General features: G+C 43.3%; 11 protein-coding genes and 1 long non-coding RNA gene across 19 annotated transcripts; 5 read left to right on the top strand and 7 right to left on the bottom strand.

Moving 5' to 3' along the window:
* Positions 1 to 9327: 9327 nt before the first annotated feature.
* tgm2l (transglutaminase 2, like) lies at positions 9328 to 20282 on the top strand. Its single transcript, XM_048256842.1, has 13 exons — positions 9328 to 9885; positions 11941 to 12114; positions 12527 to 12757; positions 13116 to 13234; positions 14802 to 14930; positions 15802 to 15979; positions 16263 to 16404; positions 16692 to 16795; positions 17172 to 17414; positions 17834 to 18100; positions 18403 to 18563; positions 18745 to 18881; positions 19818 to 20282. The coding sequence occupies exons 1-13, from the start codon at positions 9873 to 9875 to the stop codon at positions 19981 to 19983; spliced, it is 2064 nt and encodes a 687-aa protein (XP_048112799.1). The 5' UTR covers positions 9328 to 9872; the 3' UTR covers positions 19984 to 20282.
* Positions 20103 to 21279, bottom strand: exosc6 (exosome component 6). Its single transcript, XM_048256843.1, has one exon. It carries the CDS (start codon positions 21187 to 21189, stop codon positions 20362 to 20364), a length of 828 nt encoding a protein of 275 aa, XP_048112800.1. The 5' UTR covers positions 21190 to 21279; the 3' UTR covers positions 20103 to 20361.
* A 657-nt stretch (positions 21280 to 21936) lies between these two features.
* On the top strand, positions 21937 to 41914 carry LOC125303227 (alanine--tRNA ligase, cytoplasmic-like). Of its 3 annotated transcripts, none has more exons than XM_048256840.1 (22): positions 21947 to 22022; positions 22630 to 22701; positions 24597 to 24818; positions 25790 to 25978; positions 26353 to 26498; positions 29581 to 29772; positions 30140 to 30284; positions 30868 to 31013; positions 31584 to 31692; positions 31944 to 32094; positions 32560 to 32684; positions 33385 to 33529; positions 35363 to 35541; positions 35753 to 35866; positions 36043 to 36249; positions 37655 to 37839; positions 38335 to 38443; positions 38751 to 38864; positions 39217 to 39336; positions 39517 to 39603; positions 39978 to 40091; positions 40826 to 41914. In XM_048256840.1, the coding sequence occupies exons 2-22, from the start codon at positions 22651 to 22653 to the stop codon at positions 41003 to 41005; spliced, it is 3030 nt and encodes a 1009-aa protein (XP_048112797.1). In that variant the 5' UTR covers positions 21947 to 22022; positions 22630 to 22650; the 3' UTR covers positions 41006 to 41914. The 3 variants fall into 3 exon arrangements, with proteins under 3 accessions (XP_048112798.1, XP_048112797.1, XP_048112796.1); XM_048256839.1 differs by having other exon boundaries at positions 22630 to 22716; XM_048256841.1 differs by lacking the exon at positions 22630 to 22701 and having other exon boundaries at positions 21937 to 22022.
* Positions 41915 to 43251: 1337 nt separating this feature from the next.
* On the bottom strand, positions 43252 to 55357 carry st3gal2 (ST3 beta-galactoside alpha-2,3-sialyltransferase 2). Its single transcript, XM_048257262.1, is given in 8 exon segments — positions 43252 to 47030; positions 47139 to 47258; positions 47644 to 47689; positions 49183 to 49362; positions 52157 to 52350; positions 54846 to 55037; positions 55039 to 55203; positions 55205 to 55357. Coding segments are annotated over 8 exon segments (1224 nt in total). The 3' UTR covers positions 43252 to 46856.
* Positions 55358 to 76269: 20912 nt separating this feature from the next.
* LOC125303490 (inner centromere protein) lies at positions 76270 to 90953 on the top strand. The gene is made up of 22 exons (XM_048257261.1): positions 76270 to 76443; positions 77376 to 77525; positions 77614 to 77721; positions 77938 to 78512; positions 79175 to 79241; positions 79628 to 79712; positions 80672 to 80819; positions 81142 to 81175; positions 81288 to 81378; positions 82031 to 82168; positions 82321 to 82338; positions 82866 to 82975; positions 83563 to 83680; positions 83996 to 84085; positions 84319 to 84467; positions 84787 to 84916; positions 86413 to 86496; positions 87624 to 87707; positions 88270 to 88359; positions 88880 to 88966; positions 90111 to 90258; positions 90375 to 90953. Exons 2-22 carry the CDS (start codon positions 77386 to 77388, stop codon positions 90557 to 90559), a joined length of 2679 nt encoding a protein of 892 aa, XP_048113218.1. The 5' UTR covers positions 76270 to 76443; positions 77376 to 77385; the 3' UTR covers positions 90560 to 90953.
* Positions 90954 to 91278: 325 nt separating this feature from the next.
* On the top strand, positions 91279 to 94636 carry fth1b (ferritin, heavy polypeptide 1b). The gene is made up of 5 exons (XM_048257695.1): positions 91279 to 91364; positions 92250 to 92355; positions 92452 to 92598; positions 93598 to 93723; positions 93954 to 94636. Exons 2-5 carry the CDS (start codon positions 92254 to 92256, stop codon positions 94110 to 94112), a joined length of 534 nt encoding a protein of 177 aa, XP_048113652.1. The 5' UTR covers positions 91279 to 91364; positions 92250 to 92253; the 3' UTR covers positions 94113 to 94636.
* Positions 94637 to 95213: 577 nt separating this feature from the next.
* best1 (bestrophin 1) lies at positions 95214 to 102736 on the bottom strand. The gene is made up of 9 exons (XM_048257515.1): positions 102438 to 102736; positions 102166 to 102260; positions 99785 to 100018; positions 98579 to 98733; positions 98258 to 98335; positions 97876 to 98028; positions 97647 to 97727; positions 97379 to 97530; positions 95214 to 96911 (listed from the first exon to the last, which is right to left on the bottom strand). Exons 1-9 carry the CDS (start codon positions 102587 to 102589, stop codon positions 95828 to 95830), a joined length of 2184 nt encoding a protein of 727 aa, XP_048113472.1. The 5' UTR covers positions 102590 to 102736; the 3' UTR covers positions 95214 to 95827.
* Positions 102737 to 103582: 846 nt separating this feature from the next.
* Positions 103583 to 115049, top strand: rab3il1 (RAB3A interacting protein (rabin3)-like 1). 4 transcript variants are annotated; one of them, XM_048257720.1, is made up of 12 exons: positions 103586 to 103796; positions 104056 to 104443; positions 108717 to 108903; positions 109019 to 109114; positions 109432 to 109509; positions 109739 to 109966; positions 111572 to 111700; positions 112390 to 112502; positions 113436 to 113459; positions 114334 to 114433; positions 114767 to 114833; positions 114934 to 115049. In XM_048257720.1, the coding sequence occupies exons 2-12, from the start codon at positions 104235 to 104237 to the stop codon at positions 115017 to 115019; spliced, it is 1317 nt and encodes a 438-aa protein (XP_048113677.1). In that variant the 5' UTR covers positions 103586 to 103796; positions 104056 to 104234; the 3' UTR covers positions 115020 to 115049. The 4 variants fall into 4 exon arrangements, 3 of the variants coding, with proteins under 3 accessions (XP_048113678.1, XP_048113677.1, XP_048113679.1); XM_048257721.1 differs by lacking the exon at positions 113436 to 113459 and having other exon boundaries at positions 103584 to 103796; XM_048257722.1 differs by lacking the exons at positions 103586 to 103796; positions 104056 to 104443 and adding an exon at positions 108003 to 108121.
* Positions 115050 to 117509: 2460 nt separating this feature from the next.
* epx (eosinophil peroxidase) lies at positions 117510 to 127770 on the bottom strand. The gene is given in 18 exon segments (XM_048257344.1): positions 117510 to 117806; positions 118094 to 118196; positions 118463 to 118546; positions 118850 to 119014; positions 119557 to 119768; positions 120232 to 120469; positions 120756 to 120926; positions 121299 to 121472; positions 121475 to 121556; positions 123509 to 123669; positions 123924 to 124293; positions 124475 to 124681; positions 125013 to 125142; positions 125547 to 125679; positions 125797 to 125978; positions 126452 to 126542; positions 127421 to 127505; positions 127642 to 127770. Coding segments are annotated over 18 exon segments (2664 nt in total). The 5' UTR covers positions 127660 to 127770; the 3' UTR covers positions 117510 to 117748.
* A 2449-nt stretch (positions 127771 to 130219) lies between these two features.
* Positions 130220 to 150226, bottom strand: hps5 (HPS5 biogenesis of lysosomal organelles complex 2 subunit 2). 3 transcript variants are annotated; one of them, XM_048257799.1, is made up of 23 exons: positions 150080 to 150226; positions 148715 to 148825; positions 146952 to 147062; positions 146283 to 146347; positions 145650 to 145842; positions 145104 to 145204; positions 144586 to 144804; positions 143988 to 144059; positions 143696 to 143784; positions 141885 to 142063; positions 141447 to 141605; positions 140493 to 140652; positions 139492 to 139609; positions 137388 to 137534; positions 136070 to 136138; positions 134342 to 134964; positions 134052 to 134172; positions 133610 to 133759; positions 132927 to 133046; positions 132627 to 132740; positions 132296 to 132402; positions 130713 to 131244; positions 130220 to 130428 (listed from the first exon to the last, which is right to left on the bottom strand). In XM_048257799.1, exons 2-23 carry the CDS (start codon positions 148814 to 148816, stop codon positions 130368 to 130370), a joined length of 3612 nt encoding a protein of 1203 aa, XP_048113756.1. In that variant the 5' UTR covers positions 148817 to 148825; positions 150080 to 150226; the 3' UTR covers positions 130220 to 130367. The 3 variants fall into 3 exon arrangements, with proteins under 3 accessions (XP_048113756.1, XP_048113755.1, XP_048113757.1); XM_048257798.1 differs by having other exon boundaries at positions 145104 to 145234; positions 150080 to 150225; XM_048257800.1 differs by lacking the exons at positions 145650 to 145842; positions 146952 to 147062; positions 148715 to 148825; positions 150080 to 150226.
* A 1347-nt stretch (positions 150227 to 151573) lies between these two features.
* gtf2h1 (general transcription factor IIH, polypeptide 1) lies at positions 151574 to 160867 on the bottom strand. Its single transcript, XM_048258098.1, is given in 16 exon segments — positions 151574 to 151849; positions 152180 to 152272; positions 152419 to 152534; positions 152983 to 153073; positions 153741 to 153858; positions 154927 to 155015; positions 155338 to 155425; positions 155883 to 156013; positions 156109 to 156188; positions 157240 to 157282; positions 157284 to 157390; positions 157737 to 157830; positions 158637 to 158799; positions 158919 to 159111; positions 159495 to 159650; positions 160454 to 160867. Coding segments are annotated over 15 exon segments (1647 nt in total). The 5' UTR covers positions 159649 to 159650; positions 160454 to 160867; the 3' UTR covers positions 151574 to 151762.
* A 21343-nt stretch (positions 160868 to 182210) lies between these two features.
* On the bottom strand, positions 182211 to 182949 carry LOC125303876. Its single transcript, XR_007195130.1, has 3 exons — positions 182857 to 182949; positions 182470 to 182569; positions 182211 to 182240 (listed from the first exon to the last, which is right to left on the bottom strand). It is a non-coding gene; the product is annotated as an uncharacterized LOC125303876 (long non-coding RNA).
* Positions 182950 to 204128: the final 21179 nt, after the last annotated feature.

Raw genomic sequence — 204128 nt, 5'->3', positions numbered from 1 at the left:
ACACTTCATGATAAATTTGGTGATATTGGCAAAAAATAATTGTTATTCTTTATTTTATTGGGCTGTGGTCTCATCAGCTGTGGTCTCAGCTACTCAGACAAGCTCTGTGGGTGAAAATATCATAATAGCCTACAAATACTTTGGGTGTTCTAGATAGATAGATAGATAGATAGATAGATAGATAGATACTTTATTGATCCCCAGGGGAAATTCAAGGTCTCAGCAGCATACATACAAGACAAACACATTCTTTAACAGCAGAAGAGTAATTAAAGTATATAATATAAAAACACAACTAAGCAGTAAGGACAGTAGAAGATAAAGAATATGCTAAATATACTAAAATAAATTATAGTTCTGTTCTCTTAGGCTACATAAAGAGCAGTTGTCATGATAATTGTGTGATAAAAATATATATTTATTGAGAATAAAATGTTTTATTTCACATGACAGTTATCCCAGTTATAGCCTACCTTAAAACGTGATGGTGGGCATATCATTGACCTTTATTAAACAAATGGATGCGAAGGAATATAGCCTACCACAAGGCCGAGATCTATAGAGCCATATATCTATGCTATGGCATAGTAGCCCTCGAACTAGCCTATCCTTGGCGGTAATGCAATCAGGCGCGTAGCAAGCGTGGGGGATGTGGGTGTTATAACGTACACACTTTTGCTGGAACACGATTCTATCCCCCACACTTTTTTGTCAGATTAAAATGAAAGTAAAACATGGAAATAGACGCTCCCGTACAGAGTTGGAACCGTATCTACCATAACGCACACACAGAGAGACACAAATAGGTCTGTTGATTTGATTGAACGGTCATTCAGTAAATCACATCAAGTTAGCCAGTGAAGAACCAGAGCCGCTCTGATCAAATTCAAAGTGTGCGTCTCACAAGGATGCGGCTGCTTGGGTCTGCATGATAACGTCTGCAGTGAGCATATTTCAGGTAGAATTTAAATTATAATTGTTACCGCATTATGCTAATTTAGTAAACCAAAATTCACTGTCTGACTGACAGTTTTTGTCACAATGTAGAAATGCAGGGAGTCAAAGTGAAAACGGGGGTGGGGTGCGCGCACCGAGGCACTTGTTTCTGCAGAAAGACCTTTGGCTACTGTTCTCGGAGCATTATGCTTTCTCTGTCTATGATCTGCAGCTTTTCTCAAACTATGGGCCTCCTCAACAATTAACCTATGGTACACGTAGCCGCGAAATTAAGTTATGCCCGGTGCTTCACACGTCTGATTTGCAGCAAGATTGAATTGGAACCGCGGACTGAAAACAAAAATAAACTAGGCTAAACGTTTCCCCAATCAAAACTTAATTACATCGCGTTCCATTTAGAACGTCTTATTTGGCCTGATCTTACAAACGTCGGCGGCATTTCACTGTCATATGTGTCGTAGTGCTATATCTACTGGATATCTTATTGTCTTAAATACGATTGCGTTCCATGTAGAACATCTTAGTTTGATCTTACAAACGGCGGCGTCAAGACAAATTTGAGTTCTACATCTGAGAACTCAAGATTCAAGATTTCCAGCATGTAGAACTCAAATAGAACGCTTATGAGCGCTCATGAATCTGTGCGTCCCTGCAGCAAGTGAAACTGGAGGTAACGTGGGCTAGAAGCAACAATAGTTTAAACAACAACGTGGCTTCCTGTAACTATCAATGGAAAAACCATAGAAACTGCTAATCATAATCTTTAAATTGACATGAATTAAACTGGCTATATGCAACACAATGTATTTATATTCCCTTTGCATAATGGGTGGACTTCAAACGTTTTTGAATTTGAGCTTACAGTTCTGTCACTATTCTGTGTCCTTTACATTTATTTAATAGGTATTAGTGATACCTCGAAATTAGGCTGTTATCTGCGAGGCAATTTGTTGTAGCCTGCTAACCCACATGCACAAAACATAATTTCTGAAATGATTTCTTGATTTATAACATGAGATATGTCTCCATGTAGGGTAGTGTCAAATAGTGAAGTGATAGCAGGTGGATCATGTAGGCCTACATGTCACATGAGCCACACATAGGCACTGCTTCTTCTGTCCCTCCCAAACTGCGTTACAATGGTGTGTTTAGCCATCAGAATCTCACATTCTCGCGGGAGAAACTCCCGGACACCAATATAGTCCGCACCCCTCTCAGAAACGTCCCTGTAGGGAGGGAGTTATTTATAATTTGGCCAGATTGTTTCATTTTCCTATCTCACAACCCCCACACTTTTAAAAAGCTTTATACGCCTCTGGCACCATTAAAGTTAATTGACAACCACCATAAAACAGAAAGAAGACGAAGAAGAAAAAGAAGCCCTAGCTCTTTCCCTGTCTATGGCTTTTCCTCGCAGGAAAAAGCTGTCAGAAAGCGAGTTGGCGTCACCTTCCGGAACACACGCGCCGGTGTTGACGAAGGTGTCTGCATTCTGCAAACGCCGGGGGAAAGCACATGTTGACCAACCCGTCTCTAATTTGTTGTTTGCTATAGGGTCAGACGTCACCGTGACAGGAGAAGCTGTCCGCTCCAGTTTGCACCTGGATGTGATAGGTAGGATGTGACAGGGTGGCCAATACGACGATTTAGGTCGGACAGTAGACTAATTTTAAACGCCCTGTCCGGCGTCCGGCGCAGCCTCAAACCTGACTCTTTGTCCTCCTTTTTGGAGTTGCGCTGTGCTTCCAGAATCTTTGCTCGGACGCAGCATAGCGCTTCTCAAACTATGGATGCGGAGACTGCACTACTGGTCAAATTATGCCCGGTGCTTCTGTCACTCGTCTGATAATGTTATGCGCAATTTACGAAGGAACCACAGGCAGACAGAAAAAGAAAACAAACGTTTATACAATCAGGAGGAAATACACGTTAAGTTCATCTGTTTGCATCTATCCAGCGTGTGTTGCTGACCTAGCAGGGAGGGAATACCATGAGCGCGGTGAAGTTGGCTGGACACGCCATTGAGCTGAATTGCGTTGTCGATCTCGAATGAAGAGCCAACTTCAGCCACCGCGCTAAAACCCTGATGTATGCGGCTTGCTTGCCACCCTTTGCCAGTATTCACAAAAGTTGTGAAATATTGAAATATAGGGCCTAACCGTAGGCTATATTCCGATTCTGTTTTTTTAATGTCGGCGACTGGCGATGAAACCAGCAGTTTTTCAGCAGAAACATGCGAGGATTTGATTAATGGGGATTTCACACTTCCCATGCATTTATTTTTAAAACAAGTCATGGTTTTACAATATTTCAGTCAAGCTTTGGTTGGTTTAGGCAACTGAACATATGCGAAATGTCTAATGGATTAACTTTGATTTGCTATGCTGCATATGGGACAAATAGATGCACTAAATTAAAGTAGGCCTATCAAAATATTTAAATAGGCCTAGCTTAGTCTACGTTTGAAAACATATTGAAGGGAACATATTGAGTCAGCCTCAGCACAACCAGATATGTAGACTTACAGCCAGCTTCAAAAGCAAGCAGCCCAGACCCTAAAATTGGGCATTTAGGCCTGTTTAGGTGATTCACACAATTATTTTTCTAACCACAAAAATATATATTTGGTAACATAGACATCCAAAATGGGGTGGGATGATTGGAAGCACTGGGGTGTCAGGTGAGACTGTAAAAGGGTTCAATTTTGGACATTGGAGTTCAGGAGGGTCCCTATCGGAGGTCTGAACAGAAATCTCACTTTAACCTGGAAGAGCTGACCCTAGAGGTGTTGTCCTCTGAGCTGCTGCAGAGGGTGGGTGGAGTTTGCTGAGGCTAAATTAAAGAACATGATACTGAGGACACAGGAACTTAAATCGATTAAAAATACAGGTGGACTGCTGCACATGAAGACACTGCAGACAAGTCCCAAATAGACTGAATCATATAAATCACTATATTTGAGCAGTTAAATGTTGCATGGTGTTTTTTTCACACACTCTTTTTTTGTTTACATAAAACAAGTTATTTATGCTTGTTAAGAACTAAAAATAAATACATGAACTCGAGCATTGAGAACATTGTTCGTGTACACATAGTTTACTAAAAAGAAAGGTTTTGGACAACTCACTCCAAGATGGCGGCAAGCAGAAAAACCAAGTGAGTTGTTCAAAACCTTTCTTATAAAGTCTGTGTAACAATGTTCTCAATGCTCGAGTTAATGTGTAGAGACACTGATGATACTTTGATCAAAGTTTCATGTTGTGTCGAGCCTTTTTAGTGTTTTAAAAATAGCGATTTTGACGCGATCATGTAGTGCCCCTAGGATTCCCATTCAAAAGGCCAAAGATTGGTCGAGATAAAGGAGCCACTTTATGCAGAGGGGGCAAAAGCAGGCAGCGACTGCTCCATTGAAGTCTATGGGCATAGCTCAGAATTTCACCACATATGCTAAGGTCTTGGTTCTATAGAGTTAGGAATGTGAATTTCGGGCATATTTTCATGATCCTCAAACCCTTCTGAACATTTCAGGTACATTTTTAGCATTTTTGAGCAATCCAGTCTGGAGAAAATCAACCTTATATCAGGTGTGCGCCGGTTATTTATGCCGCTGCTGTTGGCCGGTTGCAACTTACGCTCGTCAATACGTCATCGACACGCCTCTTTATGCAGACAGGATTCGATCCCCATTTCGCGCCCATAGACATGAACTACGAAGTATCTTGCTCCGCCTTAACAATCTTTGAAAAGGCCATTTCACCTGAAAACGACAACGAGGACAAGCTTAAAAGTGGCGCTTCGAAGCAATTCTGCTTTTAAGCGAAAGTTTGACTCGGGTACATTCACAAAAACACCCTAGGATGCATTTTGGCGAGAGTTACGCTTTAACTGTGGTGTTAAATGCTAAAGAGATGCCATCAAGTGTTAGCCTATAAATAATGCATTCAGAAATGTAGGCCTTGCAGCCATACTCCCAATTTCACCTGTGCTCAGAAATTGAGAATTGTTTAAATCTTTCTACCACCTGGGGTTGGTTTTTATTTTAGTGTCACTTGACAGATAAATATTAGAGTCATTACATTTACATTTATTCATTATTCATTATACATTAAGGAGACGCTTCTATTCAAAGCGGCTTACATGTCAATTATATTACAAGAGCTATTGTCTCCGGAGTAACTTGAGGTTCAGTGCCTTGCTCATGGGCACAAGGGCAGAAGAATTGAGCCCACAACTTTTCAGGCTATTAGGTTTTCGGTTTTTGGTCGAATCAGTGACGATGCACGTCAGGTCAAAACCAGGCCATTTTCGTGGGTCTATCACTAGGTGGCAGTCTCGCCAGGTCTCGCTGATCACTTCCAGGAAAGTTTACACAAGTAAGTAACAGGCAACACTTCATATTTCATGAAAGACGTTATATCTCTATTTCTAGAAAAAAACAGCGATTTTGATGAAAACTAAGACACTGTTTAGCTTGGAATTTCTCAGGAACAGAGGCGTGTAGAAATACACGGTCTGCACCCACCGAGATCTTAAAGTCTCACCTTTTAATCGAGCCATTGTATGTGTTCATAGCTATAACACAGAATATGCTGTGGCTGTACAAAAATCATCAACAATGGTCTAGATTGCTGGCACTCTAGGACAAAGCTCCCGAAAACAGCTTAGCATTCAATGAGTTAACCAATATACCACTGTTCATTAGACGTCATATTTAGGATGATTTGTGTAAGATTTGGATGTGCCAACATGGTGTTAATATTGAACAATGGGATAACATTTCATCATCACCTTTATTGATGTCTGACATGTTGACATTCATGAAATACGGAGAGATGTAGCCTTCCGACAGGCAACTACAGACAACGACGTTCAATGTGTTCAACTCTTGCCTACCAGGTGGCCTAAACAAAGTGTCAGAACACGTCACATGAAAAACCTTACCAGCATACACCATGTCATAGGTCACACAAGGGACTTCATACTTCCTCTATGACACAGCAAGTGAGTCACACAAAGGGTCACAAACCATCTATCATCATGGGCATGGCCCTGTGAGGACACAAACCAAACCAAAAATGAACTTATCACCCTCAGCACCCAGTAAGTGGTGGATATCATATTGTAATTGTGTCTGTCTATGTGTATATCTCATATAACTTCAAAAGTACAGTTGGTAACCATATCTCAGTCCTCCTATATAATCATCTGAATTTGGTTCGTGATGCTGGAATTTGGTTTCATTTTGGTCAATTTTGTGTGATGGGGCGAGGGTCTACGGTCGCCTGACTGTTCATGTGTATGACTATAGTTTTTATAACTTTCCCTACATCACCAGGTATAGGTACCCTACATCACCAGGTTAATATCTAACAAGGTTATCTTCATTTTTGATCATAGCATAAGTCAGGTTTCACTCAGAGCCATAAGTTATGTTTCAAATACAGGTTCAGACTTACTCGAATGGCCTGTACTTTTGTTACTCAAGAAATGTCTGTTATTGGTTAGACATCTATTTGAAAAGACGTCTGTTCCTTTTAAAGGAAAATACCTCTCAAGAATAATAAGAGTGCTTTTTAGGAGTCACAAACAGTAATACACATTGGCTCTGTGATAGTTTGAATTGTAAATGGGAAAGATGTGGCATTTTCATATTGGGACAAGCATGTGGTGTCTCAATGCATAATTTGTGAAATATTTTCAAGAATACCTTTTCGGGATTTAAACAGTAGAAGACCAGTCTCAACTGTGTAGATATTTCTTCAGGCTCAGTTCTCTAAAGCTAGTTATCCCAACAGGTATTATTCCTTTTATGGGCTTACAGTTTTTCTCAGTCGCTCTGGTGCTTTTCTCAGATCAGAATGAAAATTCTCATAACTATTAGTTCAACCTCCACAACATTTAGTCATTTGTGCACATTATAGCAATTTCTCCTTCCTCTGAACAAATTGCAAATGCTTTTGGACACCGTCATTACCAATTTGCAAATGATGGTGAATAACTACTCATTATGAGATGTACAGTATTTCGTAATATCTTTATTCTAATTATGTTTCCCATTGTAATCGTGCAATTTGTAATGCTTTGCATGGACGTGCGCTGGTGTGTGTTCATGAATGCGTTCATTTTAGACAACGCGCCAGGCCCCTCCCTATAGGTTGTTAATTGCCACACCCCTGGGCGCAAAGCGTAAAAAATAAACGTGCATAATACCAAATTAAACTTTCCGCGGGTAAAAACAAGTTTTACGCCATGCGCTCATGCCCAAAATACAGCCCAGAGTTGAAAAGGGTGTTGTGATGCCTCATCCTTTTGGTATTTTGACCAAAGTATGACACAAATGTTTGAATAAGACCTCATTTAAAAAAAAATATATATATATTAAAAATTCGAAAAAGCGGTCAAATATGTCCACTTTAATATACACAAAGCAGCTCCAGTCTGCACACAAACAGTGTTACACTCAGCAATGATGAGTGACGAGGTAAGGACATGAGTAATGAGGGCCCGTTTTTATGAGGTGTGGACGCTTTGACCATGCTGTCACCAGAGTGCCAAGAGGAAGACTTGGTTTAGTCAGTGAAGCTGTCAGAATTTCTCGAAACCTGAATGGCCAAGCATTCCTCAGATCAGTGTCATACACACACGTGCACTTGAACACACAACACACACACACACACACACATACAAACACACTGGCACATATACATCCTCAAACACACACACATACATGCACACTGGTCTACTGAGCTTTCTTTTCATTTGGTTAAGGTTTAGTGATTACTGTTTTTTTTTTTTTATTATTGTTCCCTCCTGAGTTTGAGGAACAGAGGTCTGTCTGTGTGTCAGCTCTGGCCAAAACCAGTTTAGTAATCTAGCAGAGGGGTGTGAATCCGCTATCATGTCGGATGTCTGAGAGATTGTTTGTCTCCTCTCCACGCCACGCCACAGACAATTCAACACACTTCACTTCTTATTTATAGAAGCTGGAACTTAAGAAACTATTTAACACAATGTGGTCAACTGACTGACCACAGGCTTCCAAATCGGTGAGACAGTCCAAAAAAAAAAAAAAAAGCTTGCGGGATTTAAAAATCTCTCTCAGCAATGCCGCAGTTTGATTCCTGAGAAATGATGTTAGGTTTGAGGGAGCTCTGCTGAGTTCTCCTTGCTCCTCCTCAGGTGAACAAACAAAAAGGCAAACTCAGAGTTTACTGGCAGTGTCCTAATGCACACACTCACAAAGCCTGGCCTCACTCACCGCCAGGATGGGTTGATGCAGGTCTGAATTGTCACATTGTCAAGTCTGTGTTATACAGTCTGTGAAGTGAATTCATTCATGATTTCCTAAAAGCAGACATGTGTAAATGTTAGCCTTAATCTTATGGTGGTTTCAGTCAGAGATCATTGATATATTTAAGATGTCATAATATTTGTAAAAAAAAATGTTAGGACTTTATTTTAAATTAAGATGGAATTAGGTCGAGTAGGATTGGCAATAGACATATACTTTATAGCACATAGTTATAAAACACAAAGTCAGTAGTCCCTACAGCTGTAGTCCCTACAGTAATATTGTGGTTGGTTAAATGACCAAATAACAAAAGCAGAATATTTTAAAAGAAAACATTCAGTAAGTGTAAAGCATTTGAAGCTTACAAGAAGTAGTAACATTGTCTGGTGGATATAGATGTCAGAGAAAGATTTTACAGTTATGTTGTTGTGAAAATTCTATACATTTTACTAAGCTGTCGTCTAAGTATTGATGTCGTCTAATCAATCTAAGACACTTAATATAAGACACACTGCCCTTCCTGAAAGCACATAGAAAAGTATGGGTCACAGTAATCATACTAATTTCTTTGCTTTTATTGTTGATTTAAGATAGAAATTAAATTTTGTAAAAACATATGATTTCATGATTTAAGTTGGATCCACATGCTGTCACATACTTGGAGGAGCTGTTGAAAGTAGTTTAAATGAAAGGCTTGTTATTTGCCATGGCTAGGACTGAGACAGGAAAAACAAGACACGAGTCCAGTCCGTGTTCCTTGCTCAAATTCAGCTGAATTGTAAACTTAAAGCGTTGTAAAGTATTTCCCCCTTACTCCTATAATGCACTGTTATGATGAGCAGGGCTCTGTGCGGCATGTGCTTCTCTGGAAAACGAAGATGAAAAAAGATATCCACTCTTCCGAAATGGCCTGGACAGAAAAAGTTAGAAAAACTGGTGATGCAGGGCATTTACTGGAAACCTGCATGGATACTGTAGAGGAGCTAGTCCCTGACAGCGCCCTCCCTGTCTGTCAGAGTGCAGTGTGTCAGAACTATGATGAAAGAGAGAGAGTGGGGGAGAGAGAGAGAGAGAAAGAGGAAGAGCGAGACATGGCGAGAGAAGGAACAGAGAAGTGAGAGTGTGTGTGTGTGTGTGTGAGAGAGAGCAGTAGACAGTGGCTTCTCCTGAACTCCTGTTGACTCAGTCTATAGTAAATACTTTTTTCTTGCTGAAGTAAAATATTGACGGTGATGAAGCAGTTTTACACACACACACATGCACACACACACATACACTGGGCTGCTCCACCAAGCTGGACCTTACTCAGAAGTGTGATGTCAGAGGTCACCAACTCCAATGAATGGAAGTATTAGGGGGCGTGAGTATGTGTGTGTGTGTGTGTGTGTGTTTATGTCTGTGTGAGAGAAAGAGAGAGAGGGAGAAGAGATGGGAGGGGGCCATTCCTTGGTTCTATAAATACAAGGTCCCGATGCAGACAAGAGGTAGAAACGTGAAGAAGCTTCACCGATACAAGAGGAATCTGAAGACGGATCCATACTCTTTTAAGGACGTTTTCACACAGGATCAGAATCCACAGAGGATCTACTGACTGCTTGAGGGAGTCACCTACAGGGCAGTAAGAATGACAGACAATGGTGAGTAACCACTCTTCTAATGGACATTGCATTAAACGGGTGCACTGTCTGTCATACCAGTGTAAAATGTACTCTAAGAAGTGGCGGAGAGCTGAGGAACTCAATATATATCTAATAATATGTCTCCAAATACAACAGGGCTAACTGTCATACTCAAGTAACGTAACTGAAAAGTTTAAAGAATTAACTTATGTCAGGCATTAACAGCAGTGTCTTTGGACATTGGAGGTATAGTACACGAAACATAAAATTATATACTATTTGTATTATTCCCAAATGTGTTTGCCTTTTTTCTTATATGGACCACTGTATATGAGTACAAAGACATGCCCCAACCTCTTGCCAACAGTGCACTGTGCCAATTTGTCCTGGCATTCCAGAGGACCGCAGTTACCATTGCCTGGAGATTACATAAAGACCAATGGCAAAGCCAGCCTGGCTTGCACTGTGTAATTACTAGGCGAAAATGAGAGGTGTTTTTAACCCCTACGAGACAGTTCATTTTTAGCTTTATAGCTTTCATTACTTTGGAGTGTGTAGGGTAGGAATTTAAAACTGTCACCTAGAATGGCAAAAATCTGAAAAAAGAAAAACATAATTATAGACTTTGACATTAATGTGCGACTAAAGTTAAGTTTGTGCTGAGTGCCTTGTCTGTTGGTAGGATTGTAAATAGTCTACATCATCTCTAAAAATATGGATGAGGGCTCTTGACTGAGTGATAATGGGTTGCTCATGGCACTCCAGCAGTCTGACTTGTCTGACCTTTCTGAAGCATAAGATGAGTGACAGAGGATCAAAGAGTTTTTCTTTTGCATGCTTGCATTGTCTCAACTCCCCACCTTAGAGGTGAGACTCACCTTTTTGATATCAAAATAGGTCACCGACAAGATTTGTGCAGATCCAAGGAGAAATCATTTGAGGGGTGTAGAAGAAGACTAGAAGCAGAATACTGCTTTGTTTCTCCCACTCGCAGTCTGCCAACCCTACTCTACAGTACCTCTAATTAAGATAAGATAAGATAAACCTTTAATTGTCTCCCAAAGGAGAAAACTGCAGTGTTACAGCACAACATAAAGCAGCATACAGCATACAGTACAATACAACAGCATTTTTACATTTACATTTTACATACAACATATACCGGAATATACTGCATATTCATATACATGAATGTGAATATACATACACTGTCCAGCCACAGCAGCTCAGTAATTGAACTTTGCACATTGCACTCCACCTATAGGGCCCTGGTAGGATTCAACAGGGGGAAGATAAATAAATAAATAAATAAATAACTGCACATCCTACATTACTGGCTAATAAACACAGGTAAATGATGAATGTTTTAAGAGAATAAATAAATAGGCTACCTATAAAGTTAAAGGCATTCACAGAATTCAGGAATTTACAGAAAGAAAAAAAATAATTCTAAAAAAAGTGCATTGTGATCTATTGGGGCATGATCATGTTGTGCAGTCTAACAGTTGGGAAGAAAAAACGTACGATGTCTGTCCTTCACACTAATTGAGCCTCAATTGAGAATGGGTCTGATTGGGCTGGTCTCCAGGCTATCGGAGCCCTCCATTCATTACCTCCATCACTCCTGACTAACAAAGGCAACAAGTCCCACCCTATTGTGGACAGTTTTATCTTTCCACACAATGTTCTCACCTTTTTATATTTTTGGGCTTTTTGAACAGGACTGAGCTTGTTCATGGTATGGAACTCCAATGCTACTGGTACACCATGGCGTCTCCACTCTCACCTATTTTTACCCCTTACCTGATTGCACCCCTATACAATAGTTACCTTTATCCATTTGATAAAAAGTTTCATCCCCTAAAAGACCTACAAGTACGGTCTAATACAAGCAAACAGCCAATTGAGGAAAAACCCTTAATCTTAAGGTAAAAGTTAACATAATTGGTGGTAAAATGAATACCTTATGATAGAAACGGGTCTTTAGTTTAGCTGGACTCAAGTGGTTGTTTGAGCAACCCACTCACATGTGGTTATTTGGAGCTGATGTCCATGTGCTGTGTTGCCCACAAGGTGTATTCACAGGAGTGGACCTGTGCAGCCAGGTGAACAACCACGCTCATCGCACAGAGGAGATCGATGTGGAGCGCCTGCTGGTGCGTAGGGGGCAACCCTTCTCCATTGCCCTGCAGTGCTCTGGTGCTGCCCCCCAGGCACCCAACCAGCTCAGCCTCGTCCTCCGACTGGGTGAGTCGACCACACACAACCTTCACATAAGTGGGATCTAAGATTTAACTGGGTTTCAAATATGTAGCTAAGGCAGAGGGGGTTTTGGTTGCTGCATTTGAAACCAAGTTAAATATTATATTAAATGTATATAAACAAGCATTTTAAATGTCATGAAAATTACCTTGAAAGTGAAAGACATTTTTCTTTCTTTCTTTCTTTCTATCCATTTTGCCCTGTGTTCTTCATCATTTTTCTACTGGTCTTTCTGCATATGCATGTATGTGCGTGTGCGTGTGTGTGCGTGTGTGTGTGTGAGTGTGTGTGTGTGTGTGTGTGTGTGTGTGTGTGTGTGTGTGTGTGTGTGTGTGTGTGTGTGTGTGTGTGTGTGTGTGAGTTCATGTGTGTTCATGCGTGTTCTTGCGCTGTGCAGGTAAGCAGGGTGAGGTGACGGTGAAGGTGTCGGAGCATCAGCGGGGCGGGGGCCAGTGGTGGTTCAGCCAGCAGGCTGCCCAGAGCGAGCTGCTGGTGACGGTGCACAGCCCGGCGGACGCGCCCATGGGGCTCTACAGCCTGGCCCTGCTCCTACTCTCCCCAGATGGACACATCCTGGAGGAGACTGCAGCCGAGAGCTTCTACCTGCTCTTCAACCCCTGGTGCAAAGGTGGGTCTGGGGCCGGAGTGTGATGCTGGTAGCTGAAGAATGGGTTGGCACACACACACACACACCCACCCACACACACACACACACACACACACACACGCACATACATTTAGACCCTATAATACCCCTCCCAACACTCATGCACAACACACACACACATGCACAAACACACACACACACACGCCCACACAGACGTACCATTAACATAACCATACAGAGAGAGAGAGAGAGAAGCTCAAATTCATAAACCTGCTAAAATGCATTCATGTATCTGCTTTAACAGGTATTTGTGAATACCCCTGAATATTTCTGCAATAAAATTAGGGATTACATCACCAATATGTTTTCTGTCTTGCAGCCGATGCGGTGCACTTGCCAGATGAGGAGCTCTTGCAGGAGTACATTCTGAACGAGAACGGCATCCTGTACCAAGGGGCCTGGGATGACATCACCTCGCTGTCATGGAACTTCGGACAGGTATTTTGATGTTGTAACAGATGTTGTTGCGCAGATAGCAACTTTATTTATCCATTGAACTAGTGGTCAGACTTAGGTAAAGTGCCGTTAACATAGACAATTGATGCTGAGAAGTGGGTTGCAGGTTATTGTGATTCAAAAGGTTTGGGGCAGCCGTGGCCTACTGGTTAGTGCTTTGGACTTGTAACCGAAGGGTTGCCGGTTCCCGACCAGAACCCTTGAGCAAGGCACTAACCACCGCTGTTGTTGCAGGCAGTAGGTGCTTCACCTCACTGTGTGTTCACTGTGTGCTGAGTGTGTTTCATTAATTCACGGATTGGGATAAATGCAAGGCAAACCTCATGGGAACCCCTGTTTCACTGGTTTTACTCCTCTCCTTCCCTCTTTAGAAGCTTGGTCTCCCCTCCTGCTGGCCCCCAGCCACCACTGGTCGTTCCCCCCCCCAGCTCCGTTCAGTGAAAAGTAAAAAATAAAATAAAAAATAACGATTGCTGCCATTTTTGATTTTAGTAAGATAGGCCTACATTTCAAGATTGTGGCAGCAGCTTGCCCGCTGCCAACACTTTGCAAAGCAGGGACTGAACCAATTACTGGGCCAGTAATGACGTGGTTACTGTACATCCTTTTGATAAAGCCTCATGAATACTGACAAAGGAGCAAACAAAACAGTGAGAGACCACGGCTATGCGGCTATGCGGCTATACGGCTATACGGCTATACGGCTATACCGCTATACGCCTATACGGCTATACCGCTAAACGGCTATACCGCTATAACGGCTATACGTTGAACTGAAGCCTTTTGGGTCTGGAACACAGCCCAGGCCTTTGTGTTGGCCTGGGGCTGTGTTGGCCAGAGGGATTAACCTAAGGTGACAGGCACTGTGGGCTGATTTGGCACAAGGGTGGAAGCTGGGATGTGGGCAGGCAGTCAGCGCTTTTCTGTCGCCGATGCCAAGTCGGCGGTGGGCGGTGCGAATTGTGACATCTTGGTGACAGGGCAGCCGCCCGCGAGCCGGCCAGTCCCTGACTTCCTCTTTGATGGATGCAAGGCATTTCTGCTTGGGGTGTGTAGGAATATCAGCACGCACAAACACGAGGCTATTCTGCCCCAGCTGATGCCTGCCAGATGGGCACAAGGAGAGAGAGAGAGAGAGAGAGAAACAGAGGGGGAGGTGTAGTTGAAAGAGGGATTAGTGCTTGTTAGAGACTAAATGAACTTGAGGGAGAGGGAGAAGACGGAGAACAAGTGGTGGCTTTAAGTAAGAGGGTCTTGAGTACTGATGGGTTGTTTGGCAGTGGGGGAATGCCCTCATCTAGAGAAAACAAGATATCAAATTAAACAACTACTGGAAGTGAATAACAAGAATGATCCGATGTTGTCCGATGCTTAATGCCATTTTTATTATTGCGAGAAGTTGCAGAGATATGAATATTTATGGCAGAGTGTTGAAATGCTGACAGCATGTTGATTAACGGTTAAATCAGTGTAATGCGAAGTGACACTCTGACATTTGACACACACGTAAAAAGCCACAGACACAAACAGCCTCTCTATCACCCCGCAGTTTGAAAAGGACATAGTGGACATCTGCTTTGAAATACTGGACAACTCACCCACTGCACTCAAGAACCCAGACATGGACACTCTAAACAGAGCCAATCCTGTTTATGTCAGCAGAACCCTCACTGCCATGGTAAGTCTCTTGTACAAAAACAGCACTAATAACCTCTGCATACCGTTGTCTCTCTGCCACCATGGTTGAAGGTGCTGCTGGCGCTTTAAGAATATTGGATAATGCACAATGCACATATGCGTTTTTGTGCTGTTGAGTCTTTTCTCTTAGACCACTCAAATGTCCCTGGTCTCTTGCTAACAGTGCACAGGATTTAAGTGTGTTGGTAGTCTGAGGTCACATGATTTAGGAGCAGATCACAAATTGTTACTGAAAACCAGGCGACGTCACTTAGCCGTGACTGATGAATACAGTGACACACCTTCTCCTAAACAGCTGGCCCGCTCTGGCTGTTGGATACTTGGACTGTGTTGGACCATGTCTCCTCTTGCCATGCTGTTTGGCAGCTCTGTGTGTTCCCGTAGACTGTGGGACTGCCAGCCAGCTTTTGGAGCACTTTGTTGGGTTCCCGTCACTATTTGTTTTGGATGCCACCATCATCCATGAAACTATACCGCTAACGAAACTAAACACCGCAAAACACTGCTGAAAAGATTAAGATGTGCCAGCTCTTAGAAAGAAACTGAGCAGACAGAGCGAAGCAGATGACTGACCTCTCTGCAAATCACCAAGCTGACACACACACACACACACAAACAAAGATGCACATACCACGTACTTGCATGTTAAACATGATTTTGGACTTTTAGTTAATGAATGGAAGGCTTTAGCTGTGACAGTAGCATCATTTGCAATGATAAACAATAGTGTAAAAGATTGCATACATCTGTGAATTCGTTTAGGAGCATATTACAGTATGAACATGATGTAATGAAGTTTTAACAAACAAAACAGAAGAACAAAAGGACAACATGTTATTGTCTCCCGGCAGGTGAACTCCAATGACGACCGTGGGGTGCTGACCGGTAACTGGACGGGGGATTACTCTGACGGCGTGGCTCCCACGCGCTGGACGGGCAGCGTGCCCATCCTGAGGAAATGGAGCGAGGGCGGGGCTCAGAGGGTGCGCTACGGGCAGTGCTGGGTGTTCGCAGGGGTCGCCTGCACAGGTGGGGCATTGTGACAATCACAATTGATATGGTATCACTGCACAGTGTTCAGTCCTCCTGCTTAATGTAAAAATATGGTTGGGAATATATCAGCGTTTAGTTTAATAGAGGTTGCAAGCATTTGCTTGTGTAATGTCATGTCATGCATAGATTCAACATGTGCAGATGAATAGGCCAGATTTTTTTCCCACTATGTGTAATTGCTCTGCGACCAATTTACTCTACTCTACCAGGTCATGTCAGGCCGTTGTGTTTGACTGGTTTTCTGATCCTTACTCTGCAGTTCTGCGATGTCTGGGCATCCCCACCCGCTGCATCACAAACTATTCCTCCGCCCACGACACCGACGGGAACCTGATGATAGACTACCTGTTCGATGAGAACATGGAGAGCATCTCCACTGGCGGCAGAAAGGACATGATCTGGTGAGACCCACGAGTTCCTGACCACTGACCCTCTGACACCTACGTAATTTACACCTGACTTGCTACGTATGATACTTGCTACTATAATTTAAGCCAAACCCATATGCTTGTTGTCCCCAGGCAGACATACTTTAGTCTTTAGTCATCTCCCTTTTCGAAACTAATGGAGCTGTTTTCGCTATCAGCCTATCTCCCTTTCATCCTCTGTGAGTGGCACTATACGCCCAAGACAAATTTCCAATAAGTTTATCTTATCTTATCCTATCTTATCTTATCTCTGTGCACAGGAACTACCATTGCTGGGTGGAGTCCTGGATGGCTCGGGAAGACCTTCCAGACGGTAATGATGGGTGGCAGGCTCTGGACCCTACGCCCCAAGAGAGAAGTGATGGTAGGATTCATCTCATTTTATCTCTTTTTATGTACATAATTATCAGAATATTCCATCCACATGCTATAAACATTATGATATTACCAACATTATGATATTGTGAATATATGTAGATTGTGGATATAATAAGGTAAAATACAATATCTATGAATAGTTGACCTTGAGCGAATAAAGTTGAGTTGACCTTGAGAGAGAGAGAGAGAGAGAGAGAGAGAGAGAGAGAGATAACCAGAAGAGAGAGAGAGAGAGAGGGAGAGAGAGATAACCAGAAGGGAGAGAGAGAGAGAGAGATAACCAGAAGGGAGAGAGAGAGAGAGATAACCAGAAGGGAGAGAGAGAATATGAGAGATAACCATTGCCCATTGTCTCCTTTCAGGTGTGTACTGCTGTGGGCCTTGTCCTGTGCGGGCGATACGAGAGGGGGAGGTGGGTGTGAAATATGACGCGCCGTTCATCTTCGCTGAGGTGAATGCCGACCTGGCGTTTTGGGTCGTCCACCCGGATGGCGAGCGCACACAAGCCTCGGTCAACAAGAGGACAGTGGGCCGAAACATCAGCACAAAGAGCGTCTATGGCGATTACCGAGAGGACATCACCGCACACTACAAATACCCAGAAGGTGATCCAGTCAAAAGAGAGTTTTGAAAGTTAATTTGCACATAAAAATGTAACCGTACAAATGTTAAATCTCTTGGGCTTTATGAAAAATAATTTGTAATTTGAGGTGAAAACCTGTTAATTTAGCCCTCTGTTGTAGAAATTAAATAATACACACTTTTGAAGATGACTAAAATAGTGTTAGTTTCCCAAACATGGTCAAGCCTAGACTCATGGAGATCTTCACTGAACGTTCTCTTTTAGTCTAGAACAAGGCTTATTCCATGTTTGGGAAACCAGACCAATAGTCACATGACAGTTACATTGTCTGTGCAACCTCATCTCAAACCACTATGAAGAAGCTCACAGTTATAAATAGTTTCAGACAGATGCACTGGGTCTGAATCCAACAAATTCCAAATCCTATTGCTGTTATTTCAGGTTCGGAGAAAGAGCGTCAGGTTTTCGAGAAGGCCGGCCGGAGGGTTTCCCAACAGAACGGCGGTCAGGGCCAGCTGGAGCTGTCCATCAAGCATGCCCAGGCCGTCCACGGGACGGACTTCGACGTGATCGTGGAGGTGCACAACGTGGGCGACGAGGACGCACGCGCCCACCTCACAGTCATGTCCACCACAGTGACCTACAACAGCCTGCACAGGGGAGAGTGCCAGAAGAAGACGGCTCGCCTCACGGTTCCTGCACAGAAGGGTGAGTCACACAGCCCTGCCTGGTGCCTGGCCAGCACAGATGGCTAGAACTCGTCCACTTTTAACACTGAAATAACCACTTTTACATGAAGCACTTCAGGACTTCCCTAAATGATGTACTGGATTCAATTAAGCACTTTAGTACTACAGGATGATGTAATCGAAATCGAAATCGAAAATACTAATCGAAAATATGTAATCGAAATCGAAATACTGCACAGTGTTCACAATTTCTTGTCTTTAGTAGTGTGATTGTCAATTTGTTGGATTATAATTATTGATCCTTTCACTTGGGTGTTCCAGCTCACAAAGAAGTTCTGCGCCTTCGCTACAACCACTACGGAGCTTGTGTGTCTGAGCATAACCTGATCAGGGTGACTGCTTTCGTCAAGACGAATGATCAGGATGACGTGATCCTGGAGGAGGTCAACATCCCTCTGCGGATGCCAAAGTTGCTTATCAAGGTAACCAGGAACTCGGCTCATACACGGAGGCGAATACATACAGCATTTAGATTGAGCTACAACAGTAGAAGATGTTATGGGTAATATTGTCTAAACCTTGTGTGTATTTGCTGAGGAAACCAGTACAGTCAGAAATGTTTGGTTATCCTTTCATTATTCTAATGTTTATGCTTTCCTTCAGGTTGTAGGGGAAGCGGTCGTCTCTAGGAAGGTGACGGCCCACATCACCTTCACAAACCCGCTGCCGGTCACTCTGAAAGACGGCGTGTTCACAGTGGAGGGTGCAGGCCTCACAGCAGCTACAGAGGTTCCTGCTCCGTAAGTGCAAGCCTTGTGTGTCATAACATGCATTTGTCAACACACATTTTAACATCTGTCAGGAGTCTGAAAGTTGGGAGTAAGCAGTAATAAATTCTTCTACAAAATTGCATAGGATTGGTATCTGTGTATCTTTTAGGATTTGTCTTAATGTGCTTTTCAAGCTGGTAATAGCATTAATGGACAAATCAGCTGTGAAGTGAATGGTTTGAGTAAAACCACAGTAGTACTTTTACTCTCCAGATCTGAACTTTTCCATTTGTGGTAGCTTTAAGGATAGTCAGAAACAGTCCAAGGCCAAGATACCTTGGCAGGACATGTCAACCACGGTCGGACTGCAGTGCCACACGAGAGAACATAATTTATACCCCCACACCAAAACACACGAATACAAACAGATGTAAGCTGCTCATCTCAGTCCAAAGGCGATCTGTTAGCTAAATGTTACCACATGTGAGCCTGCTCTCCAGACGCCAGGGTAAATATCATCGTGGTCTCAACCTAAATTCGGGATAAATGCTTCGCTCGGCCAGACGGCCTTGGGTGGCTCTAAGGTTGCCTTTGTCGGATTAGCCAGTGTGAAGCAAACATTTGTGCAAGGCTTTGTGTAAATTCTCCCAAATATGTGAAATGGAATTTGCAAATAAAATAAATAACACTCTAGAACTATGAGGAGCTGAACTAGAAGGTCTATGTTTTTACGTCATTGGAAGTGTACTTCCACAGAGACAGAAATGAAAATAAGTCTCTGAGCCAAACACATCGAGCAGGCCTAAACTATTTCCTGGCGAGCACAGTATGTCCACGTTGAAATGTGGCTGGGAATTCTGTGGTGGTCATACCCTGCTGTGATGCACAAACAGGCTGACGATATTTCATGCCTTGTGGGACTCTACCACTCTTGCTGTTGGGTAACAGTCTACTTCTTTCACACAGGGGAAATATCGGACCAGGTGAAGAAGTGACGGTCAAGTTCTCATTCAAACCCATGCGCCCTGGCCTGAGGAAACTGGTAGTGGACTTCGACTCAGACCGGCTGAGGGATGTGAAGGGGGAGGCCACTGTGATTGTCCGGCGAAAGAAATGGAACCGACATGATTGACACAAAACTACGATTATCACTTTAGATAAATGGTGTTTTTTAACAGAAAAAATAAACAACTATTCCATGTGTATGAGTTGGATACTGAAGCAACAGCATAACTGAAAATGTGATACTGATACTTTTTAGATTTTATTTTATAAAATGGTTTAGGTCATTATAATATTTGCACTAAAATGATGTACTCCTTAAACATAAGTTATATTTGTGAAGCTAGTTTCGCATTGCATGCACTATCAGCATAGTTATTAGTGCTGTCTTGCACACTGCTTACAATAATAAAATTATATTTCTACACATTCTAAAACGTGTGTTTATTGCCAATTACAAAATTATAAGGGGATGACTTTAGATACAAAAACTTGAACCATCACAACTTTAGCTCTCTGAGGGAGGTGCCTTTTTTCGCACCGTCTTCAGCAGGGTTTGTTGAATGACAGGGTACAGTTTGTAGCAGCCTTCAATACACGCCTGGACAGCTGCCTTTAGGGACTCTTGCTCCATAACACCGTCCGACTGCAAGCCTGACACTTGATTCATGTTAGGCATCAGAGAAACAGTCACACTTCCCTGGTTCTCCACGAAACCACCATTCTTGTCGTCCTGGACCTCTGCCAAAGTGGGGTCGAGTAGCTGCGTTGTCCCAGTGTGTCGGACGGTGCATCCCAACACCAGGTCGTACATCTCGATCCCTGCATCCGCGAGAGCGAGGGATGCACAGGTGACCGCATGGGACAGAGCTGGCCCGTCGCTCTCCAAAACCATGACGCAAACGTCAATCTGAGAGCGAGGGTACTTGTGCAAGCAGACTCCCGGCCGAAGACTCTCTAGTAAGCCCTGCGACATATCCTTCTCCTCGTTACCCTGCACCCATGCCCCTCTCTTATGGCAGGCGAACGGGGCAAACCGCATGTCAGCGACGAGACGTCCTGATTTCATGTCGGTTTCGTCTCTGCGGTCAGCTTCTCGGGGCCCATACACAGAGCAGATTATTTTGGTATTGCCTGCCTCAATGTAAGCAGAGCCCTTGGCCTGACTGATCAGTCCACACCGCGCAAATATCGGACGCAGGTCCGAGGGGCCGCGCTGGCTTTCATCTAAACGGCGATCCCCAGATGCGAGGGATTTCAGAGACTCATTGGAGATGAAATGATAAGGAGAATGAGATTCATCTGGACCCCGAATTCGCCTACGATCTACAGGCATTTTCGTTCTTCGTGGTCCGCGTGGAGGTCCGTAGCTCCTCACTAAAAGTTCCACTGCGGAAGTTGTTCTCAGGCACAACACACAAGACCGACTGGCATCATCACTCAAACTGTTTCGCCATCTGCTGGTTGGAGGACAGCACTATCCTCTTACGCTATTCCTGTGAAAACTAAACTAAGACGAATGACTAAACCCCCCACCTCATTTTGTATGTTGGCCTAGAATAAATTCCCGTTACGTAAATATTAGACACTGTGCTGTTTTGATTTCAAAACTCAAACATATGCCAAACCCGGTTTACAAAATCTAATTAACATGTTTGCAGAAAATGCCCTAAGCGGGTTAATTGATTCGTTGACTGCATTCAATCAATTCATTTGTACAGCTCTGCTATCAAAGCTGAAAGAAAGTCTATCAGTGTCGCGCGCTTCTGTATGTTTACTTTATGATTCATTGGCAGCATCTGTTGTGGAAATCGGATTTATACAAATTGTATAAATTGAAATAATAATTGTATTAATACAAATTACGTATTATGTTTTTCTCTACATCATATATCTTCATCTTCATCATGAGGCAACCACTGAGTTGTTACTTTTTTGTTGCATCATCCAGCTCCACGTTATGTGCGCGCAAAGCAACATACCCTGGTGGCGGGTCTGTGTCAGATGGACAGCTCTCCTAACCAATCATTTTTTAGAAATTCAGACGTTGTCGCTGACAGACCAATGGCATTTCTTTGTGGGTAAACGCTGTACGCCTCTCTTCTTCGAGTGCACCGGCGTGGGGAAGCAGTGTGACAGGAGAGAAAAGTGTCTGGAAGATTAATAACCGTGAGTATAACAGGGGTTTTTGGTCCTCTCTATCATAGTATTTCATAGTAACCGATGCCGCAGTATTTATACCATCAATAAACGTGGGGATTAAGAGCTGAGCCATCCCATTAAACCAGTGATTAGCTCGCTGTGCAGCTAACTCTAATGAATGGTCAGCGTTGAGCCTTACTAGCATAGTTAGCCTTCTCGTGGTACCAGGTGCTGTTCGTGATGGGTAGCGAGCTTTCACTCCAGCCCTTCCACGAATATCAATTCGCGCAAGAATTGATTAGTTGAGCTGTTTGCTCAATTTGCCAGCTTTCCTGATACGAAACGAGTGAGCTATCTGTCCCATAATTAGCAGCCGGTCGGCTGTCAAGAGTTGTAGCTAGTTGAATGAAGCTAGACCAGATTTAGTCAATCTTACGTTAGCCATCAGTATGTCAGCTCATGCAAGTCGTTATCGTAAGGTAGCTCTTAGTGGTTGTTCATTAACACCAGTTCATTATTTTTCACTTCTCACGTCAGTGTATTTATGAAAAAATAAAAAAAAAAAAAAAACTTAATGTAATCCTTATTTGGTGCTCTCATTTTTATGTCATGCATAAACTCTTCTCTTACAAAGGGTGCAGCCTGGTTGTCACTGATGGGTCTGCATCTCACTGTTTTGTGTGCCAAAGTTTTCGGGTGCTGTCAGGTGAACTACTCAAAGGTCCTGCGCTATTGCATTTTGACCAACTAGTCGGTGGTGATTTAAAGACTGCATTTTTTTGAGTGACTATAACTATACTGACAGAAGAACACATACCACCTCAAACTTATTTCATGAGATCTTGTCTAGCTGTGCTTTATTGCAACACTGGCTGTTTGAAAGTCTGCACTGAATATGCGCTGAGAGATAATTGCAACGTACAGAGATGACTGGGAAAACGTGTTGAAGTGCATGCAGTGTTCTGCAATGATTGGCGGTTTAAGCCTGCGCTTGCTGTCCGAGTTGATCAGAGGATTGGTGCTGCTTGCATGCAGGTTGGTCGTTACTGCAGAGGGTAGTAGGTAGGAAGGGGACCTGGCCTGTTTACTCTGCATAGCTGTCCCTTAGGTTAGGATGCTCACCTTTGGTGAAAGTAGTAGACCATTCCATTTGTTCTGCTCCAGGGGGATACCTGTGCATCAGATCAGAGGATAAGGTGATGGAAAATAACCAAACAAGAAAGTCTGTGCGCACATTGGTGCACAGATTAAAGAGCACATCCTGCAGTTAGGGATGTAACGATATGAAAATTTAACCTCACGGTTATAGTGACCAAAATTATCACGGTTTTCGGTATTATCGCAATATTTTTGTGTGTTCAATTATGTTCAGAAAGGACTAATAGGCTAAAATAGTTTCAAAAAGTGTGACCGCATTTACTATTACAAAATATAGGCAAAACCTTATCAAAAGTGCAACATTTAACCAGGGACACTGGAACTCATTTTCATCTTGGGGTGCTCATAGAGGTGGTGCTGTGGGTGGGTAAAAAGTTGTTACTGAGCAGATGTGATTCTTTTATTCTGGTGCATTTTAAGGTGGCCTATAGCTACTGGAGAAGGGCATATTTTCATTCACATTCATAGGCCTACATCCTGACTGCACAAACAAACCTGGCTGAGCTGAGCATTCTTAATTCATAGCATAACGTTACAGTGACATTGTGTGTTGTCCCATTCACTTTTTCCTTGGTCATTTATAATTGGCTTTGTGCCACAATTAAATCCATCAAGTAGATAACAGAACCAGTAGGGTACCAGTTTTGTTTCATTGTACCAGGCCTACTGTATGTCAAAAGCAGGCTTGGATGAAGCTGGGAAGGATTAAACACACGGTTTCCACATGATATTTGAAATGAAAACGATAATTGTTATAGTCAACATTTTTATCGCGGTTTACCATTATACCGGTAATCGTTACATCCCTACCTGCAGTCAGTACTAATGCAGAAGCGTTCATTCTCCAAAACATTAGTGTCTGTGTTTATGAAAAGCACATATGAAAAGCAACATTTATTCACTATTACTAAACTTGAACAGCAGTATAGGCCTTCAAACGTTCAACCTCAGGCAAATTACTGTCCACTAAGCTGTAGCCTAAACATAATGCCTTTAAAAATGAGGTTTGACCTGTCTTTCCAACCAAGTAAATGCCTGTGGCTTCAATTTTGTCTGTGATAAATCAGCAAGCTTGTGTGCTTATGTAATCAGCAAGCTTGTTTGCCTTTGTTTGCTGTGTGCCAAAAGTGTTTGATTACCACAAAATAAAGAGCCACTCAACACCATAATTGATTATTATTGGGCTTCAAAGGATCATGGATCTATATGGATTTTTACCGTGGATCTCACCAAATCAGTCTGCATTCCTTCCTAACTTGTTGACGGTTGGCAGTTGGCAGAGCCAACTAGAGGCTGGGTTGATGTTATTAATTGCACAGACTGCACCTGTGTTCCACTGTCAGTTGACAGTTCAGTGTAGCACGATTTGTTCAACCGTGTGTGTGTGTGTGTGTGTGTGTGTGTGTGTGTGTGTGTGTGTGTGTTTGTCCATTTTCCCTACAGTCACTGTCGGAGTCACCGTCTGAGTCACAGTCGCTGTCAGAGTCGGAGTCACAGTCTCGTGCTAGCAGCCCTCGCATCATGGACTCTTCATTGACTGCAGCCCAGATCCGAGAGAAGTTCATTGACTTCTTTCGACGCCATGAACACCAGTATGTCCACTCGTCCGCCACCATCCCGCTGGACGACCCCACGCTGCTGTTTGCCAACGCCGGCATGAACCAGGTGAGCTCTGCAATAATGCCACAGCCAGGTGTAGCCACCAGATAGACCGGTAACTAGCCCTCTAGAAAAAACTTGCTAGATGCAGACAAATTATCGATGGGTTGGTTTAGAGGGGTCCTTAAACCATGGTTTCTAAAACTAGTTCCGGTCCTTGATTATGATTGGCTGAATATTTAAGTATAGGATAGTATAGTGTATATATATACTCTTTTGATCCTGTGAGGGAAATTTGGTCTCTGCATTTATCCCAATCCGTGAATTAGTGAAACACACACACAGCACACAGTGATCACACAGTGAGGTGAAGCACACACTAATCCCGGCGTAGTGAGCTGCAACAACACCGGCGCTCGGGGAGCAGTGAGGGGTTAGGTGCCTTGCTCTAGGGCACTTCAGCCGTGCCTACTAGTCGGGGTTTGAACCGGCAACCCTCCGGTTACGAGTCCGAAGCACTAACCAGTAGGCCACGACTGCCCCATATATATTAACCGAATAACGTTCGGTGCTGGCGAAAACCCAGTGCAACCCTTCACATTGACTGCATTACTGTGCCACCACGAATTTATACTAAAGTTAGAGTTTGCCTCTCAACGTTGCTTAGCAGCCATTCTGATAGAGGAAATATATTTCTTGTCTGAGGAATGATGTATGAATAAATCGCTAAATTTCTCATTGCTGTGCCTTTATGTTTGATTAACCATAGTGCGAGCTAGAAGATGGAAACTTACATTTAAAGTATTTTGCATTATCAAGTTCACCGTTTAACTGTATGAAAACTTGAATGATTGTCTCTGGTTGAATGTTTGTGTATGTAACTATGGGGAACTGAATCTAGAGCAGCTTACAAGAAAAATGTGGTCTTTACAGAACTTTCCAAGATGGCACTAGACACAGTAAATATACTGAGTCTAGTAATATACCATAGACTAAGCCTGTTTTTTTTTGTTGTTTTTTTTTTGTTCCACCTGTAGTTCAAGCCCATCTTTCTGAACACTATTGACCCATCGCACCCAATGGCCAGACTGAAGCGTGCTGCCAACACCCAGAAGTGCATCCGTGCTGGAGGCAAGCACAATGACCTGGACGATGTGGGGAAGGATGTGTACCACCATACCTTCTTTGAGATGTTGGGCTCTTGGTCCTTTGGAGACTACTTTAAGGTAAGCCTTTCAGAGAACGGAGGAAAAAGGTTGACACCTGTCTAGCAGAGCTCAGACTATTATAAACCCATTGCATTTAAGCTACATATTTGTCGGGAGATACTTTTTCTTGAACAGTTATGCAGTGAGTTTGACATTTCCAGACCAGTCTAGACCAGTCATGTCTATTGCATACTCTTTTTTTTTTAATTTTTCTTTTTTTTTTTTTTGCATTTATTTAGTCTTGTGTTCGGGGCTATCTGAACCTGACCGTGTTTGTCTGTCTGTCAGTCTGTCATTCTAAAATTAACCAAATTAACCGTGTCCTTCCTTCTCTCTTCTCCCTTCCTCGTTTCCTCCTGTGCTGATGGCTGGGTGTCTGCTCTGCTCTGCAGCAACTGGCCTGTAAGATGGCCCTGGAGCTGCTGACTCAGGAGCTCGGCATCCCCATCGAGCGCCTCTATGTCACCTACTTTGGGGGCCACGCTGAGGCCGGCCTGGAGGCGGACCTGGAGTGCAAGCAGATCTGGCTGGACCTGGGGTGAGTCAGCACTGCAGTGTAAGGCTGCAGTCAGACAGAATGCTGGTTTCTGTATTTGCTGTTTTGTGTTGGCAGTGTCTCATTCTAATAGTGGCAAGAAATGTCCTATAATCAAGAGCTCAACCATTGTCATGCTCAAATCAAGCCCTCTCTACAACAATAAGGACAGGAGTAGTTAACTAGAGTGGTCCAGGTATCATCATGATTTAACACCTGAGACTGTCACACCTAAGTGATTGTCTCTCTGGGGTGTTCCTGTTTCATTACTCCCTGTCCTCCAATCCCCCTGAAGCCTTATTCTCTCCTGGTGAACTCTGCCTCAGGGGCTGTGTGTGTGTGTGTGTGTGTGTGTGTGTGTGTGTGTGTGTGTGTAGCCAGTCCTATGCCCCCCTCTCTTTTCTTCCCTTTCTCTTTCTGTGTCGATGTCTAGAAGTTTTTCTCTCCTTCTCTTCTCTCCCCCATCTTTAACTCCCTCATTTGCTGTTTCTCCCTGCATCCTGCATGGCTTTGTCCCTCAAAGCAGGTGATGTTGTTTAGGGATCGACCAATATGGATTTTTTAGTACCGATACCGATTTTTTTCCATCAGCCTTAGCCGATGACTGAAACAGGCTGCCAATTTTCTTGAGCCGATATTTGGAGCCGATACTGCTTTTATTTTGCTCCCTCAATTTACATCATACAAATGACACATAATTACAAATGATGATAACAAATGTTATAAATCTCAATTTAAAAAAGGAACATTTATTGAACTTATGGATGGGTGCACTGGATATGGTTAACTGTGCAAAATGCTTTCATCAACATCTTACACAACACAGCCTTGATGATGCATTGCTTGCTGACATATTATAAGACATAATTCAAGTCATCACAAAATGTCCTTTGTCAACACATTTAAATAATTTAAGAAAACAATAAGCCTGAAAAGTAGCTATTGAAATAAAGTGCTTGATTTGTCATTTTAGACTGCATGGTTTCAATTTTTGTCTATATTTTTCTTAGAATTTTATGTCTATATTTTTCTAAAAAAAGCTGCCAGATTTGTCAACCACAGAACATAAATCAGCAGAGGAAAATAACGCGGAAATAACGTGGTGTCAGATGTTTCTGTTCTAAACGGCATCAACGTCAAAAGGTATAAAAACGTATCTCTCAAAGTTTTAAAATCTCCTTCAGGTAGCGCAGCACTCTCATATCGCTGTGATGCGCGTGTCCCACTGAGTGAGACAGACCAGACGCACACACAAACTGTTTGGTAGCTGACGAACCACCATTGAACTGGATTGATAATGATAACGTTAGCAAACGGCTCTAAACAAGTAAGGCATACACGGTATCTCTGGTACATGATAAACGTTAACACAAATTAATATTTAATTAATAAAAACTACACGTCTCATTATTAAAGCTCTGATATCACTGCGATGGCAACTCCGCCCCGCACGAAGGGAGAGGGGGAGGGAGACGCACACACCACACGCGTCCAAAACTCAGCCAGGTGGTCGCTGAATAAAACTCCCACAAATATCTCGGAACAACGTCGGCATTACTTAATCATATGATTGACCAATGTTCGTAACAGCTACCGCTAACGCATGCATACGGATAGCCTACAACTTAGCTATTTGCAGCTCCCTAAATACAATGGCATGTTTTATAGAACAGGCATTCAGGGAGGGAGACACACACACACACACCACACGTGTCCAACACTCAGCCAGGTGGTCGCTGAATAAAACTCCCACAAATACCACGGAACAAGTTGGCATTAGGCTACTTAATCATATGACCAGTGTTTGTAACAGCTACCGCATGAATATGGATATCCTACAACTTAGCTATTTGCAGCTCCCTAAATACAATGGCAAGCAGTTTTATAAACGATCATTAAGCATTAAAAAAGTAGCCTACCTATCTATCATTCGTGTTTTCCATTTGGACCCACAAACTTGCTTCCACCTTCAAAGTGTATGGCAATATTTCAGCTAAGTCAAACAGTTAAAAGATGCTTTGAAAGTTTAAAGTTTACTGTTGTCTTGAAGAGCAGGTTTTCAGCACTCTGCTCGTGGGGGAGGGGCAGTCTGCATGTGAATTGCAGCATCTCCAGCAACACAGAGCTGCCTGTGGACGCCTGTATGTAAATAATGTGGGGGAAAAAATATCGGCGAATGCAGCAGCTTATCAGCCGATGCCGATACACGTAAAAAATGCAAATACCGGCCCGATATATATCGGCCGGCCGATATATCGGTCGATCCCTAATGTTGTTTCCTCACCGACACTCTTCTGGGGGTACGGCAGCATGTGTTGGATGTCCTCTTCGTTCAGGTCCACAGAGACGGCTCATCAACCTCCTACTTGTCTTGTTAACCTCTCATCTGTGTCTTAATGGTCTCTCTCTAAAATAACATTCCTATCTGTTTGCTGGGTCTTGGGTCTTGTACGTTCTTCAGCTTGGTCATATTGCAAGTGGTTCAGGGTAGCTCTGGCTATGTAGGATTTTATTTAGGGTGGACAAAATAGTTGTAGGCCAACATTCTGATGTTTGTACTTGGATTGGTCTGAGCATGTTAAACTGCACTTCTGAAGATATTGTGTGGCGGTACACTTTGAACAGGGCACATGGTATGAACGCAATGAGTGCTGATAAACATGGGCAGGATAAAGAAGTGCAGAGTGGAAGTGTGTGTGTGTGTGTGTGTGTGTGTTCTATCTTTCTTTGTTTCTTTCTTTCTCTCTTGAAGAGGAGGGGTGAATTATTAATCTAGTGGACACACTTTTAACGCTTTAGTGAAATCGAGGGTAAGGGTTGAATATACTTTCTTTTGTTTTGGATAACATCAGCCTTTTGTAATGGAAATGGTATATAAAGAAAGGTCTGATCTCTATGGCTATTGATGGCATCCTGACGTTTAATCAGTGTTAGGTGGGGATCATATTGGCCAGCGGCAAGCAGCAGCGTCAAGCGTAACGCAACGCTTAGACCTAGAATTCAATTCAATTTTTCAATAAAGGGGTTTTAAAAATCAAAGTCTTGTGTCTCTCTCTCTCTCTCTCTCTCTCTCTCTCTCTCTCAGGATGGAGGAGTGCCGTATCCTGCCCGGCAGCATGAAGGACAACTTCTGGGAGATGGGCGACACTGGCCCCTGCGGCCCCTGCAGTGAGATCCACTACGACCGCATTGGGGGCAGAGACGCCGCCCACCTGGTCAACATGGATGACCCAAACGTGCTGGAGATCTGGAACCTGGTGTTCATCCAGTTCAATAGGTGGGAGACACGATGAGCTGCAAGCATACATACACATACCTCTTCTCATACACTCATACTCACACACACATTCACATTCTCACTTACACACACACACACACACAATGGGTCTCCATAATATATATATATATATATCCACATTTCTCTCCATATATACACACACACACACACACACACACACACACAAAGAGCTCCATGGGTCACACACATTCACATTCTCACTTATACACACACACACACACACACACACACAAAAGAGCTCCATGGGTCACACACACACACACACACATTCACATTCTCACTTATATACACACACACAGAGCTCCAAAATGCCTTCACGCTCATGTGTCTCACGGTTCTTGTTCAGGGAGTCTGAGACGGAGCTGAAGCCTCTGCCTAAGAAGAGCATTGACACAGGCATGGGCCTGGAGCGCCTGGTGTCCGTGCTGCAGAATAAGATGTCGAACTACGACACGGACCTCTTTGTGCCCTACTTCGAGGCCATCCAGAAGGTCAGAGGGCTACCTTCACCTTCACTCGCACGACCACTAAAATACTAGGCACTCAAAATGCGCCTTGGATCAGGAAGTTAATCCATCACAGTTAGACCAACCAACCCAGCATTCTGTAGACACATCTTGTGAGAATAATAGTTAATAATAGTTTAATGTAGCCATTTTTATTTTATTTATTTATTCTTTCTTTAACCAGTGCAGTCACATTAAGACAGAGGTGAGGTTCCAAGGGAGGCCTGGCCAAGAGAGGCAGCACCTCAGGGAGAAACATACAACAGAAAACACAACACATACACCGCACATATAGTATGTTAACAGAGTAAGGAAAAATGCTATATCAACAGGCAGTCTAAAAGCATTCACAGTGATAATATACAACATTTTCAATACAGAATTAAAGTCAGAGTGGAATGAATAAGTTTAAGCATTAGTTTGCTATTAGAAGACCGCTAGTTGAGAGTTGGGTTCACCTGACATTAGTGTCCGATGGCAACTTTGAATACATATATTAATAGTGGTGTGTTTTTTTCCCTCTCGGTTTCTCCTGTCCTAAATCGTAGTGTTTGTTTTCTGTCCCTAGGGCACTGGTGCCAGGCCATACACGGGCAAGGTTGGTGCTGAGGACACAGATGGCATTGACATGGCCTACCGTGTGCTGGCTGACCACGCCCGCACCATCACCATCGCCCTGTCCGACGGAGGAAGACCCGACAACACTGGCAGAGGGTGAGGAGTGGTTGGCTCCCTTTCCTTTTCTGTTTGGAGGGACAAGTGCAAATACTCCACCCACTTCCTCAGAGTGGCTATTTTGCACCTCAGTGTGTGTGTCTCCGTTTGCGTGCATGTCTTTATGTGTGTCTGTGTGTGTGTCTGTGTGTGTGTCCATGTGTGTGCATGTCTCTATGTGTGTCCGTGTGTGTGTGCATGTCTCTATGTGTGTGTCTGTGTGTGTGTGTGTGTCTGTGTGTGTGTGCATGTCTCTATGTGTGTCCGTGTGTGTGTGTCTGTTTTAGTTTATACAGTAGTGACCGTGATGATCATAAGGTCAAAACAGAGCTAATATCGCCATTACCAAATGGATTCGTACAGCACTGTGTAGGACTTCTCCACTTTGTGCCCTTTAACGCACCTGCATTTACCCACTGACCTGTGTGCATGAGATCCACCACTCGTCTGTGTGTGTCTGTGTTTATTAACCCCTGCTGTGTGTGTGTGTGTGTGCATTAACCCCTGCTGTGTGTGTGTGTGTGTGTGTGTGTGCATGCATTAACCCCTGCTGTGTGTGTCTGTTTGCAGCTACGTGCTGAGGAGGATCCTGAGGCGTGCGGTGAGATACTCTCACGAGAAGCTTGGAGCCCAGAAGGGCTTCTTTGCCTCCCTAGTGGACGTGGTGGTCGAGTCACTGGTGAGAGAAGCCTCTTTTTTTTTAAAGTTTGAAAACACTTTAATCTAATGTAGTCGAATTTTGGAAGCAGAGTGCGCTGCACTCATGTCGGTGCCAATGTGAGGAGAGCTTTAGTGTTAAAGGGACTTATCTAATCTAAAATGGTCTCTTTTTGCACATCTTTCTGGGCCCTACTTCATCCCCAACTTCATCATGCGTGAGCCGTGGTGTTGCTAATACTATATTGGTTTGTGTGGTTATTATTTATTTAGGGAGATGCCTTCCCAGAGCTGAAAAAGGATCCAGACATGGTGAAGGACATCATTAACGAGGAGGAGACGCAGTTCCTCAAGACGCTCAGCAGAGGGCGCCGCATCCTGGACCGTAAGATCCAGAGCCTGGGAGAAAGCACCACCATCCCAGGTGAGATGTGACAGCACTCAGACTAGCTCAGCTTTGGAGCTCAGCCTGTGGAACACTGATGCTCGCCATGAATGCTAATGTGTTTATCCGAAACCCAATAGCCAAGTCACAAAAACAAATGCTGATCAATTGCTTGCCACCTGTGAGATGAAAGTGATGAAATCGACGTGGTTAGAACCTGTGCCAGAGACCATTCAGGCTGTGAGATTGTGAAAGTGAGTGATGAGCTGTAATACCGATAATTCTTAATGAATTTTTTTTTTTCTGCAGAAATGTAATTTGACAACATAAATAATAAAGTATGTCATGAATTACCGGGAGCCCCATTTTCCATGAGTGGATGTTGAGCAGTCTGTAAATTGTTTGTTGTGAGTGCCACCTGCTCCCTGGCTGGTGGAGTTCGAACCTGTCTCACCTGTGCCTCTCTCTCTCTCTCTCTGTCTGTCTGTCTGTCTGTCTGTCCAGGAGACACAGCCTGGCTGCTGTACGACACCTACGGTTTCCCCCTGGACCTCACAGCCCTGATCGCCGAGGAGAGAGGGATGGGCGTGGACATTGACGGCTTTGAAGAGGAGAAGAAGGCTGCTCAGGTAACGAGGAGAGTGTACGGACAGACAGAACTGGGGACGGAGCAGGGAGAAAGGCACGAGGGAATGGATGGAGCCCAAAATGCTCAGATTAAATGAACAAACTATAAGAGCACTGGGAGAGCACAGACCTCCAGTCTGAGAGTCTTAAAGTCTAAAAAAGTCAGCAGCATAGACTATGTAGACTGTACAGATGTATCACAACGTTGGGGGGGGGGGGGTGTTGGATGATGACTGGAACCGATATGAACTTTGCAGCCCATAATTATTTACTTTGCTATTTATTCTGGGTCTACGATTTTTGCTGGTAAGAGCATGAAGCTGTTCTTAAATTTCATTCTATATGGTCTTAAAAAGGTCTTACATTTTACTTGTTGAAACTTGGACATGCCGTGTTTAAGTATAGTAAGTATAGTATATATACTCTTTTGATCCTGTGAGGGAAATTTGGTCACTGCATTTAACCCAATCTGTGAATTAGTGAAACACACTCAGCACACAGTGAAAACACAGTGGGGCGAAGCACACACTAATCCCGACGCAGTGAGCTGCCTGCTACAGCGGCGCTCGGGGATCAGTGAGGGGTTAGGTGCCTTGCTCAAGGGCACTTCAGCCATTCCTACTGGTCGGGGTTTGAACTGGCAACCCTCCAGTTACAAGTCCGAAGCGCTAACCAGTAGGCCACACAATGTTCTCTGTCCAGCTGAAGTCCCAGGGCAAAGGGGCTGGAGATGCGGATCACCTCATGCTGGACATCTATGCCATCGAGGAGCTCCGCAACAAGGACACCCCCGCCACAGACGACAGCCCCAAGTACAAGTACACCTCCGACGATGGCGGCAGCTACGGTGAGTGGAGAGGGGTGTAGCAGGGTTCAACAAAAGCACTGGCCCGGGGCAAGTAAAAGAGCAAGTTAGTTGGCCAGTTACTGGCTTTTTGGGCCAATGTCAGTTTTTCTACCATCACTCATTGCCACGAGGTAATTCACCTTTGAAGCTAACTTGAAGCTAAGGCTACTAACTGCAATGGGGGACTTATTACAATTAAAATAGGCTTTATGTAAAAGTGACTTTTCAGGGCCAATAGAATTGTATGGGAGCAGTACAAATCAGATGTACATGCCAGTGGGAGGAAAATCTTATGTTGGACCCTGGGATGTAGTATATATCCAATAATTGGGTCTTGGAACATGAATGAATTGAGCCTTATTCACACAATTGGTATTCCGCTGGTCGCCTCAAAAGTTTAAGTATGTTGAACTTTGCTGCATGATGTTTTGCTTTGGGTTATTTCCCCTGTAATTGCAAGTCGCAGAATTTCATTCTATGGACTCCATCGCTATGTCCCTCCATGCTAGCTTCTTTTTTCTGAATGCAGTTTCTTTGAAAGTTTGTCATCCTTTTTTGGACTCTGGAGGGTTAGGACAGCTCTAACTGGGTTTTATAACTGGGAGTGTGGATGAATAGGAAAGGCTCATTATTTACACTTTTAGTCATTTGTTTATGACAGATCCAACCCAGACGCTGCGGTTCTAAAATAACCCCGGCCCCAGTGCTCGCTGTAGTTGTTTGTGTAATGAGTTCAGAGAAGGACAGTAAACATCCGTTTCATAATGACTAGCTCCTAGGAAGGACTAGAGTGTGTCCTCCAAATTTGGAAGCACAAAGATGGAAGGAGACTTCAATTAATCTTTTCTTGTAATGTTTAGTAAGTTAACAATTAAAAAAACAAGAAAAGGCCTCACGTTGTATGCACTTCTTCTTTTCACAGATAGCCTCCAAATTTGGCCACACTTTGATTAAACCTTGAGATTGTGCGTGTGTGTGAGGGAGAGAGATCGAGTGTGTAATTTACTTCCATGGCAACAAGTTCTGAAGATATAATGTTTGCTATGCACACGTCACAGCAAAGTTATCTTGGTTAGGCTACTATCACTGATTGGCAATAGGGCTGGGTGATCTGGCCTAAAAAAAGAAATCTTTGATTTTTTTTCCACATTTTAATTGATTTCCCCCATACAAACTACAAATGGCAAAATTTTTTTAAAAACAAATGGGGGGTTGGTATAGTACCTACTATGGCATTAACAGTATTATTAGTTTAGACATTGTGCAGTAGGCTTCTTATGGATGACCTCACTAATGAGCTCCATTACTTTTGACATCATATCCTGCTTATGTTTGCTGCCCATCAGCAGCTGGATAAAGTTCAGTGATGGAATTTAAAGACAAAATCCATTTTCATAAAAACAAATCCATTTTCATAAAAACCTGTTTTTCGATTTAAATCTATTTGAGTGGCAGCATTCCAATTTAATATCCAGCAAAAATCTAAATGGAAAAGAGCTTCTATGCTATAGACTGTACTGTAGAGCACAAATACATAGGCTTCTTACAGGAATTCAGAGCTCTTTCTACAGACTGCTATCTGTCCATTCTCTTTATATCGTATCCAAGTTATGTTTATAGTTTGTTACAAAGGTGCACATTTATTATATTAATGACTTGAATGAATTTTTTTATTGCGCTTCTCAACTCTAGGGGGACACCAAGAGCAAATCCTCTTTAGTGCTGCTTTAACGTTCATGTAATATAGCTTCTGATGGTTCTTCAGTTATTCCACAATCCGTGCACACCTCTAGTGTGAGTAATCTTTTGTGGTGTTCTTTTTCTCGGGGTCAGACTTTGAGCAGACTGTGGCCACAGTACTGGCCCTGCGGCGTGAGCGGACGTTCGTGGACGAGGTGACCACGGGTCAGGAGTGTGGTGTGGTGCTCGACCAGACGTCCTTCTACGCCGAGCAGGGTGGTCAGACCTTCGACGAGGGATACATGTTGCGCGAAAATGACTCTGCAGAGGATGTAAGGAGTAGTGTGTGTGTGTGTGTGTGTGTGTGTGTGAGAGTGTGTACATTTTTGTTAGTGTGTGTGAGAGCATATGTGTTTGCCCATGTGTCATATTCATGAGGATAGATTTTTGTGGATTTCCCTGTTGTTCCTATATAATGTTTGTGTTTATGTGAGTGGGGAAAAGCAGCCTTAATTCTCTGTGCGTGTGTTTATGTGTGTGTAGAGGATGGAGTTCACAGTGAAGAACACACAGGTGCGGGGAGGCTACGTGCTGCACGTGGGCACAGTATATGGCACACTGAAGGTCGGAGACCGGCTCACGCTACACGTAGATGAGGTGGGTCATGCTTTTGGTTTTCAGTTGGTGTGTGTATATGTGCCTTCCTGATTAATTACTTTGCACTGAATAGACATCGGTAGGATGATTGATCATCCAATTTCACTATTCTCTTTTCTTTTCCCTCACTTACTTTCTTTCTTTCTCTCTCTCTGTCCCCCCATTCCCTCCCTCAGGCTCGTCGTAGGCCCATCATGAGTAACCACACCGCCACACACATCCTGAACTTCGCCCTGCGGGGGGTCCTGGGTGAGGCGGACCAGCGCGGGTCCCTGGTGGCCGCCGATCGCCTGCGCTTTGACTTCACCGCCAAAGGAGCCCTCACCACCGCCGAGGTGCGCCGCACCGAGGAGATCGCCTGCACCATGATCCGAGACAACAAGGTGAGCAGTCACCACATACATGCTGTGTGTGTGTGCCCATGTGTTGGGAGTGGATCTGACTGGTTATGTGGGTTTTGTAGATATGTATGTGTAAATATGTTCAGCAGGGGCGTCGCTAGCTATTTAAAACATTCGGGGCTAGAGCCCAGAACTTAGAGTTTTTGTCCGGGGTTTCTCCCCCGAGAGATTTTAAAAATCGGGCTGATGAACATGCAATTTTAACCTACTTTGAGAATGAAAAGGAAGGCCAATTGTAATGACTCACGTCACAGCATTCTGAATATTTTGATGTTTAAAGACAGTGTAAGGAGAACGTCTCTTCTGCCAAAGTGCACCACATACAACACCCAAAAATATGACATTAAAATAGCCTGTAGAATAAACATCGCCATGCACCTCTGTCAAGTGCACAGGTGTGAGCGTTAGATCTCGGGATAAACATTTGGACGCCATCCCCTTCAATTAATGGGCTATGGGTGCCTTGAAAGCAATGCATTTGGGTTGTGTAGGCTATCACGAACTTTTGCCCAAAGAAAAAGTTCCATTCTGTCAAAATCAAGCCCAACATGCATTGCTTGAAGCCCCTCAAACGAGGTCAGGTTTACCATATTTACTGCGCATGTGATTCAATAGTAAATCACGATATATTGAAACTGAGCTGATCGAAATGTCCTCCTAAGGCGGGAGATGATGACACACTGTGAGTTTCCACTTCTTGTCCCTGCTCTGCCCTTTTTTTCTCTAAAGAAACTTCTAATATCCATTTGTCCTTCTGTACACTTATTTAGCTAAGGCTAGTTAGTAGAAGCCGCGAAACAGCAATGCGTAATAGCGTAGAAGAGAATTGAAATTGCAACATTTTGCAACAAATTATTCTAAACCTGCCCAGATCATGTCAGATTTTCTTGCGCTGCTGTTAATGCACACAATGGACACAAACACAAAAGTCTCTTCCTCGGGGCTATTTATTTCATTCACGATTAGAGTTTTTGTTGTTGTTGTTGGCCCATAGATTCGGGGCTATAGCCCCGAATGCCCAGGTCTAAAGACGCCACTGATGTTCAGTATGTTTTATCATGTATTATATTTGCAAACTACAGGGTTTAAAGTTCTCAGACAGTGCCAGAATTCAGGTGTGGGTTGTACCATGGCGTGCAATTTCAGCATTTAAGATTTGCAAATAGATAATTGTATACAGCGGCTTTGAACATCTCTGATAACTTCAGACACAGAACTTTAAGCTCTGTAACTAATCTTGCTTTGCTTTTATGTTATGGACGTTTGGATATGTTTGCCCAACTTATTTCCAGTTGCAACATTTTAAAGACATGTTTTCCCTTTTTTGATCTCTTTTCTTTCATCTGTCTCTCTGTCTGTCTCTCTCTCTCTCTCTCTCTCTCTCTAGCCTGTGTATGCTATGGAGGCTCCCCTGGCTGCAGCTAAGGCCATCCAAGGCCTGCGTGCCGTGTTTGATGAGACCTATCCCGACCCAGTGCGAGTCGTGTCCATTGGCATCCCCGTCACTGACCTGCTCTCTGACCCCAACAGCCCTGCCGGTTCTCTCACTTCCATTGAGTTCTGCGGTGGAACGTGAGTAGAACACTGCACGACTATTCTCACTAGTGCACATAGACCTTTACATGATATTTAATTCATTCCAATGGTTCTAGGAAATAATGAAAGGTTATTAGCCTTAGGGTTATTGATATGTATCAGGCAGCTGTTCTTGTCCACTCAAAAATAAAAATGCTGTACAGACTTTGATATAAATCTCTGAAAAGTTAGTGTTTCCTAGTGATCTTTGCTTCTCCTGTCTTTTGTCCCTGTTTCTGCCCAGCAGTGCCTAGTTTTAATGAGCTGCTTTGATGGTTTGTGTGTTAAAGTTAACTGTAGTTTCTGATTGACTTGTCTATCTATAAACATGCTTTTATTTTCATCCAAACAAGGAGTTTTATAGTCCTATAGTTTAGTGTCCGCATGTGACTGCATGTGACGGTGTGACAAGTGGTGTGGCAACCTTTACCAGAGTCCATCTGCACCTGGTTTTCATGACCTCAGGATCTGACCTTTCCCATCTGATCCCAGGCACCTGCAGAACTCTGGCCACGCAGGCCCCTTCATCATCGTGTCCGAAGAGGCCATCGCCAAGGGAATCCGCCGCATCGTTGCCGTGACGGGAGCTGAGGCCCAGAAGGTTAGAGAGAGGAAAACATATATTTTATTTAACGTTGTCTACAAGGAGACACACTGGTCATTCTCACTAGCTGACTGTCCAGGCTGCTCACTATGTAGTCTTATACTTTGGTGATGGACATATCCTGCCAAATAACATCAGTTAGAATGCAAACTAGCAGAGTGCCAAAAATGGAAATTCAGCCGGCTTTTAGAAAGTTTGCTTGGATAAAAGCTTGTTGCTATATCAGTTTAAGGTCAGGTCTGTATCATCTCTTCATTGTGTCTCTGTCTTTCTTCCACTGTGTGTGTGTGTGTGTGGGTGACAGGCCCAGAGGAAAGCAGACGCGCTCAGACAGAGCCTGTCTGCCCTGTCAGACAAAGTCAAGGCCCAGACTGCTCCTAATAAGGACGTGCAGAAGGAGATCGCTGACCTGACTGAGGTGAGTGTGACTCAGAACAGGCCTCAGACGTCACACGTCCACAAGTATCTCGTCAGGCAATATCCCACGAGTACTGAAGTGTCTGAGGTGCCCATTTCAGGTACCCTTAGGGATACTTCAGGTTTGAAAGAAGATGAACATAGTATGCTCATCAAGGCTCATGTTCTGGCCAGGTTCTGTGAATGGCCTTATTGTTGTATAAACAACATTGATTTGAATTAATAGTTTGAATTAAATCACACGTAACATTCCCTGTAGTTTTTGTATAGAGTGGTTGCACATCAAGTTGTTCTTTTTTGCTCATTCTCTCTGTCTCCCCCCTCCATTTGTCTGTCTGTCGTGCATGCTGTAGTCTCTGGGCACTGCGGTCATCTCGCAGTGGCAGAAGGATGAGATGAGGGAGACTCTGAAGGGCCTGAAGAAGACCATGGATGACCTGGACCGCGCCAGCAAAGCCGACGTGCAGAAGAGAGTGAGTGCAGCAGTACTGGCTACCACGTGATCTACCATGTGTTTGTGTTTACGTTTACAACACATTTTGGAACGGTTTCAGACCCGTTCACATCTTCCACATTTTGTGAGGTTTCTGATCTCATGGTAAAATAGATTTTATTGGTCTACACACAAAACCCGTGTTGTGTTTTTCCTGTAGGTGCTGGAGAAAACGAAGGAGTTGATTGAGAGCAGCCCCAATCAGCCCCTGCTCGTCATGGAGATGGAGAGTGGAGCCTCCGCCAAGGTGAGGGCCTCATGGCATAATGCGCACCATCCTCTTTTTCAGGAGTTTTGAAAAGCTGTGTGCTGCTTGAGGAGTCTGAATTAATGCGGTTTTGGTGGAAAAATTCCTCTCCAGACCTTTAACAATTTGCTAAAATTTCCCTGATGTTTGAAAAAAATTGTATTTTGTTTATGTGTGTGATGGAATTCTGTTTCTTTCATTTTAATTAGCTGGTTTAATTAAATGGTTAGTTATGACTCAATGGCTAATGACCTTGTATTGTGAAAATGACAAATAATGGGCCAAATATCATTACCAATCTCCCAGACGTGCCACTCTTTTAAAAATGAACATTCATTTCTTTACTCACCTTGCCAGTCATATCTCCTCCCCAGGCTCTGAACGAGTCTCTAAAACTACTGAAGAGTAACTCCCCTCAGACTGCTGCAATGCTCTTCACTGTGGACGCCGATGCCGGCAAGATCATCTGCCTCTGCCAAGTACCCAAGGTATGCCACCCTCCTAGGCCAAATACTCCATATATGCCACCCTCCGAGGCTAAATACTTCATATGTGCCATATGTGCTGGATAGACTTCAAGGGATCTTTAAGAGTTTTTATAGGCCTTCTGCTCCATTTCCACTATGTAGTGTACTGCAGGTGTTTAATATACTGTAATAGAGATCTCTTGGTGCCCATCTCTGCTTTGATCAGACCGTGGTGTCAGTTGCGGTGCTGTCTCAGAATCCTGCTATCAAGCGAGGAGACTACAAAGAACTCTTTATCTTGACAAAGCTAGTTCTAGAACAGATCCCTTACAGCTCTGGAACACAGGAACATGGTGACAGCAGCTGTCTTTGGCTTTCCATCTGTATTCCTGTCTTGCACACCTCCTGTTCTCTTTACGGTCCTCCATTTCTATCTTTTTCTCTCTTTATCCCTCTATCTTTTCTGTCATTCTCTACCCATCATTTTGCGCTCAGTCTCACTTATCTATTCTGCCCTATTTTTCTCCCCTACTTTCTTTCTTTCTTTCTTTCTTTCTCTCTCTCTCTCTCTTTTCCCCATCTTTATAAAATATTTAAAGTTGACTGATATTTAGCAGATGCTTTTATCCAAAGTGACATGACCTGTCAGTGGTGGAAATGTAACCGGGGCCAACTGATTGTCAGTCGGTGATGTCAGTGCTGCTCCACCACGCCCATTTCTTATTTGAATGCAATATTTTCATGTGTCCCTGCAGGAAGTGGCCGGTCGAGGCCTGAAAGCAATGGAGTGGGTGCAGGAAGTCTGCCCCCTCATGGACGGTAAGGGAGGCGGGAAGGACATGTCTGCCCAGGCCACCGGTCGCAACATCCACTGCATGCAGGAGGCCTTGCAGCTGGCTAACGAATTCGCCCGACTCAAACTGGGCGAAAATTAAAGCAAATGCCGTGAACAAGCAGCACAGGGGTTGGGTTTTAGTGGACAAGGTAAAGAGAAAGAGAGAATAAGAGGGGGAGATGGTGGAATGAATTCCAACTTAACCCAACCCCACAACCCACCTTATTGAACTGGAGTGCTCCGCCTTTGTGCTGGGTGCTTCAGGCAGGACACTGTACAGAACCACTTCCTGACGAGCGCAGGTAGACAGGCCAGCAGTCCATCACCCCAATCTCCCTGCCTTCTCTCTTTCCCGAGGCTGCTGCTGCCACAGTCCCTGCCGTTAGTTGAACAGATGTTTGTGCATGTTTGGATGACTTCATCCATCCCTATCATCATCATGATCACTGTGTTTAAGCAGCTCTCACACTGGCCCCTGATTGGCACATTTCTAAAACTTTGATTGACAGGTGCAGGGTCACCCTGCTAAGTAACCGATCTCTTATCTCGCTCCGCCCACCTTTTGTCTTAATTGACGGAGGCCAAAACGTAAGCACCATGCTAACGATGGGACACGTTAACTGCTTTTTAGCGGTAGAAGGCTGCTCTCTCCAATCCTTTAGACTTCTATACATTTTCTCTCTTTCTGTGTCTTTCTGTGGACTTTTGAGGACGTAGACGTCGGTGGACATTGTAATCCTGAGTCACTCATCAAGCAGAACACAAAAGCAAAGCATTAGCTTGCCACTAGTGGTAACATAGTCCTCCCACCAACATGAGCCATACTCTCTTTTTCATGTCGATTCATGTAAGGAAAACTGAAATTAATAAATAAGGGATTATTCTAGCTTAATGAATTAATAATGTTCGTTGTTGTCCTGTGGACAACACCATTTACTGACGACTCTGAATGCAGGTCAGTAAAAGTGTTGGCAGGAATTTGACATTCTGGAATAAAGCTACAGGTCAAGCCATGTGTGTGTGTGTGTGTGTGTGTGTGTGTGTGTTATTGCATGTGTGATGCAGTTGAGTGTTGTTGGCCATGTGCTGACGCAGACCAGTGTAGGCCTGAGGGAAAAGCGTTTCTGTGTGGTCGCCTCACTGAACCTGGCTTCCTCAACTGTGGAAGAGGTTGGTGATGGCATCTGAACATTTAATCAGAAAAAAAACCCTAATACCATTTTCTCAGAAGTCACCATTAATTATATATTAAATCTAGGTTTCCATATTTAGGGCTTACATTATTTTATACAGACAAGAGCAGATCCATTCCAAGTACATACAATCTTTGAATAGTTTACAACCCCATTTCCAAAAAAATGTAAATAAAAACAGAAAGATCACCTGCAAATCTCGTAAACCCAAATTTAGTTGCACATGGGCAACATTGTCAAATGTTGAAACAGACAAATGTGACTTTTGAAAAATATATATTCATTTTGAATTTGATGCCATCAAACACGTCAAAAAAATTGGGACGCTAAAGAAAACAGAATAGGAAACATTTCACAACTAATCAAGTGAACTGGCACCAGGATTGGGTATAAAAGCAGAGTCCGAGTCCCTCAGAAGTAAAGATGTGAGGCATTCATCACTCAGACGTGTAGACAAATAAAATAATCATATAACAATGAGAACCCAGAGAAATCTTTGTACACAAGGGACAGGGTTGAAAAACAGAATTGGATGTCTGTGATGTTCGGGTCCTCAGTTGGGAATGCATTAAAAACAGCTGTTCCTGTAAAAATCATTGTATAAACTTATGGTGATCATGGAGGAAAGGGACTATTCAACTTAATAATGTACAATTCAAAAGCAAGTATCTATGACTATATGGGGGTGCATTAGTGCCTGGCATGGGCAGTTTACCTAACTGGAAAGGCACAAGTAATGATGTATGATATATACAGCTTTATATACAGTATTATGTATAAAGTAGTCTTTTTCAGGGAAGACCTTGAATATTTCAGAAGAACAAGGCCAACTACATTCACATGTTGCCACAGGCTAGGCACTAAAGGCCTTCCTGTAGACCTGTCACAGTGGGTGCACCAGAGCGAAAAACACAATTACGTAAGAAGACCCCAGACTGTTGAGCAGCTGAAATCATATATTGGGCAACAATGGCGTAACATTTAATTTTCAAAACTTGAGTTGAAGCATCACAGTGGTAAACATGCCCTACTGTACATGCTGGCGTCCAATTCAAAATGAACATATATTTTCCCAAAAAGCAATAACATTTCTCAATTTCAACAATTGCTATGCATGTCTGCATTATTCTCAAATAAATATGAGTTTACAAGATTTGCAAATCATTCCATTCTGGCTTTATTCACATTTAAACAGTGTCCCAACTTTTTTTCAAATGGGGTTGTAGATAAATTATTTGGTAGATGCTTTTGTCCATTGATTAAAAAGACTATTAATAAAACTGAGAAACTAATGATAAAGCAACAAAATATATACAACATAATTAATCAAAGCAGTTAAATTTAAACGTATGCATTTAAATGCATCATTGTGTTTACATCTCTATTAACCTGCAACCAACATAAAAAAAGAATCATGAATGTTTCCATTTTGCTTTTATTTTTGTACAATAGCTTATAAGATAAAAACAGTCCTTAATCACACCGCGATGGAGATCTGAGGTTTTGAAGAGAGGGATGGTGAGAGCACTGACATGATAAGTCACTAGAGCACTAATGAGGACTATGGTTAAGAGCAGTAATAACATCATCATTAACGATGAGTGGGAGGATATGTACAGTCTGTGTTGTCGGTGGATGCCATCATGTGGAATAGTCCTCTTGTTTAGAGGATGTCCATTTGGAACCCAATGGCGTGGACAGATGGAGATGAAAGGATAATCAAAAGACCCTGTTAGAGGCTTCTCATCATTTCACTACGTGTTTGTTCCTATTCTGACTGAAGGGCTCCTTCGTCTGAAGAAGACAGGCACAAGTAAGTGATTCCCAAACGTAACTGGCCAATTAAAGATATGTGTGTGTGTGACCATAAAACTATTAGATAAAGGATCAGAGCATAAGAATATGAATAACAAGAAAAAGGTTAAGAATCTTATTTTTGTGGATGTGCTGATTTACTTTTTAGTGAATGATAGAATATTCCCCAAATCAAAATATGTGCTGGTACCAAAATAGGATCAGTCCATGAAAACGGTTTGTTCTGTTATAGGATTAACCGCAAAAGCCATTAGTAAAATTACTGCCTTTTCATTTCTGATGTGCATGTCCAGTCATGATCTAATTTTGGGGAAGCAGGATCAGGCATTTCACATAGTCTTCAACAAGACTATTAACCTGTCTGGTTTGTAAATGTATAGAAGGGGAAATGATCTTCAGTCAAAGAGTACCTCGGTCACCAACACCAACAGCATTTCTGCTCGCAAGCAACAGATAAGCCTCACCATTGCAACACAATGTTTTACACTTGAGACGAGTCCACAGATAGTTACTAACTATGGTGTCAATATAACTGTTTTTTATATTACCGGTATATGAAGCCAAAGTGTTGACATTCCTTTGCTTGTGGGTCACTTTTTCTTCAGTCTCTCCCAGTATGTGAGGGAACATGTCTGGAGTGTGTGTGTGTGTGTGTGTGTGTGTAATAGATACACAGATATCAGAGCTGGTTCTAGCGCTAATCTGTAACAGACTAGACAAGTGTCACCCAGGCCGACAAGTGGAGACAAGGCACTCGGCTAGGCCAAGATGAGAGGGGATGCTATATCCAAAAGGTGGGGATGGACTAAAGAGCGAGGGAAAGGCTGTGGTTTTGTCCTTCATAGTGGTCTGTGAAGCCCTCTAAAGGTCAGTGCGTATGAGAGTGGATGACTATCGCCGTTTGAGGCCAGACTGCACCTCAAATGGCCTCATATGGATGTTTTTCCCCTTGCTGATAATGGACCCTTATATGAACCAATAAACAGTGGAGTAGAGATTCTACTAATGGGACCGCACAGAGAGAGCATGATTGTGTTTTTGTATGGCTCAGTTGAACTCCAACTTGAATGGGGGGTGAGTTCAAGACTCGTTGAGGAAGGGGCTGCTGTTAACAAAGGGCTAGAACAAGGCACGCAAGCGTATGGATATGTGTGCACACAGGTGCTCACATAGCTATAGTTAACTGATATGTGTTCATTTCAATATGACAAAAGGGATTAATGCTGAACCTGAATAGTTTGAAGAGTTTGATAGGGCCTAGAAAAATAAAAGATGATCAGTTATCTCTCCCTCTTTCACATTCTTTGTTCTTAGATTCAACCCAAAAATAAATCATTGTACACATAATGATAACACCATAAACAACTAAAATACCACTTATGCTTTGGCCGTGAGCAGATCTTTTACCATTAAAACCTCGAGGCCATACATGCACTTGACATTTTCAATAGGTTAGTATCTTAACACATGGCTGGTACACTGTTTTTAACTCCTATAAGTACTCAAATATTGTGTGTTTGGATTCCGTCTGATCCGAGAATAACATTGCCGGACCATTCTTGTCATCTATCCTAGTAGGACTAATGTGCAAAAAACATTTCAGTAATCTTAATAATAACAGCAAACAACAAAAAATACAGACAAATAATAATCACAGGTTGAGAATCATGGCACCTGGAGCTGCTATGATCAAACCACATGGCTTCCCCATTACCTAAGCTGATATATGGTTTTGTGGCTTTTGTAACGGCATTTATTTAGGATTTATGGACGTCATCTCACTTTAACAGTATCCAACATCAGATTTGTCAGCTACAGACAACACGGCTCAGACAAAGCCAGAGGTGTCGTTTCGTACTATAGGCAGCAGGTGGCAGCACACAGGCTGGTACTTATTTTGTTATTTTGAGTGTCTGTACGCTGCGGCTTGTTCTGTGCACTCAAGCATAGGCGCTCACCAACGCAGTTTTGTTTCTATGATAGTAGACACTGCAGCTGATACTCATAAGAGCACCCTTATGTGCTGTGCGACGACATTTAGTGAGCGTATGCGAGCGAGTGGTTTGTGTGTTAGAATTGTTTTCGCAGGTGCGTGAAGGTGAAGTCTCATAAGAGCTCTGCCATCTTCTCCCCTTCACTGATTTCAGCTGGATAATTAGTCAGTCCCGTCAGTAGAAGAAAAATGCCGAACCACTAAAAAACACTGGTCAAGCTAATAATATCCCTGTAAGCAGAGTAGTGTCATTTATGATCGTCTATGACAGAACACAAAAAAGACAAAAAAAGAAAATAAAAATAAACTAGTTTGTGGGGAAAAACTGTCTCAGTATAAGGGCATGTAAACTTGATTTCACTGGCTCCTCTTGGCTGACCATCAGTAATCAGAGGAGCAAGAGTCCTAACTGCAGCTGCTGGAGCCAGAGGTAGCAGTGGCAGCATAGTGCTAATCGCTAACTGCCATCCTAGCAACTCAGTGGTGGTTTGAGATTCTAAGGCGCACGATCGGTCATGCTCCCCTCATCGCCCCGCCAACTGATCAGGGCTCAACGGGAGAGGCGTGGAGTTGGTGGTAGCGGTGGCGTTCCTCCTTCTTTGTCCCTATTGTGATTAACGTCCACAGAACCGGAAGTGGTCAAAAAAGGAGTGGGATCTCCACAGTCTGGTCCATGTCTTCTTGAGAGTCAAAGTAAGCCGAAAAAACCACCAGTAATCAAGAGAGAGTAGTCTACTGTCTGTATGCAGAGGGCAGGACAGATGAGTCACTTATTCCTGATTCAACGGTTACGAGGAGCTCTCTGTCCCAAAGCACATAACATCAACTCATCAAGACACAGTCTGGTGGATGAAGCAACAGTCTGGTGAGTGGTAGCAGATAAGTGTGCGAGTAGGTGGGTAGACTTCCCTCAGTTCATCCCCTCTCTTCGTCTCCGACCCCTTTGGTCCTCATTTCCCAGGAAAGACGGTGATTTTGCCGGCCTTGGCCAGAGAATCAATGATCTGGGCCTCGTAGTCGGCGTCGTGGACCCCCGTCTTGCGGAACTCTCCGGAATAGCGGTTCTGCTCCCAGTAGTGGTGCCAGTTTCCTCGGCTGTCGGCGCCGAAGCCAAATACATTCACCTGCACAGGTCAGACAACGGTAAACATTGCTGTTAGCCATTCCCACTCGCTTCCCTCGGGCTTTCCCCGACTGTACTGAACTGTCCTGTCAGATGGCCCCTCACCCACCTCATCACACACGTGCAGAGCGAAGAACAGGACCAGCATGCCCGTGGAAGGGTAGCGACCGTGGTGGCGCGTCCAGCGGTCATGGATGTACTTGAAGAACGCCGGGTTGAAGATTTGAACCTGGAGTTGGTGGCCGGTGGGCGGGGGGGGTGAAGGAGAGGGATGAGAGAGGGAGGGATGAGAGAGGGACGAGTACTCCAGCATGTGCAGTAATATAAATAATGCATATCAACATCAAACATGCAACCTGCCAACTCCTTAGATGGACTAAAGAAAAAAGAAGGAAAGGCCTTATGCCTAGAGAGAAAGAGAGACAAAGAGAAAGAGAGAGAAAGAAATAGTTGATCCCTATAGACACATATAACAGCTGCTATTTGTTGACCTGTTCTTCAGTTATCAGTAAAAGCCTGGATGCTGCCACTGATAATGTGATAAACAGAAAATTATGAGCACAGAACAACCTGGAGGCAGCAGCATGACGGAGATCAAAAAGAGAGTAATATACCTTGTCTTTGTCCACTCGCAGAAACTGTTTCACAGGAGCATAGGTACTGCAAGGGAGACACAGAGAGAAATAGAGAGAGAGAGAGAGAGAGAGTTATTTTCCTTTTCTTGATTTTATTTTATTGTGTTATATAGACATCATATTGCTTTGGCAATATGATGTCTATACTAACTTTAGTCATGCCAATAAAGCGTACTGAATTTTTCGAGAGAGAGAGGGAGTTTAAGCTTTATTCGATAACCAGTGAAAAAGGAAATCACTAAGTAATAGTGACAGAAATATCAACTGCTGCAACTTTCCAGCAGTTGACCATAGTAACCTTTCCTCATCCATCATTATCCACAGTGCTTATCCACATGAAAGCAGTTTAATGCTTGGTCACACTGGCATGGACACTACCCCATAAACTGAAGCTGATGATGGAAAAAACATTTAAGAGGGTTTTATATGTTTTTATAGACAGATTTCACGTGCATATCATCCTAGTCATATGTCAGAAAAACACCACATCAGCGTGTCTGTCTATAAAGAATGCTGATTGTGTTCTTCATGCCATCGCCTTTCACCTTCTTCTTGCCAAATCCAGCAAGATGTGCATGCAGTTGGCCAATATATGGGCAATAGATGGGCACAGTCAATACATGAGTTTGTTAAACAAAAACAAACTCTTAAATACTGTCAACACATTGATATATGGTGTTAATAGTTTGGTGAAAGTGTTTGTATAAGAACATCAGAAAACAAAAACAAAACACAAACAAAACAAAAACAAGTGTAATTCAGCATCAATCAATTCAGTGTGTGTGTGTGGGAGAACATTTTACCACGCACACATCACGTGTGTGTGTGTGTGTATGTGTGTGAAAGAAAGAGACAGAGAGAGAGGGAAAGCAGAAAAGAGAAAGGTTCATGTAAATCCATAAAAGGGGAGCTGGAGATGATACTGGCTCTATTCCACTCTGTCTCAATCCTGCTTTCCAACAGAATAAACATTTTGATCAAGTGTTCAGACCTGGATCATAGAGAGAGAGAGAAAGAAAGAAAGAAAGAAAGAAAAGAGAGAGGCAGACAGATATAAAGAGAGTGTGTGAGAGAAGAGATGAGAACAGCAGGTCACTTTGAACCTGTGAATTGAGCGTGTGGGTGCCACGCATTTTAAAATGGCAGCTTTCTGACATGTCTGCATTTGAGCTCTGTGAAGCACCTCTCTCAGAGCTGCCTACTCAGACTGCGAGACAGGAAGAGAGAGAGAGAAAGAGAGAGAGAGGGATGGCAAGAGAGAGAGAAAGAGAGAGAGGGAGACTGTAAGAGGCAGGGAGGAAGGAGATTAGCTAGACATGACAAGAAAGGCTGTGTTTTGTGTATTGATGTTTCTTCCGATGTCACGCTGCGAGCAAGATCTGTTGCTCCGTTCAACCGCCGGCAAGCAGCACTGAGTGGCAGCGTGAAAAGTGGCCCTTGGCAGCTGTGTGTATGTGGGTGTACGTGCGTGTGTGTGTGTGTCTCTGATACTGGATGGTACGATCGATAGGGACTCACAAGCGGATCTGCCCAGTGGAGAGAGCGCTGGTGATCCAAAGCAGGTCCAGCGTCTTGAAGGGCACTAGGACGAAGCTCACGTTGGCCGCCAGGTTCTTGGCACTCTCCGGGTACATGAAATGGTGGGTGGTGCGGCTGCCCACGTCCTCCTCAAAGCCCACGGTGGGAGCCAGGTTTATCCTGGACAAGAGTTTATTAAAAACAGATACATACAGTCAGGCAAAACAAAACACACACACACACACACACACACACACACACACACACACACACATGCACACACCGACACACACACCGACACCGACACGCACCCACACACACACACACCCACACACACATTACTGAAGGTCAGGCTCTAAAGACATTGAACAAAACCCCTATAGAGAGCCACAGGCCACCTGACAGGTCTGCCCGAGCGACTGAGGACAAACACAATAGACGAGCAATAACAAGGATATGGACACACAGGTCTGAGAAGAAAGGGAGGATAGGAAAAGAAAGAGGAGAGGGAAGAGAAGAGAGGACAATAGGAAAAGAAAGAGGAGAGGGGAGGAGAAGAGAGGACAATAGGAAAAGAAAGAGGAGAGGGGAGAAGAGAATAGAGAAGAAAAGAGGAGTATATGAAAAGAAAGAGAGGGCAGAAGAGAATAGAGGATAGGAAAAGAAAGGAGAGGGGAGGAGAGGAAAAGAAAAGAGAGGAGGACATGAAAAGAAAGAGAGGGGAGGAGAGGTGAGATGAGAAAGCGAGGACAGAAAAGAGTGGGTGTGATGAGTTTCATTGCAGCTATTTACTCGCCCCCTCACTGTCTTTCTTATTAAACCCAAAACACACTCTCCCTCCTCCCCTTCTATCTCCTCCCTCTCCTCTGTTCAATTCTTCCTTTCTCTCCTCCATCTCATCCTGTCTTTTTCTCTGTACCTCTTCTCAATTCTCCATACCCTTCTTCCCTTCCCTCCCTCACTCCTACCCTCCCTCCCTCCTTCTCTCCTCCAAAACAGCATCTCAGTTTGTGCATGCCTCTGTGTTCGTTAGGCAAGTAGGCATGCAGAAAGCATTGGTTAGCATCGCTTATGCATGGTTGCTGTTCCCATGGTGGTTCCGTGGCATTTATCATGAATAAATGAATATTGGGGATGGGAGATAAGTGTGAGTATGTGTTTGTGTGCGTTGTTGGACATGTTTGTGTTTTTGTTTCGAGGGGGTTTATGGTGCTACTAAGTAGAATTTGGGCTGCCGGATTTCACTGATCTCAGGTTTTAGTGCATTACGCTCCTAATCTATATGTTTTGATCTTCTTAAGATGCAAAGCCTCTTAATGAGGAGGAGCCAAGGGGACATTTAATCACTCAGTGTCTCCCGATCAGACATATAGAAATGTTAACCTTTACTACGGAGATTGAGGCAACTCAGTCACAGATTAAACATCCTTGTGTTCACTCCGTCTGCTTTATGAAACGCCCTGGGGTTTCACTCAGTATGGCTCAGTGTCAACACAGCAGAACGGTTATGTAACTATTCATTATAAAATATCAATAGAACAACAAAGAGCTACTATTCATCAAAAAACATAATTGAAATACATTTGTAACAATACACCCTTAAAGGATGAGAGAGAGAGAGAGAGATTAATTACCAATAAGACTTGGTAATAATAAGTTGGCTCAGAAGAATTGGCTCAAGGAACTAATGGCTATGACGGAGGTTGAAAAAAAGACAAACAGATCGGGCAGCTAAGCTACAATTTGCATACAAATTGAGTCTGATTGCCCTCCTAGGTAGCCAGAGCCATTTACCTTCATCACCCTCATCTGTGCAGCTAACCCATGTGTGGCTCCCACCTGGGTAAATGAGACCAGCGGCCATCAACGGGCCAGCAGACACCGTAGCGCTGCTGAGGGGGCACAGGGAGAGAGAGAGCTGGCCTACTGGTTGGTTGTACAGGGGGCCATCTCATTAGAGCCTTTATTAGAAGCCCCAGGAAAACTCACCCTCATTTACAATAGTGCCAAGAGGGCACTTGGCATGGCTAAACTAGAAAATAGTTTGAATTTTAAAAAAGTAATATTATCATATTTTTTAAAAGACAAGAATGAAATGAGGTGGAGAGAGAAAGAGAGTGAGAGATGGAAAGTAGTGACTTTTTGACTTTTAAGTTTCAAAAGGTAACTGTCAAAGAGAGAAAGATAGATGGAGATAGAGAGGGAGATGGAAAGAAAGAGAGAGAGAGGAAGATGGGGAGAGAAGGGGAGAGGGGGAGATGGAGAGAGAAAGAGAGGGGGTGGTGAGAGAGAGAGAGGGAGACAGATCAATGGCAGCACTGCTGCAGACACACCTCCACTCCGCCCTTTCTCTCCCTCGTTCTTTTGTCATCTTTCATGCCCTGTGCCCTGCTTTCGATTTCTCCACCAGAGCAGGAAGTCTTTAACACCCCAGCATGTCTCTTGGGGAGGACATTAGAGCTGCTTCTCTCTCTCTCTCTCTCTCTCTCTCTCTCTCTCTCTCTCTCTCTCTCTCTCTCTCTCTCTCTCTCTCTCTCTCTCTCTCTCTCTCGTCTGACTCAACAGAGCCTGACTGAGCCTTCTCAGCTCTCTCATCACATTCACACCTCTCTCTCTCTCTCTCTCTCTCTCTCTCTCTCTTCTCTGCTTTTCACTCGCGTCTTTGCACATCAAAAGCGTGGGTGGGAACAAGTTCCACAGAGAGCAATCAATCAGATTGAAGGAAAAAACCCAAACATATCCGTCCACATCACAGGACCGTGACGGAGCCATTTGCTTTTCTCCGGTTCAGTACACGTCTCCCTTTCTTTCTATCTCTCCTTTCCCCTCTGTTCTTCTCTAAAGGTGCGGTGCACAATTTAAACCCAGTACACTGGCTAAATACGCAGACTGCCCCTTTAATCAGAGCTTGTTTACTTTCCCCTTCCCTCTACGTTCCCTTACTGCCCCTGCCCTGCTTCGTCTCGTCTGGTACCTCATGATGTAGTTGTGTTTGTCGATGAGCGTCCCATAGCCGGCTCCGCGCAGGTTCCCAGAATTCCCCACCACGGCGCAGCGCAGGCAGCGGCCTGGGTCCCAGGAACCGTAGGGGGAGCGGCCAGGGATCACCTGGAAGAGTCGCAGCAACACCTGCTGAATGCTGTGGGGCTTAAACTGAGGCTGCAGCATCTGAGGGGAGAGAGAGAGAGAGATAATAAGAGAGGGAGGAAGAAAGAGAGAGATAGAGAGATAGAGGGAGAGAAAGAAAGGATAAGAAATCATAGAAAGAGAGAGAGAGAGAGGAAGAAAAAGAGGTTTAACACCCATTTATTGAATCAATCTTCAGGATATTATCGTCCCATTGTAACAAATTAGAAATGATGACATCCTGGGCATTATATTAGACCTCATATAAACATCCTGAACGAAAACAAAGACTACTTCATATAAACTACTTGTCCATCCTCCCCACCCTCGCTCAATAGAGGAAGAGAGATAGAGGAACAGAGAGAAAGTGGGGAAAGAGACTATGGCAGAAAAAAGAGGGAGAGAAAAAATGTGGAGGAAGAGATAAAGACATTGAGAGATGGCAGAAAGGGAAGGAGGGAGGAGAACGAAAGATTAAGAGAGGAGGTGGCAGAGTGCAGGAGAGAGAGTGGGCGAGAAAAAGAGAGAGAGTACTAAGAGATGGTGGCAGAGTACCTCTGTCATATTTCACAGTAACAAAACACCTGCCCTCAACACATAAACAAACAAACAAACAAACTCACACATGACACGAGTGTCATAACCCCCCCACACACACACACACACACTCTCACACACACACACGCACCCATGCACACACACCACACACACACACACACACACACGCACCCACGCACACACACACACACACACACGACACACACACACACACACACACACACACACAATAAAACAAGCCAGAGTCTGCATTACAATTCCACTCCAGCTCCCACTGGCAATCCCTTCCTTTCATCTCCCTTCCCACCCCCCCTCCCTGCCCCCACCTCTCCCTTCCTCTCTTTCCTTTTCTGTGTCACCCCCTCTCTCTTCTTCTCTTTCTCCTTCTCTGTGACGCCCCTCTATTTCTCTCTCTATTACTTTATCTTTCTCCCCTTCTCTATCTCTCTCTCCCTTCCTCTCTTTTTCCCCTCTGTCTCCCCCTCTCCATCTCTCATTTCTCTTCCTTCACTATCTCTCTTTTCCTCTGTCCCTCCTCCCTCTCCCACTCTCCTGCTCCATCTCTCTATCCCACTCCCACTCCTTTTTCACTCTCCCCCCTGCTCTCATTCCCCTCTCTCCTACCTCTTCCCTTCCTCTCTCCCTCCCTCCCTCCCGCTCCCTCTCTCTCCCTCTCTCTCCCTCGCTCTTTCTCAGATGCCAGCTTCTGGCTCTGCCCACTAGCTCTCTGCAGGGGCCACTAATTCTTGGCAGATGTTGCGTCTGGCACCGGGGCCCCACTCTTGCTCTGCTCCTGCTGCCTTGTGTGCTCCTCCCTGACAATGACGCCAGAACCAGACACACACACACACACACACACACACACACACACACACGCACACACACACACACTTACACACACACACACACACACACACACACACACACACACACACACACACACACTTACACACACACACGTCTCTAAGCAGCGGGGGGAGCACATGGGGAAAGCTGATGCAAGAGGTCCCCGCGGTGCGCGCCGGGGCCCGCCGGCCAGTGAGGAGGACACTGCCGAGATCGCAACACGCTTTCAAGAGTTTGTCAGGACTAAGCCTGACCTCTGATTTGACATCTCTAGGGCTCTCCTTTTCCTTCTCTCTCCCCCACGCGCCTTGCATTGCATCTTTCATCCTCCCCCCTCACACATTTACTATGCATTATTTACTTGCTTGGCAACGTTCTGCCCGTGAGGACCGTCTGAGTTTGCAGTTTTGTGCATCAGCCGATCGTCTCTCTTTCAGTGAGGAGGGTTAACCCAAGGACGGACGGAACAGCCACGAGTGTTACGTAAAAAAGAACACAACACAGCCTAACAAAGTTCACTTCTGGCGACGAAGCGGAAGTCCGCACTCAAACTTGACTACCTCTAATGATGTAATCTGTGTTGCTCATGTTTTCCAGAGTGACTGCTGACCAGAGGCAGCTGTGTTTTCTTGCCTATAACGAGGAGCTATGTGAGCTGTGGGCTGATGCTTTTTCATGTTCAGACATTACTCATGTCCTCTTCAGAAATGACCCAGCCTCTGGTCTTCCCCCTCCCCCCTCCCCAACCTCACTGGGAACCAGCGGACTCAGCACTTCCTGAAAAACCCACTAACCCTGCGAGAGAACGGAGCGGGAGGGGAGGGGAGGTAAGATAGACGACATTAAACCTTTACAATGCATCTGAATAGAAAGCCTGGGCTACTACCCCCCAACACAGCAGTTTGAAGACAGGACACTGATCACATTATCTGTACAAAGCACGGATGCGTAAAGCTGTAAACTACTCCACGCATAACATACTACTCCATAAAATCCTATACAATTTAAAGACTACTCCTTTAAAACCTTTAAAATGCAATGAGACATACCATAGAGCTCTGTACTACTCTATGCCTACTACTCTAAAACAAAGCACTTAGAAGACAAAACAGCCCCGTGGCTGGGTGACTTACCACCCACCAGTAGTAGACGTCTGAGGGCAGCTGGATGTTGTCCCGCGTCCACACGGGCGAGATGTCGGGGTCGTAGTTCTCATCGAACCAGTCGGAGACGCCCGGGTCGGCCACGCAGCGCGGGCAGGCGCAGGTCTTCTGCTGGGCGCTGTCCAACGGGCCGGGTCGGTGCGCACCCGCGTAGTTTGGCACGAAGCTTGACCCGGCGGGCCTCCTCCCAGCCCTGAGCGTCCAGGTAGGGCAGTGCAGCGGCACCCCCGCGCAGCGACAGTGAGAATAGCAGCGAGGTGAGGAAGAGGAGGCCCAGGGTGGCCAGCAGCACCCAGACGCGCAGCGAGCAGCGGAGGCCACTGCCCGCCACGGCCGCTCCTCTCCCCAGCGCCGCCGCCACCGCTAGCGGCCACGCTCCCGAGGAGCGGGCGCAGGTCCCCGGGTCTCTGTGCCACCCGCACCCATGCTCCCCAGCCCCAGCCGGACCCCCAGCCAGAGCCCCTGCCCTCCCCTGGCGACATGCGCCCCCCCCACTGCCATGCGCCGGCCCCTGCCACTGTCCCCACCCTGTCCCCGGGCACACTCAGCCACACACACACACTCACACACACACACACACACACACACAAACACACCGGTCCACAGAGACAGGAGAATGGAGTGTCCGAGGCCAGAAACAACACACACACCCGTCCACGGAGAAATGAGGAGTGTCCCTAGCCAGAGACAAGAGGAAGAAGACTGCCGCAGGTCCACCACCAGTCTCCCTCTACGTCCTCTGTCTCCTCAGCGAGTCACACCAGGCCACCGTTGCAAAACGGCTCGGAAATGTGAAATGTGAAAATCTGGTTTCTCCTCCTCCTGCTGCCAAGCCACAGAGAGCTCCGTCGCCTGCCAAGTCCAGAGCTGGTGAGTCTCACACCAACACAGCAGAGCGCAGCGCTCGCCGAGCCAGGAGCCTCAGCACTGGACGTCCAGCTCTCGGTCTCTCCGTCCCTCTCTGTGCCCAGCCAGCGGCTCTGTGTTGTCCTGCGCTGTCTCAACAACAGTCCCTCTCACTTCCTCTCTCGCCACGGCGCATTGTTTCTCTCCAACCCCCCTCCTCCACCCGGACACCAACCACCACCACCTCTTTTGTTCCTCGCCTGGTTCTCTTTTCTTGTGGCTGAGAGGCACTCAGCAGGTCCTGATTGTCCACGTCTGCCTGGCTGAGGTTCACGTCCAGCGCGGCCCAGTCCAGCAGCGCTGGAACACTTCACACGCTCGTAATTAGACCGGGCCGAGGGAGGAGTTTCCACGTGGGCTTGGACCAGAGACACATCGCAGAGAGGCAGCTCCCTGCAACTCGAAAGAAATGCTTTTCAACAATCCCCCACACACACACACACTCTCTCTTTCTTTTTTCCTTCACTCTCTTTCTTTACTTCTGTAGATACTCTCTCTCTCTCACACACACTCACTCTCCGCAGATTGTTGGGCCCTTGTTTTCAGTTCTGTTGTGGACATTGGCTACGGAGGCTTGCTGGCATTGTCTTTGCTGTCGCCACTGGTTGTCTCCTCTCCTCTGCTCTCTGCTCAATCAGATGCACCTGACCGGATGCCAAGCGCTCGTCCGCTCAGTGGGCAACGACCTGGCGCGCTATGCTGCGCTCTGTGCTGCTGCTGCAGGGGGCATTAAAGTGCCCTCCAGATGCCCTGCCCCCCGGGTCAGCTTGTGTCTTAGGGGGCGTGGCTCTGCAGACATCCCGGGCCAGATGGGCAGCAGGGATCAGCCAATGGGGAGACAGACGCGTGCCCTCTGCTCGCGCCCTTTTGAAGCCATGCGAAATTAAAAATAAACAAATATACAGACAAAATAACCTTATGAAACAAAGATGATGAAAGATGGCAGATAAGCAGTCCAAAAAAAATCCACAAATCCAAACAATCAAAAACTTAAAGACTAGTGAGGGGGAGGGATTAAAGCGGAGGGTCTTGGAAAAGAAGATTTGACAAGTTTAAGGAGGGATGGCACTGAGAAAAATAGGCAACAACTGGGTAACAAATGAGCTGGATGCCCGGGTCTGTGTGTGTGTGTCTGTGTCTGTGTGTGTGTGTGCATATGTGTGTGTGCACAGATTGTGACAGGAGTGTGTGTGTTTGTGTCTGTGTGCATGCGTGTGTGCACAGATTCTGACAGGTGTGTGTGTGTGTGTGTGTAGATCTTGATGGGTGTTTGTATGTGTGTGTATGTGTGTGTGTGTGTGTGTGTGTGTGTGTGTGGGGGTGTAGGGGTGTTCAGATGTGACCCGTTGACATCTCTAATCTCCTAATCCCTAATCTATGTGCCCACCAGTGTGCCTACTCGTGGTCTTTCTCTGCCAGGCCGCTGCCCGCTGTCGGCCCGCTGCCCAGTGGCCAACACAGGCTCTCACTCCACTGGATTGGTCCCCCCGGGACGGCCAGCTGGTACCCTGCCCGATCAAAATCCTCTCATGGTACCTGCCATCCAGACGACACGCCCATCAATCTGTCCTGACTTGCATGGGTGACCACTAGCAGTGTCTGTGTGTGTGTGTGTGTGTGTGTGTGTGTGTGTGTGTGTGTGTGTGTGTGTGTGTGTGTGTGTTTGGGTTAGACGGAGGGGGAAGATATCCCGGTGAAATGCGTGGCTCTAGATATCTCTCCCGCTGCGTGTTGCAGAAGCATCATTCTCCAGTGGCGTCCAGAAAGGCACCGGTCCTCCTCACGCACCTGTGAAGACACAATAGCAAAGCTCAGATGAAAGGCTAGGCCAATGCACGGAAACGAAGGGATAAGACAACAAAGGGAGAGGGAGAGAGGGGGGGAGGAGGGAGGAGATAAGGATGAGACGGGTTTAGATTCAGGGCTTGAAATTCCAAATCAAACGGTCGTGCCAGGCAGCTCTTTGATGGTGGTTTCCCTTTTGGCCGCTAGACAATGGCTGAATTTACATTAGCCCCCAGGATCATTACCTCTGCTTGATGTAACATGCAGACCAGGTGATGGAGGGAACCTCCACATGAATAAATCACCTGCTCTCTCTCTCCATCTCTCTTTTCTTTCACCCCCTCCCTTTCCTCTCTCTCCCTTTCTTCCTAACGCTCCCTCACTCTTATATCACCCTCTCTCTTCCCTACTCTCTCTCCCTCCCCCCCCTCTCTCTCTCTCTCTCTCTCTCTCTTTCACAACCTCCTCTGCCTCCTTCTCTGTGTCTTTTCAGTTGCATAAAGCTCCCCATCTCTCTGGCTGTCGGGCCGATGCCCATTTAACACCTGCAGAGGTGTTGCCACGTGCCCAGCAGGCCGTGGTCCATATGGCCCTCCTGGCTCCCTGCCAACCAAGGGGCCCCCTGCAGCCGCTAGGCTGGGCCAGGCTAAGGGAGGCTAGGCTAAGCTACACCAGCGCAGGGCAGTAACAGGCAAATGATGACAGGAGCCGCAATCTGGCCCTGACGGGGCGGCCAGCAGGGTGACCTCATTACACACCTCAAGCTTTCAGACAGGATGCTCTTTATCCCCCTGGGTAATGGTTTGCTGCACCACACACACACACACACACACACACACACACACACACACACACACACACACACACATAGACACACACACACACACAGCAACACACACACAAACACAACGCAAGAACACACACACACACACACACACACACACACACACAGAGTGTTGTGCTGAACTGGGCTAAGCTGGGCATTGTCATCTCACCAAATACTGTAAAACAAACACTTTGGTATTCAGTCTATACCAAATAAAATGTAAAATACTACAAAAAAATCTGCATGGTGGTCAATCAACTTGTCAGTGTGAATCTGAATACCAAGTCTGGACAAACACTCACAGATCTTACATTTCCACATTTAGTCACGGAAGGCACATCATTTCTCCTTTCTTTTTGATCCTCTTCCCACGTTTCTTTCCTAGTGTCTCTTTCTCGGATGCATCCAGAGTACCTCTGTGTAGGATGCGCTTCTATCCTTAGGCCCTCTCCTGTGACAGATACTTTCTCTAAGAAACACAAAGACACCACCTTTACATACCTGCTCTTCTCAATACTGTCTGTCACTATAAAATGAGTGACGGCCATTGACATTCAAGATAAGTGGGACAGACCAGTCAAAAAGTGCTACGCCTCATTTCCAAATGTGACTACAGGGTAGTTGTGAGAGCTGATAAAATGCTACCAGCAGAAACAACTGCTGACAGACATACACACAAGTACAGAATGTGTACACACATAAACAAACATTTTATCAGCAAATTCCTGCCCAGGATTGTTGAAATAACTAGCCATACTGGCACCCTCTTTCATAACACGCAGTACATTACATAATGAAATCTTTCATCTCAGTAGAGAAATGATCGTAAGTTACCATGGCTACGTGAAAGATGTCTCTGCACCATACAGTACATTCCACCAGACCAGTGGTCAAATAAAAAAACACTCAAGGACACACCACAGGCATGGATAGGGAGCACTTCTGTGAGAAGCAGCCCTAACATTGGCAAGTCGTGTTATTGTCGAAGGAAAACAACCCATGGCATTAAAAAAAAACACACAGAACCGTTCACAGTAGCCAGGACTAAACTCTGGCAGTCCAGAGGAACTCCATGGCACTGAGACAAAGCAGCGAATGCCGCTGGTGGGTTCCTCGGAGCCAAACAGGTGGCCTGTGCAGGCTGTGGTGTGGCACTCCAGCGCACCATTAGATGATGGGCAGGCGGGAGGGAGGCTTGGCTCTAGGTGGCAGCGGCGTGCAGCGTAGCGCTGTGCTTTGCAGCCTCGTCGCTCTGATTGGTGGGAGGCGCTCGGGCTCTGATCGCATGCGTGGGCGACCAGCTAAAGCTCCCATAATGCCCTCCTTTGTTCCCAATTAGAAAAATGAATTCTAGATTACATTTTCTCCAGCAAGCACTGCATTAGTTCCTTAAAGCTCCTGCCTCGCTATGTCCTTGAGCAGTGAGCTTAGAGAGAGGGAGAGAGAAAGAGAGAGATGGAGATAGAGAAGGAGGGAAAGAGAGTGAGAGAGAGAGAGAAGGGGGATCAGAGAGGGGGAAAGAGAAGAAGGGGAGAATTAGATGATAAGGAAGAAAGAGTGCAGATGAGAATACGAATGAAACAGAGATAGATGTGTTGGGGGACATAAGGATGGGGGTTGGATGCATGGGGAGCACGCCAGACGTGATGGATGTTTTTTTCTCTGTTATCAGCAGTCACAGTGTTGGACCTCACACTGAAAAACACTGTGCTGGAATCTCACCGTAGGCAGGGTCATAGAGCGTCTGCCAAGCCTGGGTGTGATTTTTCCACTCAGCATCACTCAGACAGGTGACAAACACACCGACCACCAACGTTTTAACACACACACACACACACATGCACACTCCCCCATCACACACTGACACAAACACACACACACACACACACACACCCACCCACCCACCATGTACACTCCCCCATCAAACACACACAACACTAACACACCTACACCACACACGCCATGCATCATGCATACCCAGCCAACCACACTCACTCACACACACACACACACACCATGCACACTCCCCCATCAAACACACACAACACTAACACACCTACACCACACACGCCATGCATTATGCATACCCAGCCAACCACACTCACTCACACACACACATACACACACACACCATGCACACTCCCCCATCAAAAACACACACAACACTAACACACCTACACCACACACGCCACACACGCCATGCATCATGCACAACATTCACATACACACACACACACGGACACACTCACACTGACGGTTCGGCTCATCTCTCTTCTGACTGCTCAAACACACACACACATACACACACACACACACACACACACACACACAGTGCCTTTCCCCCAGCCAAAGCACCAGCGCACTGTGATTCATGGCCACTGTGCCGTCTCTCTCTTTATTTGCCCACTGGGAGGTGATTTTTCTGGGGCCCTCATCCACTGAATCATTTATTTCATGCCCCTGCTCCATTCAGGCATGGACAGACACCCAGGCTGGTATCAAACGGCTTACAAAGACATTAACACACACACACACTCACACTCACACATGCGCACACACGCACAAACACACACACTCACACACGCAGACGCACACACACACACACACACACACACACACACACACACACACACACACACGTACCAACAGGCAGGCAGTCTCCAGCTAACAAAATTGATTTGGCTTGAGACATAATGCAGGAGCACTTCAAATAAAAAAGACGGGGGGTGGGGGGTGGGGATTTGTGTGGGTGCAAACACTGGTAGATGAGATTGATTTGGCCTCCATCAACAAACTTAACAACGGGCGCACAAACAGAAGCACACAAACAGCTGTGGTTCCACAGAAACAAGAGTGCGTGAGGCTGGCTTCTGTGGCAGTGCCAGTGGTGGCAGTGCCCCTGCAGCTGTTGAGACATCTGTCTGACTTTGACCTCCCACCACCACTTTTCATCGTCCTCAGACAACCTCCAGACACACATACGCTCTCTCTATACCTCTCACTTTCATACACACACACACAATCTCTGTTTCTCTTGAACACTCTTTAGTTATATGTTTATACTTATACTTATGTTTACCATTTCTGCTGTAAGTGCATGTTGTGTGTGATGTCTGTATAACACATTCCCCTTGGGGATCAATAAAGTATCTATCTATCTATTTATCTATCTATCTACACACACACACTCGGTCTCTCTCTGACACACACACACACATCTCTCTCTGTCTCTTCTTTCAATCTCTCTTTATCTCACACAGACACAAAGTCACACACTGTGTCACCCTACACACACACACACACACACACATATAGTGACACCTGCAGTCACCTTGAAGAGAGGGCATCCTGTGCCAATGCTGAACAACACTGCACTGGACACACTAACGGCACTGCATTTACAGCCGTCAAACAGAATGTCCTGACAGGCTAGTGGCCGGCCGCCAACACTCCTATCCAGACACCACACAGTTCGTCTGCCACTGCACAACCGGAAGCCTGGTGGTGCTGTCCACGTCGCTCTAATCAAATTGACACAGTCCTTTCTAGTGGTGGATGGTTACAGTAGTGTCGGCCCCACCGGTGGATTCAAGCGTTAACGCCGCAGAGTTAGTCCACCGTCACACAAACGGAACAGTGGCAGTGCTGTCCATGTCGCTCTGATGACAAAGTGACGTTAGTGAGTTAACGCTGCAGATACTGGGAAACAGTGTTTTCTAGCCTCTGGGGATTAATCTCATCATAAAATAGTCATTTTCAATGGCTTAGACCAAAGGCCTAATCTAATTTCATGTTTAATGGATTAAAACCCTCTAAATCTGCACGCATTGATGCCTTTTAAAGGATATGCGTGGGCAACAGATCACAAGTAATTCCCTTGAGAACGCTTCGCAGAGGCGCAATCTTCCAGGATTGTACACTACAAAAAAATGTATAACACGTACTTCAATCACTAGTAACTAGTAGTAAATATGGATGTTCAGACCGCCTGACGAGCATAAGAAATCTGCCATCCTTAGTTTCAACCCTCGGCAATCACAAGAGAGAGATTAAATGAGAAGTCATGTTTTAGTGGGTGTGTGTGTGCGTGTTGAACTGTGTGAACTCTCTGTCTCCGCTCAGGATGGGGAGAGCAACAATTACACATCTCAGGTTCCTCTTATTGCTGCAGGGGTCCACAGCCCACATCCTCATCCAGATTGCTTCATCTCAGCCAGAAGCTGTCCTCGTTTTAAACGGTGTCCGCTCATTTTGCTCCACACTCTGGCTAATGGGCAAATTACGCTGTTAAAAAGCAACTCTTTTACTTACAAGCCATGTGCTCCTCTGCATTTCACACTAATTATGTCTCAGACAGACTTCACATTGTTGAGGAGAGCGTATGAGGACTGATGTGCGGGGGTTGGTGCACTCAGAGAGCGGAGCGGCCCTGGCATGTTTTTTTCTGCTGTGTCGTGCTGAATCATGTCCTCTCCGGGCACCACTCAGTTGCCCTCTGCTGTGGCGGCTCCACAGAGGGCTGCAGGGGGGAAGGGGGAGGCTAGGTTGGCCGCCAGCCCTCCACCTGCAGTGCCAATGGACATGGCTGTTGGTCTGAGCTGTGAGACACGGACAGACAGCGTGGCTGTGTGTGTGTGTGTGTGTGTGTGTGTGTGTGTGTGTGTGTGTGTGTGTGTGTGTGTGTGTGTGTGTGTGTGTGTGTGTGTGTGTGTGTGTGTGTGTGTGTGTGTGTGTGTAGCGGTGCTGCCAGCTGTGTGTGCAAGCTGCTGCATGCAGTACTCCTCTGCCAGTAACAGAGGAATATCTATGTTTAGCTGGTGTGTTAGCTGCGCAGCACAAGAGACCATGTGTGTGTGGGTGTGTGTGGAAATTGAACTTTATTAGTGAACTCTGTCTCCCGCTCAATCTCAGGTTCTCTCTTATTGCTGCAGGGGTCCACAGCCCACATCCTCATCCAGATTGCTTCATCTCAGCCAGAAGCTGTCCTCGTTTTAAACGGTGTCCGCTCATTTTGCTCCACACTCTGGCTAATGGGCAAATTACGCTGTTAAAAAGCAACTCTTTTACTTACAAGCCATGTGCTCCTCTGCATTTCACATAATTATGTCTCAGACAGACTTCACATTGTTGAGGAGAGCGTATGAGGACTGATGTGCGGGGTTGGTGCACTCAGAGGCGGAGCTGCCCCTGGCATGTTTTTTTCTGCTGTGTCGTGCTGAATCATGTCCTCTCCGGGCACCACTCAGTTGCCCTCTGCTGTGGCGCTCCACAGAGGGCTGCAGGGGAAGGGGGGAGGCCAGGTTGGCCGCCAGCCCCGCAGTGCCAATGCGGACATGGCTGTTGGTCTGAGCTGTGAGACACGGACAGACAGCGTGGCTCTGTGTGTGTGTGTGTGTGTGTGTGTGTGTGTGTGTGTGTGTGTGTGTGTGTGTGTGTGTGTGTGTGTGTGTGTGTGTGTGTGTGTGTGTGTGTGTGTGTGTGTGTGTGCTGGCAAGGCCGTGGCAGGTGTGTGCCGCATGCATGCGGCGTGGTGCATTCCTCTGCCAGTAGACAGAGGAATATCTATGTTTAGCTGGTGTGTTAGCTGTGCAGCACAGAGACCAAGTGCCGAGAACAACAGAGAGGTTTTCATCTCTCTCAGTAATGACAGGGAAAACAATACCAGGCTATCTCTTTCTCTCTCTCTCACCCCCTCTGTCTCTCCAGTGAGGGGGTCTCACTGGTGTTCTGTGTTCTGAGTAAACGCTTCGAAGCTGGGAGCCCAGGGTGGTGAGGACAGTGAATCAGCGAGAGCCACTGAGAGCTGCGGGCCTGGAATACTAGGAGGAACCCCGTCGGAGCGTGGCTCTGTGTGTGTGTGTGTGTGTGTGTGTGTGTGTGTGTGTGTGTGTGTGTGTGTGTGTGTGTATGCGTGTGTGAGTGTTGTGAGATGTGCTGGTATGTGTGTGTGTGAACTTGGCGTGTGTGTGTCATGTATGGCCTGCGCGTGTGCACCCATCTCTCTGTACTGGTCTTCATCACATCCTCTCTCTCACCCCCTCTCTCTCAGTGAGGGGGTCTCACTGGTGTTCCTCTGGGAAAGGGTGGTGAGGACCGAGAGCCACTGAGCTGCGGGCCTGGAATACTAGGAGGAACCCCTCGGATATGACCCATCTCTCTCTACTGGTCTTCTCTCTCTACTGCAGTGTCAGGTGACACACTTTGGGGTTCCCCTTACAGACAAACCTGCTGATACTGCAGTGTCAAGGTGACACAGGGGTTATCTTAGCTTTATCGGGGTTTCAGATGGCACAAGGCTCAGAGTAAGAGGATGGTAATTAGATTTCACTACATGTATGTAAGGTATACTAAACATTCAATGACAGACATATAAAAATGATCCCACATCTGATAATACTACAGCAGACTGGCAACTAGACTCACCATAAACAATTAGAGCCCAACACATATTACCCCAAAGTCTCTCTGATCTTCCATGCAGGATATTTAAAGCTACAAAGCCACAATGCCCTAATGGACCCTAAAGCTGTTTTTACGGAGTTCTGAAGAGCACTTTCCATGGTTTTGCTTTTCAGTCGGACTAATAGGCTGGTCGATTTTCTATCATTTTCAATTTGAGCATTTCGGACCATCCCGACCCACTAAATTCAATCTTTTTGAAATGCCATGTCTGCTTAATTTATCATTTAGACAAAATAGCACCTCTTTCCCAGTCTCCCCTGGGGCTGTTCTCTCTCTCCGATTCCATTTTTTTGTTCTGGTCACACTCTCTCTCTCTCAATTTATCCTGCTATCTTTCTTGCTATCTTTCTCCCCACCCTTCTCTCCAGAAACTTTTTTCTTTCTCAAGTTGTTTTCTCCGTTCTACCGTTCCCTCTCTAAAATATTTTGCCCTTACTTTCTGTTTCTCTCTCATCCTCACTCTCCCTCCCTTTCTCTCTCTCCCACTATCTCTCTGTCCTCCCTTCTCTCTCTCTCCCTCTGCTGCTCCCTGCGCTCTGGGCTCACACACAGGCTTCCTTGACTGAGAGCCAAGGCCTGCTGCAGGGCCCATCGATCCAGAGGAAACCAGGGGCAACAGGCCACTGGACCGCCGTCACAGCAAGCTCAGTGGGGTGGCCCTGTTAACCCTTGCCCTCCACGTAACACGCTGTGCTCAACAACACTGATGGATCATTTTGTTATAGTATATAAGTTTTATATACTGTAGTTATGCCACACAAACTAGTGTGGTATTGTATTTGTATTGCAACTAGATGTACCGCAGAGCGGTACAAAATGTGACCACCCAGTCCTGCACATGCTTGTGGGTGTTTGTGTGTCTGTGTGCATGCCTGTGTGTGTGTATGTGTGTGTGCCTGTGTGTGGCATGTGTGTGTGTCTTTATGTGTGTGTGTGTGTGTGTGTGCATGTGGGTGTGTTGGTGTGTCTGCGTGTGTGTGTTTGTGTACATTTCAACTTCATCCGACAACCCTTCGCTTAACACAATCATCCACAGGCCGATTTGCGCAGTCACTTAATGTACACATAGATTCATTTATTGTATGGCCCCCCATGAACGGAATTCCACGAAACTCCACGCATGCATTCAATTTAATGCAGTTCTGAACATGTCAGCCAAAGATACCTGCGATTACAGAGCCTCAGTTTTGCTTTTTCATTTTTAACCATGTGGCGCTATACCGTAAATGAGTGGTTATGGGATGGGTTGAAATGGCTCCTTGAGCCCAACGTACAAAAAAATGTGGTCCTCCTCCTAGGCCCTTTAGTTCTCGAGATATTCACAAAAAACTGTGTCCACCCTGCCCTCCTTTTGGGGGGTCCAGTCTGGCAGGGGGGCGACGGATCAAAACTTTTTTCCTGCAGTCTTTCAGTGTTCCGGGAATCGTTGACACAAAATTACTGAAGAAGAAAAAAAATCCGGAAGAAAAAGACTGACTAAACCTATAATGATAATAACATTCTTATTCATTGTTTATCAAATGTAGCTTAAACCATCTTGACACTTTGTGGAATGTTTATAAAGTGACTAATAAAGTGGAAAAATCAAACAATAGAGTCTAACAATAGACAGCATGAGATCACCACCTGTCCCATGTAATATCCAAGTCCCTCGACTGGGATGTTCCTATGAGATCAAAAAGCTGATTGTAGAAAGCCATCAAATTTTCTGTTAGCTGATGCAATGACTGTGTCTGGCAGGAGAGACTCTCCCATCTGTCAAAGATTAGGAGCCAGGTTATGGATGGAACAGGTTGCAAAATGTGTCAAACACTTGCTGACATGAACTAATGACAGACCTAAATCCATAGATTAATCTCAATTTCACTGAAGCCTTGATTATCCAAGTGGCCGAAAATAGCAAATGTGGTGGTAACTACATGAAACAATCTGAATATGTCAGTCATGTAAAGCCAGCATTGACATATGTATGCCCTCCACAAACAGCTGTGGGCTTAGCAATTTCATTTGTTTAATCGAAGAGCATAATTTAACAGCTTTCCATCGGTGTTTAAGCACCAACCTCTTTAAGGCCAGGAAAGCAAGTTAACCTAGTTATAACAAAATCTACACTTTCCCTGGCACTTGGCATTCCCTTGATAGCAAGTTAACCTAGTCAGAAAAGAGACACGTTAGCCTAGTTAGAAATCGACACGCATGGTTCGATGAGGCAAAACTGGCTACGTCTCTCAATCTCCCTAAGGAGCAAACAACTCCAAAATAGACTATTTGGCCTACATGAACTACCAGATAATCAGATGCTATGAATTCAAATAACTTTTCGAGTCTCGTTTCTGAACACCAAATGGCTGTGCTCAGTGTACCCTGTGGATGCAGAAACATACTTGATGACTAAACTGTAAATTTACTGAGAACTGGAAACAGTTTCTTTGTGACCAGCTGTCATGGTTGAAATTACATACGACTCAATTTCTCATGTTCAAAATATGCTCTTCTCTCTGATGAGATGTGATCATTCTTTTTTGAAAACTGTCCAACAAACAAAAAATGAGCCTTGGTCAACTATTTGCAAGTGTCACAATAGCTGATTCACATTAGTGTGGTTTATATTAAAATGATTACCCTGAGATGTTTGTTTTTTACAACTGTCTTGTGCAGTTTGGAACATTGATCTGTAAATAGAAATGAAGAGGCTCTAGGCTTCAGTAACATCACATGGATTTGTAGGAAAGAAATACCATTTCTTAATTTAACATCTACAGACCTTGTTGAGACCCAGTCCTGTGTGAATAAGATTCTATGCTTCTACTGCCACATTCTGTGCTGTAAAAAAAAAGATGAGTGCACCCAACATAATCTAGTCAAGTCCGCTAGTGGCTTTGACTGACTTGCATTGTGTTACGTGTGTAACGTGCAGTGTCATACACAAACTGACACTACACATTCACATAAATTAACTAAGATAGGGCAGACATCCCCAAACATACTCCCCAAAGTGCCATGAGTAGAGGCACCAGGGTAAGCAACGCTATCTGCCCTTTCAGCTTTACTTACATGCATTTATCTGTTAAATGCCCTGAAACCTGAGGCCGTTGTGTTACCATTACTCAGGCACACACAAATACAATTATGCAGGTCAGACCAGCAATAAATGGTCATGCATTTAGGCATTTAAGTATATTACCATGTTATATGGTTTTTATTTGGCTTGCAGTGCATTGTATTACCCTTGCTTTTTATCTCTGCTTTCTATTCAGATCAAACACAGATCAAATCTTCTAATCAAGTGTGTACCTTGACTTATTAACAAAGTTGAGACCTAAGCTTTTCCACAGACACAAGGACAGGATGTTGTTCAGTCATTACTCATCACTGTGTCGGTTGTTAAAATGAGTTTGCAACTAGTGATTTCTTAGCTTACTAAAAATGGCTGAATGTATTTGACTTACAATAGTAACGTGTTATAACTTGTTAGTGTCTTATCCATAGGCTACTTTCATATGCAGAACAATGACAATAAAATTTTAAGCTACTAATTTTTGGTCTTTCAAGAGGGGTCTGACATATCTGTTCAGCATACATTTAATGAATTAAGTGGTTCTTATGAGTTATAGTTTGTATATTATGGTATTTGTTGATTTTCATAATGCTATGATCATTGATATTGCATTGACATTATTGTTTATTATTGTTATTTTCCTTAATGTAGTTCTACCAACATTTTACAACTGTTCACTATTCATTTTTAACTATATTGTTTTTATTTGTAAGTTGTTTTGGACAAAAGTGTCTGCTAATGATATAACCATAACCATTAACCATAACCATAGGCTACTAAGGTCATATGACTATGTCATAAAGTCAAAGGCCATTTGGCAAGTCTGATGGTCACACAATTGTTTTTTTAAAGTCTGGATGTCAAATAACAATAGCCTACATAAGCAGCTTCTTGGAATTATTTATTCACCAGTCTGCAATCAACAAAACTAATGAAATCAAATAACTGGATTCCTTTACACTAGCCTACAACCTGCACTTACAGGTTTGACTTGTAGGCTAGTCTACTTCTCCTTTTGCATGGCTTTCGATATAAATATTATTTTCCAGGATGGGCCTACATTAGCCATAAAATAGATTGCTGTAATTTGTTTCAGTGTTTCAAATGGGCAGGCAGGACCAGTGAGATAGACCATGTATTTAGCTTTGATGTGCTTCAGATCGTTACCACGTTCTCAGAGTCAGTAGTGACTGGGAAAAAACAGACTAGGCCTATGGTTTACTCGGCTTGGTTGATATTCTAAACCTAGCCTAGGCTACAACACAGTGAGCAACATTGTTTAAACCATTCTCCCGAAACACAGTAGCCTACTTCAAGGATGTGTGTATAGGTGTTCAGACGTCTCTATCTGAAATGAATGCCGTTATGTTTGTGTCGTGAGCATAGACATTATGTCTATGTTCGTGAGCACTTCAGTGAGCCTCTTCTGACCGGAAGACCCTCACATCCACCATCCACTGGTCCTCCTGTATCTTAGCAACGCTGCCTGATGGGTAGGGATCGGGGTCCACAGAGGAGACCCTGCTGCCTAAAATGCGATGCACGAGATAAAGGCGACGGCTTTCACAGAAGGGACCATGATTACAGCGGAAAGGGGGGTCAGCAACCACCTAACCACTAGAGACGACGATGTGAATGGGCAACGAATTCTGACCACCGCGATTTACAATATATCCTATGCTACAATTGACATGGCTATTGCAAAAACTTACCGTAGCCTGGGCTAGGCTATGATCTAAGCACACTCTGTTCAAACAATCCATGCGTTTGACAAAATACAACACACAGCTAAGTAGCCTATGCTGGTTCGATAACATTTGCCATTGCCTACCTCGCAAATCTTGATCCACCTCTCCAAAGTGTAGGGAACGTTATCGTCAGCGCCTCTTTTTGTAAATTTACCATTGACCATCGAAGTCAATAATATGTCGCCGGACACTTTTTAACCTCGGTTTCAGATAAATACGGTATCCTATCCCCTGCCTGGTCGAGAAGAGTGGTAGATTTTCAGAAATTCTACAGCAGTTGCTAAAATTCTAAGGGCTGTTCTGGTCCTTGCAGTCGAACAGTGGATCAGTCCAGATGTGCCATGAATTCTCGTGGGCTCTGCATCGTCCCTGCCTTGCTGCTCCGTGAAATCCAGAGCTCCACAGCCTTTCGCACCACCGGTCGCACTCCGAGTCACTCCGAGAAACCGAGTCTGGGCTCTACCAGTTCATACAAGACTGCTTGGAGACCCCCGACCCCGCATTCCACTGACTCATACGAAGGATGCTGGGAAGTGTAGTCGTCATGTAAGAACCGATCTCCAGACTGCTCAAGCCCTGTAGACGTGACGGGGGGCATGCACTAGACCTGATCAAAGAATAAACATATTCGCAGTTGCAGTCATCTATCTTGTTTCTGAAACTAATGGACCACATTTTCGCCTATTATAGCCTAATGTGAAGAGAAGATGCGCCTGTCAACATTCCAAAAATGGCCAAGAAGAGATTAAATCTGAATTATGTCAATATTTTATGTCAATTACAGTTTTTCTCAGTCACTTTGGTGCTTTTCTCAGATCAGAATGAGAATTACTATTAGTTCAACCTCCATAACATTTAGTCATTTGTGTACATCATAGTAGCAATTTCTCCTTCCTCTGAACAAATTGCAAATGCTTTTGGACATGTATCAGTTGCTTTCGTACAATTCTCTGCTGTTTTATAACATTATCATTTGCTTATGTCATGTCAGTCAAAATTAACTATACTTATGGATGCTGAATAGTCATTCCCAATGAAACTAGTCTTCATTTCATTGCTTGAGTCATTACATACACAATTGTTGAACTTATCAAATTCTGTCACAATGCTGTAGAAACTGCAAAGAGCATATACAGTAAAACTGAGAAACGTACATATTCAGTGTCTTGTACTCACTTACTCCCCTACAGCAATATGTAACTTTACTGTGGTTTTCAAATGGCTGTACAAGCTGTCTTGAGCATGTTCAGGTCTTAATTCAACGAACCACCGATAAATGAAAGGTGCAGGAACACCAGCTTGATAACCCCAGTGAAATGCTGTTGTTGATAAGTTTGATTGTTTGGTCTCTAGAAAATCCCCTGCCTTATACTGTAGCCTACAAGGAATTTACAGTTTTTCTCGATCGTTTTAATACCTGTGTCAACTCTGAAATCACGTTCTCAAAACAGATAAAACCCGTGTCTGAACAAAAGCACTCTGGACAAAAGCACTCTCTGACACATTTTGCTTGCAAAAGGCTGTTACTCTCTCAAAACACTTAAAACATGCAGCAAAAGCAAATCTTGCCTTCAAACACTACAACTTGTTGCCAATTCAAAAACACTCTTTAATCAATCATTACACACTAGACAACAAAATGCAAAATCTAGTTCTCAAAATGAACAAAAACTGTGAAAAGACAAAATGTACTGAATAAAAAAATCATTTATTAATTCCTCCCAAGATGTAACTGCCATTGACATGTAAGACATACAGTTACCTAGCAAGATACAGTAAATTTCATTGAACTACAACTTACAGTAAACCTACAGTAAACACCTTTTGTACTGTTTTCTCCACCAAATAGGCAATACAGTACTTTGTCTAAATGTGCATTACTGTAGATCCATAGGCCTTGCAAATAGCAACACAGAACAGACATCTCTTATACAACCCCAAAACAGAAAAAGTTGGGACGTTGTGTAAAATGTGAATAAAAACAGAATGTAATAATCTGCAACTTTCTTAAACTCATATTTCGTTGCAAAAAGGACACAGACAACATATCAAATGTTGAAAATGACAAATTTGACCATTTCATGGAAAATTTATGTTAATTTCGAATTTGATACCAGCAACATGTTTCAAAAAAAGTTGGGACGGGGCTAACAAAATGGTAGAAAAGTTGTGTAATGATAAAGAAAACAAAAGGAGGAATATTTCACAACTAAAGGTACTGGCAACACGATTGGATATGAAAAAGAGCATCCCAGAGAGGCAGGGTCCCTTAGAAGTAAAGTTGTAGGGGTATTCCCTGTAGGCACTAATGTCTCAACGTTGGCTGTTTTGACTGTTACAATCTTGGCTGCAGTTTTTGAATTGAGTATCAAATTGTGCACATAGAATACCCCTACAACTTTACTTCTAAGGGACCCTGCCTCTCTGGGATGCTCTTTTTCATATCCAATCGTGTTGCCAGTACCTTTAGTTGTGAAATATTCCTCCTTTTGTTTTCTTTATCATTACACAACTTTTCTGTGTAAACCTGTGTGCACAAATGATGAAACAATGTATTTTTAATGTTTCTTAAGATGCAATTGTGAAGTATTTGGGGAGTTCATCATCTACAGGACATAATATTATTAAAACATTCAGAGAATCCAGAGAAATCTTAGCAAGCAAGGGAAAGAGCTGAAAAACAAATTGGATGGTCATGGTCTTTTGGACCTCAGATGGCACTGCATCAACACCAGACCTGTTTCCAGACCTGTCATTGGTGGTGCTCAGGAAAACCTCTGATAACTATTGTCTATATGTGCACAATTTGATACTCAATTCAAAAACTGCAGCCAAGATTGTAACAGTCAAAACAGCCAACGTTGAGACATGATACAGAAAATACCACCATCTTATCTGGGCCTAAAATGGACTGAGGTAACATGGAAAAAGGCCCTGTGTTTATACCAAATTTGCCATTTTTTTTGAAAATCATGGACTCATCTGGGCTAAAGAGGAGAGTGCCTATTCAAGTATCCAACCTATCGAACTTGTTTTAGTGTTCAGTTCAAAACCCAACATCTATAATGGTGTGGAGGAGCATAGTGCCTACAGCAGCAACATTTGGCAAAGCACACTCAATTCTGAATGATGTATACAGGTTTTGAGCAACATATACTCCCATCCAGGCAATGTATTTTCCAGGGAAGACCTTGAATATTTCAGGAAAACAATGCCAAAATTAATTCTGCACATATTTAAATAGTATTTCTCCACAGAGGAAGAGTCCAGGTGCTAAAATGGCCCGTCTGCAGTCCAGATTTGTCTAATTAGGTGCATAATTGAATGACTAAGAATACCCCATGCTGTTGAGCAACTGAAATCCTATCGGAACGACGGGGAGTAATGGGACAACATTTCACTCTCAAAACTCTAGTAACTGGTCTCCTCCCCTGAATTTCCCCTTGGGGATCAATAAAGTATCTATCTATCTATCAGTTCCTAAACATTTACAATATTTTGTTACTGTAATTGAAGAGTTGAAGCAGCACAGTGATAAACATGCTCCTGTCCCAACTTTTTTTGAAACATGTTGCTGGCATCAAATTCAAAATTAACATATATTTTCTATGAAATAGTGCAATTTTTCATTTTCAACATTTGATATATTGTCTATGTCCTTTTTGCTGATAAATATTGGTTTACGAGACTTGTATTATCACATTCTGTTTTTATTTGCATTTTACACAATGTCCCAACTTTTTCTGTTTTGGGGTTGTATATAATGAATGATTGCTGATTGCAAAGGAGTTTCACACAGGTGTATCAGAGATTCAGACTTATGCAAGAAATCTATACCACCTGTGAAAATATGTTTTCCTTTTGTTTAGCATGGGAAAACCAATAGAGTTTGGGGCTTTTGAATGACACCTGTGTTAACTGTTTTGCAAAAGGGTGTGAGAAATGTGTGAACCCAATGTAAATGTGTGAACACATTCGCAAGAGATGACTTCTGCTGTGCAAAGAAAGTAGTCATGAAGACCAAGTGGATTCCAGTTTACTTAAGCAGGTAAAAGCAATCGAGAAAAACTGTAATACCCCTGAGGGGAAAACGTGTCTTCATAATTTGACAACGTAGCCTGTAGGCTACTTGTGGTGCATGACCTGGGTTCTATCTACATAAAACAGGGGAATGCCACCATACAATCAGCTCGAAAAACAGTTTTACTATATCCATAGCATCACTCCAGAGATGGAGAAAGAAACTGGGCACCTCGGACTGACATTGCTATGGTAGAGTTATGAGATTGTTAAAATACGGGATATTTTACTGGAAAATATTAAAACGGGAAGACAGCGGGAAAAAAGTTAAAATACGTGAGAAGCCCGGAAAAAACGGGAGGGTTGACAGCTATGTCTATAGAACATCTACTTCCGTGGATAACATGGGCTGATTCTACATAGGCCAGTCATTAAATTTATAATCATGGGGCAACGCTTTGGGCGAACTCGATGCAGGTTAATTCACAAACAAAACAGCGCTGAGACTCTTACACAGCACAGCCGAACTCACTGCTCACTCAGAAGAGTAAAAAGGGACGTACATGCCATCACATCAGAGTCTCAAAAGTCTCCAAGAACGCCAGAAAAAGTAGCTAGATTTGTCGCTAGTCGCATTTTACAAAAAAAAGTCGCTTCGGGGGTCTGAAATCTCGCTAATATGGCGACAAAGTCGCTAAAGTTGGCAACACTGCCCAGACAGAGTTAATTTCTTGGTACCATGTACAACATTGCCACCGTGTGGCCATAACCTGAAATGTTTGGATGTGCGATCAGACGTAGGCCTAGAGCAGGGGTCTCAAACACCCAAGTACACCCGGCCCGCGACGTATGTCAAAATAATAATGTAATCCGGCCCTTGAGACTATTTTTAATTGCGACAAACAACGATACTGATTAAAATAGACGATAGTTCCAAGTACGGTGACACATCTCATTTGTAGCCTACTCTGCTCCACTATGTGCTAGACATCCAGAGCTTCATTGAAACCAAAAATCGCTGCGCAAAGTTTTCAGGAAATACTTGTATTACACGCGAGAAACACAAAGACGTGCATTTGTAATGACGCGGAATCGATGCGGGTGCTGTCTGTGTGTATACGACGGTGTCCACTAAGCATACCATGCTCATTTCGACCCTCTGCCCAACATAGCTTGGAGGTTGCAGTGGTAATCGTGATGATAGTGTCCGTAATGGACGTGGTACAGACAGCAGGGCTAGTAGAAATATAGGGCTCTAAACTACAAAGTCACCCGCAATATGATGCGAACTTCAGATTACCCGCGATGGGAACTGATTTGACCAGAATACTTTATTGTAGGCCTTGTGGTTTAGAAACCATATACATCTTAGGCGTTTTCCTGTTAATTTGTTATGTGGGTAATATGAAAAAAGGAAAGTAAACCTGCTCAAATATGTTCATCCAGTATTTAGAAAGGTGCATAATTTGAGGTGCTTGCCATCCAGTGGCAAATTAGATGGGTAAATTTACCCCCTTCATAAACTTTTGTTTTACTCAAAGATTTTTACATTTACAGTAGGACTTTATCTCTGACCACTTTCAAGCCATGGCCTTTTGAAATTTTGACATAAAAATCCAATGGTGTTGCTTTCTTAACCCTGACGCCTATAGTTTGCCAGGTTTAAAAAAGTTATGAGAGGAAAATATTTTTATTTGGTGTGAAACACACACATACCTGTTTTTATGCTTTGCATTTGTTTTATAATTTGTATTAATATTTATTTTATCATTATTTTAAGGTTGCTAGCACAGGTGTCTAAAACTAGATAAAAACACTTGCACTTTCTGTTTGCAGTTGTGTGTGGTATTTGAAAAAAAGAACATTACATTTTCAGAAATAGCCGGCCCTCCAATCAGATGACGTTGGCAGAATTGGCCCCCAGCTCATTTGAGTTTGAGACCCCTGGCCTAGAGTCTATGGATCAGACAGACTGTCAAGGGTACAGCCAGAGAATGTCTAGACGGGCTCTGGTAGGCCTACAGCCTTCAAATGAGACAGACGGACAGAAGTAGACGGGCTCTGGTACAGCCTTCAAATGAGACAGACGGACAGAAAGGTACAGGTGACCATAGAAAGCATGGTCTGTTGGATAAATAAATAAACAAACAAACTAGCTTCCGATGCTAACTTCCCGGACCCAACTGCCCTTAACGTTGCTGCTTTTTAGCGAAAGATGTGATCTCTTTTTCAGATTAACTTTGTTATGAGCTCAAATCCATGCATTGTAGTTTTGGAAACATTTTCCTTTCCTGTATAGCCAACACTAGACTTGCGATTGGATGATTTGAATTACAGACCTAAAACTGACCAAAGACAACAACAGCTCTGAATCTAGTCCCGTCTTCCAGTTGTGTTTCCCAATGAGAATTGAGAATCCTGTGATAACACCGCCTTAAATCTTAGACCCCGCCCCCAGAGAGGTTTAATTGGACAGTTATATGACGATAGACAAATGTACCGCCGAATGGTATGCATGGTTTTTCAAACAGACCTGAGGAACATCCTACCATTGGTTCTTTGGATTTTAAAACTATTTAAACCGTTTGAGCGGGTGGCAGGCTGCAGTGGAGTTATGCTTACAGAAAGAGAGGAAATATGACTTTTGATTCGGAATGAATTTAGCTAGCTAGTATTTTTTGACAATATCAGATTGCATAATTTGGATTACAGTAGTTTTTCTTAGAAGATCCCACCGTCTGATTTGTGTTTGAAGGGAATAAGGTAGGACGTGTTCCTTATAACCGCTAACGTTACATTTTTAGATATTTATTCAGCTGGTTGGCTACCGTTAGCTAGATGCTAGTAGCATGTCCTTTTGGAAATCAACAACTCACTCAACTTAGATAGCCAAATTAACGCTGGCCTTTTGTTGGAAACATTAACAGTAAGTCGGGATTGCATTTTGACATTAAGTTTATTGGGGTAAACATTTAAAGTTCCAACTTAACACACCACTTGCAGCTGTGATGTTTTCAAATGTAACGTTAACGTCATTGCAATGCAACGTTATTAGCCAAGTTGCTATGCTTCCACGCATAACTGTTATCAACGAAACATTGTTGTGTCGTTTCCTAAGGACATTTGTACAACCGTATATATTCGTGATATCTAGAAAATATTGTATTTCATTTGTATACAGGTCAGAAATGTGCATGTAACATAATTAGAAAAGGGCGAACTTTGCTAACTGCCCAGTTCCAGAATTGGCTAACTTTAACTTCTGGTGATGAGTTATGGCACTCAACTAAGGTTATAAGGTTATGTTCTATTAAATTGCATTCGTATGGATGTTTGTGAGTTTGTGTCTGTCAGGTTCAAACGAAGTTGTAGTTCAAATATTACTTGTCCTGGCACTGCCATGTTGCTGCATATTTCAAGTCACCTGTAACGTTAACGTTAAGGAAGTCTTTGTTCTGTTACCGTAGATGAAGTCACCAAAGTAACAGTCAATGCTAATATCTTGAGTAACAGTGCTTGTTTATTTGTTTTGTTGATTGCAACTTTGCATAGCTATTTTACAGCACAGACAGACACGATAGTCCAAAATTTTAAAATAATAGCCCAAGTGTTTCTCCGCATCGACGGTTTTAAGATGGCAAGCGCACTAGCATGTCATCGCTTCGGTCCTTAAATTTAGTGGCTTCTGTTCACAGGGCCGTCGCCATGAGTTCCCTACTGGAGTCGACGCATAACCTCATGCAGGTTTTCAGCGGAAAACTGGAGGATTTCCTGAAAGAGATCGATGATGTCCACATGGTGTGGCTGGAGGAGATTGAGCAGGAGGCACAGAGAATGTTCTCCAGGTTGGGCAAAAGCTTATTTTTGTGAAATTTGACCAGAAGTCACTAGCCAAGTTTGTTTTGTTTACCCCTGTGTAATATTTTGTTGCAGTGACTTCAACACAGAACCAGAGTTAATGCCCAAGACTCCATCCCAAAAGAAGACCAATCGCAGGAGACGGGTGTCCGTCGGACAGAATGAGAATAAAGCCAAAAGACGGTAAGACTTTGTTTATCTGTGATGTGTCATGCTTTTAGTGAATTTTATTTGTCTTAAGATTGTGAATGAATAGGATGGTATAAGGTTGATATGATATGGTATGTCTGAAATGTCTAGACTTATATTTACTATAAATCAAGAGTCCTTTTATTATTATTTTTCTCCTGTAAAGATGTCTTAAAATGATTTTAAGACTCCCGCTGCTTTGACTTTCAGCCTCTCCAAGGGCAAGCGCAGCAACCTGCGGCGTTCCTCAGTGCAGCTTTCCCTGAACGCTATCCCTGAGAGCCCATCCGCAAGCGCAGAGCCAGATGTCGAGGAGCCCCAGCGTAGAACCCGTCGTAACAATGCCAAATCAGCTGCAGAGCAAGGGCCAGTGAAACGCAGCACGCGCAACAAGCCCACCACTGCCTCCGCATCTCTACAGGAAGTGGATGATGACACCTTTGAGGAGGAGGAACCCATCCAGGAAGAGGAGGAGGCTCCGGTTAAAGCCATGGAAACAGAGTCCGCCAACTCTGCCCAGCCTCCCCAGGTCTCTTCCCCAACCCCGGCGGCTGTGGAGTCTGAGGAAGTGGAGGATGCTCAGGTATCGAAAGCCACAGTGGTGCCGGACACTCCTCAGGGTCCGCCGTCCCGCACTTCTGTGCGACGGTCGATGACCGCACGGCACTCCCTGGCTGGCCTGAGGAGAAGCCTAACACAGGAGGCAGTGAGGAGGGCCTCCAGACGCTCCTTCCTGAAGAAGAAGGCCAGGATGAGCAGATCGGCCTGCAGCAGCTCTGTTGGTGGTGAGTCCTAACAACCCAGTAGGCTATATGGCAAAAGACTCAAATGGCGATATAATGATGCCATGAAAAATCATTTGCATGATTTGGATAAAGGCCCCCGTTAAGCAAGCATAACCATCGTATCCATTAAAATGTCATCATGTATACGGTCAATAGAATAGATCTTCTATATAACAGAACTTATTCTGACTAGGCTACGTGTAAGTGGAATATATTGTGTGTTTTGTATGCTGTGTAAATTTGGTTGGTCATGTTGTGATGGGTCGTGAGAACGTAGAATGGAAAATGTGAAGTAATTTCACTGTAATTTTTGGTACTGATGATGCCCATTAAGGAGATGATATTCGCTAGAGGCATTTATGAAAGTGATGTGGTGAAGCCAAGCAAGGCAAAAGAAATAATTTTGTTACGAGTTGGGAATTCGGTCTATTGTGATCTGTATTTTAGGATTTATGTTCAGCCATATTGAGCAAAAATGTAACGGGGTTCATCCCCACCTAGTGTACCATCTCCCCACCATTTTTTTTTTGTTGACATCCATTCAGTAATATCTTTGCAGGTAAAATAACCATGCAGGTCCATAATAGGGTGAGTAACATTAAAAAGTGCCAACTTATTCACTGATGCTGTTTTTTTCTCTCCTCTGATTCCTGTATGTTTAGAGGACATCTGCCTTGACACAGATGGAGAGGAAGTTGAGGAGATGGAGAGGGAGGAGAAGGTTGGAGAGTGAGTATCTGATTTCTGAATCTTTAGGTGAACATCAAGTGCTGTAATGTCTAGACTTTCATTGTAGTTTTATGTTGTCTGTGAAAGGTTGCCATGGGTTTGGTTTTAGACAGACCAGAGAAGAATACTGTAAACAGCTCTAACTTCCATCCTCATCAACTTTCACTGAACTGGCACAACAACATTTCTGCGTACACAAATGGTTATACAGTGATAATAATAATTCCTTTACAATAAGCATTATATTTCAGATGACTGCACACTGCAGAAATATTTTTCAGAAAGATTTGATGTTATGTATTTTGTTCACAATGAGCATTTCTCTGCAAAAAAGTCAGATGAGAGAAAATGTCTCTTGTTTTAACACTTTCAATGTGCTGCTCTAGCGTTGAAGAACCAGGTGTCATTGTGATTGAGTCCAGTCCTGTGCCAGAGATCAACGTGGTGGAACCGGATGTAGAGGACTCTGAGGTACACATTTCATAACCCCCCATCCTCAGGGGAAATCTCTCCCTGTTCAAAACCAGGGATGCACCAATTGTGAAATTTTGGGCCAATACCATTGTTTGAAATAACAGTTTGGCTTACCAATAGACCTCTCCAGAATAAGTCCCGCCCCATAACTTCCGTATCCATCCAACCTTCGGTCGTCAAATGTCTATGGGAAATAACATGGCGTTTTGAAAGATCGTACCTGTCAAACTCTGTAGGTGACAAAGTAGAAAAAGCTGCTGGGCAGATTGGTCTACACACTTCTGCCATCTAGTTTTCACTGGATTTTTTGATTTTCGGTGCCGTTTAAGAAGTATAGTCTATGGTATACTACTTAATGGCACCGAAAAAAAAAATCCAGTAGGCCAGATGGCAGAAGTGTAGGGCCAATCTGCCACCAGCCTTTCTGCCGCTACCTACAGATGTTTTACGGTATGATATTTCAAAGCGCCATGTTATTCCCATAGACAATCGGCTTTCAGGAAGTTGGATGGATCTGAAATTACCGAGGACTTATTCTGGAGAGGTCTATATGTTTTACTACTTTGTTCTTCTTTGTTTACGTAATTGTTAATTATACCCTTTAGTGGCAGAGTAACAAGAATATGGAAGGGAAAAAAACAACCCTCAAGCCTCCTTTCATCAGCATTATCTCTCAGTGTGCAAGTCTGCACATGACCCAACATATAGCGATCATGGAACTGATATGAAGATAAACATTCTCCACTGCCATTGGCAAATGGCATGTAATTTGTCCATACTATTCAGCAAGGCCTATATTGACAATACAGATTTAATGTCAAAATAATGAAAGCTTTGCTCTTCGGTAATGACCCTCACTCAGACATACAGTGCAGATATGTGTTGCATGTGTAATCAGTCTGTAGCTTGCTTCCTGTTGGGTTTTGTCATCACAACCTTCTCTCTGTTTCTCTTAGCAGGAAGGAAGGAGGCGGACGGAGGCAGTAAAGCCCGGTGAGCCGGTCACCCGCTACACACGCTCCATGGCTAAAAACACCCCCACCCCCACGGCCGCCGTCTCAGTCTCCCGCATCGAGAAGCCCCAGACCCCTCCATCAGTGTCCGGTAACTGACTGCCACTTTAAGGGCTGACATTCACTAACAGCTGGTTACCTGGACTGTAATCAGGAGATGTGTAAATGGCATGACTTCTTCCTGGAGTTTCTCAGTTCTCAAAGCTGTGTTACTGGAATTTTGAAAGATCACTGTAATTGGACTCCAGTCACATGCAAATTTGAGAGCAGAAAAAGACCATTTCTGTTCTTCCCTTTAAACAACATTTTGCAACTGTCAGCACCCAGGAAGATCATAAAAGATGTGGGATTTGACATTGCAGTGTGTTTGTGTGTGATTAAGTGTTTATTTAAAGAGAATCTTGTCTCTGCAGGTGAGGGTGGTAAGACACCGGCAGGAACTCAGTCGTGAGTAATCATTTCTTTACATATTTGTTTATTTATTTGGTTGTTTATTTGGTTATTTTTGTGTGAGAGAGCGTATACATGATGACAAACCTTTTTGACTCTTCTCTCTCAGGATGTCTCGCTTTGGCTTTAAGCGCAGGGTGGACAGTACATCAGAGGACGTGCCCAAGAAGAAGATATCTCCTAAAAATGTCTCTCAGTCGGTAAGGCCTTTTTTATTTACAAAGGTTTGATTGATGTTTCAGACACTAGTTATCTGTACAGGGTTTCTACGCAGTATGGAAAACCTGGAAAAGTATGGAATTTGATTTTAGTAATTTCCAGGTCTGGATAAGTATGGAAAAAAGAAACAAAGGTATGAAGAACTATGTGTTTCCAGACTATTGCATTTGCAGTACTAATCACTTCACGCAGGTCATAATGAACCATCCCTACTGTTGTGTAGCTTAACTGTCAGTCCCCATCGTCAAGATGCAACTAAAAATGACCCACCTAAATGGATGAATATTAAGTGTCATTTTTTTTAAATTCACTTCAGTTGTCCATACCTTTTGTTTTCACCGAGTTATCCCAAACCAGAAGTGGCCGCAATGTCGAATATGGTCAGAAAAATCTACCGAGAAGTTTGGAAATTTGAGTATGGAATTTTGAAATGGAAAATGTGTAGGAACCCTGTCTGTAGGTACTATAAGAATTCATCGCTCACATTTCTAACAGTAAAATGGAGCTAAGTAAAAGGTGACCGGTACAAAAGAAGACCCAAGCTTTCAAAAATGTAACCAGCTGGCTACATAGTTTTAAGTCTATGCTGGCCTGCAGTTTCTTCATGTCCTTCCACCCTCTCGCACACAACAGGCAGTGAAACCCAACATGAAGTCCTTCATCCACACTGTACAGAAGAACCAGCTGTTGATGATGACCCCTGGGTCCCTAGGCCGCAGCTCAGTCATGTCCTTCATCAAGCATGGCACTCCTGGCAGGGTTGACCCCAAGGTATGCGCAAGCACCGGTTTACTGTCTGAATGCGCATATGCTGTGCGTATGTAGAGTTTCTACATGTTTGTATGGTGTACATTCTAAATGTGTGCAAAGATGAAGGCATACTATGGAGTGAGCTGCTAACTGGGGTGCCTTTGTCTCCGCAGCTTTCTATTGGTTTAGTGGTAAGTGTGAGCTCATGGGGGGTTTGTGTGTGCTCTTGCTTTTAGCACTGATTAAACCCAACACTGTTGGCTCACCTGTGTCTTTGGGATGTTGTCTGTCTTCATTCTTCATTCAGCCTTCATGTCTTGGGTGAAGGATATCCATGGTCTGTGTTTATGGGTGTATGCTTTTAACAAAATGAGCCAGTTAAGGGATGTTGGGTCACCCCCTCCTTGTTCACAAAGCTGTCCCCTCATAGCTAATATGTTTTGAAATAGTTACTCGATAAATTCTGCAATGGGAATGCATTTTTCTTTAGATGAATCTCATGCAGGATTTAGAATGCTACGACAAGAGATAAGTGTTCCAATCCATGTCTCCTGTAACTAACTGCAATAACAGTCACATGCTGCATTAAGACTTCACCTTTGGGTTGAGTAATAATTCACTGATGCCTCCCAAGTTTCACTGTAGCTAATGCAGAAATGCACATTTCCGTATCATTGTAGGCCTGACTTAATAATGTAATTTCTAAAACTCTTCACAGGAGAGGGAACGGCAAAAGCTTGAGGCTTACAACAAAAAAACTGAACAAGAAAATGAAAGAAAGAAAAAGATGGAAGAGGACAGGAGGAAGAAAAACGAAGAGCTCAAAAGGTAAGTTGCACTGAGTGTACCAACAGTGCAGTCAGATCACTTGCAGCTGTACTGCCAACATATATGTACTGTGTACAGAATACATGCACATGTGCTTAGTATGTTTGTAAAGGGAACATATTACATATATGTGCAGAATACATGCACATGTGCTTAGTATGTTTGTAAAGGGAACATATTACATATATGTGCAGAATACATGCACATGTGCTTAGTATGTTTGTAAAGGGAACACATTTACATGTATGTACTGTGTACAGAATACATGCACATGTGCTTAGTATGTTTGTAAAGGGAACATATTTTGCCCATGTGATTACCTAGGAATTATACCCTATCCAATTCATTAGCATAACATCCATTATGAGTGTTAATGTATCCTTTACATCATACTAAAATGAGATTTCATAGAACATGCCTCCATTTAAATGAATGCATATATGTTTTTACTCTACTCCATGTTTTCTTCCATAATTATGTTATTCAATGCAGTGTTAGTTTTATTGGTTAGGACTTTGTAGTTGGTCTTATTGGTTTAGAAGGTACTTTGGCTTATTGTGTGTGTGTGTGTGTGTGTGTGTGTGTAGGCAGAGGGAGGAGCGGTTGAGGCGTGTGTTGGAGGCCCGTGAGCGAGGCGAGAAGGCGGAGCTGGAGAAGAGGAAGAAAGTGGAGCAGAAGATGGCCCAGATTAACGAAAAGGAGAAGGTGCGCCACGCAGCTCAAATGTTACTTATGCACATTGTGCTGGTCATGATATTACCTGCTATGGAATGCTGTATTGTGACAATTTTCAAAACAAAGACTTTAAAATTGAATCTGTTTGCCCCGAGGTCTGTCTGTCGGTTAGCTAAATGAGTCGCTAAAGGTTAAATACATTGTCCATGCATGAGTCATGTAAACGATGTTCTAAGGTTTAGAGTTTATTTATGCACTTGACTGGAAAAGGGGAATAATTTATGCTCATTTTTATGTTTATTTAACATAAAACGGTCCATTGTTCCATTAATGTGTGGCGGTTAGGCCAAGAAGACAGTGGCCTCCAAGCGGCAGCAGGAGCTGGAGCTGCGCAGGAAGCAGGAGGAGGATGCCAGGAAGAGGAAGCTGCAGCAGGTACAGTAGGGCATGACCGTACACTGGTGGCCAAAAGGATTAAGATTAAACATATGTCTCAAACCTTAATTTTAATTCAAATTTCCCAAGGACTGTTTCGAAAGAATGGAATTCTATTTTGTAGGCTAGTTGATGTTTTACGGAATATAAGGTCATGGAAATGGAAAGGAAAGGTAATTTAGTCCACTCACTTTTAAATAAACACCGGGAACCTTTTTTCTGTGTGTCTTCAGGAGGAGGAGGAGAAGCGTCAGCAGGAGCTCCGGGCCAAGAGGAAGGCCGAGGAAGAGGAGCGGGCACGCAAGCTGGCTGATGCCCGCCGGCAGCTCGAGCTGAAGAGGGAGCAGGAGCGAGAGCAGGAGAGACGCGCAGCTGCTGAGAGGTTTGTTCTATGTGGTGCTCACTCACTTTGGCGCACTATGTTCTCTACCTGGCGCACTATGTTCTCTACCTGGCGCACTATGTTCTATCTCTACCTTGGCGCCATGCGGATAGGGTGCATGCTCACAATTCCCTGTGCACGTCTACTACCAAGCTAATTTTTGCCCACTTTGTGCCAGTAGATGCTTACCTAGTAGATATCAGTCCCTGCAATCCCTTATCCATGTCCAACACCAAAGCGCGCTCACCTACCCCTTGCTGATTCCATCTTGATCTGATCGCCGTAGTAAACGTTCTCTGCTGTGTGTCCTGTTTTCCAGACAGGAGAAGGAGAGGCAGGAGAGGGAGAAGGCCCTGGCGCTTCAGTTGGAGCTGGAGCGGGCCGCCCGGGAGAAGGAGCGGAGGGAGCTGGAGGAGAAGAGGAGGCTGCTGGAGGAGAAGAGACAGAGGGTGAGTAGCGCTGAGAATGACCAAGCACCGTTTAAAAGGTCACATTCAAGCCATTTTTATATTGTTCAGCGAGAAGGGGATGTATTTGGGAAATATTTCAACGTGTTGTGTTTTTATATCATGTTGTATGGCTAATAAAGAGACCTTAAGACCAGAGCTGAACTGATATCTGCAATATGATGTGAGAAATTGCACTCAGTGACCTTGACAGTCAGGGTGACCGCAGGTCCTTAAAGGGGAACTTGGCAACTATTTCAATGTAATAAACCCGTTTAGAAATCATTTGGATGGTTAAATGACCTGTTCCGATGAAAATGGTGACTTTCCCCTCTGCGCCTAGCGTCCCCAGGCGGAAAACCAACCTTGCAACATTAAGACTACCGTCCTGGAAAGAGAAGTGAGAAACAAGAAACTCGTTTTAAATCGTGTTTCTTACCTTGTAACATCCACATAGTTCTGCCAAACTTGCTAACCATTAGCTAGCTTGTAAACAAATCCATGTGGTTTATCGTTTACCTTTCCCCACAGTTTAAAATGGCATAATGCACTATTTCTCCAGCAGAGGGGGAAATCCTGCCAAGTTTCCCTTTAAAAAGTCTTAACGTCTTTAAAATCACTTTTCCTAAAATATGGCCTTAAAAAGTATTACATTGTCTTAAATTCAGATTAGATGGGTCTTAAATGTTTTTTTAGTCATGTGACCAAAAACGCAGGTAATCTGTTCTGCCAGGTCGAATATTCTCATTATGCTCTGCGTTGTCTATGATTAGGTCAGAGCCCGTTTGTCTACTGTGCAGCTTTTGATGACGTGAAGTAACGGCAATATACCTCCAATGGTTGATGGCCAATTAGGCCTACTTCAGCGTTTCTCAAACTACAAGGAGACTGCTTGTCCGTGGAGCCACGGAGTCTAATTATGGCCGGTGCTTCTGTCACTCGTCTGGTAATTTGCTGAGTAATTGATCAAAGTCAAGTCAGAAAAAAGAAAACAAAAGTTTCGGCAATCAGGAAGAAATACTTGCTAATTTGGTGTCATCAAACAGTCATACAGTTATGTGGTGGGCTTGTGGTAGGAGCGGAGGTTGGGTTTGTCTTAGTGAAAGAAGTTTAAACCGATTATTGTCATTTTACCGCACTGTTCAGTGAGTTTACTTGGAAAGAGTACTGTATATTTCCATTTTGAGTACTATATTTTGGTCTTACATTTAATTTAGAAGTGGAATTAAAAGGTCTTAAAGTCTTACATTTAACTTGTAGACACCCTGCAGTCTGATTTAAACTTCTGTGCTTATTCAGGCCAAGAGCTGAGAATGATTGGTCATTTTGCAACACTTACGTGGGCTTGATCGGCTCTTTCTCCTTTTCATATTTCTCGGAGCGTTGGTCTCACCCCCCCATAGTTACTGTTGTGTCCCACAAGCTTTGAAGCTTGTGTCCAAAATGACAGCTAAAATGTACGTTTGTTGATTGGCACGTGCATGACTGTCTGTTTCCAGGAGGACGAACAGAGGAGGGCTGAGGAAGAACGGAGACGTGTCGCGGCCGCTACGGCGGCTGCAGCTGCTGCACAAGAAGCTCAGGTCAGTAGTGAATCGTGATCTGAATGATTGCTTACAGAAACACTAGCAGTGCCTCGTCTACCCCTGCTGCCTAACGGCTCCCGCACACAGCTGCGTTCCATCAACGCATGCCAGTGGGTGTTCCCGACGGTAGCTATGCAAATGATTTAAGGTATAACCGTAATTTGATTGGCTGGTGCCGTCTGTTGTTCGCTTGTTCGTAATTTGATTGGCTGGTGCCGTCCGTCGGTGCAGCAACAGCTGAACTTCTCAACGCGAGTGATGGGAGCAACGCGACGCAACGGACCCACAATTCAGTTCGGCAACGGGATGACGTAAGCCCATGTAAAGTGGACGGGATGCGTCTCCAGCACTGCAACGCACGCAACTGTGTGCGGGAGCCGTTAGTCAGGGTTCCCATGGGTCATGGAATTTCTGGAATATCATGGAATTTTGGAAAAGACGTGGAAAGTCAGGGAATTTTATCACTTTGGGGGCAAAGTCATGGAATATTAGGGAATTTTGTTGTAGCAGTTTAAAATTAACTTAATGCAAAATTACATTAATGCAAATCTATTTCCACTCAGAATTGTTGTGTATCTGGTTATTTAGCTTTACTACTTGCTTGAGTTGTGGTTAATCCAATTGTGTTTATTCAATGCTCATTTATTCATCTGCCACTCTAAAGTTAAATATTCTTGAACGCATAGACTGTTCTCAAATAGTTGGTTGGTATATTGTACCCTTTATTATATAGTAGGTCATGGAAATTCAGTTTTTTGTCAGGGAAAAGTTGTGGAATTTGACATTTCACCTAGAGTGGGAACCCTGCTTAGTGCTCACTGAAGCCCCATATAAAGTGAGTTCAAACATTCAAGGTTAGAGTATTTTTTAGCTGATTGTGAATTTTGTTCTTTTCATTTTAAGTGGTTGTCCTTCGTTCCTTGACTTGTGGATTTCTACCACCACTAATGACTCAAGTGAGACCAGAGAAATATTTTCAGTGGAAACTGGAGTGGAGTTCATGCTCTGCTGTGTCAATTGAATACCTTACACATTTGTTAGCTAGGAAGCTTCACCGTTTTCAACCGTTTTACTGCTATGCAAAGTAAATCTTATTTCTCCAATCCTTCCTTTGAAACCCACAGCTGAAGGTCACAGCGAGCAAGACAACTCTGCTCAATACAACCATCAACAAAGGGCCTGCACTCAACGTTACAGTTGATCTCGAGGTACACATTCTGCATTCTAGAAATGCATAGATTTGTTCATTGTGTAGACCAGCGGTTTTCAAAGTGGGGCCGTGAGGGAGTGCCAGGGGGGCCTCAGCAAGTTGGAAGGAAAAATAAAAGCAACAAATAAATACATTTGAAAAATGTAAAATATACATATTACTATGAGGGTTGTTATTCAATGCCATTATAATAATTTTTTCGCATATCTGAACATTATATTTTCCATGATAAAGACTGTGAATAATAGTAGAGTGATAGCTCTCATAGCAGAAAGCCTCATGCAATTTTTACACTGTATGCTCCATCGCGAAGTGCTTGTGGCTAAAATAATTATTAGGATTAGCGTAATGTATTTTTACATTTGCCGTAGAATTGTCGATGGGTTTAATAACACCTCAAGGGGTCCTTGGCCAGAACCTAGTGGTATTTGGGGGGCCTTGTTGTGGAAAAGTTTGGGAACCCCTGGTGTAGACAAAGCACCCAATCTAACCCCCTTAAAACTTCTGTAGTCCTACTGTTTTGCCATAACTGTTTAATGCGTCCCTTTTCTCTGCTTTAGGGTACTCTTCTGAAGACTCCAGTGAGCAAAGGAGCGGCTCTTCTCAGCATGTCTCACAAAGGGGCGTTGAATGTTACTGTTGATGTTGAGGTATGGTGCCATCATAGGTTTCATTCCTCATTTAATCACCATAATTGTGTTTGTTGCAGCCAACCTATTGTATATGGTGTTAACTGTTATGGGGCATTACTTGTGCTAATTACGAACAATTGGCAGAGCACATCTAGTTTATGATCCAGTTTAAGTGTGGGATTTATCATCCAGCAAATTTGGATGGTTTAGAGTGCTTGTTGCACCCTGACTTAAGTTCTCTTATTTTTTCTCTTAAAAGAAAATGTGAAGGAAATGTAAGTGAATATTGCTGTTTGAGGCCCATTGACTGACCTTTTTTTTTTCATGCTTCAAAATGCCTACCTTACTTTATGTAAATGATTATGTAGTGGACAAAACCACATTTTAGGCCTTGAAGTCATTTTGAATAAGGGTTAATCTCTCTAGGGGATTGAGGCTTGCCTCACTAGTCAGTGCCTAGCTAGTGGGTGTCCTTGCCTCACTAGTCAGTGCCTAGCTAGTGGGTGTCCTTCAGTGACATGGCCGCTCTGTCCCCCAGAACTCTGTGATGAAGACTCCGGTGGGGACGACATCAGGGCTTAATTCCACTGTAGTGCTAGATTCTAACGTCACACTGGACGTTGAGGTACATTGGTGATGGGTTTTATGGAACAATTGTTGATGTATAGGCTTGGTCCTCACAACTTCACAGTGGTTTGTTGGTGTTGGTGCATGAACACAAGTTGACGTGCACTATGGGTCCAGCAGTGGTCCTCATTTTACTCTCACTAATGTTTGGGTGACCTGTCGTGTGCCAAGGGTTGTTTACTAACCTGCTGCTAAACCTGGGGTGCGTTTCCAAAAAAACATGGTTCCTAAATTAGTTAGCAACTATGGTTTTGGGAAACACGCCCCTGCTTAGTAAAAACAACCTGCAACAGTGATCTGGAAATGTTCATTGAGAATCAAGAGAGCCATTCAGTGGTTTAGTTGTTGATGAAACCAAATCATATATGAAAATCAGTGATGACATAATTGGAGTCATGGAATTTCTGGAATATCATGGAATTTTGGAAACTCTATTCCAGACATGGAAAGTCAGGGAATTTTATAATTCTTGGGGCAAAGTCATGGCATATCGGGGAATGTTGTTGTAGCAGTTTAAAATTTACTTGCCAAAATACATTAATACAAATATTTCCACGCATAATTGGTGTATATCTAGATATTAGCTTTACTGCTTGCCCAGCTTTGTTTATTCAATGCCCATTTATTCATCTCCCGCTATAAAAAAGTAAAAGATTCTTGAACGCTGCGTGGCTGCTCTGAAATCATTGGCCGGTATATTGTGCCATTCATTATATAGTAAGTCATGGAAATTCATATTTTTTGTCAGGGAAAAGTCATGGAATTTTACATTTAGTAAAAATGAATGACTTAGTGGGAACCCTGTGGTGTGCTTGGAGAGGTTTGGAGTTTGATTTGGAGGAGCGATGTTTTTTTGTTTTTGTGTGTGTTTTCTTCACTGTGTGGTATTCTTTTGATCATCTTTTATTAACCCACTACATTTAAATCATTTTATTGAATGTCTTTTGGTGTAACCTATCTTCTGAATATGAATAAATCGCTAGACAGTTCCAGACCATCTTAAACATATATTTGATACATAACATAATAGTGCTATGGAAATGCCTCACAATTCCGCACAATAAATCTGACCATAAACCCATTCCACGCATTCAGAGCATCCAACAAAGGTCTTCATCCTCTCTCCTTTTATCTTTTTGCAGAATTCACCACAATCTTATGAAATCACTCCGAAAGGCAAGAAAATCACTACACTGCTTAACCCTGAAGATTATGGGATGGACCAGAACAGTGACGACTCCACTGATGACGAATCGGCGCCAAAGAAACCCATTCCGTCCTGGGCAGAGGGTAGGCTTTTTTCCTTTAAAAAAAAAAAAAAAATCTTGATTGGTCACTAAAACAAAACTCTGAAGACTGCAGAAAATCTTAATCTGATACATTTCTCTGTTTGGTTTCATTTCCAGGTCTTCAGCTTCAGCAGGCCATCATGAAGCAGTACTATGACCCCGTTGATCTTCACGCGTACTTTGGGGTCGTGGAGATGCCCAAGCTGGAACGGATATTCCACAAAAGCAAACCACGCTTTTTCAAAAGAACCAGCTCTGCTGTATGGCACTCACCTCCTCGAATGGGCAGTCTGTCCCATTGAAGAGACTGTTTTGGGATAAAAGTTTTATTTTTATTTTATATTTTAAAAATTTTTTTTTTTTGCCTAGTCATTTTTTTGACTTTTCAAATAAAGTTTGTCCTAGTAGAAGGAAATTATGTGAATGGGAGAGTGCGTGGAATAGTGTAGTCTGGACATGATTGGTGAACTGTATTGTATACTTTTTCTTTCCTGATGTCAAACAGTTTTTCTGTCTGGTTTTGTTGTGCATTTCAAAAAAGATGCCTTTATGTGTTTTCCTACACAGTTTCTGTGTATTTGTATTCTTCACCTTGCTGTAAATGTGTTCTGTCATGGCTGGTTGTATGTCTGATCCAAAAGTAGCATACACATTTTGATTTAGTTGCTAAGATGAATAAATCCCGACGTGACCGATTGATATGGTTTTGTAAACTTTTTGAGTGCAATAATTACATTGTCTCTTTGAACTGCATACATTTTCAGTTTTGGATTCTCGACTGAGTCTGAGTAATCATTTCTTCAAGGATGTGATAATGTAGTAAAGAAGGACATAGACATAATAGTCTGACCTCTGTCTATGCAGAAGGATGCCCTCTACATTGTAGCAGTGGTCGAACCGTTATATAGCTTTATGGATTGTTTTTATTTTTAGGTGTGTCTTCTGTCATGCTATCCAATCACCGTTTTGACGAGACGGGCTTGTTCTTACGCGCACACGCAATAGTACTGCATTGGACCAATCGGAAAACGGGACAAGGCAGGTAGGTACACCAGCAAGTTGGTTTGAAAAACAGAATTTCTTCAGAGGACGAACGTTTTATTTACAGTGAGTATGTGGCTAGAACAATGTCTAATTCTATTAAAAATTAGAAGCACACGACTAAATTACGCGGAATTTCCTAATTTGAAAATTCGAATATCTTAGCTAACGTTAACCCCCAAGTTCAGTATTTGGCTAATCTTACCGAATTCTCCCTAGCTAGCTAACGTTAGCCAGGAGCCTCCAAGTGCGCGCCGTTGTTGGGTTGAGGCAGATGTGGTTTGTATTGGGTTAAAATCTTAAATTTGGCAAATGCTTGCATCGGGGAGTCGCCTGGTTTCTCACTCTTCTATGGACTAGTTAGTGATTACCAGATAAGTAAATCATTGGATCACTGACGAGTTGCACGAGTGCTGTTGGCCTATTGTACTTGTTCATTGCACAATCAGCTTTGTTTGGGATGCGTGTGTGTGTGTTGACATATTGTCTATTGCACAAGGTTGTATATGGGTGCGTCTGTATTGACATTGCCCAATGCTCATATTGTTTTGAATCAACGGGACCCCTATCCTCATTCCATCGACATCAACATGCGTCTTCGACATTGTTAAATCCATCCATTAAAGGAGACATAGCATATATAGATATAATCATCATTTTATGTAACATCATTTTACACTCTTAGTCGTCAGATTTTTAGGTTTTGCATAGTCCAAAATGTAGCCTAGCCATCTTCCCTAAATACATTCAACATAGGGAGTGCTTTGAATTCTCCTATTAGCACACGGAATCACTTGAGTTGTTGGTTATAAATCCTAAACATAGGTCGCCATACTGGGTCAGCCAGGATGTCGTCGACTCCAATTGAGTTATTTCATATCATAGTATGTGGATCGTTTCCCATTGATGTGTTTTATACTAACACGTTTTTGTCCTGTTTCGTTTCTCCAGAATCATGACATCCCAAGCAAGGCAGAATTATCACCAGGACTGTGAGGCTGCCATAAACAGACAGATTAACCTAGAGCTTTATGCCTCCTATGTTTATCTCTCAATGGTGAGATGGCTAAACTGAGAATACAAATTGTATTAATGCTATTGCTATTAGGGTGTTAGTGATCAAAAAGGTGTGTGTGTGTTTACACAACTACAGGCTTATTACTTTGACCGGGACGACAAATCCTTGCCAAACTTTGCCAAATTCTTTAGGGCGCAGTCCCTGGAAGAGAAGGAGCACGCCGAGAAACTGATGAGTCTACAGAACAAGAGGGGAGGCAGGATTTTCTTACAAGATATCCGGGTAACCACGATCAGTGAAATACCGTTTGAAATGCTGAATTTATTCAGGCAGTTTTATTTACCATTGCTCAGACCAGCCCTTTTGCGGTCTCCAACAACATTTCCTATGTGTGTCATACCTGTCAACATTTAGCTTTACAAAAACGGGAGTTTTTTTTTTGGGGGGGCGTCAGTGTTTATACCGGATCTGTGTTTGCATATTTAATACGTTTCATACACGTGTTTCAACCTATGAAACTGCATTTCGGTCGTTGCTTTTACCTTACCATTACCTTACGCATGCCAGTTATGTATCCACCAGCTGCCTGCCTGGCCTGCAGCCTACTTCCAAAACTCCAAAGCTGCTTGCTGTCAGATTTGGTTCCGAGGGAACAAGTTCAGTGTATCAACTCAATAACAGTTTATTTGATGTGTTAATCAATTAAATTCCCAACAATTTCACAACAGCTAGTTCTGGAGTAGGCCATTCAACTAACCCGCTTGCTTACGACGAGACTCAGGCTGCGCAGTCGGCACCCGCTTCCTTATTTGGGTTTTGGGTTGCCAGGTTTTAGTCTATGACAAAACGGTTGAAATTGAAACTAAGTGATCGTGTATGTGTAGGGTGTATTTCATACACAATCTGGTAACTTGAGAGATGTCAGACTAATAGAAAAAAATGAATGGATCACTGATTTGATGGCCATGCAAATTACGGGAGTTTTCCGGGAGAAATAACAAAAGGAGGGTGCTGGGAGATGACCTTGAAATACGGGAGAACCCGGGAAAAACGGGAGTGTTGACAGGTATGATGTGTGTCCAAGCTTTTGGTCAGACATGATGTAATTAATAATTTACGATTATGGTGCCAATTATACTTTTAAGGACATTTGGTGTAGCATGAATATGTCTGAAAAGCACAATGCGTCTCTTAACTTCCACAGTTTTACAAACTTCTCTTCTCTGTGGTTCTCTACTCACTCCCTCTCTGATTGTGTGTGTGTGTGTGTGTGTAATGTAGAAACCTGACCGGGATGAGTGGGGCAGTGGTTTAGAGGCTCTTGAATGTGCTCTGCAGTTGGAGAAGAGTGTGAACCAGTCACTATTGGACCTGCACAAGGTCGCGTCTGACCACACCGACCCACACGTGAGTCAGTTACATGCACCAAAAAGCCTGTCATAGTGAAGTCTCAGAGCTAGATATTTTGTTTTTGTTTCAGTGGAAGTGGTTGCTGTTGAGAAGCATGGCAAAAAATAATTACATTCATTGGTGTCTCTCTTCTCTCGCTTTCTTTTTCCCTCTGCCATTCTGTATTCCTCTTTCTATCCACATCCTCGTTTCTATCTCTGTGTCCTCCCTCTTTTTCCATCTTCCAGTTGTGTGACTTCATAGAAACACACTACCTGGTTGAACAGGTGAAGTCCATCAAGGAGCTGGCCGACTGGGTGTCCAACCTGCGCCGGATGGGTGCTCCTCAGAACGGCATGGCTGAGTACCTATTTGACAAGCACACTCTGGGCAAGGAGAGCGACTAAGAACCGCCACTGCCGTCCTCTCATCTGGGCCAGATCAGGGCCAGTACTAGCTGCTATCAGGACTCCCGTCGTCATGACTTTTGCATGTGGGTCTGTCCAACCCAGGCATATGATAATCCAGCACAGCTTGTGCATAGTTTTACCGACAACATGTACATCCTCCCTATACTGTAGGCTGCTTTGAATAAAACAAAGTGATTACGTATATTTATATTTTAAGGAGGATATACTGTCCCAGGACTAATGCGGTCCTCATGATAGCCATAAGCACTTTAGGCGTGATGTTCCCTTTGGAAGGCTCAGCCTATTTTCCGTCCCACATTCCCACCACTGTGAGACATCCCTACTACTGTAAAGCAGGTACTCCTGCTTTTATTTGTCCTTTGCTTGCTAATGTGCAATTTATATTATGATGTGTGTATATCACATAAATGTGGTATGTTGTGAATAAAATATAGGATCACTCTCCTATATACTCTGTCTGCATACAATAAAAGACTGTTGGAACAACAGCCAAAATTGAATTGTCTCAGTGTTTTGTATTATATTTGTCAACAAATGTCAAAACTCAGCTTGGGTAAAAAAGGTGGAAAAAGTGTATATTTTTAATGTCAATTTTAATGTATGTGCAGGATGTGATGAAGGTCAATATGTTTTTAAATAGTAAATAAGAAGAGATTGTTGGTTTATTAAGTGGATTTAATACTGCTAGAATATGAAGGTCTGACACGGACCTAGATTCATGCTCTGACTTCTGGGTCACATGATGTTTTAGTTTTTGGCTGTTCCACCCTTCAGTTGAATTACAGTGGCATGTTTTTTCCGGTGTTGTGTTCGAGAGAAAAATAGCACACCTGAAGTCCCTGGTACAAAATATTTTAATTCCTCAGAAAATCCCATTTTGCATCTTATTACAGTGGTATTGGCATGGACCAGAGCCTCTACAGGATGTTTTGGGGATCTAAAGTACAGGATCAGCCCAGCTTGAATAACACCCTTTGTGGTTCACAGAGTGGCAACTAGAGCAAAACACTGTATTAGATGAACTGTTACCTCAGTAGCCCTGCATAACATACTGTATACACACACACACACACACACACACACACAAATAGGCCAGAGGAAACATCCATATGTTGTAGATCTTGTCAGAGGTCTTGTTAGTCTGTGGTCAAGTCCATTGACTGGAGCCCAGCTACTCTGTCTGCAGAATATACTCTGCTGTTTCCATGAGACTGGAGTGGATTGATCGGTCAACTTTTATTTAATGCCGCCTTAGGTACTATCGTCACAGTATAACTATGCTTACTGTAGAGTACTTAAGAGTAAACTACATTCTGTTACTGTTTCTAGAATGTTATGTTCCTGCATAATGACACACGACAGACATATTTACAGTTAAAGTTTGTAAAAAGTAAAAAGTATGTACATATGTAATATATACATTGTATATTTTTAGAACCTTACACATTACTGATGTCATTTTTACCAAAGGCTACCTAAACTAAAGTCGGACTTGTAGATTTGAATACTCTGATGCATTTATGGTGATTGTGAAACATTGATCAGTGGTGTTGTTCAGTGTATCTTGGCTCAAACGCAGTCTCCCATGTTAATCTGGCCAGATGAGCATGAGAGAGTGGGACAATGGTCAGTTTTCAGGAAGTCAGAGGTCCCTTAGTCTCTGCCACACTTCCTGTTTCACTCTTGTTCCCTCACCCCATTGGCTCTCCCTGTCCCTGCCCCGCCTTGGAGACCAGACCCCTCAGAAGATCCTCAGTCAATGAGATCCCGGAATCATTAGGGAAGTTCTGCTGATTGGACGCAGGCTGGCTGCTGGTGGGAGTGGCACTGATGGGGTTGAGGTTGCTGCTGCTGCTGAGCGCTCCGTTGCTGCTACTGACCAATCGTTGGGCGCTGCCGCCACCGCTGGGGAAGTTCGGGTGAGGCACAGCGCCGTTGCACAGGTTTGCAGGGGAACCGGTAGCGCCGGAGATGCTGCCACCACCGCCACCGTTGATGCTGTTTGAGCTGTTGGTGGTCTGAATGAGAGGCCTGGAGGGAGGAGTGAAGGAGAAAATTCGCTCTCCTCCTCCACCTCCCATAACTCTAGCACTTAGGGGTCCTGGCTGACTGTCTGCAGAAGAGGGGGTGTCCAGGGAGAGGCGAGGGGGCAGAGGGTGTCTGGAGGGAAGGCCCTGCCCGAGCCTGGGCTTCGGGAGGGGGCAGAGCTCGGGGGCAGGATCTGGGAAAGAGAAAGCCGGACCAGAGGGGGTGTCGGACCCGTCGTCCCCCAGCCATGGGAACGCGGAGGACGGGGGTGGCGGCAGGTGACCTGGTGTGTCAGGCGGCAAGAGCTGGGAGCCCACCGCGGGGTGGGCGAGGGAGGAGGACGAGCTGTGGGTCCAGTCGCCCTGCGCCCGGCGCGTGGGCCTCGGCCGCGGCACGGGCGGGGGCATGGAGTGGATGGGCGTCTGCGGGCAGCTGTAGAACCCCGGCCGCTCGCACATGGGGATGGAGGAGAAGGCGTAGTCCATGTCACGCTCGTGAGCGCGGCCGTGCCCCCCCGCGAGAGCAGGCGCCTCGCCGTGCAGGTGGAGGGGGAAGCGGCTGAGGGGGGCGCGAGGGCGCCGCCGTAGCAGGGACACCCGAGAGGTGGGCGTGGGTCGGGGGAAGCTGGGGGACTGGACCCCCAACAGGCGGGACAGGTTCCCCAGCAGAGGGGTGGAGTGGTTGGCCTCCTCGTGCTCCTTTATCTGTTCCAGGTTAGACTGGAACTCCATCTCCTCCTTTGGCACACTGGGGAGGGCAGCAGAGATAAAGAGGCTCCAATGACATCAACTGTGTAAAGTTAAGTCTAAGGACATTTAGAATGTCTCAGAAGCTATTTCAACAGAAGATTCATTGTGAGAAAATTATGTTAAAATGATCAATATAAGAAGAGTATCAGTTTTAACACTGACTACTAAGGTGCACTAGTGTAACAATAAGGAAAGCTGTATACAGTCTTCAAAGTATCTGAGTGAGAACTAAAGATTATTTTGTCATACGAATAATGACAAAATAATTAATAAAATGATAAATGCTACATAGTATTTGCTGTTGGTGTGTTTTGTTGCTGAATAGAGGAACACAAGGTGAATTTCCATTGTCTCCGGGCTATTTTCTCAAATCTGTCATGTTCACACACCCTGGATTCTTCAATTATCATTTAGGATTCAGTCAATCTCTCAAGGACCAAGGCAACAGCACAGCGGGACACCCACCTGATGTCCAGCGCTGAGCCCATGAATGAGGGCTTCTTGTGTTCAGCGCTGGCCGCTGTGTAGGGAGGCTGTGGCTCCGACTCGTTCCAGTACTTATCCCTCTCCATCAGAGGCACGCCGTCGTACATCTCGTCCACCGACAGCAGGGACACCTGAGGAGAGCATATTACACAGGTAAACAAACAAACACACGCACGCACGCACGCACGCACGTATTCTTGAGAAGTCAGTAGGCAATATGTATGTGAAACCTTTACAAATATATTACCTGTAAATTACGGTCTATCAGCCAGTTGGTCTCAAAATCATCATCATCCTCTCCAAAGGGATTTATCAGCTGTTCTGCCACCTGAAAATGTATATAAAAAAAATAAATATTGAACTGAAATAACTCACAGTAGATTTGAAAGGGCAGTGAAATGGTTTCCCTGTCTGATAAGTCTATATTTAAACACAACAGTGCACACACACACACACACACACACATCTTTCCTCACCTTTAGCCATCCAACATAGAAAAAGAACTGTAGCAAGGTGAACACAGGCAGGTAGAAGTCCAGGTCATGGCCTGGGTAGTCCTGACTAGGGTCTAAAAATTGCCGGCCAATCAGACAAGCCAGGAAGAAGCTATACACAGCCACGGTGACCACCTTCAATAAAAGGTGATAAAATGAGTTTAGACATTAAGCAAAATAACCTGAAAAAAACAGTAGCTATTCTAATTCACTACTGGGTCCCTACTATTTGCGTTTGTGTATTGATATCACTGAGTTGTGTGTGCTAATCGTTCTATTGTTAGACTAATGCTTGTGCGAGTAAAAGTATAAGAGATCTGATTGTGGAATGGTACTGTAGATAAGCTGTACTGATAAGCCCAACCTGCGTGTAAACTAGAGGCAGGCTGATCCAGTCGTAGCTGTACAGCTTCATGCACTGGGAACGCAGTGTGTTCAGTTCCTGGAGAGAGAACAGAGAGTGTTTGATTACTTCACATGCAAGTGTTTGATTAGTGTAAACACAGGGGTCATTGTTGAAGGGGCCTCACAAACATTTCAAATGAAGGATGTTTTGTTTCATATCTCATATTTTACTACAACAGTTATGAGAGGGAACAACAATGAGTTCTTTTCAGTGTACAAGGTGCCGATAAAGGAAGGTTTGGAGACTTAAATGCTCTAAATGTCGATACCCATCACTCACATTGAGGAGGGCAGTGAGGGCCACATCGTTGTTGATGCGCCCCTCTGCCCTGGCCCTCATGGTCAGGTTGACAAACCACATACAGGGAACCCAGAATTTGTTGTGTGGAGACGGCAGGTCCTCCAACTGCCTCAGCTCCTCTGCAGTCATCAGACCTGAAGGGGAGGATGAGGGGACACATAGGTGTCAAACAACACCTCATAGGCTGAATCTCCAAGTCCCCCCTAAGACTTAACTGACATCCGTTGATAAGTGATTGAATTTGAGAGTTCAAAATACTAATGATAGGAATGGGACAGCACCTGTGACCTATCGTTAAACTGACACCAGAACACCAGAAACGTGTTGCAAGCACGTTTCCGTTTCCATTTTATGGCAGTTGTTTACTGATGTTTTTTGCAAGCTATTCGAGCCTCCCTTTGGGTAACCCTGAGTTCCACGTCATGACAACACCATGAATTATTGGGAATGCCCTTGAGTAAAGTCTGCATGCCGACTTAAGGGACCTGGAAAGGGTACAGAAAGGGTGCGAGCGAGCCCTCGTGCACTTCACAGTTTCACAGACAGCCCTAAGCCCTCACAAAGTTAGAGCAAGTCTGTGAGTCTGTGAGGGTGGACATCGAGATTCACCCACAGACTCGGAGGAGAATACAAATGGTTTGGGAATGAGACGGAAATTAAGTTGAAACACATTGTCATAATCAGTCATGTTTGTTTACATTGGTGTAACAACACTATTTTTTGCAGTAGAAACCTTGCCAGTAACTAAAGCTGATTTAGACCCTGCCTAAGGGTTTGTTTCCCAAAAGCGTTGTTGAGCAACGACTAAGGTAAACACATAAAGAAAGTGTTCAAAACAATAATCTCTCATTTAACTAGGTAATTATTCATTATTCACGTTGCATTTAGACAATTTCTCTAAATGCAACATAGATCTGTTCAGAGTCAGCTGGTGATAAAAAAATGTTTTGGGAAAATGTATTTTGGTTCTTGATCTTTGAAATGCTGTGACAAAAGAATTATGTGAATTAATCCATTCTGCATTCAGCAGTTAATGTTTAGTATATATTATAGAACTTTGTTTCTAAAAGCATCATTCTAAAACATAACTAAGTGAAGCTGCAAGTCAGTGTGTGTGTGTGTGTATGTGTGTGTGTGTGTGTGTGTGCATGTTACAAGCATCCCACTCAGCTGGTGAAGACATACCTGCCTGGACCAGGTGGTCCATAGTGGGGAATCTTTTGTAGACGGCGGTGCTGACTGATCGGTAGATGAGCACTCCTGATAGGTTGGCGTAGCGCATCAGGGTGCGGCGTACGAGGCGAGCTGATTCGTCAGCGCCCCTCACATGACCACCCACCAACGCTCCCAGACGGTCCGGCCAGGGAACACTCTCAAACTGCCCCCACCAGCGAGACACCACCAGTGTCACATAGAAACCTGATATACACACACACACACACACACACACACACACATATGACCATAGACACACACACAGATGCACATATTGCTATATGTTTTTTACATGGTTTGTATATGGTTTGATGCCATATACAAACGTATGCCCACACATAAGACTGTCAAACACAGAGAAAATACATACAAAGGTTTAAACATCATTAACTTTGTTCTAGTACCAATGACACATTAAGACCTGGGCGCCTGTACAGGAGCAATGACTGTGCTGTGTACTGTGCCTCACTGCTGACTGTATGTGGTGTTTCAGTGCAAATGGCTGTGGTGAATTATCTGATTAATTTGATAAAAGCTGTATGATAATGGAAAATCTTTATGTAAGGAGAGTGAAATGCTATATGCATGTTAAGTAATCATGATTATTATGACCGCCACGCAGCGAAGCGGCGGTCATATAGGTTTAGTCAGATTTTTTTTTTCTTTTTTTTTTTTCTTTTTCGCATGTCCAAATTTCCGTCAAGGATTCCCGGGACACTGAAAGACCGGGGTACACGAAACTTGGTGGGCATGTAACCCCACATGGATAGCATGGAACCATCGTTTTTCGTTTTGATCTGTAGCCCCCGCTGTACTGGACCCCGAAAGGAGGTAGGGGCAGACACAGTTTTCTGTGAATATCTTGAGAACCGAGGGTTTAGAAGGACCATTTTTTTGTATGTTGATCTCAAGGGGCCATGTCAACCCATTCCATAACCACTCATTTTATGTATAGCGCCACCTAGTTAAAAACAAAAAAAGTAAAAAATGAGGTGTTGTAATTGCAGGTATCTGTGACCTAACATAGTCAAAACTGCACGAAATTGGAAGTGTAGGATCATTATGACACCCTCTGAATGCACGCCAAGTTTCGTGGAATTCCGTTCATGGGGGGCCACACAATAAATTAATTTATGTTACTTTACACCAACTGGCCTGTAGGTGGCCGGAGACAGTTTTCTGTGAATATCTCGAGAACCGTAGGGCCTAGGAGGTCCACCTTTTTTTGTATGTGGGTCTTAAGGGGGCATGTCAACCCATCCCATTACCACTTATTTCATGTATAGCGCCACCTAGTTAAAAATTAAAAAGCAAAAAATTAGGTGTTTTTATCACAATATCTCTGGCTGACATGGTCAAAACTGCACAAAATTGAAAGTGTAGGATCATTATGACACCTTCCGAATGCATGCCAAGTTTTGTGAACTTTCGTTCATGGGGGGCCTTACAATAAAATAATTTATGTGTAAATTTAGTGACCGTACACCAACAAGGATTCCTGGGACACTGAAAGACCAGGGTACATGAAACTTAGTGGGCATGTAACCCCACATGGATAGCATGGAACCATCGTTTTTCATCATGATTTGTAGCCCCCCCGCTGGACTGGACCCCCCGAAAGGAGGGTAGGGCAGACACAGTTTTCTGTGAATATCTTGAGAACCGTAGGGCCTAGGATGACCAATTTTTTTCTCGTATGTTTGCCTCAGGTGTCATGTTAACCCATTCCATGTGCACACATGTGCATAAACAGATACACACGCGCACACACATACATTCACAGTAATCATACATTATGACACATACTCACACAGTAGACATATGCGCATGCATGCATGCACATGCACAAAACACACACACATACACACAAACACACACACACACACACACACACACACACACACACACACACACCCACACACATAAACATAAACGTGTGCACGCACACATGCACACAGTTCAAGAATTTCTCAGAATTATGAACAGGCAAGATGGGGGTGGGGTTGTATAAAATCAATTTTACATGTGAACTCTATGAACTAATCATGTTTTGGTACTTGTTGTCTAGCAGATACCAGTGAGAATTGAGTGTGGATAATGCAATTTAGTGAGACAGAATCATATAGGCCTTTCAGCGTGATTTATTTTTGTGGAAAAAATGTGCTGAACTGGGTGGCGGTCATATTTTGTACCGCTCTGCGGTACATCTAGTTACTTACCATACATATAACTTCTCACTATCAAACCTTCTTACATAACTTAATGCATGTTAAGGACCATAAGCCATTGTCATTATCTCTAGTGCATGAAAGCTTCATATCATAATGGGGCATGAATCCACTTGTACATACCTAGTACGAAGGACAAAGGGATCAGATTGGCATACTTGTCACAGTAGATGGCCAGTTTCTCAAAGAGCCTTCTCTGCCCTTCATCCAAGAGGAACCTGGGGAGAAGTAAAGGTCACAATTGGGGTCAGTCAGTGTATGCAGTGACATCCTCCAGGGCGGCCTTCTCCATTCATTTGTGTGCGTGTGCGTGTGCGTGTGTGTGTGTGTGTGTGTGTGTGTGTGTGTATGTATGTGTGTGTGAGTGTGATGTGCTCTTGGTTTTTTTTACACACCTGTACAGGACGCTGAAGCCAAAGTAGAGGATGGTGAAGATGATGAGCTCTCTGTAGAGCAGCTTGTAAATGCTGCCCCTCCAGCGCAGGAGCAGGTGGGAGAAGGTCCCCAGACCAGCATCCGCCACCCTGCGTGAGTAGGTCACTGTCATTGCTGCCCCCTAGTGGCAAGGATGACCAACCTCACAGGGCGCCACGAGAGCTGGCGTTAGTGTTGGAGGAAGGTTGGGTGGGTGGGTGTGTGGGAGACTAGCCTGAGGGTCTCTCACTTGTACTGGCCAAACAACACAATGCTAACAGGCTAGCAGAGCATCTACAATGACACCCTCACTTACAGCTGCTGAGTTCACATGTTGGGGAGGGGGGGAAAACTGGGAGAGATACAGACATAGAAATGTATGCCCACACAACACACCTTCAGGCTGTGACCATATGGCTCAGCTGACCAAAATATCAAAGTTATTGGCAGAATAGAAAGTGCTGTTAGTATTTATGTTGGTGGGGGGAGATAAAGTCAGAGAAAGTGTGAGGAAAAGAGAGAGAGAGGGGGAGAGAAAGAGAACGTAAGCTATAGTTAGTACAGTTGTGACTTCACCACATTATCCACCAGTTATTTTACATGTATCTGTCAGACATGGCAAAACCATACTGTGCTGAATAAATGCAGAGCAGATGAGGAGTAAGAAAGTTTGGTTGTACTCACTGTGTTGGATGGGAAATGTGTTGACAACCCTGACGCTGAGCGTAATGGCAAGGGATGGAGGAGAGGCGAGGAGAATGAGAGAAATAGACGCCCACATCTCCAGTCACTTGACGTGTTAATCTGTTTCAGCAACAAAGGTGCATTGTGAAACCTAGGTAGCCTACTAGTTAATCTGAGCAAATCACCCTGTGTTCAAACACCAACTCAGGAGAATAATATCTTAATAACGGAAGCAAACAATGGCATGTATATCATAAGTTATATAATGTTACTGCTCCTTCTGTTTGTACCACTGATGAAGGAAGTGTGTCAAATCTCATCACCTTTAATCCAAAGGGAATGAAAGGGAATTCTTTGAGAGGGGCCGACCAAATTAAGAAGCAGCAGGGAAACTAGGACACTCTTGCGCCCTCTGGTGGACAGAATGCGAAACATCGGTCGACCGAACTGAAGTTTGTGATTAACTGTGTATGTGACAGACTTATGTTCGAGAAACGTTAACTGAACAGCAGATGCCCATTTAAAGCAAGCTGTAGCCTACTAGAGAAAGTAATGTTAGCCTGCAGATAATTTTGTGCACGCGTGAGACTTGCACTCGCAGATCTGATGGGCACAATCAAACACGTCCTTTGAGATTCTGGAAAGTTTGTGGAAAGGTAAGAAGAGTGAGGTGTAGTTAGGCTACTTCTTAGATGTTAGCGCAACGAAACATCTTAAATTGACATCGAGTTTGGTTCAAATGACGCACCTGTTTCGGTGGGCCACGTTTGGGCAGTTAGTTGCTTTTAACCTTTTTGATCAAACACGGCTGTTTGGCCTAATTCAGATCATACTCCAGTCTCTGATAACGGTAAGCTACAATTGTGTCCTTGATTGTCATGAAATAAACTGCTGTGTCATATTGTTTCATGTCAGTGGGCTGAACCTGCATTCCTGGATAGGACCAAAGGCGGAGTCCATCAGAAGAAGAAAAAAGTATCTGGACTGCTCCGAGAAAAGACACATTCTGTCACAAAATAAAGCAAGCTCAACAAGTCATGGCACACAGGAGGCCACATCCATGACCTTGACTACCTGGGTTCAGTGTCTGGAAAATGGATGTATTTGAAGGGATCCACAGGGTGCAGCTCTCCCCCTCTCCATCTGCGATTGCCCCGTCTGGCCCTGGGTATGAAGTGGTGGTGGCTGACCGTTCAGGGATTGCTGTCTACTCTTCCCCTGTGTTTTTTGGCAAAGTGGACGAGCGAGCATCAAAGTACAAATCCACCACAAAGACAGCAGAAGAAAGATGTCCTGTTGGAAGGTAAAAAAGAAGCCTGGATTATCTTGAGTTGAACAATAGTCAACAGATTAACTCACTGTACAGTGTGTGTGTGTGTGTGTGTGTGTGTGTGTGTGTGTATCTGTGTCTGTGTGTGTGTGTGCGCATGTGTGTGTACTGTATGTTTTGTTTAACAGTACCCAGCAGATGTAGAGGTTTATCTCTACACAGCTCATTATTCACTGCGTACAACTAGGCCAGTGGTCCCCAAACTTTTTCTTCCGAGGGCCAGCTCACTATGCCTGGCTCTAAGAGAGGGCCAGAGACTCACCTTAGTTGAATATTCCATTACATTTAATCATAGGCTACTGCAATTTAATACTATTGTTAGCTGTGTTTATATTGCAATCATTCCATATCAGTATAAAATGTAGCTCAAATGAAATAATACTAGTAAAAAAATAGCATTCCCAAAAGTATTAGCAGGGAGTCCCAAAAGTGTATTTTATTCAAAATGTTTGAACTCTGAACTCTGTGTCTTTGCATACACAGCTCAAGTTGTGAACAAGCAATATCCTACAAATAATTCTCAGAATAAGTTCTCAAACTATGAGAGTTTTATGAAGTGCTGACATCTGAAATTACCACTTTCACTCACCTGATGAGAACTTTGTGAATTGTGAATTTGTATGAACATTTGAACGAGTGAATAAAAAAATAATTATCCCAGAAAGTCCCAGAAATATGACTTGAATAGAAGTTAGTTAGTTAGTTATTACCAAATTAATTGATAAACTTTTAGAATACTTTGAGCACTGATGCAGTCAGTAGTACCTCTTACCTTGTTTGCAGGTAGGCCTACATTTCATTCCGTTTTCGATGGCAAACGCGAAACAGCGCCAAAACAACCACCAGTGGACAAAAAGAGTATTACATGTGTAATCTGTTAAGACTCGCCATAGAGAATGAAGAGTTTGACGATGTCGTAGTCCCATGCGGGCCAGATGCTATATACCACGGACATGTTTTGGGGGGCCACCCAAAATGAGGTGGCGGGCCGTATCGTAGTTTGGGGACCACTGAACTAGGCCTTTGTGTGTGTGTACTGTATGTTTGTTTAACAGTACCCAGCAGATATAGAAGTTTATCACTGCACAGCTGTATACTCACTGTGTACAACTAGGTCTTTGTGAGTGTGTGTGTGTGTGTGTATGCGTGTGTGTGCGTGTGTGTGTGTGTGTGTCTGTGTCTGTGTGTCTGTATGTGTGTGTGTGAAGTGGAAATACCACCAGTTTGCTGATACTGCTATCACACTGCAGTGATATGGACTGTCATAGTTTCCCAAGGCCTGTAACTTCAGTATTACCGCTTTGTTCAGCTCTCACTAGCTGGCTGGCTCACATTACCTGGTCTTATAGTGAGCTTAATCAGCCCTCTAGGTATGCTTTAGAAAAAGGGAGAAGAAACTGTTTGCCAAGTGGGAGACATTGTCATTTTAAAGTTGCACAAAATATCAGCATCCAATGGAGTAAGTTTAAAGCACCTGTAAGCTGACTTCTCTCAAGTGTCAACTTGTGTATTCTGAGTCCTGTTTAAGTATTTTTTATTCTATGCAATTCTTGCAATAAAACACTGAAGAAAAAAATACACAGGCATAGAAACGGGCAGTGATGGTCTCTATCTTGTAATGAAGACCTCATAACACAATTATCATCACTCTTTTTACAAGGATACAAGGATACAAGGATACAAGGAAGTTTATTGTCACATGCATATAGTTACTGGAAGTAAGAAATGCAGTGAAATTATGTCTAAGTGTCAGCCCTATTTGTGCATTAATGGGGGTAAAAGTGCAGTAGAAGAGGGGTTTAGTAGATTAAGTGGCAAGGGCTGCATAAAAAGGTGGGGGAGGATTGGGATTGGGTGGGGGCACCAACAAGGGAGCACCCAAGAGCAACAGGGGCAAGGAAAAACTCCTTACCAAGGAAGAAACCTTGGGCAGATCCATCGCTCAAGGGGGCTAACCCAACTGCCAGGGGGGTGGTGTGTGTGTTGGGGGATGACAAGGGGAGATGGGATAGTGTGCTGTGTATGTGGGAAGAGGGCAGTGTGCAATATGTGTGTCGGAGAAGCTTCCTCATGAGACAATGAACTGTGTATGTAGGGGAGAGGGGGGGAGGATTTGGATTGGGGGGGGGCACCAACAAGGAGCACCCAAGAGCAACAGGGGCAAGGAAGAAACTTTGGGCAGATCCACGGCTCAAGGGGCTAACCCAACTGCCAGGGGGTCTTGGTGTGTGTGTTGGGGGATGACAGGGGAGATGGGATAGTGTGCTGTGTATGTGGGGAGAGGGCAGAGTACTGTATGTAATGTATGTGAGTGATGACAGTGAAGATGTGTGTGTGGGCGGGAGTGGAGCAGTGACTGTGTGTGTGTAGTGTGTGTGTGTGGGTAGGTGGGGGCAGTGTGCTGTAAGTATGTAGAGGATGTGTGTTGGAGAAGATCCTGAAGACAATGTGCTGTGTATGTGGGGGCAGTGTGCAGCAAGTATGTAGAGGAGTGCTGTATGTATGTGAAGTGATGACAGTGATGATGTAAGTGTGTGTGTTGGGGATGGGGGTGGGGTGGGGTGGTGGGTGGGGGGGCAGAAAGGCTAGGCAATCAAGGACATGGGTAGATGGAGGAGAAATCAAAAATAATAAATAAAAGTGTGCAAATGTTGGAGAAAGTCAGATATGTGTGTGTGTGTGTGTGTGTGTGTGTTTTGGCGTGTGATGAAAAATAAAAGTGCTGAGGTGAATGTGTGCAAAGTCAGTATAGTGTGAGTTCAGAGTTAGGATGGCCTGGGGATAAAAACTTCTCCTGAGTCTCTCAGTTCTGGCTTTAATGACTACATAGGCGTCTTCTTGATTTCAGCGGTAGGAATAATCCATTGTTAGGATGAGAAGAGTCCTTCAGAATCTTTTTGGGCTCTTAGGAGTACTCTTCTGGAATAGATATCTTGTAGAGCAGGGAGTTGAGTTCTTATAGTACGTTCAGCTGAGCGCACTACTTTTTTTGTTTAACAAAATTATAAACAGCACTTTTAAGCCACATGTATTCAAGAATGCATTACAAAGGCATGTCACATGACCAAGTCCACAAGTCCAAGTCCGCCTGGAAACTGATGATATAGCTTTTTTCAATGTACACTGCTGAACTATAATACCCAGACGAGAAACAATTTTTCACCAAACTTCTGACAAATTTCATGCTGAAGGGGAAGAATACTTATGTGTATGGTTGTTGAACTAAAAAACTGATGTAATCTCATATTTAGTATGTAGTTCCATACCATAAGCTTTAAATTTAGACCCAAAAGAGAGGTGAGAGATAACATAATCACTGTGAACTGTGTGGTTTGCATTCATGTGACTACGATGAAAGACACTGGAAACGAATTTATCAAAGGAAGAGCTGTTTAGACAGAACAAAGTGAACTTTTCAGAAATGGGACACATTAGGCTACTTTAAGGCAGCTTTACTGCGCGTTTGAAGACCAAATTGGTCACATGTTTCCGGGAGAGGCTGACTTTTTACAAACTCTGCGTCATGTGACTTGTGACAGATAGTCGACCGCAGTCGTTGGCACAGATTGTTTTTCTTGAATAGGAGGATGGCTTCAATGAAGATCGGACTGACTGGACAATAACGCTTTACCCGTTGACAAATAAGTAAATGTAGGTTACAGTGTGTCTACTTTAAATTGCAAGCAGTATGCTGTCATTGGGTTCATCGGTGCACACACAGCTTTATCCATAGTGTCTCACCAGAGGGTGACATTCCAAACTGAGTTGAGATTTGAGGAATATTGCCTACTAGAGCAGGGCGTAAACGGATGTTTCCGTGGACACCGCGGGGATAAGTGAGTGTGGCCGACGGGTCTGAGGGTAAGGGCTGGGGTCTGCGAAGAGATATCCGGCCAACCGGAGTTCAAGTTTTCCATGGGAGCTTGTCCTATCTTGAAAGTTATGTAAAGCTACAGTGTGTCCTCTTTACATCAAACTTTGATGACACCAGCACTTGGATATTGTAATGGAGCTACGCGCGTAGTTTGCGTTTACGCGTTTACGTTTAGACCCCACGCATTAGATATAGACAGCTGTTCGTACAATTTCTGCTCATTTGCCTTGTCTAACGTTAGATACAATATAGCCTACGACGGGACAGTGGTACGGGACAGTGGCTAGTGCTAACTAACTGCACTGTCCTGTAGCCTACGTCACCTCCGAGCGCTCATCATGGCTGCATCTTCTCAATACTATTGTATTTTAGGCTAGTCGACCTGGATACGGATCCGGGACCCAGCGCAGGAGGGGGACAGATTGCGGCGATGCCTCAGGGGGAGGAGGACTCCCGTGGAGGGGAACATTACAACGTGTCCCGTCTGCGGAGCTCATCAATAGAGATAAGGGAGAAAGGGGCCGAGTTTCTTCGGGAGCAGTTGGATGCCGCTCAGAAGGTGCTGTAATGTTTGCTATTATTACCACTGTACACAGTCAGCTTCCTCGCTATGTACTATCTCTTGTCTAATAGTCGCAAAACAAACACATACTTTCTCTTGCCCATTTGAATAGGAGTTGAAACTCAAGGGAGAGGAATGTGAACGCCTCTCTCATGTTCGCAACCAGCTTGAGCAGGAGCTGGAAGAACTGACTGCCAGCCTTTTTGAGGTAAGACGAACTTGGTCTTGCAGCTTTACGCACCGCCAACTGCCTTCTCCTTCAGATGGTTATACTACTGGTACCGTCGTAAAGACAGAAATAACCACAGATATCAAAGCAAAGATGTAACGTAATCATTGTGAAACGGTCCCACACCATTTTACAAAGAGGCTAGTTTTAAAGTGGACCGCTGTCTGTGTAGTTGTAGTAGTAGTTGTTAAGAGGCTTGGAGCACTAGCAGCAGTGCCAGATGCGTAAACATGAGACCGCTCCAAAGAACCTCACTCACAGGACTCTGCATGTGTTCATGTCTGCCCACTCTTCAGGAGGCCCATAAAATGGTGCGTGAAGCTAATGTGAAACAGGCTACCGCTGAAAAACAACTGAAAGAGGCTCAGGGAAAGGTTTGTTTTTCTTTCCATGTCTCCCACTTTCTCTCTTTTCTTTTTCGTTCTTCTTTTCCTTCCTTCTGTCCGTGATAACTTTCCTCTCTCTTTCCACATCCATCCTCGTTGCCATGTCATTTGACTATGCAGTAATACTAACACATTGGAAACCTTAAAGACATTACATAGCCTTACACACATCTTCTCCAGTCCCCCCACACACACACCCCTCTTTGTCTCTGTCCAGATTGATGTCCTGCAGGCTGAGGTAACTGCCCTGAAGACCCTGGTGCTGACCTCCACCCCCTCCTCCCCCAACCGGCAGCTGCACCCCCAGCTCCTGTCCCCGGGCACCAGAGGGGCGCTGAGGGGGCACACCCGAAACAAGAGTGCCAGCAGCATCCTCTCCGGCTTCCACAACCAGGCTGAGGCCAGCCCCGTGGACCTACAGGCAGCCAGCAAGGAAGACAAGGAGGTAGGAGAAATGTGGCGCCGTGCACACACACTCTGCAGGCCAACACACACACGGCAAGCGGTGCAACCGTGCCCCGTGGCAGAAGTACACATCTGGCTTTACTTTGTCAGAAAGCTCAGATGATCTGGAGTGCGTGCTAATCCTCTTTCTGACCCCTTGGCCTTTCCTGGGCTGACAGACATGCATGAAAAGCCTAACAATAGTGTCTTATAAGTCTTCATTCAATGTGTGTCTGTGAATGTGGGAATACAATTCTTCCCAATTCATGTCTCTTCTCTCACATTTCCTCTCTCTCTAATCAATGTGGACTCTGCTGGATTCTACTGCTCTGATTCTCTTCCCTTTCACCCTTTTCTTGATCTCTTTGCGTGTGATTTAACCTAACCCTTCCTCACTTCCTCACTCTCTTGATCTTTTCACCTCTCTCTCTCTCTCCTCGCACCTCTTCTCTGTTCCTGTTTTCTCCTCTGTCTCTCAGTCTGCGGTTCCTGCTCTCCTCTCTCTGATTCTGTGTCTGGTCCCTGGTCAGTCAGTCAGCGTGATCTACGAGCCTTACTGGCCATGCCAGGGTGAGGTGCCAGGGGCCCTCTGTCACCAGGTAACCCCCTGCCACTCCTGTCCACTAGCCAATCGTCCACCAGCAGCTGCTTAACGATCGTTTGTGAATTGGTCTTAGTGGGTTAGGAGTCCTCTTGACCACTTCTAAGCACTAGATGCTACTTTTAGTGTTAAAATGCTTTGTGAATTACTCCTAGGAGTCCTAAAGTTAATAATATTTTTAAGATTTTCTCCTAAATCCACCAGTTAGGAACTGTTTTTAGCTTATTGGTGTATAGGGGGCCAGGGGTCTGTTATTTGAGATTATTCAGAGGACTTTTTTGGACAAAAAAAGTGATCTATAATTAACATTTTATGGTGGTCTATCAGAGGAATGCTCTTAATGTTCAATGGTTAAAAGTCTGGATTTGGTCTGTGCAAGAGAAATCATGTCACTGTGGCCTTGTCTCAGTGGCCTTGTCTCAGCATACGTCTAAACCAGAGTGCTGACAAAAACAGAGAACTTCCTTTATTTTTGAGTTGTCAGTGATATACTGCTGACCTGTTTTGTCACTATCACTCATCCTACCTCTCCCTCGGCTTCTCTTTCTGTCAGTCACTCTGCTCTCTCTGTCAATAGTGCTTCCTTTGCGGTTCACTGCGGGCCGATTTATTGGTCGTGGATTAAGCCTAGTTCTAGTTTTCCAGTAAAAAAGTGTTTAGTCTGAGACTAGGCTTAATCCATGTCTGGGAAATCAGCCTTATGAAGTCAGATTTAAATCATAATCTCTCTCTCTCTCTCTCTCTCTCTCTCTCTCACACACTAACACACATACATACACACACACACAAACACTCACACACTCGAACACACACTCTCACACACACACACACTCTCTCTCATCTCTCTCTCTCTCTCTCTCTCACACACAACACACATACATACACACACACACAAACACACACACACACATACATACACACAAACACTCACACACTCGAACACACACACTCACACACACACTCACACACACACACTCTCTCTCTCATTCTCTCTCTCTCTCTCAGGTGGATTCAGTTCTGTATGCAGAGTTCCTGTCCTGGAGAGAGGCCCCCAGTCTGGCCAGCTCCTCTGCGTTCATGAGCCGGGTTTATAGAGAGGACATCGGGCCTTGCCTGTCCTTCAATCGCTCGGAGGTAAACTCGTTTGTATAGACCCTTTCAACAATAAAAACAAAAACAATGCTTGAACATTCTATTTGGTTCCCAATCTACTACCTCTGCATTAAGGGGCCGTTTATACGAGAACGATTGCAAAGGAAGACGACAAAATATTTTATCATAAGTGCCTTTCGTTTACACGGCGACCCCGCCATCAGGGCTTGAAGACGCAAAAATCTGAAGACTCCTTCCAGAGTGTAGAGTTTTGAAGACGACCCGGGTTGCGTCTCCGTCTAAATGGCTAAACCAAAGATCCTTGATTACCTCTCTGGCTAAACTGTCAAATTAGAAGGTCTGCGCGTGACGTACCGGGGTTCTATCACACCACCCAGCGGTCTGGAATGCATATCCAATCGAATATCACATACTCTTGCGTCTTCATATAAACAAAGATTTCCCCCTGAGAATGCTCGTCTAAACGCGAATAAACAAATGAAGACAAGACGCCACTTCTGCGTCTTCTCTTTTCATCGTCACCGTATAAACGTAGCCTAAGATAACATATGGAATGTTAAAAAGGAAGTCTTGTGGGGCCAACTATGATGCTGATAATGGAACTCTCTTGAAATTATTTTCTATCTATCTATCTATCCATCCAGCCAGCCATCCATCCATCCACAAGTCTGTCTTATCTTACTCTACTTATTGGATTTCTCTGTTTCCAGTTATCTCAGTCAGTGCAGAGTGCGGTGGAGAGCAACTCTCTGACCATTGAGCCTGTGGCCATGAGTGCCTTGCCTCTGGTGAAGGCCTCGGCCATTGAGTGTGGGGGACCCAAGTGAGTCAAAGTCAACACACACACACACACACACACATTAATTTCATAATAAATCTGGTATAGAAATAAATGTATAATTGTAGGAAATATAATTAAATTAAAATGACATTAAGACAATCATTTTAGTTGTACATGCACAGACAAATCACTGTAGTGATTACTAAAGACTTTAATATAGCAGAAACCCTTAGCACTGTAAAAAGGTTATGTGAAAGAATAACACCATTTTTTGGGCTACGAAACAGGTAGCTGTTGAGGGTCTCACCTCTCCTTCCCAAAGACTCAACAAGCTGTGGTTGTATGTTGTCAATTTGTGGAAAATGTCGTCTTGCTAGTACAACAACATAGCAGTACTGTCACAGTAACCTTTTGTAGTATCTTGCTGTAGTCCTTCCTACACAATGAGTTGCATCCCACTGCCAGTTTAGTGCATGCTTGCATTAGACATAGTCCAAATGCTAATTGATAGTAAACAAAATTCTCTCTTGTTTCTGAAGAAAATCAAATCAAGTATTGCCCTGTAGAAATACAAATCCCAAGGTCTTTGCTGGTGTTTGGCTCAAGTCTTTCAAACGTATGTTCTTTAGCTATGCTCCTTTCCCATTGCTAGTAGTCTGTTTCATAGGCCGTATAACCAGGATTCCTCTGTGGTCATGGAAACTGTACATACTGTGTACTATACATAGTGTTTACCTTTAAGGGAAAGTAATGATTCAAATAGATACATTTTAATTATCACTTGTAATGAAAAGTTGCAAAATATTACTTTGAGAGATTTTTTTGGAGTTTAACTTGGTAACTAGTTAAAATGACCCGGAAGAAGAAGCCTGTGTTATGGCAGAGGATCCAAGCATTTTTCATTTGAATCATTAGAAATCACTGCTCCACATCACGCTTTTTAATCTCCGTTCGATTTGAAATTGTTTCTTTCAGTGGCTGGAGAGGTGCTGTAGAGACGTAAGTGACTGACACTCACTAACACACACACACACACACACACTCTCTCTCTCTCTCTCACACACACACACCGCACACACACACACACACACACACACACACACACACACACACACACACACACACACACACACACACACACACACACACACACACACACACACACACACACACACACACACACACACACACACACACACACACACACACACACACACACACACACACACACACACACACACACACACACACAGACTCTCCTGCTTGATAGAGCACTGCCATGTAGTTTGTCCATTGACACCTACTTGTGCTTGTGTATTTGTATGACCTGACCCTCAAGCACCCACCAGGCCTTCAGTCTGTCTGTGTGTTCTGATGGGCAGGGTTGGGGTCTGGATGCTGGTATGTGTGTGTGTGTGTGTGTGTGTGTGTGTGTGTGTGTGTGTGTGCATTGGCTGTCTCTCATCATGCCGTTTCTAACTCAACTTCAGGCCATGAAGGCAAGGATTAACACCCATCTCTTCTAAAATGTTTTCTCCCCTTGTGAATGTCAAGCACACAAGATAAATCTGTTGTTTTGTGGTTTGTGCTGTACGCATCCTCTATTTAGAGATGTTTTGTCAGAGCTGAATTAACTGAATGTTAGCCAAACGTGTTGTCGGTGTGTGTCCGGCCACATCTGCTGCATGCTGTTGCAGTGCAGCTGTGTGTGTGTTTTGTGAGGGTGTGTGTTTCCCGCTGTGTGTGTGTGTATGTGTGTGTGTGAGTGTGTGTTGTGAGGGTGTGTGTTTCCCTCTCTGGGCTGACCCTAGACAGAGAGGAGAGAGGATCTGATCCCGTGTTGCTGTTGTTTGTCCCTCCCTTCCTCTAACAGGAAGTGCGCCTTGAGTGGCATGTCCCGGCCCTGTCGCCATCGCATCAAACTGGGAGACAAAGAGAGCTACTACTACATCTCCCCCTCCAGCCGAGCTCGGGTAATCCCTCTACTCCACACACACACTCTCTCTGTCTTATTACCAGCCATCGCTTGTGTATCACTTGATATGACTTACGCCTTATGCTACAAATTCTGTTTATACCAGCTGAATGCGTCCTGCTCCATTTTAATATCAGTCTTCACTTGATCATTTATTCATATGTATTTGTTCTTATTTATAACTGCTGAACTATCAGTCAACATTAATGTAATGTACTTATTTATAATGTATGAGCTCTGTTTAGTTTTATGTTGTTTTAATATACATTTATGTGGTCTGTGACTGTCTCTAACTCTAATGAGATTAATGTCTTATCGATTTTATCCTCAGATCACTGCAGTGTGCAACTTTTTTACCTACATAAGATACATCCAACAAGGCTTAGTGAGGCAGGATGGTGAGTTTCAAATGTAAAATAAACATTTTTGATAGTATATTTGAAATACAAATATTGGAAGGCCATGTATATTTTCTTATTTATGTTTTTCTCTTTGTAGTGGAACAGATGTTTTGGGAAGTTATGCGCTTGCGGAGTGAGATGACCATGGCAAAACTGGGTTTCTTTCTCATGGATGAGAGCTAGGAAACGGCGGAAGTCAGCCTCAGAGCACAACACACACACACATACACACACACACACACACACACACACACACACACACACACACACACACAGAAGGAGCAATGGGCTGCGAGCAATATAGTTTATCTCCAGAGTCCTCTGTCAGTGCCATGACGTTACGATGCACAGACAGTGTGGATTGGAAGTTATGTGTTAGATGACAGAATCACAGTTGCCAAACCGAAGATTATGAACCAGCAGTGACCGGTCCTATTCAGTGAGTTTATGTTAACATGCAACAAGGACAGCTTATTGACTCAAGTGAGACATGTAATATCTGAGCCGCTGAGACCGTGTTCATTTTTTCTTCTCACAAAATCCCAATTGTTGTGGTTTTGATATTTCCCAATTTGTGCACAATTGGATGGCTTTAGTAATTATGGTTTAGTGGTGGGAAATATTTGCATAGCTATAACTATGCAGTAGATAAATTTACTTATGTCAGGAGTCACTGACACAGCACATGTCCCGTGGAGCGGACCAGTGTTACTGCAGTTAAGTTTGATAGGTCAAAGCCATAGCGTCATCCAGACCATCTCAGACCAGAGTGCATCATCTTTAGGCGTTACTGACATAGAGTCCACACTCCTTATTCTAAAGCACTCAAATCAGGACATTGCTGCTCTTTTCGTACACTCCTCTAATGTTGCCTTTACATTCCCGTATGTCTCATGTGTTCTGGCCTTGAGAGCTCACCAGGCTGCCAAAGGCTTGGTATGAGCAGTGAGCATTGTCTTGCTAGTTAGTTAGTAATACTATGAAGTTCCCTCCCTGAGGTTCAGGCTGTACATAGATGAGATGAGATGCACATGAGAAGTTAATTGAAACAGAAACAGAACCACGGAATTAGAAACAAGTCCAGTTCCATGTAGAGAACTAATTGGTCAACGAATAATGCCCTACCATGTGTTTATTCAAGATAAGTCAAGTTTTGTTAAGGTTCATATAAGATGCACAATTTAGAACAAATGTCTTCAAAATGGAAAAATAGACATTTAGATGTCTCTCAGTTCAAACTCCTTGTGTAAATGTGTTTAGATTTTTTTGTAAGTCTGTTAAGCTAAATGTCTTTGTTTATAGGATGAATGAATAACTAGCTTTAGCCTTTGCATTGCTTCGTCTTCTATAGCCATAGCCTCAGCACACCAATGCATACCTTCCGTCTCTAGCAGTGATTAGAGAATTAGCTTTATTACAAACTGTGCTGTACACAGGTACTATATCATAGCTTCAGCACAGCCTGTAGACACTCCAGAATGTTAATGTGTAAATACACAAGCCATGATCAGTCCTCCTAGTGACTGTTGCTTTTGCATGGATATACAGCCATATTTGTGTGTACGGGTCGACGCGCTAATGATGTGTTTGGTCAGATGTTTCAGCCCCACACTCCGAAGTCTAAACCCTGTGTACATAAAGAGTACACTTGCATGATTGAACGTGTGTATGTTTGCATTAGAAGTCCTTTTGATGCACCCTATATGTTGCAAGACTCCTGCATTGTAAATTGTAAAAATGTGTTGCTGTTCTGGGCCTGTGTGGTACATAGGTTCTAAGCTGCCTTATATGATATGAGAATGAACTAAACTCAATTGCACTATTAACATGTCAGCATGGACGTTTAGGTCAATAAAAACAACACAATACCAGCAGAGAGGAGTGTGTCTTGAGGGCTAACTGAAACTAATTAAGCCTTTTCTGTTGGATGTGGTTATTCTGTTTGATTTCTTTCTTCATTCATACGTTTCCTGAAGCTCTTTGACATTGTTCTAAAGGCACGGTGAAATTTTCTCCTGATATAATCAAGACTGACAGGCAGAATGGGCGGTCTCTTTGCTAAAGGCTAATATGGCACAGCTAGGAAGTTTTGCCACACCCTTAGCTGCAAAGCTGGTTTGAGTAGAAGGGAAACAAACATGTACACACACATACACACACACACACACACACAGAGACAGAGCAGACCTACCAGAGCTTCAGGCTCATACACACACAATCCACTCTTGGAATGTGGAGCCATTGTGCCCAGGAATAGAATGGCTCCAGTACTTAAAGCACAGTGAACCAATTAATTATTGACCTGCAGGAATGTGTATATGCTTAACAATGTGACTGAAACTTGGATGTATATTGACAGGAGTTGGTAAACCCTTGGGAACTCAAACGAGAGCACAAACAGACATTCTATTATTGCGGAGATGTAATGGGACTTAGCTGTGAGAGATATACACATTAAGAAGTAATTCATAAAGCTAGAGTATCCATCTCACAGCTAGAAGTCATTTTATATCTCACAGTACAGCCTTGTAGAAAATACACCATATAAGGAAATACATTGAACAACTACCTAACTTTGGGCACTGTGCAACTTTAGGCATATCGAACATAAATCATATTCTGAGTCAATGTGTAAAAATAAATTAAAAAGATTTATTTCCAACAGATTTTGTTTTACTTTATGAAAAAGTTACATTTGTGTCAATACATATTTGAGGATTGTTGAGAGGATGATTGAATTTGTACAGTTTACAGAAATAATGTAATGACATCAACAAAATTCAATTCACAGCCTTAAATGATGTGAGATGGTTCAACAACCATGAATGGGGAGTAGGTCAGGCAGAAAGGAGAACAGACTGATCAGTGCTTGTGGTCTCCACGGGTTTCATCCAACACACCCTTCCAAGGCATTAACTTGGCCTCTGACAGCAACGACTCTGCAAGTGATCACTTTTCATGGGGAAAAACCTGTAACAACAAATGTGTTTAAACATATTATACAATGAACTGGTTTCTGGGATCGCAGACTGCAAACTAACCAGCAAGCTTAATGCGCGACCTGTGCCATGCTTTGTTTCCATCTGGTTTCCATGATCACAGCACAGACAATACAACCTTTCTTTTGTTTAGCACGTAGTGGCGTGAGTGCTGATGCCATGCTTTATTAGCTCCTGCCTTGTTTTTGTACAGCACGCCCCAGTTCATGTGTTTGTAAGGGACATTCTACAGCTGGGATGGGTCACAGACACACTAACCTCCTGTAGCACACCATGATGAGCAACATCACAGCCACCCCGCCCAGCACGGCCACCACTGCAGCTGCTACTGAAGAGGCCGAGAAAGATGCCACGTCAGGCTCTGACAAAAGGGCGCAAAAAACAGGAACAGAACATATTTAACAATAAGCAGTCATGCACACAGCCACACAAAATAATGGAAGTTCCTGCTGCATTGGTTCAGTTACACTATGCATTCCATACCTGCAGGCAAGCAATTGACTTCGATACAGTAGCCTGGACCAACTAATTCACAAGTTATGTGCATTTACATTATGTGACATTATGACAGTGTCAGGTGACTGCTAAGTGGACATAGACAAAGGAGTCTGATACAGGACTGATTACCTGTACAGGTAAAGGAGCCAGGTGTGTTGTGGCACTCTGTGTTCTGAGGACAGACTGAGGGACTAGACGCACACTCATCCACATCTAAGGGAAAGAAAAATACCAGTTTGAGGATTCAGCCTCATTTTTTTTTATTTTTTTAATTTTTCTCAAAATGACCTCTGGTAGGCAGAGGGATTTTTACTTTTTGACACAACCCAACTGATAAGACAATATCTGGATGTTTTCATGTGCAATAGAATAGGGTGGACATTATATAACATGACATTAAGTGAGATATGCTGTGATATGTGACCATGACCATGTAGACCATGGTTGTCTACTAGCAATTCAACATTGTCCTTCAGCACAGTAGAGCACTCTCCCCATGATCCTGTAGTGCATTACCTTGGCAGGTAGGGGGTGCTGATGTCCACTGCTGGGTGTGTGGGTCACACTTGACTTGGGAGGGGCCGACGAGGCTGAATCCGGCGGGGCACTGGTACAGAACGGCGCTGTCACAGAGCAGCGAGTAGCCGGGTTGGATACGGGGTACGGAGCCACACGTGGGGTCTGACAGAGAAGAAGAGGAAAGGAGGATGGTGTGTTAGACAAGGAAATGGAGGAAACACTACAGGTGTTCTGGGTACAATCACAACTGGACTTTTTTTGTTCAATTTTTTTGTTCACTTGGTTACACAGTAATATATAAAACCAAAAATAGCCATCTTTCTTAATTGGTATGTCCTTCTTTGCCAAAGGAAAAGACCAAAAGAGACATAATTTTCAAATTAATATTATGCCAATGGGTAATCTTCTCACATCCATTTCTTTCACCAAATGTGATTAAACCAATCTCTTTCATCAATCTCCTGAACTTCCATTACCGTAATTTCCCAACTATTAGTCACGGTTTATACACTGATTGTGCAAAAAATTCTTCAGCTATGAGGTTATACGGGGGCAGTTAATATAGTATCAATATGGTTTTGTTTTTTTAACTTGCATAAAACACTGTCCTGCGGTTTATGCACAATGCGGCTAATACACAGGAAATCTCAGGCGCGGCTAAACGAGTGAATGGCAGCTCAGTGGTTCTGTTGCTCTGGACCTGCCTGAGTCTGGTTCCCTCCAGGCGCTGAGGTCTAGTGGGGGTATGCGGGGGTGGGTGCAGGGCAGGAGGTCCTCTGTGCAGAGAGTGCGTGTGAAGGGGTCGGGCGGCACCAGCTGGATGTGTGTGTTGTCGCAGATGACGCGGGAGAGAGAGACCCTCTGTAGCGATGACCTCTGCGCACGGCTGAACATTCCCTTTCTCTGCCACCAGAACCTAGGGAACCGAGAGACAGAGGCTGAACATTCCCTTTCTTTGCCACCAGAACTGGGAGAACAGAGAGACAGGCTGAACATTCCCTTTCTCTGCCACCAGAACCGGGAGAACAGAGAGACAGAGGCTGAGCAACAGCTGTTTCTTCAGAACATACACAGAGTGCTCAGAAGTTCAGACTAAAACAAATGTGCTCTTTGGTAGGTTCAAAAAAAGAAAAGATCCATGTGGGTTGTGTTACTCATTTTTAACACGCATGGTCCATTTTTAAAGACTTTCACAACAAAATAGCCATCTAAATACATTTTTGCTTGTGAGTATTTATTTAAGTGTGTGTGTGTGTGTGTGTGTGTGTGTGTGTGTGTGTGTGTGTGTGTGTGTGTGTGCGTCTATGTCCACATCTGATGTTCAGTAATGCTGCTTATACAGTGCCCAGTGTGTCAGTGATGGGTGAATCAGACTCTACCTGTCCCCATCTCTAAGGGCCCTGAACTGCTTGGCCAGCAGGCAGGCCAACAGGGGTCCCACGCGGCCCCCTGGGAGGGGCGGCTCCGAGATGGCCCCCACCCACACGTCGATGTTCTGGGGCGTGCTGTACAGAGCCAGCAGCTTCTGAGCCAACGTGGGATTACCCATGATTCCTGCCAGGTCAGACTCAGAGACGGGGTCAGACAGGCCACAGAGCCTCCTCCATACACTGTAGCCTGGGACAGGAGAGAGGAGGAGGGGAGGAGGAGGGGAGAGGAGGAGAGAGGAGAGGAGAGGAGAGGAGGAGGGGGCATCATAATGAATGGTGGCATGGTAAATAGGTAATAAAAAGAAACAAAGAGAAACAAAAGTCAGCACTAATACATTTCAAAAAGCTGGAAGAGTAAGTAACTGTGAGAGCATGTGTGTATGTGTGACTATGTGTATATGTACAGACGTATATGTGAGTGCATGTGCCTGTGGATGCATGCATGTGTGTGTGTGTGTTTTAAAGCTATGTACCAGGTAGTCCATGGTCCCTGCCTCTCTGGAGGTTTAGGGCCCCAAGGTCGAAGGGCAGTCCCCCCTGAGCCTGGAAGAGTCGCTCAGTCAGTTCCTCCACCATCATCTGATCAGACACCTGCAACTTTGCTGGGGACAGCAGCAAACCACGCAACACAGGGTCAACCCCACCTGAGAGAGGGAGACAGGGAAGATGAAGAGGAAGAGAGAGACAGGGAAGAGGGGGAGGAACAGAGAGACAGGGAAGAGAGAGAGGAAGAGAGAGGCAGGGAAAAAGGAGATGAGGGTACAGTACAGAGGAAATCCTAAACACATTGTGTCAAAAAGTCTAAGAATCTTAACAACATCTTTTCACTACGTAGTGAACAAACGCAGATGACAAAATAATGAATATTCGGTAAAACTGTCTACACAGGCAAGGATACAAATTAAACTCAAAGTGTGCCAATGTATAGCTAAATAAACAACTGAATGTCAGCGCAGTCCTTGAGTAATAATATATTGTGTAAAGTTGAAGTTATTGGTAATTGGAGCCTGTCTCACCCTCCCGAATGACCCTCCAGGAGGCGAAGAGGGAGTGGTGGAGAGGCAGTGGCGGGTGCCTGGGGCTGGGCTGGTACCCTGGGCCGAGCCGGGTCACCACCGGCTGCACCGTGACGTGCGCGAAGCGAAAAGCAGCGGCTGCAAAGACGTTGGCGATGCCGGGGTTGACCTGGGGGCGTAGCCCTCGTATGGAGGAATGAGCTCAGAGGACACCTCATCCCCCAGCACGCGGGGCAAGTAGTGCTCCCAGGTCAGAATCTGTGGGAGAGAGGGGGTGCGTGAGGAGGGTAAGCGTTTGGGAGTATGGGAGAGAGACAGAGAGAAACAAAGAGAGAGAAAGAGAGAGAGAGAGAGAGAGAGAGAGGAGAGGGAGAGAAGGAGAGAGAGAAAGAAAGTGGTATGAGCATAGGAGAAAGAGAAGGAGAGAGGAAGTGTGTTATTTTGGAGAACTGACTCATGTAGTCATTGTTTCACTGTAAAGAAATGTTTTAACGATGAGTCAAAATCTCTGGGGTTGTTCTATCCCCAGGCTATATATTGAGGCATAGTCTGTCAGTGTCGGGCTAATGTTTTGGACCTTTCCTTCTCAGATGCCATTATGTAAAGACCACACAACTGTTCCTGGGGCCTTACTGGGTTTCAATTATACTGTATCTATAAAACATCAAAGGAAAAACTGAAAACCCCAAGCTCCAACTCTGCTCTGCACATACCAGCGAAGAGATGATTATTTTGGGCAGGACTCATGCCTATGAATTAAGCCTAGTTCTAGACTAAAGGATTGATAACTTCAACAAAGATCTCCATTGGAAAAAAAGCTTTTGGACTAGACTTACAGTAATCCATGTCAGGGAAACCGAGCCATAGATTACTGGGCTATTGCTATGCTATCTTAACCCTCAGATGCCAGGGCCCTGCAGTCACTCATATATATTTTAGTGGACAAGGGAATGGATGCGCTCTCTCTTCTCTACTCCCTTTTCACCTACGACTGCACACCTGTACATGGCTCTAACACCATTGTCAAGTTTGCAGACGACACAATGGTGATTGGTCTCATCAGCAACAATGATGAGAGCCCACAGAGAGAAGGTCCACCACCTAACAACGTGATGAACCGATACATCTCTGAGGACCTCTCTTGGACTCTCAACACCTCTACCCTGATCAAGAAGGCTCACCAGCGTCTCTTCTTCCTGAGGAGACTAAAAAAGGTCCACCTGTCTCCTCAGATCCTGGTGAACTTCTACCGCTGCACCATCGAGAGCATCCTCACCAACTGTGTCACAGTATGGTACGGCAACTGCTCTGCCTCTGGTGGTGGGTGGTGAAAACGCATTTGTGCCCAATGCATCACCGGTCCCCCCCACACACACCACCACCACCACCACCACCACCACCACCACCACCACCACCAACGCCTCCTTGCCTGTTGAGCTGCACCACAACCACGGACCACTTGACAAGGACCACAAGGAGGTGGCACTACTCATAGCATTCTATTTATATTACAAAATGTACATATTGTAACTGCTCTTATACATACCAATATTCTACTGTTCTTATAATGTTAATGCAATCATACTACAGACTATACTCCATAGTCAACTGTACCTGTCTATACTGTTAATACTGCACATACACTTATTTTTACTACCCTTATAATGTTACTGTTAATACACTGCACACTGTACATGTGTTTATATTGTCCATACTACATATCCAACTACCCCCTCCCCCCAGCCCCAACCTACGCCACCATGCCTGTTGAGCTGCACCACGACCATGGACCACTTGACAGGGACAACAAGGAGGTGGCACTACCCTATAGCATTCTATTTATATTACAAACATACTATATACATTTATATAACAAACACATACACTTATACATACTGTACATATCTGTCTATATTGTCCATACTACATATTTGTCTGCTCTTATAATGTTGTTGTTAATACACTGCACATATCCCTACTGTGAACCATGCCACTTTCTTAATTGTATAATACTGTCCACACTACACTATACTGTATGTCATATACTGTTTACATTGCACTACCTGTCTATACTGTTCACATTGCACTTTTTTGCACTTCTGGTTAGAAGCTAACTGCATTTCATTGTCTCTGTATTTGTACTCTGCACAATGACAATAAAGTTAAATCTAATCTAGAATCTAATCTAAACATTCCATGTCCTCCATCACCTGGTGGATGGCCCCCATGATCTTGCGGGCCTCCTGGTAGAGTGTGTCGGGGGACCAGTGAGGGTTCAGCTGCTTCAGCTCCCGGGCCAGACGGTTGTGCTCACGCAGAAACAACGTGTGCAGGGCGATCATGCCCAGGTGCTCATTCGCCCGCGAGTCTCCTGAAACACACACACACACACACACACACACACACTCTATTTCTTTTTACATAATAAAGTGAGGGTGTATAATCTATGCATGCGGATGATAATCTAGAACATTAGGGTGTATACTTTTTGCACGTTTTTCTAATCTGTAACATTAACATTCCAAGCTAAATTCTCTTCCAATTAAACTCTAAAATATCTTAGTTGCTAATTGAAAGATAATTCAACTATATTAATATGTATTAATAATGTGTAGCCTGACCTACCTGCCTGGAAACAGGAGGTCATGTTCTGGTCTGGAGGAGTCTCTGCCCCTGAGGCATTTCGGCCAGTGCGAGGGCCGCAGGGGTCCAGATGAGACTGCTTCCTGGGCAGGAAAGGCATCATGCCAAGCCCCTGGTCTGAGTGCTGAGGGTTGAGAGCCAGCAGGCCGAGAGGGGACGACAGGTTCCGGAGGTCAGAGGCTGATTGGTCGGTGCTGCCATACACCATGCTGGCGTCAACGAATGAGGTGATGGCGTTCAGCTGCTCTCTGTGGCGATGTGGTGGCGTAGCCACACTCCCGAAACAACTTGGAGCCGAGCGGAAGAAAGGCATGCAGCTTTGGATACCAGTACGTGGGTCGGAGAGAGGGATCTGAGAGAGAGAGAGAGAAGATAGAGAGAGACAGGGAGAGAAGAGAGACTTGAGTTTAGATTCATGCATACAGATGTCAAGAACATGAAGTGTATGCACTATAGGTCTGTATGTGCAAACCTGAGTGTGTACTGATATGAACTATATTTTGTATGCATGTGTAGGTGCTCCCCCACCCCACCTCTATGGGGAAGCAAGGCGTGTCTCGGCTGCAAGTTTGGCTGCAGTCCGCGCCGGTCTTGAAGGCAGCCGTGCTGGGCGTCTGTGGGGTCAGAACCAAGTCATGGTCGATCCACTGGCCCCACTCCACCAGGAGGTGCGACAGGGACGAGTCCAGAGAGATGTTCTCGTTGTGGGTGTACAGCACACTGTGAGACACACACCGCACCTCCACACACACAACCACACACACCATCCAGCAGTTAGCATCAGCACACTAGCACATCCAGTGAATGCATATTGAGTCAAATGCAACTCATGTCACCCTTCTTGCATTAGGTTGTATTATGCTGTAATACACCTCTTGTATTACTACTATAAATAGATCAGAATCACCTTTTCGAATTCGTACTGTCATTGTACAATTTCTAGCATGGAATATGGAACAGAAATTATTACTTTGTTGCTGGGCAAAGTCTATGAAACGTTTAAAATGAGTAACAAAGTACAATATTGGTTCTAAATGTTGGCCAATCTCGAGGGGGACCGATGAGACCTACTGGGGGCAGGGTGAAGTTGTGGTAGCGGTGCTCAGGGTCCCAGCCTCTAGGGGCTCCCAGGAGGTCTTCATACTCAGGGGGCAGCCAGCGGTTGTAGGGGGTGTTGGCAGCCCCCCATAATGGGTACTGTCTAGATGAGGACCGTAGAGAGAGAGAGGGTGAAACAAAACCAGTTCCAGAGGAAACAAGAACTAACACCAACCATGCACTGTTTCCTTCAAGAACTAACACCAACCATGCACTGTTTCCTTCAAGAACTAACATCAACCATGCACTGTTTCCTTCAAGAACTAACACCAACCATGCACTGTTTCCTTTAAGAACTAACACCAACCATGTACTGTTTCCTTCAAGAAAGCCAGTACTTAATTTTGATAAGGAATATGTTATTGCATGCTGAAGTGAACCTCTGAACTTCACATCAATATGGAGTTGGTATAATCGTGTTCGTAGGTGGTTGCCTTTATTTGTGTGTGTGTGTGTGTGTGTGTGTGTGTGTGTGTGTGTGTGTGTGTGTGTGTGTGTGTGTTTTACCTGTTATTGCACTGTCCTGTGAATGAGCGATAGCGGTCAGACAGACAGCCTGTCTCACACACAGGTCTCTGTGTCTCTGAGGAGCAGCCTGATGCTTGCAAGAGTGTCTCAAAGTCCTGCGCACTTAACAGCTCTAAAATACACACACACACACACACACACACACACACACAGTGGGGTCAAGTTAGTCAATGGTGCGAAAGTTCATCATTTTTGTGTGTGTGTGTGTGTGTGTTAGTAGTCACAGTACCAGTGAGGTTGGGCGTGGGCGTGGCCATGGTGTGAGTGTAGACCATCTCCCTGATGAGCTCCACAGTGTTGTCCAGCACCTCCGCTGCCCTGATGTGGGCTCTGGTATGGGGACCCGTCTGCTTGAACTGGGCCAGCAGGTCACTGGGTCTCATCGAGCCCTCCGACAAGGACGTCTTCACTCTAAGGGCACAGAGAGAAAGAGAGAAAGAGAGAGAGAGAGAGAAAGAGAGAAGAGAGAGAGAGAGAGAGAGAGAGAGAGAGAGAGAGAGAGAGAGAGAGAGAGAGAGGAGAATTACACAATTTGTCATGGCAGCAGTTAAATCTGTTAAACTCAACTCCCTTACGAGTGAGTAGGATTAGGGAGAAAGATGTGTGTGTAACAGAGAGCGAGAAAAAGAGTGTGTGTGTTTGTGTGAAAGACAGAGTACATGAAGGACAGATAAACACAAAGAGAAACATACACAAATAAATGTCATTAAGCATAACACAATTTCACTCAAAATGCAAAGAATAAACTGTTATCCCTCCTTAAAACAAAAACAATAAAATAACTTACTCATCGACAACTGTGGCCAGGTGGCAGTGTAACCAGTGTTCACAAAAATGGAACTGAATATGGCATATGTAGGTTTCGGCCCATAATAGAAACTCACCTCTCATTTGTGTGCGCATAAGCTGAATCAGTCAGCTCAATGGCTTGCCTAAGTGCCTCCCGTAGGAATGCTGAACCGAGGTAGACCACCTCTGCAGAAAAACATGAAACATAAAAAAGATGGTGGAGGAAGAGGTAAGCTGCTAAAATATATAGCAAAGGGGGATGTCATCTAAAAAGGTTCTCAACCCAAGGTCAAACGAAAACGACAAGACACACCGGCTTATGGTTACTGATTATGATGAATGCCACATTATTATAGACTTGTTACCAGGGGTGATCATTCTCATTTGCTCATATTTTTTCTATATAGAGTGTTCATGAGATGAGCTCAAAAAGGCAAGTTATGACAAGACAAGTCATAGATTCATAGATTAGGAAAGGTGATTTCATTCTGTTGCTTGACAAGGGAAAAGGGTGCTGTCAATGTCCTCAGATTGTCAAAGTCCTCAGATTGATCGCTAGATGCGATTTGTTTTTGTTGTGAGAGCAGGCAGGTGAAAAAGATGCTAAATCTGCTAACGACTAGGCTTATAGCTGGTAAATTATTGTGACGAATTTGCCTAGAAGGAGTTACGAGACAGATCTCCTCTTTACATCATGAAATCTAACTGAGAATAGTAGCCTACTGAAAAACATTTTTAAAAAGTTGTAAATCTCTGACTACCTAAACTGTCTTCAGATTAAGAATCTGTGTCATTGATGTGTTTAGAAATACCCCTCTAGCCTAGTTCATGAGACTGTACAAAAACACGTTGGGTTGCGTATATCCACAGCACACCTCACTTTGACCATGGAACAATGGCTGAGAACCACTGATTTAAACACACAATAGACTTCAGAGACTTTCAGTTATGACTAATAAATAAGAACAATTTAGGTTATTTTGACGAATGTTAATGGAAGTTAAGAATACAATACTGTTGTGGGTTTGCGTTAAAACTGCCATGACAGATGATTAGGTATTTACCTGAGGTGTTGCGCAATTGCGTGGGCACCTGAAGGGGTGATGACAGCTTCAGACACACAACCAGAGTTAGTGGGAAAAGGGCCACCTGAAATAGATCCCAATGAAACTGTTAAAAGCAACAAAAACTTCTGATATTAATTAATTAATTACATGAAATACTACACAATTAAATTGCAGTCTGTAATTCTGACAGTAACAACCAGTATTTACCCATTTCTTACCATAGATGCAGTATCCATCGAATTGTTCCACAATCTCCCAGTTTCAGGACTGCATTAACATGTTGGTTTGATGCATCAAAAGAGTTAGCTGGCCGCCAGTATTAGTTTAGTGGAATTGTGACTAAGTTTGTCCTACTGTAGCAATGAAATTGTGGAGGCCAATTAAAAGTGTTCCTCTGGCTACGGTCAGTACTTGTGCAAGTTTGATGACGGTATGTTTGACATTTTAAGAGTGCAGGTCGCTTTCTTTTGTGAAAGGGGGTGTGTGTAGGTATACCTATCCAGGTTTGGACAGTTGTCTTTTATAAGCTGGCAGCGTCCTGAAATATGTGCAGAATCCTGTTATCTTTGCCTCTGGTGACAAGTGTTCAACATCAAACAAGACTGAATGTTCCTTTTCTCTCTCTCTCTTGCCCAAATAACCTTTCACTTCAAACTCCAATTCAGCCAAACTTCTGAAGAGACGCTAGTGCCCCATATCCAAGGTAGTGTGCAAAACTAGCAGGGAGTATTAAATCTTCAGCAAATACAACACAGCAAAATTATTATTTACATTCAACTCTGAAATCTACTTAAACCGTTAACTTGGGACTAGTTTAAATATCATGTCACCATCAACTGATGGTGAGCTGCACTATACAGTACAACTGATAATGATAATAAAATTATTATGTATTACAATTTCAGCATTCTGACTTTGTGTACCCAATAATAACTTTGTAACACCTCACATAATCAGTTCACACCTGCAATGTTTAAATGAGGGACTGGCGTGGGTCGTTACTTAAGACAAAAACGTTTTGACTTCTAATCAGCGTCACTTGACCTATTTCAGAGCCCACACTTCAACACTGAGCTATGTGGCTAATTAAGAGGGACTTCCCACTGACATCATCTCTCTATTCCTCACTTTCCAATTTGAACTTTGTCTTCTGTTTTTCCCCTCGGTCCCAGCTGCCCAGGTGTGTGCGCTCTATCTGATCTGACCCTGTGCCAAGGCCTCTGGTGTCATCGATAGGACAGGTGGTTCCACTGGGGGAGATTGGAAGAAGACAGGGGTGCGTGTGTGTGTGTGTGTGTCTGTGTATGGGTGGGGGCACGGATTACTGGAAAATCTTCAGCACGTGGTCAGGGAAGAGGGGCTAGGGTGTGTTTGTGTTCGGAGGGAACTGGTGAATTTGATTGTTGGTCTTACTAACCTCATTCTGTGCGAGCACTCTTCTCCTTTCCCCCCACCACTCTCGTTCTCTTTTGATTCGGCAGCTGGTCGTTCAAGCACCTGTTCTGGGGGAGATGCCATCTTACAGCACCTTCAAACTTCTTATACTTTTATTGTGAAAACCACACAAACATCATTTCCAAGAAGTGCTTCATCATTTGGCGGTCTTTTGTGATCTAAAAAGCTGGCAAGTTTTGGACTTAAATAGTCTGTGACACCATAATGATGAAATTTAGAAAAACAACCTATTTTTTCTGGTACAAGCTTTTTGAAAGACTAAAGTATATTTTTAAACTATGCTTTCATGTTTGTCAAGGGCCATGGTCAAGATCCCATTTATGATTCACATTGTTTTTATAAATCACCTCTCCTTTATATCTATCCTATGTTGGCTTGATAGTCAACATGAACATAAAACTCATTAAGATCATTGCACCTTTAAGCATTTTTTATATACCTGAAAATTAATACTGGCAGTATCAAACAACCAAATAAAAACACCAAGACACACATAAAAACTTTCACAGACCTGATATTTATAGATAGAATAAATGTTTTCAATGACAATCTTAGAAAACATTACACGCCTGCAACACCTCGTTAGTTAACCAGAGGCGCCTCTTTGGGTAGGGGCCGAGTGAGGCATTAGAAACGTCAGTGTGTTACGGTGAGATGCCACTCTCCTAGTCAAGTTAGATTAATACAGTTGGCCAGCAAAAGTAAAGGTACATTCACACAAGAACAAGATTTGTTTTAAGGCCCATGATTCAAATACAAATATTATCCTCTGATGTTGATAAATAGATAAATAATTATAAGCATTTATATATATTATCATTTTAAAAAATGTTAATACTGTCGATTTTTTACTTTCCATACAATATTTGTACTTGGAAGAGAAATATTGTATGGCAGAGAAGACGCGCCGGGGGGTCCTGTGGGAGGCTTGGGTATGAGGCTGGGGTATGGGGCTGGGGTATAAGGCTGAGGCTGGGATATGAGGCTGGGGTATGGGGCTGGGGTATAAGGCTGAGGCTGGGGTATGAGGCTGGGTATGGGGCTGGGGTATAAGGCTGAGGCTGGGGTATGAGGCTGGGTATGGGGCTGGGGTATAAGGCTGAGGCTGGGGTATGAGGCTGGGGTATGGGGCTGGGGTATAAGGCTGAGGCTGGGGTATGAGGCAGGGGTATGGGGTATGAGGCTGCGGTATGGGGCTGGGGTATGAGGCTGGGATATGAGGCTGGGTATGGGGCTGGGGTATGGGGCTGGGGTATGAGGCTGGGGTATGAGGCTGGGGTATGGGGCTGGGGTATAAGGCTGGGGTATGGGGCTGGGGTATGGGGCTGGCTGGGGTATGAGGCAGGGGTATGGGGTATGAGGCTGGGGTATGAGGCTGGGTATGGGGTTGGGGTATGAGGCTGGGTATGGGGCTGGGGATCAGGGCACAGTTGAGCTATCTGACTGGGGTACCCTGACCAGCATTGCAGCAGGCAGGCAGCCCTCTACTCTAGGCATGCTGGGACCACAGGAAACGATCGCATCGCTCCAGCATGGTGTGGATCAGAGCCCTACAGAGAAGACAGAGGGGAGAAAAGGAGAAGGACAAAGAAGGATGTGAAAACGATTAAGTGAGGAGATGCAGTTTTAAAACATACAGTATGTATGACGTCCTTACTTCAAAAGCATGACAACATTTTTTTGGAGTGTTCTCTTGTTCTCTTTGTGTGCTCTCTAGTTCTGTGTGTGTAAGCTACTGACAGGATGCCTACATTTCCCTTGGGATCAGTAAAATATTTATCTGAATCTATCTGTCAGTGCTACTGGCCCACCAGTAGGGGGCCCTCTGGCTCACCTCTGCCTCTTCTCTGCCACCCTCAGCAGGTCACACATGCGGGTGGACTGGAGCCCAAGCTCCAGTTGGACGCCACACTCCTGCAGAGCCGCCAGGGCCCGATCTGGCCCCACCACGCGAGCCAGACGGAGAGTCAGGGTCTCCGGGGTGATCTGGCTGCTCCAGTCTGCAGAGCCATTAGCTAAACTACCATTAGCACTGCTGGGGCAGCTGCTAGAGCTGCTAGAGCTGCTACTGCTAGCACAGCTGGTTCCATTTGCACTGCTGGGAACAGTTGCACTAGCACCATTAGTATCGCTAGTACCAACAACACAGACAGTTCCATTAGCACTGTTACTAACATTACCATTAGCGGTACCATTAGCTGTGTTGCTACCATTAGTGGTGCTACTACTGTTAGTGCAGGTGCTAGTGGCTCCACTTGTGCCATTACGAGCCTGGAGAAGGCTGGCTGCCTCCAAACTCCCACTGCAGTTCTGCTGGGAGAGCTGGATAAGCAGCTTCCACTCCTCTAGAGTTTGAGGCACAATACCTGCACACAACAAGAAAGTGATGAGAGAGATGTGCAGAGAAAACAAGTTCAGTTATAGACTATGGAGAAAAAAAATAATATATAATGCACAATATAATCAGGGTTCTAAATTAACTTTTTTGATCACCAGCCAATCAGAATTTCTACTAGCCATTATTTTCCGGTGAAAATAAGAGAATTATGAGTTTATGAGATGAGTGTCACTGAATGCATTTGATCATTTTATTAACATTGTTGGCATGAATACATACCACAAAATATACACAGAAAGTGCAAACACTTCATTTCATGTTCGGGATCTCTATCTATCTATCTATCCTACAGTCTATGGTTCGTTTCCAAGGGTTCTCGTGCGAGAAGCCCCTGGCTGCAGCTTGCAGATTACTTGTCTCGCACTGGTATCACCGCAAACTGCGCGCAGCCAATGGGCGTATGAAACGTCATCACGTTGCATTATGGCACAGTGGTCATGGGAAATGTAGGAAGTAACAGAGCCTTGAAACCTCATGCATCACCGGCCAAACTGGCTAGTAAGTTTTTATTAACACCCGCCAAAATAAATTTTAACCCGCATTTGGCGGGTTGGCGGGTGTTAATTTAGGCGGGTGTTAATTTAGAACCCTATAATATAATATAATAGAAATTTCTATAATAGAAATAGAAACCCTTATAATATAATATAAGACATTGTTTTCAAATTCAATACAATACAACCTATTACATTAATTCACCATAACTCCAAATTGTAATACACAATTTTGACTATTTACATAATTTCTGACTAAAAGCCAGTGAACACTACCAAAGATTATACATAGGTGGAGCAAGATACTTCGTCCTAGTCTATGGGTGTGAAATGGGGATCGATTCCTGTCTGCATAATATAAAGATGAGCGTACGTACTGTAGCAAACAGCCAACAGCAGCAGAATAAATAACAGTGCCCCCCGTGTGATCCGGGTTCCCAGAAGTGGCTGATGAAGTATCTTGCTCTCCCTATGTATAACCTTCGACACTACTAGTGTGCTGGTAGAGTTGTGTACAGGTTTTACCATTGGGCTCCTCCAACAGACTCATGTCGTCCAAGCTGCAGATAGCAGCAAAGGCCTCTGGGCGGCGCTGTAGCTCACTGCACAGCTGCAGGTAGCCTGTCCAGTAGCTGAGAAAAGCAGGAGAATCCACAAGTTGGGCTTTCAGAGCTGACACTCAAACAGCTGTATTTCAGGTTACTTTTTAATGTTACTCACACATTTGCATACTGCACACTTTTGTCCTGATAGTCATGATGCAGATTGCCAGAGCTTTGGTCTAAAACTAGCAAATGAAACACCTAAAAGGCATACAAACCCTTGCACTTAACACCAACATCAGATGTTCTCTCACCCATGGTTTCTGCATGTCTCCAGCATCTTCTGTTTGGAAGCCAGGTCACTCGGCTGACGGATCAGGAGGGAGAGGAGGCGCCCATACCCCCAGCTGAAATAATGAGAGTGCCACCTAGAGGACAGAAAGACACAGTAAGTGCAACATTGGAATAACACACTAAATTAGGGGGAAAAATGCAAATGCTAGTGCAAGAACTAATGAACATGTGATCATAATAAAATAAAAAATAAGGAAAAATCAGCAGTGTGCTGTCAATTTATCCTGAATCATGGAATGTGGAGTTTTTGGAGAGTGTACCGTGGTTGTCCATCAGCTGTTAAAGTATCACTCCTTTGAGGTGCATCGTGCGAAAGGGCCAGCTCCAGCCAATCCTGTCGCAGGGTTTCAGGCTGTAGCAGGGACCCAAGGAAAGCCAGTCTGTGGAATAGAATTGGAGCAATTCAGTGGTCACCCATGGCCAGTTGTACCGTTATGTCACACGGCACTGGTCTGCTCTGAAAATGTTCACTCAGTTACCCCTTTAATCATTCATAACCACATTTAAGCCACATTAGCCAACACACATCCAAAGGCAGTCACCATAACATTCCTGGTCTTACAAAACTATATGTAACTTGAGCTGGGGACTCACTGACACTCTCTATGGGAAACAGCATGTTACATGTATCTACAGTAACTTTGCACCAAAGCCAAGTCTGTACCCTTCACCCTGTTATGCACTAAACAAATGGCAAAAAGAGGCAAACTTTCACAGCAAATGCATTTTCTTTCAGCTTTAGATTCCAAATTGCTCTATTAAAAAGATAACCCTTAGTGTAGCAGCCATGATTGCTTGCCAATAACTACCTCCTTACACTTGTGTGTGAACTTCCATGTGAAGTCAAAGCAAACGCAACCATTTGCAAATGTTTGCCTTTTTTTGGCTATTTTGAATACAGCTCCACTCTGAGCTCTTGCAGGTGAGCTATGAGCACTCTCACCTTTGCTCCTCCGTGCGGGACTGCACCAGGTTGTCCAGATAAGGCAGGAAGTGGCTGCGCTGGGCCATGGCCAGCACGTCAGAAGGGAGGATTGTGGGATAGAACTGGGAGAAGGAGCGAACGGCCAGCTCCCCGTGCTTCTCATACAGTCTGGAGAAGAGGAGGAGGAGATGTGTGAAATAACAGACAAAACAGAAACAGCCAGCTAACACATACTATGCCCCTTTTGTATGTCTACAATTATTCCATTGCAGTCATTAATTAACACACACTCACATTTAGTTCTCAACTACCATCCCAACCGTCCTTCATACAGCTATGTCTTTCATGTAATGTTTATGTATGGATGTATTTTATATATATTATATATCTATATATAGAATATGAGGGAACAGAAGCAGGTGAGTGTATTGGTAGCGCACACACACACACACACACACACCTGTAGAGGTGGGACAGGAGCAGGGGGGTGTTCCAGGGCTGGAGTTCTCTCAGACTCCTCAGGGACTTTAGCAGATCCCCCTTCTGGATCACCTCCACCACCTTACTGGACTGAGTATATTCTGTCAAAACACACACAGACACACACACATACACACACCTTTTACCAATTTGCTATTGTAGTGGTCATTTGTATTGTAACTTGTGAATAACCTAAAGAAAAACAAAATCAAAAATGTTCTACCTGTGTGCACATTTGAAAACACACAAAAAGAGACTTTGAATCCTTACCTAACATCCCTGCGATGAAATCCTCTAGGACCTCGGGATGCTGTCTGTATCTTTGCAAACACACCCTGCGCGTATGCTCCTGATCCAGCAGGAAAAAATAACGTCTCAGAAAAACACACACACTCTCCACACACACACTCTCGCCTCCTCCTCCTCCTCCTCCCTCTTCTCCCTCTCCCGTCGCTTTGGCTTGACGGCTCACGCAGCCCACGTCCAGGCAAAGAGAGGTCAGCTGGGTGACGTCAGCATGCAGGTCAGAGGGCAAGGGTCGCGATGCGAGCAGTCGGATCAGCTCGCCGTCTCTGTGCTGCTGCTTGGAGATACCGGTCTCCCGTAGGTCCTCCTCGGCCGCGAGTAGTTTAGGGTCCTCAGATCCCCTCTTCATTGACCCCGTGACCCCTTCGGAATGCTGAGCGGCAGAACAGGACAGAACCTCCAGCTCTCTCTCCACTATTCCTTCCTCCTCCTCCCCCTCCTCCTCGCCATCTTCCTCCTGCTGCTCCTGGTCCGGTTCTGTGAGGTCCTCTGGTCCCAAAACCCGCTCCAGCACCGGCAGCCACTCCAGCAGAGCCTCCTCCAGGCTGGCTGGATCCAACAGAACCTGCAGATCCTGGACCTGGGCTCTGTTCAGGACAACACACAAGGCACTTGCAGAATATAAAACTTATCTAAATACATACTTTCATTTACTAGCACTTTTTACATGCTTTCATTAAAACAAACCGCACAGGTAATATTGAAAAAAGTTAATCATAGAGAACAAATAAAATCAGAATTTAATATTTTGAACTTGTGATTGTGACACACCACCTGGATTCCTTTGCATAACTAAACACATGTAAATGTAAATGTAAATGTAAATCAGGTTTCTTGGCCAAAACATACTTGCGTACACAAGGAATTTGGCAACCCTCCGGTTCCAAGCCTGAAACGCTAACCAGTAGGCCACGACTGCCCACATATGATAAAACACTCATCCCCCTTCATCTCATGTAGCATGGCAACCAACCCTGATAGCAGACATTATCCAGTGCATAACTAAGGGTGGCCATTTGCATTCACTTCACACTGAACTGACCAGTGGAGTTAATGCTCCAAATCAGTCACAGTGCTAGTGTCTCGGGACCCATTAGACTACTTACGATGAGTAAATGTGGTGGCTGCCCCTAATCATGTTGCTGTAACTCTGTTGCAGTGCTGTCCTTCTCATGCCTGATAAGGTCACGGGTTTCAGCCCAAAGTAACATGATTGTGAGGGTCTATCCTGTTATCAACATGTGATCTGTGAGTGACATACATGATCACATGCTTAATGCATGTCCTTAGGCATGTCCCACAGCGCAGTGATTTCCTCATATCCACCTCATCAACACAAACTAATAACGGTACGCTGGGACACAGTAGCAGTGTATGAAAACACACCATCAGTGTGTATGTCCCCCCACGCATGGGAATATGGGGCAGCTCCTGAGCATCTGTTGAATGACTACACCACACAACCATGCTGTGATGGGGAATGCTGGGATGGGGTATATATGTGTGTGTGACTCTCTCTCTCTGTGTATGATAATGATATTTCTGAACAGAAAAATGTGTGTGTGCATGTGTGTGTGCGTATTTGTGTGTGTGTGTGTGTGTGTGTGAGTTTTAGACGTATGTGTGTGTGTGTATGTGTCAGATGTGTGTATGTGTGCGTGTGTGTGTGTGTGTGTGTGTTAAGATACTCACATGGCTTTCTCGGTGGCTGCTCTGAGCTCTTGCAGACCACTCTCAGCACTGGACTGCTCACCAGACGGCCTGGGGAAGAGAAATGGTCACTTAATATATCAATAACCATAAAATAAGTACCACTGTTACTATAGGGCATCATCTTAGTGCATAGTGCATCACCCCCTGTGATTATTGCAGAGTTTACATATCTAATAGAGTATCGCTTTTAGTTTAATTTTCATAACCCATTGTCCATCCATGAAGTAAACTACTTTTGAGAGTTATTTAAAGGTATACCATGCAGTTTCAGGTATTTTTGGTGACTGAAGAGCTCCCCCTAGAGTCAACAGATATTTATATTTTAGTCTGCTATTGTAAATAGCCTACTTCTCCTGGCTTGTACCCCCTGTACACAATAAAAATGCTTTTGTTGTGGAGGCGAAAGACTAACAACAGAATAAAACTATCTCCAAAGAGCTATATTTACTGAGAAGGTAATGTTTCACGATTCTTGCGAGATGTCTTCGGGTCGACTTTTCTTGAAGTTGCATGGCTGGTTCTCTTGTTAGCGACTCGCTACGGCTACTATCTATACCAGTGTTTCTCAAAGTGTGGTCCGGGGACCACTGGTGGTCCGCAAGCTATCCCAAGTGGTCCGCGAGCAGACGTGGTAAAAAACAATATAGATGAGTTGTTTGCAATATTGAACCAACTTCCAATCAGTTCTGCAACACTGCCTATGTAAGCTATACCAATTTAAATCATATGAATCCTCTAAAACAATAAGCAAGGTGCAAAGACAATTAGCAAGGTGGTTCAGTGAGTAGGCCTATTGTGTCTATTATTAGCTAGGTGGTCCATGAGGTTTTTTTTACTGGTTAAGTGGTCCTTGGTCTGAAAAAGTTTGAGAAACACTGATCTATACTATATAACCTTTATGAAGCCAATTTGATGGTAACGAACTTGTAATAGGGGAATTGTTCACCTAGCATAGCCATACAGAATATATGGCTATGCTAGGTGAACAATTCCCCTATTATAAGTTCGTTTACCATCAAATTGGCTTCATAAAGGTTATATTAACGTGAAAATCTTGCATAGTATACCTTTAAGTACATCTCATCAAAATGTACACAAGAAAAACAGAAGTTCAAGATAGTCTGTAAACAGTATTTATATTAGCCTTCCTCAGTGTTTTCAATGTGTGGGTATATTTGCTTACTTAAACTGATACATTCAAAAATACTAAATTATCCATTATACTTTGTTAGTGTTACAGTACATTTACCACTTTTTGTAATAACACATGACCATGTAAGATAAGCCGGGAACTCACTCGTTGTCCACCACCTCTGGAAATGGGGCAGTAGAGCTGATGACCTCACCCTGTGACCCCTCTCTGAGGTCAGGCCGAGGCCAAAGTTCAGTGTTCATCTGAAGGGTGTTGATCTTCTCTGTGGTCTTTTTCACAAAGCTAGACACACTGCAGCACATGCACACACACACACACACACACACACACACACACACACACACACTGTTCAGTAAAACCTGGTCTGAGTAATGATACCCGCCGAATCACATGCAATTTCTAAAGTTCTGCTTTTTCTAGAATAAACCTTTTAATGACAGGACACATTAAAATGCGAAATAATAAAATGAGGAAACTTGAGATCATTGAAAAGTCAGAACTGGAAATTCAAGTTTCAAATATCAACACATCAAGTATAGAGAACCAGAAAATGTTATGAGGTCAAAAAAAAACTTCTCAGTCATCCATCTAGGATCAATCGAACATGACAAATGACCAACCAAGCCAACTATCTTGTGTACATACCATATCATGCGAGGGTGAAAGCCCTGTGAGTGAGTAGACCTTGGTGAATGGAAAATGATGCATTTATATAGGTGCCATGTGCATGGCGTGAAAGAGGAAGCCCAAACACTATTCTGCGCTATTCTGTCACCAGTAGGCTCAAGGCGAATCAGTTTCACTTCTCTGTTTCTCTCTCTATCTCTCTTTGTTAGACCTCACCACTAAGCCTCTCACTGCCAGATGTTTGACAAAGACACAAAAGTAGAGAAGTGCCGTATATAATTTCCCTTTCCTCTGCTGAACTCCTCTGCCTAGTACTGAGCAGGTACTGGAAATAAAGACTCTTGTTTTACGTATTTTTATTTTTGTCTATATTTTTCCTTGGATGTTTTGCTGTGTTTTTGCCCTGTGTACCAATATGGCACTGTGTGTGTGTAAATATATGCAAAATAATCCACATATAAGTTAGACTATAAATTAGTCTTTATCCCAAGAGGGCACATACTGCTGAAACATTTCCCTTACCAGACTCTTTAGAAATTTGAAAAGGCTAAATAGATTCAGAATTTTGGGTATGGGGTGTGTATGGGTCTAGAGGGGTCTGTTTCAAAGCTGAGAATCAATCATCCATTATTTATGTATGTGGGTGTGTGTATGTAGTAAGCATATCACGAGTGCACTTGCGTTTTTATGCTTTATATATGTGGTGAAATTAATGTGTGCGTGAGTTACCTTTCTTCAGGGGTCTGCAGTGTAATGTTTGAGGCTATAGAAAGCTGTGGATGTGTGTGTGTGAGTGTGACATTCTGAGTCTTGCCTCCCTTTGAGAATGTGGGTGCGAATATGTTAATAGATTTTTTAGTTTTGTGTGTTTTCTGTTTGTGTGTGATTAAGGGCCGTGATTTCAATGACGAGCGACGGCCAATAAGCAAAATGTCTATTGCGTAAACTAAAGCTGTGGTGTGTCATGTGGTGTGTGGAGGCTTACACCAACTCCCCCATATCTACACTTAAAATCTTGTTAATGGCATTAAATTAGCAAAACGATTTAAGTTATTAAATTAGCTTTAGATCTTTTATGTTTGAATGCCATAAATTAAATTAGGGCCTATATACAGTATTTGTATATGCTACCTGTCAGAGTTTTTGGTGGTTGACGTCTTTGTGTTTGTAAGAGTGTGTGTGTGCGCATGTGCGTGTGTGTATCAGAGTTTATGGTGGTTTATGTCTGTGTGACTGTGAAAGTGTGTAAGAGTGTGTGTGGTGTGTGTGCGCATGTGCGTGTGTGTATCAGAGTTTGTGGTGGTTTATGTCTGTGTGACTGTGAAAGTGTGTAAGAGTGTGTGTGGTGTGTGTGCGCGCGCGTGTGTGCATCAGAGTTTATGGTGGTTTATGTCTGTGTGACTGTGAAAGTGTGTAAGAGTGTGTGTGGTGTGTGTGCGCATGTGCGTGTGTGTATCAGAGTTTGTGGTGGTTTATGCTTGTGAAAGCGTGTGAGAGTGTGTGTGGTGTGTGTGCGCATGTGCGTGTGTGTATCAGAGTTTGTGGTGGTTTATGTTTGTGTGCTTGTGAAAGCGTGTGAGAGTGTGTGTGGTGTGTGTGCGCATGTGCGTGTGTGTATCACCTGTCTCGGACGGCCTGCAGGGCAATGCGTGGTGGTTTGGGGCGGAATGACAGAGGGAGGTGAAACTGCAGCCCAGGCTCCACGCGCTCCGCCTCCGCCCGTTCTCCTTGATGGCCCTCTGAGCCCCAGGGCATGATGGGAAAATCATGGGGTATGAGAGGAGAAGGGAGAGGAGCGAAAGAGTGAAGAAAGGAGGGGAAAAGAAGAAGAAAAGAGTGGAGAAGAGAGGAGAAATGGGAAGAGAGGGAAAGAGAGAAGTGAAGATAGGAGAAGACAGGAGAAATGGGAAGAGAGAAGATAAGAGAGGAGAGGGGAAGAGAAGAGAGGACAGAGAGCAGAAAGAAAAGAAGAAAAGGGAGGAGAGAGGAAAGAAGAGAAGAACGGAAGCAAAAGAGAAATAAAAGACCGACAGGAGGAGCGGTGATGAGGGGAAGGGAAAAGGGGAAAACATGGAAGGCAAAATAAGAGTGAGATGAGATGAGACAAGCAGTTGTAGCAATGCCAGTGAAGCTTTACCTCACACTTGAGGATTTGAGCAAGTCTACTGCAAACATGCATGTGCTGTGGATGCAAGACAAGGAGCAATCCAAACCAACAAAAGAATGAGGAGGCACAGGTGACAACAGTGGAATACGTGTATAATGAAAACCTCACTGGCCTTTGGTTTATGTCTTTTTATTTCAGCTGCCTTCGAAATTTAATCTCATATGCAACAATTTTCCCAAATTACTTTTTAACAGTTATGCACCAGGACATTGGCTCATGTAAATGGATCACTGATATAATGTCAGAAAGTATATGAAACTATTTTGTAACAAAAATATAAAAAGCTTTTTTTTTTTTTGTAGCCTTTTAAAAATATTTTAAGGCATTAAGACCTTACTGCAATCTCTCAAATTTATCAGGTCAGAACTCTAGCTCCTGAGACAATGGTGGGGGTAGGGGTTTAAAAGGGTGTGTGTCCCTTTAAGAGGCGGCTCTGTCAGAGGCCCCGCCCTTACCCTGCTCCCCTGGCTCCTCCTCCTGAGTAAAACTAAACTCCTTCAGCCGCTCCTCCTCAAGCATCGATTGGCTAACCAGGGAGCTGGTGTCCTCGTCTGACTGGCTTCCTCTGCGGCTGATGACCCGGTAGATGCCACAGTCCAAAACATTGAAGCTCTCCTGAAGGACATATAAACAACACATTTTAACTCAAATGTACATCCATAATATAAAAAGTGATTTAATGTATGGCATATTTTACATAGGCCTCCCTCCCTTTCTTCTGTGCATTTACCACAGTGCAGTTTGTCGTTGCAACCCAAATCTAACGTAACAAGCACTACGCACCATCTGAAGCTGAAATTAGCAACCAAAGGCTATGTTTAGACGGAAACAATCTGAAGAGAAGACGCAAAAGTGGCGTTGTGTTCTGACTTTTTATTCCGCGTTTAGACAAGGGTTTTTTGGGGGAAATCTGCGTGCATACGGTGACGCAAAAGTGTGTGATATTTGATGTAGTATGCACGCCAGGTGGCTAGGTGGCAGTGTAAACGCGTATGCGATGAGAGCCACTGTGAGCAGATCAGAGCACACTTTTGCGTTTTTACCCTTTAGACAGGAACACGGCGGTGGAGCGTTTTTTAAGATTTCCACTCTGGAGGGTGGTTTCACTTTTTTACGTTTTTAAGCCCCAAAACGCCATCACCGTCTAACGAAAGGCACATCTGATCAAATATTTTGTAGTTTTCACCCATAAGCGTTGTCGTGTAAACAGGGTGAAAGATGCTCCACTAACACAAGAGGGGAAAGCATAGCCATTATAATACCTCTTCTCCTCTTGAGGTGCTACGAAGTGAAGTGTACACATCGCACATGACTTCACAAGCTTTGGGCCAATTGACAAGCAAAACTCAGTCCAGATTTTCAAGATACAACAGAGTGGCTTATCTGACCAATGAACAAACACCACTCACATGGGAGGAGATACTGCTCCGGCGACTACTGCAGGCGGAGTCTAAAGGCTCCAGCTTGGAGATGACTTCCTCCAGCTGACCAATCAGCTCCAGGTGTGAGGCGGAGCTGAGCTGAGCCTTGAGGTTCTCCAGACGGTCCATGGGAACAGACTTCCTGGCCTGTTGAGTGGGGCAGTGCAGCAGTGAGAGATTCTTATTATCAAATTACTATCAAATTCAAAAATTTATAGGAACTCAAATGTAAGTTTACATTATACTTACAGTACAATGCAAATGATATATGCTATATTGCTAATGCATGTGTGTGCTTGAGTGAAAAATCTCTGTTTCTGTGTGTATGTGCAGGGCCACAGGTAATGTCATGTTTGGACATGGCGGCGTGTGTGTGTGTGTGTGTGTGTGTGTGTGTGTGTGGTGTGTGTGTGTTTGCTAACTAACCCTTCCGGATGCAACAGCGTGCTGGAACATGCAGCAGACAGTGGCTGCCAGGGTCCAAGCCTCACGCCGTAGCAACCGCTCCACGCAACGCTCGGCTGACAGCACCGAGAAGTGGGACAAGCGTCCATCGCCATAAAGACAGAAGAGCTCGCTGCGGAACACTGCCATGTCCACGATGCCTACAGACACAAAACAAACTCACTTACACAATGACCACAGGAAGAACAAGAAGTAGCAACATACACTACCAATGGTCAATACTAAAAAAATAAGGCCATGTATATCAGACACTCCAATCTGTTGAAAATGTGTTTTTAAGGTGTAGTAAAGGTGTAGATCCTGGTAAAATGTACCTTTAACCATTTAATGGCCATGCCAAGAAAACAAAACAAAGAGGAAATCATCTTGTGCATTAATTTCTTGAGACAATTATAACACTGCCATACAGCATGTTCTTCTATATACCATACATACTTCAACCAACTGGCACAGACAGACCAATTGGGTGAAGTTATTATTATTTTTTAAAATTTAGATTTAGTAGTACAAGGCCTTCTATACCAAGTGGCTTGACAGAGCATTAAAGTGTTGTTAAAGCGTTGCTAAAGGGTTGTTAAATATAACACAGAATCAGGGAGACCCTGACTGAGCATTAAAGCGTTGTTAAAGCATTGTTAAATATAACACAGAATCAGAGCATCAGAGCATTAAAGCATTGTTAAAGCGCTGTTAAAGCATTGTTAAAGCGTAGTTAAAATAACACAGAATCAGAGCATTAAAGCGTTGTTAAAGCGTTGTTAAATATAACACAGAATCAGGGAGATCCTGACAGAGAATTAAAGCATTGTTAAATATAACACAGAATCAGAGCATTAAAGCGTTGTTAAAGCGTTGTTAAATATAACACAGAATCAGAGCATTAAAGGCGTTGTTAAAGTTGCTAAAGCGTTGTTAAATATAACACAGAATCAGAGCATTAAGGCATTGTTAAAGCGTTGCTAAAGCGTTGTTAAATATAACACAAAATCAGAGCATTAAAGTGTTGAGGGATGTAACGGTATGAAAATTTAACCTCACGGTTATAGTGACCAAAATTATCACGGTTTTCGGTATTATCACAGTGTTTTTAAAAGTGTGTTCAATATGTTCAGAAAGCACTGATAAGCCTACAAAAGCTGAAATAATTTCAAAATATGTCCCGTTCACTTTTTCATATTAAATTGGCTATGTGTTTATAGCTTAACTTACCCTACCATGACTTGGAGTTTACTATTTCTGTTATTTGGATCCAATGAGTGAGACCAAAGTAAGTGTTCAAAATAAAACTTTAGGCTACGGCATTCTCCTGATAACGTGGATTTTGGAATGGATTTAATGTGGTCGTGAACATAAAAAGACGCAGAGTGGCTAAATGATACAGTGCACGTTTTGCGGTGAAAATGTTCCACCTTTAAAATCAGGTGTAGCCTAATCCAAATCGCAGTTAAAACCTTCAATTAGACAACAGAATCATTGGGTACCAGTTTTGTTACATTGCACTAGGCCTACTGTATGTCAAAAGCAGGCTCGGATGAAGATGGGAAGGATTAAACACACGGTTTCAACACTACGGTAATCCACCGTGATACTTTATTGATCCCCAGGGGAAATTCAAGAAATTATCTATCTATCTAATTATGATATTTCAAAAGAAAACGATAATTTTTATCGTCAACATTTGTATCGCGGTTTACCAATATACCGGTAATCGTTACATCCCTAGTGTTGTTAAAGCATTGTTAAATATAACACAGAATCAGGGAGAATCTGACCTTTGACTTCGGTCCATAAGAGCACTTGGTCACTCTGAGGTGTAAAGATATAGATGGCAGATTCAGTCCAGGTCAGAAGGTGTTGATCCCTGCGCATGCACACACACACACACACACACACACACAATCACAATCAGAAGAGGTCCCACACTTTCTCAAAATCCTCCATAAACAAGATTAGACCTGTGACTGTCTAATGATTCTCCACTTTTAGTGATCTGATCTATCCATTCAATGCATTTTTACACTATACTGCATCCAGTAGTTTAGATGAATGATTTGGTGTTTTTACCCGAGTTGTATCAGCTTTGGGAAGGCCAGAGATTGAGGGCTTTTCTGGTTGGGGTTATAGTGTGACTCATGCCTGTGAGAAACAACAAAAACACCTTGATTATTTCAGGTGTGGTCAGTTGAGATGACATCCATTTCCTGGTAGGAATATTTTTGAAAAGGAATGCAAAAAGACACTGTTTTGCCCTCGAGACAAAGCAGGGTAAACATGCACATCTGCTCACTCCAACAAGCGTTCACAGAAACACAGATGCACTGCTACACTATTACACTGCACTGGGATGGATCTACCACAGCAAACAAGTCTACGTCTAGTCAAGTCTACACCTGACATCTGACATGGTGCTGAGGCAAGCACACACGCACACACACACACACACACACACAAACACACACACACACACGCACACACACTTGTGATGTAGGTGAGTTCTTTTCATCTTCCCACCCAAGCTGGCACCACACACACCACACACACACACACACACATGTTCACACCACACACACACACACACACACACACATGTGCACACACACGCACACGCACACGCGCGCACACACACACTCACACACAGACACACACACACAGAGCTGCGTACTTGTAGGTGATGAGGGGCACGGCTGGGCAGGCGAGCAGCTGTTTGAACTGGTGTGTGCTCTGTACTTCCCCACCAAAGCTGGCCTCCCACACACGTGATCCAGGCCGGGCACAGTACAGAAGGGGGGGAGGACTTCCCCCAGCACCCCGCGCCTGAGACAGGAAACACGCGCCGTACTCCCCGTCACGTTCCTTATTACCTACTCGCCAGAACTTCTCTCTGGACGAATGAAAGACAGAACCCAAAAAGAGAGACATAGAGAGACTTTGTACTTTTAAAACGTTACATTTAAAGTAGTTACAATGATTACACAACCCAAGTCAAATGTCTTCCAGAGTCAAATAAAGTGTGCTGCCTCTGACACACACCACTTCCTGCCAAACAGAGTGAGGTTGTTGGAAAGAGAGAGAAAGAGAGAAAGAGTGTTTCGAGGGGCAGAGGTAGAAAGATATCAACATAATTATTGGCTAATGTAATACTAGTAACAGACACACACACACACACACACACACACAAACCTGTCTGTGTCGCACAGGTAGCAGCGACTCAGGGAGGACACGAGCAGCCGGCCCTCCTGGTAGCCCATCTGTACCACCTTGGAGTCCACTGTGGTGACTGTCTGCACAGGGAAGATCACAAACGCAGAGCCCTGTAGGCACATGCGTGCGCACACATACATGCACGCACACACACGCATGCACGCGACACGCACGCACACACACACACACACACACACACACACACACACGCGACGCGCATACGCCGCGACACACATACACACACGCCACGCACACATAACACACACACATCAAAGCACACACAAATGTATTAGTATGAGAAGATTAATAAACACTCCTTACACAAGTCCGCAAAATCTAATTTCAGCATCATTTCAATATTTCGGACAAACACAAATATAAACATGCTCCCAAATATAGCACAATTATAAGCACACACTGTAATACAAAACACCATAGCAAACAACTGCCCATAGCACTGTAGGAGTAAAGTAATTATTCAGTCACAACCATTCAAGACCTTCAATGAGCACTCACTCCCGTTACCTTTCCAAGTTTGGAGGAGGCGGCGCGGATGAAAGACACCTTCCCCCCGGCGTCCCCGGCAAAGACGCGCAGGGCGGCGGTATCCCAGCACAGGGCAGTGACGGCCTGGCCACGATGCTCCCAGGACACGCACGCTCGCTCGGGCCGACCCCGCCGCTCTAGCTGCAGCTCCCACACAACCACCACCCCCTGACTGTCTCACACACACACACACACACACACACACACACACACAAGCAATTAATACATGCACAAACACATCCTGACGGTCACAGTCAATACACATATATCATGCTGTTGCATCCAGCAGGGCCAGTTAGTGAATTCACCACCAACCACCCCCTGACTATCACACACACACACACACACACACGCACGCACGCACGCACGCACACACTCACACACCAGATCAAAAGAAGCAGCCCAAATACGCACATGGAAACACCAACATGCACAACCAACATGAACACATGCCAGAACCGCTACAATAACACTAAAAGACGTGAACTACATTATCAGTGATGCACACAGATGTACGCAGTACTCATTGCAATGCAATATAGAAACATCATAGACAAACATCACCCAGGGAGGAGGAGAAAGGAGGAGGCACAGTGGTGTGAAAATAACTACCTTGTCGCAACAGCGATAAAGTCTTCATCGTGAGGGCAGCATGCTACCTGAGTGATGGATCCTTCCTGATAACGCAGCAAATAGGCTTATGAGATGACGACTCATTAACAGAAATGCATAGTCAAATTTTAAAAATACATAGGCCTAAATATATACTCCAGATTGCCAAATGGACAGAATGCATGATGCAGAATCTGATTTATCTATCTGTAAATGTAAATCTGATTTCTAGGCCAAGTATACTTGCGTATACAAGGCATTTGGTCTCTGCATTTATCTCATCCATGAAATAGTGAACACACAGAGTGCTGACATCTGACATGGTGCTGTGCAGTGAACACACAGTGAGGTGAAGCACACACTAACCCGGAGCAGTGAGCTGCCTTGCTACAGCAGCGCTCGGGGAGCAGTGAGGGGTTAGGTGCCTTGCTCAAGGGCACTTCAGCCGTTCCCACTGGTCGGGGATCAAACCGGGAACCCTTTGGTTCCAAGCCCGAAGCCCTAACCAGTAGGCTACGGCTGCCACTGAATCAGGTTTCTAGGCCAAGTATACTTGTGTACACAAGTCTGTGAAATTATTCAGTGATAAGATGGCATATAATTGGTTAGGAGGAAGTTTTTGTAAATACTAACAACACATACAAATACACTAATATCTACTAGAATCACCTTGTGTGTGAGGATGAGTCTCTGCTTCCAGCCTTCTCTCTGAATGAGATGGAGACCCCCTGCAGAAGTCCCCAGAGCAAGCCACTTCCTGGACACTGCCAGACATGTGCACTGCAACACACAAACGCACAGACACACATATAAACACGTTTACACATGCACATAAACCCAAAAACAAAATGGAAAGGGACATGCTCAGAGACACACACACACACACACACACACACACACAAGATCCACAATGTGGCCCAGGCTTCGGCTAAACATTAACCAAGTAACCCAGATTCATCAGAAGGTAAACAAGAGCCAACACAGCCTAGGAATTCACTAGGCAAAATTTCTCTAAATATACCTCAAACTATCCAGCATAAAAGTATATATCAACACCACTCGTTGGAAGTAATTTCTACAAGGGCTGCAAGTCTTGAGGGGCCAGATATGCATTCAGCTTTGTTTGCTGTATATTTTCCCATAAGGCACAATCAAAGCTTAAAGTAGTTGTCCCTATTTGTGTAATTTCATCAACAAATGATGAACGTAGAGGGATTAAATTGAATTTTCATGACACAACAATTGGAGTGGAGCTTTGCTACTGAAGAACACATACACATCAAAGACAATGCTAACACCTTGACATGGATAAGCAATCAGTAAATTCTAGGCTATTCATTAAGGTTGATGAGTAGGGATGTAACGATTACCGGTAATGGTAAACCGCAATAAAAATGTTGACGATAACAATTACCGTTTTCATTTCAAATATCATGATTATCACGGTTGATTACCGCGGTGTGGAAACAGTGTGTTTAATCCTTCCCAGCTTCATCCGAGCCTGTTTTTGACATACAGTAGGCCTGGTACATTGAAACAAAACTGGTACCCTACTGATTCTGTTGTTTAATTGATGGTTTTAACTGCGATTCGGATTAGGCTACACCTGATTTTAAAAGGCGGAACTTTTCCACCGCAAAATGTGCACTGTATCATGTAGCCACTCTGCTTGTTTTTATGTTCGCGTCCACATTAAATCCATTCCACTCACGTTATCAGGAGAATACAGTAGCCTAAAGTTTTATTTTGAACGCTAACTTTGGTTTCAGTCATTGCATCCAAATAACAGAATTAGCAAACTTCATGTTATGGTAGGATAAGTTAAGCTATAAGCACATTATGAAAAAAAATGTATGGGATTTTTTTTTGAAACTATTTCAGCTTGTGTAAGCCTATCAGTGTTTTCTGAACATATTGAACACACTTTTAGAAATACTGTGATAATACCGAAAACCGTGATAATTTTGGTCACTATAACCGTGAGGCTAAATTTTCATACCGTTACATCCCTATTGATGAGACTCATATTAACACATTTTCACTTGAAAGGAGTAAAATATCAGAGGCCTAAGGTGTTAAGGGACCTGTCAACCATGCTACTCTAACCATTAACACTACAAACAAACCAATCACATCATGCTTGTGTTTGTATGATTACCTTTATGATTGACCTTTTTCAATAGGCTGCGGTGGAGTAAACAAACAGAGGTGATTGAAGCCCCTTCTAAATATCATATACACAGCTCAGAGCAATGTACAGGTAGACTAAATGAATAGGAAAACATGGATGATAGTTTCTGAATGTCAAAGAGAGGGATACCCATCACCAAATAAACAATTAGAGTAAATACAGCCGACAGAAAAATGGTATACAGACTGTAGAGGTTGACAGAGTCGGTACGATGGATAAACGGACAAGGTGAAGATGGTACCTTAAGTCTGCCTGAGTCCAGGCGCAGGGCAGAGAGTAAGGGGTCCAGGCAGTCAAACTCGGCAAGGACATGAGTGCAGGACTCTGGAAGAACAGGAATCATCCTGCAGAGCTAAGAAAAACAAAAATATTTAAGTGAATGTTGGAGAAAGAGTCTCCTCTGAATCTATTTACATTGAATTCCCTGCACTTTTACCTTGTTAGGCTATGTCAAACGCATAAATGAGTCTTGCAAGAGCTTAGGGCATCTTGTTTTGAAAACTGAGTGACTTAGTCTGAGTCACGGCAAAGAAGAAAAGAGAAAGCACAGGAGCCCACAGCCCCTCTATCTGATATCTCTGTCTTTCATTCAGAACATGAGACTACCTTTGTCCTCAGACCATCACCAGCTGCCTACCGTCATATGATCCAAAGCATCCTCAATTCAATTGCAAACGCATGACCACCCTTGATTTCTCCTCTCAGCTGCTGAACAATAGCTTTTTTAAAGGACAAGGCACCAACTTAGTATATACCGGTACACACACACACACACACACACACACACACACACACACAACAGTGACAGAAGTTAAGCTATATTGCCATATGTAAAGCACCCCTTCTGACAAGATTAATGTAAACTCATCTACTAATTCAGTCGTTTATGACGAGTGGGCCATACTCGTCTCGAATGGTGCATACACAATACAGTTGAAAGGTAACAATGTTAGAAACTAACTAACTTCATTACGTATTAAGTAACAAAGTGACAATGTAAAGATTATGTCAACTCACAACAATATGCAAAACTGACAGCAAACCCACACATTCCAGGGCACGGCTGGTGCTCAGCCATCATCGACATGCTGGTTAGCTACCAAGATGAAGCAACTTGTTTTTAAATAGTTTGGATGTAAAATCAAGTTGTCGACTCAATGTCAATGAGAAATTCGTACATGAACAAAATAAACGGTAACAAGTTTTGTACAAGTTCGTATGGTTCTACCGGTTGCTGAGTGTTGACTACTTAGCATGAAACAGCATGACCCAGCGTCACGGGACTCATACTTCTGCCAGAATGCGTTCGCTAGAAGTAACGTTAGTGCAGTACTGAGATTACAGTAACTTCAATAACTTACTCAAAATACTGAATGTTACTCTGACAAGTTACCTACTAAAGTAGTCCATTAACATGTGCTTATAAAAGTTAGTTGGTTTATTAGCTAGCTTCTACTGTGCACCAATTTATTTCCACATCTCAGCTCGGTAGTCACTTAACTTGGTTCCTTCACAGTAGCCTCACGTTCGTAGTCACTTCGAGGCTAGCATGCAAGAAATTAGTAACTAAAGCTTTAAATCGATTCACAGTTTGTTGTAAACAAACCTGGTGTTACTGTCCACGATGTTGGATTTGTGTCATCTCAAGGTCCAGGTTTACAGGGGCTGCACAGACATACTGTCCATGGTAGGTCGGTCGGGCTGTCAATATTTGACAGTAGCGATAGCGAAAGTTGAAATGGGATACTTCGCCTCGCGCATTGCTTCGCTTCAACCGGTACTACTTTTTGAAGGGAACTGCGCACTAATTTATAGGAACGTTTTGCCCAGTGTACATGATAGTAGTTTGTAGTTCTGGTCCAGTCATATACAAAGACTCATACATTTCGACTGATCCTAACAGTGCTTGTGAGAGTAGCTTTCATGAAAAGAAAATAAACTAATGGGTGTTGTTCATCTAAGATTCAGGCGCATTTTCAGAGCGCTATATCCATGCACTTACAGCATCCATTAGGGCTCTTGTATTGATTGAAACTTGAGAAGCTCTAGGGACCCAGGCATGGTCTGCAGTGGTCAACTAAATTACCTACCAGACAATGTCAGTGCAAAGGACTGCAGTGCAACCATTTTCATCATGATCATGAAAATCCTTGGCTGTACAGATTAATCTAGAGGGAAATGCTGTACAAGCCACCCCTAAAATCATAATAGTATGCTCTAGTATACGCCAACCAGTGCATAGATTCACTATACAAAGGCAGGATTTTGGCTCATTTATCACAGTGATGAGAAAAATAGCTCATCATGTACAACAAGGAATACAACTGTACTCACAATCCTGTAATCGTTAGCATGTTACGTCAAAGTTAAGAAAATACTGGCATCAGTCTTGTTTCAGAACAGAACACTTTCTTCAAATACACACACGTATGTATCATTTGTATTATTTTATTTAGCATTTTTCAGCAACATCCAGAACTTCCTCAGTGCAGCTAAAATGTGCAGATGTTTAGAAAAAAAAAAAAAACAGTGCATTGGCAGTGGGCAGTGTGTTTCAGCCACGCCACACATACACACACATACTGTCATGTAGTACATTTGGTATTGCTTTCATCAACTCCCTCTGTAGCCCAAGGCCTTGGGAGCGGGTTTCAACAACCCAGGAAATACTATTAGAGAGGACTACACTGTTTTGCATTTAACTTGTCACATTTTTTTTTAATTAGTCCTCCATCATGGGGCACCACAATGTTGTGCTCTATAACCCAGTCATTTGTCCTTTTGCATTGCATGTCCGTATTTCCTGAGAATCCACCCAATTATTTCAGAAAACCCAGCAGTTTGGTCGTGATACAACACTGTCTTGCGGCAGGCCTGGTGACGTCACGTCACATCACAGGTTTGACCAGGTGCCAAACAACCTCCTCAACAAAAAAGTGGAGGGAAAAAAAAGGGAACAAACATAACAGAAGTACAGTTGTGGATGGTCACCACAGTTGCCATCTTCTGGGCCAACAGGGAGGTAACAAACTGCCATCCATGTCCACATACCCACAACCGCCCGCCCACCCCCCCACCCCCAACCCTCCCTTCAGGAGAGGTCAACGTCGGAAGCCTCATCCCAGCAGGCTAGAAAGCCTCAGGAGAGTTCTGTCTTCACCCCCCTCCCTTCCCATTCTCTCCCATCCTCTCTTTTCTTCCTCTACTACTTCTCTGTCCACCATCCGTGTCCATCATTCTAAGTCGTCCCGTGGTGTTTACATAACACAGCCCACGTGCCACGAGTCCTTCAGGTTTTTCGCATCATCCGCCGAGTCTGCCAAGCATGGAACTTGTTGTAGGCAGCCTGCAGCATGTCCTCCAGGTGCCCAGTGATCTAGAGGGGTAGGCACAGGTAAGCATGTAGGGCACAGGTAAGCAGGTAGGGCACAGGTAAGCAAAGGAACTGGCATGAGGTTTTACTCCCTGTCGTTTTTTCACTTATTTTCAGAGAAGCTGTTTTTTTGAAGCTGGGAATGTATATTTTTGAAAAAACTATTCTCGGGATGTCTGAAGCTATATCTCTGGGTCATCACTATTGGTGAATATAGACAGAATGTCTCAGGAATGCAAGTGAAAAATACCATATTGATGACCACCTGCAGAGTTTTAGTTTTAACATTTACAAGGCTTTTTATCATACAGCATAAACAGAGTTGGGCCTTACGTTAGTGCTCAAGTACTGCCGTTGGATTTTTTCCTGAAAAGGACGGAGCTTCGCCATCTGAAATCTTTCCAAGTTTGATCTCATCTTCACCACCTGTGAAGGACAAACAAAACTAATTTACTAATTTCCTGGTTGTTCAGATTAGTGAATGTTTCTTATGATAATTTTCTATATTCTATTATAATGCTATATTATATTCACACTGAATGTAGCTCTACTGGCTGGTGGGTTGGTCTTACTTTTTCTTCTAAGAAGGGTGTGTTGACAGGGAAACAGGTCCAGAAGTGCCTCAGAAGCTCTCCTGCAGCTGTGTACAACTGTTTCAACTCACCCTGCACATCACTGGGCACCAGCTCTGAAAGACACACGCGCACGCAGCAACTATATATCAAACACAGCATTTAAGTATAAAACACTGTGTACTGGCACACTGATAATCACTGTGGGCAACTGTGAAAATATCACTGTAATCAGGTATGAGTGTTAATGTGTGTTCACAGAACCGTGTAACTCATTGGCTTTGGACAAAAACATCTATCAAATACCATAACCAACAACAATTTAAGATTTTAGGAGAATAGAAAGCCAGCCAGAAATCATATTGTCTTGTTCAACCAGTTAGACCGTTAAATGTTTTTTAGGGAGCTGGCTTATGAGGAAGAGATATAGGAAAGGAGGATAGGAAGAAAGGCTGAGCGTTTGTGTTTGTGTGTGTGTGTGTGTGTGTGTGTGTGTGTGTGTGTGTGTGTGTGTGTGTGTGTGTGTGTGTGTGTGTGTGTGTGTAGGTTTGCAGGTTTGCTCACGATTCATGGTCTGTTGAGTAGAGGTTTGCATAAGGACTCCTCCTGGTGACAGGGCAGCAATGGCAGAGCTAACAGCATTACTGGACATCACCTGTTACGGCGCACATTAAATGAGTTTTGGTGTGCTACAAAAACAAACAAACAAAACAACAAAATCTACTAATTCTATATACATGTTAAACATGGAATGCGTACATATTGTTATGTGAATGGCATCCCTATTTCAAACATCTTTGAGAGCATTTAGGACTTTAAGGTGGGGATCACACTGACGGCACCAGTCTTGAGCTACTGACAAAGGAGCTGAGTGTTGAACTTGCATCAACATCATAAGAGTGTAATAAAAGGCTCATCAAATATCAGTTTGTTCAAGGAACATTTCAAGCATTCAGACCAATCAAGGCAATTTATCTTTATAGGGGTGAGATGTTTTTTTTCCATTGTACTCAACACCACTTAACAATGAGAAAGAGTTTTGTTTGAATTACTAGAATTATTGTGTTCTGAGTAAGAGTTGCGTTATGCTTTGCTGCTTTGTTACTTCTGGTGTGATCCCCATCTAAGAGCCTTTTGAAAATATGGAGACATTGCTGATTACAAAGCTATGCTGTGGCAAAGCTTGTTCCCTTTATAAAGCTTTTCAATATACTTTACTAACTTCATTATTTACATGGTATATTTTCTTTGTACACCGAAAATATAGAATTCACAGAATGTCATAGAAATTACTTTAGTGAGCCCTAAGATAAACTGGGCACCTGTGTAAGGCAAGGTTTGTAGCCGGCCATCTCATGCTGGATGCAGTTGACCGCCGTGATTATATCCTGGGTGGTGGAGTACTGGTGGGATTGGAGTGGCACTGGACCGTGAGCGTACCTGACACACAAACACACACACAAAATGGACAGTGAGCTTCATGAGGTAAAGCCTGATCACACAAACTTTCTCCACCAATGTGAGCAATGTGCCTTATTCCTAACTGCTCCCAAGTATATGACAGATCAAACGCAGACGGTGCATCAAAAGCTTGGTGGTGGATTTCATTGCTCACTGGGGTGTGTGTCTGACCATAAAGAATCAAACTCAAACATTTAAGGCAGCATTCACACCAAGAAAGATAACAATAACGATAATTATAAATGAATATCATTGTCGTTAATATGAATGACGACGTTCACACATAAACTATAACAATAACGCCATGAAGAACGATATCGTTGGAAATCACTTTCAGAGCGATTTTCAGAACGATAAAAAGCTAATAGCCAATCAGAACACATCGAATTTTAACCGTCACATTCATTAACACAAGGAGAGACTTTGTTTATCGTTGTTCAGTGTGAACGCTTTTATCGTTATGGTTATAGTTATCGTTCTTGGTGTGAATAGGCCTTTAGGCTGAGGTGGCTCAACCAAAGAGTATAGAAGTTCTTCTATACTCTCTGGCTCAACAGCCAAGTCCACAAATTTCTTAAAATTCAGATGTTTAATAACGTGCCGCTCCAACAGCCAATTCAGACTCAAGATGCACCATCAGACAAGCATAAAAACAAAACATAATAACAACTGAATAAGTCTGTGATGGTTTCGGATAGGTCAGAGAGAGAGTGATCATCTTCTAAATGTTGATTCAGTTCACAACTAGATCATATGATTATAATACTTAACCAAACAGAATAATAAAATCATAAATGTAAAGGATTCACCCAGGTATGTTTGACTTTATTCTGAGGAGTGGTCACTCAAAAAAGGTTGAGAATCACTGCACTAGACCATAAACAGGTTGGTGTTTGCAATATGCCCACATTTTATACGTTGAACAGTTTCGTATGTACTCAGGAACTTGAGGTAAATGGACAAATAAAGGAAAATAATGAACGCAAAGTGCAAACAGAAAGATTCGTTCGTATCTATTTTTAATGTAGTGCATAAATGAGCCTTTACCTGTCAGACTTTTTCAGGTTTAGGGCAACCATTCTGGGTCCTGAACCACTCTGCAGGTCCTCATACTCAATAGCCTCTTGCAGTTTCACCTACACATACAAAAGATAATTTCAGCTACAACAAGCCAGAGCCTGTCCCTCTTTCCCATAGTGGCCTTTGACTAACCAGGCAAAATCTGTCAGAATAACATTATGTGTAAAAAGCCAGAGCAATCTGAACTACTTCTCAAACCTGAAGCAAAACACACCAGATTTTTTTATTTTTGTTTTGAGTGCACACACTGAACAAAAGTTGAGAGAACCATGAAGAGCAATTAGCTAACAAAAGTATACTGGGTTAGAATTGCGGACTGCACCTTCACCTTCCACCTGTTCACTCAGGTGGTCTTCCAGCCACTCAGTGCGTCCATACCTTTTTAATGGGCGGCTGGAAGAAGTCTGAGTCTCTGGAGTTCCCGTCTGTGCTGCTAGTTTCACTGGCCTGGTCATTAGCACCATCCCTAAAACACACATTTTACTTCCTCAATTCAGTACACACAATTCAAAATAGCCTGGGCATGGCTCAACAACATATCCAACAAGGGTAAACATAGCTTCCCTTCCAAATGGGGTGACCTCCACTCATGGATGAGACAGAGCAGGACTTTGTCAGACAGATGCATGCAAACACATACACACACTAGATTTATAATCAATGTGCCATATGGGAAGGTACATCCAGATCAGACCGAGAACAGAATTTAAATGTGTGTGCTCTCTATCACTCACAGGCACACACACACACTTACATCCTTTAGAGACCTACAGTATATTAACAGCAACTGTGATCCACAAGTGATTAGCTGGCAAGACACATCTACCCAAAATGCATGTGCTCTAATGCAGACAGACAGACAGACAGACAGACAGACAGAGACAGACAGACAGACACAGACACAGACAGACACACACACACACCCTTTCTTCAGCCCAGCAGCGAGGACCATGGAGCTGTGGTGATTGAAGCGCTTGATGATGGCTGAGTTGCTGTTCTCCTTCACTGTGGGTTTACTGTTCGAGGTAGAGGGAGCCACTTTGGAACCATACCCCTGTAAAGAGGAACACATAGGAGACGGGCTCAGTAAAGATTTGAATACATATTACAATATATTTCTATATCAAAAATATCTGTGTCAGGTCTTACTTCATCTAAGCTCTTATCCTCCAAGGACAAAAGGTCTACCATTGGGTTCTTGACACCTTGAACCACCATAGATTTTAAGCCTAGATAGATAGATAGATAGATACTTTATTCATCCAGAGGGAAATTTTAGGCATCCAGTAGCGTATACAACCATAACACAACAAACACACATACAGTATATCTCACATACATTCAAATCACTCACAGAAATGTTTAAATCTAAAGAGTTAAACATTTGTGAAGTGATTACAAAGGCATGGACTGACTATGTGATGCAATGACCATGATACTGTGCTATGGTAGAGTCAGAGTGTGTGCAATGGTGGTAGTACAATTTACAAAAGTGAACAGTGCAGGGATTGAACAGTGCAATAGCTTTGCTTATTATTAAATACTAACTATGACTATGAAAAGACAAGAATGTAAACATAGAACTGCTTGACAAACAAGAACAAAATAATATACTTTAAGAACAATAATACATAACAGGAAATAAGTTATAAAATGTAGATGTTATGACCACAGTCCAGATTGTGTAGTGTAGACAGTCAAGTGTCAAGCGTACAGCAGACCAAGTAATATAATAGAAGGGGCTGAAAGATGCTCATGCTGAAAAGTCCATTTCTTCCCTCCTATTATGCGTGGCATTGAAGAGTTAGATAGCCAACTCTTCTGAAGCCTGGGGGATTCAGAAGATTCTGCTTTACATGGTACAGTGATAACGAACCTGTCTACAAACATTACACAAACTTGTTCATAGTAAAAATGTTGGTGTTTTGCTGGTCGTTCAAACTTCTCAGATATGTTTTGAGTACTGTAATATGGGCCCCTGCTTTCATAAAGAGGACTGTTAGATAGCTCATTCTCATTCATTTGTAGAGGACCCAAATGGGCTCCTTAGGAACCGCAGTACTAAACAACTAATACAAGAGAACACAGATGCACTAGCCAGAAAGAGGTTGAATTTGTCAGGGTCTAAGAGAACACACTGCATCCAACTTTTTACTAATGTTTCTCTCACACACACACACACACACACACACACACACACTCACACAGACAAACACACACGACCCTGTTTGTCACGTTGCCTGCATGACACGTCTAGGTCAGTCGAGTGAGGGCACTCACCCTTCTCGTCCTGCTTGGCACACTCGGAGAAGATGTCCATGCATGCCAGTGTTGATGCGATCCCTGTGAAAGTAATGGGACTGGAAGAAGCGCGTCCAGAATTCTTTCTCTGTTAGGTTATGAGGCACATTCTCGGCATATTTCTGTTTCACTGCAGACAAAGAGAGAGAGTGTGTGTGTGTGAGTGAGAGGGGGGTGAAGTGTACATACGAGTTAGTAAGGATGATGGGAGATACAGGCAGAGAAGTGCAGACAATGGCAGTGAGATCCTGTACGTGTGCAAAAATATACTGACAATAAGGAAAAGCAAAAGCTGTGCTATAGATGATATATCTACTCAAATAAGTAAACTGAGGAAAAGGTACAAAACAGACCTAGAGAGAGCAAAGCTTTTATATATCCAGAGTGTAGTTTATGCACCAATTTGTAGAAACATACCAGTGAGGTGCACATAATCTGATGAGATGGCTTCTCTTCATCTTAATATGAAAGCTCACCTGCAGGGTAGGTTCTGAAGATAGACTCAATGATGTCGGCAGTGAGGTTGTATCTTAAACCGTTGCAGCCATCGGTCTGTGGCCGAATGTCTGCCTGCAAGTCAGGGAAACATGAGACACCAGCGCTGAAATGTACACATATGAGTGTCTAGATTCAACAGGCATCACACCACACCAGAGACATCACACCATACAAAGCAGGCAGTTTATTGATGAGCCACAGCAGCACAGAAAAGGAAAGTAAATAAGACACAAATAGTAATTTAATGTCATTTCTTGAACAGAATTACAGTATAAAGAGGAAAAAACGCACGCACATCCCGATCTAATCCTGGGTGCTGGACAAAACACTTACGATGAGAGAGAGGGGAAAAAGTCCGCAACACCAGTATATGCTCCCAAGTTATCGTTTATTTACCGTGACGTTTCGGGCCCACTTTTTTGTAGTTGTTGGATTCCTGTAATTTTTGTATATAGTGTATGTAGGTGTTTTTGGAAAATGTAGATATGTGTATGGATGTATGTATGCACTGCATTACTGAACATGTATTGGCTATTGCTGTGATTGGATAATTACTTGCCTGTGTAACACCACTGTGTGATCATGTGATCACTTAATTGTACATATATGGGTGTCTTTGGATTGTTGACTCACGTCTGATGAAGGGCTTGAGTGGGCCCGAAACGTCACGGTAAATAAACTATAACTTGGGAGCATATACTGGTGTTGCGGACTTTTTCCCCTCTCTCTCATTGAACAGAATTACAACAACAGTATAGGTCAGTTTCCCAAAAATGGATTAAACGTCATAGACTAAAAGAGAACGAGAGAAGCAAAAGAAAACTTCCACTGAAAAAAGCTTTAAGTCTAGGACACGTTCAGTGGCCACATCTGCTCACCAGGAAAGCAGCCGATATCCCCACGTCCTGCTTATTGTTGGCAACGGAACCCTCCACTGAAAGCATGCTCAGCCGATTCGCCCAGAACTCCTCTGCACCGATCACCTGACTCACAACCAAGTCCTTGTAGAGTTGGAACAGAACAGGGTCTTCCTGCAGCATCCTGGGAATTGGAGTTCGATCATAGAGACACCAAATGTTATGTAGCTTATGAGCATTGGACAAGGGGATGCTGTGTGTGCTGTAAAGGCATAAAAACAACAATGATGTCACAAATATCACCTGTTCTTCTCTTCGAGCTCCTTGTTGGCTTTCTTTTTGAACTTAGGTAGCAACTGCTGGAGCAGTTCTTTTGTGGCCTCACGGTCCTTAAGAGCGCTGCTCTCATTGGCAAAGTGAAAAGTGGTGCTCTCTCCAGTATGCAGAACCAGTTGTAGCTGGATCTTGGCTTTCCCATCAGGGCTGATTTTCTGACCTATAACACAAAAGATTTGCCGTCATTACTGTTTAATTTTAACTTGAATTATTTATTAATTGTATATTGCACCTGCCATTGTTCCGACTTTCCCACAATCTGGTGCCAGGTTATCGTTTCATTTTACACAATCAAATACACCATGCAATATTTGATAACAACTATACAGAAGAGAAAATAGCCAGGTTATGATTAAACAGACCAGTTTCCACTAACAAATGGGAGTATAAAAGAAAAGGGTGATCCACCAGAGTTTTCACCTGATCACCAGGCCATCCTTCAGCCAATACTGAGTGAACTGTCAATTAATGTTATTCACATCTAAGAATGTTGACAATTACACTTTAGTTCACAGTAGATGTGAGCACCAATACAGAACTTACATCGGATATCAGCATAGAGGTGGCTGACGGTGAAGCGATCCTTGCCCTCAGGACCCCAAGCGATGCGCTCTGCCATCAAATACAAGGTTCCATCTTGCTTCCTTTGCCGAACCCTCTTTACCACAAGCAACACTTCCTCCGACAGTGCTGCCATGGCTGTTTCAACAGATAAATACACATGGACATTAATGGATAAAATCCAAAACACAATACCAGCATCAACTGTGCAGAAAACGCTTGACAAGTTATGTGAACGTAGAGTGGCTTTATCACAGGTGCAACTAATAACATTTCCTAATATGCAAAGAATGTCAACATATAGCCACCACAGTACAGAATGGCACTTCTTGACGCCTTTTTCACGGCACAGTAACGTTAACGTTAGCCGCGCTATCCACCTTATTAGTTGGCCAAAGTTGTATGGTTCAGTTAGCATTTACCGTTACAACCCCGTATAATTCAGTGACACCGGGGTGTTAAGGACGACAAAGGGTTATTAAGTTTTCCAACATATATAACAAACTTTGACAGCCAAAAGAACTGACAGGCTAAAACATGATTGATAACGAACTTGTCCAAGCTAACGAGTAACTTACTTCGCTTGCCAGACAGGTTGCCCTGGCATGATAATATTAGCTAAAGTACTGTAACGTTAACGTTACCTCTTTGGGGAACAATAACGTTACTGGCACGCATGATAGGTTTAATCTGTAAAATGTACAGTTAATTGAGCAAAGTCACCTAAATAAGGCCACGCAGACCCTCACTTTTCGTAGCCAACTACTTAGCTAGCTGACTAAGTTAAGTGGTTACCTTAACGTTATATGGTTATATTCTTAGCATGTCAAATGGTCTACCAACAAGTTAGCTAGCCTAGTTACTAGCCTTTTCCTAGCTATGATAACGTTACCGTTTTCCTCTTGACATTTACACAACTCGTTAAAGACAACGTACAATACCTGGCCCAAGGAACCTCTCCCTCAGTCAGAATGGTGTTTAGATGGAGGGCACGACGAAGAAAATGGTTAGAGTGCCTTCAGTAATTTGAATACATATCCCAAAAGGTGAAAAGTATCAACAAACGTGTCATACGCCACCTCCATCGAGTCCTCCATCGGCACTCTATGATCGGCACAACTGAACTGTGTCACATATAAATGTATCCGATGGGAACATAACAAAAGCCATATATTTCGCTTAATTTTAGTCTTCCTGGACGCCGGATTCTCGTAATATGCGCCATATATCAAAACTATGGCTTCTAAGCAACTCAGGATCTTTGCAGGTATCTATCAAACACATATACATTCCTGCATCTAACCTTACAATGCTGTCAGAAGGTTTAATAACTACGCGCTTTCACCCCTGAGTGTGAACGGATTGTTATGTTAAAAACAGTTCGGGATGAACAAGTAGAGAGCAACCAGTGCTTTACATTAGTTCCACTTGAGGCGTGGGGCCATGGGGCTACCAGAACGTGCACACAACTATGTTTACATTTAATACATTGGTATGTTCCGAAGTTTTCATATCGTAGACACGATTTGTAAGGCGTGTCAATTAGCGTGTTTCCATCCAACTTCCTAATGCGCATTTAATCTATTCGAATAAGAAATCCTGGTTGGAAACACGTGAAATGCGCATCAAAAATCCTAATGCGAATCTATATTTGATTCGCTAGAGGGGGTGGATTAACTCTCAATGCGCATAAGGTATAATGCGAATAAAGTTGATGGAAACGGTTTATTCGCATCATATGACGTAACCTTCAGAGAATCTCAGCAATCTCTGGCGCTTCTCTATAACATTAGGCAACTTGATGTGTTCTCTTGCTTGTTTCCGTAGAATAAAACAAATTGAATACACACATCGGTGCACAGTTGTTTTGCTGACGCTAAAGTTTTCGCCAACAACTCGATCGGCACACATCGCAAGTTTATACAACTAGTGCAGTGCCCGTTCAAACATGCCATTCCTGTAGAAAACCTGTAGCCCGATTACATGCCCGCCGGTATGCCTGCTTTAACAATAGGATGATAGGGATAAATATAATTCCAGCTAAGCATTCAATAATGTATACTGAATAATATAATATATTAGCCTATATTAATGTGCAGTAAGCAGGATTTAGGCATGACTGCATGTGATTTCTACAGATCAGAATGGCATAACAAAATGTTTTGAGTTAAGGCTATAGGCCTAGCTTATTACATAACTTTCCTGATAGTGAAGACAAGCCATTTTGTGATCGTTTGACATTTGCAACGGTGTGACGTGACTCAAAAGCAGTGTTTGGTAACATACGTGACGTTGCTCTGTCTGCAACTTGTTGTCTAGCTGTGTGGCATCTTCTTAAATTCGGGACCATTAGCCTATCGCTTGTTTCAATTTGGGACCTTGCACTGGGAAATGTAGTTTGTTTATTCAAAGTCTCATGTCCAATGTAGCCTGGGCTATTCAAAGCGTCAGTTTATTGCACATACTTTTCATGTAATTTTGAATAGCCACTACATACCCGTGTTTGTTGGCATGTTGTTGCAAAATCCGTGTAATCATTTTATGCAAGCAAACATACAGGAAGTCTTTATTGTTGAAGTCAGAGATGATAATCAAACATCTTGCATTTTAAACGTGATTTAGTGCTGCCAAATCTCCGCTTATCTTCTCTCTGGTGCTGCACGCAGTGCTGTGTGAGATAGTGTTGACGAACTGACCGAAGTGTCGGTTAAATAACCCGGTTCGTGTCACTGAGCCGGGAGAATCGAGTGCCAAACGTCAAAAACCGACTCAGTGTTCCGAACATCATTCATTTTCACATAGAAAGCGCTTTCAGACATACGTGTAAGACCGGAGGTTCTGCCGATGTTAAACAGTGGGGCCGTATATCTGAACGACATAACCGGTCACGTGGAAGTCCGAATTCACCTGGTGTTTATACTACTCCCCCCCTAGTGTTTCCTCCGGACATTATGTAAATGTGCTGTGTCTGAATGAAGCATAGAACATGCGGTTAAGATTCACACCTAGTGAGAGGGCGTGTTGGTGGACGTTTCTTTTCGTGCATCCATGTGGTTAGATCTGACTTAAATGCCAGTGTTATGATGGAGTGGCATAATGCTGTCCAGAAAATCTCCGACCTGGAAAGATGCAGACATCAATGAGCTACTGTCCATGAGGGCATACAACATTTTGATAGAACACATTAAGGGAATGGCAAGAGACGTTGTAGCCTACAATTGCATGGCAAGGCCAAACAAATTCAAAAGACTGAATCACCATAAGCAGAAGGTGCTGAAAAGGCAGTAGCCTACAGCGACGTCGTTGACGACAATAACAGGAGTATTTAATAAATTGTTAGCGAACACGGTTTTCTGTTCATTGATACCTCGCTGAGCTCGCTGATATTTGTTGAGCATATATGCCTAGAGAAAATGAAACTTAAGAAAAAAAGCCAATTTTGTTACAAGCTCCTTACTTAAAAGCAATAGACACATGGGGAGAGGATGCTTTTGGAAAAAATAAACCATGAAAAAACGAACAACTTCACTGTTATGTTAGTATTTTGTTTATTGCTTAAAAACGTTGTATGATAGCCTTGCAGTCTTGAGTTAGCCTACTGAATTGGCTGGTAGCCTACCATAAAGTTTGTGCATGCTCTCTACATAACATTGAAAACAGATAAATGTGTTTATTCGAAGCACACATACAAATACTGTTTGCTTACTTGACTAGCCTACTTCAAGTATTAGCCTACTTACAATAGATTTGTCTTCTTTAGCCTACATAATGCATAGGCTACACGTTGTAAACAAAAGCAGCTGTGACAGGCAGCGGCCACATATATTCTGCGTCATATCGATCTTGTGAACTCTACAAGCCCCCACCCTCACTTTCGACAACCACACGGAGATTCTGTAATGTGCGCGGTATGTCGCTCACACATACGCGTCCGTGTAAGGTCAGTATTAGGTCCGCAGGTTAGCATCATTTCTGAATCATCCCAAGGGTAGGACCTCCGTTTGACAAACCTCCGCATGTACTCCGGAGGTTATATCTGAAAGCGCTAAGAGCAACACTGGCTTGATTGGCTGTGCTCGTTTGTTCTCGTCGCTACTCTTTCATGTATCACAGATAGCTCTACTGGAGTGGTAGTATAATCAGTCAAACTATGATGAGCCTGTATGGCTCAAGGGCAAATGAGTCAAACACCTAGGTTCTGTCAAATGAGTCAAACAGTTCGCTAGGTTCTCGGCAAGTTGTAATCAACCGATCACATAAGTCTTTCTAGTGCAAACTAGATGCTTCATGGAAATGTTATCGATGGGAAAGTATTATATCACATACCTACAAATACACATAGGCCTAATGTTATCTTAGTAGCCTAGTCATGTTAAATAAATATGTCGTGTGGGCCCTGTGTGTCTCCCAAATGTTGCATAGAATGTGTTTACATATCTGTTTACCTGTGTGTTTGCTGACCATCGGGGACTATACAGAGGGGGGACAAACACGTGTGATAATTATAAATGTTTTATTGGGGAATACAGATTGCAAACAAGAACACTGGACATATTGTGTTGTAGAGGGAGGGGGGATGTACTGTAATGGCCAGTCTTTGGTCTGTGTCTGCCGCTGTTTTGTTTATGTGATCGGTGGCCAGTATGGACGATCGCCGCCCACGGGGTGGAGGACATACAGGTGTAGGCACTCGGAAGATTGGATGGCTGCGATGCAGATTGGTGGAGCTCGTAATGGACTGGGAAATAAAAGGGCTCACCAGTATGTGATTCAGGAGTCTGGGGGAGAGGAAGCGACAAGCGGGGCACGGACGACGGACGACGGATCACTGATCCAGCCATTAACCCTCCTGTTGTGTTCGTGGTAAACTTTGTCCGATCGGCAATTCTTTTCACTCAAAAAAGTTGTTAATTTATTCTGACTATCACAAGGCTCCATGACTGTTAACACAGGGCATCGGAACACACAAAGCAAATTTTGATCATTTTCATAACAATTTGGGTGTTTTACTGTATTTAACGCTAGAACACCCATAGTGTTCCCGGTCAAAAATGGCCGACCATTAGAAATAAATAGGTGAGAAAATGGTCAGTGTATAAAATTGAGTCCAGGAACCTGTTGATCAGATGGACTGTATCTGTGCTTCTGTACATTCACACACACACACACACAAACACACCCTGACTCCCCCTCTTTGCTTCTATGCCAGCCCCCACTGGAACCTTTCCCTAATATAATCTTCTCCTTTCTGACTTGCATGAGCTCAGGCCAATGAGGCCGGCAGGCCATAAATAGCAAATGGAAGTTCAAAACTGGTAATATCCAATAGAACATAAGTTGATACAAAGGTCTATCACAACATTAGACAATAATATATGTGTTACTATGGATTTATAACAAGTCATATTGCAGTGGTAAATTTTGACCGGAAACACAAAACTAACATTACTAACACTAACTAACAAAACGAACACAACAGGAGGGTTAAGACGGTGCCGCTGTTCCTGCGTGGCCCTGCAATCCATGTCACCGATGAAGCTTGCCGGCCGCGTCTAGCAGAGGGAAGAGGCTACGAGAGAGGACTGGAGATCGTATGATCGTTAAGACTATTCTGCGCTCTCAAACCGATCTAAAGGAACGGTGATCCCATGTAAATGCCTGTGTGAATGAAGTTATTGTGATTGTACTTGTTTGTTTGTGTGATGTCTCTGCCTGCATGAATGGGTTCTGGCTTGGGGGGTTGGGAGGCTAAGTTGCTGGTAATGGTCTGGGGATCCGTAGTGTGCACGTGTGCAAATGGTTGTGTGCAGTGAACAAGATTTGCTGTGGTACTCTGCTTGATGTCTTGACGTGACTAGGGTTCTGAAACCTATGGTAGCTTATGGTGTGGTTCTACTCACTTGTTTCCAAGATCCTAGCTGTGCTGTGTGACCAATGCTGACCTATTAACCCTTGCTCGAAACCTGTGTGGGTGGAATGCTTTTGACCTGCATGTAATAAAGATTTGTACATTTTCTTAAACATCTGTCTGTGTTGTGGTGTGTGTCCTGGGATTCTGAGCCTGTTCAGGGTTGTTCAGGGGTTGTTGTCAGGACTGAGGCTTAAAGTACAGCGTCGCGACCACGCCACCGTCTAGACCAGAGGCAAGTACAGTTAATGCCGTAATGATACCATGGTTTATGGGGGGCCCATGGATCCCGAAGTTTAGTGGGAAGGGAGGGGCAACAGCATTTGAAGAATGGAGAACTCCGATGGAGGCTTTCCTACGGGCACAGGGCCTTAGTGGGCAGCAAAGGGTGGATTTTGTCTTGAGTGCCTTAGAGGGCGAGGCAAAACAAGAGGTCTTACTCGCTGAGCCAACCAGTAAAGATACAGATGTTAACCTATTCACCCTGTTAAAGACATTATATGGGGGAACCACATCCGTAGCTCAGCTAAGGGCCCAGTTCTTTCAGTGCCGACAGGGGGTCGAAGAAGGGGTGGGTGCTTTCACTCTTCGTCTCCGTGACTTACACCACAGGTGGCGCGCCGTGGACCAGGGGCCAGCAGATGGGGACGACGAGATGCTGAGGGCCCAATTTGCTATGGGCCTTCGGCCCGGGTCAGTGCAGCAGGAACCACAGCGCCAGCTGCGGCGTCGGCCCGACATGTCTTTCGCTGCTACCTGTGCTGAAGCAAAGGCCCTTGAGAAAGAGGCGGCTCAAGGTGGGGTGCACGTCTGTCGAGCCCAGGCCCCAGAGGCAACCACAGCTGCGGTAAATGTTGACCCGAACTGGCTGCAGTGGAAGGAGTCCCTGAAAGTAGAACTCCAACAGGAGCTGAAAGAACAATTGTCAGTTTTAAGTAAGACTCTTTTGGACGACTTCCGGAGTCTCCAGCTCCAGGACCGCCATATGGACCCACCCTGTGGCCGACCAGCCACAGCACCACCCTCCAGACCTCAACCCACTCGTGGAGCCCCAGGAGACACTCAGCCCTATCGGTGGGATGCACAAGGCAGGCCTATCTGCCGGGACTGTGGGGAAGCAGGCCATGCTCAGCAGTTCTGCCCCCGATGCCACCGCTCACACCCATCGGATTTTTAGAACCCTCGGTTGCTGTGGGGCAAGCTACCAAGGGGGATGGGGCTATAACAGCTGTGAAGAAGCCTTCGATGGTAGGGAACTGCCCGCAAGTAGAGGTTAGTGTCCAAGGTAAAAAAAATCCCTTGCATTTTAGATACCGGCTCCCAAGTCACCCTCTTTAGTTTTTCATTCTTTCAAAAGCATTTTGGGGCAAGTAAGATTCGTGATGTAGCTGAAGTCCCCTGGCTCACCTTGAGAGCGGCAAACGGCTTCACCATCCCCTACGTGGGATATACCCTTCTGGATTTTGAGGTGGGTGGGGTACAGTTACTAGATAAGGGGGTGGTGATTGTGAAGGATTCATGCCTAGGCACGGACTGTGGGATCTTGGGCATGAACATAATTGCAGATTGTTGGGAACAGGTTTTTCAGGGGAACCATCCTGGGGAGGTAGCGTTCAGATCCACCAACAGCCCAAGGGCAGGCGAAGCCTGGGCTAAGGCTTTTGCCGCTTGCAGACAGGCCCTGGTACCAGGACTGGGGCCTACCTTCCAAGGCGTTGCGAAGCTGGAGCGACAGCCCCCGGTCGTCCTACCTCCAGAAATGGAGGTGATGCTCTGGGCTGAGGTTCCCCAAGGTCGGGGCCAGGCTGATCGCTTGGTGGTGGTTGAGGATTTGGAGCATGGGGATCGGGAGTGGCGTGTGGCACGGACGCTCAGTTGGATGCGCCACGGGAGAGTTGCTCTTCGTCTGTGTAACCCCAACCCTTTTCCTCTCCAGCTTTCCCAGGGCTGTCCATTGGCTGCTGTGGACCAGGTGTTAGCTGAAGATGTCCGAGGGCGGAGCGAGTTGGTATTGACCAGCCCGGAGCCAACTGTGGTGGAGGTAGCGGTGCAATCAATCAGGGCGGGAGAGACTAACAACCATCCAGTCCTGGCCTTGAAGGGGGAGGGCCTAACGGGTGACCAACAGGACCAGCTTCAAGCCTTGCTGCAGAAATGGTCGTCGGTGTTTGCCGCCCACGAGGAGGACTTTGGGCAGACAGATGTGGTCCTGCACCAGATTCCAACGGGCAGCGCCCCACCTGTGCGGGAACGACACCGGCCAATCCCACCAAGTTTGTACTCTGAGCTACGTACACTCCTGCAGGGCATGCTAGATAGTGGGGTTGTGAAGGAATCTGCAAGCCCTTGGGCTGCTCCGGTTGTGCTGGTGCGGAAAAAGGATGGCTCCTGGCGTTTTTGCGTTGATTATCGCAAGTTAAACGCACTAACGCATAAGGATGCCTATCCCCTACCGCGAATCGAAGAGTCCCTCACCACTCTGAAGCAAGCAACCTGGTACTCCACCTTGGATCTCGCATGTGGGTATTGGCAAGTCAAAGTGGATCCTCGTGACCAAGAAAAAACTGCGTTCACCACACCACTGGGCTTGTACCAGTTTGAGAGGATGCCCTTTGGCTTGTGCAATGCCCCTGCGACGTTCCAGCGCCTGATGCAGCGGTGCTTGGCGGACCAGGTAAACGATTTTTTATTGGTTTACCTGGACGATGTAATTGTCTTCTCGCCCTGTTTTGACAGCCACCTGGCCCACCTAGAGCGGGTTTTCGAGTGACTTCAAGCACATGGACTCAAGCTCCAGCCCCAGAAGTGCCATCTTTTCCAGCAGGAAGTGCGCTACTTGGGCCATGTGGTTAGTCAACATGGGGTGGCCACCGACCCAGGAAAGACCGTGAAGGAATGGCCTGTCCCCAGCACCGTAAGGCAGGTGCGTTCATTCCTGGGTTTCGCGGGCTATTATCGGCGGTTTATCCCCGGATTCTCGGAGATCACCGGCCCCCTCCATCGCCTGCTTGAGGGCACTTCAGGGGCCAAATCTGCTTGTATCCAGTGGACGAAGGATTGTCAGAGAGCCTTCGACAGCCTGAAAAGCGCACTGCTGGAAGCCCCGATCCTGGCCTATGCAAACTTTGGCCTACCCTTCCGGGTATACGTGGACGCAAGTATGGATGGGCTGGGGGCTGTGCTGTCCCAAGTCCAGGAGGGGAAAGAGAGGGTGATTGCCTATGCGAGCCGTAGCCTTCACCCATCTGAACGGAATGACAAGAACTATAGTTCGTTTAAGCTGGAGTTGGGGGTGGATATCGAGGTGTATACGGACAACAATCCTTTAGTACATTTGGCGACGGCAAACCTGGGGGCTACGGAGCAGAGGTGGGTGGCACAGCTCTCCAATTATCGCTATGTTGTTAAATACCGCCCAGGGAACAGGAACGGCAACGCAGATGCCCTGTCCCGATTGCCAGGGGACACTGGCGTGCACGCCATCCAGACTGCTGTGGAATCGCCACCTCAGGGGACCAACACCCCACAGCTGGAGCCCAGTCCGATGCAGAGTGTCCCCAGTTACCCACCACCTAGCCAGTGGAGGGGCGCGCAGCAAGCAGATCCTGACTTCCAGAAGTTCTACGACTGGAAGAAGCAAAAGACCTTGCCATCCAAGGAGGTATACCCCACACTATCCTGTCAGGTGCATAGGCTGCTGGCTGAGTGGGAGCGCATCGAAATCCAGGAGGGTGTCTTGGTGCGGCGGGTGAAGGAGACCGACACCGGGGTAGAGTCCTGGTCCCCAGCCAGGAGGCACATGGACTCTGGTTCCAGTACCATCAGGCCGCTGGGCATGCCAGCAGTGAGCGTACTTTGGGTCTTCTGCGACAAAGGTTTTTCTGGCCAGGGATGGCCACCGACTGTGGTTCCTGGATTAAAGACTGTGTGGAGTGTGCCATAAGCAAGGCAGGCCCTGAGGTGAGAGCTCCTCTTCAGTCTATCCAGAGCACTTACCCATTTGAAGTGGTGGGATTAGATTACTTGTCGTTGGGGAGGCCAGCCGACACCCACCCCTACATTCTTGTTATCACTGACCTGTTCTCGTTATGCAGTAGCTGTGCCGACCCGGGACCAAACTGCCCACACCACGGTGAAGGCGTTGTGGGGAGCTTTTATCCAGACGTTCGGCTGCCCGGAGCGGATCTTGTCTGACAGAGGGGATGCCTTTGAGTCAGAGCTAATGCAACAGCTGTGCACCCTCTATGGGTGTGTTAAAAGCCGGACCACCTCATATCATCCACAATGCAATGGGGCAGTAGAACGGTTTAACCAAACTCTGTTGTCATTGTTGGGCTCCCTACGGGCTGAAGATCAGGGGCAGTGGCCAGCCAAGCTGCCTGCGCTGGTACAGGTGTATAATAATACCATTCATAGTAGCACTGGTCTAACCCCCCACTTTGTAGTATTTGGCAGGCACGCCCGGCTACCCGTGGATCTATGTGTAGATGTGCGGCCCCCGCAACAACGGACCACCTTTGATGGATGGGTCAACCAACATCATCAGGCTTTGACAACAGCCTACCACCAGGTTCGAGCACGCACCCAACAGAGGCAGTCCTGGGACCAGATCCGCTATAATAAGAAGGCGTGGGCCCCTCCACTATTACCCGGGGAGCGGGTACTTGTCCCAACTTTCGGCGCCGGGCCCGAGGGAAACTGGAGCCAAGGTGGGTCCCCTCACCTTTTGTGATTCTTTCCCAGGTGCGGCCGGGACAGCCAGTCTACTGCATTCGACCAGAGGGGAAGGAAGGCCCCATTCGCACTCTGCATCGGAACAACTTACGTCCTTGTCCTGCTGGTCTCCAGGGCCCTCCTGTTTCTGAGGACGATGAAGCCCCCGAACCAACGAGGACTGGAGCCCTTTTGCCGCTTCGGTGGCCAGTAGTGCAAGTACAACCCCCCAGGACTCAGGCAACCCAAGAGCCTAGGACTCTAGAGCCGAGGGCGGAATTGACTCTAGAACCTCATCCAGCTACCCAAGGGGGGGGGGGGGGGGGTGAGGGGAATGAAGGGCCTATGCCTCTGGTCAGATGGTCGCAACGGTCTAACTTGGGGGCACGCCCACAACGGTATCAGGGAGTGATTGGTGGGACGACCAATATTTTAGTGGGGGGGAATTATGTTGTGTGGGCCCTGTGTGTCTCCCAAATGTTGCATAGAATGTGTTTACATATCTGTTTACCTGTGTGTTTGCTGACCATCGGGAACTATACAGAGGGGGGACAGACACGTGTGATAATTATGAATGTTTTATTGGGGCAATACAGATTGCAAACAAGAACACTGGACATATTGTGTTGTAGAGGGAGGGGGGATGTACTGTAATGGCCAGTCTTTGGTCTGTGTCTGCCGCTGTTTTGTTTATGTGATGGGTGGCCAGTATGGACGGACATACACACGGGTGGAGGACATACAGGTGTAGGCACTCGGAAGATTGGATGGCTGCGATGCAGATTGGTGGAGCTCGTAATGGACTGGGAAATAAAAGGGCTCACCAGTATGTGATTCAGGAGTCTGGGGGAGAGGGAGCGACAAGCGGGGCACGGACGACGGATCACTGATCCAGCCATTAAGACGGTGCCGCTGTTCCTGCGTGGCCCTGCAATCCATGTCACCGATGAAGCTTGCGGCCGCGTCTAGCAGAGGGAAGAGGGCACAGAGAGGACAGGAGATCGTATGATCGTTAAGACTATTCTGCGCTCTCAAACCGATCTAAAGGAACGGTGATCCCATGTAAATGCCCGTGTGAATGAAGTTATTGTGATTGTACTTGTTTGTTTGTGTGATGTCTCTGCCTGCATGAATGGGTTCTGGCTTGGGGGGTTGGGAGGCTAAGTTGCTGGTAATGGTCTGGGGATCCGTAGTGTGCACGTGTACTAATGGTTGTGTGCAGTGAACAAGATTTGCTGTGGTACTCGAAACCTGTGTGGGTGGAATGCTTTTGACCTGCATGTAATAAAGATTTGTGCATTTTCTTAAACATCTGTCTGTGTTGTGGTGTGTGTCCTGGGATTCTGAGCCTGTTCAGGGGTTGTTGTCAGCACTAGGCGACAAATGCTTAGAAGTGAATGACTAGGCTGCAGACTGTCACGAGGAGACAGAATGAGACCGTAACCGTGCAACAACCGCTGTACCCTTTATCTTGTCTTGGTTCTCGGCAACTTTGATTCATCCCAGCCTTGTTAGTGCATCGTAGCCTAGATTATTTATTCATGGCAATTCACACATTATCGATGGGGAAGTAGGCCTACATCTCATATTAGCCTACATGTCATATTATCTTAAAGTTATAAAGTTAAATGTTAGAGAACTGAATGCTGCTTAGCCTCACGAAAACCGTGCCAGGCTGAACAAGACCGTAATCGAGGGTGAGTCTAATGTTATCAAACGGTCTAGGTTCTCGACAAGTTAGTTATTAACCAAGCCTTATTCTAGTAGCCTATCGTAGATGATTGTGTTCATGGCAATTTACACATTATTGATGGGGAAGTAGCCTACATCACATAAGCTTCAAATAGGCTACACGTTATCTGGGTAGCCTAGTTATAAAGTTAAATGTTGCTGGCTTCGTTTGGCATTTAAGAGACCGCAAGATCAGGCTACTTAGCCTACTAAACGAGACCGTAACCGAGGTATAGGCTATGAGTCTATATAATCAAAACGGTTGTCTAGGTTCACGGCAAGTTATTAACCATGCCTTGTTTTTAGTGCATCGTAGATGATTGTGTTCATGGCCATTCATATATCGATGGAGAAGTTCATCACATAGCCTACAAATACACGTCATGTTATCTTTGTAGTTAGAAAGTTAAATGTTAGAGAGGTGAATGTTGCTGGCTTCATCATAGTAGGTTCGCGAAGTGACCGCGCGCCAGGCTACTGAAGGAGACCGTAACCGTATAGCGCGGGAATGATGCCAAAAACCTCCCTTCCTACCGTCCGGTGGATCCATCAAACGTCATGTCAAACGCCTACCAGCACGTTCATTGCTTTATCATGCAACAACAAATGTGTAGCTACCTCTCCGGAGGTTTTGTTTTTGGTGCATTTTGTCTGTTTGTCTAAAATCTAAGACAGTAGAAAATTATGTTTAAATACTTAATTAAATTAAAAACATAATTTTCTACTGTCTTAGATTTTAGTTTCACATTGCAAGTAACGCTTAACATGACCAATAGGGCTACAAATTGGTTAACTAGTGTCGACAGCATATTGCGAGTAGGCCTAGTTTTGAACCATAGGAACTTTAATCGTAGCCTATAGCCAAATTGAAATAAATGCGAATTTATGATAAGCCTGTCAGTTCGACTGGCGACCCACAGTTGGATAAGCAGGTCCCCCCGAACAGTCTGCATTGCTACACTGAGGGCTTCTCTGTCTGCTGATATTTTGCTCAAAGGTCCAGGCGGTCCACATATAGCCTTCATGCCATTTCAGCTGAAAACACTTTTCATTTGTTAGCCTACTTATAAACGTATCTTTATTAGTGTCAACATTACAGTATTTAGGCTATGTTAATCTCAAGCGCACTCTAAGAAATGGCCGTAGGTCTAATTTTACAGTACAGCACAGCAAAATCTATTCAAATTGCAGTCCGAGGGATATTGTCCATAAAACGTTGTTAAACTTTGCCTATAGGCTAGGATACATAATCACATATTTGGAGATTTGAAGTGGGCTCATATGCTTCCATAACGTATTGATGTAAGAAAGAGAAAATGTGGTAAGGCCAGCCTATGGCATTTCTCATATCTCGCAGATAATTGGTTATAGTCCTGTTTTGCCGATGGTTATTACGCATAATAGTTTAAGCAACAATAGCAATAGCTTTTCACTAATAACGCAACGTATCCTCATGAAACAGTTCGTAGGATATCGTACTAAAAGTATGACCAAAAAATCCGTACGATATCCACTAAAATCTGGCAGACGAGCGATCAATGCACATGCGCAATATAGCAGTGTAGAACTCACTTCGTTTCATCAGTGCGCCTGCGTTTAGAAAGGTAGGTGCAGTAGGTGCAGTAAACCTGGGCATTTTAAAATCTGATTAGCATTAAAAGCAGGCAATAATATAAATGCAGATGAAAGCAGCGGTCGTCTAATTTGATAGGTCAATGTAGTTTGCCAAAGTAGTTAACGTGATACATAGCCTATGAAGACGGTGAGTTAAAGAATTGTTGCTAATTTATGCTAATAATAACTTAGCTAGAGAAAATGTAACTGTGTTTTAAATAGATATCATCCATTTCGTGGAATTACAACACACCAAAAAAAAAAAAAAAACGCCAACATCGTTTGTTTCTTCTTGTCCATGTCTTACCAGAGAATGTCTAATAAGTCTTACTGTCTGTTTAGTAGAGGTCATGTGACACATGCCACCACAAGAAAGCGGAAACGCATCGTAGAGTAAATTTAGTAAATAATAATAATGTTGTTGTGTTGTTGTTTTTTGCTGTTTCGAACAAAATAGGGATACTTATCCTGACCAAAACGACTAGAATCACGCGAATTTAGTGCAATTTCTTAGTACAATTCAATGTCTTATAAGGGTAAAAGACGTGGACAAATACGTGATAATTAACCAAATAAATCATTGTTCACGACGTTATGGTTAAACTATCGAAATGAGTGCGATGGTGATACAATCCTGCTTTTCAATTAGTTGACATGGTGTTTGACATTAAATTATAAGCAGGTCAGTTTGTTTCACATAATAAGCTATTTGTTTCTTTGGGTCTGGGTAATTCACGTGACAAATTCTGTTATAGGCTACTATAATGAAAAACAAAGCAGTACAACAACATTTCTATATCCATAATAGTGCATTTCTGCAGTGTTCTACGTAGTGCAATGCAGCTTTTAATGTCCAAAGTAGCCTATACTGTATTGTCCTGCATAAGAACTACAAATACTCCTCCAAAAAAAACTACAGTGTGTTGACACTTGAAGTTGTGGAATTATATTTTAGTAGCCTGCTATTCTAGTATTTGAATAAATACCCACATCAGTTTTACCCTTGTCTCACCTATATACAATATATGTCTATGAATTGCAGTAGTGATAAAATGAAATAGGAAAGAAAGGTGTCCTGATGTGTTGTTTAGAGATGGTCCTGCAATGTTTTCTCGACATATCTTTTTGTCTTTTTTTTCTCCCCTCTACTTATGTTTTCACAGATCCTTGCTTCTGATATCCTGATGTATGGGTTGCATTTCATTATATGACTCCAGCAGAACACTCACAGAAAGGAGAGTGGTGTCAAACTACAAGACAGCCAGCATGTAAACAAGGCCTTGTTTGTCCTTGTTTGGCACTCATTTGTTTACTTCCTGAAGAGGCTGAAGCATGCTGGCCTTGACACCTCAGTCCTTGCTTTGTGTTATGGAGCACATCCTCACATCATGATCTACTGCAGCGGTGGATACAGAGGACAATTGGCAGGTATTTTACGTCACTTTTACATTACTTTTACTGCGCTGGTTGCAATGGTAGATATGGTTGTTGCTGTGCTAAATATAGGCCCATCTATCTATAAAGCAAGAAGCGTCTGTGTGTCTGTGGCACGCATATCTCACTGACCGTTTGTCAGACTGATTTCAAACTTGGCAGGTGTCTTGCTACGGGCATGAGTAAGTGCAGTGCCAAATTTTTTGTTGTTTGAATAAGAAATGCAAAAGATATCGTTAAATATATTGGTAAAAGACGCACATTGGCTTTTGCTGCTAGCCACTCCCCCTCCCACACAGCACTGTACTGTAAGCTACCAGTGAGGATAGAAGCAGGGCTTTGGCAGAACTGGATCAGTGTAGGTTACACGGGTAAAAACTTAAGCGAGTGCAAGATAACTCCACAGATTTTGCAACAACACGCCAACACACACAGGTAGGCTATGCAGTGGCTCTTCAAAATGACGTAAAAAAATGATGTGCAATAAGCGGACACTTTGAATAGCCCAGGCTACTTTGGACTGTCTTTAGACTTTGAATAAGCAAACAACAATTCCAACTGAAAATTGAAACGAGCGATAATGGTCCCGAATTAAAGAACGTCTCAGAATGCCACACATGCAAAGCATAACCAGCGACAAGCAACGAGTGGCAGAAAGAGTGTGATGTCACTTATAGGCCACCAGAGACTGTTTTTGAGTCACACCATTGCAAATTCCATATGATGCATCATTCCACAAAATGGTTTGTTTTCTCTATCATCAAGTTATTCAATAGGCTAAGCATATAGACTTGACTCAAAACAGCTGTTAGGATTATGTCATTTTGATTTGTAAAAAATGTCACATGCAGCCATGCTTAAATTCTGCTCACTTCACATTTATTATATAATTATATTATCTGTAGGCCTATTCATTATTGAATGCTTACCTGGAATTATTGCCCTATCATCCTATTTTTAAAACAGGCCTACCTGCAGGCATGTAATTGGGCTACAGGAATAGCATGTTTGAATGGGCACTGCACTAGTCTATCTATAAAGCAAGAAGCGTCTGTGTGTGTGTCTGTGGCACGCATATCTTGCTGGCCGTTTGTCAGACTGACCTAAGATTTCGTATGTGGCTCGCGCATGGCACAAAGGTGTGCACTCTCGATTTTGAAGATTTTTGAATGCATATTTCAAAACGTTTATCTCTGCACTGCAATGTTTCCAAGGGGGCCAGTTTTAGGGGAGCTCCACCCCATGGATCGTGTACTGACAGTAACTAGGTCTCACTTTGATGATAGTCAGTCGCAATTTAAAAAACGGATAAGGCTACTCGGAAACCGCTTGTGGGTTAAGATGACAGATGATTATCATGTCTGACCTCACCAATAAAGACTCCCTGTATGCAGTTTGCTTGCATAAAATGATTACGTGGATTTTGCAACAACACGCCAACAAACACGGAGATGTAGTGACCACTCAAAATAAAAGTATGTGCAATAAACTGACGCTTAAAATAGCCCATTCTACTTTGGACTTGAGACTTTGACTAAACAAACGACAATTCCGACTGCAAGGTCCCAAATTGAAACGAGCGATAGGCTAATGCCACATAGCTAACATTATTCAACAAGTTGCAGACTGAGCGACGTCACTTATCATCAACTTATCACGCCATCAAACACAGGTAGGCTATGTAGTGACCACTCAAAATAAAAGTATGCTCAATAAACTGACGCTTCGAATAGCATTAGGAAGTTATTCAGTAAGTTATACACACTTAACTCAAAACAGTTGTTAGGCTTATGTCATTCTGATCTGTAGAAATGTCACATGCAGCCATGCCTACATTTATTAGGCTACACATGTATTAATTAATTATCGGCTAATATATTATAATATTCAGTATTCATTATTGAATGCTTAGCTGGAATGATGTTTCCCTATCATCCTATTTTTAAAGCAGGCATGCCTGTGGGCATGTAATTGAGCTACGGGTTTTCTTCAGGAATGGCATGTTTTAACGGGCACTGCACTAGTATTGTAAATTGTAGATTGTACAACTCATACATGTTGGCCTATACTATTAAGGGACAGCTGAATTGACCACCTAAACCATATATTTTCTGAAAGCCTATAGCCTCTAGATGCCAATTAATATACATTAAGACATGTCCCACCTTCCTGCTGACTTTGACATATCATATGGCGTACATAGGCCCATATTGTAGCTCGAGAAACCGACTGTACTACTGAGCGTTTTGGCTTATACTATTAAGGGACAGCTGAATTGACCACCTAAACCATATATTTCTGAAAGCCTATAGCCTCTAGATGTCAATTAATATACGTTATGAGATGTCCCACCTTCCTGCTGACTTTGACATATCATAATGCGTACATAGGCCCATATTGTAGATCGAGAAACCGACGGTACAACTGGTACATGTTGGCCTATACTATTAAGGGACAGCTGATTTGACCACCTAAACCATATACCATATTACAAGCATCTCTGTACTGACCACATTTCAGCCCTCTAGGTCACTTGATACGACTTAGCACCAGGCCCTGTGAAGCAGTGCCCTAGCACCAGGTCTTGTGAAGCAGTGTGCAACAGTAGATCAATATAGAATGAAAATATGGGTACTTTAGACCATTATTTGCCAAGATATGCTTGTGCGTTTCGTAAAATGCCCGATGGAAACTCCCCATAGGACTATTGGTTATCCAAAATGCATACTGACAATCAAATGCTTACATGCATATGAACCCCTTTTGCGTCAAGGAGTGTGGCAACCTAAAGTCTTTCCTCCATTTTACCAAATATAATTACTTGTGTCTTGTCTTTGTTCATCTGAAGAAAATTGAGACATCCATTTGTTCATTTGCTCAATACACTGACAAAGAGATTCTAGGGAACCATAGTCATTTGGCGACAGAGCTGTACCGTTTTTTGTGTTTTGTAGTCTATCAAGCTGAACTCTGACATCAAGTTAAGTTTCCCTCTATTTGTAGCTGGAAATTCCTGATGTTGAAGTAGTAATTGAGCAGACTCTGATTTTGTCCATTTTACCTTTGAAAAAGATGACTAGTTGAGAGAAGTTCAGGCATTTATTTTGAGGGGTGATTTGTTAACTTCTTGACAGTTGAAAATGGAAAATAGTGTTATTTTAACTTCTACTGATAATGTTAGACTTTCTTTTCTATCTTCCTTTGCATACGTCAGAGTTATACTGTATGTGCTGAGCATCTCTTTATTGATTTCAATGCGGATCTGAAGTTTGTATTTACGCCATTTTCTACACTCTTTTTAGGAGTTTAACCGCTGGATTTTGCTTCCATGGTGCTTTGTTTGTCCTTAACTTTCTTGAATTGTAATGGAGCAATGTCATCCATAATGGTTGCCATTTTTGTGTTAAAGTCATCCAAATAGACTTGACGTCTGTGAAAGTGCTTGCTCAAAGAGAGCAGTTGTGTGTTCATTTATGATTCTCCTTTTTTTGTTATCATAGAAATGTTCTGAGTGTGTGGGAACATAGATACATTATAAAAGAACACACAGAAATGATCGGGAAAGGCCAGGTCTTTAACAGTTGTAGAGACATTGAGACCCTTTGTGATAAAGTCGAGGGTATGGCTGAGAGAGTGTGTTGGTCCCCTGTACATTAATTCCTTGGCATAATTGTGTTCAAGATTATCCACATGTAAGTTTAGATCCTCTGATTTAATCTGATAAGACTGACTGATAAGACAGTCAAACTCTATGCAAATGACTGACAGCATATCACCTAGCTCTTCAAGAAAGACTTTAGCTGAATGTTTTGAAGACATGTAAATAGTCAATAATAAAATCTGAGGAGAAGACTTGCAGTAATGTGTGCACACACAAGTATTCAAATGATGTAAAGTCACCGATGATGACTACCCATTTGGAAGGATTGGAGTGTGTTTTCTGATTTATTTATTTATTGGTGATGGTATGAACATATTGTATGTTTTTACAGGTTCGCTCATGTTTCCCAAGGCTTGTGCATTTGTTTTCTGAGATACTACTCTAAAACAGTGGTTCTTAAGTGGTCTGACTTTGGGTCTGACTTTGGGACCCACAATTTATATATGTTCATAAATATATATATATATATATATATATATATATTTTATATATTCAAGCCAATGGATATGGTGAGCTACATGGTAAGACAAGCGAAGTGCCTGTAGGCCTACTTGTTTGGCATTAGCCTACATTTGTGAAGTCTTCAACTCTTGATGTCACCTTTCAAAGTACTCGACAGGTATGACTTTGACAGGGGTGCCTTGTTTCCATGTGGCATTTTAGTTTTGATGGTTTCATGCTCTCATGTGCCAGCCATCTACTGCACACCACACAATGGGGTTTGTCCTATTTTTTCCTCAGTTTAAGTGAATCCATATCCAAGCCTACTGTAGGCTACTTCAAATATACAGAATAGCAGCCTACTTGCGTTTACCACTAAAATTATGTCTAACATTGTCTATGTCCATGGCAATGACTGATATGTAGGCTATGAATAAAGTTTATCAAAATAAAAAGGTCCAACATTATATCTGATAAGGTAACATTTTAAATTGCTGATTTTTTTATTTATTTTTAATCACAAGCTGTGCGACCCACCCAGAACGGTTCCACGACCCACTTTTGGGTCCCGACCCACCAGTTAAGAAACACTGCTCTAAAATGTTGCTAAATGACTCATTACATCATACTTAAAGAAACTCATTGTTCACTCAATTCTATGGCTATGAAGAATCCAAACATGAAAATTCTTAGATAATAGCTTCTGCAAAGTTACTGCAATGACTTTAGTAATTTTGTAAAACCTTAAGTGACAAGCACAAGATGCAATAGTGCTGGGAGCTTTTCTCTGTAACATTCTCTATGCATTTGTAATGGTGACTAAGCAGAGTGTATTTTCATCACTTATTGACATGAACTTGAAAGCATGCAAGGTTTTTTGTGTGAAATGTTACTAAGTTAAATATTGCTGTAATATAGATAAAATAAAAGTGTTAGTGTTGACCACCTATCATGCAAGTTAATATTTATTTTAAGTGAGACATAGATTAATCTGACAATGTAAAGCACTATACAGATTGTACATGAAAAGTTGTCATGTTTGGAGTCCAAGCTTTCAAATGGTGTACATTGTATACCATTACCATGCTACAAAGCAATACGGTGCATACAATTGGTTTAGAATGTTGGGGGAGGTGGAATAACCGTCTCGCAGGCGGGACACTGAAGACGAGTAGCATGACCTAGGCCTGTCAAACTCTATTCCTTTTAAGGATCCGAGTTATTCTGAGTCACTCACTAAACTGATCCGGGTTGAACGAGTCACTTGAGTCAGTATTGCTAAATGCAAAGAAATTCAGTCCTAGTTCAAGCAGTGCATTGGGGTGCTTCATTTAGATTAAGTGCCTTCTCATGTTGGATGTGGATCCTCCATGATTTGAAACCAGGTTTTTGCAGCACTTGCATTTAGCCTTTAGAGTTTTGCTATCCTGGTCAAAGTGCATCCACACATTGTTCATCTTTTTGGTGCTCATGTTCAGAAACTTTGATCTTGACAGAGAGGGTAGCCTATATTATAATAATTAATTATTTGTTGTTGTCAATAGAAAAGTTTGCCTAGGTCTAATGCTACTCTGCTACAATGTTTATTACCACTACAACTAATAGTAGGCTACTAGGACTCTATTCTAATAAGTATTATAGGCTGCTAATACTAGGCAACTAATATTACTATTAATCATAGCTATACTGTTAGGTACCCTAATATATAATATAAAATAGCCTAATATAATAGCATCAAAACCTCCACCCACCTCACGGGAAAAAAAGCAGTTTGAGCCAGACTGTTTATTTATTGTCTTAACCTATCTAAGCAATTGACTTTCAATGTAGACATAGAAACAGGAACGTAGAAATGCCCTGCAGTGACTACTACTACCCTCATTAGGCCTATTATCATCACCTTGACACGAGTAGAAACTAGGCTACTCGCTCGTCTACAGATCCACTCATGTAGCCGGCTGATTCGACTGACTCCCACTCATAACATAACGTAACCGGTCCGCCCAGCTGATCCAAATGACCCAGGTAGGCTAGCCTACTCAAGCAACTCCATACAGAGCTTGCAATGTTTCGGACTGTCTTCGCGACCTAATTGCATTTTAAAGTAGCTATGCCCATACAGAAAAATCAAGGGAAAAATATATTCATATATGCAGCTACATCCAGCTTATATTTAAATAGATGGCTACAATATATTTAATACATATATAGTACAAGAATGTATATATGCAAGTATGTGGGACCCAGCAATTTAACATGTGGATATCTTAATTGAATATATTCACCATATATGTTCATGTAACTTATTTGCACACAGGCAGTGATGGGTGGGATTTACAAAATACCTTCAACTTCAAAATACGTCACTACCAACGTACTCTAAGTCTAATAACGGTTAAAATGTTGGCAGCTTTTTCACTACATAAGCATAACAAACAGCTACTACTAGTCCAAATGTAAAACGTTTGCTCTGGTTAAGTGGAATGGCGGGGAGTATGAGGGCAAAACCAGCATTTTGCCGACTGACTGCATTAGTAAACCTAATGTGACCCCCAGGGGGTGCTCAAGCTCACAATTTGTATAGCTAAGCTAGGCCACCAAACAGAGCTCTCCCTCACACTATCTAGGCAGGTTATGTCCAATGAAGGAAGAGGAATGGAACTGATGTAATCAAAAAAACACACATTTATTAGACACTAGACAGACACTATAAATACACTGATCGGCAATCAGGACAAGCAAATGTTCCACATAGGCAACAGTGGATGAAATTCTACAATAAATAACAACGAATGAATAGGTCTTCCAGATGAGTTAGTGTATTAAGTCAAATACATTAATAAATACTTCACATACACAATCTAAAAACACTCCAATCTGCAAGAGGCACTTCACACCAAATGGGCCGTACACACAGACACGGCGTTTCACACTTCACACTAGTGAGCACTGCAAACGAAGCACTGTCCCCATAAGAAATATTGCACCATTCCCAGGCCGAACACGTATTACAATGACTGGCAGACAAACAGACAAAGAAACAAACAAAACATTTAAGCTAACAGGTTACCACCAGCAGGCTTCCCCCTAGGCCCACCTAAGTTCCCAGTAAACATTCAACAGATGTGGTAGGTTTCCGAGGCACATACATACATTAATTGAAATAAAACGAAATAGTTAATTCCAGGAAAAACAGTGGCTTGTTGGACAGACGAAGGCAATCCTCCTGTAATAAAAAGCATAAATGGTTTGTAATGCTACGTTTGGTAGCATCGTAGCATAAACGCCAAAGTCAATTGTACGAAGGCCAATATCTTATTCAAATGGCTGCAGTCAGCTGGTTACGCTTTTTAAACTGCGGCACTACTTCCTATTACTAAATGTAGTAACAATTAAATCAGGACTAAATCTCCGATTGAAAGACTAGCTACGTAAAAGGAGTTGAATGAACTTACGTTTTTAAGACCAGCCAAGATGAATTAGACGAACCAATAAAGTTATACCAGTGTGGATGACTAATAGCTGTGCACACTCTCGCCAGCATCAGCGTTGCTTCTGCCCATAGACAATATCAAGACAGGAAACGGTCAGAGCTAAAAATACTACTTGTTACGTCTGAAGGAAAAGGGGAGCAAGTAAACGTTGCTGCAAACCAGTGTGGATTCACTACTCGCTATTATGCGAGCAAAGTAGACTTGAAACTGCGTGTACCATTTACTGGTCACCATACGCACAGACACCAGGCCGAGCTACAAACAAACAATGAACCGTGTTAAGTGCTACTCGATGGAAACAAGTTTAGTGTTAGAGACCAATAGACGTAACCTTCTGAAAAGACTCACGTTCTCCTGTTTGCACAGCTTATTCCACAAAGCTCACTCTTCAACGCACACCGCATTATTGTTCTCCTGTCCGCATCTCACTCCACATTTAAAAGGAAGCGCTACTGGTACCACCTGATCCAAATAATCAGCGTCAGTGGGACGGCCTTCAAGCTGCGCTTCCTGTCTCAACCACCCTACCCACTACACTAACGTTAATGAGGAAGACGTTTGTGGAAGACCAAGTCAATGTGATGTCTTGTTAAGTTACAGTATGTGTTTATGTAATGTACATCTGTTTGTCGTATGTAGTATTCATGTGCATGTCGTAGTGTTGCATTTTCTGTAATGTCAATGATGTTTGCAAATAAATAAATAAAAAATAAATAAATAAAATGAGGGTTGTTTTATGCATTATTCTTCAGCAAATACTGACAAAACTGTAATTAGAATGTTGTAGAATACACATTCTAAAGAATATCTGACCCCATCTAACTTAACATGGAATTTTAGAATCTTGCATTATTGAATCTTGCATAATGGAACATTCTTTTATTTTCAAAGAGTGAATTTCTTTGGCTTATTTCAGACTGGTTTGTTGCAAAATTGGTGTCTATTTTTAAATGTTGGCCCTTTGAATCAATGGAAATGGTTGTTGAGTCTTTAAATAGAGCCAATGTGCTTTTGCATGTAAGTATTCCACAATGTTCAAGCTGTACAAACACATAGTTAAGCATTATTCAGCCTAGGAAAGTGGTTTTGGTGTTTAATCTGATTTAGAGGTCACTGAAACATATACATATCACACTTAAGTATCAGTCCATTATTTTCCAAGACTTATAGTAATTGACCTCTTGCCCAGGGGTTGACTGATAGACTGTCTGTCCAATCAGAGGGGCCTGTATGATGCCTCTTCACTTTGCACAATTTAGTCTAAAACAATAATCAGACAGCACAGTATGTTTATGTTAGTGAATGCAGGAAAATTGTGAAGGCAAAGTTGAAGATGGATATGATAATGTCCAAATTCGACAGAAGAGTGCAGATGGGATAACTGCAGCTAGCCTCCAAAAAGGTGACTCTATTGTTGTGACATCTGGCAAAAAGGTGCATGCTATACTAATAAATATAGTTTAAGATTAATAATTAACAATGCATGCCTATCCATGGGTAATGTTTTAACCAAGTTCATAGAACAGTCAAAACTACATATTCTAAAAGCATATGCACTGTACATGAAATATAGCATCAATCAACGTATGTCCCGTCTTCCTCCATACCATGCATAACACATACTCCTCTATTCTGTATAGGCGATTGAAGTGAACAGCTGATACATTTTGGCCTGCACTATTAAGGGAAACAAATTAAACACCCTAAACTGTATATTTTCTGAAAGCATATAGGAGATATAACACCATTTAAGACATTTCTCATCTTCCTCCACACCATGCATAACATATACTCCTCTATTCTGTATAGGCGAATCAAGTGAACAGCTGATACATTTTGGCCTGCACTATTAAGGGAAACAGATTAAACACCCTATATATTTCTGAAAGCGTATACCCTCTGGAGGAGATATAACACCATTTAAGACATTTCCCATCTTCCTCCATGCCATGCACAATACATTGCCCTCTATTCTGTAAAGGCGAATCTAGTGTAAAGTGGATACATTTTGGCCTATACTGTCCAGGGAAAACAAATTAAACATCCTAAACTATATATTTATTGAAAACATATACCCTCTGGAGGAGATATAACACCATTTAAGACATTTTCCATCTTCCTCCATGCCATGCACAATACATTGCCCTCTATTCTGTATAGGTGAATCTAGTTTAAAGTGGATTTTGGACAAGTTGTTTGTCAAAATTATGCAATTAGTTTTGGGTCAGACCTTACTTTGCCTACCTATACATAATTACGTTATGCCCTGTTTGCCCATGTTAACAAACAATTTCATTTTTTGTTTGTCTTGATGTAAGTATAATTTTCATGGTGATATGTTAAGGTTAATTCCCCCCCTATTTGCATGAAAAAATACTGTAGCCTATAGCGCATGAATAGGGTATAGGGAAACGCAAGCACCCACACCATATGTGTATCTAAAAATTACATTTTACCAGTATCGTAAGGCTGCGTGTATACACATCCGCTTGGAGCTCCAGTGGAATTTTAATTTCATGACGAGAATTCTCGGTCTAACCGTTCATGTGCCGTTGAAACGGCGTAAATAGGCGACCCATTAGGCCAGCACTATAACTCCAAGCGTGGTAAACAAAATCGGATATTTACTTTTACTCAGAGGCGTATCAAGCTTTTTAAAAGTGTGGGGGTTGTGGGATAGGAAAATGAAACAATCTGGCCAAATTATAAATAACTCCCTACAGGGACGTTGTAAGTATTTTCTGAGAGGGGTGCGGACTATATTGGTGTCCGGGAGTTTCTCCCCCGAAAAAAATGTGAGATTCTGATTGCTAAACACACCATTGTAATGCAGTTTGGGAGGGACAGAAGAAGCAGTGCCTATGTGTGGCTCATGTGACATGTAGGCCTACATGATCTACCTGCTATCACTTCACTATTTGACACTACCCTACATGGAGACATATCTCATGTTATAAATCAAGACATCATTTAAGAAATTATGTTTTGTGCATGTGGGTTAGCAGGCTACAACAAATTGCCTCACAGATAACAGCCTAATTTCGAGGTATCACTAATAGCCTACCTATTAAATAAATGTAAAGGACACAGAATAGTGACAGAACTGTAAGCTCAAATTCAAAAACGTTTGAAGTCCACCCATTATGCAAAGGGAATATAAATACATTGTGTTGCATATAGCCAGTTTAATTAATGTCAATTTAAAGATTATGATTAGCAGTTTCTATGCTTTTTTCCATTGATAGTTACAGGAAGCCACGTTGTTGTTTAAACTATTGTTGCTTCTAGCCCACGTTACCTCCAGTTTCACTTGCTGCAGGGACACACACATTCATGAGCGCTCATAAGCGTTCTATTTGAGTTCTACATGCTGGAAATCTTGAATCTTGAGTTCTCAGATGTAGAACTCAAATGTGTCTTGACGCCGCCGTTTGTAAGATCAAACTAAGATGTTCTACATGGAACGCGATCGTATTTAAGACAATAAGATCTCCAGCAGATGTAGCACTACGACACATATGACAGTGAAATGCCGCCGACGTTTGTAAGATCAGGCCAAATAAGACGTTCTAAATGGAACGCGATGTAATTAAGCTGATCTTTTCCAAGCGTCTTGAGACATAGCCTATGTGTGCTGACTGGGATATGTCTATATAGTTAATGACACCAAATTTATAAGTTTTGATTGGGGAAACTTATAGCCTAGTTTATTTTTGTTTTCAGTCCGCGGTTCCAATTCAGGGCCCACTTCCCCGATAACGACGGAGACACGCTCTTAAGAGGGTTTTCTACGATTCATCTTACGATCGTTCGTTTGGTTTTTCCGACTGTTTCCCGAACATGCTCGTAGCGTGAACGCGCATGCACTGCTCTTAAGATGCTCTTAAGGAGAGCTGTCCACGTTAATAGTTTTGAAATATCCTCTGATTTGACGGTGATGTCAGGTGACTGCACGTCACAGCTATAGGCCTACCATTTAAACTTCGGATCTACACATTAATTCACATCAATACGAAAATAGAAACACTTTGACATCTGCATGTAAGCATCCCAAGTAGGTTATATACCACACAGAGACATACATAATTGTAATTATTTTAAGATTAGATTGTTGCACCATGCAATAATTTTTCGCGGTGTCAAGAACACGTTTGAAGATAAGAAAGAAGTCGAGAAAGATAGGAAATGTGTAGGCTTAGATTTTGATGCAGTAGGCTACAGACTAAACCACATGTTGCTTTCTCTGCTTTTTACCTCATAGGCCTAATAAAATATAGCCTTGACTTAGCAAAGATAATGTCAAACTATTCTGGCAACGTCTCGTTTCATAACTTGATTGCATTTTTGTCCGCTTTTCATCTCATTATTATGACCATTAAATGTAGGCTATTTTGCACGCTAAAATCTGATTAATCACAGGTAAACACAATAAAGAATGGGAACGTAGCCTAAATTGGATTATGTATTCTAAGTTGTAATTCCTCTGTATGTCATGTTGGTGACCTCAGTGAGAAGTACTGTTAAGACGCTCTTTGCCGGTAACGAGTACTCTGGAGCACTCGTAGATCTACGGGTGTTTTCACGGTGCTCTTAAGCTACGATGGTTTTGGGAAACAGTCGGCAAATCTTAAGACGTTCGTAAGAGGGACTTTACGACGCTCTTAGGCTTAAGATGCTTTCGGGGAAGTGGGCCCAGTCTTGCTGCAAATCAGACGTGTGAAGCACCGGGCATAATTTAATTTCGCGGCTACGTGTACCATAGGTTAATTGTTGAGGAGGCCTATAGTTTGAGAAAAGCTGCAGATCATAGACAGAGAAAGCATAATGCTCCGAGAACAGTAGCCAAAGGTCTTTCTGCAGAAACAAGTGCCTCGGTGCGCGCACCCCACCCCCGTTTTCACTTTGACTCCCTGCATTTCAACATTGTGACAAAAACTGTCAGTCAGTGAATTTTGGTTTACTAAATTAGCATAATGCGGTAACAATTATCATTTAAATTCTACCTGAAATCTGCTCACTGCAGACGTTATCATGCAGACCCAAGCAGCCGCACCCTTGTAAGACGCACACTTTGAATTTGATCAGAGCGGCTCTAGTTCTTCACTGGCTAACTTGATGTGATTGGCTGGATGACCGTTCAATCAAATCAACAGACCTATTTTTGTCTCTCTGTGTGTGCGTTATGGTAGATACGATTCCAACTCTGTACAGGAGCGTCTATTTCCATGTTTTACTTTCATTTTAATCTGACAAAAAGTGTGGGGGATAGAATCGTGTTCCAGCAAAAGTGTGTACGTTGTAACACCCACATCCCCCACGCTTGCTACGCGCCTGACAACGATGTTTTTTAACACTTCAAAATAACATTTGCTAAATGAACACTTTTCAGTAGATAGGTGTGTAGATTTGAACAAAATCTGGTTTGGTTCTTAACGGGAGCATTTACTGCCTGACATATCCATAGACAGTTGTTTTAGAATTTCTGAACAAAAGTGCTGATAATTGGGGGTGTTGATACAATTTATTTCTTAGCACATTTATACACAGCTTACGCTGACCACAGTTACTTTATTAGTAGCAATACACACACAAAGGAAGATTCTTGTAGATTTTGTGGGCAAAAAAGGTGTTCTGTCACTGGTAAGCTACAGCATCTTTGAACTTCGAGATTTGAGTTTGCATTCAGAGCATCCACTTTTGGCTACTGAAAATCCCAGTTGCAAACATGTTGGTCTAAAAACCTTTAGAAAAATGTATTTAATGCAGATAATTTCGCGACCCCTCCCATATTGTTTTGGTGATCCACACTGTTATAGAGCAAGCAGTGGTTTTTAAACTTTGTCTGGCGACCCAGCAAAAAACGACCTCACAACCCCTTTCTCTCCGACCGGCAACATTTGGTTTCACTTGTAAAAATGTTGCGAGATGGGCATTAGAGGCATTAATGTCAATGGCAGTCTTTGATAATCGGATTTATTACATCCAATGTATGGCACTCCTGTGGCAAAAAAAGCTGCACAGTGTTCTATCACTGGTAATCTTACATACAGCATCTTCGAGCTCATTGTTGCAAGATGTGCAGGTAGACATTTGAATTTGCACTGTTTCAGAGCATTCACTTTCAGAGGAACATTATGGAAACAATCTGAATTGTAAGCCTACATAGGATATCCCAGTTTTAAAAACATGTTGGTCTAAAAACGTGCAAATCATTTTGCAACCCCTCCGATATTTTTTGGTGACCCCCAGTTTAAGAACCAATGTTATAGATTATTGAAGAAATGCACTGAATGCTGTTAATATATTTTTAATAACTGATGAATATAAATCAAAGCATACATCACAGTAACATACTTAAGGACACATGCAAGTACAATTTAAACATATATGAAGACAAATGCCAGATTAATTAGGTAGTTTTGAGAACAGTATACTCTAGTGGCATGCATGCATGGGGAAAACAAGGAAATGGTTTTGATTATACCCATGGTTTCTTCATGGGCAATTCAAGAAAATGTTCATCAGTTCAACAAAAAGTTCAACTTTCTTTGATTAGTTCCTATGAATACCTTAAATCTAAGAGTTCTCCATTAATTAATATTTTAAAGAGATAGACCCCTTGTAACAGAGAATGAGAGATATATTGGAATAATAGAATAGTCACTTCATTAATAGTTCCTGTCCTGTTGGACATATCTTAGGTTGGATTGATACATCTCACTTATGATTGTTCAGGGAAAGGTTGAAAATGTTAATAGAATTTCATTATTCTTTTTTGTCTTCACACTTTTGTGTCTCGCAGCCACACTCTTCGATGTAAACATAGGACTGAGTGATGGTTGTCCCGTTGGTGCAGCGCATCTCAGTCTCTCTTTGACTTGTTTTCTGTTCCACACAGCAAGCGCAGCTATGCATTATCGTGTTCATCTCCATCGAGTACCTACAAAAGGTGGAGGAGAGGATGTGACATGCAGTTAGAATACATGCCAGAGGAAAAGTGCAAGGTAAAACAATTACATAGCAGCAATCAGAGGGTGTATACACAAATGTAGGGCTGTAAAGATACACAAAGTCGTACCGAACCGTTTAGGTACAGGACGTTAAGTTCAATACAGATGGGTACCGAATGTACCAAATGTCTTTAACAGTAATGAACAGTAGGCTTTTTTGATTGCGGACCATGTTTCAAATTTGAGTTCCCACACAAACATCTTAGGTGGCAGACCGTGGACCATATGTCAGCTTAGTAAATTAACGTCAAAAAAACATTTGACATCTTTTCAAAACACTGTTCCTGTTGTGCATCAGCAATATTGTCAGTGCATTTTAGGTCAGCAGTACCAACAGGCTTACTGTACTTCAAATTAACCAAACCGTGACTTCAAAACCGAGGGACACACTGAACCGTGTTTTTTGTGTACTGTTACACCCCTACACAAATGTATAAATTATAGTCTAATATGTTCAGTTACTCTCTGCATCTGTACTTCTGTGAAGTACTTGCTGTCTAGGCCAAACAAATAGACATGAATATAGATAAAAGATAGAAGGTGAATGTATATATCTGTAATTGGTTGAATCATTTTACTATTACACTATTTTAGTAATTTATAAGCTATTAATCATCCCTCTAGTCAATCTTCAGACATTTGTGGCTATGTGGATATTGTCCTGTCAGGATTTGCCAGAGCAACAGTGAAACTTACTTGGAGGATGTGGCACAGGCCCCAGAACAGGTGGTGAGTTCCACAGGAGTGGTGGAGTTACAGTTACTGATCTCCAGATAGGCCTGCTTCTTTGAGACTTTGCAGCTCTTTGGAGTGCCTGACAGATATAACACAGTTTGTATGCATTATGAATCGGATCAACCACAACTAAGTTAAACAAGGGAACACTGAACAGGGCTAAACAGAGGAGTTGAAGAAACACGCAAAAATTTCACTTTTGTTATTATACAATCTTTAAACCAAATGTTTTGCAAGTTGCTTTATACTTAAAGCATTTGCCAAATACTTAAACTATACATTATACTGTAGATAATAAATGACATGTGATAATAATTTGAAATTTGAAAAACTGATATTTAGGTATCTGTTAACTCACAGATTTTGCAGCATCCAGCTGCATCAGTGCGCTCGGTACCCTAAGGGTGAGAGAGTTTTTCATAAAGGTCAAAATAAGGTTAAAAGGTAGGCATGTTCCACTGAGTTTGGGTTAAAACATATAACACAAAACAAAGCACATAAGAAAACTGATGATTGACTGATGGGATTTTTAGAAGTTTTAATGACATTTTGATAGATGGTGCCATTTACTTACGGGTATGCAGTCTTCAGGGTTGAACCTAGGACAGGTAGTTATGACCTCCACAACCACAAACTGATCATTTTGTTTAACGCAGCTGTATTTCACACACTTGTCATCGGAAGATGACCATTTCTCACCAGGCTAAGAGAGAGGTGATAATTACTTAGTCCTCAGTTTTCTCATACATTGTACAGGCAATGTTACTGCATTTATGACTCAAAAACAACTATGAAATAAAACAAACTATTAAATGGCTCTGCTGTTACCTACATACTATTTCCACCCTTACCTGGCGTTCTGTGTTGTCATAAACACAAACGTCTTTAGGTTCTGAGGGAAGAAAAATAGGTTGTCAAAGGCTTTGCGATACATTTCCAATGTACTATGTGAAGTATAAACTATATGGTTACTTCATCATAATAAATGGACAATACTGTAAAAGTACATACTAGTGTTTTACAGAATTATAGGATAGTAGCAAAGTATAATAATAAAACAAATTTAAAAAGGTGTTGCATTACAACAGAGGCTGTGGAGAACACATCTTCTCAATTTTTTTATCAAAACTGAGAAAACTAAAGTTGTATATAACTCGTATATAACTTGTATATAACAGACAAACTATGAATCTGTAAATGATGAGTCCATTTTTTTAAATCCAAAATTTAGATTAGATTAAATTAGATTAGATACAATTTCAACTGTTTCCATACAATGTCAACACACTTGATAGGAATTTGCCTTAATGAAAATAAACAGACAGACATTTCTCCACTTTAACATTTTTCCTGTTGTTTGGGCAGCTCTTCATCTTGCATTCACTTACCACATTCATACTCCATGCAACAGTCCACAGTCTTATTAACTACCCTCTGGCCCAATGGACAGGCAATTGTTTGAGGATTGCACTCGATATCCCAGCACTCAGTGGTGTAGGAGAAGTTGCTGCACTCACACTCCTTACACCCATAACGCCATTTGTCGCCAGGCTGCCCACCGGATCATTCAGAGATAGCATCAAGGGCATGGTCAAGGAGAAGAGGCCGTTAATGTTAAAAGTTAATACTCTGGCAAAGTCAGCATGACTGAAAAAACTGGTGTATGAACATAATGCACTGCAAGATATTCTATTCCAAAGAAAATAATATACTGTAAACTAGAACTAAGAAGAGGCTAATTAATCAATGCAACTACTGTTGCAGGGCAGGTATCTTTCAATTGTTACCTTTTTGGCCGTGCCATCAGGGCCTGTGCAAACCTCTGAAATTACAATAAGATACATTTAATAAATAGTAATCATAAATAAGATAATACATTTTTAAATCAAGTTGTTTTCATTTCTGAAACAAACAGCAACTTTAAGTAACAACTGATAGCAATTATTTTAGGGTTAAAATGATTAGTTTTAGTTAGCCATGTGGCCCCTCTTGGTATTAAACCCCCAATGAAATGCTAATGTACTGGTTCCAAGGGCTATCAGATCCACAAGACAAAGGATGTTACCTTGCTATACTGAATCCATGTCATGAAATGTAAATATATTCATGTTTGGTATCATTGTAATAGTCTCAGTACAAGGATTGTAATGATTTGATTGTGAGAATGTTTGGAACATTCTATAAGTGATATTTCTGATATATAAGATATCTCTCCTCATGCTATTCAGATAGGTGTGTCTGATTGTTCCTGAAGTTTTCCAGTCTAAGTTAATATTAAGTAATTATTCACCACAATTACTTTCACAACCCATAATGTGATATCCCAAAAATGGGACCACATATTCTTTGTTCTTGTCCACCGGTCATTATCGGAAAATAAGTCCAGACAAGGTGAACAGGACCCCGATGTAAAGCGGACAATAAATACATTATCCTGTTGCACAGGTCCATCTGCACAACAACACCCCATATAAATCACCAATATGCTCACAAGCCACAGAAACAAATCCCAACTGTCAGATGCATATTGTACTTAGAGTTCTAGAAGGCAGCCCTTATATTTTTCCAAAAGAAAAGCAACTGACTGCACACCCCCATTTGCAGTGACTCACCACAGGAGCTTGGTACACACTCATCTGAGTATGAACTGAAGAGAACTTCTCCTTCAGCGCAGTAACAACCTTCTGCTTTATTGGTGGAACACAATGATGAATCACTTTCCTTCCCACAGTCTGGCTCCTCTGCAAAACTGTACAGATACAGTACATATATTTAATATTTATTTATTTGGCAGATGCTTTAATCCAAAGTGACTAGAAATAAAAAACATCAGCTGAGCTTCAGTGACTTTGGGGTTTACGTAAATAATCTGACAAAGCGAAAAGATCAGGGTGTTTGGGAAGAAGGTGCTCTTACAAGAGATGGGTCTTTAGGGGATTATTTAAAAACATGTTAACTACATTTGCTGCTGGTCACCTCTGGTCAAGCTGGTAGGTTGTGAACAATATTCTAGGATTTCAAAATGTTTTTCTAATCATGTATGTATTTGGAAAATATCCCATATGGATTTCAGATGATCATATTGTTCAGAATGATAAACATTGATGTTCACTGCCACCACACTCATTAATTGCTATTGATTTGTGTTACCTTTGACATGTTCGTGGTAGTGTAGTTCCACAGGGCTTGTACACTTTATTGTCTTGACATTTATACTCTATTAATGGAAGAAATTGATACAGTGTGAATATAATTTCCAGCAATTATAAACCAATATTAATTATTACCTATAATAATTCTATGGAACACATTTCACAAGAAACTAGTTTTAAATATATATGAAGAGTTTGGTTCCAAAACGCTCCGTTTTTAAAAACATTAAAAAAGCCAGGCTATTTAATTATGTATTTTAGGTAATATCAATCAAATTGCAGTTGTGTTGTTTTGAGTGAGTAAAGATAAAACAAATAAGAATACCCAATTACAGCTCTACTGAAATTACTTGGAAAACAAATGTTAATATTTATGATATATTTATATATATATATATATATCACTTCAAATTAGTTTAAATTAAAAAATTTGGGGGTGGGGGGTACATTGCCATATGGCAACATTGTGCAACTACGGAGTACTGTGCTTTTTATGCCGTTAATCTGACAGGACAGTGGAAAGAGTGGCAGAAAGCGAGTGGCATCCATGATCAACGATTGAGTTATAATGAATTCTCACAAAACAAAACAACAATATTACAATAACTGGATTGATTGTAAAGGTTCTATGCATGCTGTACATATCAACATACCACAGTGCCCTTTGGTAAGGTTCCTCCATTCGACACATTGTGACTCATATGCACAGTGGTCAGCAAAAGCTTGCAGACTACTGCAGGCTGAGTCGCAATTAGTGCCAAGGCAGGCCTGGTAGTACATGTTGTATCCCACAACCTCCCGACACTTTTCAAAAACCCTTAGATAGGAAAGAAAGAGTCACACAGAGAGCAGTTGACATCTATAGACCCTTTCAACAATAAAAACAAAAACAATGCTTGAACGTTCTATTTGGGCCCCAATCTACTTCCTCTGCATTAAGATAACATATGAAATGTTAAAAAGGAAGTCTTGTGGGGCCAACTATGATGCTGATAATGGAACTCTCTTGAAAGGGTCTATAGACACTATATTTAGAATTACTGCTACTGTTGATAACTTGCAATGTTTTCTTCAGAATTTGTGCTCCCTTCACAGTGTGAATTGTCCACACTTGCACTTTAGTTACGCAAAATTACTCTAAACACTACAGGTGATCATAACATGCAATTGGTTGACCAATTTTTTAACAGACAGGAGAGTGTCATCCTCCTTCACTAACAAACCAGTTGAAAGATCTACATTGCGATCTTGTGTGAAAACTCTTAGCATACACAGAACAGTCGGTACACAGAAGACGGTTCAAAATGTACCCAATTTGTAAATTTAGAGTTTGCTTCCAAAACACTATATCCTCAATTTTAATGAATTTTCATAAATCATTTTTGTTTTCCAAATAATTTCAGTAGAACTTTAATGACTTTTTGACGTGACTTTTTAATGTTTTTGTAAAGATATAGCGTTTTGGAACCAAACTCTTCAAATGTTTCAACCCCAAAACTATTACTTTTGCTTTTAGGGGTCCTACTCTGGGGGTTGGGGGCTGATCCCCCAAATCCCCTGCAATTCTCATCATGTAAAAGTCATGAGGTTTCCTCACTTGCTTGTAATGATCTCACAGATATCAGGAATGCAGGGCTGTTGGGTAGGGGGCGGAGAGGGAGGCGGAGTGGTAGGAGGGCCAGGGATGCATGTGCCGTTGACTGCCCAGCTCTCAGCAGTCTTGTTGCATGATGGTTTGGTCTGGCCGTCGGGAAGTTTGCAGTCATTGGCGCTGTTGTTGTCACAGTTTCCTGATTTTACAATGAGAAATATGTGAGTCAAAAAAACGAATGTACACTTAAATGTATGTATGTATATCCCGGGAGAGATATATCCTTCCTACCCGTATCCCTCTCCTTTCCTCTAGACCCTAAACATACATGAAATATGACATTCTTACCACACTGGCCCTCCGTGTTGCCATGGAAGAGTGACTCGGGCAGATTGATGATAAAATTAGAGCCCTTGAAAACCACTGTTGTTTTAATCTCAGAGATATGCATTCGCATATCTATCCCTGTGCTTGTTATGTTGAAATCTTCCATTAGTGAAAGTGGGGTACACTCTTCTTCCATTTACATGTACCTTTGAGAGAATATTACAAGATATTATGCAATGTGTACAATATATATATACGTAATAACTGGTAAGATGTACTAGAACAGAGCAAATTGAGTTTTTGCATTTATGGGTCATTCCGTGTCAGATAAGGTTGTTGACGCACCGTCTCAGATTGTGTTTTGCTCAAACCTTGTCTATATCAAGAATGAGTCCCAAAACCAAGGCCTGTAAAATATTTCTATTCAAATCTTATGTCCTCATATTATTTTCAGCCCCTGAAATTACTTCAGTTTTACAGCCTGAAAATCACATTGTCTGGTAAGCAATGTTTGGCCATTAATATAATGAAAAGTATTATTCATAAGCAGCCCAAACTTTGGTGGAAGACAAACATGTTCTCAGTATGACTGAACCATAAAAGTTTGTACGGCATTCTCATTGACTTTCTCAAAGGCCCTAGATTTGGAAAAAAAGTGCAAAAAGTATGACATTAAGGGTAGTATAAACTTGTTTTTTTGTATGCATTTGGTATCAATCATTATTTTTTACTATATTAAACTATACTACTACTACTACTATACTGCTATATTCATTAATGTAATTAATTAATGTTAATGAGCTCTCCACATATAATGGGCTTGACGACATTAAGGATCAAACAAGGGGAGGTTGTGTTTTCGGTCATTTTCATAGGATTAAAATGATAATGTGGGGTAGCTAGTGTACAAAGTGCCAATGTTGTACCATAGTTGCCAAAAATATTGGAGGGGTCGCAAAATGATTTGCAGTCTGGATTAAGGACCTTTTTCTAAAGGTTTTTAGTCAAAGGCTGTCATTGACATAATGCCTTTGGTGTTGACATAGCCTATGAGAGAAGACATTTTCTATCTCTGCTTCCAATGCCAATCTCGCAACATTTTGGAACCAAATTCCGCTTGTTGGGGGGGGGGGTCGCAAAACTTGACCCATTTCTTTTGGGGGGTCGCCAGACAAAAAGTTTAAGAACCACTGCCATAGATAAACTAGATGTACCGCATAGCGGTACAAAATATGACCGCCGCTCAGTCCTGTACATCCGTTCCGCAAAAATAAATCATATTAATGAATGTGTCTCCATCTTCTACTCTATCCCCCACTCTTGAAACTTTTGTGTATGCTTGTTTGGAATGTGTGTTTACGGGCCGCACACAAAGTAGCCTAGACGCTGCAAAGGTGAATAGATTTGTAGCACTTGCCAAAAAAATTGTAGCATTGTTATAAAACAACCAACAAAACCTTTAAAATCTCTAAACAATCACAAGTAGGGCAGTTCATCACAATCCATCCATTGCAACTGGACTGATGAAAGGTACACCTGTAGGCTACATGTCCAAAAGGGCCTTTGTGAAATGCGTTGCTAGACTTCAATCTTTTAACCCTCCTGTTATCCTTGGGGTCAATTTGACCCCAAGCAACGTTTAACATCATAAAATATATGGTTCACTTTTTTTTTTTTGCTTCATGTTTCATGACTTTTCCTCAATTGAAGGGTACAACAGAGTTAGCATGAAATTTGTAAAATAATATGTTTTCAATGTCCTGTACAAATATTTTGTACATTGATGTTCCTTGGGGTCAATTTGACCCCAGCTGTATAAAACATTAGATACATGAATATTTGACACATTATGGATATTATTATTTGAATAGTATGAGAACATATTGTTATTATCATTATTACATACACAAGTATTTATTACATATAAGTTATTTTGGCAGGACTGTATAAGTCAAAAGGGGAAGCAACAGCAAGCCTTTGGGCTGCTGACACTGGATGGGCAATATTGCCAACCAGGGTTCCAAGGTTCATAAAGGGGTGTGGGGGGTGGGATTATTTTGTAGGGCTTTTGATGGTGGTTATTACACTCTTGTTAAGTACCTCTCAAAAAAAAACTGGGTAACAATAAGAATTATAATCATTTTCTGAGGGTTTATTTAGCTGGGGTCAAATTGACCCCAAGGATAAAGAGTGTTGGTAAGATTTGAGGATAACACAAGGGTTAAGAAATCGAAAAGGAATCGCCGGCAGATCAGGCTGAGTTCACCCAGCCTAATCCATGGTAGGCGCCCGATAGAAATATTGTTTAATTTTGCGATTTAGATATATCCACCATAGTTCAAATCGTAGGTAATTGGGGTACTATTATTAATGAATATCTAAATACCCCCAAAGAGACAGAAATATCAGTTTTGGGGGTCAGATAACTTTTCTGATATTGTGAAAAATATCATTACAGTTACAATACAAGTCAACTCCTATTATCACTGTAGGAACATTTTAATGTAAAGTTTATTTCAGACACCCCTATTGTGGATCGTCCCATTTTTAACCACCAATGTGCTAGAAGCAACTGAGCAAGTGTCAACATTGAATCAAAGATTGTTAAGGCGGAGCAAGATATTTCATCAGGAGCCACTTCCGGGAACCCGGATCGACGACGAGGGGGTCAAAATCCCCTTTATGCAGAGCAGAGGCAGCGACTGCTCCATTGAAGTCTATGGGCATAGCTCAGAATTTCACCACATATGCTAAAGTCTTGGTTCTATAGAGTTAGGAATGTGAATTTCGGGCACATTTTCATGATCCTCAAACCCTTCTGAACATTTCAGGTACATTTTAGCATTTTTGAGCAATCCAGTCTGGAGAAAATCAACCTTTATATCAGGTGTGCCGGGTTATTTCTGCCGCTGCTGTTGGCCGGTTGCAACTTACGCCACAATACGCCATCGACCGCGCCTCTTTATGCAGACAGGATTCGATCCCCATTTCATTTCCATAGACATGAACTACGACAAAGTATCTTGTTCGCTTTAACAATCTTTGATTGAATGACAAAACGCTAGGTAAATTCCTCCAGTAGGCTATATTCGGGTTTGCTGCTGACGGAATGGGTAAATGTAAGTTGCTAGCTGACGCCTAGCTTTTGAAAATGTGTTATTTTACAACCTTCATTTATAAACGTGTTTTGTTCTTTATAGCTCATGTCACCTCTTCATACATTGAATTACTGGTTACTTACCTGCTACTTACTTACCCACTAGTAAAGTGGACCTTGGTTAGATACCAAGGTTAGTTAGCAAGTTAATTCTCTATTTAAATAAAGCTTTACATTGTGGTGAGGTAAAATCGATTGTCATTTCCAAGGAGATGAACTCCATAGCCTAATGGTCCATTCTCATTTTATCTTAAATAAATTATTGTGCCCTTTTGAAATTAGTTTGGCACAGATCCTGTGTTTTTATACCGATATGCACAAGACGGTCTGATGTAGCTAAGCCTACATAATAGCCTATCAGTGAAACCTGTGGAAACATAAAAAGACCCAAGTAGCCTAGGCTATATGTGCTAGTATTTGAATTTGTTTTTAATTGGTTGGTATTGTTTTTACATTCTATTATTTCATATTTTTAGTTTGATAAATGTAGTTTACCCTGGCTACTATCTACTATCTCGGAATAATAATAAGAAGTTGTTGTTGTTGTTGTTGCCTTGGAAGAACAGTACAGTGCATTTTACTGTTTGTTGTTTGTTGCTGTATTGTACTGTTCTTCCAAGGCAACAACAACAACAACATCTTATTATTATTCCGCTTACCACTTTTTCTGTACGCAGTTTCTCTTGAACAGTTTAACTTAGAAACTTCGTTCAAACTTTGTAACGTAGGTATTCAAACGGACCAAGCTGCTATGTCTTTTCAACTTTGAAACTTTTATACTTTTTAAACTATTAAAGAAAAACTTTTTAAAAATCCCCATAGACTTAACATTGCTGATTGTGACATCATAATACGGCCGTTAAGCAATTAGAATCCTATGGCTGGTGTTCAGGCCACCTGGATCAACTACCAGTCTCAGGCTTTAAGCATACAAACTGGCCCTATTAAGACTACACATCCTGTTCAACTGCTTCCTCTGCCAAAAACTGTTTCAAAATAAAAGTCCTCACTACAATATTTCACTGTTAAACAATTTAACCCTTTAAACTACTGAACTTTTTAACTGTTCAGCCATTGTAACTGTTACTTATCATCAACTATGAGTCCTACCCACTGTAGCTAGTTAGCATGGTTAGCATAGTTAACATGTTAACATTGCTAACCTTGTTAGCATTTTTAGCAAAACTGCTAAAAATGATTAGCTAAGTTACATGGTTAGCATAGTTCGCATTTTAGCATGCTAGTTAGCATAGCTACTAAAAATGATTAGCTAGGTTAGCTAAGTCACATGGTTAACATTGTTAGCATGTTAGCATTGCTAGCATGTTAGTTAGCATAGTTAGCATAACTACTAAAAATGATAAGCTACGTTAGATAAGTCACATGGTTAACATAGTTAGCATGTTTAGCAAAACTGCTAGAAAATGTTAGTTAAGTTAGCTAAGAAGCATGGTTAGCATGTTAGCATTGCTAGCACTACTATAAAACATTAGCTAAGTAGCATGGTTAGCATAGTTAAAAATCTTAGCATAACTGCTAGCAAAAATTAGAGCCATTCCAACTTTCAGTTATCATCAAATATCTACCTATACACAGCCATTAAACTATTTGAATATCAACATTCCTTAAACTTCCAGTCTGTCAACAACTTTTAAACTATTTACCTTCAACTTTTAAATGGTCTACTTTTTCTACTTTTATGGTTAACATAGTTAACATGTTAGCATGCTAGTTAGCATAGTTAGCATAACTACTAAAAATTATTAGCTAGGTTAGCTAAGTAACATGGTTAGCATAGTTAGCATGCTAGTTAGCATAGTAACTTGGTTAACCTTATTATCTTTGTTAACATAGTTAGCATAACTGCTAGCAAACATTAGAGCCATTCCAACTGTCAGTTATCAACTAGCTACCTAAATAATTTAACCATTTAAAGTATCCACCTATTTAACTGTTCAGTCATTCCAACTATATTAAACCTCATCTACTCAGCAACCAATATAGTTTGTTTTTACTCTGTATGATATTTTACATGATATTTTTGCATTTTCATGCACTGTATTTCCTTCAGGAAATGCTTTTCTAGTTGCATTTTAATATGCTACATACACCAAATCTAATTATGTCTAGGCTATATGCAGAACATTGAATGTTATTTCAGAAATGAAAGAATGGCTTTTGTTGTGGAATTGCTTTTCACCTCGAGGAGGAGCTACTCGCCGCCTATAGATCCACTCATGACAACGTGAGCCGGGCTGATTCGACTGGACTCAGACTCAACGTGAGCCTAACCCGCCGGGTTGATCCGACTAACCCGGATTGCTACTCAGCAGCTCCAATCTGAGTCCCATGGTCTGCGAAGTCTGCAATGTTTCCGCTCGCGGGAAGTTAACCACCTATCTCGACTGCCTGCTCACCAGTCGCTTGAGTTGATTTGTGGAGTTGTGGTTGCCTACTTAAATTGTTACATTTTTGGCAGCCAATTATAGCTAGGACTAGTAAGCTAGCTAATGTTGCAAGAGGTTTGTGTGTGGCGCTGTTTATCGTTTTAGATTGAATTGTAGTAGGACTCAACTGATCCGAGTTAATGATACTAGAGACTCGCGACTCATGGGTTAATTTAAAGACACGGGTGAAAGATCCGAGTGAGTCACGACTCAAACACCTACCTCAGGCTACCAAGCAAATTGATAACAGTCTCACGGTATAGCCATAGGCAAAACTGTATCGGACTGGTGTAACGCTGGTACTAAATCATCCATCGCAAAGAATGATTTTTGTAGCACGTGCAATATGTGTAGGTACAGCCCTGCCCTGGATACATCTCTCAACGTGCGCTCTAAAACATTTGGTTTAAATGGAGATTTAATTGTCACTGGTGCGTTAATAAATCTAAATTGCGGCAAGTTGACATAAATTATTCACTTTGACTAATTTATGTAGTTTCAGTCCTAGTTAGCCTACTTTACTTTGAGCCATGCTCTTCTTTACTTGAATCACCTAAAAATAGAGGATTGAAGTAAGTTAGCCTATATGGGTGTTTGGGAATGAACGTTGACTCAGATGCTTTTTGAGACTTTTAGCAGAAATGTCCCAGCCCATTAGAAAACCATCACGTAGCGAACATGTTGTGGCTAACTCACTTAGCTCCTGTTAGCATAGGTTATGGTCATAAGCAAATGAGATGACAGTCGAAAGATACAATTAGTGCTGTTATCAATTTGCTTGGTAGCCTATAACCGCATTTATGGTTTTCTACAAACACATCATTGGCTCAAGAGACAGTTCCTACTTGCCTCAAGCAGTCTGTTATTGTTCCAGTACCGAAAAACAAAAGTCCATCATGTCTGAATGACTACGCCCAGTAGCCCTGACGCCTACAGTGATGAAGTGTTTTGAGAAGCTTGTGAAAAAAACATTATATGCTCATCCCTCCCTGCCTCCCTTGACCCTCTCAATTTGCTTACAGAGCCAACAGGTCTACAGAGGATGCCATCTCAAACCTCATGCACACCACCTTAACTCACCTGGAGGAGGGAATGGGAATTATGTGAGGATGCTGTTCATTGACTTTAGTTCAGCATTCAACACGATAGTACCTCACCTTGGTCACAAAGATGAAGGCCTTAGGACTAAACACCACCCTGTGTCACTGGATATTTGACTTCCTCACCAACCGCTCACAAGTGGTTAGAGTGGGGGTCTGACATCTGACTCATTAACCATCAGCACTGGTGCTCCCCAAGGCTGTGTTTTGAGTCCACTGCTGTACAACATCTACACACATGACTGCAAAGCCAACAGTAGTCATACCTCCATCATCAAGTTTGTAGATGACACAGTGATCTTGGGCCTGATTAGTAACAACAATGAACAGCTCTACTTGGATCAGGTTGATGAGGTGGTACAGTGGTGTCAATCTAACAGCTTGACACTGAATATCAATAAAACCAAGGAAATGGTAGTGGATTACAGAAGGCAGCAGCAGAACTACAGTTACACCCCACTAATGATCAGCGGGCAACCTGTAGAGAGAGTCACAAGTTTTAAATACCTTGGTGTCCACATTACTGAAGACCTAACATGGACTGTTAACACTCAATATGTTCTGAAGAAGTCCAGACAACCACTCTACTTCTTCTGCCAGCTAAGGAAATTCAAAGTTTCTACATCCATCATGAAGGCCTTCTACACTTCAGCTGTTGAGAGTGTTCTAACTGGTAGCATCATCACCTGGTATGGGAACTCCACAGTTAGAGATTGTAGTAATTTCTGCAGAGAGTAGTGCTCAGCTGAACGCGTACTATTAGAACTCAACTTCCTGCTCTACAAGATATCTATTCCAGAAGAGTACTCCTAAAAGCCCAAAAGATTCAAAAGACGGAAGGACTCTTCTCATCCTAACAATGGATTATTCCTACTGGGCTGAAATCAAGAAGACGCCTATGTAGTCACAAAGCCAGAACTGAGAGACTCAGGAGAAGTTTTTATCCCCAGGCCATCCGAACTCTGAACTCACACTATACTGACTTTGCACACATTCACTCTTCAGCACTCTCAAACATTTCCCAACTCTGAACTCACACTATACTGACTTTGCACTCATTCACTCCTCAGCACTCATGCCCCCACACACACACCTACAAGACTTTTAGCACTTTTACATCCCTCACCCTATGCTATAGACCTTTTTATTATTTTCTTTATTTCATCACACGTCAAAACACACACACACACACACACACATATCTGACTTTCTCCAACTTTTGCACATCTCCATAGAACTTTTTTTTATTATTTTTGATTTCTCCTCCATCTACCCATGTCTTTGATTGCCTAGCCTTTCTGCCCCCCCCCCCCCCCACCTCCCACCCCCAACACCCCCACAAAACAAACACATTAACATCATCACTGTCATCAATTCTCACATACATACAGCACACTGCTTGCTACAGTAAGCCTCCCCTCTACTTGCTGCACACTGCCCTCCCTACATACACACAGCACATTGTCTTCAGGATCTTCTCCAACACACATCCCTCTACATACTTACAGCACACTGCCCCCACCTACCCACACGCACACACACACACACACACACACACACACACACAGTCACTGCAAGCACTCCCTCCCGCCCACACACACATCTTCATCACTCACATACATCATACATACAGTACTTGCTTGCAATAGTAAGTCCCTTCACCATTCTTGCAGTACATTGCTCTCCCCCCACATACACAGCACATTATTTCATCAGGAAGCTTCTCCAACACACATCCCCAACATACTTACAGCACACTGTTGCCCCGCCCACACACACACATCTTCATCACTCACATACATCATACATACAGTACTCTGCTTGCAAATAGTAAGTCCTTTCACCATACTTGCAGTACACTGCCCCCCTCTCCCCACATACACAGCACATTATTTCATCAGGAAGCTTCTCCAACACACATCCCCAACATACTTTACAGCACACTGTTGCCCCCCCCAATACACAGCACATTGTCTCATGAGGAAGCTTCTCCAACACACATATTGCACACTGCCCTCTCCCCCACATACACAGCACACTATCACATCTCCCCTGTCATCCCCCAACACACACACACCAAGACCCCTGGCAGACGGGTTAG

The sequence above is a fragment of the Alosa alosa genome, chromosome 11 (genome assembly GCF_017589495.1).
Source record: "Alosa alosa isolate M-15738 ecotype Scorff River chromosome 11, AALO_Geno_1.1, whole genome shotgun sequence".
NCBI lineage: Eukaryota > Metazoa > Chordata > Actinopteri > Clupeiformes > Clupeidae > Alosa > Alosa alosa.
The sequence above is the reverse complement of the archived record's forward strand: the minus strand, read 5'-3'. Positions and strand labels throughout refer to the sequence as shown.

Excerpts from the sequence above, each read along its gene's own strand:
- tgm2l (XM_048256842.1), top strand. Across the intron at positions 16,405-16,691 it reads GGCAGAAAGGACATGATCTG|GAACTACCATTGCTGGGTGG; the intron begins GTGAGACCCACG and ends CTCTGTGCACAG. Across the intron at positions 18,564-18,744 it reads TGCCAAAGTTGCTTATCAAG|GTTGTAGGGGAAGCGGTCGT; the intron begins GTAACCAGGAAC and ends GCTTTCCTTCAG.
- exosc6 (XM_048256843.1), bottom strand. The coding sequence starts at position 21,189 with ATGCCTGTAGATCGTAGGCGAATTCGGGGTCCAGATGAATCTCATTCT.
- LOC125303227 (XM_048256839.1), top strand. The coding sequence starts at position 22,651 with ATGGGTCTGCATCTCACTGTTTTGTGTGCCAAAGTTTTCGGGTGCTGT. Across the intron at positions 25,979-26,352 it reads CCTTTGGAGACTACTTTAAG|CAACTGGCCTGTAAGATGGC; the intron begins GTAAGCCTTTCA and ends TCTGCTCTGCAG. Across the intron at positions 30,285-30,867 it reads ACTTCGAGGCCATCCAGAAG|GGCACTGGTGCCAGGCCATA; the intron begins GTCAGAGGGCTA and ends TTCTGTCCCTAG.
- LOC125303490 (XM_048257261.1), top strand. The coding sequence starts at position 77,386 with ATGAGTTCCCTACTGGAGTCGACGCATAACCTCATGCAGGTTTTCAGC. Across the intron at positions 79,242-79,627 it reads AGGGAGGAGAAGGTTGGAGA|CGTTGAAGAACCAGGTGTCA; the intron begins GTGAGTATCTGA and ends GTGCTGCTCTAG. Across the intron at positions 84,086-84,318 it reads GGAAGAGGAAGCTGCAGCAG|GAGGAGGAGGAGAAGCGTCA; the intron begins GTACAGTAGGGC and ends GTGTGTCTTCAG.
- fth1b (XM_048257695.1), top strand. The coding sequence starts at position 92,254 with ATGACATCCCAAGCAAGGCAGAATTATCACCAGGACTGTGAGGCTGCC. Across the intron at positions 92,599-93,597 it reads TTTTCTTACAAGATATCCGG|AAACCTGACCGGGATGAGTG; the intron begins GTAACCACGATC and ends TGTGTAATGTAG. Across the intron at positions 93,724-93,953 it reads CTGACCACACCGACCCACAC|TTGTGTGACTTCATAGAAAC; the intron begins GTGAGTCAGTTA and ends TCCATCTTCCAG.
- best1 (XM_048257515.1), bottom strand. The coding sequence starts at position 102,589 with ATGACAGTGACCTACTCACGCAGGGTGGCGGATGCTGGTCTGGGGACC. Across the intron at positions 100,019-102,165 it reads CCCTTTGTCCTTCGTACTAG|GTTTCTATGTGACACTGGTG; the intron begins GTATGTACAAGT and ends TGTGTATATCAG. Across the intron at positions 96,912-97,378 it reads GGCTCAGCGCTGGACATCAG|TGTGCCAAAGGAGGAGATGG; the intron begins GTGGGTGTCCCG and ends TGCCCTCCCCAG.
- rab3il1 (XM_048257720.1), top strand. The coding sequence starts at position 104,235 with ATGGATGTATTTGAAGGGATCCACAGGGTGCAGCTCTCCCCCTCTCCA. Across the intron at positions 111,701-112,389 it reads TGTCCTTCAATCGCTCGGAG|TTATCTCAGTCAGTGCAGAG; the intron begins GTAAACTCGTTT and ends CTCTGTTTCCAG. Across the intron at positions 114,834-114,933 it reads AGGCTTAGTGAGGCAGGATG|TGGAACAGATGTTTTGGGAA; the intron begins GTGAGTTTCAAA and ends TTCTCTTTGTAG.
- hps5 (XM_048257798.1), bottom strand. The coding sequence starts at position 148,816 with ATGATTCCTGTTCTTCCAGAGTCCTGCACTCATGTCCTTGCCGAGTTT. Across the intron at positions 145,843-146,282 it reads TTTATCGCTGTTGCGACAAG|TCAGGGGGTGGTGGTTGTGT; the intron begins GTAGTTATTTTC and ends TGTGTGAGACAG. Across the intron at positions 144,805-145,103 it reads TACCTGTGCGACACAGACAG|AGAGAAGTTCTGGCGAGTAG; the intron begins GTTTGTGTGTGT and ends TCATTCGTCCAG.